Raw genomic sequence first — 288,358 nt, 5'->3', positions numbered from 1 at the left:
AAATCCATGTCGCTGTCCAAGGTGCTGAAGTAGGAGACGGATTTTCTATCACTATGTTTTTATCCATCAGTCAGTTTCATCTTGGACCTAAAACATTCTCTAAACTATCCAGAATACTCTAAATAAATAAGTGTTTGGTGTTGCTCAGTTGTTACAGCTATATATATCTGAGGAGAAGTACCTCAAAACTGTTTTTAAAAGTAGCAGCTACTCAAATGCTTTAGGTCCACATCCAGTAAAAGAACAGTCCCACACACATTTCAATTACAATATCAAAAATTAGACAAGACGCATGGGAGCATCCCCTCTGTTAAACAATAACAAGTCACCAACTGGCTACGATCAATATTTTTACATTCACAATGAATCAGAGGCCTATTTTTACTGTGAAGGCAGCTGGTGGTGGACCAACAGAAAATTATTACACAACTGTGTTGTTCGCTTAAAGTCTACAGTCTTGCTGAACCTCATTTCCCACCACAGCGGGAATATCCATTCAGCAAAAAAGACACTTCACCTGCTCAGAGCCAAACAACAGACAGACACATTTAGCAACAAGCCGGTAAACACAGTGGAGCATTTAGCACCTAAAGAGTCAAATATTTCCCTCAGGAGCAGATGGAGACCAAAAACAGGGTTAAGGAGCGACACCAGAAACACAACTCCAAATGAACGATAATGTCACTCTGTATCTGCTGGATGTATGGATGTATGTTAAAAAGTTACAGCAGAATGTACAAATGTTGTGTCATTAGACATAAATGTTCATCGATATGTCACAAACCTGATGGTCCTATGTCAGGTAAATACAGGTAATTGATGAAGATAAACTGTATGTGATTCTATCAACAATCGGTGAGTAAATTGTTTAATATTACAGTTATCAATTCAGAGGTCACCAAAGTCAGATCATGCAAGGACAAGAGAAGCAGGTTGTAAGCTAACAAGGACAGGAAAATGATTAATCATTACAGTTACCAGAGCAGAAGATGAACACAACTGTGCACTGAAACATGTGAGCAGATGCAAAAGATAGCAGGTGAAAAGAAAAACAGAGGATTTAAAGTTATATTCACTGAAGTACTAGCTGCCAGCAGATTATGAATTATTATATAATCTGTCTGAGCTGATCTGTCTCACAGTACTTACAGTAAATCAGGTGCAGCAGATAAACTGTTTCCGAGTATTCAAGCCCATAAAACAGTCTTTCCACTGTAAAATTCCCCAAAGCACAAGGACACATGGAGAAGCACGTTTAAGATGCAAACGGCAAAAAGACAAATACACGGTGAATGTCAACGAGGCAGATCAGGGGCTCTCCGATGGTTATGATATAGATTTATGTGCTCTGACATCCCACAGATGGTGTGAATTAGTCAGGGAGGGGGTGCCAGTGTGAGGTCAAGAGAGATGACCTGGCCTTCAGCCTGCCACTTGGGAAACCAAAGCAACAGACATGTGAAGCTGCTGCTGCAGTGCAACAACCCAGAGGCAGCAGCAGCAGCTGCTGTTATTGAAGCTACAGAAGAGAAAGTGCTCCCATAAACTGTTCTAATCTCATCACCCTGAGAGATAAACAGCACTGAAAGGAGCCACAGCAGCACAAATGTGCATAAAAGCGGACCGGGTGATAGAAAAGCTACATTGATTTCGACAAAGAGCAGAAAAAGAATTTTGTAAATACGAAGACACACAAACCAGATCAAATGGATTTCTAAATGTGTAATGATTGATCTTTTTCCTTCGTTGCCTCGAAATCATTTTGCATTTGAGACTAGTTTTCTACGAGCCAGTGCTTACCGGTAATATGAAAGATGATATAAAGGAATTATTTTGTTGAGAATTACAGGTAAAGGGTTGCAGCTTTATGAGCAGCTAACAAGAGACGTCTGATGCTCCATAAACTGATAATGAAGCGCTGGGAATTAACAGACTGCCTGAGGAGACAGTTACCATATGTTTGACAGAATGAGGGGTGGAAACATAGACTTTAAGAGAAGGGAGGGATCCAATAAACAGGAAAATCACATAATCTTTTGTAAATATGCACAGAGGATGACAGGGTCTTACCTGATTGATGTGTTTCAGCTTGTCAATGATCTGATTTATTACAGGGTCGGCTCCCTTCACTTTGATTTCAGGGTTGGCGCTCTGAGCTTTGATCCCGTTGCCGACCACACGGAGGGTGTAGCTGTGGACAAATACAGTGGACAGAGAGGTGGGTAAGTATTTTTATTTATTCTCTACAGCATACTGTCAGAAGTATTAGTGGTGGAAAGTAACAAAGCACAAGTACTGTGCACATTCTTATACTTTTCTGAATTATTTCTATTTTATAGCACTTGTTACATCGGATTCTCTGTATTTCAAGCAGAATGCAATAGTTTTTGCTCCTTTTAACTGATTTGACAGGTGTAGTTAGAAATTAATTTTCACATTCTGATTATAAAAATTCTTTAAAAAAACATGAGAAGTTCATAAAGCACCCTGCTGCTACGCATCTGTTCTGTTGCATTAAACTGTAACTGTTTAATGTAAATGAATTCACCACTAACAAGGCTGAACTTAAATTTTTCACACACAAAAAAAAAGTAAACAAAGATTACATTCAAGATTTGTGTGACAGATACTATTTCGTGGGCTACACAGTGGTGTAGTGGTTAGAACTTTCGCCTTGCAGCTAGAAGATCCCTGGTTCACGTACCGGCTTTGCCAGGATCTTTCTGCATGGAGTTTGCATGTTCTCCCTGTGCATGCGTGGGTTTTCTCCGGGTACTCCAGCTTCCTCCCACAGTCCAAAAATATGCTGAGGTTAATTGATCATTCTAAATTGCCCGTAGGTGTGAATGTGAGAGTGATTGTTTGTCTGCATATGAAGCCCTGCAACAGACTGGCGACCTGTCTAGGGTGTCCCCTGCCTTCGCCCGAGTCAGCTGGGATAGGCTCCAGCACCCCCACGACCCTAGTGAGGATTAAGCGGTGTATAGATGATGGATGGATATTATTTTGTTCTTCATTTATATATCCAATTATATCTTGTTCATCAATTGAAAGCAAAAATAAGTTACTTCCTGATAACCGATAACAACTGTTCAGATGCCAGATTGGAAAAAGAAATCATTCAGAGAGTGCAGTACTCCACCAAGGCTGTTCATTCATTCATATGGCATTGTCAGAAATGCACCACATTTTTGTATAAATGCAGCATTTGTTTATTAGTTATTGATGAACATAAATTACAGCACCATAGAATGTGGCCATTTCATATAGATGTACCCACAAACAAAATGACCTGGCGCTGAGCACAGTTGCATGTTAACATCATGTACGGATACCGAATCACATGTCATAAATATGTAGCGGGCAGCAGGAATTGACGGGACTCGGAAACGCCCTCGCAATTTAGTCAATTGTTCCTTGTATAATCTCAGATGGATAAGTCCTGATCAGTCCGCAACGGTTGATTTGTAGCAAGATCGCAATCATGTGATCATCATTAGGTCATTCATGTAGCGTTCACTTGTTGTCAAAGTTAGTCACACCGTGCCGCTGTCTCAAAATGATATGAAGATCTTTAAGAAATCTGTGGATCCAGACTATAAGCCACATCACTCTCAAAATCTAATCAGTTGGTCCTTGTGTCATTTCTGACCTTCCCTGAAAATTTCATCCAAATCCGTTTGTCCGTTTTTGAGTAATGTTGCTAACAGACAGATTCACAGAACCCTGATCGTCACATAACTCTGCTGTGTTCCTTGGCGGGGTAACTATGAATTTAGAGGAAATTCAGTTTTTTAAAAAGCCATTTGCTCGTACCACCATGAAGAACAGATGTCTGTCAGTTTCTGGAGTAAACTTTTACCATAACTTCACAGTAATGGTAAAGGTATTATTGGGGTATCTTAAGATGTATAAAAGCTTGAAGAAAATAGGAACGAGTAAGATATGAGAAACGCGGACATGTAGTGAGAAGGAGTTAATAATAGTTCAGCTTCTTCCTCCTTGTTTTCAGACATTATTTTAATCTATTTTTGTGTTTCTTTATAGTTTTGTGTGATTTATTTATTTATTTTTTTTTTTTTTACCTTTATGTAAATGTGGCATGTCTGAAATTAATCAGTAAATCCAATCAAATCAAATCAAATCAAATCAGGTACAATAGTAAAATGCTGCTTATACAGTGAAGCAACACTTAAGCAAACTAATAACATCTTAATATATTGGGAAAAGGTGCCAGTTTTCTGCAGAGTGACCCCATAAGTGCATATTATTGGTCATATTTCTGCAGTTTTGCTTTAGTAGCACATTAACTGCAGGAATGTTGCTTCTACTGATGTATATTTTTATTGTAGTTTTGGTATTCATACTTTTTTTAAAAACTAATTATTTCTTCCACCAGTGAGAAATACACCATTGATGTGTCAGAAAAGCAAACCGGAAACTCTCACACTGGGTTGAATCCAATCTATTATCTCCTCTCCTTGTGTGGAGCAATACTAAAAGATGATAAATATTCTCAACTCACACGGAGGTGCTGACATAATTCATTTGCAGCCATACTCCAGGGTTAAAGTGGGATTTGTGATGCCGGGGGAACATCATTCACTGCATATGTGTGCATATAAATGTGTCTCTGCCATAGTGCTAAGGCTGCACATTACATGTATGGTTTATAAAAACTGTACATCAAACCCTTTATGATAAGTCTTAGAAATGAAACTATTAAACACCAGTGTGGGTCCAGCAAACTGTACCCAAGTCTTCATTTATGATTTGTGCCTGAACGTTTTAATATACGACATTAATCCTTGTTTTAAAGCACTTCATTGTTGTTATAGCTCAGTAATAGGCTTCAGCTCACCTCAAGGATGCCTCACTCTTTAGTTTCAGCAACAGTCTGTCAGCTGTAATGCCTCTGACCATGGCAGTCAGTGACTGAACACAACTCACTCATATCTCAGTCTCCAGCTGATCAAACTACTAGATCAAGGAAAAGTTATTTTTGTTCCAACATAGACTGAATGGAGAATATCACCAAGGTGTTGACAATGGGATGGATGTCACTTTGAACTCGAAAATCTGAATTAGAGACTTAACCCTTTAAAGGGCACTCATTGAAATACTTTGAAATTCAAAATTTCAACCCTAGAGTTGAAAATTGGAGGACATAAGGCTTTTTTACTTTTGTGACATTTTTCAAAGTTTTTAATTTTCATATTGAAATTCAACATCAGTGAAGTTACCACGTATGGTTCCTTGCCTGTTAGTGGTTAAAAAAAAACTGTCTAAGAAATGTATATGTCATCACTTAGTACAACTATTCAACTGTAAAATGTGTGAGTTTCGTCAACTAACCATGGTTGGTTTTGACGTTTCAACTGCAAATATGGAAGAGGACCAAGCCGAAAGTCCGCCTTTTTCTAACTTCGGATAAAAGAGAAAGTTTGACACGTTCCAGGCCTCTGCTGATTGGTCAAATGCCATGACGTCATGTGCTCTAACGTAGAGTGATCTTCGCTGATTGGCTGGGTAAAAACCACATGCTTCTCGACCTCACTGACAGGCAGATATTTAATGTGTGTCGAAGTTACCAAAGATGATCACTTGCCCCATAAAAGGGTTAAAATAAAACATAATGCGCAATCAGTGGCTCAAATGAAGTGGGTTGTGGCAGCTAACACAAATTAGGTGTGACCATTAAGTGGTCAGTGGAGCCTAATTTATTTAAAACAAAAAGTAGGAGGCAGAATTCAAATTTAGCACGATGTCCAGGTCCTTGAGATGTAATTTTGATATTATTTTCCTGCCAATCAGAGCTCTCAAATGTGATTAGCTGAAGGAAAAATACAGCCATTCAGTGTCCCTTTTTTCCTTTTTATCAGCTGTTAGTCTGTTATCACCGCCATTTTTCTTATTAGGTTCTTTCTTCTCTTATTGTGGCCTTTGTCCTCTTTGCTGCTGCTGTGGCTGCTGTCTTTCTTCTGGCAGCCACGTAAAATGGAATATTAAAGTCAGTGTTTAAAGTCTGTCTGCAGTAGCAGCATTTGGAAAACAGATGCCAAAGTTAGATTTGTAAAAAGGAAATTGTTTGGCAGGAAAATGTAACACACTGTATCAAAGTGAATGAAACAAGCCTCGTCTTGGCTTCATTTCTCAATTTTTTATGACTGATTATTTACTTTCTTTGAAATTTGAATAAATTAAAAGACAAAAACAAAGACCACAAAGTGAATGTTTTGGTTTATAGACCATTTTCAACACAGCTTAAAGTCCATGTAATTTTAGAATGCTTAATAAACTGCCAGGAAAATGTCTATTTAGGAGGTCAAAGATGTTTCATCTGAACTTATTATCACCTTTTGACTCGTTTGAACAATGTGTCTAGTTTTTATTGCCAGTAGGCAGGAAATATTTCTATTCAATATGTCTACGTATGAATGTTGCTGAGAAAACCCTGGAGACAAACACCAGCAACTGACCAGAAATTCACTCACAGAACCAAAACACTCATCAGCTGATGACTGAACACATTTTATTTTAAGTCTGACGGAGTAGCGGCAAGATAAAACCAAACATCCATCAGCTTCCAGCCGTTCAGATGCAGCTCAGTGCAAACTAGATGTGTGTTTGATCGAACAGCTTGAACCACAGACAGATTTTTCCAGAATATTTGAGAAGTTAACCCTCTGATATCCAAGCAGTTTCTGGGTGTTTTTTACTCGCTGTGGCTCTTTTTTTTTTTTTTTTTTTTTACTGCAATATAAAATCCTGCACCTCCATTGAAACAGCACAACCATTACGAAGGAGAGAGACCTCAGGAATGTCTTCCATGCAAAAGAAAATAAGTTGAATGTCTTTGAAGTTTCAATATACACTTTGAAGAAAATATACATTTTTGCCTACATGCATTTGACACTATCTTCTAAAAGCAAGAGTGCAGACACTTTAGCAAGTCTTTGACAGAATTAATATGATACCGTCTTTTTTACGTTGAGTGGACCAAGTGGTTCTTATTGTGTTTGTAATGTTCGGAAAATGTTTATTTTGTAAAGACTGTATGAGGTAAAATGTCTTTTAAATCACAGCATGCCATCATAGAGTCTGGCGATATTGCAGTTTGGAAGTAAAAAAGTCTGTGTCGCATTTTTTTAACAGTTGCACAAAAGCCAAACAATAATGGATTTGGAAGTGGTAAGAGGGTCAATATATAACTGAGGGACTTTTGAAGTCCATGGGATATATTTTGCATACACTTTTATAAAAAGTAAAAAACTAATGTTTTTAATGTTCATTATGATCATGTCCTTACAAATTCCATAATTATTTATTATGGAAACAATAATTTATTAATAAAAAATGACTGGCTATCAATAAAATGTCAACTAAATAATCGTCCAAATTTAATAACAACCACCTTCTAATTAGCTAAACAATAATAAAATGAGATTATTCAAAAATTCTTTTGTTGTTATTGTTATTGTTTTCATGACAGATATTTCTTTTTTGGCAATATATCAGATTTTATATGGAAAATAACAGATTGTATCTGTGTCTGAGAAATCACTTTCAACAAAGTTCCCCATTACAAAAATACCTCTGAAGGAAGTGTGTTAATTCCAGATCACATGACCTGCTCCACATGATGTCATTTCCTCCTGAAGAAAAGACTGGCCAGACTCCAAGGCTTTCTGAGTTATTTAATATAAAGTAGTGTGGATTTATGGCATGTCAACAGGTTTACTACAATATCTTTATAAATATTTTTTAATTTAAATTTTACTCAATTATATGTATAATATTTTAGAAGAATCTTTCTGTAAAAATATCATGTGGTGTTTGGTTATAGGGAGCCATGTTGATTTTTAGGCCTGAAAACAGCAAAAATGTCAACTTTGATACCTGTCAACTGTGTTACAAAAAGTCCTGCAATTATATATTGACCCAAGAAATGATTTGCCAGTGATCAGAATCAGAATTTTGAGCACCAATGTGTACTTTTATAGGAATTCAAGTATTAAAAGCTTTTACCCAGTAAATGTTTCTCTTGTTTTTATATTGTTGGGGATTTTTCAAAGATGCTATATCATGTCACATTTTTAATAGAAAATTTTATTGCATTGCAGGTGATTGCGTGGTAATTAGAACATTCAATAACTGTCACCAAATGACGACTAATCTGAGTATTTTTCAGTCAAAACGTATGCTCGTAGGTGCACATTTATTCAGACAAAAAAACATTATCGTCTGTCATAAATTAGGGGAAAGCTCTGTTTGTTCAGGAAACATCTTGTACACTTTAACCAGCTTATTTCAGTGCATGTGGACAAATTCTCAGATTTTCTGCTGCAATACGATTTCTTTGAATAACTTGGCTTCTGGTGTGCATCTAAACCGAGTGATCAAGCGAAACATAAGTGTGAAAGTCAAGGTCCTGTTTGCTGGATGCAGCAGGCGCCCGCGGCTGGAGGCGGATGTGTTGGGACTAAGCTGCACCTGAACCGTGTACGTTGGAGCTATGATCCATGTGCCTCCGGCTTTGTTTAATCCCTGGACACACCTGCAGAGATTGTGATTGTGTGTGTAAGAACTGGAATGAACATAACTCCTTGTTGGGTCTGGTCCGCTACTATAAATTGTTAGGGGTCCACTCGTGAAAAAAAAAAAAAAAAAAAAAAATGAGAGCAAAAAATCAATATTAAAGAAAGATTACTCAGTCCACGTGAACCTGAAGCCTTTGATAATCCCATAAAATCCACCTTTTTGTGACCTTAGCTGCTGTCTTTTCCTTCTTTCTGTGTGGCATGATTGGCAGCGTACTGTAGAGATTACATCAGAGCCATCTGTGCCTAGTTTCACTTGACAACAAGTATGCAGGGCCACACATCTGTATAAAAAACATGCTGTTGCTAAAAAACGTGAAAACTACATGCAGGCATGAATTTGGGTGCAGTTAAATGTGGAAGCACATATAAAACATAATGGGTATCCATGCACGTGAGCACAGATACGGGAAACTCATCTGGCATTCAATACCAAATGCATTTCATTATGCCACTGGGATCCATAATGTGAAATGCACAACCTCTTACAAATGCTGCAGGGCTAGCAGTGCAATACAAAGACTCTCCAGGGGTTGCAACCCCAGAAGATAAGGGCCTGCTCCTTAAAGGGTGTCAGAGATAAAAAACATTGATCATAGTCATCATATATTCTTCAGGGTGAGTAAAAAGCATACAGTAGCATCAAGCACAGAATACTAGAGGATATCAAACAGCTGAGTGATTGCCTGTGTCTCTGTAGACCAGCAGGATCCTATAATCCATATCGTTCTCCCCAATGGGACGCTTGGTTTGCATCTCATCTCCTCTCACGATGCTGTTCAGGCCTAGATTGAAAATTTCAATCACTGTATTCTTGCCTCTTATCCCCATCTTCTTCAACTATACTATACTGTAAGCACAAAATATTCACGTCTAGAACAAAGAAATCTGAGGCCTCCGCTGGTATGTCAAAGTAATTTACTCTGATCACAGAGCAGGAGGAGCACGACTGCAATACTGTGGCTGTGAATAAAAGAGACACAAGCTAGTGCACATGAAGTGAGGCTTGCCTTTGCTCGGTCCATGTCTAATATTTTGGTCTTATCTGTATCACTTTGATTACGACCGTGACGAAGACTCGATGAGAATGTGACTAAGTGTAACTGTCACATTTTGAAGGAAATATATATTTTGAAGCGTTTCGTCCCTTGGCCCTGAGAGATTGAAGCACATGCAAATAGACAAAATCTATGAAGCTAGTGAAGCAAACATCTTTACCAATATGACGATGGCTTGGGAGTGGAACAAAAATGATGCAAATGCAGAAAATAAAAGATAGAAATGCTGCAAGTTGCACAGAACTTACAAAATTAAGTTTGTAGGGGTCAAAAAAGTGATAAAGGTAGCAATCATAAATGTGGTTCATACAATTATTTACATTAATCTAATGCAAGAGATGGACATAGCCACCATGGCATCACGCATTGAGTTGTAGACGACTGTTTTCAAGGCTTGATGAATTTTGGCCATTGCTTTCTTGTTTTTTTTAAATCTGAACTTGTCAAATGTGCCCATACTCCAGCGGCTAAAAACTCCACCCTAAAAGTAATTCCACCACTTAATAAAATGCAGGGTTGTGAGATTTAAAAAAATCTAATTTATGACTTTAAAGAAACCTTTTAAGCTGCAAACATTGTTTTGATGAGTTGTGCTGGCATAGTAATTGTGCTAAATATACTAATTTAATATTGTATGCATTTTAAACTCAACTTATTAACAAATATTAATATATTAATTGATAAGACACAAAATTCAAGTTGTAGTGAATAATTAAACTGGCTTGATAGCATGGTTTTTCTGCATGTTGAGTTCAGGACTTCAAGACCTTTAAAGCATGTTTATGCTACCCATCACTAATTAACTGGTAATTTTTTACACTAACTTAGTTTGTTGGTTGAACATAATCTCCCATAATTTCATTAGAAGATGTCAGAACTCAAAAAGACTGATGTAAAGTGTTGCACTAATATTTTTAAGGTGAGTCTAAACATTTGTTGAGACTTGAAAAATGAAATGAAATGAAAAATCTCATAAGAAACTGTTCTCTCAAAGACTTCTATACAATTAGACATGTTGTTGCAACCAAACTAGTCGCCCCCTGAAGATCATTAGAAAAAGTGAAGGTTAAAAGTGTTTTATTTATTAAGGCACTTTTGTGTTGGCTTTACTTTTCAAACGTACATATACTGTAGTGTGCACTATATACGCTTGTTACAATACCTGAATCATGCAATCACATTAGCAAACCCAAAGAAACCTAAATAATAATCAGTCCTGGTCATGAACACAACATTGTCATCACAGCTGGTATGTTGGTTGGTAATTTAGATATGAATTTGTATTTCTGGACACCTGGCAAATGTACTTTGGTCCAGTAATTCCTTTCACTTAGCTCCGTTCTTAGTCAGTAGCTGTAAAGTCTGAAGGTTTTGGTGCAAAGCAGGCAGCAGACAGTAGATTTTCAGTTTTCATTTTGAAAAGACCCCATGAGAGCAGTGAGACTGAGCCAGACGTTTAAACAGTGACTCAAAACTCACTGAAAAGCTTCGTAAATCCAAAGGAAGCTGCAGATTCGGGTGAATTCCCTTTATATTATTATTTGATATATTTAAATGTGTTTTGTTGCGCTGTCACTTGCTTTATGTATTGGTCAATATGTTTTATCCATTTTTGCACCGTTTTGTATCTTTGCATACGTTTTCTTGGGCTCTCACACATAGTACAGTTTAAATTGTACTTCAAAGTCACTATTTTACAAAATTTAAAATGGTACATGCTTTTAGATACATTGTACTTTCCTTTTTCTAAAGTTTGCATAATCTTGTACAAACAAACCAGTAAGACGCAGCGTTTCAATCTGCTCATCGTTGCTGATTTCTGGAAACAGTTTACTGATGGCTGCCAAATGTTCCCAACATCATTTAACTAGCAGGTGACAGACTGCTCACACTGTTTTAGATCTATTAGTATTCTTCTGTTGCCTTGGAGGTATCAATCATGAGTTACAGCTGAGTATGCATGTTTACTATTCGAAGTCACGCCATCTGTCTTTCAGTTGTGAGTTCACGTGTATAATTACAATGGCGATAAATAAGACAGTGTTATTTCTAGCAGAAGCTGCCGGGCTTTTTTCCTGCTATATATATATGCTAAACTGACTATTTATAATAGTTGAAAAGCAAGCAAGAACCAAACATGTTCATTTAAAATTGAATCTGAAAAAAGGAGTTATCTATCAAAGTGATTTCTGATTTGGTTTTTGTTTTTTTTTTCCATTTTTAACACAAATCCAGAAGGGAAAAAAGAAAAAAAAACAAAGCTGGCTGTCTAAATGCAGAGAGGCAATTTTCCCTCGAGCACCTTCATCAAAATGTTATGGAGAGAAGAGTTCAACAGCTCGGGAGACCAAGCAGCATACAGCTCATGGTTGGCTGAGTGAGAAACAAAGCAGGCCTGCGGTTAGCAGGCTAGAAGGCAATACCTGCCTTCCAGTCGTCACAGAGAAAACAAAAGTCTTTCTGGCTCACTGCCGAGCGCAGAGAAGATTTGGGAGAGCTCGCCACTTCGAAGGTTTACCGTTTACTTAAGCTCAAAAGGACAGAAAATACTTCAGGCTAGACAATGGAACATATACAGCTTAATGTGTGAAATCAACAGGAGGACCTTCTAACAAACACCCTCTTGGTGCAATAACCCAGAGTTAATTTGGTAATAAGAAGGCAATACCCACAGTGTGTGGACACAACAATCTGAATAATACGAGATTTTCATCCCTCGTACAGTAAATAAGAATATGCTTATATTCCACAGCCGATCAGCCACAACATTAAAACCACTGACGGGTGAAATGAATCATCTCGTCGCAGTTGAACAACCTGCTGGAAAACCCTGGATACTGGCATTAATGTGGATGTCATTTTGACACAAACCACCCACCTAAAAACCGTTGCCAAGCACATCTCCAAATGACAACAGCACTTTCAGTGAGCAGTGGACTCCTATATGAGAAAAACACCCCCCCAACAGAAAACTGCTGAGGAATAGCTCAAGGAACACAACTAAGAGCTCAAACTAGGGAAATACCAATTATGGGCTTGGCAGATTATTGTGGCCAATATTTCACATTTTTCCTATTACCGGTATTTTTATTGGCTGATTATTGATAAATTAAATGTCCTACTTCGGGTCTGATGCAACTACCTCTGTCTGTTGCCACTCTGTGGTCTATAATGTCTCTTAAGCAGAAACTACAAAAACTGAAACTCAAGCTGTTGCCACAAACCAGGAAATTAGCTTCTCTCACAGTGGCTAAGGCTATGCTAACAGCTAGCGGTTAAGTTAGAAGGCAGCCACAGATTAACCTGAAACAGAGTCAATAATTAATAATGCTTTCAGGTTTGGACCTTAGTGAGCAATAAAAGTGACAGAACAGTGAAAGATATTGGAGAAAAACAGCAACGTAACTGCAGGAGACAAACAGATCAATCTCAGTCGATCCCAGACAAACAGAGGAGAGCGTCCTAATTTAATCACTCCTATCGCTATTTTACATATTCAGTTATAGTCAGCCTTATTAACGAAGAAGCCTAGTTATGAATGACAGGTTTCTGCTCTCACACAGGTGTTAAAACATTACATTTAATGTCTATTGGTTCCAGATATCGATTATCTGTACCAATAATCGGCATCAACCCTGAATAACCCATATCGGTTGATCCCTACCCCAAACCATTGATTAAGCCCACAGGAAAAAACAAAACAATCTGCTGCCAACTTTGCAACGAAAACCAACACAGTATTAGGCAGGTGGTTTTAATGTTGTGGCAGATCAGTGTATATAATGGCAGTCAAGAGTTCTCTGAGTTACATTTTAATTTATTCCTGACTCAGATGAATTAATTGACAAAACTTTCACAGACAAGCTGTAATATGGTATTTCCATAAAGGACTGGCATGATCAGGATTACAAGGTTTGCCAGTGTGTCCATCTAGGAAGGTGGACATTCACTGAGAGCTGTGACAAAGAGGATAACACAGCAGCAGTCAACCATGCCTCTGGCAAAGATTTAGCACCAAACATCACCACTGCCATGTTTGTTCCAATTACTAGGAAGCCCTGAGCCTCGAAGTTGTACTGACATTTGCCAGGGAGACACTGTGGAAACAGCCAGGCAGACCCATTGAGGCAATGTGGCAGCAGTAATTAATATGATGTGGTAGCTGGTCAGTGGGTAATGGGCCTTTTGTGTCAGGAATCTGTTCTCACACCGTTATGCTGAGATGTCAGGACCTGCTCTTATGAAGAGACACGTTCAAAGACATAAAGTTTCGCAGGACCGAAGGAAATAAAAGGCAGTCTGTGTAAGTGCACTCGAACAGCAGTGAAGCAAACAGCACTTAGAGGAAATGAAGGAGGAAAGACTGGCAACATCAAAATCAAGCAGATTGCATAGTGGACACTTATGATAATGACCAAACTCTGCATTGAATTGAGTCCGATCTCAGCCCTGTCTGCCAAAAATTACCTTCCTGCACAACCGAACCGCAGCTTGAATAATGTTCTGAGGGAAACAGATTTTCTGCTGAAGTAGGTTTGTGGTAACGTATTGCAAATACGTTTAAAATCAACATTTCTTTCGTATATATTTTGTTGCTTTACCGTCCTTTTGAGATGACCAATCATATATTAGATGAGGTGTGCTAGTCTTCCTGGTCACCCAGAAGGTGAAGGCTTCAAACATGTGGTGAAAAACTGATATTTTTAACCTGAAACGTTATATTTTCTACCTAAGTAATTTTGGTGCCTACACTTAACCAAACAACAACCGAAAACAAAGTCTAAGAATCAAAGTCCCACATTACTGGATGCCAAACCGATCTCCTGAGTGAAAGTCCTGTTGCTGACTTGTTCTACCATCCTCCTCAAACAAACTTTGTGGCTCCTTCAAAGTAAAAGCCTTTCCTTTTAGGTCACAGTCTTACCTTTTACAGAGGAAATAAATTTCTTTCCAAACATAAATGAGAATACAGTTTAGTTGTGTACATTATTTTTTGTGGAGAGTGGATGGCCTATCTATACTGTCATGTTGTATTGCAAATTTGTTTTAATATGATATCTAAGAGCAGATAAGTATCATGTTTGAAAACCACCGTTTTGCTGTTTAGCCGAAAAAATCGGTCACTATATTCTATCTACAAAATTCAAAATGTTTGGGTTGCACAGAAAAGACATATAAACTTAAATGTTAATCCTAAAAAACAGGCCGAAACTGTACATAATGATGATGATAATATATATGATCATATATAACAATGCAATAATCAAAATTCTGCATATTTACAAACAGTAATTAATTCTGACAAGATTCAACTGTAAAATTACACTACTGTTTTACCGTTTTTAAATTAGCAAATTTACAGATTGTCATTATATTTTTGAAAAAGTGTATATCTTAAGGGTTGAAAATTGGTTGATCATTTTGTTCAACTGTTTTTCTCGTTTTGTTAAATTTAAGATCTAGAAAATAAATATCTAGGAAAATATATTTTTTATTTCTGTATTTATACAATTACCTTTTTTTAAATCAACATGAAAGGTAAACATTTTGAGTGAACAAATTTGTGAAATATTGACTATAAATGTCCTGTGTTTTGTTTGTTTTTCATGCTAAATTAGCTCACAGTACCTAAAACATCATTATCAGCTTATAGCACAAAACACTGAATTAAAGTCAGGAAACCTTGAGTTTTTCACTATTTCACAATAAAAATCACAAAAAAAAAGAGAAAAAAAGTTCTTTCCTAACCTTGTAAGTCTTTTAGTAGCCTAAACTTACCAACACAATGATGTGTGACAACCTCCAGTGTTAAAATGCTGTGCTGAGTACATCAACACACCAACTTTAACTTCGGTGCAGCCAAAGAATGTCAAACGATGTCCCCTTTTTTATGATTGGTGGTTTTATGGTGTGTGCTGCTGGTCGTGCGTGTTCTTATAGTGTTGCTACTCTGTGCTGTTTTTTTTTTTTTCTGGTATTTATTGCGGAGATGCAATGCAGAGTCTAAAATAAATTTCCACACTGGGACAAATAAAATGCTGCATATCTTCATTCTGACCTTGAAATTTCCTGGAGTGGGAAGAATATAGCCAGGGAGGATAATGCAGGCAGCAATTATGCTCCCTCCTAAATGCATTCGGTAAAATGAATTAACAGAGTTTGAACACATTTTGTAACAGGCAGAGGTGGACTATCAGTGTGTGTGCATGTGAATCAAATATTACATTTTTGGAGTTATGCACTTGATTGTGCTTCTAATGCGTCTGCCTGCAGGTTTATGTACAAATTTGGTCTCTTTAACAATGACTCCACCGCTTAAGAGGGGCACTTTCTTCACTTATTGTTGTTTGTTTATTCACTCATGATTTCACAGCACACATTGCTCGGGGAAATGATGACAAACACTCTTTAAATGGCACAGAGCCCCAAGACACCTTCACAAGAGAAGCGCAGTGTGAGAGCTGGTAGAAGTGACAGTATGTTGCAGCTACAGGGGTCCGGTCAATACATGAATTTATTCATTCTCCAATTCTCTACGCCACTAGTACACTTTGTTAAATGTTAAAGTGTCTCTGTGATTATTGATTAAACCCTTGGAAGCTCAACTCTGTGTGTCAAAGTTACATATTTAGTTTTTTTTAGCCTTAAAATGGTTTAGATGTAACTCATCACAGTTGCCTCCTTTAGAATTTGCGGATCAATGAAGTCCCCGTCTTCTTTCTCCATCCGCCCCTTTGTCACTTGAGCTCAAGCACACCAGCTTATCTAGGACTGTACAAACACCATAAATCTACTCTACACTACACAATGCTAAGTGTGAATACTGCGGTAATTCATGCGTACATATTTGAAATGGAAATCAATCCTGAGGAAGAATAATGATGTGGAAGGCTCCACCCTGCAAGCTGACAGGATTGGTTCCTTAGGTTTGTGATGTAGAAAATCCAGGAAGTCAGTGTTACAGCCTCTGGTGGCCATATGTTTGGAACTGAACTTGTACAGCCTCTGGATGGCTTCTGGAGAATGGACTGATTACAGCTGGCCGACGACTGAGCTCCAGATCCCACCTGACACCTATCGGGAGTGATTAGCCTACAGCTCCAGCCCTGGTCCTCCACACCTCCCGACCCGTTGGATTGGTCCGCCACCACAATTCCTCCTCCCATTAGACCCCAGTAATCACCACACATCGGTATATCTCTGCAGCCAAACTCTCAGTCAGGGCAGCTGGGATTTGATGTGACCTGTTCACCCTGGTGCCTCTTTGTGTTTTTGTTTGTGTTCCGGTGTGGTCCGTAGGTTCCGTAGCCACTGAGGGGCGACTACAGACATTTAGAGTTTCTATTAGTGGCTGCTAATTCAGTGAAGAGCTGCTAGTCTTCGTGAAGACTGTGGCTGCTGTTAGCAGTCCGCTAACTTCGGTGAGAAGCTATTTGTAACTTGAGTTGTCGCATGTTGTGTCCTAAGAAATGTGTGTGTTTAGAGGCACCAGTTTTATTTAGTTAGTTACACGCACTCAACACATTTGTATTGTATTAGTTTCTGTTGTTTGTGATGGGTGTTGCTGTTGTGTTTAGGTTTTGGTTAAGGAGTTGAGTTGTTTTGTTTGTGTTTAGCTAGTATAAAACCTCCGTTAGACTTCGTTTGGTTTTATTTTGTTATTTGATTTAGCAGCATCCACCAGTCTTGTTTTCTTGTTTGATTATGTTGTATTTGCCACTGAGGAATAAATTTCTTTACCAAAACCAACTACATCTGATTATTTTTGTTACGCCCAGCTGACCCTAGACATTGAAACATAACAGTCAGAATAAATATTTTTGAGACTGTCATCAGTACTGCAAATCCAAGGTGAAAATGCTCAGTTATGGCATTGGCTGCTTATTTCACTAATGTTGTGTTTTCTACCATATAATAAACACCTCATAAACATGTTAGCATGGGAAAAATGAAACAACTTGATTTCCACTGGAAGATGTCACAAACAAATCAAAGTGCAGATTTCAATAAGCCACCTCCATTTCAAATGTGTGGAGATAAAACTAACTTTTAGAAAACACTGAATAAACGCCGAATGTTTACCTCTATTGTGCTTTATTTTTTCCGACTTGGTTGTTGTTATTGTCACTCTAACCTCCCAGCCTCACCTTGATAACCCTGTCAAAACTGTTTGCACACATCCAGAGCAAACTGTATATAAACAGCACTTTTTCCAGCATTTTACACATATATAGAAACAGGAGTGTCAGCATATGATGTGGCAACACAACACCAACCTCACATTCACCAACTTCCCCTATTCCAGTTTTAAAGAGCGCAGTGTATTGTACAGGTAATTTCCCTGTAAAACCAAGTGGCTCTGTGTGCATATGAGCAACTGCACCATGCACGCTGTTAATGCCAAATAGATATCAGAAGTCCTCAAACAGCAATGGAACTTTTATAACATCTCTTAAATATTTGATTTTTATGGATGGTAATAAGGACAAATGGAAAACGTGGCCATCTAGGAGGTACAATGGCCTCATAAAAGCAGATGGTCACCAAAAGAGGGACATTTTAAAGATGTTAATGCCCCATAAGGGCAATAATGTTCGGGATTAAACAGATGTTGTAAGAGAAGGGCGCACAATAAAAGACTCATCAGACTTTTTATGATATCAGTGATCAACATGCTCGCATCCAAAATAATCTGCTGCTGCATTTCTTTACAACGAACGAACACTGTATCATTTTTTAAGCACAGAACACAAATGAATATTCTGCGGAACTTAATGAAATGATTTCTTGATCTCATTCCACTGCAGATTATCAAAATCATGACTCTGATGAAAAGATTTTTTTGTTCCTTTCTGGCACAAAACGTAAGAAGCTTAGTCGTCTTCGCCATTTCCACCCAGCAACCCAGCTTGGTCAGACTTTAGCACTTGCTTCATGTAGATGTCGAGTAAAAGCATCAAGAAAATGATTACGAATTTATGAAGAGTTCTGTAAACATGCATAAACAAATCAACAAGCCTGGAGCAACACCCTTATTCCCAGGCTATCAAACAGGCGAGGCGGCGAGGATGTCAGCTTTGAACTAAACACTTGAACAATGATTGGCTTTCCTCTCACTTTGGCACTGTTTCATAACAAGGTATCTAACCAGCTGAGGAGTGGAGCACAAAAATATTGTAATAAGATGTGAAGAAGCTGCGGCATTCGTGTGCTGGGATATTTAAGCAAGATATTAACGTGTAATATTTCAAAGCTCAGGAACTCTCACTTTCAAAGTGCGAGGAGAAGGAAGTGCATCATTTCTGCAGCAATTTAAAATACATCAAGGTGAGCTTTGAAAAATCTGAACATTTTCAATCTCATACTGGCAGAGTATAAAATGTACACTAAAAAAAACATGTGATGGCTTATTGTTGCTTATTATTTTTAACTGGTTAGTTCAGCCCTTACCTACAGGGATATTTGTAGCTGTGTGTTAAGTGAAGTTGTGTGTTTATAGAGCTGATTTACTCTCTATTATAAGTAAAAGGTATGCAGTCAGCTAAAGCACAGAAATATTAGCAACAAAATGTACATGAAGACTCTGTCTGATGAAAATAGACAATCAACATCATAGACGAGTATGTTTGACTTAAATCTACAGTGTACTAATGATGATCTCAAAAACTAAGATTCAAACAGTCCAATCATATCAGCTTGCAGAGTGGGGTTTTCTGTATGGGTCAATATATAATTGCAGGACTTTTTGTAACATAGTTGACAGGTATCATAGTTGACATTTTTGCTGTTTTCAGGCCTAAAATGAACATAGCCGCCTATAACCAAACACCACATGGCATTATTACAAATAGATTCTTCTAAAATATTAGATACAATTGAGTAAAATTGAAATTGAAAGTTATTTATAAAGATATTGTAGTAAACCTGTTGATATGCCATAAATCCACATTTGACTCACACACTACTTTATATTAAATAACTCAGAAAGCCTTGGAGTCTTGCCAGTCTTTTCTTCAGGAGGAAATGACATCACATGGAGCAGGTCATGTGATCTGGAATTAACACACTTCCTTGAGAGGTGTTTTTGTAATGGGTAACTTAGTGGAAAGTGATTTCTTGGACACTTTCTCTTTTTCTCAGATATGTTACTTTCCATATAAAATTTGATATATTGCCAAAAAAGAAATATCTATCATGAGTATCTCAACTTAATATAAAGAACACAATCAAAACAATTTTTGAATAAGCTCATTTTATTATTGTTTAGCTAATTAGAAGGTGATTGTTTGGACGGTTATTTAGTTGACATTTTAGTGATATCCAGTCATTTTGTATTAATAAATGACTGTTTCCATAATAAATAATTCTGGAATTTGTAAAGACATGATCACAATGAACATGAAAACATTAGTGTTTTTTTACTTTTAGTAAAAATGTATGCAAGATATATCCCATGGACTTCAAAAGTCCCTCAATTATCTATTGACCTGTATCATTAACCTTCAGTTTTTAAAACTTTTTTATGTTTCAAACATGTATGTCGACGATGATTCATGAAGTCATACATTCTAAAGGAGGCAACAGTCTAAGCCATGTTAATAAAGCAGAAAGAATTATTTTCAGAGAACAACTTGCAAATATGGAATTCTGATACACAGAGGTGAATAATTGGGGGCTTGATAAATGCTATCACCTAACGTATCCATAGTAAAGTTGCTATGCAGAATCACTCCTTCAAGTGCTGTTTTTTATAGATACTGGATTATTAATTTGGATACACTAATATGTAATATGTATTTTAATGTTAACTGACGCTGAGTATTCTATAGCAGTGCATCATACTTAGCATGCTAATCATGGTTTTGTATGTAAAATCTCAATCTGCAGAGAACTTAAATGTAGTACAGTAAAACTATTACTTTCTATAGAAAGGGGTACACAATTATTCTAAAGTGCAGTACTTTTTTTCCATCACTGGTTAAGACTACAGCTATAGAGCTGACACACACACACAGGCAGTGTGGTTAACCAGGGCTTTTCTATCATCTACTCAAAAATGCAATCACACATCAGAGCTACAGCAGCTAGACAGGTACTACATGTCTGGTCAACTTGAGCTGCTCGTGTTTTCTTCTGCAAGTTGCTGCTGTTGTAAGAGTTCTGTTGGTTGACAATAGTAAGCAAGCTGAAGTTGAGGGAAGCCTCAGTAGTCTTCTTTCTTTCAGGAACACACATCTAGGAAAGCCAACTACGCTGGAAACCTTCTGCTCAATGCAAGTGAAAAAAATAAACCAAACAGAGACTGCATGGTGCACCTTGTCAGTAGTTAGAGAAGGCAAAGCTTCTCATCATTGCTGTGAATTACAAAGAGTATGAAAGTATGTAAACATGACAACATTCAGGAATGAAATGTGTGTGATCATGTTTGATCCATCCACGTAGTGTCGCTGCTGTGATGCAAATAGTCAAAAATCTAAATCTATGCCTTAGAAATCTATGGTGAAGTCAGAGCCACACAACTCCCTCAAACCAAGAAATGATTAGAACACCCGCCTGCAGACAAGCAAAAAACAAAACGTATAATGATAAAAGGAGGAAATATGAAATGAAGACACCTTTGGAGAGATGACAAAAGAAGAGATGAGCCTTGATTAGCCCTTCAGAGAGCTGCTGCTCACAATAATTGCAAAAATATTAAACTGCGACTTCTTAATGGAGCTGTAATGAATATTTTTCAGTGTGTCAAATGACAGTGTGAAAACAATGTGAGAATATGACCAGTGTTGCTTGTAGAAATAAATATACTGAAAATTATCAATCAGATCTGCAGCGTTCCTCATCTTTACAGACATTTATAATGAGTCAGACAATACTACCATACAGACACCCAGTTTAAAACTCCAGATTGCACTGTGTGCCTTGGCTTTTGTTCTCACATCTCTGATTATTTTACCACAGCTGGCAGGAACAAGTGGCCACATCTGCTTTCTCTCCAGCTACAGACACTTGGATCCACCACACTGTCACTACACCTCTGAGAAAACACTGTGGAACCGCAGCAGTAAACAGCACTTTGGCAAAAGGGACCAAAATACCAACAATCTAATTACCCCTGCGAAGCCGTTTGTGGATATTTGCTCTCAGGCCCATTCTTCTTTTCACTCAATGTAACGGGGGCCGAATGGAAAAAAAAAACTGCCGCTACAGGCTAAAAAGCCCATAAACCTCCAACGGGCCTCCAAAGCTCTGCAGTGAATGACAGCCGCAAAATGCCAGTCGGAATAATTTGAGTTATATTCAGGGCTTCTTCAGATTAAGAAGTCTGTGTGTCACCAGATTTAAAAGACTGACAGTCATCCTTAGAAGGCAAAGAAGTGCAGCTGCAGAGAAGCAGACTCACTGGAATGAGTGGGTGGAAATGTTTTCATACAGCACATCAGAAATATTAGTTCTGTATGAACTTTGCATTGTTTATTAATATACATAATGCAAAATGGATAATACAAATCATGCTATTTTTCCACCCTTAGTAATATAAAGAGGGTGGACGATGTAATTGGATTCCTGTGCAATCCAGTACAATTAAACAGCAGCTGAATTCCTCTAAAAACAGCTCCAGCAGAAAGCATTATTAACATGTAATTACAAGTTATCACTGACTGACATCAACTCACGGTCCAATAAGATTGGGATCCCCGTCACAATTTATTTGAAAAATTTTTGGAAAAAATCTCCACTTCTACGCAAAATCCTCACATGAGCACCAAAACAACTATAGAATAAACCCACAGCACAGAGCAACCATCAAACCACCGCTCACTCATGCTGCACTGGAATTAAAACGAGTATCCAACAATTTAAAGAAACCATTCAAGGAGCCCAGGAGTCTGGCGATGCTGACACAAACTCAAAGTAAAGGAGGGAAAACTGTCCAAGCATCATGCAATCTAAATGTACACAAAAGCAGCCTCACTAACAAAATTAAAAAACATTAAATTGAAACTTGCTGTTACAGTTTGTGTTTCCAGCCAATGCAGCTATTGTGGCTCTACGGTTCATGCTAAATTTTTTCCTTTCTGCCACCGTAGCAGACATGTGGGGAAATGAGATTTTGCAAGTAGCAAGTTTACATGAGAGGATGAATATGCAGAGTGATCAGCCAGCTAGTATCCCCATGACAGAGATACACAATGCAGTTAACAAAATAGCCAGGCAGCTATTTTCTGTGTTTACTTTCAGCCTGATTTTTAACATTTAAAAAGGTTAATGTGGGAAAAAAAGGAAGAAAGAAAAAGCAGCAGGGAGCTCCAACTTTTTACACTGATTTATGCTGTTTTGTGACCTCCTTTACTTCCTGGAGCTCTACAGTGAAGCAACAATAGCAACATTCATTGGAAACAAACCTGGTGGAAATAAATCGGAGTAGTCTTTTAAATGTCTGTTTTATCTTTTAATCAAGAAACAGACACTAAGAAAAAATCAGTTTGCTCAATGCATTAGCTAGCAAACTTGCAGAGTAGTTTAAAAAAAACTCAGGAAATGCCAATAAATAGTCTTAAAAGTAATAAAATAAATACTTCCCTTGGACATCAGTGGCATACATATTAACATTTGATCCTCTTTGAAATAGAGCCTAAAGATAAAGATGATATATTTGGACACAGCCATCAATCAACAATCATTTACTGAACAAAAATATTAATAGCGCATGTACGCAATCAGCCTCAGCCTCAGAATAGCATCCTGTTGCAGAAGTAACTTGTTACAGTCACTCATCTATGCAAAATTCCTTCAAAATGACCTTACAACATTTCAAAGGTATTCAAATACGGGTTTTGTCTAGGCTTTTCCATAACTTTTCATTTCTTCTATTTGAGCCATTCTTTGTTAGATCGTTATCCTGCTGAAAGGTCTCCTTCCAGTTCAACTTTCAGAAATATGGCCTCAGCACTCTTTGATATGATTCAGAATTCACAGTAGAATCAATGACCGCAAGCTGCCCAGTCCTAGAGGCAGCAAAAACACCCTGAACCACAACATTTTCACCACCACATATACAGTTCGTATGAGGTTCTTCACCTGAAAAAGCACCTTTGGTTTTCACCCAATATAATGTGACTGTAGTCAAACTACTCCATCTTTGATTCCAAAAGGCACGGAAAATTTGGGTTTTGTTCCAATGTTCTTTTGGGTCATCATAGGCTTTCATGGAGGTCGAATTTGTTTATTTTTGAGATTTTTGGAGGCTTTTTTTTTGCATCATATGATCTGCTCTTGGGCTGAATTTGTTGAGGTGGCCGGCAAACTGATAGGCAAAGGTGCCACACACCTCAGTAGTGCAGAGATCACCAGAACTGTAACCCTAAATGTCAAATTTTTCCCATGTGACTGGTCTGTTTTTACATTGAAATAAAGAAAATGATCACTGTAATGCCCATTTTATGTGTTATTTGTTAGCATATCTCACTTTTATTAATGGTCACTGTTTCAAAGAGGTTCAAATGCTTGTTTATCCAACTATGGATATAAAAGCAACTATTTCCATGTACTGTACGCATTTTTTCAGATGACTATGAGTCAAGCTGTTGAGTTATGTGACACAGCTTTAAGTTTAAATCCATTATATCCACATCAGTCAGTTTTACTGCCATATTCCAGACATTGCCCTGTAATAAAGGCCATATAGACCGTGTTTGAATAGAGATTGCTTTTTTAGATTCATACTGATAGGTCCATATCCATCCATCATGACGCTCATGGTTGCAAAAAGTAGCCGTAGTAAGGTGTGGTTTACCCTGTCGTTTATTTACCACAACAGCCCTGATTTATAACCTTCATGAAACAGGATTTATTGCACCAGACTGCATTAGTTTTAGCTCCATGTAGCAAATAAATGGGAAACTGATGGATTTGGTGTTTATCTGGCTACACTGCAAACAAAGTGAAGAGCGGAGCTGAGTGTGACAGAGATAACATATAGTAGCATTGTTTAACATTTTCCTTACACGTCATATCACAAATCATCTTCGGGACAGTAAGAGAGACAGTCAATTTTATAGTTGACTGATCACACGGAGTTTCTCTCTCCATCGTCTAATGGGCTTATCTGTGCTTATGTTTTCACAGTATCTCCTCTCTGTGCGGCCAGTCGCAGGAGAGTAACACAACTGACGGCGCCCTGTACCTCTAGTGCGGCTCCTAAGACGACTGCTGCACTCCCCCAAGGTCCATCACAATTACGCTTATCTCTCAATCTCTCTCCCTTTGATGCTAAATCAGTCGATATGCTCCCACCCGAGGTAAGGCTCACAGTTTAACTTCCTTTTATAATTAGGAAAATGTTCAACAATCCGGCTTTTGGATGCGGCGCTCACAGCTGCAGTGCATCCGTTGTTCTAAAATAATGCTTTAAATAACGCATTTGTTCATTTTAAGTGGGATAAGAAGTGATGTGCACGAACAGTAATCAAACAGTTGTGTGCTAAAAAAAAAAAAGTAAAAGAAAAAAAAGACTAGATGCATGGGGCTTTTGTAGCTATTTAGAATTAGCATATTCAACAAAACATTCAACAAACAGCCCAGCTGCTTTGGATGATGCTCTTGCAAGATTAAAGTTACATGTTTATTCGTTTGAAGAGCATAAATTAGGCTGATCCTTATTAGCACACCCTATGACATGCTTTCTTGTTCGCTATAGATTTTAGCGGCGAAAGTGGCTAATTTGTGTCAGCCTTGTACAAATAGTCCTTTTGCAAATACTCTGCAAAGATCTTCATAATTTATCCGAGAAAGATTAAACATATTTCTCCACCACAACTTCTTTTCAGTTGCATTAGAAGAAGAAGAAGCACTTAACACCTCCTGTTTATGAGCTTTAAACCACCTACACATTCATAAATACCACTTAATGCCCTCGGCGTGGATTACACGCCAGCGGTTTGACGGGTTAATTCATATGGTGAAATTTAAATAACAAGCTCTTCAGGGTCGGCTGTGAAGTTTTGTGATTATCATCTGTCGTGTCGCTGCGCTTCGACAACGTGCTCTCACCGCTGGGCACAGCCATTATGATTCAGTCCTTTCTCAAACAGACTAATTTAACGCTGCCACAAGGTTCTTTTATGACAGCAAAGTGTCAGTACAATTTAAATGTCAAAACAATGCCTTCGCTGCTGTTTCGCATTGAAGGGCAACAGTATTTGCTTCAGAATGACAATTAATTCCCATTCTTACGAGGCTGACCCGAAACATAAATTTAATTGTAACAGTGTTTTTACGTTCAGATAAAGTAATCCGCTTCAGTTAATAGGAGGCCCGGCGGATACTTCTGCATAGCTACATGTCAGCTGTTGATGTCAGCCTCTCTCATCTATTTGTCTATTTTTTAGCAGCTTCCTAAATTTCTTTGCAGAACTTTCTGGCAAAGTTTGGAATTTATGAGAGAGGGATGAATTTGTTGTTAAAAAGCCCAAATTCTTTGTCTCAGAAGGTTTCATAACCTGCCAACATACAATTTAGATCAGAAAATCAGTCAACTAATAGATAAAAAATGAAACCATGAGTGGTGAAAATGGGATCATTCAACAGGAAATAAACGAAGACCTTAAACTTGACAAATGAAAGACCAAAGCTTGGACTGCAACTAACTTGTATTTTTACTATCAATTAAATATATTCGGTCCACTATCAAATATGACCAAAATAAACAAAAAAAAACAAAACCTTCACATCTGAGAAGCTGAAATCAGTGTCCTGCTTATCAAGAAACTGTAGAGTTGGTATCTACTTTTAAATATCTAGGAGTTTTTCATCGACAACCACTTGTCTTTTAAGGAGCACATTCAGTATATGGTAAAAAACTGGAACTCTTAGTAGGATTTTATTACAGAAACAAGTCTTGCTTTTATTTTGTGTGAAACAGAAATTGGTGGAAGCAACCTTTTTGCCCGTTATTGACTATGAAGATGTGTTGTATATGAAGGCTTCTGCTACTTGTCTGAGCATGTTGGGTAATGTGTACCATGGGGCGCTGAGATTCATCATTAGATGTGTTCCCCTTACTCACCATTGTGTACTCTAGCCTAAAGTTCACTGGACATCTTTAAGTGCCGACGTCTCAGTTATTGGTGTTTATTTACAGAACAATTCTGGGTATTGTTCCTTCCTGTTTGTCTTGTTTTTTAACTAGGAAACATGGAAGTTGCAATCTCTGATCTATGGACGTGCTGCAGTTTGTCGTCCCCAAAGTACGATGTGAACTGGGCGAGAAAGCATTTAGGTTTTTGCACCTAATGCTTGGAATAAATTACAATCTCAACTTCAAGCCCTTGTTACACTGAATGAGTTTAAAGTTCTGGTGAAATCATTACAGTCTACCGTGTCTGGTGCAAGTGTTACATGTGAGCAAGTTTTAATCTTGTTAACTTTATCTGTTGTTTGTTTTTATGTGACTATGCTGCTGCCCTCTTGGCCAGGTCTCCCTTGTAAAGGAGATCTCTGATCTCAATGGGACTAACTTGTTTAATTAAATGCTAAATAAATAAAATCATCTAATCAATTAACCAACTACACAAACTTTTATCAAAAATGCCACCGATATCTAAGAGAATAAGCAATCCAAAGTTTTACAGATGTGGTGTCACTGCTTTCTAAATCATTCTATGGAGCATCTTGTGCATCTTCAACCTCTCACTCAACACGCTGAAAAAGCCGTTACAGGGAAGAAAAAAAAAACGGCAGCAAACAATTCCCACAGCTTCAGTTCAGGTGTTTTGTGTTGTAATGAGAATTCATCTTATTTTATAACAGACCAAAAAAAAAAAAAAAACGCTCCCCTGTGCAATTCTGTAAAACGTCAGAGTGACGAATGGAGCATACGGCGTATTTGGGTTTGTTCATTTTTTGACTGGAGCAGGTTTCCAGGCTATGCAGCGAGCACCAGCGCTAATCTTCACAACCTCTTCACACTTCTTCAGCTTGTGTCAACAGCACTGTGAGTCAGTTAGCCATTCATATGCTGCTACAGATGGTCCCATCCCTCTTCTTCAGCTCAGCCGCTGACATGATTCATGGGCCTCTGTGTCTTGATTTAGGGTCTCTTTCATATTTCCATTCACCCACAGCAGAGAAGCATTTCTCTAAGATACCCCTGAGGCAATGACCCCGCTCTGCCTGGCCTGTCTGCCTGAGGGGGGGGGGGGGCTCTGCTGGGCAAAACTGGACTGGACACAATGTACACACACACACACACACACACACACACACATATAATATGCACATATAAGGTGAAGCGCTTGTATCAAAGACAAACAAGTCAAAGTCTTTGTCTTTCTCATGAAATGTGCAGTAAAGTCAACAGCGAAATTACAAGTCAGGATTAAGTGGGCACCCAAAATTGTGCTAATAAGCATTCATTTGATGCCAAGGTCTTCGCCAGCTCATTAACAAGAGGGAAAATAGACCACTCCACCCTTCACTTCCTGCTGCAGCTTTTACCCCGTTGTTATTTCCACTCCAAAATCCAAATGAATACGGGTGTCGCTAAAAAATTAAAGCAGCAGTCACAGGTGATTGTTTACCCACTCAATCTGTTTGTTGAGTTTGTATAATAACAACCTTGCATGTTTCCCTTCTATCTGGAGTCAAACTTTTCCTCCAATTTAGCCCCTGTGGGCTTCAGATTGCCTTGTCAGAGTGGACTTTAACGAAAGACTGTGCACACCACTTCCTTATCGCTGCCAGTAAATTACCTCAGGATCAGATACAGGCTGCCAACTCGCAGAAACTCCACTCGCCAGACACACAGAGAGAGAAACAGAGAAGGAGATAGAAAAGAGAGAGAGAGAGGAGAAGAAGGGGGGAAAATGTCAAGACATGACAAGAGCAGTAGAGTAGCCCCATGGAGACTGATTTCAGATGCTCTCAAAGGCCATCTGATGTTATCTAAAGATCATCTGCAGTCAGCAACACTCGCTTTTTTTACACTTTGCTCAACAGCTGGAGTCAAGCGGCTGTCAATCAAAACTTTCATAACCTGCAGCCACAACACAGCGGCTTTTCTCTTCCCGGCACAATCAATCTGAAAGATATTTCTCACTCGGACAAAATGAAACGAGGGGGAGAATAAAGAATAAACACCACCTGAGGGAGTTTGTGAAATATATCATTTGTCATTTCTGTTTCATGGATTATTCAACAAAGAGATAAAGTGCAATGATGTTTACTGTAGAGCAAGTCTGAAATGACGTAATCTATTGTATATCCTCATTTAAACCACAAAATGATCACCGACAGCCCCAAACTACTGTGCATCACTAATTTCTTCTTTAACTACCTTAAAATTAATTCTTTAATCTCTGGAAGCACATTTCAATAAAACTTATATTAGCAATCATATTAAGTGGGGTTTCTTTCACTAGAAATTGATCTACTGATTATTTTCTTGTAAGATAATGACAGTCCAACTTTCCAAAACTCATATATCTGCTTTGATACCAAACCAAAGAAACTTAACAGATATTCACACCTCCAGGAAGCTGGAATCAGTCATTTTTTGTCACTTTTGATTAAAATTGTTCTAAAACGATGATTAACAAACTGCTTCTGCTCTAATATGATGTTTAATTACACAATAAATGACCAAAATAAGCACATCTACAGCATCTAACAGAAAAAATGACCACAAAAACTAACTAAAAAGATATATTTTCAAAGCAGAGATGTGAAACCAAACCTGGTTAATCAATTGTATTTAGAGTTTTGTTGGTGACCTGCTCCAGAAGAACATAACATTGGCAATAATTCAAATTTTTCAAAGCATTGTAGATCAAAATTGTGAATACTGATGTTTGATACTTGAAACTACACTTCACATTAACTCTGAAATGACTCACTGAGTAATTAAACTAAGAGCTGTTCTTCATTAAATCATTAATTTAATAATTTTTTCAAACAAAAATAACAAATGTTATCAGCTGCCAGCTTCCAAAATGTACTTTTATTATTATTATTGTTATTTAAATAAGTGTTACTATATATAATTATGTATTTTGACTGTGCACTAATATTTTGGATAAAACAAAGAGCTTGAATTCATCATTTCTGGATCCCGTAGTTGTAACTTTTTAACACTAATTTTACATTTTCTGCAGGTAATGATTAACCCAAACACCAGAAATAATCATTAGTTGCAGCCTCATTTTTACACCCAGCTTTGCTCTGGTCAAAACATCGGACTTGAAACAGACTCATATATCTTTAAATATCTCACAACATCAATTATTGAAATGTTAGGACTGCTGTTACTGCAACAACCTAATTCCCCGGCGAGGATGAATGAATCAGAATACAGAAATGCTAGAAAACATGTACCCACTTCGTGTATCTGAAGATTAATTTGTGGCGGTTCATTAGCTTGTGGTTTTTCTTTACTCTACATTTTAAAAATCTCTTTCAAAAGGATGCTTTTCTGCATCCCTAACTTTTGGCCTGATGCTTTAATCAAACTGAGAAAAAAACACAATATAAAAATGTGTAAATATAACCAGCAAGGGTTGATCATGTATAAATCAACATCTGCTTGCGACTCAGAAGGTATGATGTGGTTGTTTTTCCAAAGGGTGACCACTGTCATCAGCCCTGATTGTTCAGGTGATATATAAATAAATAAAGTGGCCTCAGAGACTCGTCACTTTAGTGGCTTTGGGGAGTGAAGGTATGATTAAACGCGCGGCGAGTCATCTGGATGCAGGCGGCGGTCTTTCACACGCGTCGAGGGACACTCGCTTCTGCGGCGGAGACGTGCCTCGACTCCTCTCTGCAGCATTGTGGGGAGCAGCTCCAGCGTGGTGGAACCGAGCAGATGGTGAACGTATGCGGCGCTCATGCATGTCATCATCACCTTCATTAGCTGAAGGTGACATATGACATCATCTGGCCCACGTGCATTATGGGGGCCAGAAAGAGTTGTTTGCTGCTTTTTCTTCTTTTTTTTTTTATTGCAGCGTGGTTCAAGGTTGTTGATGGGAGGTATTGTGTGTAAACAAAACACCCTCACTCCTTCACTCCTCTCCCCCTCACGCATACACCTTCTGCCGGCTACTCCACCTCCAGCCTCCCCCATTTCTCACCTCCTCCTCCCCCTCCTCCTCCCAGTATTAAGGTAAATAAGGGCTTCCAGCAGAGAGCCAATGAGCACGGGCCACTGAGCAGAGATGCATGTTTGTGTTGCCTTCCTCCCAGGACCTTGCTCGTTTATCTTGGCTGTCAGGTAAAGGGCAGACTCGGAGAAGGTGAAACTTTTTTTTCTTTTTTTAATAAGGACGGGCCTGGTTTCCATAGAAACTGCAGGACAACATTACAGGGGACAATGATAAGAGAGCAAAGTCTGGTCTCAGGGCATCCCGCAGTGTGCCACATTGTTGTCGGAGACATTTGTGTTTACGTCAGAGAAATGAAAGAGCTATTTAGATTAATTTTCAGGGCGCCTCCAGACTCAGACCTTTTACTGTGGGAGGTAAGATTAATGGGAGCATATTCACACCTAGGCTTTCAGCTTAGGTCAGGAGCTAAAAGGGAGGTTTCCACTTATAAAGAGGTGCTGAGTCTTCTGTGTGTACAAACTCCCTGATAAAGGCTGAAAAGACCTCCAGTGACTGCCATGCTTTTCTCTCTGATAAGGGAACGATACCACCAAATGTCCGGTTTGAAGAATGTATGAAAGATAAGGGCTAGATTTACTGACTACAACTTTTTTTGGCGAAGTAATAAATAATAAAACACTGAACAGCGTAAAGAGTGCCTTCTAAAACTGTCAATATTCCAAATGAGAGCTACCTACACAGTCAGAATATTCTGCAGGCTAAAAGTGCATAAAGAAGAAACAAATTGCACAGGTAATGAAAACTTAATGACTACTACATTTTTCACTTTGTGGAAGTAAATGGGAAGCATGTTTAGTTAACAAATGAGAGCAAAATCAAAGGAACAGAAGGTACCACATGCACTGTCAGAAGCCTGCAGCCGCAAGATAAACCAAGACAATGATACAAAGATATGAGAGCCTTTGTTAGCAGCCGCAATCCTGCAAGAGGGAAATTAAGTCTCCTCTGGAGCAGAACTCAACATGGACATGGTCCACATATAGTCGTATGAAATTAGGCACCCTTGATAAGGCGGCACACAAGTCTAATTCATGTGCAGACATGCTTACAGCAAGTGCAGGGAAGTGCTGAACTCAACACTACGCTTGGAGCTTTTATTCTGTATTCATCCCAACATTACAACTGTCCCAGTCACAGAGAAAAATACGCACTAACGTAACTCTCCGTACACTAAACAAAACAAAAGGCGAAATATCAGGAGCTTTATTGTACATGTCTGTTACAACCCCGACTCGGGGGGGGAAGGGAAGCAACATAAACAGTTGTTGGTGGTAAAAATCTAATTATTTATTACAGAAAAGGTTGAACAGAAATCTGCACGTTACTATACAAACTGAGGCAAAACTAAGGAAGAGGGCTGGTGGGTGCTGCTCAAATCAAAGAAAATAGCAAAACACAAAAAGAGTTCTCATAAGGAGAACTTAACACTACCATCGAGGTGGACAAAAGAAAAACGGAACAAAAAAAACTCACTAAATGGGAACTGACAAAACAAAACTTACACAGGAGTCAGCACCCCTAATCCTGGTGAAACCTGGACAATAAGGAACTACCTGGAATGAAATGAGGCTGTATCAGTTTTTGATTCTAACCCTCACCCAATTCCTATCATACAGACAATCTTGCCTCAACCACACAAGAACACCGAATGACACGCTGGAAGTCAGCTGCCCCGTTCACTCTTTTAAAAGAGTTGGCAGTTTTCGGTTGGTCAGCCTGGTGAGCGCCGCACCAATCACTGGACTCCTGGTTGCAGCCACGCCTCTGCTGTCACGGTCCAACCAGGGAGTGGGGATCACACAGCCCTATTTGCATAACCACAACGTTTGGTTAAAACACACACCCGGGGTAGGAGGCGCTGGCCGTAACAATGTCCATTACTGAAATTGCTCTATTAGTCTTTTGTTTACTGGTCTATAGTGCAAAACTTCTCCTGCTAAGAACTGTGAGAAACAGCTTTTGTTATCAAAACAATATTACTGTGTCCTTGCCATTAAATCCCAAGGTAGGAATTTTTTTTTTTTTTAGTCCGCATATCCAATTCTTTAATGGTCTTTTATGACGAAACAAAGAGATTCCGTTTGCAAGGAGCGTTTTCTCACCAAAGGCGTGATACCTCTGCTCCAGCTTTATGAGCATTAACTTCACATTTTTTCCAACTCTTTGTTTCCCATTTTTCAGTGGCCTCTGATTTATATCGGAGCTAAAGAGGAAGAGTGCTCCACGGGGACCGAGAGCGTGTGTGGACAGAGGGAGCCCGATATCACACTCGAGGGTGAGGGTGTGTGCTCTGACAGCTCATCAGTGGACAATAAGGCCTTGGCTGTTAATGTCCTGCTACCTGGCACACTGCAGGGTCACAATCTGCTCCAGATGCTGGAGGCAGGCATCCAACTCGCAGTGGTGGAGGGGGGAATCAGTGCTCGAGAAGCAAAAGGGAGTGGACTCACTGAAAAATGAATGGGACTAGACAGACACACACAAATAGACACACTCGTATACACGCACCACCTGCCACCAGCCAACTCTGAATTTACTGCCTCCTCTGCACAGTGGTCTCAGTGGCAGTTACTGTAGCAACATCGAGGATAACATCTGAGCACAAATAAATGAAATCTCTACTTTTTTTTTTTTTAACCATAAAGCTAGATTGAAAATGTATCTGTTCAGAGAAATCATGCATAATTCGGGAATCGGGGGGCTAAAGCAGACAGAAACGTGTGTGCCCACGCACGCACTCAAGCGCGGGTAGAAGAGGGACTTATGAACTCAATTTAGTCAGCCAGACAGGGTTCTTGATTCTGTCACTTGGGATAATCGTCAGGATGTGGTACTCTGACCGAGCCCCCACGTCTAAACCAGGCAGGATATAAGGTCATGTTGGAGTGGAACTCTAGCCATGCAGCACCCAGACCTCAAGTGCTCCAGTGGTTTTGTGGTTATCTGCAGCAGCCAGCTGTCGCAATACAGAGGAGCTTTTCAAGAACGTCCCCTCTCCTCTTCCTCTGCCTCTCATCTTTCTCCCTTCGCTCTCAATAAAAAAAAAAAACAACTGTCCCATCAGCCCACCCATCTCTGCCCTCTCTTTTGTCTCGTTTTCAGGATGAGTACTTTACTGCTGCTAGTTTTTAGTATTTAGACTGAGGCAAAACTATTTTTCTTGGTATTATCAGCTCAGGTTCTGGGACAGGACACTATATTAGCCAGTTGGTTCGCAGGCAGGAGAAGAGAAATATTTCTGCTGTTGTAAAAACAACTTTACAAACTGTTGGTAGCCTTTGAGGTACTGAGGATTACCACATTTATCTGGAGTTGAGGCTGAACTGAAACAACTCCTCTTGCATGAGAGTGACTAAGAGGATGGCTATGCATAATATATTTGACAGTACATGTTTAAAAGGTTATCTCTTTCTGTTCAAAATTAGGTCAGTTCATCACCGCAAACGAACGGAGAAGGAGGAGGCGCTGAGACTTGATGTTCTGCAGCATGTCTGTATATCATTTAAATTTTGTGTTCTGTCTGTCACTGTCGGGGACAACATGGATAAGAACCACCACTCGGCTGCATACATCATCAAAACTGATGCAGAGGAGCAGTGGAGTGATGAGCAATCTGGCATGTTTTCCAGGTTGTGTGTGTGCACAGCCCAAAGTGCACAGCTCCACCTACTGGTCACAGAGAGCTACAGCAGAAAGCACCAAAAGCAGGCCTGCAGCCCCCAAGCGTTTGGATTTACGACTGTAATGACCACAGTCATTTTACTGAATGTGACGCTACAGCTTTGCCAGCAGGTTTATTAATGGATGAAGAGCGGGCATCGTATTCGCACTAAACAAAGACAACCAGCTGTGATGCTGTTTATTTGAGGCTGTGCAGCTGGAGAGCTCTTTAATTCATGTGCGAGTTGGACATCAGGTAATTATTCTTAACTCTTGGGTTTTGTTGAAATGCTCCATAGACCTGCTGCTGTTTATGCAAAATGGATAATATTAAATTTTGAATTTAATTTTTGTTCTCTTGTGACCTTTATTAACCCCAATATGTAGAAACAGGCTGAAGCTGTAACCCCTGCACATTTGATGATGGTGACCAATAATCATAAAGCATTCTTATCGCACTTAAAATGAAAATATTTTGCAGGTTAAATGGGCTATGCATCAAAAATTCTAATGTTGATTAGAGTTTAGAAAGGTTTTAACTTTGTTAGACCTCCAATAAACAAACAAAATTCCAACAACAGAAACTCAAATAAACTTATTTGGGACTTCGGAGGGGAGCACTGTGTGAATAAAATGAGAAAATCTATTGTATTTAAAAGTCTAGTTGCATCTGAGGCCTCAAACAAGAAGTTATTTAATGTTTTATGAAGTCAAAATTAGCTGCGCATAGGGGTTTCAAACCTCAGGTGTCAGATTCCAGCAAGAGTCGCAAGTTAGATTTCAGTGGTCATGAGATCAAAAGCAACATGAATGTGTTTCTAGTTAGATTTTCCTTCAACCTGAGAATAATTTTTTAAAAACTACCTTCAAATTATCTGTATGATTCAGTACAGGAAGAGCAATTACTAAAATTAAACACGTGTAACCTGTGATGAGGGGCCACAAACGATCATTGCTTGGTTCAGAGGCCACAACCTGCAAAGGTTAGAAAATAGTCCCATATTTTACTATTCAATACATGCTGTCCCCTGATGGGAAAACCATGTGGGTTTTGCAGTGAGGCTCAAATAAGGAAGTACGTTGTTGAGCAGGCTGGGATAACCTAAGCTCTTGAAGCTTCCTTCAGTGGATTCCTATTAGCAGAGCTTAAATGCTGTCATTTCAGTTAAGCCAGGGCAAATCACCTGCAGCTTCACGTCTGGTGGGGGGATGGAAAAGAAAATGAGCCAGATGATGAAATGTAGGCAAATGACGAAACAGCCGTACGACGTAGGCGAGTTAAATAGGAGCAAACGGAGACGTTTACAGAATCAATCCGTTCCTCTGCTAACTGACCACACACACTGCGAGGAGGCCTGCTCGACAACTCCGAGGTTCTTATTACCATGTGATTAACCTCTTCAGGATTAACCGGGCAGCAAAGACACGGGAGAGGTCGAGGGTCAGCGTTCAGACAGCCACTCCAGCATTAAGGGTGGCCTAATAAACGGAAAGGCCACGCTGAAATCTGCCCGCCTGCCTTCCAGCATCTTTTTGATACATGCAGTGTCATTCCCCCCACAGTTCTCATCACTCCGTGTTAAACTCCAACAGCATGCAAGGTCAGCTGCCTTATTATTGTAAAAATAAAAAAAATGGTTGTACTCAATTAGAAAAAGGCACTTTGAAAATATAAACACAGCACCAAGCACCTGGTGTGTGTTGGCAGCCGTGAGACAGACTGCAGGTGGGAAGAAATTAAAGTGAGCCTACACCAGAGGAGGCAATCATGAATAAAATATCAGACTCTTGTACTTGTTGAGGCTATAGCTTTTTAGCACTTCTATAACTCCTGGTTGTTTTCACCCACTGGTGGCAAGAAAGTACAGTATAGTATAGTAAGATAGATTTTACCGCTGATTTGCTAGATTGCGGGAGCTCACACGCAAGCTTTAAAATCTCATCAGTTAGCAAGTAAATGTGTGGCAACTAAACAAAGTTCCTGTAATTTCTTACCATGACTGATGTCATTTTGTCTTTGTCAGTTACTCCAAGTGGAAGAACAAGAAAAATTGTCACAGCAGGAGGCCGGTTTCATTCTTTTCCCAAGAATTAACTCACTACCGCAACTACCTTTGTGTTTTTGTGTGTCTGAGTGTGTGTTTTGTGCGTGTGTGTGTGTACTTTGAAAGAGCAGGCAGCTCCTGGCAACCTGCCATTGACTTCTGTGTGTGTGGATCCATGACGGATGGAGGAAAGGTGGGAACGTGTTAACCTTTGCGCCCAGATGAGGAACTTGCTTGAGGGATGTTTAACTGTTTTATTTTTTTAATCTCTTGCTGTCCAGTGACATAAATCTTCAAACTTCATAATCTTTCTTGCAGTGTGACAAACATAAGAGTACAGCAATCCTCTTAAACCTTCCTATCAATATTCTGGTGGACAGTAGATCATATGTTGCGATGATCTCCACAGAAATATCATCTACTATCACACTTTATCTCAGCTTTACAGAGTTTTTAGCATCTTTCATTTAATTGGTTTTATAGCCTGCAGCTATTTTGAGCACAAAAGACTTTACTGTTTCACTGTACGCTACCTGCCCAGCACTAAACAGCACACAGAGGAAGCTGGCAACTAGCTGATAGACACAGTTAAGTAGCTAAAGAGGCAGATATTTCCTACAGGAGTTGGTAGGGTCCAAAAAAAGAGATAAAAGAGATGCATACTGGACTTACAGGGGCAAAAACACAACTTTAAATGTGCCCCGTATATGCTAATAAACAATCATGTTTTTGGCTTAAAAGGTGACAACTGTCAGTGTTGTGTTTACGGCTTGTTTCCACCACCCCCAAGAGGACCAAAAACCTATTGCAGCTTTTCAAAAAATTGCAGATTTCTCCAATCTGTATCTCAATGCGAGACACTATACAAGAAGTCTCTAACTTCAAAAAGAGTCAAAAATGGGCCAAATTTTGCTTCAAACCATCACCAGAGCTTTAATACATGATGTCAAACCATGTGAGACTGATCGTTCTGCAGGTATTGATAAATTAATCTCTGTTCTGTTTATTTAGCATCATTTCCCATTCTTGCTGTTTGTACAGTAACACCTCAACATCCGGCACATTTCTTCAGTTTCATGCAGAGACTCAGTGTCTGACTATTTTAGGCCAAATTAGCTGCGACAAAACTATTAATAATGCACCATACCGCTCAAAAAAAAATTCTCGCTCAATCTTTCTTTTCTCCCTCCGAGTATGAGTATCTGAGGGACGAACTGCATGACAGAAAAAGAGAGAGAATGTGTTTACCGATTCTCCCCTGAAGCGTGACCCCATCATCTACATTCACATAGACACCGAGATGAAAGCCCCTTGTATTCTTCCTCTGTGATCTTATCTGATTGTTCTTTATCTTTTTGTTTACCAGGAACCCAGATGAGGACGTGCATTAAATCTACTTTAAATCTCAGGCTCCTGCGTCCTGTTTTTTATGCTCGCCCTTCTTTTATTAAAAAAGAAAGAAAAAAAGAAAAAGCTCTGGTGCAAGTCACTACTTCTTTAAGACCATAAACCAATCTGTGCCAGCACACACAGAAAGTGGTTATAAAAGTCATCTGCACACACTCTAATGTGCAGTTTCTAACACACACACACACACACACGAACACACACACACGCACACACACACACACACACACACACACACACACACAGAGCGACCGAACCAATCGTTTAAGGTCTCTGAGGCCTCGATAAGCTTCTGTAAATCAGCCACCATCCGGCAGTGAGTTTTATTCCCCTCTCTCTCAGTGGATGTTGGGTTATGACCCGTAGGCAGGAGGTTATTTATTGCTTTTGTCTCGGCTTGTGTTGACTCCCAGCCACTCATCTATGGTTCTAGGCTAATAGAAAGCAGCACAGGATTGCAGATCTGCAGGAAGCCCACTAAGCTGCAGGGACTCGGCTCGATAGTCTGCTCAGAGCCTCGTCCCCCCCTTGGTTCTTAATGTCTCTCAATTCTTCGGCTTTCTTCCTCTACTTTTTCGGTAATGGCCGAATCAAAATGAAACTGAGCCGCGAGGGAACCTGAGGTGAAAGAGTCCCTATCAATAAGTGTTAGCGTGGATGTGGAAAACAGAAAGGAGGGTTAAACAGCTGAAAGACGCCCACGGACCATAAACACTTCCCAGAGGCTGCTGCCAGACTTGATAGACAGCCTGCAGCCTTTTGGGCTGCCTCTTCCTCCAGCACATAAGAAACATCTCTATTCTCAGTGATGGCTGCCTCCTTTGTAATGGAAAATTGAGGTATTATGGTGGAAAATAGCGAAAGATAAAACGAGTAAATCGTCTACGGATGAATGAAATTTAACCTTGATACTCCGTCTCCATAGCAATGCCATTTTTGATGAGCAACACCAACCACGTAATCTTAAGAAGACTGCGGTGGCTGAGAAGACTGTGAAAGATCTTTTCCTACCCTTTTCCCTGCACCTTCCTTCTTACCTTCACACAGCGGCACGAAACAACCTCAACACAGCTGTCATCCTTTAGAATGGACCGTCTAACCTGAACTGGCAACTCCAACCTCAGCAAGGTTTGAAATATAGGCCCACCTGCCATTTCTACAGCGCTGACAGCAGCTGACAGTTAAGAGGAACAGCCGCAGACTGAGAATATATGAAGGGGTCCTTGAGTAATGACAGCGCGGGTAAGATGGAGAGCTGTGATGTAATGGAGACAAGGCCGCTGACTGATACTACAAAAGAGGCCGGGTTGTCCTCCAGTTCACCACCATTCATATCCAGGATCTATGTCTGTGGGCGCTAACGGCTAATAGATGAATTCTACATCGGTGTCATCTTGTTTGCGGGGGGCAGTATATATGTGAAGGGTGTGTGTGGGAGTGTGTGTGTGTGTGTGGGTGGGTGTATTCGACCGGGGTCAAATGATGTACAAACAACCTACTCATGTCAGAATAATAGAGCGAGAAATCTCCGAAGCTTAAAACCCTTGACCTCACACAAACTGGGATTTTACAGGAAAGGTGCACGTGTTCACATGTGAGCTTTATTACATCTGCGGTAATATTTTAAGAGAATGTAACTATTAGTCTTTCTAGCAGCAGAACAGAGGCAGGTTTTTCCACCAAATTGAATCAAATCAAAGATCTCAGGTTTGGTTTATTGGTAAACTAGAACCCAGATGTCCGCCATAGGTTGCACCCTGGATCATGACACCCTGGATCGTCTAGTTGTAATATCACAAAGTGTTCTTTCATGTACATAACATCATTGTGGATTCAAGGTGAGCACAGAGAAACTTCTAAGAGATGAATGTAAAAGCAGCCTTCTAGTGTCTGCAAATGAGTCATTCTGCCCAGCGAAGCTCAAATATTACAGTCAAGAAAGAATAAGAAAAAGCTAACGTTGAGTTAAACAGAGTTACAGTCTTTTTTATGAACTGCAATTTCTCTATTTTTCAATATTGGTGTCATTTTTAGTGATGTGAAAATGTGTCATTTGCTGTCTCTAGTTTGAATATGATGCATGCAGTTGTATCACTGAGTGTCTGGATATGTGTGTCTTCATCTGCATATTGCCAGAGATGCTGCTATAAAAATTTCCCTTGAAGGATTCTGACACAATGCTTGTCTAAACAAACAACAGATGGGAGACAAGATAAAGGAAATACCTGAACAAATCTAGATGTGTCCAATACAAAACACAGGGAACAGCTTTCAGAACAATGTCGACTTTCACAAGCCTTCAGAAGACGTTTCGGAGAGTCCTTGTCTCACTAAGACACTTGATGTATACTTTTATCTAATTTGTTGCTCATGTATGAACTCCTCCAGAACAAACCTTTTTACAATTTCGGTTCCATTCCAGCAGGATAAACCGTCACCAGACGCCAGTTCACTCACGCACAGCTGATCCGCCAGGCCGCCGTAGTATGTGCGGTAGAGACGTAGACTGTTCAGGAAGTCCCTGAAAAAGCAGCAGACGCATGAAGGCACCCGTTAATCAACTTGTTCGATAAAGTGTTTTGCGTGTTAATTGCAGACTTAACTTGCTAAAAATCACAAAATCTGGCACCTTTCCTCCCACTTACCTTCTCTTGACAGCGAGCGAGTCTGCTGACACTCTGACAGCAGCTTTAAGAGGGATGGATTCTCTGCTGCTGCTGCTGCTGCTGCTGCTGCTGCTGTGCTGAATGCTGACAGACTGTGCAGGTTTCCTGCTCGGTGGGCCACACAGTTTGTGCACCTAATACGCAATGAGACAGACACAAATTGAAGTCTAAACACTGACGGAGGCAAATGCATTTTCAGAATTTGCAAATCTTGTTAAACTTTACTGGTGCATGACAAATGGGCCTTATTTTAGATGGCTGAGTGACGCATGTTTACAGTAAGGCTATTAGTGCAGCCAAGCCCATCATCTCCAATTTCTGAATGTACAGCATGTGTAGTCGATCAAGCAGCAGATACTCTAGTCGGCCACTAGATGGAGCTGTGGTGTCTCAATTACCACAGCAAAAGAACAAACATCCTGTGGCAGTTATTGCATGGCAAATGGGATCGATATAGAAAGTTACCTGTAAAAATATGTTTCTTTGAAGATCATGATGATGATGGATGGTTTTGGCCTATTCCTGTCTGATAAACCTGCTACTGTGTGTGATATGTGCAATTTATTGTAACTTAGAATTTAAATCTTTCCAGGAGTGTCTGAAATGCTTTATTCTTTATCTACCCTCCTCCCATACATGCTATCAGATTTGGAGACCAAATAAGATTTTTGCGCCTGCAGTCCTGGACAATATTACGTCATTCTTCATGATCTTAACCTGTGCTGAGAGGTGGGGTCCATTTTTCTGAGCATGTCTGACAGCATCGTGAAGCAGCGTATGAACTCCCAGCAGCACTTGCTCCAAATCCTGGGGTCCATGCATCCTTGCAGACAGGCCTTCCAGCGAGCGAACAAACTCCCTCCAGTGGGCGTCGATTTCAGCCATGCTTGCCAAACACCCCCGCATCACGTTGAGGCAGTAGCCCATGCAGGGCTTGGACTGAGTTAAACCCTGCAGAGCAAATTACTGTGGGATCAGTGCTGGTGGTTTCATTAATTCAGATCAATACACTCTCTTCAGAGACATGCATCCATACCTGGCAATGAGGACAGTAGTGCATCTTGAGCAGCGCCCGCCTGCATTCACGGCTCAGCTGTAAGTGGTCTGTGGTATTGATGACCTCGATGCCGAGGTGCAGCGCCTGAAGCAGAAGCTTCCCAGATACCCCAGAGCGTGCAATCTGATCAGCCAGGAGGCTTGGCGTCCCTCCGAACGGTCTGACATCACGGCTTACTGACCTCACACACTCCGCATAGCCCGGCAATATGTCGCTGAGGCCAGGGTTGATGAGGTGATTGTAGACTAACGGGAAGAGAGCATCGAAGAACCGCTGCACCAGTTCATCAACGTTGAGCTCGGACCCCAGCAGGAAGAGTCCGATGTCGGTGAAGAATTCCCGCACTGCGCCCATAGCTTCATCAGCCAGGTTGTGGTACGACTGCTGGAGGACAGCAAAAGTGTGATTCTCTGCCTGCCTCATCAGAACCTCAAATGTCTCTGTGGGAAGATGAAGAGAAGAATAAATAAGTACGGTAAAAGCTTATAGAGGGACTGTTCAAAACATTATCTTAAAAGTTAGGTTGCACCATCTGCTGTTTTATGGCCAAGGATGCAAAGAGAGACAAAAAAAATTCAGGAAATAATTCAGGCTTTACTTCAAAATGAACGGGGCGACACATATAGCATAGGGCCCTTATAGTGCCTCCAGTTCCATTAACCCAGAATGAGGAGAAGAAACACAGAAATGAAGAGGAAAAGTCTCCAGGGTTCCCACCAGGAGTTCCAGCTCCCCGCGTCTTTCCATAGAGCGAGGAGAGGAGATGTAGGGAAGCAATTTGTTCTCTAATCAAAAGTTGAGCTGACAAAGAAAAATGGGAAAGAAAGGGGTTACAACACAGAGTGGGCCCTGCTGTGATTCAATGTGAATAGAGCTTTGGTATGTATAGTGTTTTTATCATTGACAGAGGAGGGGAGGGGAGAGGAGGGGAGAGGAGAGGAGAGGAGAGGAGAGGAGAGGAGAGGAGAGGAGAGGAGAGGAGAGGAGAGGAGAGGAGAGGAGAGGAGAGGAGAGGAGAGGAGAGGAGAGGAGAGGAGAGGAGAGGAGAGGAGAGGAGAGGAGAGGAGAGGAGAGGAGAGGAGAGGAGAGGAGGTTAAGAGACGGAGAATAAAGGTTAAGAGCGACGAGAGGGATGGAGAATAGGAACTTTAACAAATTAACTCCTCAGAGAATACACAATTATAATAATGTCCATTCCATTTGCATACAGCACACATATATAAGTCATTGTGCCTGCCATTATACCAGCATGCATACATAAGAGACTACATGCATTACAAGGATAAGATGCTCGCTAATCACGGCCAAAAAGTAAATGTTAAGCAGCTTGTTTAAGCCGTATGGGACACAAAAGTCTTACCATTCCTGAAAATGTTTACATCGGAGGGATTCTAATGCTTAGGCCGCTGCATCAGGAGACTAAAATCATATCATGCTGATGTTCGTATATATCTGCCACAGTCAGTAATGCAGTAAAATGCTGTAAGCTGTGCGTAGCTTTGCTTGCAAGTATGTTTGTTTCTGTGTGTGTGTTTTAAGAGCAGTAGTTTGGGGGAAATGTATGGCTTATGCAGCATTAGTCACAACAGGGGAAAAAATGTCCAGGTGCACCACAGATACACTTGAGAACACAAAAAAGATCCATCAGGCACCGGTTAGTTCTGTCCAAAAATGCAGAGCGAAGTGCAATTAAAGACAGTCCTTGACATTTTGGAAATGTTTCTGCTGGAACCTGGTAACAGTTAGCTTAGCAGGAAAAGCAAAAAAAGCAACAAAAAAGTCAAATGTGATTACAAGAGCTTTTCAAAGAAAATTGTTTAATTAAATTTGCTTTAATTTTTGACTAAAAAGCAATAACTTAATATCATAATACAATTTTCGTAAACATGACATGAGAACACAACAAGGCAGCTCTGCCAGACATAAAGGAACAATCTTAGCACAGTAGAAAATGCTTCACTCGTGCAACAAGCTCCCCTTTATCCCTTTGTCTCGCTTTTTTTTCCCAGTTTTGTCTCCGCTAATACCTGAGCCATGGCCATTCTCACATCATGTGCTTGTCATGGGTTGTGAGGCAATAGTGAGGGTGAACGCCTGGAGCTGCCTAGGGGGGCTGAGAGCCTGAGAGGGGGTAACCAATGTGATGAGGGCTTAGACGGTCCAATGCTGCATAATACGCACCGATGTGGAAAGGTTGACCGAAAGCCCCCCTGGTGAGGGGAGAACAGAGAGGGGTCTGACATGCCTTACGGGCACACACCGTCTCAAGGGGCAGCATTAAACAGAGAAGTACCAGGAACTGAATCTGATCTCAGGTCTGCTGTGATCTTGCGCGGATGTGATATGTCTGACGAGATCTGAGACTGCGCTTATGTGTGAATGAGTAAACGAAAGCTGCACCTCCTACACAACAAGCACTCCGGTCAGAGAGGAGCATGAAAAACAGAGAGAGAGAGAAATGTGTGGAGAGACTGGCAGTCGTGAAAGTGTAGCGGGTACGTTTGTGCACGATAACAGAGAGACAACAGGCGCACAGACGAGCAGAGAAACAGAGAGAGACAGAAATATGTGCCTCGTGGCGTACAGTTGGAGATCGTTAAAGCCCTCAGGTGTATACAGCCGAGCAGGCAGCGTTATGAAGGGTCCCACAGGGATTACGGCGCATGCTTCAAGGAGGAGGCTTTACCATATTAGATTATGGAGTTAATGAATCCCACCTGTCAAACCACAGAATAAATACCTGTGTGCAGTAAACAAATCTGTCTTTGTTTTTTCTCTCGACATCAACGATTTTCCCGTCAGAAGCAGGTAAAGGCAAAGAAATAAGGACTTGGATAATACGCTGATCAGTAATTCTGCTGTTTAAACTAGTCTGTTGTACCAACACTAAAGTTTCCAAGTGCCCAAGCAGAGTTAATGATGTTATTTTTCACCAAAGATACAGCGTTAAGCAGTGTCTCTCACTTGGAGGCCTTGACCAGCAGCCAGGCTTCTGGGGAGGCCTGAGGATAGGAATAAGATGAGGAGAGGAAAAATAGGGGGGGAGTAATGTAGCAGAGATATGAGGAGGGTGGGAAGATGGTAGAACTTTTACATTTTTGAGACAGAAATGGCCAAAAATGCTTGTTTAAATCAGCTGTTTTGAGTGTTTTTAATGTGTTCAGTTAAAGGTGTCATAAATAAAGACAGATCTCAGTATGTTTTACAGCTTTTAATGCTACTGTTGGTTCAACTGTCAATGCTCTCAACCTTGTTTTCAGGTCAAGTACAGAGATTTTCAGCTGTGACTAATCCGCAAGCAAATGGCAAACAAAGATGGTAGAGAAGAGAAGAGAAGAGAAGAGAAGAGAAGAGAAGAGAAGAGAAGAGAAGAGAAGAGAAGAGAAGAGAAGAGAAGAGAAGAGAAGAGAAGAGAAGAGAAGAGAAGAGAAGAGAAGAGAAGAGAAGAGAAGAGAAGAGAAGAGAAGAGAAGAGAAGAGAAGAGAAGAGAAGAGAAGAGAAGAGATCTAATTTTCCAGGCACATTCGAACAAATCTTTAGAGCCTCTGGAGCTAAAGTGGATGCCACACTGTGCCTGTTTAGCCTGTGTGTGTTCTGAGTGTCAATGACCCAGCTGATAAGAGGAAGAGCAGACATGTTTGCATTTCTGGTGGTGGGAGGAACAGGAAAGAGGAGGATGATCAAAAACACTGTGTGAAGCCACTTGTTAGACTGTTAGTGAACATCTGATCTTCTTCAGTTTACTATAGCAGCTGGAAACATGGTGGGTATCACAGATATTGTGAGGTGAATGCATGCTATGTGTATTTGTGTGTAAGTGTGTGCTGATATTAGCTATTCACATATTAAACTTGACAACATTGATATAAATATGATATGTTTACATTTCCGTACACCATCTACACAATCCTCAAGTGTAAAAAACCATCTGTAGAGTGTTTAAAAACTGAGGATAAAGAGTGACACAATAGCATGAGGACAAGCTAAACAGTGAACAAAAAATAAACAAGTTAAACAAAACAATATCCATATTTAAGAGCTAAGAATCACATTAAAAGCCAGAAAACTAAAAACCAATGATGAAAGTTAAATTTCTGCAAAGACGGGCTACATAAAATTGAAAATACGATGTAATAAATTGGTTGTTGAAAGGTTCTGCATATACTTTGGCCACAGAAAAATCTGTATATGTGCTTAAATTGCAAAATCCAGGGAGTATTTTGATTGAAATGTGAAATTTTAGAGAAGAAGAAATTCTTTGAGCAATTAGCATGCATGCAAGTTTTAGAGTCAGTGTATTTCAACATATTTTATTCTCATCCTATGAACATAAGAAATTAAGGCGACCTTTGAAACACTTAATCCATCTTGTGCATCTTTTAGAGGCACTTTAAGAAGCCATTACAGCATGCCACCCATCAAACCGCCTAGCTTTCTCCCTCGCCTCCTGGCGCTGTAAAATAAATTCTGATATATGAACAATTCGTGTTTGAAAGCTGCAGTATCCCTGGCTATCATCCAGATATATTGGCTATTCTACACCAATCACAAAGCTCCTTCAGTGAAATTCCTCCATAGCTGAGCTCTTCTCCATGTCTAAAAGGCTTTTAAATTTGATCCCATTTTCTCCCTTTCTCCCATAATTGCTGCATTTCTCATTTTCTTTAATGTTGGATGATCTGGTTAACTGTGACGGGGGTAGCTAACCGAGTGATGAGCTACATTTGAGGTCAGGGCCTTTGGCAGCTGGCACCTTCTTATGCCATCCCTCTACATTTCTGTGCGTCTGATGGTTCAGGGACTAACGGGGATATTTTGACATCAACTAAACAGATGAGACATCAGATGTAGATATAAGAAACATTGCTACGGTTTCAACAAACCCAACACAAGGACTGGAAGTCATTTGAACATGTAAACTGATAAGGAGTTGCTGGATGTTACTTTTACCACCAGAGGGAGACATTTCTTATATTAATGTGCACATACTGAATCATGTTGCCTATTAAAACTGATAAAACATGCATGTTCCCAACCACAGACAAGTGTTCAACATGCATCTTCTGTCCAAACTAAAACAGCTTCAGTGGCAGATTTGCACGTATTCCCGTATACTCCCATCACCCATTGAGGTTAAAATACTGCAGAGGTTTTAACTTGTTGGTTAGATTGTCTTTTCCTATAAATATTACGTCACCCTGATTTGTTCTAGGTGTCAGCTCAGCACCTAAAAAATACAGCGCATTCAAAAATGAAATGTTATTGTATATCAAGGTCAAGATTTGGTCCTGCAGACTCCTCCTCTTGTGCTGGTAGTGAGAATAATTCACCTGTGACTTTCTGTGAGCATCAACTAAACAAGTATGTCTACCACGGTGATTAAAACACTGCAATAAATGGCCTCAGTTTTGGTTTATAGTTCACACTTGCTTTGCTCTACTATTTACAACAGCAAATCCTGAAAGTGGTGCTACAATTCATCTGTAAATATAATGGCTTTACAGGTATTTGTGCATGCAGTGCTAATGTGCTGCATCAACAAGTCTGCTCTGTTCTTTGTGTGCTTATATTTGTATTCATAGACATGTCATTGAGGAAAAAGATCAGTCAGCAGGATGAGAAATAAGATGAGCCTTTGTAGTTGAAGACCCTTTTAAAACAGACAAAAGACCAAAAGCGTCTGCTCTCTTTCTCCCACACACATACACTCAGAATAAGCAGAAGCTTGGTTGACTCAGTCAGTCTACTCTGCTGAGATAATGCCCGAAATGCACGCTGTAATGCACGAACAGAACACATCAATATCAACTCTGTTTGAAGCTTGCCGTGTTTACAGGTTTCCGGCGCTGAAATGCCACTGGCCGACCTCAGCCGAGCTGCTGAGCAACGCAAAGATGGCTTTTATTAATGCGATTCATCCTCTGTGAATGGCTGCGACCACAACAGAGGAGCCCGGTGACATCTGATAGGCTGCAGAAAAGGCCATTCTCCATCCAGAGAGGATGAGTCAGTGGCACTGTGGGTTCAGCTCATCCCAGAGCAAAAACACACACACACTGAAAGTCAATGACTTCCAGGGCGGTACAGTCGGCACAGTCAACAGAAAACTATGTCTTCATTGTGACACATTAGAGGATGAAAAAGAAGCACCCGCAGTCTTTGTTGTTCCAGGATGGAGCATGATGACAGTGTTTCTGCAGAAATGTTTGTGGTGACTAAAGAAACTAAAAGGTCAAACCTGACAGCTGTAAAAACTAAAAAGCAACCAGTAGAACCAGTGACTATTCAGTGGCATCTTCTATTCAGCGCAGAGCAAGATGCACGAAAACACCTTAATTACAGGTCTGAAATTTTACACATACTTTTCAAAATAGGTTTCCCACATAGGGTTTTGTAACATATCTCTTAGTTAACCCAGTCTAAAGTTAGTTTATCATTCACTTATTATTAAAATGTGTACATGTCTGTAAGTGCACTGCTGCATGTTTAGCTGTTCTTCTGTGCCTCAACCGAACGACTCAAGGTTACAATTTAGCTCTTTCACATAAGACAGACAAGGTGTGTAATGCTGATGATTGTTTATGATTATGTTCATCACATCTTCATTCAGAAATACCCCCTACAGTGGCAGCTACAGTACACTAGTTTTTTTTAATTCACACAAGTTTGGCCAGTATCAGTTATACCTATTACATAAAAATGGCATAATAAAAAAAATATTACAAGTAGACGGGTAGGAAGTGTATAGAAATAATAATTACCACCCTAGTATATTTATGACTACCTAAACACTGACAGTTCTTTCCATGTTTGATGATCATTTACTTTTACAAACTGTAAAATAACAATATCGGATGCTATGTGACAAATGATTTAACTCTAGGTTTCAAACTGTGACTGTGAAAATTATATTACAACCCCTACTGATCGTGTTTCCATGTAGGTATTACAAGTAAGTAATGAAGGATATCACGGCTGCATACATAAATGCATTAGTACTTGCTTTGGAGACTGTCATATGGATCCTGATGCTGCAGGCGTTCAATTAACTCAGAGGAAAGACTCCTACAAACAACTGGAAGCAACAAGATCAACTTCGGCGTACATTAACATTAAAGTAAGGTGAATGAAAGACAATTTTTGGATTTTGGCAGCAAACTGTGTCTTTTCCTCTCTGTGATGCAACATTAGTGCCAAATGGTGGAAAAATCTCAAATCACTTCAAGTACATAAATTGTGTGTGTCTTTATGTGAACGTGATGACAAGGACTTCAGATTTGTTGCTGTGTTAAAAAGGAATATGGAAAAGTTAGTAGATCCTACCTAGTCAGATTGTTGTACACAAAAGTAACCGGGATGCTCATTCACACATGAATCCAACACATTCAGTTGCTGTCAGATTAATGAAAAGGAGTGCATGTCTGAAAAGGGCTTTATACTTAGAGTTAACTAGATGAACTGATCGGACATCTAAGAACTTAACACTGCTTTCCCACAAGTTCGAACCAAATGACATTGTTCTTTATTTGAAACCATAACAGGTGACATAACAAATAAATCAGAAATTAGAGATCCATAAAAGAAAGTGTTGCCACATGTACCCCTATTTGATTATGTCAGAGTTTCTTTATTGGCCATTTCATCTGGCTAAACATCAAGAATTTACTTTTACTTTGCCTCTGTGTAAATCACATTTCCCACAAACTGTGTGCAAACTTGCTTTAGATTTACCTGGTAGTAAATCAGCTCTATTTTAATGCGTGGCCTGCCTTCCTCTCAGGCTGTAAACAGAGCACTGGTTCAGTCTCCTTAAAAAAAACGAAAGGGACTTTCAAGCTGCTGGATGTAGAACGTAAAAATAAACTTGCCTGTAATCTCTGCAAGAAGCACTGTTACACACAAACTCTACTCAATGCAGGACTGTCAGGGTTTTGATAAGAGCTTGAAATAATCTAATTTTCACATTTCTGGCATGAGAAATTTTCACAAAAGCATGTTGATTTGCGATGCAGAGGAAGGAGCTCCATTATCACACAACACAATGCAGAGCTTTTCAGGTCTGAGCTGAGGAAGCGGATGACAATCATACCTGTCTACAACTAGCAGAAGACAAGCAAGCGGGCTGTTCAGAAAGCAAATCAACGCAGATGAGTGGCGAGAACACAGATAAGAGAAATGAATATGATTTTGCATCAACAAACACAAGCGTAGCTCAGAAGACCACCCCCGAAACTGACGTGAGGCACAAAAGTGGCATTCAGAGTGCATGAGTGAGCTCTGCATACCTGATTCACAAACAAACCACCAAGTAAAGCTGGGTCTTTCATGTGTGCGTTTGTATGCGTTAGGACGTGTGGGAGCATGTTTGCCTGAGGAGGGGGGAAAAGAGATCCAAATCTGCCCATATTCTCGTAATAATCTTATCTAAATGTTTCTCTACGTAAGTTTCGGCCTTCCAAGATTGTGCCGCCTTCTTAACTTGGCAACAGCAGAACAGCAAACGCCAACATGATGACCTACTCTGACCTGCGTAGAAAAAAGGTTGCTGAGAAAAAGTCAAAAAGCCTTGAGATGTTTTCTTTTTCCTCCCGTCTTCAGTTTCAATAAAGGGGGCATTGTTTGAAACCGAAAACAGTCGCCTGCTCAGAGGTGTTGCAGAAGTTTGCTCTGGCTCAGGGTCTCTCAGAGAAGGACAGAGGGGGTGAAGTGTGATTTATTTAGGTAAAAGAGAGGAGAGGAGAGGAGAGGAGAGGAGAGGAGAGGAGAGGAGAGGAGAGGAGAGGAGAGGAGAGGAGAGGAGAGGAGAGGAGAGGAGAGGAGAGGAGAGGAGAGGAGAGGAGAGGAGAGGAGAGGAGAGGAGAGGAGAGGAGAGGAGAGGAGAGGAGAGATTAAGCCATTTTAATCTATAGACTCTGGCCCAGCTCACCATCAGCCCTTATCTCCGTCTACTTCCTCCACCACATCAATAAACCTGCCCCTCACCTCATACATTAGCACGTATTTAGCCAAAGCAAATTTGGCCCTCCTGTCATAAATTTTGACAATACCCACCTGAGCTACAACAAACAACACTTTCCTCCATCTGTGCTTCTCTGTTGGAGCCTTGTTCCTCTCCATCTCTCTCTCTGCCCTCTCGTTCCTCCAGCAGGCTTAACAGTCAATATTTGAGGATCTGTTGCAGCTCTTGAACACTTCAAAGAGCACAGAGCTCCGCTGTGAACATAGCCTTTAATATGCCGTTCAGGAAAAGAAGCAGAGAGGGTCAATAAAGTCAGGCACAAGTGCTTCTTGTGGGGAAGTGTGTGCATGTACTTGTATTGCTCATGTTGCGAGGACATAAATCTTGTTTATACAGGCACATTGAGGGGAACCTGAATCCGTTTTGGGGACCCATCACGTAAATGATTAAATTCTAGAACAAAGGCTTTATTTGAGGTCCAGGTTGGGCTAATAGCAGTTATGGCATGTTTCCAGAAAACGAATGTCAGTCAGTGTGATGTGATGGAAACATGAGTGTGTGCATGTTATGTGTAGGTCAAATGTCCTTTCATACGTGCTGCACATGTAGAAGCACACGTCAGGTTTTGCACACACACAGAGAAACTCAGACAAAAAGAGAAGGAGAGCAAGCTGCCACCGATTTAAGAGCCAGAGTGAAAATAATAATATCATAATAAAGCTTTCATTAGCTTTCAAAGGTGGCTCTGTGTGAGGCTGTTGAGGGTTTCCTGTGGCTGGCCTCAGGGAGCTGTTAGATGCCAGTGAAGGAGCCAATAGGGCTGTCATGAGCCTGAAAAGAGGGCCTAACGCACACAGCATGCCAGTGATTACTCTATTGAACTGGATAATTACATTAGATTTATAAAGAGACGATATGGAACATTAGGTTCAAGGATCCAAAAAGCTGTGTAATTTCACCCGTTGACTGACCTACAAAGAGGAGCCATTATGCAATCACTGATGAACTTCTAATTACCACCGCCACTTGACAGTGGCATGAAAAAAAAACACTTGTAAGGCCTTTGGAAGAACCCAGGTTTTTTTTTTTTTTTTTGCATTAATTAGTGTTAGAATGTGATCTGATCTTTATCCAAGTCGCAAATGGAGAGAAACACACTGTGCTTTAGGTAATAACACAGATATATGTAATCATTTGTGTTGCAGCCATTCCCAAAGCTGGAGGACAAAGTAAGGATTTAACAACAGGCTGAATCTCTTTTGGCAGCAGGAACCTCAGGCAAAGGTTTCAGGAAGCTGCAGACTAACACAACATTCAGGAGGACTTTTGGGCTACTCTTTTGCACAGAAAACCTTGATTAACTAAACTTGTACCTACTCTTGATAAGTCACAGGAAGAAGAAAATTGCACATTATTTCTAAATTAACTGAATACGGCAAAATGAATTGCAGCTAAACACAGAAATCTAGTATTTTCAGCATATTACTAAATCATTTTAACCAAGTTATTTTATCCAAAAATTATATCAGCAGACTTGGACCTGAGCAGAAAGCACTTGACCATATTCACATGATTTCCAAAAAAAGAACTATATCAACTCTTGATCCCAGTGCAAGAACCACTAAGGAATATCCATCTATTATCTATACACCGCTTAATCCTCATTAGGGTTGCACGGGGGCAGACCCAGGCCCCAATGCAAACTGAGGATTTTCTAGCTGCAAGGCAACAGTGCTACTAAGGAAATCTATTTTTTACATTTATAGATGATCCACCATGTTGGTTGTTGATGTGTTGTATAGAAACTGCTGTGTGAAAGTTTACAGTCAACTTTTTAAAATGCAGCCATACCAATGACTTCTATAAAATGGTGTGAATTAGTTTAGGCCTGACTCCAAGTAACCTTTCAGTAGACGTTAAATAATTTAGATTATGTCATCTCCATTGGATGAGTTCAACCCTTTGATGCACAACATGGGTTAAGAGATACTCATTTTCCATTGAAGATGGGTTACTTTTGACCCATGTTGTGCATCAAAGGGTTAAAGTCGTGCAAACTCCAAATGTTCTTTAAAAAAAACTCCGTTTTATACAAGTCTGAATAATGAATCCTGGAAACCTAATAATGTAGTGCTTTTCTTCTAATGAAACAAACACTGGTAATCATCCAACCAAGGAGAATTTGGACAGATAAGAGCAAATCGACCAACTAATCAACCAGCCGCCCTTGAGACTACAGTCCTAATTCTTCCTCATATAACTCAGCTCAACTGTATTGTTAGTATGTCTAGTGTAAACACTTCCTGAGGTCATTCCAGATCATTCTGCAGTAGATTTACTTCAGTGGTTATGGCCAATGTCCTGCTGCAACACCTATTTTTTTCTGAGCTTCAGCTGGCAGGAAGCCACGCTGACATTACCCTCTAAGATACCTCGATAAACTTCCCCCCTGTCCAGACTCCAAGGCAGCAAAGCAACACCAAATCACGATGCTCCCTCCGCTGTGCTTCACCGCTATGATGAGTAATGGTTGCAGATATTTTAACACTCGACATTTAATATTCAATAATTCCCTGTTGTTTCCAGTGTGTTTGACACCCACTGAGGCATTAGCCTTGCTGTGTTTCTTTTGTAAGTTTCAGTCAAATATTATGAGATCTTATACAGTTAAAGATTTTAAGCTCCAGTTATGTATTATATTACCATCCACACAATTAGGAGCAAACATGAAGACAGGAGAAGACTTGTGAAATCAATTTGCAAAACAAATTATAGTATCGTAAACATCTAAAACAGGCAAAACAGGGTGGCAGCTTGTACGATCAATTTATAAAACAGAAAAAACATGAAACACTAAAAGGGTCAATATGTAATTGAGGGACTTTTGAAAAATAGTTTTGATTGTGTTCTTTTTATTAAGTTGAGATAATCATGACAGATATTTCTTTTTTGGCAATATATCAAATTTTATATGGAAAATAACTAATTGTATCTGTGTCTGAGAAATCACTTTCAATTAAGTTCCCCATTACAAAAACACCTCTCAAGGAAGTGTGTTAATTCCAGATCACATGACCTGCTCCACATGATGTCATTTCCTCCTGAAGAAAAGACTGGCAAGACTCCAAGGCTTTCTGAGTTATTTAATATAAAGTAGTGTGTGAGTCAAGTGTGGATTTATCACATGTCAACAGGTTTACTACAATATCTTTATAAATAACTTTCTATTTCAATTTTACTCAATTGTATCTAATATTTTAGAAGAATCTTTCTGTAAAAATGCCACATTGTGTTTGGTTTTAGGTGGCCATGTTGATTTTATGCCTGAAAACAGCAAAAATGTCAACTATGTTACAAAAAGTCCTGCAATTATATATTGAGCCAAAACCATTAAAGGTAGTCAAAAGCCACTGGTAGTAAGTAATATAAATCAAAATGCATGATTATGAAAAATTTTGGGCTCAACAGTACAAACTTTTTACTATGACAGAATAAAACCAAATTAAATAATTTCTTCTTTACTTGATTTTACATACAGTTAGACTGCGAATGAACAAGCCTGAGAGCTTTTTTTTAAGTTTTCTTACACTGTGCATGAGTCATTCATAAAATGAAATACAGAATTTAATCCAAGATCAAATGCTTGTTGAAAAGACTGGAAATTTGTGATTGTAATGTTATAATAAATGAATGCATCACTGTTTCTTGTTTTCCAACTTCTCTGACAAAAAGGAATTATTATCATCATGGGGCACATGCATGTAAAAACATGTGATCATGGATGTGAAAAGATGAACAAAAACACAAGTGATTGTCCCTTTACACCTCCGTGAACCAACTAAGAAAGCGCTATTTCCAAGGGGCTAAATGGAGGAAGATTAAAATGTTTACATCAGACAGACAGTTTTATCAGCCTTACTGAAGAGACCATCAGACACTGGACTCCCAGCAGTAAAAACAACATTCATTTGTCACTCATGCCAGGATACTAATGATAAGCAGAACAATTATGCCATTATATCTGCAATGTAGGGGAGAAGGACAGGATGAGGGGAAGGAAGAGGGTAAACGGGGAGAGTGGGAGCAGACAGTAGGCCTGGTGTGTTGCTGTGTTCAGGATTTCATCGCCAAGACAACTCCAGACTAATCCCTGAAGACTCCTTCCTTACTTACTAAATACTTCCTTCCATCTGACTGACAGAAGAAGTGATTTCTGCTCCGAACAGCTACAGCGAAACAGAGAAACTAGTCTTAGGAGGCAGCAAATAACAAAATATCACAATAATGTGGTGAAAATCTTTGCAGTTTCTTCTCAGTATCAGACAAATGCTCTCGAGTACAGTCCTAATTTGTGTCTGGCTTACCCATTAAGCTAAATTATATAAAGAATTCAGCGTTTTAACAACTTCAAGAAAAAGAGCCCTTTATGGCCCATACCGGTCACTTAACATACCAGCAAATCACAGTAACATGGTTTAGGTGGACAGCCAGTGAGCTCAACCTTTGCTGTACACTGCCAACTGTTGTAAGTTATTCTAGCTGCACAGTCAGCTCTCCTGCACAAACATCACATTGGAATATTACCCTTCTGATCTTCTCCACACCACTCAACACTGTGTAAATCTCTAAAAGGTAAAAAAATAAAACTAAAAAATGACTTGTGTAAATCTGTCATAAAGAGTTCCTGTTTAGTGGCGTGTTGTATCATCTCATCTAGAAAATGGCCTTAAGACAACAGCCAGCAGCCATAAATCTCCATTTCAAACGGGCACACAGGAGACAACGTAAAGTGCTGACAAGTGTGTGTATTTTTAGGGCTCATCTCTACGCGGTTAGTGGCTGTGCTGCAGTGTGTGAGGAATATGTACGTGTGTTTGACAAAATGTGAGACAGAGAAAGTCGGCGTATTTGGGTTGGCAAGCGAGTATGACTGCTGGTGTCCACTTCCGGGATGCGGCAGCTGTCCAGGATTTTGAAGAAGTGTGTCAACTGAAATGGATCTCAGCAGCAGTCCAACTGCACACAAACACAAACACACACACACACGATGGTGAAGAGTCAGCTTTTCGTCTGACACTATAACTGCATTTCTAGTCGAGACAGGTCAAATTTATTCGCATTCAAGAGATGAACCAAAGTGTTGCACAATTAAAAGCACCGCATAAGAAGCAATAAAACACAGTGATTTGAAAGACAAAGCTAATGTAAAGATGCCATAAAAGACACAACACAGGATGAATTCATGACGTCGGGCTCTACTTGGATTGAATGCCAAAAAGAAAAGGTGGGTCTCGCTGAGGTCTGAGCAGTTCTCACATGAAAAGGTAAATTGAGATTAGAAGCAGCCACTGCGAATCTTTGATCACCTTCATTTTTGTGCCTGGATCTCTGAAAATCCAAAAGCATTGGGTTGGTCAACCTCAGTGCTCTGACTGAAGATACTAAATAAGGTGAAACCAACCCATTAAAAGCCTTAAAAACAAAACAATACCATCTTAAAACCAATCCTGAAACAGACAAGAAGCCAACAGAGGGAGGTCAGTACTGGTGTTACGTAATCACACTTTCTTTTTACTGTTAAGCGACAAGCAGCTGCATTTTGTGGTAGCTGTAGACACTGAAAAGATGCCTGCCCTTCATCCACATAGAAGGAATTACAATAATCCAACTGCATGGTAATAAAGACATGAATAACTTTGGGACTTTAAGTCTTTGGGACAAAGACAGGCCTTCACCTGGACAAGTCTTAGCTGAAAAACCTTGTTTTGAACAAGGAGCTGAATCTGTCTGTCAAATCTGAAGGCACCACCCAAGATCACTCCAAGGTTTTTCACTGTTCAGTCAGCCAAACATAACAATATCAGCTTCTATTGGAATGTGAAATGAGGGTGCTGGGTATTAGAAAAAGACATGCCTTAGGTTTCTGTGTTCAAGAGACTAAAACTAAACTAAAATACCTGAAGGAGAGCAAATGCAGCTACAATATATGATCCTGCAGAGAAACTGTTGCAAATGAAGGCATCTTCACGTAATCATCCAGACAGAAAGGAAGAAGCCTCTGGGATGAGATGAGGTGAAATGTCTTCAAGAACCTTGACGAGAAGTTCAAGTTGTCTTTTGTTGAAGCTCCAAGGATTACCATGACCTAGCTGACTGGGAATCAATACAGACATGTTCACATAAAAGATGCCATTAAACGAGTGGTTATTCACTTTATTGCAGAGAGTTTAATGAGAAGATTGATGACACTCTCATATCGGGTTGTGCTGGTTGCTGGCCCTCCTGCAGCTTTATTTGTGGCAAAGAATGGAAGCAGAGACAAACAGCTTGCCTGGCTCTAAAGCTCCCAAATTAACACGCCATAACTTATTATTTTTTTATTTTTTAATTTTAGCACTCTATAAGAATTATACAGTCGACAATTTGGAGTTTTATGGGAGAGTATGCGTCATGCTATTTCTTGGCTGTGAATATTCAGCTCAGACTCCAGCAAGCACTCTTTCTAGACCACAATGGGTCGAGCACACAACCCCCGGAAAAATGTCATTTTTGCACTCTGTTTTTGAACTGGATTAGACAAATGACATGTGACATACTGGTTGATGAGCTTTAAAAGTTCTGCCGGGCAGATTTTGTTACTCTTGACAGAACCAGACTAGCTGTTTCTGTGTTTCCAGTCTGTACCCTCGGCTACTGCTTGTAGCTTTATATTTAGCTGACAGATACAAGATTGGTATCAATCTTCTCATCCAACTCTGTCAGAAAATGCGTAAGTGTATTCTGTAAAATGTCAAACAATTTAAGCACACAAAATGGCAACAAGATTAGAAAAGTGCTGCGCTAACCGCCATGTCTGACACAAGAGCTGCAATGGATGACAGAAGGAAAAACAGCCACGGTTAGTCCGACTACATTGTTTTTTCGCTGCAGCCCAAACGCCTGGATTGTTGAAGGGTATTGACTCTGAATAATCCTGCTTCCCTCTAAATCCTCATCCTCTGACTTCAAACACTGTGCAAAGACTTTCAATAGAATCTGGCATCCTCCCAACTTTCTCTCCTTCAGTCGGTCATTCTTCTTCTTCGCATTCTTTTTCACCCTCTGTCCTCCCCTGGATCAACTGTCCAGCCTTGAATCACAAAGCCAAGCTCAAATTCTGTGGGAATCTCGAAGAGAGGCCCCTGCGATGGCTGACATACACACACACCCTCCATATACGCACACACTAGCACTCCCCTTGTAAGACTGACAACAAAGACGGGATGGCTGTAGACCTGCTGGACAAAGAGTCTGCTAAATGAAAGGTCCCACACAAAGAAGCGGAGAGCAGGTTGGAAAAAGATTTGAAGGCCAGTTGTGAGAATTAACCTATGAAATCTTCAAACAAACCCAACCACCACTTGAGATATTCAATCTGTGCGAGCATTCATCACGCATTCATCTTGTAAAGCATGCAAGGCTGTTTACCACTGGAACCGGTCTTTTTACTCAAATTTAAGCCTTCCTACCTTTTATTCCCCACATAAAAAGATATACTCATAGCTTTTTATGTCTGACAAAAAGACCTGAGAGTATTCATCATGTGGGGACTAATGGTTTGTTGGAAAAACAAGACTCAGAGTCTAAAGCGATGCTGGAGGTCCAGAGAGATTTGAAGCAAATGCAAAACGTGCATGCTAACATGCTCAAAATAAAAATGATGATGTTAAGCAGGTGCAATGTTCACCACAGTCATCTCGATTTAGCAGATCAGCATGCTCAGCAGAGGCTTAGGGGAATACCATTCATTTTGCAGGGATTTTGTCACAAACCAAACCGAAGGACAAACAGAAATTTTGACCTGAAGATGGCACTAGATGAAAAGTTAAAGGGATCATCAAAGTCATTTCAGTTCATCCTAAAGGGGAAATTTCACAGCAACTCATCCAAACTCTGCAGAGACTCACTCAGCAATACAAATGTCAACCTTATGGTGGCGCTACAGGAAAAGTCAAGGCATCAACAAAGTCATTCATCATCTAGGTGTATAACTGCAAATGTGCAAAATTTTACGCCAGTTCTCTTGGTAGTTATTAGGATATTTAGCAGGACGAGGGATAACTGATCAGTCAGGGGATCGCCACTGTCATTAGGATTCATCCTGAGTGGAATATTAATATCTGAGCAAAAAAAAAAATCAGGTCAATCCATGCAGCAGTTGTTGAGATATTTCATTCTGAACCAAAGCAGTGGAGCAGACATGTTCATCATTCCAGGTGCTAGAACGGCTAAAAAAGCTTCAAAGACCTGCTCTGTGATAATATTTTGTGGTGTTTTATCTCTCATGTTGTTCTATCAGATGTTCCTACATAACTAGTAACATCATTCTGGACACCATAAACCAAAAAGCAGCTTCAGTGTGAGACTGCCTGGTGTTTTTCAGAGTAGCAAGGAGGAATGCTCATTTCAAAGACAAAAGATCTTAAAATTCATAGTCCTATAAAAAGTAGCATATTTTCCCTTACGGAGGCGAGCAGCCAATTTGTGACCAACATAGAAATTTTACTGGAAGCAAACACTGTATTACTGTAGTCAGTGATGCAGCGCTGCTCGGGGTTGGTCACTGCACAATATCTGGCCTTGGGAAGAAATTACTGTGTTGAAAGTTGAAATTCTTGGAGAAACGCAGATTGCAAAGGAGCAGTTAAGTGTGGTCGCTGCTGCAGCACTGCTTTTAGAACACCTTTTTTACACAATGTCCCTCAGAGAGCTGCCTGGTAATCACACAGGAATATTAAACTAAGTGTAAAAGAACTGTTTATCCAAAATGCTGACTTCTGGAGCAGTTAGTCAACAGTGGAAATGAGTCATGTGAGTTACTAACAAACAGGCCAGAGTTTGCACTATGCACATTAAACAAAGAACCACTTAAAAAATGTTATGTTATGCTATGTTTCAATAGCAGAACATCTGAAAATGTCATCAACTAACAAGGTGAGGGGGACACAAATGTTGTATTTACTGAAGTCATGCTCTCTTGCTTCAAAAATAGGAGCACAGAGAAGATGTGTACAACCAGACAAACTATAAACTAATTATGGAGAGCACTGGCAGCCACAGTAAATGCAATGTTATTAACCTCTTGCCCACTGGTCACACCTCCAAGACGAATTAAATTAGCTAAGTAAAGATATAAGAAACACTGCTATGGATTTCAGCCTAAGTGTACCCTTTGGTAATGAAATGTAAGTTTTGTTTTGGTTATTTTTCCTGTTTTTCCACTACAGCCTGGGGCTCTAAACATGGCAGTGTCCAACACCATGTAATTTGCAACAAGGTCACTCTGTAAGGCAGATAAAAACATTGCAAAACCTACCTTCAAGACCAAACAAACTTGATGAACATGCAGCACGAAGGCTTCCAAGGGGCCTGGAGCCCAGGGGAAGTAGCCTTATTGATAATCCAACCTCACCTCTAGGGGCTACAGCAGAGCTTATAGACTCTTACCAGGCTTTCAAAAACCAAAAGAACATTACATGAGAAAGTCACACTTTGTAAATAATCTGAACAGATTCAGCAGTGACATAAATAATGAGCCAAATTAAGGATTTCGATCCTTAAAAGCTAGAAGCAGCTGAGATTCATCCAGATCTGACTATGTAAACATAGGATATGTTGCTGTCCAAAGAAAACAATGCGTCTCCACAAAGTGATGAATTAAATGGGTAAGTAAATCATTTAAAAGCAGACTGAGTACAAACTCACAAAGCTGAGAAAAGGTTGTTTTAAAAAAACACAGATGCCTGGCCTTTATAGTACAGGAATCTAACTTGATATCAACATTATTTCATATTTCAAGTTCTGGCACAATCACAGTATACAGTTATACAGAGGTGGAACAAATTAAAGGAAAAGGTTTAACATTTGACCTCTACAGTGAGCTGTGGGGGGTATTCTGTTGCCATGGTTTGGGTCCACTTGCGCCTTCAGAAGGTCACTGCAAGTCAGTGTGAAGCGGTTTGGAATGATAATGTTTGTGATGAATTTATGATTCCTGTGATGAAAAAATTCCATCCTGATGGGAGTGTTCTCTTCCAGGATGTCAGTACCTCCATATATTGTGTATGATGGGTCATTGAATGGTTTGAGGGGTATGAAAATGATGGGGATCATATGCTACGGCCTCCTCTGTCACAAAATTTCAACCCAGCAGAACACGTATGGGAGATTTTGAACCAATGTTTTTGACAGTGCCCTACACTATGCCACCATCAAAACACCAAATTAGGGAATATTTTGGTGCTCATCCCTTCAGAAGTATTCCAGACACTTGAGGAATAAATGCCAACACACATTAAAGCTGTTTTGGCGACAGTTAGTGAAGCAACACCTTACTCAGACATTTGATATTCGTTTTCCCTTTAATTTGTCTCCTGTCTGTACATTCCTTGGCTTCACAAATTGAACTTTCATTTCTTATTTGCTGTATCTGTCACAGAGTAAAAAACAACTTATCTCACTGTCTAAATGCCACTTGATGTGCCTCCGAACTCAGTACATTCAGAGGCTAAAGTTGAAGTCTAGTTGAGCTCACAGACTGAACATTACATGTTTCTTTTGTCTGTTTTTCAATCAAATTTAAAATATTCTTTTATAGGATTCAAACTCAGGATGCTGAGGTTTACATGGGCGTTAGCCAACTGAGTGGTGACTTTACTGGACTCGACCATAATTTATGCACTGAAATAGAAACTCTGCTGCAAAAAAGAAAGAAAAAGAAACTTACATCAGCTGTCTAATCAGTAGCAATCAAAACAACTTTACTTCCCCCTTACTGAGAGCTCCTTGTTGGGCTCAGAGTGCGTTCTACTAATTTGACAGCTGATTACGGTCTCCCCTCAGTCAAGCTGTGGGGCCACTGCCATTCAACTATGTTCCTTTTTCAGTTCAAAGAGCAATAGATGGGCAGTGGATCCTTTAAAAGCTGGTAAACAGAAACACAATTAGCATTTATGAGCAGAAATCACAAGCCCCGAGAACAACAGGCTAGCTTTCCACTTCAGTGATGGCAGCGGTCATTCCTGCCGGTTTAATCTTGCATTCATCAGCACCACTCGGGCTCCCGACAAAACAGTAGCTCGCAATTATAAGCGACGCGAATAAAAAAAGCAAAAAGCCGGCCGACTGAGTCTGCTGGATTCCTCAGTGTGTCTCATGTTGACTAGAACTTCTTTTTTTTCCTTCCCAGGCTAGAAACCAAAATGACACAGTGACTGGAAAGACGGCCACAAGCCACAGAGTGTTAATGGTCACAACAGCTTCATGCCACAGACTTTCAAGTAACAGAAACACTGAATTTATAACGGCATGTCTCAACTGGCTCATCAAGTGGTCATGTAGTACTGTCATGTATTTTTTTAAAAACACACATTTTTACTAACCCCTGTCCATTTTTTATGTTGTCATTACTGTTGACATTTCTGGCTTTGTTCCTGGCTGTGAAATGAATCCACATAAACAGCACAAGGCATTATTTCTTCTACAGAAACAGTTTTTATACTTGTTTTGTTAGAGATAGAAAAAAAGGCTGAAACCAGTCTAATGTCTGCGCATGCATGGATCCAGGAGATGATTAGTTTAGCTTAGCATAAAGACTAAAAGCAGAGGGACTGCTAACCAGGCTCAAATCCTCCTATCAACAGCTCTTAAAGCTCACCAGTTAAATCACTGTATCTTGTGTGTTCAATCGATAAACAAACAAATGCAAAATTGACAGCAGCTGGTTCCCTGGCAACCTCTCAGAAAGACTCCTCCGTCACACGTGATAAAACTGGAAGCTGTAAATAAATGTGCATGAATGCAGTTAAAGCTGTTACTGGGTTCAGCTGAACTATCACTGACACTGTGCCACACCAGCAGGGAGTTAGTTCAGATTCATGATTGTGTTATTTCCACAAACTGGTGCATCTTTTGCTTCTGTAGTCAGCACAATGCAACTGCTTTTCCCCAAATCAGCGCTTCTCCCTGAGGAAGGCATGTCTTTGATATGGTGATCTCAGACCATTTTGCTATGATTTGAGCAGCTGTCCTCAGACACTCTCTCTCTCTCTCTCAGGCATCTCAACAGCTGATTCACAGTGAGTTCTGTTTTATTTGACTCCTGCCCCATGGGGTTCTGGGATTGCACAGGTTGGTTGCCATGGATGTAAGACAAACCTGCACAGGATGGGGGAAAAAAAGAGATCTCCCCTGAAGCTCTGCTCAGCAGGCTGCATATTTGTGCGTTGTGTGGACAAAGTGCAGAAACCTCACAGCCAGTGAATGAAAACATACAGTCCTGAGAGACTCACTGACAGACCGGGAGCTGGAGGGAATAAAGTGATGTGCTGGAAAGCTCACAGGCCGTTTGCTGACAGTATGCGATCAACTGAGTCCTTATTCTTTCTATTTCTTTTTTCCATGACGGTTGCAGGCTATTTTTGACTGAGAAATCGCCAGAAAGGCAGCGGTTGGGTTCATTTAAGGACGAGATATTGAAATGTTGCGCCACATTTCTCCCAAGAAAAGAGAAAAACTGTAATGAACCATTACTGCGGGATGAGCTGCGCTTTGAAGCTCTCCTCATAATTAACAGCTTGAGCGCTTGTTTTCGCTTATTTGCGTTACTGATTATGCTGAAGTATTGAGCGGTTTTGCTACATAAAAGATGCCCTTGAAGATTTTTTTTTAAAACTGTGGCCCATTACAAGCACAAAATCATGAGCATCAAGTCCCTCAGGAAAAAACATTCTAAACAGCATTTTATGGGTTCGTTTTATTTCTCTGTGTCTCCTGAGTGTTTCAGACTGTTATCCAGCTACATTCCTCTAATTTCTCCATCCCCCTCTCCCTTCAGCTGCATCATATAAAGATGCCTAATTGAAGGCTTTGCACAAAACAAATGACCACATTAGCCTATCCCCTTTTAACTCATCCCTCTTCCTGTCTGTGGTCGTAATGCATTATACACTCAGCTTGTTGTCTGTTGTCTCTCAGATTACAGCGCAGGTTGCCAGTCACTCAGAGACTAAATCTATGGAACTTGTTTTTCTGCTTAGTCCCACCCACCCACTAGAAGATAAATCTGTCCTGTCTGTTTTCCTCCCGTACATCACAAAAGGGAATGGTGAAGCACAACAGCAGCACCCAAAGCGTTGAGGGCAGCCAGTCAAACTTGATCTTATTTCAGAGACGATCCGTAAGGTTGTTGGCCCTTTTTCCTCCTCTGTTATAATCTCAAAAACACCCAAAGCACAACCCACAGTCACAGGAGATGAATAAGAAACCGTTCGCTCATATTAATTCAGCATCATTGAACACTCCCTAGATAGGAACGACGGATTAAATGCTTGACTTGTGATTCTTTTATGTCTGCACATGAACAGCAAAACAGTCCTTTTTTCCACTCTGTTAAGATCTAAGAACCTGCCAGACATTTCTGTCCCTCCGTGCTCCCCATACATATTGTGCTACAGTGAGTTTTCTCCATGAGACAAAGGCTGTGAAAACATCTACAGCCAAATAGAACAATGCCACGTGGGTGGCTCTAGTGTGTGTGTGTGTGTGTGTGTGTGTGTGTAAACAGACACTGAAGACTGTGAGCCAAAAAGTCTGCATCAACATTTGAACAAGCATCAGCTTTCATCAGCGCAGATTTACCTCAAGAGCAGAGCAAACAATATTCAACAGGTGGGGAGGAATACTTTGGCTTGTAGTAAACATTATTTTCACGTGTAATTTGACCAAATACATTTGGTGTTTATCGACTAGTGTTTAGCAATCTCTCTAAGGAATCTAAGCAGGAACAAGAGAGGATGTGTTTGGATTACAGCAGGCAGTCGTGAGTAGAAATACCTGAGTTTTTGATCAGTGTTATGAAGCAATGAGCGGGTCCCCGATTTGTTATTGCACAGGTTTCTATTGGTTTCATGCGATTCCTCAGATTGACTTGTGGTGGCAGTAATATTACAAGAGATGCAACAAAAAAAAAGAAACAAAGAAGCATGAAAACAATGCAGAACTTCAAACATTAAAAATCAGCTTTTCAAATGTTTTATGAAGAAGTAAATATGGTCAAGAACATTGCTGGATCTCTAACTTGTTAGATCTGGAAAGAAACAATGAATGTAAACCTAAATTTGGGAAATTTTAGTCCATTTGACATTTAATAGGAATAATTGTTTTAAATAATTTGCCACACAACGGTACCACAGTTCTCAAATGTGAATATACGCTGAGTTTTAAACTGTTTGAGAGACTCAAAAATAAAAAAATAACTATCACATTATCAAACAATTAACATAATTGTTACTTGCAGTCCTGGCTTGATCAACAATTTCAAATAAAAAGAAAAAGAAATCACAGCTTTGGAACACTACGTAATGATTTGATAAACATAATATTTAGAGCAGTTATGCTACAGCTGTGAATGCTAAAAAAGGAACTGAACACCTGTTGCTACTCGCTTTATGCAGCAGCCTAGATGCTGGAAGCAGCCGCCAATGTTTGTTGACTGATGGGAGCCGATGTTGACGGGGAACTCTGTTTGGTTTGGCAGTCGCACACACTGGCTGCCATTCCACAGACGGAACCATGCGAGTGTTGCTCATTTGGTGTGTTTTCAAACAGCTACCAGCTCCTGCAACCTTGTTTGACTTGCTGCCCTGTGTGACCGAAACTCTCGGCACCTAAAATTGAAGGAGGTAGAAGGTAAAATGCACCTTGAGAGACTTAAACAGGAGTCTAAATGCACATTAAACAGATAAAGTTGGCGATATACTATGTTTTCATTCTACCAACAAGTATAAAAGTCTAACACAGTGCTGATTATTCCTCTATGCCACAGGGCTCCAACGTCCTTCCTATAACTGAAAGTGGCTTATTTTTAGTTTGATTCTGGATTCACCTTCCTGTATTCCACCACTGATGAAAACACCCCGCACAAATCCACATTTTACCCCTCTGTGGGTAATGAATATAACAATAAGTTTGATGTACATAGACAATAACCATGAGGGGAAAAGCTAAAAAGATTGTATTCAACATTTAAAAAGTAACTTTGTGCAAATAATTCTATGTAAAAATGCATCTTAAAAGAGCATTTCCTATTACAGTGACAGATGTACTGCACAAATATTGACCAAACTGTTAAAATTGAATTCTGTTTAAGAAGGGTATCCCTCACATTGTGATTTCATAAGCCGTTTTTAATGGAAATTCTTAATCCTGTGCTTTAATCTGGCATGCATTTTATTTATTTTGTTAAGTGAGTTGGTGTTGTCTGTTTTTAATTGTTGCAATTTTAATGTTTCTCAGGCTGCTGTCTTGGCCAGGCTTCCCTTGAAAAAGAGGTCATTGTACCTCAACAGGACCGACCTGCTTAAATAAAAGCTAAATCAATTTTAAAAAAAGTAAAATATATGTACAGTTAAGTCTAATTATGAATATGTGAGCTTACATCTTCAGTAGCAACTTTAGGTTTAGGAATGACAGCTACACAAAAGGTAAAGAAGCCTCAGAGTTCATTTGACCTGCCCTCTCGATTGTTCATAAACTTCAGAAAAGAGTTTTATTTCAACTCCTGAGTCTGAACAGACTCCTCAAACATCTGACACAAGGGTATTGCCCCTGCAGACCGCAAAACTAAAACACTGTGATCACGCCAGACCCTCCTATAAATCATTGGAGCTGAGGAGGAGGATAACAGCACGTCTTTTAAATGGAGAGGTATCGTTAAAGTGAATTGGCTTAATGATATGTCTGCGACTGTATATTGAAGTCATAAGCTTAGGATTTGTTGCCCACCCGTTTCTGGCCATCATATGACGGATATCAGCCAGAGTGGGAGAAACATCCCACACTGGGCAGGGAGAGCACTCAAGACGGAGGCAAGTTGCTACCTGTAAGTCATTGTTGAGTGAAAGGATGGAGAGGAATGGAAAACAACACATACGCACAGACAGATGCCCACTTTAGCTTGTTTAAAGATGTGTCTGTGATGGGATAACTGTTATCCAGTTCTCTAAATTTGAGGGTTTTATTGTAATTCTCAGCAATACAGTGTAGCAGGACACCTTGCACAGGAAAAGAGGTTATTATTAAAAACCCCAGTACATATCCCTGACAGACGTTTACCCTACAGACGGCCTCCGGAGCCTCGAACAGGAACAGCCAACTTATCTAATCTGAAGGTCAGATGGTAGTGGTAGATGTGGAAGGAGGACAGACTGTGTTCTGTTTGCTCTGAAGTGGAGCCTTATTACACACTCACTGATTCATCCACTGTTTTTACAGCACCCACACAAACACCCAGAGTCCTCAAAGTGCACTCTGGCTCGGAAATACACACAAACATCCACACATGTGTATTATCATGATAAACATTTGCGCTTATGAAGTTACAGCAGCGATGCCTAAACACACACCAACAGAGAGCGGGTAAATCTTACCTTGAAAAGCAGCCACGTTGCGCGATATGAGAAACTTGAGGCTGGAGCTAGACGTCTGGAGGAGGTTCTGGATGTCTCTCCGGGCAGCCACCTGGTACTTCTCCTCCATTTTTTTGGTGCAGCACGTCAGATTCTTGGACGTGCAGACCTGGAGGTCTGAACCTACGAGTCATCGAGATGAAATGTTGTCATTTTACAGCGTCATGGACAGCAGCGACTTCAAGGTGGTTTCCAACTTTTTCCAATTCCGAATGGGATAAAGTAACATAGAGTAAATGTAGTCAAATATATCTGAGAATAATTGTCATTCACAGCTGCCAAACAGATCAGATTATGATTCACAAATCTTTTCAACATGCAGCCTATTTTCTCATCTAGATAAAACGTCTTTGGGGTTTTGGAAATACTCTCAGGTGCATTTTGTGCTTTTCTAAAATAACCACCAGGTATTTATTTTTCAGAGGAACAAACACTTTTCTCTGTGACTTGAATCTAAAACACAAAAAGGCATAAAGCGAGCGCAGAGATTTGCATGTTGTCTTTCGGCTGCTCTATTTTCCTTTACGCATTCCAAAGAAAAAGCAAATCAGGTGCATTTGACACCCTAGATGGCCTGAAGGCATGAATACGTGTCTCGTCTAACTATCTTCAGCATTATCTGCATGACAGACTCTCAAAAACTGACGGGTAGCTTTTCCTAACTTTAGAAACTTTAATCAGCAAGGGAACGAGATACTAGCAGCTCTGTGAGGCTGGAACACTGGAATGCAAATAAGTCCACAATCACCATGAAACGTTTATTCATTCAGCAGTTGATTCTGATAATTATTTCAAAGTCATAATGGTGGTTCCTAAACATCAGCTGGGGCACAGGTTTTTGAAAAAAACGCTTGAATGAAGCAAGAAAACCAAAACATCTCAATCCTGAGGGAAGATCTGAGTGGAAGCGTTATCACCTCCACTCAACTCAAGTCCTGAATTTTCCATTATGAACAAATGTAAGCCGTCTGCACACATACGGGACAATCAAAACATCTTAAAAGCGACCCAAAACTCTGCAAAAAAAAAGCCCTTCCTGACATGCCTAGGCAATGAGCAGGGGCTGTTTCCAGAGACGCTATCAGCTCCCTGCAAGGCTTCAAGAGTGAGGAGGGAGCAGAGCAGAGCGATGGCAAACGTGGAGGAAATTCAAAGGCCTCCCAGATAAGACAACATAAAAGTGCCCCAGGTCCTGCTTTTTTAACCTAAATGCTTCCCAGAACCATTTCCACTTCCAACACAACACACTGCAGCATTCTGCAGCCGAGGCGGTAGACCTCTGACTCGCTGTGTTCTGACCTAAACTGAAAGCCGTCTTGCTCTTCTTATCAGACAGGCAAACGTGGAAACAGCTCTCTCTCCCTCAGATTCCTGGAATTTCTGGGGGCTATTTTTCACAAACCTAGACTCAATTATAGATAACTTGTAAAATCGCGCTCAAGCAATCGACTACACCTCTCGCTATCTCCCATTACAATATCTGATGTATCTGGATCCATCAAGGAAATGATTTACATCGCTCAAGATGCATTTGGACTTGGGGAAAAGCTTTAAGATGTGCCAGAAAGGTCAGCAGCAGTGCAGATTCAAACAGTAGCAAGTGTTTTTACAGGGTTAGTAGCCACTCAATCAGAAGCTTATCATCGCTTAGACTAAAGGAGGCCCCCCAAAGCACACAATATCTCAGAGAAAGTACCTCTCAGTTTGCAAATCTGCGGTGAAACAGTGCAGAGGCTTAAATTCCAGGAGATGGTGATGGTATTATAAGGGTTATTTAGAGGTTTAGGAGGTATTTAAGGGTTTTCTGCCCATTTCTTCTCAGCAGTAGGGGAATGGGGCGATGAAGTTTATAGGGAGCAGTTTGTGGCAGGGTGGCAGTCAACACCATTAAGATTTACTTTTTCCTAAAAAGAGCAGCAGTAGAAGCAGCAGAACGGCCTCCAGTCAATGACAGCCTGCGTGAAATATCCACACCCGTAATTCCCTCCTCAAACCTTGTACAGAATTACCATGGGTGGCGTTCGCAAAGTTAAACGAGGCCTAGTTTACCTAACTTTACACAGAATAATTCCTGTTTATCCCTGCAAGCCACTTATCTCCTGTAAACACCCAAAGTTGGGAGGAGAGTTGCTTTTTCATCATGACAACAAGTAATCTCAGCAGATTTAGTTCCTGGTTTCATAGGATTAAAAACAACATGATTTATAGGAGCCGGTGAACTGCTGGTTATACAGAGAAGGAGACAATGAAAGATATGTTTTATAGGCTCATAAAAATATATATATATATATATATCAGGGTTACACATTCATTATGAACCTGATATCCAGCTGAACATGAATTAAAGTCTAACAGAAGAATTCATTAGTCGTATTCCTATAAAAACTACAGAAACATACAAAATTTCATCTGAATTCCCTCATTTAAAGATGCACTGCTCTGCTTTAAGTCCTCCTGTTCCACTGTCTGTATTATTATCATAACTACTCACATACACGCCCTTGAAATGTCTCTAAAAGGTGTGTTTTGTGACTCCAAAGAGCACTTTACAGAAGCTGGAAAATGACAGGTTAAAGGCATCAAAGCGGTTAATGAGCTCTGCTGAATTTCTCTCAGTCAGAGAGGCTGTTGATTGGTTGCTATGAAGATGGAAATGAATAAACACTTGAGGATTTATCTGCTCAGTTGTGTGATTTGAAGAAAAAAAAAACTCTCAACATACCTGGTCTGGGACTCAAAGGCAGTAGCTGACTGGGTCCGATTTGTCTGAGTTGGAAAACTTTGCGCACTTCGTCGCATTTGTTTGAGCTTCCAAAGCCTGATCCACAGCAAAACGCCAGGAGGAAAACGCAGTGCGTCCACAGGGCCCCCATGTCCAGAAAATCCCAGGTAAATGATCCCCAAACGCAAAAAAATAAAATGAAGCTAGCTCGGAAGTTTCTCCTAACCCTTGATGCCAGGTGTCAGGTGAGTCCACATTTCAGGATTCAGTGTCGACCATGTGGCGTTTGTGGAGAGAAAAAAACGCTCCGGATGAAGCTTTAAATCCAGACGCGGATGGAAAGTTGCGGCGGCGTGACTTGTGTGTTTGAAAGCGGCATGTTGTCCAAGTTGGTTGGACCGACAGCAGAGGCGGTACCGTAATGTTACCTGCACTCCGCCGCTGGATCCGGTGCGCAACAGCAGCCACGCAGCGCCATCTAGTGGGCAGGAAGCAGCTCCGGGTTTACGCTTTATGACTGAGCCTAAATAACAATTTAACAGCATGTGGGCTGCAGATATTATGTAATCTGAATAGAGAGAGAAACTTTCATCACTAAAATCAGCTGAAAAGGAGGTAGTATGTGGATTTCTTGAGGGAATTTGGATGTTTTTTGTGAGTAATGCATCCAGGATTGTATCTAATTAAATAGACGCTCATTCAGTTTTGAATCAAATTGTATAGTTTGTCTTTCTTTTTTTACTTTTATCATTAAAATCGGCTGAAAACTGGGTCATTTGTGGTTCTTTTTGATGTATTTTTTTAACTTGGTCATTAGAACCAGTTGAAAAGCAGCTGCATGTGATTTTTTTTAAGGAAGTTTAGATTTTTATTTTATTTTTGTGCATAATTATTTAAGAATTGCATCGAATTATATAGTAGCTCACTCAGTTTTGACTTTTTTAGATTCAGTTCTTACTTTATCATTGATATCAGGTTAAAAAAAAAAAGGGTCGTGCGTGGATTTTTTAAGGAATTTTGAATTGTTTTGTTTAATGCAGCCAGAATAAAATCGAACTACATTTAATAGTAGCCTGCTTGTGGATTGTTTTTAAAATTTCAAAAGTAATATCAGCTGACAGGGAGGTTTCATGTGAATTTTGTAAATGAAGTTGTTTGTTTTTGTGCATAATGCAGCCAGAATTACATCAACTTAAATAGCAGGCTATTCAATCCTGGAATCCTTTTTTGCACTTAATGCAGCCAGAATTACAGATAACTATCTTTTGTAGTTGTCTGCTTAGTTTTGAAATCAAATCATTTTTTAAACTTTGATCATTGATATCAGATGAAAATGAGGTTGTATGTGGATTTGTTTTTAAGGAACTTTGACCTTTTTTGTGATTAATGCTGCCAAAATTACATCTACCTTAAATAGTAGCCTGTTCACTGTTGAATATTACATTTTTAGCTTAAACAGTTGACAACCCTACTATCTTCAGTTTGCAAAGTAAGATGTGATTTTAACGGCATTCTAATAATGACAATGTTTTTAAAATCAAATTTGAAGGTGAAAAGGTTTGTTCATTGTGCCAGTCTTTCATAAATACATGGTTTGTCCCCATCTAAATACCAGGTTTTTTCCAAGTTTGCATGAAGAATTAAGCAAATGTAAGATTTATGTACTGTGATTACAACCTGCAGCCCATATACTTAGACTTATAACTAAAAAGCAAACCTAATTCATGTGCCATTAGTGTTTTAGGCTCACTTTTCTTAAATGCACATTTAGGATGCAAGATTAGTGCATAACTTCACCATTTATTGTTCCCTCTGTACCAGCACCGTTCTTAAATTTTCACTAGTTTGCTAAAATTTACACCAGTGCTGCGTTCCAAAATGTCTGAGAGGTCTACAGACACAAAACTTGACTCATTACAAGATTAAAATGTGAAGCATGTAAGCCCAGTTGGAAAATGTAATACAGTTCTATCCTGTGGCAATAAGCAGCCAGCATGACACCACTTACTGCAACATTAGTAAATTGTTTAATCAGATTGCACAATGTAGAGGGAATTTAAAGTTACTGCCTGTAAAATTGATGATGTCAACCATAATGTAAAGTCACACATTTAGTTTCGTACAAGGTGGCATTGTAGAGAGAAATACAGTGATATAAAGTCCTCCACATAAAACCCAGCTGAAGAGTAACAACTCTAAACATGATGCATGTAAACACATGAAACTGTCACCCTACTAATTGATTAAAATAATAAATCACACAGAGAAGAAAAAGTGCATAAAATATTTAATATATTTCAAGCAACATTACAATTAAGCAATTTAAACAAACACCAATCAGCAATCATAAATCTCAGACAGACCACAATACTAAAACTGTTTTAACGTTCAGGTCAAGATCCAGGTCAGCTCCTCGTTCCTCCACAGGCCGGGACAAGTGCAATACCTCCAGGTACACAGCATTGCTACTAATCCCCACCTGCACAGGAAGGGACATCTCCAAATATCCAAAGATGTACAAATACCCACCATGAAGTAGAAAAAAAAACATCTTAATGAGAAGAAATGGAAGCACACCTCATCAACCCAGTCAGTTTTGCATGGATTTGCACAGCAAACATCAGTTAAAGCTGAATGCAAACCAGCAAAACTGACCAAGTGACGATTAACAGATTGGTCCTCGATGATTAAACACCTCTGGCTTCGGAAAGATGCAGTTAGAAGTACTTCAAGTGCTTACATTGCAGTAGATAGGAAAAAACACTACCTGCACTATAAGCACTTTAGTACTGCTGAAACTGAGGTCACCAGATGAGAACGGGCAAATACTCCTGGTTTGTAAAACATGATTGGCGTGTTATGCAATCAAATATCATTTTGGATGCGACACCCCCAAAACCAAAAGTCTAAACAGGTGGAGAGCAAGCAGGCCACCATCAGTTTTGCATAGATTTGCACAACTCATCTATTCTTGTAGTGCAACTATGCAAAACTAGCAGAGAACTGCGAGATATTTGTGCCCAATTCGAGATTAAAAATGGTCTGGTGGCGCATATCACAGCCCCTTATGCCAGAAGGAGCACTTAGGGCAGTAGGTGCTAGTCTATTTCACTATCTGCACTAGATGCACCTTAGCACAAAGACAGTACTTCAAACATGACACGCAACATCAAAGCGTGTGCACATCAGTGTCAGGGTATTGCTGTAAGTGCCTCCACTGCAGTAGGTATTACATAGTACTACCTGCACTGTAAGCACTTTGACAATACACAGACGGATTACAGCATCAGTTCCACGGGGGGAAAACGGTCACGCTGCTCCGTGACTGCGTGGCGGTCTTGCACCTCATGGTGGATCTGGAAACGAAGAAAAGGACACATGATTGATGATTAACGCAACGAGTAACACTTTGTGGCTTTGCAACAAGTTACACATGCAGGTTGATGTGCGCGCACGTGTAGCGGATTTCTTGCAATTAAATCTAAAAACGTGGTTATGGCGTTTCCCTCCGTCTGAGCCGTGCATCACCACCGCTGATTAATCGATAATCGCACGGTTATTTTCATGGCAGAAGATGTTTTGCTGTATTTGAGCAGCACGAGGTCAGTGAAAACATGAATGAGCACACAACCTGCGGCCCGCGTTCCCTGCGACACGGCAGCGCCTGCGCACCGACCACTGTTGTTCACCCCTCCCCCACCTTTTTAACATGGCGCCTCGAAGTGCGCCAACCTGAGCATAAACGACTTTAAAAAGCAAACACAGCTAAAACGCAAATGCGGCGTTGCACACCAACAAAATCCGCCGCTGCGTGTCGTCCGTCCGCAGGGAAAGCCACGGCTCGCGGTTTCGGACGTCCTAGAAAAACACGGCTACCGTCCGTGTGGGAGCGGAGGCTAGCAGCAAACAGCAGCAGATAGCTTAGCCGCTGCTGCTGCTAGCTTCATGAAAACATGGCAAAACAGCGGCTTCTATTGCCCCAAAACTACCAGTGGAAACGGCACAGAAGCTGCGTTTTCAGTTAAAAAAATAATAAGGAAAAAAAAACTTCGCTCGTTTTTGTATTTGCTTCGCAAGCTAATAAAACTGGGATTGAGTTTGACGACACTGGTTAGCCATTAGCCAACAACAAACGAGCACACGTTTAAAAAAATACGAGCGGCACATCTGCCCCGTTAGCTCGGCCGTCTAAATATTGTCCACCTAACACACCTGCCTTAACAATGTTATGTTTAAAGCTACTCGGAGCAACTCTTAAGTTTATGCGGCTAGGCTAGGCTAGCTAAGCTAAAACGCGCGGCCTAAAACTGCCCCATGTGCTGCTGCTTTGTTCTGGGGGGCACTTTAACTCACACACCACTGCACTCGAGACTGAGCAGCAAATTCGCCACATTTACAAACTAACTTTTCAAATATCCCCCCCTGGTATGTTTGTACGAACCCGGGGTTTGTTACCGAGAGGCCGGATATTTTCCAACTAGTTGCTAAAGCGCAGCGGAGAAACCTCCGAGCAGCTTTTCAAATCTCCCTCATTCCCTCAATGGTGGAGCCGAGGGGGCTGCCATGCGCCTCTCGTTACACTGTTTTCATCGCCCAACATATCATTTATGCGTTAATGTTTGCATATCCCCGCGCCGGCATCACATAAAGACACGTTAAAACAGGCGGAATACGCGCCGTTTGGCGTTTCATTCACCAAAACAGACATTAAAAAATAACCCAAAAACCCGACTTCCTTGCCGATAAACATGCGCTCGGTAGACACTCACCAGCCGAAATCCACCATCTTCGCTCACTTGCTTGGGCTGCCGTGTAGTCTCTTACCGACAAAAGAGACAAATAAATACGTAACTATCCCGAAAACTTTTCTACCGGCGGACAAAAACGGAACGTAAAGTGAAATCCGAGCCGATCGGGAGGCAATTTGTGGCCCAGATACGCTGCTTAAAAATGATTGCGGGGTTAGGAAAGTGGCGCGAAGGCGACCAGTTGGTAACCATGTGGGTGAATGAAGGGCGGCTCCCACTGAACGTAAATATCTAGCTACAACCCCCAACTCCCCTATTAGCATACATAAACTACGGTACTTCCGACCCACATCTCCAACCAAACAGCCTCCACCTCTCCCAGGGAAAGAGAGAGGAGCAGGCAGGATCCGTGCTGCTCTCAGCACCATTAATGCTCATTTATATCCACGCATTATGGGAAACAGCCCACTTATGCAGCTTTTATGGCAAGTTTAACACCACAGCGAAATGATATATGCATCATCTCACACCACTGATTTATTTATTTTGCAATTAAATAAATAATAATTGCAAAACTAATTCTTTATGACCACATTTTATTGTTTGTGTTTTGCATGTGTTTAACTCCGAAAACAAAGCGACTAATTAACCTGTTGCTGCTCCATTTAAATGGCCCTCGGTTTGCTTTTTTTTCTCACTTTTTTGACTTGTAAATAAATTAGTGAACTTTTTTGTCAGTGAGGAAAATCAGACAGTTATCTTTTCTTAAAAAAATAATCAAACTGAGACCAAACATGTTTTTATAAATTTTGTAAAGACACAGACAAATAATTCAGTTTACTTGGTTCAGTTAGTTCTAAAAAGAAATAAATTTGAGTAATTTACAAATCAGCAATAAAAAATGTATCTTTATCAACATTAAAAATCAATTTCCTGTGTGAATCATAAACCTAGACTGTGTGGGTTGTCAATAGAAGAATAAAAATGAAGTTGCTGCTTTTTTTAAATTCAAGGACAGAAATAATTATTATGATGAAAAATGTTTTTTAGAGAACTTTGTCTGATTCATTAAGTCAAATCAGGCTAACAGTGATGTCAAATTACAGTTTACTGAGCTTTTGTTGAAACAAGTTTTGGTGAAAAAGTTTGTTTTCTTTATAGTTTAAGATGATTTATTATGACAGAACAATCAGTTTAAATCTTAACTATCTGTCCCTGGTTAACTTGATTTAATTAGTTTTAATTAACCAAACTTTCTACAAAAATTGTTCATACAGTTTTTACTAAGAATAATCTAGATTCTAAACAACTGAAATGAGAATTTGATGCTTTAACAATTTAAACGGACTACAAGTGAAGTTTCAAAATGAAGCAGATTAAAACGTTTTTAGATGTAATTAAAACAAATGTCTTCAGTTAGTAAAACAATTTTACATTTGTGTGTGAGTAATGATTCCTTAGATTCTGCTTTCAAAATAGTTTAAAACAAAATAAACCAGTCCTTTAATTACAAAACCCAAACCCCGATGAAAAGTGCAGATCTTTGCTTTGGACTGTGTGAAAAATTCTTCAGAGTTGTTGAGGATCATAAAACGTTGCTGCTCACAGAGAGCTCGTTCCCCGGTCCTGCTTTCTTCTCAGATTTAAAACAAAACGTCTGGATGTCTGAACAACTTCACAACCGAAGGCATCAAACCACAACAGAAGAGCAACAATTTCAGGGCCCTTAGACAGGATGTAGGAGCCAGACTCAACACTCCACAGCTCCTCTGCAGCCAGTTAAAGTCACATTACACACATTAGATTCAATTGAAGGTGTGAAATTAAGGAATTGTTAAAATACTTTTAACCTGCTTTTCTGCATTTACAGAAATAATTAGAAAACTTTTAAAATTATATATTGAACAGAAGCTCCCAAACTTGGATGTTAAGTCTTTTCTCATATGTTTATAATTGGAATGAAGAGGACTTTGAATTTGCATGTGCAACGGACAAAACTGTAAAGATCACTTTACTTGTTTATATGATTTCTGTCCTTTTCTTTTAATTTAAGAATACAATGTGTAACTCAAGCTGCACACCTTTGTTGTTCCACCATTTTCAGCTGGAAAAGCAGTTTAAAGCTGCTCCAAGTTGAGAATAATTACAAAGATTTTCTTCATTAGTGTTAAGTACTGTTTTGAGCTGTTATGAGTATTTTCACTTTACAATAATTGCATTATTTTGCAGAAAGAATTTATGGTTCTTTATACTCCACTACATTAGCCATAGCTACAAATTGCTTTCCAGTAAAAAAGAAAAAAACAACACATTAAAAACACAAGAAGATGATTAGAAAACACAACACGTTTCATAGTTGTTGACAGTCCAATTAAGGAAACATTTATCTTCTAAACTTTACACAGCTGTTCAAAACCAAACGAAGCAAAATCATTCTTTTTTTTCTAATCTGCTGGTAGTCTTACCTAAAGAAAAACGGTTTTGATTCCTCCTTTAAGCTCTAAAAACTAAAATTCTGTGTTTCTACTGTAGCTTTAAGATCGAAAAAAGTAAAGAAGTTAAAAAAATATTCAAATGATGTCTTTGTTTGCAATAGAAACATGTAAATACAGTTAAGTAAATTGTAAAGAGGTGTTTTTCAGGTCACCCAACACAATGGAGTTGATAACAAAGAAAGAATGAATGAGGGATGATCCCCTTAACTTTGAAAGCTTCCAAATTCATTGCCACATTTCTCTCCTTAAACTGAACCACAGAGTCGTAAAGAATTTAATGGAGGTTTGATGATGTGTATTAGAAAAGTTTTTTAGTTTTCAGTGTAACATTTTGAACTCACTCTGTGGACTCGTTCTTTTTTTTTTGTTGCTGCTGTAATTGCTCGAAGGCACATGTGCTGAAAGCGGCATGCCTTCTGAAGAACAAACTCTCTGCTGCTCCAGGTTTAATATAATCTGATGAAATACATATTGGATGCTGTTCGTCCCAAACACGGCTGTGATACAGTATAGGAGCCGGCCAGCAGAGGGAACTAGCAAACTAAATACTGTACTATAATGACACTATGATTGCTTTTCAACTGTAAGAGGAAGCACTGGCCACTTCCCTATTACTGGAGTTTCTGGAGCTGGTTTGCAATAACAAAGAAAGAAAGAAAAAAAGGCCTCTTTCACATCCTGCAGAGATTCAGAGAAGAGACATTTGTAACCAGCAGCTTAGAAAGAGTTGAACATTTCCGAAAACTCTTCAGTAAACTCCTCTTCCCCAGACAGAGCAAGTGTTTTGTTGTTGTTTTTTGCCTCACTTTATCAAGAGACCTGTGTTTTATTCCAGTTTTAATTCTCTTTCTTCCCACTGACTAATGCCTGGAAAACCCTGAAAACCAGAATAGTCGTTGTTCTCCACTTCTCCGGGCACACTGTGGGAGTGGGAACGCTGAGTCGTGACCCCCAACCCCCCACACAAAGCCAGTAGTTCCTCTGCATATGGAAGTGAGGTGGGGGGTGGGAGGACACAGGGAGGTTGTAGACTTCACATCGTCCCATGGGGTCAGATAAAAGCTCAAGGCTCTTCTTATTGTGGACCGCCCCCTTCGCTTCCAGCTCTGTGCACAAATGATGGCAAAAGACTCCTCTAGCAGAGCAGGTATCAGCTAAAAGTGCATTTTAGGGACACTTTTCATATTGTGCTTTGGGATATTTGGGATACAGATGAAGGAAAAGTGTCATTTTTGTTATTTCTGCACTGTAAACTGAGTGAACACCTCACTGGTAAAATGCCACACCACACTGGTAGCACTTAGCCATACTTAAGACTCCAAACGTACCTTCTGCTGCACCACTTCTGCCCCTTTTTTTTTCTAAAATGGCCTACCATATTCAAGCCCCTCCCACAACAGGGGCCATGAGCACGGGGGTCTCTGTTTTGTTCTTCCTTTAGAAGCCAGGCCACCATTGTCTGAGCGTGACCCCGAGGTCAACTGAACTCACCTCGACCGACCACGGTCCATTCAGCTGTGACGCTTTACATAGGACAAAAACATCTCACAAGAGCAGCGATCACTCCAAGCGAGGGGGTGGGAAGACACGAGCACAGACAAACGGACGCGGTCTGCCGTGTTCCAGAGTCAGAAGCTAATTTGCGTTATATTGTTTTTTTCACAATGCAGTAAGACATAAGAGCGAGTACTTCAAAGTGCGACTCAAATGCGATCAAATGCATTGTGGCTGGTTAGAGTATAGGTCAGGACAAAATGTGTATCCCTGTTGAATGAAAAGGAGTTTAGACTGGTTGGGTCTATTAAAGAAGTCAATTATAGAAAGTAGTAATGAAGTTATCTTTGACACATTTTCTATTAATTCTCCCTCCGATATTTTAAATACATCTTTTGCCAGAGGGGAAATTACATTTCGCTGCAGGATAAAAATGAGGCCGTCCGTCATCTCTTTTTCACTGAAGTTCAAGCGTGAGGCCAAAAAAGAAAAGCGGTGTAAAAATGGCAACCGGTAAGGCTGCAAATTATTTTTAAAAAAGCATAGACCCTGTTTAATTTTAGCTGAGTAGTTTCCTTGTTTGACACACGGAGCACATGTCCTAAAAATCCTCCAGTCTGGCATCTTGCTTTCAGAGGCAACAGTGTCCCTGGTGGAGAGGAAGCTCATGGAAGCTGACAGGTTGAAAATGTGCGGTATGATGTGGCTGAAGGAGCATGAAACATGTTCACCCACGGATGCCTCGCTCAGAGCCACAGGAGAGACCGAGACAATTAAACACTGACTGTTTTTATGTAGATAGATTTTCTTTAGCTTTACATATACTTTCATATTCACATTTATTGACCTGCAAAGACAGTATTCAACTGTTACATGCTTTCATGAGCGAGAAGTTCAGGTTAAATCAGAAAATAGTTTTTTTTTTTTTTTGGCATATATGGATTTGTTTTTTCTCCTTTTTTGGTCTTACATAGATAAGATTATTCTAAATTCTGCTTTTTGGAGAGGTAATAAAACATTCAAAGTAACTCTTCATTTACCAATCAACTATATGAAACTGTAGTTTGCTTCATGTCACTTTTGCGTCCATTCAACCATGTAAGATCCGGTTCAAAACTCATCGTGTTAAATGCAGAATGACAGTCACTATCCCAGGAGCACCATTAGAAGCGTAATGACGAGACTTCCTCAGTGCCTAATTTAACGCATTCAACCTCTCAAAAAAAAAAAAAAAAACACTCCAAAAACTGTTGTGACTTTAAAATAAGTATAACATGAAGCAAAGATGAATTATGCGCCAAACCAAATGTATAAAAGTTCTTTAGATTTAATACGGTGGCCAGAATCGCTCAACGGGATCGCAGTACAAAGTATGCAAATAGTTAAATCAACATTGTTTGAAGTCATCATACATTGTGCTGCTTAGTAATTTTGTAACCATCTGAATCACTGAGGCAGTGTCCTGGGATTTATCAGCACCTATTCTGATTCAAACTTTCATTTCGTCATTGCATTCTGTTCGTTTTCCGCCTGTGTCTCACTTTTTCATGTTGCAGACAGAGAAGACCTTCCCTTTTATCTTTAAGTCAATACATTTAAGAAAAATGATGCTGAATCTTGTTCAAAAGTTGAATTGATCAGAAAGACCGAATGCGTGCCACAAAAATCAAGATTCTCATTTCACTTTAACAGCATTTCAACCAAAGTTTACACAATTCAAACTGTGAATTATCTTTTGGTGTGTTGAAGTGCTAAAACTAATATTTTTTTCTCCATTTATCAATAAATAAATTACACATTTAAAGTACATCTGAAATTGCCACATGTCATGACAGTGGCAAACTATTTTCTTATAAATAAATTTGCTTTCAAACATTTCTCATAAAACAAACAGAACACAACCATTGAATGAGATGTCACCAGTTTCCTTTTTGATTGTCTCTTCGGTAAATCAAGAAAACTAACTAGTTCAACAGCATTTTGTGTACTTGCTGCCATGTGACCCAATAGTACAACAGTCGGTTTAAAGTATAGTCATGGAAAAAATTATTAGACCACCCTTGTTTTCTTCAATTACTTGTTCATTTCAATGCCTGGTGCTACTAAAGGTACATTACCTGAAGAATACAATGAACACGACAAAATGCAGCTGATTACATACTACTTTTTGTCCTATTTGACATGCTTCAGCTTAATTGTATTCCCAGGGTATAGAAGAGGCCATTTCATGTCATCAGCAGCACATGCAAAGGTCTAGAGTGGTTTCCTGCTGACATTCAAGCTGTAGCACAACTCAGAAGTTGTCAGCTCTCACATAATGCCTAAAACTAAAGAATTATGTGAAGCCACAAAGGCAGACATCTTGGCACTGCTGGAAATTGGCATGAGTGAGAGACAGGTAGGGAAAAACTGAAGATCTCCAAGACAGCCGTTCATTACACCAAGAAAAAACAAGCCGAGCATGGTACTACCAAATTGCTAGCTGGTCATTGCAGGAAACGTCTTTCTACCCACCAGATGACAGTGCACTCATCTGTTCCTGTGTCAGGAATCGTCATCACACCTCCAGGAACCTTAAAAATGAGTGGACACTGTGGTGAACTGTGACTTGTTCAGCAAGGACAGCTGGAAACCTATTTCTTGAAGCCAGTCTGAAGTCACACAGGACATGAAAGAAGCCCTTCATCAATAAAAGGCAGAGGAAAGCCTGGTTACTCTTCGCTGGGGATCACAAGGATTGGACTGTTGATGATTGGGCTAAGGTTCTCTTCAGTGATGAATCCAGTTTTCAGTTGATGCCCACTCCAGCCAACTTACTGGTTAGGAGGAAGCCTGGAGAAGCTACAAACCAGACTGTCTTGTCCCTACAGTAAAACATGGGGGTGGATCAGTGACTATCTGGGGTTGTTTCAGTCTGGGTGGAACAGGGCAAATGCAATTGTGTGGAGGGCGAATGAACCAGGTCATGTACAGGGCTACTCTTGAAAACAGTCTCCTTCCATCAGCTGGAAAACTCTTTCCTGCCTCCAATGACTGGATTTTCCAACAAGACAATGCCCCTTACCACACAGCAAGGTCAGTTAAAGCCTGGATGGAGAACCAGAACACTGGAACTATGCCTTGGCTGCTCAATCACCAGATCTAAATCCAACTGAAAACTTGTGGAAAATCATCAAACGCAAAATGGAGAACCACAATCCCAAAAACAAAGCAAATTTGTTTGAAACTGTACAATGGGAATGGGCTGCTGTGACAGCAGAACAATGTCAGAAGCTGGTGGAGAACATCCAAGACGCATGACTGCAGTCATCAGAAACAATGGTTATGCAATCAAGTACTAACTCCTGTGTGGATCATGTGACTAAAACAGACAAAAGAAAACATGGAATCCTAAAAGCTGTTTGTGGCAGCACAATGCCATAGCTGTTGATGTAAGAACTTAAGTGATTTTGGTTATTATCAAGAAAACCGTGGAAAATGTCTAGATATCAGCTTTTAAATTAAACTCCTTTGAGCTATTTTTGTTATCATTGTATTTGTCCAAACAAATATACCTTTAGTTGTACCAGGCTTTAAAATGAACAAGAAATTGAAGAAAACAAGGGTGGTTGAATAATTTTTTCCATGACTGTAGATGATCAGGGCACCACAGTTCTCAGACCAGCTCCACACATTTCGTCATGTTTCATCCATGGAAGTATTGTGTAGGAGACTGAGAAATTTATGATCACCACCATATTGTCTGTCAACAGAGCAGTAAACGTTAGACTTTGTAGTAGATGTTGGTGGGGCTCTGGGGCATTATCTCCTGAACTATGTACACAGGAGGCCCATAGTCGCCGCTCACGCGCTCATAGTGGCGGCAGATCATGCTGTCAGAAGCCCGCAGAGGAAAGACGACATCGCTGCGATCTGAGCCGGCGTTGTCGCTGCTGATGCTGTCCCGCTTCGGCACAGCCAGAGTGTTGAGGGACACCGAGGCAGACTGCTGCCTATCCGGGATGCAGCGGCGCCGATGGTACCTCCACAGCACGACCAGAACGACCGCGATGACCAGAAGGAGGCTCACACAACCAGAGACGACCCACACCAACAGTCCTGGCTCAGAGCTGGGGTTTGTTTGTCCTGCGTCTGTCATCAGGGACAGACGGCAGAAAAAAAGGGGAAACTGAGATGAAGAAGCAAATCGGGACATGTGACACAGAGATTTAAAAACAATTTCACTCAGTTCATGCCTTGCTACAGCCCGATCAGTATGTGTTAACATGAAAACCCGCTTTCAAAGCCGGACACTGGAGAATATGCTCTAATCCTTAGTGTTGCACTGGTAAACAGCCTGGAGCCTTTTTCTGGCGGATGACCGCGAGTCATGATCACTGGAGGTTTGAGTACAAGTTGGAAGTGTCTTGATCCGGTGTAATATCAACTATGATGTACTTTGTGCTCATTTTTTATGCTTTTTGAATTCATTCTGTTTGTAGATTAATACGCCGCCAAAGAACAGGAGGTCAAATTCGACCCTTAAAGGAGCAAAATAGTCACATTTATGAGTTGGAATATAGATAGATCCCTCTTCAAAGCACTACATTAGTGTTTTGCCTGTTTTAACCAATCAAATCAAGTCGACCAGCAGTCAATTTTTAAGCGTCTTAAAATGCCTTTTTAATGTATTATTCTGTAGGAAAATTAAATCTCAATAAATGGAATATGTTCAGCAATAAAGTTTAAATTCCCTTACAGAATGGTTTTCTCGTATCGCAACTAGTTAGGACACAAGTCATTGTTGACTGTAGGCATCTTGTACTCAGTGCATTTATTTTTATTACCTAAAAAAAATTCTTAGATTATTTCAATTAGGGAAGGTACCTGAGATTTTAAAACTATTTAATCATTAATTAACATTAATGTGTGTGGAAACTCACATTAAGTAAAATAATACCAAGATGAGTGTTTTCTTGCCCCAATTAGAAATGTGGACAAAATATAGTAGTTTAACAAAATAAAATTTAACAAGTCTGCAAACGCTCCTGCACTTTCAGGAAGGTTAGAATCATTGCAGGGCTGATTGTGCAGCTAAATTATGGTCCTTCAATTCTAAAGGTTGCAAAATCTGTGCCAAATGCCATCAGGTAGTCTTGTGCATAATTCTGCAGGCAATATTTTTGGTCGGTGTTCATACCGGCTGTACTTTTTATATCCTTTTCTTTCGTGGAGGCGTCCTTGGCCTTGGGCTTCGGTCGTGTGGGTGGGAATCTGGTGGGGGACTCCTGAAGTGTTGAAGGTGGATCTGAAGAGTCTGGAATATAAACATATGGATATAAGCACCATACATCCTCCTCAGTTTCAGTGTGTAGGTGGGGTTACATGAAAATGTTCCTACTGAAACTATAACGATGTTTAGTAAATCATTAGTGCTTGAGCAGATCAGCACCTCAGAATCAAAGCAAAACAAGCTTCTTCTCTTTTCTTTTTTTTTGATTAATTATTCATTTTTAACAGTCATTCAGGGGAAAATGTATCACAGGAGAAGGAGAGAAAGTATTTTCTAACCAAATCAAACCACAGAAAGTTGAGTTTTGAGTCATTGCTGGGACTGTTTTTTCGGTTCTTGACTGGAAAATCTCATGCATTTGTTTTCTCAACCTACAGCTGCAAAACACATATCCGAATGCAGTCATTTCAGATTTTTTAAATTTTCTTTTGTTTTTGTTTAGTTTTTTTCCTGAAAGAATTTCAAGAAATCCACACCAGCAGTTTTACAGTTGTATATTTTCCTCTGTGGCTCTGGAGGAGATTTGTCTGAGAAAAATTTAATCAAATGAGGGCACTTAAGTAATCAAAGCAGCCTGTGCTTTGACTTTAACAGGCCCTTTTCTCTGTATGTTGCTGAACAAAATGTGGTGGAAAATAAGTAAGCGAGCACATTCATTCAACTTTTGTATTTTAGAACTTTCACTACAATTCAGAGGGAAATATCTGCCACTTGGATGTCTGATCAGCATCGATGCTCGCCACATTAAAACTTTCCATAAAGAATAAGCTCATGACATTTCATGCGTTATTTAAGATTAGTTTCTAGTCTTTTGGCTCTTGACCCTGTAAACCTGTATGCAATCAGGAGCCCTTTTCATGTTACAGATTTCCACTCTAAGCCACAGACATGGTTTAAGCTACAGAAGCTCAAAGAGGTCAGATAATTCCAAAGTAGGATGTCCTCTGTTTATTTGGATTTCTTTTGGTTGGATGACCATGAAAAATTAGAGTTATGTTTTAGAAGAGGAACCTTTTTCATGGCAGAATTTCTTTGCCAGGCCTGGGATAAAAGGCAACATATTTTGTTTAAGGACTGAGCAGCAGAATATTGTGTGTTTTGGATGTATTGCTGCAATGCGAGTATATTGGTGTTTTGTAAACCCATGAGGGTTGGACACTCTTGTGTGCATGACATGAAAATAAAGATAATCAAATCAAATCAATCCAAAGTATATAGAACGAAGCAAAAAAATGTATTCAAAGTCCAAAAACCTAAAGCAGACTTGTGTAGCAGATCTTTTTTCTCGTCTCTCCATCAATGATGTCAGCCTTCATCCGGTTTGTCTTGTGATTCTTAGAAACCACTGGACGAATAGTTGTACAAAATGTAAGTTAAAACTGGTTTGACCAGCTACACCAGAGAATTGTGCTAATAATACAACTCTAATATTGCTTGATTGGTACTTTTATTTAATTAAAGGATCTAAATACTTCTTCCACTGCTGCTTTTTAAGACTCTAAGCTTCATTAAAGTTCAATCTAAGTTGCTGCAGTGCCTCTTTAAGAGGAGTAAGATGAGAGCTGAAGGGACAATAAACAAGCTTCTGGAAAAGGATCAAGAACAGCACAGATCACAGAATAACTGCATTTAACACGACACATTAAAATTATGTTTGCAAAGTGGCACTGAGCAGTTTTCCATCCAAATGCAACCAGGAAATCTATTTTAATAGATGCACATTTTATGGCCTTTGAGTAAGCAGCAAAGAAACTAAATGTTCCTTTCAGTTATTGATCTGTGAGGACAACACACATTAATCAACATGTTCCAGTCTCCATCCAAACAGCTCACTTTAAACTGCAGCCTTTTAAGTTTTGCTTCTGTGCACCATCCTTCATTCATCACTTAACTTTACTCACATCACATCTACTGTGATTTCAGTTTTAAAAAAGCAAAATGTGTAAATCCAAATCTGACACGGCTGACGGGATTTTTAATTTATGTAGAGATTAAAACAAGATTACAACTAAATCTGAGTTATTAATGTTTTCTGTGGCCGTGAAGGGCTTGTTTATACCACTGGTGTTTGTAAGCACAGCGGGGAAAACAGCCTAATATTTTCAGTTATGATCAGTTGAGAAGCACACGAAATGCTGTGCTTTCCTCTCAAGCTCTTGAATAATTTATAGAAATAATATTCCACATTTCTGAGGTCAAAAAATTACATTTTGGGCCTTTAAATAGATTCAGAGTTTAAGGTTGTTAGTAAAGCATGCAGAAACACAGAAACTCATTCTGATACAACCCATTTCTAAACAAGCACACAATACCTCCTTGTTTCTTCATTTATAAAGATGAAAGTAAAATGATTAATCTCCCAATTAGAAAGTGGTATTGATAGGAATAATGATATGTTTCTGTGTGAATACTGTATTCCACAGTGATTTGTCCTCAGGGTACTTCAAGTAAGGAAGGAGAGAATATGTAGGCCTGCTTTATTAAAATTTTATGCATGTAATAAGAGTAAAAAAAATGATAAAAACGGATCACTGGCTATTCGGATGCTAATACGACTAAAAGAGCATTGACTGCCACAGCTGTTTTGAATGATCGCATGCGAGATAATACTGATGGCTTTAAGCTGCCAGTGGTTTGAATTAGGGATTTGAAATAATTCATGACGGCAGTCTCTCTTCAAGAGAAAGACTAGATGATCGAGATTATCTGCCTACTTAGTAAGTCAAGAGAGAAGGTGATATTATTACACTGAACTTAATAATATCATGAATAAAACAATTCCTTTAGCGTTGTTTGTCTGATATAGCTGTGTCTCACTTTTATCCACACTCCCAGCTTTATATACTCGCTGGCACACACATATAAACAGAAGAAGCTTACTCTGGCCGACTCTCAGCACCAGCTTCATGGATTTGGTCCTGCACACCCCTCCGTTATTATTATCCAGACCTTGCAGGGAGCCTGTAGAGGTGGCTGGTGAACAGAGAGAAGAAGGAAACATTACAATCTGAAGTTCTCCTGCGATCACCAGAAGAGTTAAGATTATCAAGCAGTGCATAGGTTCATTATAATTTCTTTGCAGACACTTTAGCCAGTTGCTTAATGTTGCATCACTCATGCCAGAAAATGCAATGCGTAGCACAAATTATGATGCATATACTGTACATAATCACACACGTAAAAACACCACGAAAGCCACTAAAGATGCAGCTAGGACTGGAGCAAAGAAGGCTTGATTTTGCATTTAATAAAAAGCAAGAAAACAAGTAGAAATGTCCATTACAAAACCCTAAAAGACCACATTATTACATGCTCTATCCTCCAAAAAGGACCACAAAGAGGAATCTCTAAAATAATTTTGACATTATAACCTTCATTAAGAGAGGATTCATTTCAGAACTGTTGAATTTGTCTCGGTAAATTCACCCAGGGTGTACCTAATATACACTAGAAGCTCAAACTGACTGACCATTTTAAGGTCTAGATGCAACACGGTTATAAAAAAAAAAACACGAAAAGAATAAAACATATCTATTAAGCATTCGTTTTAAGAACTAACATTGCAGTAACTAATCAAAAACTCATAAACACACGCACACACACGCACACAGCAAGAACTCTCATTCACCCCTGTCAGTCACACACATAGACTTGTTAGCAGCATTTAGGTCAGATAACATCTCACAGGCTACAAGCCACGTTGCCATGAAAGCTCCCATCAAATCTGCCTGATGCTGTAAAAGCCTTGTGTGATTTGGGGCATGTAAGCCCTTGGAATCACACTGGCCTGCCAGAGCGAAGTGTGCTGTCAGAGCGTGGCGAGGTGGGTGAGGCTACACGGTCAGACTTGCTCTCCATCTCATGCATCACTTGCCACTAAGATGCTGGTTTAACCGACAGCGGCCCAATAACGAGGCCACATTTTTTGATTCTCACGCAAACTGACAAATTGAGAGGGAGCCGAGGATGAAGGCCTCCTTTCATATCCTTTAAAAAAAAAATGAAAAAACAGTTGCTAGCTTTGGTTCAAATGCTGCTCCACCAGTTAGAACCAGCAGCTCGTGTCTCCGTCCCACTGATTTTGGCTGTTGCACATGTTCATTCGCACTGCATTTGTGACAGCTTCACCAACTCACAGGTGATGTAATAGTCCTTCCCCTTGAGGAACTCCAAACCCCACAGGTTGGGGCTGAACTCTTGAAACTTGAACGTGAACTTTACGTCCCGGTGCGGCTTGTCACAGTTCAGCAGGGGCGTGTCCGTCTTGTCGATGGTGCAGCTCGCCAGCTGACTTCTGGAGACCAGGTAGACTCTGTAGAACTCCTCCTTTCCCCCGGAGGAAGCGTCAGCGCGAGGACACACGATGTCCATCTTGTCTCCAATCTGAGGATACAGGACCAGACCTCGACCTGAAGCAAATCTGTGTGCAAGAGGGTGACAGGTGGGTAAACGATACAAACCAAAGCATCACTTCTAACAGTGGAATATGAGCTTTTCAGCAACATATTTTCATTGTAAATTCTTTCAAAACTTCAGGGATGAATCTAGGATTAGAAATCAGGAAAAAAAATGGCTCTCTTGCATTCAGAAACCCCCCAGGGTGCCGCCTTAAATTTCTGGTTTTGTCTGAGCAACAGGCCAAAAAAAACCCAAAAGATATTCAGTTCGAAAGCTGAAAAGATTAATTGATTAGTGGATCAACAGGAAATTATTCAGCAACTGGTTTTGGTAAGTGTGTAATCCTTTGAGCCATTTTAAGCATCCTGTCTGCTTCTGTGAGGATTTAGTCTGTCTTATGTGATAGCAAACTGAATATCAAACAACCAATTTGAAGAAGACACTCTGGGCGGCAGGAATTTGTGATTTTCCAACATTACATAGATTAAAAAAACATTGCTTATTTGAGGAAATAGCAATTGGTTCAGTTTAAATGCCATTAAACAGCAGCAAACCCATACATGGAGAATGTTTGGCATTTTTTTCATTCACCAGTTTCCTCAATTAATCAGTTAGTCGTTCCAAAGCTTCAGCTGTAACTGCAGCACTTAATTTGCAGTCAAAGGTTTGTTTGATTCTCTTCCAAATTCACCACTTAGCTGACACCTGCACACACACAGCAGCCGCACAAAGTTGCACGCATCAGATCCGTGTACTTACTTTGCATTGGAGCTGCTCCAGTGGACGGACTCCAGAGTGGCGGCACGACACGAGCAGATGACGGCCAGCAGGATCACGGCAGCGCAGCTCCATGTGCGTCTCCCCATCACAGGAGTTCGATGGCAGGTTTCGGTATCATAAACCAGAGGGAAAAGCGGCTGAAACGCGTCGCCCCTGCATGTCTCCGGCGGCTCCAGGTGCGCGCAGAGGACCCATTCCTGAGCGAAATCCCAACAAGTAGCGAGTCCTCCTCCTGCTGCGGTTGTGTGAAATCTTCCACATTGTGCGTAATTGGCTAGAAAATCATTCGTGTGACGAAATCCATGTATCGAGGACAGAGATTGTGTGGAGCATTTTAGTCATCAGCTGACCGGCCGGTCCGCCCATACAGGCTGAAGGCTCATGCGTAACACAGACCGGAGCTCTTTGGCACATTGATTGGTACGTTTCTCCTCACACCAGGATGCACAGCAGGATGTTCAAAACGCATTATTTTTGGGGTGTAAATGATAAATATCGGGTTTATTCCCTAGAAATCTAAATAAAAAAAATATGAAATAAAAATTGTTGAATACTAACTTATTTGTAATCTATTTTCCCAAAATACCAGCCTCTGGGAGCTAATATTTTATTTTTTTTATGTTATTTTTTTCTGATTTATGCATTTTTACCATTTGAATGAAGGATCTAAGGATAAACTAAATGTAAAGCCCCTTGTGGAATTAATGATTTTGGGTTATATGAAGAAAACTGACTGGACTAACAGCCTAGAAGGTGTTTTGTGCACAATTTAACCTTTTGTGCATCTAGAAACCTTCTTGTTTTGTATTAATGATGACATCATGATCATTTTATTAGAGCTTCCTTTAATGATACCGTTTTTATCTATACCTGGCTTGACTTGCAGTAAGGATGATTTTTAAATGAAAGTATAGCTTATATTTAGCCACATTAAAAGAAAAGAAACATAGTTTAGTTATATCAGCCCTATTCAGAGAACAAACATGCCCCTGAATCCCAGGCATTTTTTTCCTTCTCAGAGGATGAAATATATGATTAACATTCTGGAAAAAAGAGTGCAGATCTGAATGATCCCACTGTAAAAAAAAAAAAAAAAAAAAAAATCCATTTAAAAAAATGGCAGAAACTGGTAGAAAGGGTGCATGAAAATGAAATAATGATATTTTGGTTGATTAGAATACAATAAAACTGTAGTTTTATGGTCATATAATGTAATAGAACAAATTATTATTTATAAAATGCAGATTTTAATGTGGTCATTATTGACACTTTTGGTTTGGTTGTTTTTTGCAGTCAACGTGTAAATTAACGTGATTTTTACTAAAAAAATTATTTCCTTTTTTCAATCCAAAATGTCATAACCTTTGTTTAAAATGACATGTTTGTAGAATTATGTAGAGATATTTTTTGATGCTTTAATACAGAAAAATTGTTTAATTTTATGGTCTAATGTATTTTTTTCTTTTTGTTTTTTATGGTTAACATAGAAACTGATTTTTTTTCTGTGTTTTATTAGTTATTGTCTGTAGTAAACTGTTCAAACAATTACACTTAAAACCATTCTTTTGTTTTTTTTTTGTTTTTTTTACAGTGCACTCGCTTTGTGTTTTGGGGGAATCACAGATGTGGTGACGAACACAAAGAGGAGTGAAAGCTGTGACTCAGTGATCTCCTTAAATGAACCGTCTCTATCCAGGACACACAGACTGTGATTAGATCAAGTCGTACAGATGATCAACACTCCTGAGAAAAACTGTAAACAGTTGAGTCTCACAAATCCTTCACTACATCCTGAGCATAATGTTTTATTTGTGAGGATTTTTCTGTCAATATGGATCAATGCATTAAAAGTCTTTGTTGTGGATGGGTAGGGATGGGGGGGGGGGATTTTCCTTTCCTGTATATTCTGCATGTAAGGAGCCAAGGCTGTAATCCCCTCATTTTCAGGGAGTCTGAACTAATGACAAAGTGGTTTAAAAGATTACACAGGGATTCTGTCACAAGACTAAAGCACCACAAATAACGGCTGAACTGCACAGAAATGTCTGCGTTTGTGTCAGGAAGCAGACCGGGCCGGATGTGTTCAAAGCGCTGGCAACATTTTTCATATTTATAATTCATTTAAACCTTGACATGCACCGCACAGAAGAACGCAGATGCAGAAATGTTTTCTCGTGTAAACACAAAATTGTACAAGTCTGACTTTTGGTTTTGCCTAAACAAACTTCAGACGCACACGCCTCAGATGTTAGTGACTGATTTTATTTTTCTTGTCATGCATTCAGCCTCCTACTTACATTCACAGGCAGTTTCCAAACATAACACAGGCTCATATATCCCAGCAGCAAAACAGTATGAACCCATCTTTTTGTCTGAAGCCTTCCTCAGCTCATCAATTAACTAAAAACAAAAAGCATGCAGTACAACTCAGAATAAAGCCAATTGGATACAAATCTACTGTTTCAGATGATGAACTGGCTAAAGGATTGATCATTTGTGCAGCAATTGAGAGTTATTCTTGTCTTTTTACTGTAACTGCTGCAGTTTTTTACAAGGTTATCTCTGCTGGAAACAATTTATTTCCCATCCACAGATAATGATACATTGCAAAATCTGAAATATTCAAAACTAGACACAGAAAAATAACCAAAGAAATCACCTTCAACTCAATATTTGACTGATATTAAAGCTGTTAGATTTGTTTTAAGTGTCCCAAGTCTCCCTGTTGTGCAGCACCTGGCTTAAATATAGAATGAAATGGGAATACAGCTACCTCTTTGTTTGTTCTTGGTGCTCAGACATCTTCTCAGATTTATGGACCTTTGCTACAATTTGGCCCAGACCTTGTAATTGCATATACTGTGGAGGAAATTGTTCTTATATGTCTGAGAGTTGCTTGTTCTCTGGAGAAATAAGGAGTTGGTGTGATAAATGAAATCTCTTTTAATTCAGCAATCCTCAGTGGAAACATAAAGGGGAAGCAGGGGGTGCCTGAGAAGAGGCCCAACTCTGAAACTTTTAAAGCATGAAAAGGTTGTAAGTTAAAACAGCAGTCGTCCCAAATGGGAATCAAAGATGCGTTACAAGCATGAAAAGACACTCCTGTCTGTGTGCCATTACTGCAGCGTCCTAACAGAGAACAGAACAGCAGTGACACAGTGTGTGTGTGACTCAACAAACTTTAAAGTTTCATTTTGTGTCTGCATCATACTTCTCTGCTGCATCACAGGTCGTTCTTGCCTGGATCAGCACCAGCAGCAGTCACCAGTTCATTCGGTCCTTGTGAGATCTCCCAAAGTGAAGCTAATGCTAACATGTTAGGTGTCTGATATAGAACAACCCCTATCACGATTAGCATTAACCTCAACCCGGGATTCGACTTTGAGGGCAGCTCCAGCATGTTTACCTCTCTGTGTGGCGTCCTGCAGGGGGTGACAGAGTGTTTCATTCACCACTGAGCTGCACATGTTGCTGCTCTGTGGAAACCTAAGATTTAACCTGTGACAGGAGAAGATTTTGGAGGATGGATTACAAGAAAACGGCTGATTATTTACTGGAAAGGCTTTGGAGAGACACTGTTTGTGACTAATCATTTGTCATTTTTCATACTTTAGCAACACAACCACCCCAATAATTAGAAAACAAATATAGAAACTGAGCAGTTTTAACAGCTATTCTCTCCTGTGATATGTTTTCCCTCAAACAACTGAGGTTTCAAAGCATAATTCAGGCTTAACTTAGCCTGACATGTTTGGTATCATTAGATACTCTACTGTGTGAATTTGTGACAATCTATAGTGTCTGTGGAAAGAGATTAAGAGTGCAGTTCAATCAGCTCCCTGGACAAGTTTTAACAGACTAAAAAAGTCCAAGTGTGGAGCAGCTGGAACTTACAGAAAAGGATTTTGTGTCTGCTGTATCTCCCCAGAGACATTATGAGCAATAACAGGATGTAACAGGTGCTGCTGGTCTAGAACCAAGATAATAACTGAAGCTGAGATGTTGTCAGGAAGTAAGTGTGTGTGCGTGTCGGTAATGATGGCAGGTATACAGCTACTGACCTGTCTCCACATCGTCAACACTTCTTCCTCTTTCAGCAACCGGTGCCTCTCTCCTTCTTCGCTCAGCTCTTCTGTGTTCTCTCCAGCGTCTGTCTCTCTCTCTCTCTGAACAGTAAACCAGCATGTGGGTTTACATGTCTTTTATATACTTGTGCGTGAGTCATGTAAAAATCCCCTTCGAACAGAATGACTCTTAAAAAGAAAGAGAAAATCACGCAACAAATTTGCAGTAAGATGCTATTCAACTTTTATGTAAATGCTGCCTACGGGAGAAAATAAATATGTTTCAAGGATATTTACTGTTATGTCCAGGATGATGACGCCAATCCAAGCTGACACAAATATTATGGCAGTTTAAGAGGTTAAATTCAGTTAAAACTTATATTATGTAAAAGCTGAATCTCAGGATTTCAAATGTAACATTCAGAGAGACTTAATAAAGCATGAGATAATTTAACCAAAATACATGAGCCACAGAGGCAGTCACACAATAAATGAATGAGAACTTTGATATATGATAGTCTGAGCTCTGCCTGTGACACCAAAACTCATTAGCTCGAACTTTTAACTGCCTCAATAACCACACTGAATGGATAAAGAGGATGTAAATACAGCAGCAGCCGGTAATTTCTTGCTTTCCCTTAAGAAACAAGACTGAAGCTGTGACCCAAATCCACTCTACATATTAATTCTATACAGTATGCACCGCACACCAGATATCACGCTATATTGTCAAAGCAGTGTGTATAAAAAAATTAAACACATTTAACCACTTGAATTTCACCAAACAGCATCTTTGGTATGAATAGTTTTTGCTCACTGGTGTCTTTCTAGATCTTTTTCATCACCAGCAGGAAATTATTCTCAGCATTTTTTCCAGCTGTGAGCAACTCCTCAGTTTCCTTTGCACATTTCATCATGGAAGAACATTACTCATTAACACCTCACTCAGAAATCAACTGTATTTTCTGTCTGATTTGAGAACAATTTAAAAAAAAAAGCTTAGAATCAGTAGGTCTGTGTGTTATGGATTGCACTAGTTTACAGTAACAATAGCAGCTCTTTGAGCCTATACTTTAAACACAGCAATGCTTTGAGCTAAATGCATGCTAACATGCTAACAATGCTGATGTTCAGCAGATTTAATGCTGCTCACCACATTAGCATGCTAATAGTTGCTAATTAGCAAAATGTGGCTGTGGCTGAAGGAAATGTCTTTACCTTTGAAGGTATTTGATCATAAAACAAAGCATCAGACACATCAGATGACCATAAGATGGCACTAGAAAAGCTGATGTAGGTACATTTCATCCTGAGGACAACATGCATAAGCTAAATTTATGGAAATTCATTCAACTATTGTTGCCAAAATCGGTCAGAACTGCAAGTATTATCTCAGCGATGCTGCAGGAAAAGTCATAAAATCTCAGTCATTAGGATACATTATGTGGGAACAAAGTTTCTGCCTGCCCAACCAAGAAATGCTAATATATTTCATTGGGTAAGTCAAAACTTTGACTGTTGGCTGTCTGGATTCACAATCTGGAGCTATAACTTTAAAAACCGCAAATGTTTAACTCATGGAGACGAAAAGTCATATATTCAGCAGGATTTTAAACTTGGATGAAGGAGATTTCTCATGTAATTTTAATAGAGTCTATGTCTGTTATCATTTCATGGAAGTCAAGAAATGGCAAAGCAGTTTCATTTTATTGTCATAAGAAGCCACCTGTACAATAGCTGAACATTATGACTGTGCAGCGTCCTGAAATGAACTGGATTTCTGTTTGTCAGTTATGGGAGTGTCACCAATGGGGATTTTGAAAGAGACCCTTCTTCCACTAAATGACTGTGATCCTGCATATGATCCTCGTTGCATATCTCAGATGCCACCTCTGAACTGGCCCAGAATCTGGCTGCCCGCAGTGTTTGCTTGTGGTAACCCAGTAACCAAGTCATAGTGCTCCATTTCTGAGAAGGAAGGTGCCGCCCCATCCTTTCTCACTACCCCCCGCCACCCCACCCGACCTTCTCCAGCAATGACAGCAACACAACGCTTGACTTGCTGGCTGCAGACTTTGGATTTACCTTTTTTTTTTTTCTTTTTCTGTCATGTACATCACACTCCTTTGAGCGTGTCACAGATGAAAAAGACAACACAGACAGATGATGTAGTAGTTAAAGGGAAAGGGTTGAAAGTACATGAAGAGGTGGGGGAAGAAGCAGAGATTCAGCAGGGGACCCCCCCTTTCCCCTTCAGCGTACTGGAAATTCTCAACGTGTCTTCACTTCTTTTGCCTGGCTTACAAATTTAGGAAAGGAATCACTCTATAAGGTTCCCTTTTCATTGTACTTTTTGTGTATGTTTTGTATCTAAATGTCAGATTAAAATAGGTATTTTGAGTGACAGTAAGCGTCTGTTACGTCACATAGAAACGAACACGAAACTGTGTTCAGGGTGAGAGCAGCAGATCCTTATCTTGGCTTTCAACTGAAGAAGAAAAAAAACCTGTCAAGATGTTAATCACCTTCACTCTTAACCTCACATACTTTCGATTCTTTTACGAGCTACTAATTGAGGAAATCAGAAATTAAACTTGTGTGCATGTGTGTCACTAGGGAAAGGGATACTTTCTTTTTCTCTCCGTTTCTACAGTGCAGAGCGGAGTGTTTCCACGTGGGCAACCGAGGTTCTGACTTCACTCTGTTTTCCTGTCATATGTGGGATATGCATGAGAGACCTGACAGACATCCAGCTGATATGATCTAACAATATTTCCAGCTCCTTTATGCCGTCATCCTGTCTAAGTCTGTGTCCCCTAAGTGTGTCATGTGTGGCACACAGGGAAAGTTTCACAAAAATCCACACAAAATGATAGTATTTTTATTCTATTATTTAACTTCAAAAGACATTTTAATTTCATTTCAGACCAAAATCAGCTTTTTTTTTAACAACAGTCTTACACAATTAATATCCAGACAAGAGCAACGATCAAGAACAAGTAACAGAGACTTAGAACACTTGGTTTCCCCTGATCAAAACCCGAGTCTAAAATTAGCAGGTTTAAAGGAAGCGTGGGTGAACAAGTGGAAAGACCGGCGCCGGTTATGATTCAATTCCACAAACTACTTTAAATATACGCAATTGCTCAGTCTTTAATTCATTGGAACTATTAGTCTCTCATCTCCTGATTCTGTGAAAACCAACGTCAGATCAGAATATGAACCTAAAGACTTGCACTACTTGTGCAAGTAAATGTCATTACATGTAAGATTGTTGAAGGGTTTCTTGGCATCCCCCACACAAGGTACTATACATTGTAAAAGGTTAGGATTATAAAGTGCCTCCATTGTTACTAAACAGAAACTGAAGGGACGTTTCCCCAAAATGTGACGTCAGATTGAAACATGAAAAACTGAAAGGCCACGTTTCTACGATGGATCAATTCCAAAGCTTTACAAATAATTATTTCAGTAACTATATTTATATTTGCAAAAGTGTCCTCTGGGTGTATATACAGTATACGTACATGTACGGAAGATACAATTATTAAAACCCAAAGCAGTTTCTTGCAAATGCAGACTATACATATATGTGTGTAGCTGGGCCCCATTGCACCAATGTACATTTTTTTTTCTTGAAATTGATGCTCTTGGTAGTTGTCATAGTGAGGATCAGCTGTTTCTCCATTTTAAAAAAACACAAGCTGATTCTTTGTGTTTTTTCAGATCTCTGGCTTGCTGGCCCAGTTGGTTAGAACATGACGCTACGAAATATTTTGATGCATTCAGTTGCTTTATCTTTCTTGAATGTAACGTGGGTGAGCTGCTAGATACTTTGAATTTCCTCAGGGGGATGAATACTCTCTATCTATCTATCTATCTATCTATCTATCTATCTATCTATCTATCTATCTATCTATCTATCTATCTATCTATCTATCTATCTATCTATCTATCTATCTATCTATCTATCTATCTATCTATCTATCTATCTATATTGCGTGGCCAAAAAAAAAGAAGTCGCCGCCTAGATTTAACTAAGCAAATAGGTAGTAGCCTTCCATTGGATTGATTGCTGATTGGATTGAAATTATTGGCTTGCATCAAGCGAAGAAAACAAAGGAGATGTCTGAAATTACCAACAGATTATTATTAAAACCTGGAAGGATAGTGGTGAACTATCATCTTCAAAGAAGAAATGCAGTCGGTCATGTGGTCTGATGAGTCCAGATGTACTCTGTTCCAAAGTGATGGGTGCCTCAGGGTAAGAAGAGAGGTGGATGAAGTGATGCACTCATCATGGCTAGTGCCTACCAGCCTGTGGGGGTTAGAGTTATGATCTGGGGTTGGTCAGATTCAGCAGCATTATGTGACCAAAGAATGAGGTCAGCTGACGACCTGAATAAACTGAATGACCAGATCTTTCCATCAATGGATTTTTTCTTCCTTGATGGCATGGGCATGTTCCAAGATTCATGGGAGACACATTGAGAGTGAGTGGTTCAGGGAGCATGAGACATCATTTTCACACATGGATTGGCCTCCACAGAGTCCAGACCTCAGCCCCACTGAGAATCTTTGGGATGTGCTAGAGGAGATTTTGCACAGTGGTCTGACTCTCTCATCATCAATATAAGATCTTGGTGAAAAATTAATGCATGTCTGGACAGAAATAAATGCTGTGACATTGCAGAAGTAGTCTGTCTGTTTGATTTTTTTTTTTGCCTTCTAGTCACAGTTCACAGCATCATGCATAATGTTTTGCTCAGGGGTGTTACCGCTGCAGTAAAACGCCCATACAACAAGACAAACTCACCACCATGCTCAAGTGTTGGTATCACCTTTTGACAGTAGACGTAACACTGATTCACAGATCCTCACAGCTACAGCTTAGTCTCATCACACCAGAAAACAGACACCCAGAACTCCACAGGCTTATTGATGTTTTTCTTGTATTACAGTTCACTCTGCTTTCTGGTCAGAACATCTGCAATAAGTTTACAGGAATGAAGGTGCTGCTCGTTCAGTGATCCTCATATAGTTTGTACTGATAATCTCTCTCAAAATATTTTGCAGCTATATTTTTTCTTCAGCTATATATCTTCCAAATGTCTGATTCCCCTTGGAGAAATGTTGCTCCTTTTTTTGCCACAACCAGAAGGGTTGGCTGCCATAAATGAGTTTTAAGCTTATTAAACTCTATAAAGCTGCCAACTGTATCTTGTACATGCTAACAGCCAAAGCAAACTCAGTGTTACAGTGTTCCCAAAAGCCTAATTATGTTTTGAAACGTGATAAAAAAAACATAAATTTCACCATAAATTTCACTTAATACAAATGTGATACATGTGTATGTGTAGATGCATCTTTATGTATGAAAGAATGAAAAACAAATTTAAGTAAATGTCATTTTAAAGCATTTTTTAAATGATGATTAAAAAATGATTTAGTACAAAGATTCTTTTTCAAATTCTTTTGAACTATCTAGATAAACTTGTTGAGTTTTTCGGAACAGATTCCTCTCCTCACATAGCTTTTATATTCTGTCCATTACAAATTAAACACAGAGCAGAGGAACATCCACCTTTAAATATTTAAGACAAGAAACTTGCTCAACTCTGTCATGATAAACGATTTAGCATATATGGTGTGACATGTATATAGCTAATATAAATAAAAAATGATGACTATTAGCACCCTGATTTCATGGAAATTATTTATCATGGCAACATTTCAACTGCCTCTTATCATTTTATCCATTCTTTGTGTCTGCCCAAAGTAAAGAAAGCCCATTCATTAATCTAGTGTTTTTGCTTGTTTTGCTCCTTTGACTGGCGAACAACCGTCACAGTGTTTTTGTAAATTAAATCAAGTGTGAAGGAAGACCGAAAGAACAGCGTGAAGTGACTGTCAGTGCCGTAAAATGTTTTGGATTCTTGCATGTATTTCTGAATACACATGTAATCAGTCTAGCAGAAATGTGTTTTGTTATTGTTTTATCAGTGTTTTCTCCCCAAAAACTGTGTTTAAACTGGTTTCATTAGCTTTTTGATATGCAATCATTTATTTGAACTAAAAAAATTAAAAATGCACACCAAAATCAAAGCGACTGTAGCTAGATGAATATTTATATAACCTTAAATCAAATAGGCACGCCACACACAAGTATGGCTCTATGTTAAAACAGGTTAGAATAAATTGGTAACAAACCCTGCGTGAGTTCTAAAACATTATTTTAACTCATTTCTGCTTCTGTGAAATCCAGATCTATGTGAAATAGCCACTATTTATTTAGTCATTTTGTAATTTAATGAACAGTAGCTGTCCAAAGGTGCTGCTATGAATAAACACTGATAGTTGTTTTGTGTTCTTTTCCTTTTTGCTGTTAATTAGTGAAGAAATACAAGCTGATTCAAGTGATGAAAAGAAACTGCAATGTTTTAAATTATTATCAGATTATCCTTTCACTATATTACATTTGTATTCATGCAATCTGAACTAGCTATAATGTAACTGATCTTTATTAAAAAAATGGTTTAATGTAACTAGACAGACATCTGAGGTAAATACATTTTAGTATTAATGAAAGTCAGTGACAAAGCAACTGTGGTAATCATTGTAGACTCTTTAAAGTTGCTCTTATGTTCATGTCAGGAAAAAAATGCTCCTTGAAATACTACAAAAAAGAGGGGAAAAAATGAAAAAAAAGACTCTAGACTTCCCTACCAAATGAGCAGCACTGCCATCTTCTGGTGAAATCTAACTATTGCATTATAAAAACTAAATCAACCATGTGGCTTTCGTCACTTGACACAAAGGAAAACACTGACTTAAGAGCTTCCTGTAATTATTTTAACGTTGTTCTCTTAGTGTCACTAGATTGGATGGAAAAAACAAAAACAGGGGCTACACAGTGTTGTCCAAAACTTCTAAAAACTATTCATTTTAATCAGTGCACAGTCCTGCTTCTATGAATACTTTCAGGAAACTGTTTTTGAAAGATATTAATAAATATTTGTGGAAAGTTTATTATCCAACTTCAGTTGGAAGATCAATATCACTTGAAAGCAACATACATGGATATTCAAAAGTCCGAGACTACATTAAAAAGGTGTCCCATTTTCATGTAAACCTGAGATTTTAAAAACAGTTATGAAATTCAAAAGGAGATTAAATATTCCAGATTTTGCACAATTACTAAGGTCATCAAGCAAATTTAAGCAAATCTGATGCATTGATCCTGTACCAAAGTTCAGATTTCCTTGACTTTTATCTCTACAATTGTAGCAGCATTTAAATGAGTCAGTCTACTTATTGCAGGCTTATTCAAATGAATCAGCTTGTGGTTATTGTTCACCTGTTACAAATATGGCTGCGCCTCAAGTTTAAAGCAGAACATTGATTACTCAACAGCAGTGCGGCAGCTGGAAACATGAATCTAAACCAAGTGAAAGTATCAGAAGTCAGGTTGCTATTCTAAGTGAAGAGGATCTTTGTCAGCTTTAAATAATGGCTGGACTGAAGGTTTCTGAGGAAGTAGTGGCTGGCACCGGAAACAGTTTGAGGAAGCCGGATCAGTTGTATTCAAAACACCATCAGGCAAATCAAACGGGACCCCACTTTGAGAAGATCAAAAAAATCAAGCTTTGTTTACTGGCAGAAATCAAAGCATCAAGGATACAGAATTTGCTAAAAGAAAAAAAAAAGACAGACCACAAGACTGCAAAAAAAAAAACTAAAGAAAAAAGAACAGTCAAAAAACGGCTCCTGCAGTGTTCTTACTTGGCAAGTCTAAGAAGAGATCAAGACCAAAGGCTAAGGTAGATACTCTAAGATATACCAGTATGTCACACAGTTATATTTGCTGATGGATCCAAGTTTGTGATGTGTGTTAGTGTACAAGTCAAGCAGGAAAGAGAATGGAACTGCAGGGTATCGCACCCACAGTGAGACATGGTGCTTTAACTTTCCCAGCACCAAATCAACTCCACCATGACCATCAGAAGCAAGACTCCAGTCCTCACAAACATGCTACACCCTCTGGCTTGCATCTCAGACAGATTCATGCTGCGGCAGGATAATGCCGTCAAACACACCTCAAAGTTTTGCAAGAGCCACTTGAAGACCAAGGTGTGCTGATTATCATGCACCTGCCCGCACAGTGACCTGAGCTCAACCTCACAGAACATTTATCGAGGCACCTGAAGACGGACAACGACAAACATCACAATAAGCTCTTTGAAACACTGTCAGATCATGTTGGAATGCCACAGGGCAGGGGTGTCAAAAGCATTTTAGTTCAGGGGCCACGTTCAGTTCAATTTGATCTCCAGTGGGCTGGACCAGTAAAATCACAGCATAATAACTTATAAATAACAACTCCAAGTTTTTCCTTTGTTTTAGTGCAAAAAAGTACATTCTGAAAATGTTCACATTTAAGGAATTATCTTTTTACAAAACATCGTGAACCACCTGGAATTTATTAAGAAAAATAAGTTCAATTATAGCAATATTATGCTTCAATTAATCATCTACACATTACAACTTCCAGATCACAATGTTGCTATGAAGGAACAAAACACTTAGTCGCAGGGATCTGGAACTTAATGATATAGTATTTTACTTTATGATCAAAAAGTCAAAAGTCAGACAAAAAAACAACAAAAACAAGACAAAATATTACAAAAATCAGACGCAAAATGACAAAAAATGAGACAAATGACACGAAACAAAAAAGAGACGAAAAATTAGACAAAAAAATGGACAAATGACACAAACGAGACAAAAAATTACACAAGCAAGCCCAAAAATGACAAAAGTGAGAAACAAAACAAAAAAAGTAGAGTAGCAACACAAGCGAGACAAAAAAAACACAAAGTGACAAAAACGATACAAAACGAATAGAGCGAACCACAAAATGACAAAAATAAGACAATAAACACAAGCGAGACAAAAAGGAAACACAAAATGACAAAAACGAGAAACAAAATAACAAAAGCATGAGACAAACGACAAGTCAGATAAAAACAACAAAAACAAGACAACATTTACAAAAATGAGACACAAAATGACAAAAGAACATTGAGCAATCTAGTATTTTACTTTATGATGACAACAACTTGTCATGGTCTAGAAATTATTTTAAATTTATAGTTTTACAAATTTACAATCTGCAGTTAATGTCTTGTCTGTAATTTTTAAACTTTGCAAAGTCTTCCTGTGGGCCGGATTGGAACCTCTGGAGGGCCAGTTTTGGCCTGTGGGCCGCATGTTTGACACCCCTGCCATAAGGTATAAAGTTTTGCACTAACTTGTGAAGTCCATTCATCCTGAGGTTGTTTTTACAGCAAAAGGGGGGCTAAAAGCAATACTAAAATCTGAACTATGCTTTCTGCGAGGGTCCGCATGATGTATATTTCATCATCAGGTCCAAGAAGGTCAGTAGGGACACCCCAACAGCATCTACCAGCAGGACTATGTGTGCCATCATACTGCAAAAACTGCTCCAGAATGATCCTCAAAAATGAGCCCAAGGTGTTGACCTAGCCTCCAAACTCTTTAGATCTCATTCTGATGGAGCATCCTCCAATGTCAGATCCCACAGGAAAACCCTAGAGGTCCTATGTTCATGGCCCAACACAGTATTAGTCAAAAAGTTGGACATATTGGCAGCGCTGAGAAAAATATCAAAAGCAGTGTGCTAGTATACATACCTGCTCACCTACAATCATTTGAGCTTGCAGATCCTTCACTCAACATAAATCATCTTGTTTTAAGTCCACCAACATCAAAAACAGGATGCAGCTTTATATATCTCTTTGGTCAGTTGGCATAAAACTTGTTATCAGTGCTTACATACATACATGCATGCTTTCAACATGATCAGATCAAGTTGTCATGGTGACTGCCTTTGAAGACTGTACCTGTTTTTGCAATCAGGGTGTGTGTCTAGAGTTAAAACTATGAGACTGTAAGAACTTACATATTTTTCCGGTGTTTCACACTCTGATTATGTCATCCTCAACTCTTAGCTTCCAAGATTGCACTGGTGCAAAACAATGAGACGGACATTAAGGGAAAGTCATATATCTAAGAAGAAATTAAGCAAATATGATGCTTACAAGAATCTAAGATGCTGAACATGCAAATGTGAAATCCTACATTCAAATACATTTTTTTGATGCCACCCTTTTTACTTAATTCTCTGTCACATTTGTCATCATCTGACATTTGTTTACAGTAAAAAGTTGCCAAAATACTATAAATACCTGAGAGAAGCTGAAAAGTAAAAAAAAAAGAAAAACATTTTAAATGATTGTTAAAAGAATGTGGAACTAGATAAACAAGAACAGGAATAAAGTAGTGAATTACAGAACATGACTGTGTTTCATAATGAAGTATCTGGCTGCAGAGAAAATCACTGACATCTAAAAGCAAAAATATTTTTAAACTTACTAGCATCGAGGTGGAAGAAATGAAATGCCAGTTAAATGCCATTCTAATGTAATCTTGGGACACTTTGCCATTTCCTGACTCTAAGGTTGATGCATACTTGTAGAAAATCTGATAAAGCAGTTTAGAATCAGAGGAAATGACATTTAAGGTGTTAAAAAAAATAATATGAACGAAACTAATGACTCTGATGTTTGCAGATATGCTTGTAGGAAGAAGTGTGTGTTGCAATCACACAGGAAAGAGAGAGAGCAATAGAGAGAGAGCAAGAGAGATTATTGTTATACCAGTCAGAGTTCTAGCAGCCAGTAGGCACTCCCTTTGTCTTTATCTGCTGCTCATTTTCTGCCACGCACAGGGCAAGTACAGAAGGTAAGAAGAAAACTCTTTAAATCATCCTGAAATAACGAGATGCAACTTTTTAACTCTGATTTTGACACAGGTTGTAATCATGTTTCCCAAACTTGTTGGTCAGTGTAAATTCTGAGAATGTTTGTGATATTTTAATTACTAAACCCAAACTGCTATGAGTAACTCCGTCGCATGTTAGTGCTGCTGTTCTGTGTGGACCAAAGGAGGTGTGTTCATTAATACAGGAATGTATTAATGCTGCCCACAAACAGGCCTGGTCTAGATGTACATTCAGCCAAGACCCTGAGGCTACATCAATGTTCACCGAACAGATTCCTTTCTCCTTCATCATTATTGTTATTAGAACACCTGACTCAGGTGCTGTGTGTTTCTGTGTGTGTGTGTGTGTGTGTGTGTGTGTGCAATTATTAACCCTTGTGTGTCAAATTGATGCGTTTTAAAGTTTGAAAATGTGGGAAAAAAAAGATATATTTTTACAGTGAAAGCTTCCACATTTTCAACATTTTTGGGAAATTTTTGAACATTTTTTGGTGGAAAAAAAGAAATGCTAAAAAAAAAAAAAAAAAAGTTTCTTTAAGAACATTCAGAAAAAAACAACCAAAATCCAGCGAAGTTCGCTGGATTTTGGTTGATTTTTTTCCGAATGTTCTTAAAGAAAATATAAGAACTTTTACTGATATATATGTAATCACTTTAGATATTTTTAGGATTTTTTTGGAAGATTTTTATGAATTTTTTGAAAATATTTACAATTTATTTATTTTTTTGAACTTTTGAATTTTTTAAATTTTTATTTCTTGCCAAATTTGGGGATTTTTTTTTTAAATGAAACTTTTAAGGGAAACTTTTAAGGAATTTTTGGAAATTTATTCCTGAAGATTTTGCAAATTTTTTATAAATTTGGGGAATTTTTTGCAGAATTTTTGGATTTTTTCAGACAAGGGAACATTATTTTTTGGTGCCCGTAAATGAGGACAACAGGAGGGTTAATCGCGTTAGGTGGTCACATTGTCACACTGTGTGGGTACAAAAAGCCACCCATTGCATAGATAACCATGAGATTTTGTAAGATTAAGTTTTAGAGAAAGCCATGTAGTGGTTATAATCTCCAGCAACTTATATAAATAAATATCTTTTTAAATGATAAAAAACGTGTGTTGATGAGACGTAACAGACCGCTGTGCTGCACTCGTAAATGTGATCTTTTAATGTTACCTCAAACACAGAAATCCCAATTTTCAACAATGAAACAAAGATGAACAAGTGTAAGGAAGGAAGTCTGTGGTGTCATGTTGCCAGGTGATGTGGACACTTGCTTGTCTACATTTTTCAAGTAACACATGGGATCCATGTTCAAATGCAATCACGCATGTTACATAGCTTCCGTTTTTGTCACTTGCAAAATAGCTTATCATTTCCATCTTTGTATCCGTTAGTTCAATGTCTGTTGTCTTTCTGTTCATCTGCAGCTTAACATGACCTCAATGGCTGACACGAATGGAACACTTGCAGCTAACGAGACTGTAAGTAGCTCCAGCAGCTCCGGGCAGGTTGACGCTTCAAGAGTTGTCCAAATCATAGCTACCCTGCTCATCTTCCTGGTAAGAAATCCTCTATGACTCCAGATAAACTACAAACTACCACTGTGCAAAGGACTGGAAACACTGACAAAGAAGCAGCACAGTGGTATATAGTAATAGCTGGGGTATTGCGGTTTGTTATGAGGATTTATTGGAAATTATTATTTCCTTATTTTTGGGCCACTGATTGCATCTGGCACTCTTCTGTTCAAAGGTCACAAAATGCACAAAAGTGAAACTAATTATTATGTTATACCTTGTTTTTATCCCTTGAGTTACAGGATTTTATATGTGAGATAATTTCTTTGTTAAGAGCAGTACGTAATTTCCTGCAGAATGGCCAAGAAAATGACATATAACATTAATAAGTGAATTTTAAAGGTGTGCAGATGATTTTACATGTGGCCAAGGTCAGGTTAGCTGTTGACTGCAGCTTATTTTTTCCACAGACATCAGAATGGTGTCAATCTTCGCTTCTCACTAGTGGCAAAAAGCAGCCTAGTAAATTCTTCCAAACGTAAAGCTATGGCTTTATATCCTGTCCCCTTGAATCTAATTGTTGGCTGTTCTCTTGTTACCTAAAGGTGGGCGTACCTCTGAATGGGCTGGTGGTTTGGGCACTTGGATTGCGGAGTCGTCGTCACCTGGTGCGCAGAGGCAGTGGCGAGGAGACGCGTGCTGCCAGCAGTTTCCGTGTCTACGTCCTGAACCTGGCATTAGCTGATCTGGTTCTGCTCCTGCGCATCCCCCTCATGTTGGGCTACCTCATTCACAACTACAGCTGGCCGTTTGGTCGAGCCTTCTGCCACCTGATTATTTTCCTGCGAGGCCTTGGGCTGTACGCCTCCGCCTTCCTCCTCTGTGCTGTGGCTCTGGAGCGATGCTTGTGTCTGTTGAGGCCTGTGTGGGCTCGACTGCGACGGCCCTCCTGGGCTGTTCCTCTGGCCTGTGGCCTCTTATGGGTGCTGGCTGCCATCCTGTCTGCACCCTACCTTCACCTCGCTGTCCTGAAGGAAATCAATAAAAAACACCAGTGCCTGGAGAGTGGGACATTTGATATGGGCTTGTTTGTCACAGAAACTATAGCAGGTTTCATTTTGCCCCTGCTGGTTTTTCTGGGAAGTAATCTGGTTGTTTTGTTCACATTTAAGCAAGCAGTGCCCCCAACACCCACCACCTCCACTCCTTCAAATGCTCGCAGAATGACCAGGATGTACCACGTGCTCTTTTCCACCATGCTCATCTTCCTCACCTGCTGGGTGCCCTACTTTGTTTGTCGGTTTCTGCTGGCTCTGGCATACAAACACCCTGGACTGTCATTGTATCAGTCAGCAAGTTATGGCAAATACATCTCTTTGTATCTGGTGTACATCAAGAGTGCTCTCAACCCAGTTCTGTATGTGTTTGCTGCCAGAGGCTTAAGCCGAGCCATTAAGGATTCAGTTGCCTCCACTATTGAACGACTTTTCAATGACGACTCCATTGACTCCATACGAAGGAAATCACTCAAGAACTCACAGATGTAGCAGAAAGGTCGACAGTGTTTTGATGGTTTGGAATTTTAACTCAGCATTACTTTGAAATACCCGATTTCTCCATTTGTGCAAACCCCTAAAAATGAACTGTAGATAAAATACAAGGGAAAGGGGTTGCACTTGATGCCATTGTTTTTCAAATGGGCCTAAAAATCACAGACAATTAAGAAATAGATGGCTGTCTTGATGTTGTTTTTTTTATGAGTAGAGATGTGATCCCGCTGAGAGATTTGAATATAAAATACAGTGATCTTAATTGGATTTGTGACTACACACACTTGGTATTTCTTCAGAGAACAAGTACTTTGTGTATGGGGATTTTCTCTGATGGGGAACCCTTTGCACAAAAGAAAGACATTTAAAGACAGCAATCCCATTATTTGTCAGGGCAAAAAAATGCAAAAGAAAGAACATGCACCTCATCAAAAAGTGATTCAGGCCAGATTTCTTCTTTCATCTAGAACAAGGAGCTGTTTCTGCTTGGGCATGCTAAGGGCAGGGTCATAATTGGCACCAAAATGAATACATGATTCATCTTGTCAATTCATCTGTAGGCAACACTCTCATGGTAAAATATAAACCAGAGATGTCACAACATCACTTTACTGCCCGTTTCCTGGCTTCAGGGTAACCTTTGTTACATTGATTCCTCTAAGATAACGCATCATTAACCTTGCATGCACGGTCTTATTATGGTTACACCCCAAAGAAAGTAACCGATACTTCAATTTATTTCCTGCATACTGGTGACTGTGGTTCAGGAGGTAGAGCGGATTGCACACAAATTATAGAACTGGTGGCTGGACCAAGTGTCCTTGAACAAGATGCCGAATCCAAAGGTTCTCCCAATGTGAGTGTGAAAAAGTAAATGAAAAACAGTGTCAAATGCTACACGTACTGCTGAGGTCGTGCTAGTTGTACCTAATAACCCACTGAATGTATTGCAAGCCCGTAGACTCATAACACGACAAGTATGAAGTCAATGTGTTACAGGCTGTTTATCTCATTGCGAATGTACAGTATGCATGACTGGACTTGTTTTTGGTTCACAGCTTTTGTTTATAGAAGTGTGCTTAGTTTTTCATTATTAAAAATGTATCATCTATGAAATTGTGAAATTATAACCCATTTAGACCTGATGTATTTGACACATGCATTATCCCTCAGGTTATAATTGTATACAGGATGTATACTTTCCTTTGAAAGAGCAGTAAGTCTTTACTTCCATGTACAGTATTTTTTAATAAATTTTTTTTTGTTCTTACAATGACAACATAGAAGTTAGATATCTGAGCTTTCTTTTCATCACAAGGCAAAAACATCCACATATGACCAGTCTGTTCATATTTAATTTAAAGGCAGAAAAAAGAAAAAAAACAGGGTGCTGAGTGTGAATAACACTTTTGTGTATTCTAAGCAGAAATAAACCACAAAAACAACCACACAAGTGAAAGTAATATGAATTCTAAGAAGCATATCCCCACACATCAAAGCTCCAAACTAGGTGTGAAGAGTTGCAAACTTTTTTGTCAATTTCCTTTTTTAAAAAAAAAAAAAAAAAAAAAAAATCAACCCAGTATAGAGAGAAATGTGGCTGAATCCTCTCAGAACTAGGTGCATCATGGTTTAGTGTTCCTAAAGAGCTGATCAGCATGTTTGTGTGCCTGTAGAAGAAGCACCTGGTCATCCTGGATTGCTTCTGATTTCTGAAGGATTTCTCCCAGTTTACGGGCAGTGGTCTCAGAGTCACTGTCTGGTATAATATTTCTCAATCGAGCCTGAGGAAAACAAAGTGGCATGTTAAATGTGGGGTATTATGTCATTGTTTTGTAAAATGTTCTTGGAAACTAAAACAACAAGCACTGTCCTGAAGTTGATCAGATCAACAAGACTACGCTGATGTTCATGTTCTCTGTGCAATTTGCAAGACTGATTTCATCTTTTTTTTTCACAATGTAACTAAGAAATTGCACCACAGAGAACATGTTTAGACTTCCCTGTTACATTACAGAGGAAGTGCTCACTCAGACATTTTGACATCTAATTCATAAGATAACTTATGGAATGAAATGAATGTGTGTAATACAGGCAGCGGCTGTTGCACAACATGGTCATGTGAAGCAGATGCTAGATATGGTGAAAGCGTGCTTTGTGCTCCTCTCATGCTTACCTCCAATGATTTGCCATCTTTCTGTTGAGGAAGACGGGGGAGGTTGAGAACTGTTCGTTCAATTCTTTGCAAAATCTGTGTGAACACAGAAGGAAGCAAGTGCATCAGTGTATTTTCATCTAAAAGCTGAGGTGATTGAAAAACCACAAATATTTGCTTTGGCATTATTCAAGCATGTTATTCAAATTTATAAGTGACATCTCCTGTGCTTACTGCTCTGACTTATTTTTTAAGACAGCATTATACCAGATCCCATGGAACAGCCACATATTACCATGTTGTTCAACTAAATTAGTCAGAATTGTCTAAACTCACTTCTGTAAAGTTGCCTGAAATTTGTGTGAAGAAATGCAGTCTATCACTTCTGTTTTTGGTCACTGCAGTTCTGGCATCTACAGTAGTGAAATGGCCTATTTAATGAAGCACAATCCCACAGACACCTATACCAGAGTTAGGAAATAGGTTCAGAAAAAAAACATATTTCAATCAGTCTACCAGAGTGTTGTCTTTGCATAAGATGAATTAAAGGAAAAGCCAACACAAAGATTTCTAATAAACTTTTGGGGCACTTCACACCACCAAACCAGCCTCAATGCACATTTGTACTGATTCTCCAACTCTCTAGAACTCTACTGGAAGGATGGAGCACCATTCTTCCAAAAGAAAATCCCTCATTTGGTATTTTGATGATGGTGACTGTCGAGCATGTCAGGCCAGAATCTCACATAGGTGTTTAACAGGGTTGTGAACTGAAACCTGTTAACGCCACAGTGTGCGATCCACATCATTTTCACACTCATCAAAACATTCAGGGACCCCTTGTGCCCTATGAGAAGTAACACTGCAATTCAAGAAGAAAACACTCCCTTCAGGATGGAAAAGTTTCATCATAGGATGAATTGTTTTAGCACTCAGAACAACTTTGTATTGCTTGCAGTGAACCAAACCTTACCAGCAAAATGTCACACACAGGACAAACCAGTTGAGCAGTCTTTGTCACTGAAGTTCCCTGTCCCAATAATAAACCATCTTTAAAAAAGTAATTTAGGAGCTTTTCCTCTTGTCATCTTGATACAAAATCAAAATACACTGTGCTGATTCAGCATTTTTATACACGCCACAAAGTAAATTGGATATTACTGGCTTAATTGCAGTGCACCTGTGAGAAAGCCAACTGCATTATGTTGTGCTCCTTTTTAGTTTTTACTTATCCAAACACATTTGAAAACTTAAAACTTTACACATCATCTTTGAATGTTTGTTGAATAGTTGCAGTCATAACAAAGAAATCCAAATAAACCTTGTGTACATGTATTACAACCACTTAAAGAACATAGTGATGTGGGTCAATATATGACAGAAAAATAACAGTTGACTTTTGAATGCTTGTGTAAATGCTTTTCACCTGTTTAGAGTTCTCTTCCTCCTCCTCTACCTGTTCTCTAAGCATATTGCATGAGTGCTGTAGTGATGCAGTCTGCTCCTCTGTCTTCTCCAGAGAACCTATCACAGCCCTCAAATCTTCCTAGAAACACAAACACACCCACAGGCAAAATTTATGTAACTCTTTATTAGGTAACCATGCTGTTTAATGTATTTTTTTGCAATGCAATACACAATACAGTGGAAAAATGTCAGGAATGCATGATCTACTGGTGGCTTATAGATTATTGGCCTGGTCATTAATTAGTCTACATATAAGAAATAGGGCTTTTGCAATCATGTTTACAGTAAATTATTGCATTATTAATTTTCTGTGATGAGGAATGTTTGCTGAACGTTCTTGCCGCAGAAACCTGAAAGTTACCAATCGAAAAACATTTCTATACTCTCTTGCATTTGTAAAATGAATATTGTCAGTTATCGTGTAATGTACAACACATAATTATCGGTTACCATTATAGGCCCTGAACTTTCATACTGATTCATCTCTAGAAAATGCAAATTACAAAGTCATAGCAATTAAGACAACATTTGATACCAAATTATTTATTTTGCTCAACCAACAGAAATAAACTGCAGAGAGGAAGCTAATCCTTACCACTTACAAGGAGAAACCAACAAATGTTCATTTTTTTCCTTAAGAGATAACTGTAGCAATAAAAACTTACAACACATAATACAAATGAATTTTCCTTCACTATCCAAATCAATTAATCAAGTGTTTCAGCATTAACTGAAATGTAAAAATGATCCAACAATTTAAATCTTGAAAATTTCACAGTGAAAGCACCACAGTCCAGCTGAAATGCCAATTCTGACAACAGATTCTCTCACCTCCAGGGTACTCAGAGTCTTCTTTCCAACCACCGACTTCTTGGTTTCCTCCTGATGGCGTTGAGATGAATGCTCCAGAGTTTTCTGTTTCTGCACTGGAACTCTGAGCTGTGCACATTCAGCAAGGAACCTGAAAATGGATTGGAAAATATATCAGAAAGAAACTCAACAAAACATCCAAAAATCTAATTTCAACTTTGACATCTTCTGAAAATCTAATATGTTTTGTCATTATTATTGGAAATGATGATGTCTGAATCAACAAAAGGATCCAACTGAGGATTTGGACAGTTGGGTAACATTTTGATTGGTTCTTCAACTTGCACTAGAATTGTATCACACGTGTAAATACATGCAACCACACAGACAAAGACACTCATAGACAAATACCTCTAAACTTCACATCATCAGGTCAGGAATGACTCACAAAGGTGTGAAGAGACCTTTGTGGGTTTTGTTTTGTTTTTTGTTTTTTTTTAAGATATACACTACCGTTCAAAAGTTTGGGGTCACCCAGACAATTTCATGTTTTCCATGAAAACTCACACTTTTATTCATGAGCTAACATAACTGCACAAGGGTTTTCTAATCATCAATTAGCCTTTCAACACCATTAGCTAACACAATGTAGCATTAGAACACAGGAGTGATGGTTGCTGGAAATGTTCCTCTGTACCCCTATGGAGATATTCCATTCAAAATCAGCCGTTTCCAGCAAGAAATGTCATTTACCACAATGTCTAGACTGTATTTCTGATTCATTTAACATTATCTTCATTTAAAAAAATAAGCTTTTCTATATTTATTTTTTTCATATATATCCAATAATATTTAGCATCATTAGACTTAGTCTTGCCCAACTTCTCCAGTGCAGAGTCCAGTTTATAAGAAATGATGCAGCTCTAAGACCAGCCAATACTCACTGAATAAAATGCAGGACACCGATTGCATTTTTGTGTGTGTGTGCACACAAGACTTTTCACATGCCTACATGTGTTCTCTTGCACATAATGAATTAAGTTATCACTATAAACTACGCTCCATGAAGATATGAATATGCATTTCAATAGTTTCTAGAAATGTAAATGAATTTCTTGATTCTAGGCATTTTGTTTATTTGTGAAATATGTTAAGTGAAAATCAGGAGACTCAGAGCTTTTAGGCTTAATTGGTCCCAGTGCAATATGCACAACATGCTCAAAAGCACTTTACCAACTGGCATTCTCTAGTGTGCAGATTTTCATCACTTTCTCAGAAATAGTAAATTGAATATTTTACTTTATGGAATTTGATTCAATTACATATATGCTTTGTAATGTGTACATCTAACCTTTAATATTATTTTTGATTCCTCATCGATTCATTCGTTTTCCGTTGTGTCTTAGCAATGGACTGTGAAACATATGATAAATTGACTGAATGACCTGGAAATATCCCTCACTTTGCTTACTTTACTATTTAAAGGCTGCATCTTACTATAAACACCCTTGACTACCTAAAATGACATGCTATTATGGTTTTATGCATATTCAACTATTACATACAGGCAATTCAGGTTTAATGTCATAATGTGAGACCTATTACTCACCTGTTTTTTATTATGTTCAGATGTTCCTGGCTCTCTTTTTTCTCTGTCCGCCTCAGAGGAAGAGTTGCTCTGTGAACACATGAAAAAAGTGTCCTCACAATGTGAATTATGATTATAATTCATTGACTGTAAGTGTAGTGGCTCCATGCTTAAATATATGACAGTTTACATTATGTGCTATAAATCAGAACATATTGCTTTTCAAAGTCACAACAATAACTCCAGGAGGAATCAGACTGTTCAGCTATAAACTAACACAGTGAACTCACAGTATTGCCAAGTCCAGTATGTTCTCCAGAGCACTGATGGAGGGCCTCGGTATGAGCTTCCAGTTGTCCTGAGCTTTGACTTTCTTGGGGACTGAAGGTGAGACTTCAGCTATCAAGGGCAGGAACAGGAGCAAGAAAACAGAACGAAACAACAAACAATGCAGTTTGCTGCATATTATCCATTTAAGATTAGAACACTGGAAAGCTACAAAAGCTGTCCTCACCTTTTCTCTTCTGTGCTGCTGTGGGTTTCTTGGCATTGTGAGTGTCACTGGGCTTCTGGTCCGAAAGTAAAAACATCATTAAGCGTTTGGAGTAAGTTATACAGACAGATAACTTGAGCTACAGAGCAGTGTAGACAACAGCAGAGTTTATCATCTTACCTGATTAGCTGTTTTTTCCTGTTTATCCGATTTTTTCTTGTTTTTCACGTTAGGTCCGTTTGATGGAGCCCGTTTAGAACCTCGAGCAGGTTTCATATCAGCAAGCTAACATACACAACACAGCTAATGGTAATGCAGCTAACGCAAATCAGTGACGTTTGGGTAAGCTAACGTTTAAAACCCGAAAATATTGAAGCTACACCGAACAAAAGCGTTCTAAATGTGAAAATTAATACATTGAAAACAGATCATGTAACGGTAAAATGCCAAAATGACACCTATCTTGGTGGCTAAACTCTAAAACTAGACATCTTGTTCGCTGCCGACTTGCTTTATTTCGCGCTGCTGTTTTCGAACAGTTCCGCACACAACGCGCATGCGTATTGTTGCAATTTTAAACCCGGAGTTCGACTTGCCAGGTAGTGGTTCCTCCAAGAACTGCGAACATAATGTAGCCAAACTCACCAAACAAGTGCAACAATAACTCTGAGCTAAAATATTAGGCCATGAGCATATCAGGGAATATAGCTGCCTTTCAAAAAATGAAAAGCAAAGCCAAATGGATCAACAGCTAAGACCAAACCTCTCCTGTTAAAAAAAAACTCGGGGCTAATTGACACACATTTCCGCTGTAGCCATTTTAGGAAGCGAGACTTTTTTTTTTCTTAAAATGTTTTTTTGCGCATTTAGTACCGTTTCCTCCTCCCTTTTTCTTCTGTATTCTAGACGATATGGCTGGGAAATGTTGAACCACAAGTTATTTCATAGTTTGTGTGTCAGTGTCAGACGCCAGCAGAGATCCGATATAAACCTGCGTTGTAACAAAAGTGTACAAAATCCTTGTATTTAACGAACACTGAGGACAGCACATGGCCAGTTTTTTTCTGGAATAAGACACTGTTTTGCACAGTATCTCAAATCTCAGCCACATAAATCTTTAAGAATTTCACTTTTTTCCTTTTGATTTTAGTCTTTGTTGTATAAATCATTAGATTTTACCAAGTGACAAACCAGCATTTGGGGATTTCATATTACAGATGTATTTAACTTATTACGTGTTGCCCCTAAGTCCAGAGAGTAGTAGTTGTTGTTGTAGTAGTAGTAGTAGTACTATGAAAGTGTTATGTAACTTAATGAGAGGGTAAATGCTGAAGAAATTTTGTGCTTTGTTGTTTACACAGTATACAATTAGTTTTCACTACTTTCACATAATTAGAATGACTCACCTCAGCATGTATTCAATAACTGACACCACAATGTGAAACTGAAACACACAATCTAGTTTATTAGTTTTATAAGCAGAAATAGAACAAACTGTCAAAATATGGTTGCATAAAAAAACAGAAACCAAAAGAAGACTTTCAGACATGACTGAAAGTTAGCGCCTTTCAAAATTCTGGTTGCCTCTTTAATGGTGCGGTCTGGATGTAGTCTGCAGTATGATACTGTATTCTGTCCCTCAGGCCTGTCACACCCTCCCCGGGAAGTGAAATTTGCCTGAGAATCGTCCACAGTGGTGCACGTCGAAGGGGCTGACCACCCTCCGGATACCCAGCATGTTGCCCTGCACTATCTGCTTGAAGGTCCAGGGGTTCTGGTTGTTCTGCTCCATATCAGCGTGCTTCTTTTTCAGGGCTGCTAGGCTCTCTCTGCTCACTACCTGAAAAAAAGAAACAGGAATAAGGCCGTCGAAATGTAACACAAAGCAGGGCTCCAGACCAAAATGGTCGCGTTTCTGACCTTTGCTTGAGAGTGTGTGAGTTAAATTTTCAAGTGGCTGCATTGCGTGAGGGCGTTGGTGTCACTATAACCGGCAGAGGCAGCTATGGCATCAACCGCAGTGGAAAGCAGTACTTTTATAACTTCTGTGTACTGCAGTATTTACGTGAAATGTAGAAAAAATCCATTACGTTGTATTTTAGGCAAACCTGATATTACAGCGCCCTAATTTAGCTCTTTTCAAAATAATTTGTGGTCCCACACCTGTCTGAGCATCGCAGCGACCAAGCAGCTGCTACCGCAGCCTGCAACGTGGGAACATTGGTAAATTGTAGTGTTTATCGAAAACAAGATGTTCAGCAAGTGAAGTGTTTTGCCGTGACAAGGCAGGAGGTGCTACCAAATGACAAAGTTGTTGGCACCAATGCTACCAGTGAAAACGTTAGTTTGGAGCCTCTCAAAGAAATCATGGCTAAAAACAGTTAAATCAATAACAACTAAACTGATCCTAAAACACTGTAACTGCAACATGAATATTTGCTGAGAGACTTAATTAGAGCTTTAAAAGAAGTCATCGCTCCTTTAGAGTAAAACAGAATTCTACAAATTTCCCAGGTCTACTTCTTCAAATTTTGTACACAATCACACTGTCAGTATATTGGGCACAATGCAGTCTAACACAACAGCCCTACAATAGCACTACATGGAGGTTAAGATGTAAAAAAAAAAAAAAAGATATATTAATACTGTATTATAGACAGGTTGATGTGCCAACTGAGTGTCATTGTGGGTGATTTCCGGCACCCATACTACCATACTGTGGAAGAGACCAGAAAAAACATTTTTTTCTTGTCCCAATACGAGAGTATTTCAAAATGTTCTCATACTGGGCATAACTCCCATTTTTGACCGTAACAGTATGCTACAAAGCCACACACCACTGTCTACCAACATACAAATATTTGTTTTTGTTTTTTTTGCAAGGCGAGGACAGTTTTGAGCTGGCTGCTGTTGCTCCAGGTCAATGCATGCATCCACACAGCACAGGTGGCCAAAGCAGCCAAATGTGGCTTTAACTGTTATTTCTTAGTCACTCAACCTGCACTATCTGACTTTTGTTTCCCAAACTGAAAGCCCACTTGCATGGTCGCCATTTTTGGAGTGATGATAAAGTCATGCATGTTGTTGAGGAGTATCTGAAGGACCAAGATGTGACCTTCTTCCGTGATGGGATAGCAAAGCTTCAACATCCATGAACCAAGTGCACTGAAGTTAAAGGAGACTATGTTGAAAATTAACACAAAAAGAAAAATCTTTCTCCTGTTGCGTTTATTTGGTGAGGCCAAGAGCTTTTTCCAAGTACCTTCATACATGGTATTCCAAATACAGTGAGCCAAAAATACTAGGATGTCCTACTATATTCTGTTCCATTTTCTGACCCATAATCTGCACTATTACATCTCATATTGTCACAGTGTCTGGCACAAGCTCGATCTGCAGAGTGTGCACAGACATGACAGCTCATTTCACACTACAGACAGTGACAGATGTTTGGAATGCAGGCTGCATCTGATATCTCACCTGGGCAGGGAACGGTAGTTTCTTTGCCACTTCAGTCAAGATATGCTTAACCTCCTCCAGCTCCACCTTTCCTCCCACCTCCACGATTAAACGACCGTAACGTACTGGTGTCACATAGTGGTCGATGGCTCCTTTGCCGCCTCCCATGCGTTGACCCAGACCTTTACGTGTGATGGGCTTATACGGGCCACTGATGCACCACCGGGCAAACATTGTCCGGGCATCCATCTTGCGGTTGATGGTTAGACGCATCATCTCTATATGACCCCAATGGAGGTACCCCCCTCCCAAGGCCTGCACAACAGATAGAGAAAGAGGGAAGTCATGTTAAATGCCATGGTCTGACTACACACTTAATTTCCCCAGTCAAAGGCAATGATTCTTGCCACAAGACAGGAAATCATCTTAGCTATAGATAATATTCGAATCACAGGTCTTGTTCAGACTGAGTCTTTAATTTAATTTTATCCTGTAAGGATTGTGAAAAACATAACAGAAGGCTGCATATATTTGCAATACAGTGATAGTAGGTTTAATTAAAATGACGGTAAGACAATCTTCACAGACTTCAATGTTGCACACAACTATCAGATATTCCAACTGCAGAAAATTAACACACTCACCACAATACCGTACTGTCCTTGAGTGAAAGAATCTGCTCCCCTTGTTGGGCCTTGGATATCCCGCAGCTTTTTCGGTTCTCTCTTGGGCTTTTTTAAGTTAGGCACCTTGTTAACAAACTTCAGTTTGGGCTTCGCTGGCAGCACAACATCTTCAAAGGAAAAAAACAACTATCACAAATCATGGACATTAAGAAATAAGGGAAACATGAACATTAAAATTCAAGAAAGACAAAGACGAGAACAAAAGTAGAGCACAGTGAAAAATATGATTGTTGTTTGCAAACATGCAGATCGTGTCTTGCAGTGAATAATACACAAATACAAACTTGAGAAATTCACAAAGTTACAAATGATTGACAAGAAGATGAATAACTACCACTGTAGTCTGGTGGGATTTCATATGTTTGCAGACCAGCAACGAGGACTTTTAAGTGACAGTGCAAAGGACCTGCAGAAAAGAATAAGAAAACAGCAAGTTAGACATCTTTTAATAATGTTTTGAAAACCTCTGCCCTAATTAGAACTGTCATATGTTACTAATAATATTGATGTGCTTCACATCACATCTAGTGTTTTAGAATTTTTAGTTTCATTACACCATATTTTTAAACATAATTTATTGGATGAATTGAATTATTGTAAGATTTTTTTTCATGTCTTTGAGGATGCTGTAAATATTAAACAACTATAATAAAAGGCAAGAAAAAGTATCAATGTTGAAGACCTGTTGTGTAGACATTGTAAATAAACTAAACAAAAAAAAAAAAGGCAGGCAGTGTAATGACATTTCCAAACTTGTGTCTCTACATAGAATAATGCAGAGTAACAGTTTAATGATGCCCAGCTTTGTCAGGATGTTCATTTGTCACCAGTGAATCTTTTTGGAGCCTTTTCTAAACCACTATTCCTGCATCTCTCTTCACTGAGACTTTGCAATTTTTGAGCCACAATAAACAGTGTGTTGAAATCAGTGTGTTGCTGGGTTTATGTATTTTTGTAACTTTTAATAAGTAACTATAACTTTCATAATGTCATGTTTAGTGCACGGGCTAATCATTTATAGTGCTGGTTTTGACATTTTAAAGCTGTATTTACTTTAATTTCATATGTGTTTTTATGGTAACTAAGCAGCATTGGTTCCAAAAAGTGATCTTCTGCCAAAAACTGATTCTCACCCAGTTTCTACTAATCTACTGATGCTTTTATCTGAATCAAACAGGCTTAATGTGCAAATACACAACTATTAATTGATCAGTTGTAAGCTCTTAAATGAATTGCCAACTATTCTGATAATCCATAAACAGGTCTGAGTCATTTTTAAGGAGAAAAAATTTTTAATTTTCTAACTCCATCATATTAAATGTGAATATTTTTTGATTTCTTTACTCCCCTATGACAGCAAACAGAATATTTTTGGACTGTGGACAGAACAGTACATTTGAGGACGTTATTCTGAACTTTGATAAACAGTAATCTAAAAAAACTAATCAATTAAACAAGAAATTAAGCAACATTGATAATAAATGTCAGTTTCAGCCCTTGATGACTGGACAAATGTATAGTGTTGTCTCTGATGTTTAGGCTGTATGTGTTTAGTATGATTAATATCCATGTTAAGACTGTAATTAACATGATTATATATTATACATATTTTTAAAAATCATCCTGTTGCGATTGTCATATATGTTATCTCTAAAATATGACTCCCAAATGAAAACAAGTCATTTTGATGCTTTAATAACATTTCAGTCACAATGAGTTGATGCGGTCATTTTCTGACAAGTAGAAAATTACATTACATGAGTTGAATTGTTATCTTAAAGCTATTTTAACTGGTTAAAATGACTGAAATGCTTCGTGTAAAACACAGACGAGGTAAAATTATGCAAACACACGAGGATAACTGCTTTTGTGGAGGCAACTTAACGTTAGCTAGCTTACATTACCTTGTTGGTGACCGTTGACTCTGCAGACTCCGGTCAATCCTCCGACTGCTGCCTTCATGAGGGAAAACATGATGTTAATGTTCACTATAAACACCAAACTGTCACTTTATGTGGTTCATATACGAGCATTTTAGACTTAAATCGCTATGAACCCCACGCTGTGTACAAGGTCGCTGCCATCACTGCAGAGCTTCCTGTCAGAGGAGGAGATGCTGCCGAGGTTTTTCAAAATAAAAGCGCAATCTCTACAAAACCACGCAAAAATCACTTTTATTTTCTAAATGATTTCAGTCAAAAAATTCAGCTACTTTTTCCCACTGATGTCATGAGGCAAAAGTAAAATCACTACATCTTTGTTTTAAAAATTTCACTTTACTTGATACATTTAAAGAGTGGACCCCTGGTCACAAAAATGCGTGCAAAATGTCAAGGACAACACAAAAAAATACTTGTCCACTGTGGTCCTTGATATAAAGACAGGGCTACTCCAGGTGCAGTCCTATGAAGGTCAGTATCTATCATTTCAGACTTGTTTCACCATCTTAGATTATGTTCAGGGTTTACTTATTTTTTACTTGGGACCCAAAACTAAGTCCTTGGAAAATAGCTTGATCGAATTCTGAGAATTCTGTATACTTTCGGACCTGGGCATTTTGTATTTTAACTCTGAAAAAGAAATATACAAAAACTCTTAAGGGTCATTTTAATGGTTTAATATCTTCAGATATTGGGAGTTGTGTATAAATATAAGTCCCACAAGTGATGAAATTTGGTGACAACACAGATAAATTACTTTGAGCAGATCTAAATGATTTGACTGGATGCAGCGGCAGTGAAATATTTTATCATTAGTCATTCAAAATGGGGGGACAAAAATACAAACTTTGTAAATGAGAGTGACATCGTGATCCCAGAAATTTCCTATTTATATTTATGGATGTATCCATACTTCCTAACAAAAATACAGTTTTCCAGTTTTTGAGGCTTCTAACACAATAATTAAAAATCTGGTCCCTGCAGGAGCCATTCAACCATTTTGATCTGCTCCATCAGCTGTGGGAGTTATATTTCTGCATATATTGAACCTCTAAAATGTGGCTTCTCAGCTAACATTTCTTTGAAAAAAAAAAAACATTGTAAATACACATAATTTAGCCAAAATATTTGATTGAACTTAGTTTTTGGGCCCAATGAACACAATTATAAAGACTGAAGTAAATCTGAAGCAGTGAAGAAGCATATTTTGTAAATTCTCTCTGAATTAACACATATTTATCCACTACCATCAAATCTAAGATATTGGACATTTAAGCTGACAGTTTTTTTTGTTTCAGTTTGTTGCACTTTAAAATCTAATATGACAACTATCCATGTTAGCACAGAATAACACTGCACAGTGGATCTACCTCATCAGGGCCGAGCAGAGACCTTTGGATGGGCAGGTGCTCAAAGTTAAAAGGGGGCACATGGAGCACGAATTTGAAACACCATACAGAAACATACTTTACAATATAACTGGCTGAATTGTAGCAACCCATATCCATAGAGAACATTATTTGTAGTGCTAATAATAAAGTTTAAAAAAAACTTTTAAAAAATGAGTTCTGATACAGAAATCATGTATTTAAATGTATTTGTGCTTTTATTCAGTTTGACTATCCACTTTGCGCAAGACAGCAAAGGTACAAAAGTTATATATTTTATATTTATGCATATTATATTTAATTTGTCTATATATACAAATGTTATAAACAAGCACTGATATCTTTAAATGAGAGGTTGAGAAAATCACAATTCAACAAAAAGAAGCCTGGCAGACTTTATCCTCTCAGCAGCTGTGTGGTTAACTAGCGGCTATAACTGATGAGAGGTGTGTGCAGAGTCAGACACACAAACAGGATGCTCACTTCACTTCGTCAGTCATCTTGCAAGAATACACCTACCACAAATGAATACCGCTGCAAAACGTCATCACCGGGCCATCAGTTGTTGATGTCCTCCCTCGGGTCTCCGGTTTCTAGACTAGCGGCGCTATAGTGCTGAGCTACAGGGAACATCTGGACACCTCAGAGCAGTGAGGGACGTCTACGTAGATCATGTGACTGACCGAGGGTAGATCTGAAATATTATTCATTTTATTTTTTAAATTATTTATTATTTTGGACTTCAAACACTTCTACACACACACACTTACGAATAAAAAACAAAATTAAATAAAATTAAAAAAACAACTTTGACAAAAGGACACTTTGGGCATCAAGGGACAAAGGGGCAGGTGCTTCAGGCCCCCGCACGTGCCTGTACCTCATAAAGGGATCTCTGAGGTGCTGAAGAGCTATGTTGTTGTAGATATTATAAAACACACTGAACTGCAGTTGTGTAACCGCACAAGCCACTGACACTGCTGTTTGTCAGTGTGAGGTCACGACTTCAAATCTAACACAACTCTGAGAAGCTTCATGGGCAGCTGAAACAACTCAAAACAAAATCATTGTGGAGCAACTGAAGAATTTCTTCAATGATAAATTTGCTTTTCTTGATAAAAACCTGGTTAGTGTCCAATAAAACACTGCCATTTCAAAAGAGAGAGAGAGAGAGAGAGAGAGAGAGAGAGAGAGAGTTGAGCAGAAATGTCCAGACTGATCTTTCAACAAAAGAATGGGTTGTGGTTTTCCAGCATTGTTTAGACCGTTAAGGTCTTGGGACTGCGCTCATGTTTGGTCTTCTAATAAACATTATTCACATCGAACTCTGAAGACAGTTTGAGGACTTTTTCTCGAAGACCTTTAAATATACCAGAAGTTGATCCAGAAGCGATTATTGAATTAAGTGGTGGACGAAGATGCCAGAGCATCACTGGCCCCTACTGGCAGATTGAGACACTACAAGAGGACTGAAATGGTGGCAGTGAGCAACTGATATGTTTCCTGTCCTGAATAAAATGCTATTAAAACGTACATATTAGTATTACTGCCCTCTGCATCATGGAAGTCTGTATTATGTTTGTGGATCTCATATGACAAGTGATAACATGTGGAAATGTTCAAGAAAAGGACTGCTGGTCAGCTTCATGACTGATCAATAACTCTACGGTGTTTAGTGTTGCATTTGTCTTTTTTCCTCCCTTCTTTCTTATCTTTGCTTTGTCTTTGTCACACATTCAAACTCTCACAGACACACAGGACTTTCTGTCCTCTCTGACCAAACCAGATGAACCTTTAGATCTCGTGTTGACACAGTTAAATGTAAAAATTAACCATAAAACAGTGTCCATAGTGGAAGGCAGGGACTGGTCAGAGTGAACAGTTATGTAACATACAGTCTTGTGTAAGACATGTTTGGACTATACAGTTGGAACCTTCACAGAAATGTCTATATGCACCACTTGTTCAAATATTGCAGCAGTACCATCAGACTCTTACGACATTTATCCTTTAAAAGGAAGCTGCCACTGACAGGATGCTCCTCCAGATGTTTTATGGGGACTTAGGTGGTGCAGCAATCCATCTCCTACACCATGTTGCTGTTGTTCCAGCTGTTTTGGCTTCTTTTATATGTGGCAAGCCTCACAGGCGTGGATGCTCAGTTTCCACGTCCCTGCACAACACCTGAGGCTCTCCAAACTCGAACGTGTTGCCCCCTCTTGAATGGATCTCCTTGTGGGTTTAGCTCAGGTCGAGGAGTCTGTGCACCACATCCGGCGAGAGATCTCCCAAAACCAGTGGACTACCGGGTGAACTGGCCTCGTGTCTTTTATGATTCAGTGTGTACCTGCTGGGGAAACTACGATGGATACGACTGTAGTCAGTGTCTCCCTGGCTGGACAGGAAGCCAGTGTCTACAGAGGCACCATGTGGAGAGGAAAGAGATAACAGATCTGAGTGATTCTGAGAGGGAGACCTTTATCTCAAGCCTGCACCAGGCAAAACACAGCCCCAGTGGCCGCTATATGATCCTTACAAGCAATGACACGACTGTGGAGGGGAATTATGTATTTCACAACACAAGTGTCTATGATCTCTATGTATGGATGCACTACTATTCAGCTAAGAGCTATGCTGGCTCTGAAAATAATGCTGCACATCGGGGCCCTGCTTTCATCTTCTGGCACCGAGTGTTTCTACTCTTTATTGAGAGAGAGATCAGGGAGCTCACTGGGAACCAGGATTTCTACATCCCATATTGGGACTGGACCAGAACCAACCACTGCAACATCTGCACCAATGAATACTTTGGTGGAGTTGGCCAAGATGGACGCATAGACAGCACTTCCCAGTTCTCAAAATGGAAGGTAAGATCTCCTTAGTCTTTTCCAGATGCTTCAGCTTCCTCTTCTTCTCACTCATGTCTTCTTCTTACTTGTCCCCACAGACCATATGTCCATATCAGGAGAGTCTTGGTATAATTTGCATTCACTCTGATGCCGCTGGTCCTGCACACCTGATCCGCAACCCCGGAAAGGATCCAGTGTATAAAACACTCCCAACCGCTGCCGATGTTGAAGACACAATGGCAACAGCGCTTTTTGATACCCCTCCATTTGACAAGACATCTAGGAAGAGCTTCAGGAACAAGCTAGAGGGTAGATTTAATTGCCTATTGGCCTAATTATATCTTCCAATTTAAATTTCATTTGTCATTTGCAAAAGTAAGATATTTAAATTGTTAAACAATAAAATAAGCAAAAACAGGCCAAGTAAATTGTAAATCTACTTCAAATGTACTTCTCTGTACTATTAGGTTTTGAGTTTCCCAGTGATTCCCGGGACCTGAATGCATCGATGCACAACCTGGTCCACAGATACTTGAATGGCACAATGTCTCTGGTTCCTACTGCAGCCAATGACCCCATATTCATGCTGCATCACAGCTTCGTTGACAAGTAGGTTATAAAGTTTCCCTCATAAAATACATATTAAAAGAAGGATTCAATTTTTTAGTTTTTTTTTTTTTGATACAATGTTCTAGTGTAAAAATACCTAAGCTTTTATTTGGCTTCTACAGTTCAAGTGTGTATATTTCAAAGGTACAGCGTCTTGGTATTAAATTTCCTGTGGCTTCCTCTGCAGCAGAGGAATGGTAACACAAAGCAAGAATTTGGGAATAATACAGCTGCATTTTTGGAACTCAGACTGCTAATGCCTTGGTAGCTGCGGAATGTATTTTTATACAAAAAAAATATGATTCTAGATTGTGTTTTTTCTATTTAAATCACTTTAGTATTCTCTTCTCATTCAGTGTTGCCGTGCATTTTAGTTCACTGCTGTCCTCTGTGTTGTGTAAATGGTTGTCAGGCTCCTGGAGACGTGGCTGCAGGACCACGGTGAAGCGACCTACCCCGACAGTGACCACGTCCATCCAGCCCAGAGAGCTCAGGCCTACATGGCTCCCTTCTTCCCTCTACGCACCAACAACTACTACTGGGGCAGAGACACCCAGAGTCTGGGCTACAGCTACAAGGAACACAGTCTTTCTCGCCCTGCAGCCAGGAACAGCGGAACAAGAGGGGCTGCAGGTAGACATGACTGTAAAAACATTTTAAACAACTGATAACTTATGCTGGCTTGTACCATGGTGATGGATATGAACACTGCATCTCCCCTTATTAGGGTCTGTAGCGGACTCTACAGCTCATGGGGTCCAGTGGCAGTGGCCTGTTCTCGGGGTCGTCAGTGCTGTGTTGGTCTTTGGTATTGTTGCAGCTGCTTTTAAGTGCAAAGGTAAGAATTCTTATTAATTATGAGGAAAAACATTTAAAGTAGTTTGAAAAACATAATGGGTGAAGTCATAACTGTTATGGAAAGGTAAATATTTGCATAACTGCATTATCTCTACTTAGGCAAAATACAGCAAGCACAAGAAACCAAGACAGAGGAGAAACAGTCAGAGGTGAGCCATTACTTTGTAATGTTATGCCTATTTTTGATTACTAATAAGAGATGTAAGACTTAATCAAACTATAAAACTAACAACATTATACAGTAATACCTCTAACTGCCTCCCATGTCTTTTTCTTTAAATACAGTTTGACTTCAGGTCCAACTCTCTGTATGCAGTCTGGACAAAAGACAGGAATGGGCACACTGACAAATCATCAGTTGATATTGTTTTCGGTGCAGCCCATTCACAAGATGCAGCACCCAGGTTTTCATCAGAGGAGAGCAGCAGCAGTGTGGATGGACATGTGGAAATACACCTTTAAACACAGAATGATGGAAAATGAATGAACTACAGAATGTATTAATCCAAGGGTTCTGGTTGTTGTTTTATAATCTAAAACTGAACTAAGGCTTATTATACCTTTTGTCGGTACGTCAAGCTAAAACTGTCACACTACAAGCTTAAAAACATTGCTGTAATAAATCTTACCATGATGAAGAATATAATGTAGAGTATTTGTTAAGCAAATTAGATGTGCTGATTCAACTTTGTGACCACTTTGGTGGTTGTGGTGCCATTAAATTATATTTTGTTATACCAAGAGGTGTTTCTAATTTTTGGTTCTGGAAACTCACTGACATTGCTGTCAGGTGTGGAATAAATGGGGCCTACAAGAAAACAAGGGAGAAAAAAAATCATGGTTTAAAGTTTATTGTAACAGCAGGGCATGTGCATTGGATCAATAATTTACATTTCTCTGCTGACCTAGAGCTGTTTTCCATGGGAAACATCAGACTGGCATTATACATTTTCACAAGAAAAAGATTGTTTAACAAAAGCGCCACATTTATCAAACATATGACAGAGACAATGAGAAGGGCTGAGAGAACAGCAAAACTGTAGAAAAATCTAAATATTTTTCATTAATGAAAATGTCCTGTTCTTATTAAATTTGACAATGGAGTCTTTAACAAAGCCTGTTGATATATGATGTGCATTTGTTCTAAGTTAACACAGATCAAATCTGAAAACATTTCAGTCTTCTCAACCTGCCAAATTGCAGCGTGATGTAGTATAACACTGGCAAGCAGTCCCCTGTAGCGTCTTCTTGTTGTCATCTGGTTGTTTATAGTCTGTGTAAACAGACAGTACAAATAGTGCACATCCCTGAGGTCTAACTGAATGCACTTCCTTCTTCACAACACATTTGTAAAACTGCTTTTTGTCCAAAGTTTGTAACTTCTATTATTCACTTCCATGTTTACTAGCTTGCTGTTCATTGTGCCTTCATATTAGGGTTTTTGTCATGTTACCTGTCAATTAGCGGGATAACCACTGATTTGAATGTCACCTGCCTGCAAAATGGGACCCATACATACAAAACACTGCACTATAATATTAGCAATAGTAGTCCAAAAACACAACAAGGGACCTCTAACAGCAGGACGAGCAGTCATGGGAAATGTGTTGTTCTTAGTTTCCTCTGTATATGAAAAAGAACATTTCTGCTAAAGTCTCTAAATCTGAGACACTTCAGCTTTCATATCAAGCTTTCTTCAAACAATTTAAGCAATTTTGTTAATTAACTAGGAATGGTCAAGGCAAATCATTTTGATAGTAAGGCCACATAGTGAAGGTGATGATTCTAAATGCCATGATACAGGAGGTCATATTTTGGAATATTTTGAGGATCTATGGGACTCTGGACAATCATTTTCCCTCGCATGGCTCCTCTGTATATCACCTCAATGAGATCCATGAAATCTTGCTTTGTCTTGAAGCTGCCAATAAACTTGGTGTGATCTGGGGAGCTGGAAGACAAAAAATTAGCAAGAATTTAGCAACAAGTGGTGAAATGTAACATACATGATTCAAGTAATGCGCTTAAGTATAAATTTGTGACATTTTTATTTTCCTGTATTTTAGTATTTTCTTTTTGTGCCACTTTCTACTTCTACTCCAGTACATTTCAGAAGGAAATATTGCACTTTTTACTTCACTGCACTTAACCAACAGTTTTAATTACTTAAAAATTGAGATTTTTGCACACAAATGATATTAAGAACTTTTAAGAATTTTACAGACTAATCAGTCTGTTAATGAAAAAAACAGCATATTAATCAATAATGAAAATAATTACAGTTTCATTTAAACACAAAAATGTTCAAAATGTGATCCACTTCAACCTACTACAGTATTAAAATCCTACTTTTACATTCATGCATACATTATGCTAACAAAATGACATAATATATTGTAGTACATAGTAAAATTATAGTCACATACTTTTCTGCATTAAGTATTTTTATTTTTTGTACTTTAAGTATTTTTGTGATAATATTTATACAGCATACTTTAATTTTCATTTGTAATAAAATATTTTTACAGTGTGATATTAGTACTTTTACTTAAGTAACTGCTGTGAATACTCCCTCCATCACTATATATTATAGAGTTATATAAAGCATATGTGTAGTTACATAGTTTATCTAACTATGTAATGAAGCTACATACTGTATGTTGTATGTAGCTTCAGCAATTAAATTGAATATTACGTGGATTTTTCGATAGACCAAACATTTTTTAGAATATAAGTTTATAAAAATTGTTACTGTTTTGAAGGATTTTGACATTACAAGTCATTCGTTTACTCACCCATAATCCACTTTCATGTGCTGCCCGTTGAAAAAGAAAACAGTGGAGGGGATATAGCTGATGTCAAAGTATCTTGTGTAGATGGGAGCTTTATCCACATCAACGATATAGATAGACGCCATGTTACTCAAGTCGTGAGCAGTTTTTGACAGCTACAAGAAACAGAAATGACAAATTAGCATCAGCAGAGAAGTGACTATTTTTTACTGAGCAGCTGTTAGCTTGTTAGCATTAGCGTTAACATTCCGAACTTACAATCTCATCAAGCTGCAGACAAACTGAGTCTTCGTCTCTGCCGAACCTCAGAACTACCACTTTTTCTGCTACGCCTTTGATAACTTCATCTATGTCTTTTTTGCAAGTTAATTTGGGCAAAAACAAACTCATTTTCGAGGTTAGCAACTTAGCTTGTCTTATTTCACTACCAGGAGGAAATTGTCATTATTGCTGTACGACACCGTAAAAACTCCGCCTGAAACATAGACGACATTAATTAACGTAAATAAAAATACTATAAACATAATTTATATCAATACTTTAAAGATAAAAAATAAAACACATTTAATATTTTACTGGTTGAAATGTACTGTTACTTTCAGCTTGCTAAACATTTAACACCAGACAGTTAGCACGCTGATGCGTTTCACTACGACGCATTATAGTGTGACACTGTGTAACAACGTGACCTTCCCCCGAATGTTTGACAAACCTGGGCACTGACACATGTGAGCACAGCCTGGGGAGTATTTTGGCCGTTTAACAACATGCTAATATTGACTGTAATACTTTTATGAAGCCAGAAAACTTGGAGAACCGCGGTGGTAACGTCTTTTGTTCCGTTTCTGCAAAACATAGCGACAGTCTGTGTTTCCTAGTTGTATTACTTTTGACGCAACCGCAGTTTAAAGTAAGCTATGGCGATGCTACGGTTCTTCACAAGCAAAGGCTGTAATGTGCTCTGGAAATGCAGTCACTCTGTGGGATTCAGTGTTGCCAAGAGATCAGTGAGCAGTTTTCTCAGACATCACAGACTAGCCATCCCTGCTCGCCACTTCAGTGCAGGAAGTCCTGTGTGGAAAGATGCTCTCCAGACTAAAACGGACAAATCCGAGGAAGTAGAGACATTAGATCTGGACCAATGGAAGTCTGTCATGAGATCTCAAGCTGCACTTGAGGAGAAACAAGTCAGCGGTGAAGTTGAAGCCAGCGGTGATGGTGACAACCTGGCAGAACCAGAAGGTGATTTAAAGGATGTTTCTTCACTGGAGGCTACCAGGGATCTGGTCAACATGTGGAGGCAAGCTGGGAAGTTGGTACCCCAAGAGATGACGGATGAAGAGGTTGAAACACTGGCTAAGCTCACCACCAAATCCTCCAGGAAGAAGTACCTGAAGTACCTGGCTCTCAAGGAAGGTCACAAACTGGCCCGTAAGGAGAAGCAGCAGCAGAAGAGGGCTGAAAGGGAAGCCTCATTGCAGGAGAAGAAAGAAGAAGATGAGGACGATGAAGGAGAACCCAAATTGAAAAACACATTTGTCCTTCAGTTCTGGAACCGCTCTCTGGACAAACTGCTGGCCTGGAGGAGCGCACAGGCCATGGTGTTGGGTCAGCCGCTGGTGTTCGACATGAGCTACGAGTCCAACATGTCCAGGCGGGAGTTGGGGAACACGGTGTCCCAGCTGATGGAGGTGGAGGGGTGGAACCGGCGTGCCATTGAGCCCTTCCACCTCCACTTTTGCAACCTGCAGCCAGATGGGCTCTATGAGCAGGAGCTGCTGAAACGATACGGTGCAGAGACCTGGGATCGCCTGTTAATCACCAGCACCGACCGCCAGCATGTGGATGTGTTCCCTCGTGAACAGCTTGTGTACCTCACGGCAGACTCCCCTAATGTTCTCCGCACCTTTGACCACTCCAAAGTCTACATCATCGGAGCTCTGGTGGACCGGTCCATCCAGTCAGGTGCGTCGTTGGCCAATGCCAAGCGCCTGAAGCTGGCCACAGCCCGCTTGCCGCTGGATGAGTTCCTCCACTGGGAGATAGGAGCCAAAAATCTGACTCTGGACCAGATGATCCGCATCCTGCTAACGCTCAAGGAGACGGGGAAATGGGAGGAGGCACTGATGTTTGTGCCTAAGAGGAAGCATGATGGCTTCCACCAACAGAAGACACAAATCACCAATAACAGAGCAAAAAGTGATACAAATCATGGACAAAGACATGGGGCCAACGGGTCTATGAGGTCTGAAGATAGAAATAGTGCAAGGACATTTATAAGCCAAGGTATTTACAAACCCCATAAAGAGTCTGGGTTCTCTGGTAGGGACAGAATGGCTGGACCGGCCGGTGTCAGAGAAAAGAAACAAGCAACATCCAAAGTACGGACATCGTTTAAGAATGACATGGAAACAAGAAAAACTACAGGCAAAAACAAAATGTGGTGGAAGGATGAGTGACTCTAACAAGAACTTCAACTTTGGTTTACAAGGATGTATGTTAAGAAGTGTCTGAGGGTATGTCAACAATTGATACAAATAGTGAATAAAATGTAATATGTGCAGTATGTGAGTTCCAATAACAAGAGACATTTTAAAAAGGTAGAAACTACTTTGGTCTTTATTTTATTCTGACATCAAACAAATTCTGTGTAAATACTTCTATGGTGTACTTTTACTGTTAATGACACCATTGAAATTACTGTTCAGGGCAAACTTTTTCAAATAGTTCCTGAAATAAACCAAAAGTTTATACAGCTTGGTTTTCAAAAAATCACATAAAGGCAATATATTACTACACTATTACTCATAATAATGGATTGAGAGGCAAAAAGTATAACATAGTTCTTAATGTTTTTTTAAATAATGAACAAAAAATATCACCCAAATGAATATGACATAATTCAGTAAAAACAAATCAAAAATACCACTGTACAACAATAATCTGTTGTACCATCAATCCACCTTGAAAATACTGAATGTATATTATGGTGCATTTACAGCATGTACTATACAAAATCTATTCATAAAATATATTCATAAAATGATAGCACCATCATACAGAGGAACTGGGGCAACTCCTGACTTAATTTTGAGTACAGTCACAGTGCAAGTAGCCCATTATCTTTTGTTTAACTCACTGGAGGCTATTTTGTTTCTCACTTTACATCATTACAGCCTGTTTGCTCAGTAAATTGTGAATATCGGCATGTGCAAATAGAACTAGAAACACACTAGCTAATGTTCAAGTTAGGGCAAGCAGACGCCCTAAAAGTGTCTATTCATCCTGTAACACTGACTCACCCTGATATCACATCCCAGTGATAAACTTTCCATGGTTTAAACCAGGCTGCAATGGCTCTGAAATGTTTTCTGTTGTCATCTTTATCTCATCATGATTCTTGAAGATCAACTCCATTTTATCACGTAACCTTTTTTTCCCCAAGTCAAAATACAGTAAAACAAACAGCAGGTTGACAAACATGTGAGCAGCCAACTTTTGCCGTTCACTAAAAAAAGCCACTAAACACAGAGCATCAAGATCACCCAGAGTAACACCGAGTCATCTAAAATAAGCCTCCATGTTGCATTTGTGTCAAACGAGGATGTTTTTGCCTCTCTTTAACTACTACAGTACCAGGATGTCTCCAGTACAGCGCTCGCAGCAGTTAAAAGTAATGTTCTCATAGCGGGTGTAAGGGTGGAACCTTCCGATGCTCTTCTTGCTGTTGAGAAACTTTGAAGCTGTAGCGTCGCTGAGAGGAAGTTCTGCCTTGTTTTCAGAGCAGGATATTGGATCTAAAATCTTCAACACCTGAGAAAGAAAGCAGGTAACACATTGGTGAATCTCTGGATTGTCTTACAAGAATCAAAAAACTATACTAACTTTTAAATGAATTTTCAAACGTTGGTAAGATTTGTACAGTGATATATCTGGTACCTTCTCAGCCATCTTCTCGGCCGGCGTGCTGCAAAGCTGCTCAGCTGTTGCGCTGCCGCTCTTCACCACACTGCTGCTGCTGCTGTTGCCCAGCAGGTGGGAGTTGATGGCGTCTGCTAGCTTGTGATTGGCTGCTGCCAGCTCTCCTGTGCTGAGAGGCTGTGCGCTGGGGTAATACGTCTGCTGTCTGCCCCACTGCAGAGACACCAGAAGCTGCTCCAGAGACCTGAGGACACAACAGCGTGCAACGTCAATACTGAGCCTCATCATCACCACAACATAGGGGATACAGAGGTGCACAAACTCTTGAACAACCTTTACATTTGGCCTTTCAGTTGTACCATATTGGCACCACTAGCTCACATATTAGCATTCTGAAATGGACCACTGAAGCAGACTGGTCTTTGGTCTTTTATTCATGTTTTCGGATCAGTGTCATAACTATGAACTTTTAACCTTGTGTGTTCATTTTACTAAGTTTGAGTATTCTACCATCTCAACTTGAGGATTTAAGGTTGTGAGCCATATTAATAAACATTAACTTAATTGAGTCATTACTATTAAGGAATTCTGATAGCCATTGATAGTTAAATAAGGAGGCAGACCCAGAGACACTCTGGAGACTCAGATGGCTTAGGTTAGGAATAAGGTTTACTGATATCAAGAGAAGTGATACAACGAGCAACACAGTGATGTGAGCACTGGCAGTATCAATTCCGAGGATTCTCTTCAACCTTGGGTATGTATCGAGTTGGGAGGAATGTCATATGTAGATTATGGCCCAATATGGTGACAGCTTGTCTACTCCGTAACGTCAGACTAAACAATATCTAATCTTAACCAAGTCATGCTTTTCTTACAGCAGTTGTCTCTCTCGTATATTTTCTGTTGCAGCGTCTGCATTTCTCAGGGTCATATTTGGAGGAGAGGGCCTGAATGTGCTCCCAGCCTCAGTTTGGGAGAAGCAAATAGGAACAGAGGTCAAGATAACCTGTAGGATAATTTGAGGTGATCTATAGGTTCTACAACTTGATTTAAAAGTGACTGTAGTTGATAGATGCAACCTGCATGATATTCTGGGATGTCTTCAGCAGGGGAAAGAGAGTAATTCTTCCTTCACAATTATGAGTCAGTGGTTATGTTACCTGTGGGTAAGCATCATGTCCCTGGAGAACTCTTCTCTCTCTAACAGCAGGTCTTGAATCGCTCCTTGTGCCTCTCTGGTCTGTCTCTGCAGAGCGGCTCTGGCATTTGTCAGTTCCTCTGCCATAACTCTGAAGACACATAAATGACAAAAGAGATCATTCAGTGTAATAAAGGCAATCATAGCAGAATCATGTTTTGATTTTACTTGTTTTCCTCCCACTAATCTAAAATGTCCTTGATAAATGCTTCTTTCAAAAATAAGATGATATGACAGCAACTGGTGGGGAAACAAAACTTCCCATCCCCTTCCAGCTTCCATTGCAATTTCTATCCTTTTCTATTTAGCACTAAATTACTTTGTGCATCCCATACCTGCTGGCCAAGAACTTGCTCCTCCAAACATCACACTGGATGCTCATTCGCTCCAGCTGCTCTGCGGTGTGTGCCAGACTCCGGCCCAGAGCCTCGTTCTCCAAAATCAGCTGGTTTTTCTCTCGTGCCAGGCGCTCAAAGTGGTACTGAAGGTCATCTCCCACTGACGCCACTAGCAGTTTCTTTAGCTCACGGTTCACCTGGCAGAAAGAATTACTGTAAGTCAATGAAAGCTTCATTCACAGCTGAAAACATGGATAATACATTGAACTGTTTTATTTTTAAATTTTAAAACGGTATCTCTAAAAAGATTGTTATTTTATATGGAAAATAAAAATCCATTAACAACATTACAAATAACTACTGTTTCATTTGTGAGCACTTATTTCATGTTTGAAAGAAACAGCAACACGTCTGTGCAAAGCCTAGCATGTCTAACATTTAAACACTATGAGTCTGTTACCTCTGTCTGCACACGGAGCTGATTGGAGAGGCCTTCCTTGTCCTGCAGTAGCCTGCGTTCAGAGTTCTGAAGCTTCTCCAGCTGTCCTCTCCAGTCCTCCACTAGAGGCAGTGGAGGAGAGCCCTGCTCCTCAGTGTGTTGTCCGGCCTCTCCTTTGGCCTCAGCGGGACCTGTGCGGCTGCTCCGGCTAATCGCAGCACGCGGAACGACGATCCTCACAGCCTCCACCTCCGTGCAGGCCTCTCGACTCACCTTGCCCAGGTGGAGCACCCCGAGAGGCTGGGGGGCAGGAGGAGGTGCTGAATGGATAGATTTGGGGCTGTGCTTTGGGCTAGCTATCTTCAGGAGGGGAATTTCAGATGGACCCGGTGGCAGTGTGTCTGTGTTAACCTCCAGGGTGGCTGCTGGTTTTTCTGTTTCCATGCCATCACCAGCACCTCTGATGGGTACGCTGGCAGAATCTGGAAGACAGAAATAAAGTAGTTTTTACCTTTTGCGCCTAAATGTATCCTGAGTATTCCAATCCCCAATGTGCTTCCTGAAATGCAAGTGTAATGATTAATATAGCATTGATGATACAATGGGATAAAGATGTACAAGTTTGAGTAGATGGATGTCATGAATGGTGTAGTGTTAATTCTGATGTGTCTCTGACAACCTTGGATGACCATTTAGCTACCCTCCTTTGTACTGCAATACAAGACAGATGACTTTAAAGTTTAAAACAGCATATAATAACAAGTGTCAAGCAAATGCCAAGGCATGGTCCCCACAGTTCCTTTCCAGCAGCATGTACGACTGATTAGATTCAAAATCTTGTTAAACATTTCTCTGATCAGACAGTGCCTGATTTAACTAAAAAAAAAAATCCAGCTTTTTGATGCTTTGTATTTTGGCAACTTCTTATACAGCTGTCAAATAGTTTCCCCACTAACTGATCAGTTTGTTGTTTTGTCCAGAAAATGGTGAAAAATATTTTTTAAAAAATGTTTCCCAAAGCCCAAGATGACATCCTTAAATGTCTTATTTTGTCCACGACCCAAAGACAATCAATTTCATGTCATGGAGAAGTAAAGCAACAACAAAATGTTATTTCGAAAGCTGAAATTGATGATTTTGACTCGGATCGACTGTCAGGATAGTTGACAATTCGTTTAATCAATCCATCATTGTAGCTCTAGTTGAGACAACATTAAACTATGGAGAAGTTTGGGTTATTTTATTAAGAAGATTGATTATATACCTAAGTGTGAGGTGTGGATAAAACTCTGGTTTTGACAACAGGTGTAAAAGACATATCTAAATTAAAGGAAGACAATGAATAACAATGGATTATTGTAAGTATGTCTTGAAGAAATGGAGTCTCTGACCACTCAGACGAGCTGTATAGCTTTATGATACCAATACAACTGAGTTAACTGTAAATAGTTGAGATTAAACAATAAATACTCACTTCTTACAGCAGCAGTCATGGTGGAGGTGGTGTCAGATGAGAAGGAAGTCTGTAGTTTAGGGAAAACCCTGGTGACTCTTCGCCCTGTGAGATTTACCAGCAGAGAAAGTGTTTTGTTTTTAATCTTCGTAATATCTGTTGTTTGTGGTAGAAATACAAGAAGGCCGCCAGTCAAAGATCAGGTTTAACAGCTGAGGTATTGATAACGTTGCGTGATAACGGCAGGTAGCTGATAAGCTAACTTGCTAACGTTAGCTGTTTCTCTGAATAGCGTTGACGCTAAGGATCAGTTAACGGGACATTTAACAACCCAAGTTATAGTAATTATCAGGGTGAGTTAGCAAAAGACATTTCTCAGTATAAGGGGTCCAAATTCGACGACTCAGACTAATTATTAGATGACATACCGGGTAAGAATGCAGCCTCCCTCCTCGATTAATTCGCTGTAAGCGGCAGGCTGTTTATTTTATCACCGGACACAGTTGGCTCTCTTGATCGTTTTAATCGCTATGCCCTGATATTTGCTTGTCAGGCAAAACTTCCTGTAAAAACACCGTTGCTCTCTTGCAAACGTACCAGCTGGAGGGAATTTACTGCTAATAAATCAAATTCAAAACCGATTTTCTAACTATACACGTGAGAATTTGTGGCATTGTTCGTAACATACGAATTGTGTCAAAGCAGCATTGTTATACATGATAACCTGGCAGATCGTACCCGGGAAAAAATAACACACCTAGTACAGCAGACAATCCCGGGTCTATCACGCCATTTAGTACTGATCTCCAATCAGTTTCTGTGTTATTCTTCCGATTCCTCACACCTGAAACCAAATTTGGGGCTGATTAGGGATCAGAAAGTGAATGCTAGCAATTGCCGGTAGTGTAACCGCCAAATAGACACGACTTAAGTAACGCGGAACCTCTGTGCGCAGTCAGTATTTGCTTCACGGACATAAAAACGATTGCAACAAACGAAGATAAGATGTATTTCTTTTTGTACTCTAGTTGTATTGGAGAAAATGCTCAGATTAGTCACTCATAGTGGACGTGTTGTTAGTTTTTGGAGATTTTGGTGAGTTTTGGACTCTTTGTTGCTGCTATGGGAGTTCACGGACTGTGGAGGCTTCTGGAGAGCACAGGGAAGCCCATCAACCCTGAGACACTGGAGGGGAAGATCCTTGCTGTTGGTATCCTGATCTGTTTATCTTTCTGTTTGTTTTACATGGTTCGAAGATAGTCCTGCCACTTCTACTTTATTTGTGTATAGTATATTATTGTATTAACCTTAACCAGACACTCTCAGACATCAGTATATGGCTGAACCAGGCAGTGAAGGGGGTGAGGGACCGTGAAGGCAACAGTGTCCAGAATGCACATCTTCTCACTCTCTTCCACCGCATCTGTAAGCTGCTCTTCTTCCGCATCAGGCCGGTGTTTGTGTTTGATGGGGACGCCCCGTTGCTGAAGAAGCAGACCCTGGTAAGCCCCAATGGTTTCAGAAGAACCACACGATCCTTGTTTTAATAATAATAATATTAATACATTTTATTTGTAATGCACTTTTTACTTCTCCAAAATCTCAAAGTGTTACATTAAAGATAGAAAAGGATAAAAACAAAACAAACAGGTAAAGTAAACATTTCAGGGACATGTTTATTTAAAAGCTTTGTTTAAAAGAAAGGCCTTTAAGCCATTTTTAAAGGCATCAAAGGTCTGTTGAACTCTTGGGAGTCAGGGAGGGAGTTCCAGATGTGAGGGGTGGCTGAGTTGAAGACTCTGTCTCCCCTGGTCTGCAGCTTGGTTCTGGGCAGGCGGAGGAGATGACAATTATTAATGCGGAGGTTTCTTTTGGATGATTGGTGGCAGAGGAGTTCTTTGAGATAGTTTGGGGCATCGCCATGAATGCACTGATGGGTGAGGAGAGCAATTTTGTACTGGATTCTGAAGGAGAGGGGCAGTCAGTGGAGTGAACGGAGGATCGTAGCGGCGCTGTTTTGAATGTATTGGAGCTTTTGCAAGCTCTTGCTAGGGAGACGGGTGTTGCAGTAGTCTAGCCTGGAGGAGACAAAGGCATGGATGAGTTTCTGTGCATCAGAAAAGGTGAGGATGGGATGTAGATTAGCAATATTTTTGAGGTGGAGAAACAAAGATTTGCACAAATGTTTGATGTGGCTGTTGCATGTCAGGTGAGAGTCCAGTCTCACATCGAGGTTGGGAACTGCCGATGAGAGGGAAATGTCTTGTCCTGGAAACGGTGATGGTGGTTATGGAGGAGGATTGGACCTGATGAGGGGTGCCGACAAGAATGGCTTCAATTTTCTAACCAAAATGAACAGAATCAGGATTTTGCCACCACAAGGGTACGATTCCTATCACTGCTTTCATTCAACATTGCTTCTCCTGCAGGCTCTGAGGAGGCAGAGGAAGGAGGAGTTGACCCATGAGTCCAAACAGAGCAATGAGAAGCTTCTCAAGACATTCCTGAAGAGACAAGCTATCAAAGCTGCACTTGGAGATCACAGGTAAAGGGATGGGTGAAGTGTAGCGGTGTAGGGAAGGCAGATGAAAAGCAGCACGTCCTCAGGAAGCGCTTGATATCCCAACACTAGGTGCAAAACAAATTCTGCTAGAGCTTCCGCCTATGTTTCTGCTCTGTCCTGCACCGTATTCTCAGATGTGTGTCTGAAGTATTTCTTTCCTGCCACAGTAAGGATCCTCTACCCAGCCTCTCGAGTGTGAGGAGAGATGAGGTGGACGACATGTATGTTCTGCCAGCCCTGCCTCCTGCAGAGGAGAAGGATAAAAGCAGGTCAGCAGTCTGGGAAAGGTTACTTTCTATCACTTTCTATCATAGATAAAGTGGCAATTAATTCAGTCATAACATCAGAGTTTTCCAGTGACCCTTTGCTAACAGGGAGGAGGCTGGAAAGCTTCTCGCCGCCACATGTGTTTGATTGTAGAGTCAGAGGCTCTAGAAAAACAAATGGCTTTCTTTTTAGAATGTGAAATAATTATAAACTGAGCTCACAAATAATTGAACACTAGTTTTCTTGAATTAATCACAAATCAATGGCACTTTTTTCATTTATTTATTGTCTACTTATTTCACCTCTAATGATAGCATTGTAATATTTTCAATGTTTTCTCCTTGCAGTTCAGAAGAGGAGGAACGAAGTGAAGAGGAGGAGACAGAAGACAGTTATTATATGTATCAGGTAAAATTATCACATGCTCAAATGCATCCAAACATCTACCCTCACAATCACACAATAGTTTATTGTGACTGATGATGCATCAATATAATTTTGGGAGTAAGATATTCTGAAGGATTGCTGTGTGGATCCAGCTGTGTTTGTGGCTGTAATGGTCTTAAATCAACAAAATCAACAAGGAAGTTGTTTGGTCTTGTTTTCTTTCAACTTATTTTGTCTTTAAACTATAGTATATGCTGTGTTCAAAATAAATAATCATATGACACCAATGTTTCTATGCTGGTTGGCTTCATCAGTCAGTCTTTCCTGAAATGTCCTCTTTGATAACTGACATTTGAAGCCAGATTGTTGATTGTGTTTCAGGGAGAACTGCTTGGAGAAACCAACTCTGTGGACATCAACTCAGAGGAGTTTGCAAGTCTTCCTCCTGAAATGAAACATGAGATCCTCAAAGACATGAAAGAGTTCTCCAAAAGACGTCGGACCTTAATTCACAAACCTCCAGAGGTACAGCTCACCCTCGTTCGTGCTCCCCCGTCTCCTCCTCACAGCGCTGAACTCTGTTTGCTCCTTTGTAGCACTCGGGAGATTTTTCCCAGTACCAGTTAGCCGGCCTGCTGCAGAGGAACAAGCTGAACCAGCGTCTGGAGGGCGTAGAGAAGGAGATGAGTCAGCGGAGTGCCGGCAGCGCTCCACAGCTTTACCAAGAGGACGGAGATCAGCAGAGTCACAGCGTAGAGTCACAGCGACTGGTTTCAGAGGACCACTCGCATTATATTCTTATTAAAGGTGAGGCAGCTGTGATGTCATATTTATGCTGTTATGGTGCTCAGATGTTTTGTGAATGATTTATTGGGTCAATATATAATTGTGGGACTTTTTATAACATAGTTGACAGGTATCATAGTTGATATTTTTGCTGTTCTCAGACCTAAAATCAACATGGCCGCCTTTAACCAAACACCATTTTTACACAAAGCTTCTTCTAAATACTATATATACAATTGAGTAAAATTGAAAGTTATTTATAAAGATATTGTAGTAAACCTGTTGACATGCCATAAATCCACACTTGACTCACACACTACTTTATATTAAATAACTCAGAAAGTCTTGAGTCTGGCCAGTCTGTTCTTCAGGAGGAAATGACATCATGTGGAGCAGGTCATGTGATCTGGAATTAACACACTTCCTTGAGAAGTGTTTTTTAATTGGGAACTTAGTTGAAAGTGATTTCTCGGACACAGATACCATTTGTTTTTTCCTTATGAAATTTGATATATTGCCAGAAAAGCAGTATCTGTCATGATCATCTCAACTTAGTAAAAAGAGCACAATCAAATCAATATTTGAATAAGATCACTTTATTATTGTTTAGCTATTTAGAAGGTGGTTGTTATTAAATTTGGATGGTTATTTAGTTGACATTTTAGTGATATTTTTTTATTACCAGGTGATTGTTTCCATGATAAATAATTATGGAATTTGTAAAGACATGATCATAATGAACACAAAAAACATTACTGTTTTACTTTTAATTAAAATGTATGCAAGATGTATCCCATGAACTTCAGAAGTCCCTCAATTATATATTAACCCTCTTATACAATTTGGGTTTAACTGCATTTAGTGCCTTATTAAAAATCTACATAAAACAATGGTTGCCCTTGAAGTTAGGACATGAATATATAATGTTTTGTTGTGTTTTAGACAGTAATTGTTGCAAAATTTTAACAATTTGGTCCTTTAACAGGTTTTTTTTTTTTAGTCAAACAGACTGGATCCTTGAGTCTGAAATGTTAAAATACAAGCTTGTGTATGTTTGCATTTCTAAAACACCACTCTACCTTGTCTACATAGGCTCCAACAAGAATGACAGTGCCCCCGAGAGCCAACCTGCAGTTTCACCCTGGTCTGGGAGCTCCCTGTCAGGCTGCAGAATTCGGGCGGCAGACAAACCCAAGCCTCTGTGGCGTCCCATCTGTGAGGAAGACGAGGAAGTGCAGACTACCTCTTCAGAAGACTCCAAACCATCGGTATCAAAGCCGTCTGTGGAAGCCACATCGCCGCCCTCGCCTCGGACACTCAAGGCCATCCAGGCTGCTATGAACGACAGCTCAGATGAGGAGAAGGTGGACCGGCGTAAGGAGGATGGTAGCGTATCTCCTCGTACACTGCTGGCAATCCAACAGGCTCTGAATGACGAAGAAGATGGAGCAGCTGAATGCATGACCCGAATAAGTAGCTCACCCATAAAAGTAAAGGCAGATGTTCATCATCCTGTTCCACAAGTGTTCATCAGCAGCTCAGAGGAAGAGACAGAACCTTCACCTAAAGGAACATCAGATTTTAAGAGGAACCCAGCAGGTCAAAGCTCAGATGTCAAGGACAGTTTGTTAGTTAGCAGCTCTGAGGATGAGATGGAGGAAGTGATTGGAGAGAGAAACAGAGCACTTCGCTTGGCGGCGCTGCAACAACCTCCCAGGACAGAGATGGAGTCAGAAGAAGAGACAAAGACAGGACACCCGATGGAGAATTTATGGACAAAAAATAGGGGACAAACTGAGAAAAAAGAGAAGCTTAATATAAGAGAATCAGACCACAATCCACACAATGCTGCTGCATCCAGTCCAGATACATTATCCATTAATCTCTCTCCTCAGCTATGTGGAAAACCTGCCAGTGCAATAACCGACATTCATCCTGTGACCTTAAAGCAGAGCAATGACAAGTTAAATGAAGCTCCAGAGGAAACAAATGGAGATAATGTGAAGTCAGAGAGCAGTGAGGAGAGCGAATCAGAAGGTACGGTAGCTGTCAGTTTTACATTACAGTGCATTAATTATCTCTTGAACCATTGGATGTTTAAAATGAGCTGTTTGTGTGTTTTCAGAGAGCTTCATTGAGGTGTCAGAGGAAGAATTTAAAAAGGAGGATACAGACGATTCAGTGGTAATAACTGGAGAGAAAGAAGCTACAGATGAAGTCCACAAAGATGGGATAAAGAAGGAAGAAGAGTCGGAGGAAAGTTTGACAGAGACTCCCGGCCAACCTGCTGCTGTTCTGAATTTAGAGGAAGACAAAAAGACACAGAATGAAGGGCTGACGGAGGAGACAGAGACAGAATCCAGACCAACAGAGGAAACTCCAGCGATCAACGAATGGGAGCACATTGATGTGGTTCGTATCTCTGTCAGACCTGTAGGGCTGAAACTGTTAATTGATTAATCTGCAGTATATTAATATTGGCCTCCTGATTTGCTGACTAGTTGTAGTTAAATGTCACTTGATGTAAGCAGAAGCTACCCTACAAAAACAAATCAAGAATCCACTCTTATGTGTGATTCACTGTTTACATAATGTTCAGGGAACAAGACAGACCAGAATCATAGACGTCTTTGAATGACATTTCTGGGTGAGCCAGGTGTGCTTCCAACAACTGCTATATTATATTTTTTTTGTTTTATGTTATTCTTGATTAAAAAAAAAAACTGTTTAGAATTTACACACACACACCTAGAAAGTTTACCTTTTAATAAAAAAAAAAAAAAAAAAAAAAAAAGCTAAACATTTGTAGCTTGCTTTTTTTTCCACTAAATAATGTGAAGATGCTTTGAGCAAATGTTAGAGTGATCCCACCTCAGGCCCACTGGATTGCAGATGTCTTCTGCCAAACACATTTGCAAACACAAGATTATAAAAAGAAAACCCTTTTGTTGAAATTGATGTTTTTGAAGGAGAATATTCTTAAACTTAAACGTATTTTGTGATTTAGGTTGAAGTAGTGAATGACATTAGGTGGCTGAATTTGTTAGGCATCTCATTTTAAATAGAATAAAAACTGCGTTGATTGGCTGTTTTCAAGTTCTGAAGCATGTCATGAATTTTGTAGTAACCACACAAGTCATGGGAAAATGCCAATTTGTGTATTAGCTGGTCAGCTGCAATCTAGACAAATGAGGCTGATGCAGTGACTTTTTTTAAAAAAAAAAGTTTGTTGTTGTATTTGTTGTGCTTTAGGATGAGCTGGAGGCTCTAGAGAGCTCTCTTCAGGTGGAACAGAGCAACCTGAGGGAGCAGAAACAGCAGCAGGAGAGGATGGCGAACACAGTCACTGGGCAGATGTACTTGGAAAGTCAGGTATTTATTTATCTTTTTATTTTAGCTATCCTTGCTCCTATGTTGGTGAATGGTGGAACACTGAGCACTGTTTGTATTGTTTGTTTGTCACTCAAGCAAGTTACCTCCCTGTCAGGTTCAATGTCTGTTTTGTAATAGAATGCCGAATGCAACCTTTCTTCTGCAAAACAAATCTACCCACGGGTATTAATAAAGTAACCTTACCTTATCTTACCTTAGGTAAACCAAGCACAACACTATAAAATCACATCAACACATGCAGACACATAAATCACAGAGGCTGTGGTTGACTTTTAAGCTTGTATCACAAACAACAAACTAAGATGACGATGCAAACATAGCCTCTGTCACAGAACTGAGATCTGATAACCCAGAACAGGTGCAAGACCGCCTGGGGGATCCGTTTCCCCGAGGTGACTTTGCCAGACATTCCCAGAACCATTTCGTGCGCTCAGTCTTACTTCACAGTCTTTCCTGAGAGTCTGTAAGGTTGTGTTTGTCAGTTCAGTCACACTCTTAGAAGTCACAGGCAGTCAGGATTTTCTGCTTCATAAAATCACCGCTGATATAAAACCCTGAAAGTGGCTGATGTTTGTTAATCCCATCAGCTGTTTGATAATGATCTGCTAAGAGCAAAGGAATCTCTCAGATGGCTGCAGAAACATATACATAATCCCCAGAGCCTGTTTAGATAAAAGGGGTGTAATTGTGTGATGACAGTTAAAAACGTATTTAAAATCCTGGCAAATGGTGTCAATATCAACAAGAAATCAGTTTTTAAAAAATGTAAAAGAACACGAAATGCAGTGTAACCTTGCTGGATCTTTAGCTTTGATACTTTGTGTGTTGTACATCGTTTTCTTTTACTTTGTGAGTAATAAAGTGTTTTAAAACCAGGAGCTACTGCGACTGTTTGGCGTGCCGTTCCTGGTGGCTCCGACGGAGGCCGAGGCTCAATGTGCAGCGCTGGATCGCGCCGACCAGACAAACGGGACCATCACAGATGACTCGGACGTCTGGCTGTTCGGAGGACGACACGTTTACAAGAACTTCTTCAGCCAGAACAAATACGTGGAACACTACCAGTACAGTGACCTGCAGAACCAGCTGGGTCAGTACCTGCTGTCATTAGTTTTATCTTGTCTAAAGTTAGGCCACATTTAGAATGTCTTGATTCTGGTCTCTGTTTTATATGAATTTCTAAAAGCTTCTCAATGAAGTTAATCCATACTTTCCATGGATTACAGTTTCTCTCTTTTGGTGGCAAATACATCTAGAAAAATACACACCAATTTTCTTTTTAGATTAGATTAGATTAGATTAGATTAGATTAGATTAGATTAGATTAGATTAGATTAGATTAGATTAGATTAGATTAGATTAGATTAGAAAGTCTTTATTGTCCCAATTTGGGCAAACTGATTTGCAACAGCAGTCAGTGCAATGCTATAAAACACATAGAAACCTAGATATAAATAATAAATGTCATCAGGTGAGTTATCATGATCATATATGCAGCCTACAGTGCAAGGACACAAGCCTAAAGCTTATGTAGAAACGCTGCAGCTGAGGGAACAAATGATCTGAGGTATCTGTTTGATTTGGCCCTCTTAGGGAAGGTATACCTCTTTCCAGATGGCAAAAGTCGAAACTCAGCATACAGAGGGTGATGTGGGTCGGCTAAGATGACCTTTGCCTGCATGCTAGTGCCAGCGATTTTTTTGGCAAAATTTGACTATGCTCCCTAGCCGATTTTTATTAGTGATGCGAAGGTTCCTGTATCAGCAAATCACAGCAAAAGTTAGGATTGACTCATTAAAAGGATGAATAAACATTTTTCAAAAGCGAACTGTCAACATTAAAATCCCTCCACTTCCTTAAAAAGAACAGTCTCTGGTTGGCTTTTTTGCAGATATAGTCCGTGTTGGCCTCAAAAGTCAGTTTGTCGTCCAAGATGGTGCCCCTTTTTTTTTTTTTTTTAACTATTTTACTTTTAGGCATTCCAGTTGAATCAGATCTATTAAAACTACTCAGCCTCCTGTTGAAAGCAGAAACACATTAAACTCCAGCAGAAATATGTCTTCTGATGGCCTCTGCAGTTTGACGTATATGGGTCTATATATATATATATATATATATATATATATATATATATATATATATATATATTTATATATAATGTATATATGTATGTATGTATATATATATATATATATATATATATATATATATATACATACATACATACATACATATATATGTATGTATATTTATATATATTTATATATATACACACATATACACACACACATATACACACACACACACACACACACACACACACACACACACACACACACACACACACACACACACACACACACACACACACACACACACACACATATATATGTCCAAGGTGTTTATAGGCTATATATTTATATACTTCTCATTCGCATGGTTACAGCTGCAGGTGGTGTTATTTTGCTGTTTTGTTGCCCACAGGAACAGGAGAGCAAAGTGTTGAAATAGTGCTAGGATAACACATCACAGCAGGAATCTTATAAACTAATATCACACATATCAGAGACAGGTGTCAGAGCTGGTGGGGCCTGGCAGGCTGTCAGCAAAATCTGTTTCTCTCCTCCTCCTCATTTGTCAATTTCACCTTCTGACAACCTGTAATCTCACTTCGTGTGCTCTCCCCTCTCTCTGTCAGGCCTGGACAGGACTAAAATGATAAACCTGGCCTACCTGCTCGGAAGCGACTACACGGAGGGCGTTCCGGGGGTCGGATATGTGACCGGCATGGAGATACTGAATGAGTTTCCAGGGCCGGGTTTAGAGCCGCTAACACAGTTCAGGTGTGACGGTTTGTTTTGTGTTTTAGTTTAATTCTAAACAAATGGATATGGTAAAGTTAGCAGATTTTTAAAAGGACTATTAAAGGTTGTTGATATTGTGTATTTAGTCTCACCCATAAATATTATTCAGGTCAATATTGCGGGACTATTTGTAACATAGTTGACAGATACCATAGTTGACATTTTTACTGTTTTTAGGCCTAAAATCAACATGGCCGTCTATAACCAAACACCACATGGCATTTTTAGAGAAAGATTCTTCTATTATATATACAGTTGAGTAATATTGAAATCAAAAGTTATTTATAAAGATATTGTAGTAAACCTGTTGACATGCCATAAATCCACACTACTTTATATTAAATAACTCAGAAAGCCTTGGAGTCTGGCCATTTTTTTCTTCAGGAGGAAATGACATCATGTGGAGCAGGTCATGTGATCTGGAATTAACACACTTCCTTAAGAGGTGTTTTTGTAATGGGTAACTTAGTTGAAAGTGATTTCTCAGACACAGATAGAATTAGTTATTTTCCATATAAAATCTGACATATTGCCAAATTATCTCAACTTAGTAAAAAGAACACAATCAAAACTATTTTTGAAGAAGCTCATTTTATTATTGTATAGCTAATTAGAAGGTGGTTGTTATTAAATTCGGACGGTTATTAAGTTGACATTTTAGTGATATCCAGTAATTTTCTATTAATAAGTGATTGTTTCAATCATAAATAATTCTGGAATTTGTAAAGACATGATCATAGTTTTTTTTTACTTTTAGGCAAGATAATTCCCATGGACTTAGAAAATCCCTCAGTTATAGATTGACTCATCCTGGCAAAAAATCTTGCTTAGCACAGTGTTATCCTAATCAGCTCTTTGATTTAGAAACATACAGTACATCCACTGTTTATACATTTACAATATGTGTTTTTGGACGTACAGTACCTACTAAAAAGTCTTGCACTTCTTTATGTTGATGATTTCTGAAGGCTTAATGGAGTCTGCCTGGTTTTTGTTTCTTCCCTTTAGTACCTGGTGGTCAGAGGCTCAGGAGAAAAAGCGTTTAGTCGCTGATCCTCGGGATACGAAGGTCAAGAAGAAACTGAGGGACCTAAAACTGCAGCCAGGTTTTCCCAACCCTGCGGTGGCTCAGGCTTACCTGCAACCTGCTGTCGACCAGTCGGACAGCTCCTTCAGCTGGGGACGCCCACAGCTCGACATGATCAAAGAATATCCTTGCACTGTGCGTCTGGGGTTGTCTGTGTCTTCATGAACGTATGAAGTTTCTTTAACCAGCATTTTACGTTCTGTCTGAGTCGCTTTGGCTGGAGCAGCCGGAAAACAGAGGAGACTCTTCAGCCTGTCATCAAGCAGCTCAACACCCAGCAGGTAACTGCGAGACTCTCCTAACCTCTAAAAACAGAGAAATTAAGATTTAATTAAAAATATACAGTGGTGGAAAAAAGTTTTTGGACACCCCATGCATTTGTGAAATACTGCATTAAGAATCACTCTTAGGTCTTCAAGTGCAATTTATTTTAGTACAGTCACAGCCAAAATACTAAACGAATCCTAGAAAAAGACGTTAAAAACGTGAAATTGATTGGATCCATAAAAATACTTAAGAAATTTTGAGTATTGGGTCATTTTGGTACCAGTGATCCACTAATGCTTTTTTTGTTGCCGTGCTTCATGTCTGTATAAAGCCAGCACATTTGAAAGTGCTTCAGAGACAAAAATGGTTAAAACAAAGAACCTAACGCAGGAAACACACCTGAAGACACAGATTCTCAGTCAGGAAGGGTACAGCTTCCGCCAGATAGCCAGGAAGTGCAGATGCAGTCCTTCAGCAGTTGGATCCGCTCTGCAGAAATACAGACAAACCAACAGCTTGGAAGACAAACCAAGATCTGGCAGAGATCTTCAGCAAGAAATCACTGTAGACATATCTGCCCTTTTTTCCTGCTATTAATAGTGTTGATTACTAGTTTACAACCACCACAGTGGCAATTACTACTGTAAGAACTTATAGTACGTGACTGCAACACTGTCATATGAATGACAGAACATTTGACACTTAGAACAATGATATCACTGTCATTTGCAATATTTTCCAAATAAATTGTTCAATATCAGTTTCAGTCTTGTGTAACCTTTCGTTTTTATGTGAAATATTTTGGGTACTTGTGCAGTATTTCAGTTTTGTGTACAACATGTGGATGTAATGTGCAATATGAGATTTTCCAGATGCAGTGTTTCAATTTAATGTGCAATGTTTTATTATCATGTGTGATATTACTTATTACCTCAGTAGCATTGCCAGCATTACTTTTTATTTCTTGTCCTTTTTGAGCTTATTTTATTTTCAATAGTGCATTATATTTATGGCTTTTCTACTAGGCATTACAGCTTTGTATTTCTGAGCAATATCTAGCCAAAGAACTTCATTCAGGATTAGATTTTTTATCTTATTATGTCTTCAGTCCTGTAAGCACACTAGAATCACCATCTCTTATTCTTAGTCGCACTTTCTTGTTTATCTCCAGTTTGACTGTGAATTTAAACGTCAGTAATGTATGAAATTAAATCACCTTGTAGTCTTGCATCACTTACACCTCATCTGTCTCTGTTTTGGTTTAGACTCAGCTCCGGATCGACTCGTTCTTCCGCATGGAGCAGCAGGAAAAGCAGGCGATCCGCAGCCAGCGACTCCGCCGAGCCGTCACCTGCATGAAAAGGAAGGAGAGAGAAGGAGGAGAGGAGGAAGAGGAGGACAGCGAGGAGGAAAAGCATTCCCCAGCCAAATCTAAGAAAGGGAAGCTGAAGAAAGGAGAAGGAGAGAAGGGAGAGGAGAGGGTAATGGCAGGAGGAGGGTTTCTAGGTTCAGAGGTAATTGTTGAATCTCCTAAGTCTCTCAAAGATGTCGTCAGCAGCAGCCAGGAGTCGATCTCAGGAAAGACTTTACCTCAATCTACTAAAACTCTACCTCAGAGGACCAGAAGCAGCAGCAGCAGCTCAGGTGAGGACAGCGATGGCGGTCAGAAAGTTGCTATGGTTACAGCCAGATCTGTGTTCGAGGGCAGCCGACGAGGGCGTGGAGCGAAATGCATGAGAGGAAGAGGAAACATGAGAGGAAGGGGAAGGGCGAAGAAGTTGTGAGGACTTTACATAAACATGAATTGTAATTTTTAGTGCAAAACACACTGTCAAATGTCTCTGAAAGTAGGTTTGATATTTATGGGCTTGACTGATGAATGTTGTAAACCACTGATGAAATTTCAAATATTTTTTGCTGTGTAGGGATATATGTGTAGCAAAATGGCATTATTTTTCAGAAAATCTTTGAAGTACATTTTCTCGTCTTGTCATTTGTTGAAGGTGCAAATCGTCAGCACCATACATCCCTTACATTTCTTTCTGGCTATGTTTTATTCATCTTTTAGGTCTGCCTTCACACATACCCACTCTGCTTTAAACACAAACATGTATTTAAACTTCTGCATATATTAAATCATCTTGGTATTTCTGCTTTCTATTTTAATTCAAATAATAGGTGTTTTTTTCCATCTGTCTAGCTCAATTTAAAACCCATCACTCCTCCTCTTCCTTCTCCCCTCAGCTGCTCGGCATGGCAGCTGCTGCTGTCAGTCAGCCTCACTGCTTTAGACGGGGCTTTAGAGATGCCCAGCGAGAGCTAAAAATGTGTTGGTGAAGTTGAGGTTCGGTGGGGGCATTGTTGGACAAGAAGTTGGGAAACACTCTATTTGTGTGTAACTTAAAACTACAGAAGGTTGCCGGTAACAGCTTGCCAGAGATCAGGATCCACAGTGACCCAGTTTCATAGGACTTCATTCTGGACCACAAACCGAGAACCGCAGTTGGCTGATATAGATCTCCTAGTTTGGGTTTTCTTGCTCTTGTTGTTGGACTCCTTCAGACGTGGAGACTCAACAGTCTGAGGGAATGGAGGACTCCAAAACCAAAGAAGGTGAGGACTTCAAATAATGCCTGGCAGAAAACTCAATCGCTTTACTGAGTGTATGCAGAATGGGAGCAGCAATAATAAGTAGCATGCATGCATACAAATTTACATCTGAAGCATCAGTTGAGTCAAATTTTAGACCTTGCAAGATGTGGCTGTTTTGATGTATTTTTATTCTGCATACATCTCAAACAAAGCTATGAATTGAGCTCCCTGACCTCATTCAACCTTTGCATTGTCACTCTGTGGGCTGCCCTGACCTTTTCTCCAAACCAGCATTACATAACTGAAGTTGTGGGTCAGCTGTCAGCGCTGAGTTACAAATGCAGCGGGATCAGAGAGGCATTATGAGCCTGATTTATAGCGCAGAGAATCAGATGTTACCTACAATGAGATGTGAGGCAAAAACTATATGATTACTCATCGGTTTAATTTAAGACTGTAGGACTTTAGTGCCACTTTTAGGTGATGCGCAGCGGACAAGATAAATGAAACAACTGCTAATTCTGAACAGCTGTTTTCCTGTGTAGAGGATTATGTATAGCAAAATGGCATTATTTTTCATAAAATCTTTGAAGTGGATTTTCTTGTCTTTTGTCATTTTTTAAACTGATTTGTTTGGAAATAATACATAAACGATACACATATTTTTAGAATAATTTTCATAAAAAGCATGATGGAGTGTTTTATAGGAATGCATCTAGATCAGGGGTCACCAACCTTTTTGAACCTGAGAGCAACTTCAAGGGTACTGAGTAGTACGAAGGGCACCTTGTTTGATACAAACTTCCTCAATAGCAAACTTGTGCCATCACCTTTAAACAATAATAATAATGAAAAGAATATGTAAAAAGACTGTCTGATCACATTTATGTTAATTACTCTCCTTACAATAATTATTAACAACGATTTCCACAACAATGACGGTAGGAAACACACACATGTTTATGGAAATCTGTTCCAATATTTAAAAGTCAGAGGTATCCCATCTCTGAAACTTTTGTAAATATCTTTCTTGGCAGTTTTGTATGAATCAGCATATTTGCAGCATTTAGTTCAAAATCACACCAGTTAGATTTCTGTGCAAATTGTCACTTCTAACATTTTTAGGAAATCATTAACTGTCATCAAATCATGCTTCATTTGTGCAAACCACTACCTTTGTAACATTTTTGAACAATTCATTAACTCTGTCCCATGTTTGTACAAATTATCAGTTATGTAAGAAAAAAAATCAACTCTTTCACATTTTGAAATGAATCCTATTACATTACTACTAATCACGATCATTTTTCACCAGCATTGCAACATTTTTAACAGATCATAACAACAAATCATTCCACGTTTTCAACAAATTACTTTTCACATTTTTGTGTAACGGCACAGTGATTTGAATGACATGTTACCTCTTTCTTTGTCTGTAAATGTGTGTTAGTGGGAAGCCTGGCATTGCAGAGCTTATCATGTCTTACCTTTACTTTGCAGCTCACAGTTCAGATAGTTCAGTTTCCCAGTGATGTCTGTTAAAAATGCAAGGGCAAGAATCCACTCAGTGTCCTCAAGCAGCAAGGTGTCTTCCCCTTTGGATTGCATCAACTCTCTGATTTCAGCCAACAGTGACAAAAAACGCTGCAAAACTGTTCCCATGCTGATCCATGGGGTTTCTGTGTGTAGTAACAGGTCATCATGTTCAGCTGACAGCTCCTCCAGCAGCACCTTCAATGTCCTGGTTGTTTGGCTTTGGAGCCATTTATGATCTTCACGACACGAGTCATCACATGATCAAATCCGGCCACTTTTGTACATACATATGTCCTGCTGGTGAATGCTGCAGTGGTAGTGTAGGAATGTTGGGAAGTCTGGATCACCTCTGCATCGTACAATGAAGCCTGCATGCCGACCCGTCATGGAGGAGCCCTGTCCGTCACTGAAACAAGCTTTTCTAATGGTACATTTTTATCCAGAAAATAAGAAACTTTTCGCGGCTTAGTAGACGTCAAAGCTGCCTTTAAGTCCCGGGCTTTTTCTGTCCGTAGTGCGCATCCAGTCTATGTGCGCTACCAGGTGGCTAGTTAGCATGGAAGCTTTGTAGCGGCTAAAGTAGCGTCTCTCCACATTGTGCTGCTTTGCCGACGCAATAGTCGCCCCGCAAATAGGACACATACATTTATCTTTCACTGTAGTGAAAAAGAACTCTTCCTCCTAGTCATCATGAAAATAGTGTTTTCTCTTTCACTTGTCTGTCATGTTTTGGGGGTAAAAACCACACCTAGCTTCCCGAAGCGTCTGCGTCCGGACGCTTCAGCAGAGTGACGTGTGGTTTGACATGCGCAGTGAACTTTGACTCGGACAAGGTCGAAGTTCATTTACACCGAAGACGTTTTTTTTTTTTTTTTTTTTTTTTTTTAAATATATAATAAATATTGTAATTTAAAATCTGCATTAATGTAAGTATTTTTGATTTAAAAAGAACAGCAACTATATTTTTTTATAAGGAATTTCATTATGACGAGTGTTATTTTTAGAACATGGTAGTGGGCAACTCACATGGTCTCTGCGTGCAACCAGGCGCCCGCGAGCACCGTGTTGGCTACCCCTGATCTAGATCTTCCGACTATTACTAACTATTTTGATAGTCAGTTAATTAGTTAGAGTATTTTTTAGGTAATAAAAGAAATAAACTAATAAATGTGAAAAATGTACATCTACACCTCTTCTATGTCATCTGTCAGCTGTGAGCAAATCATTTGTCTACTACATGTTATTCTCTCCATTTAACTTACTCTCTATGCAGCATCACACTAAATCTAAACTTGAAAAAAGCTTTCTTTTAACACAATGTCTGTCTGTCCTGTCGATCCAGGTGCTGCTGTGGATGCAGAGCTGGCCAAAGCCATAATGGCTCGGCGCTTCAGCCCATCTCTCATCGGCACGGAGGCCTGGGAGGGATACATCTTCTCTGATATGGAGATCCGCATCAAAGAGTCCACAGACCTCTATGGGGCTGTACTCTGGCCTTCAGTGAGCCCAAACACTATCTTTGACAAGTAACTGAAGTACATCTTCTTAATTTTGGACTCTGTCACTGAACAACAAACCTTTATTTCCCCAAACAGGCAATTGTGCTGTGTCATTTCTTAGAGACCAACCGAGACGAATACAACCTGACTGACAAAAATGTGATTGAACTGGGAGCTGGAACTGGACTCGTCACCATTGTATCCAGCCTGTTAGGTACTGAAACAAAACAGTCCAGTGACTAACTTTAGTTTCATCTCTTATTTGTTTTCTTTTTGCTGTTTTTACCTCATTTCCTGCTCTGTCTCCCACCAGGGGCTAAGGTGACATCCACTGACCTCCCAGATGTGTTGGGGAACCTGCAGTACAATGTGATGCGCAACACCAAGGACCGATGCAAGTACATCCCTCTGGTACGTTCTATTTTCCAATTTACAGGTTTGATAATAAATGGAATATATTCAGAAAACTGTGCAGCTACCACAAAAGAGTGATCATATAAAGCACCACTTCTAGATGTAATATACAGGGGATCCTCGACTTAAGTCAGAGATCCGTTCCTACAGTGTGGTGTAAGTCGATACTCCTGCGAACATGTAAACAAAGCCGTTACATGCATCACGTTATGATCAGTTCTTCAGAAAAGTTATGAATATCAATGACTTTCATGCATCTATGAATCATTTTACATGTTTTTACAACTTGACCGATGTTCATCAGTGTTTTGCCCTGTTATGACTGGTTTATTATATGTAATTTCACTTTCATAGAGATGCCATCAGAAGAGTCTGATTTATGCTTGGGAGCCATAATGAAGGACAAAAAAATAGTCACATCACTGGCTTTCGGTTAGGTACAGGATTGATTTTCAGATTCTTTTTTTTTTGTTTTCAAGTCTTTGAATGGACTGGCCCCAGAATATTTATCTGACCTTGTTAAGGTGCATCAACCCTCCAGAGCCCTGAGGTCAGCTGACCAGATGGTCCTGGATGTTCCTCGATCCTTCATGAAAACCAGAGGAAATAGAGCCTTTGCAGTTGTGACTCCCACGCTGTGGAACGTATTGCCCCTCTCTGTGTGGTTTGCAAATAGCCTCTCCATTTTCAAAATATGTCTTAAGACTCACTTGTTCATCCTGGCCTTTGGCTGAGCAGCGTCACATTTAATGGATCTATTATCTGTCTTATTTTACTGTCTTATTGTTTTGCTTTTATTGTTTTCGTGTTGTTGATGATTTATTTTACTGTAAAGCACTTTGGTTGGCCATAGGCCTTTTAAAGTGCTATATAAATAAATCTGACATTGACATTGACATTTACATTGAAAGTAGCACAGTCCAAGGTAGAGTACAACCGGTGAATGTAAAAAAAAATCCGTGCCACGCCGCGTATTCGACCGCTCTGCTTGCCAACTACTTCCATGTAACCAGTTGCAGTGCAACGACGCAATGCCGTAGGTCGATAACGTCGTAAACCAAGTACTCCCTGTATTGGTTTAATACTCATCTCTGTTTCCAGGTCACTGAGCTGGTCTGGGGTCAGGAGGTGCATCAGCGTTTCCCACGTGCCACTCATTGTTTCGACTACATACTGGCAGCTGACGTGGTGTACGCTCACCCTTACCTGCAAGAGCTGATGGACACCTTTGACCACCTGTGCCAGGAAAACACTCAGATCCTTTGGGCAATGCGTTTCCGCCTCGACCCAGAGAACAGCTTTGTGGATCGCTTCAGGCAGCGTTTCCACGTGGAGGAGCTGTATAACCTCCCCAGTCTGAGTATCAAACTGTACCGAGCCTGGAGGAAGGACAAGAGGACTAAAGAGCAAAGAGAGGCTGCTGCCTGAACCACTTAAAATACTGAGAACTCTGTATATTTGTTGTGTGTGAGTGTCTGTGACTGGTCAAATATGTAAAAGACTCAAGAATCACCACTGTAGAGTCATATTCAGTGATTTTTTTTCTAGCTGGATGTCATCCATCAACAACATGCTCACTTGATCTCTTGGCTCTCTTTGTTGTTTTTGGTTCAGTGGCTCACAGCACAATAATGTGGTTGAATGTGGCTCTGGATTTTTCCAGTTGTTTTCTGATGACAGAGTAGATTTTAAATAAGTCTGTTGCTGTGTGATAACATGATCAGGTTTTATTATAGCTAGAAGTGCCAGTTTCAACAAGGACTGAAGAAACATTTGTGTCAGTATCTCAGTGACTCTTGAATGGATCGACTATAAAGTTTACAGTCAGGCTGGTTCTCTTATGATGAATCCTCTGTGGACCATGATAACAGAGGTGCAGCCCTCAGGCCGGACTTTACAGTTTCTGTCCCATCAATGGTTAAGGTTTCAAATCTGCCACATTTTTACTTTTTCATTGATGTGAAAATTTTCGTTTCCTTGTATATATTTGAAGTCGCTATAATTGATATCTGTAATAATAACATTGCCACTGTCATAGATCTGCACATACAGAGAATTATTTTTTGAATTTGGAGCTTTCTCCATTGTGGTGAGTTTCAGCTGATCATTTAGTTCGTGCAACTTTGGTGCTGTTGTTCACCGTCTCATGGTATCATTTTCAGCCAAAAATTCCCTGTACACTACTTGGTCGTCACTTAATAACAGGAAAACACAGTAAGCTGGTGAACATAGTGGAGGATTTAGCAGATAAAGGGCCACATATTTATTTCAGGAGTTGGTGGAAACCAAAAACAAAGCAAAAGGGAGAGTAAATATTTGGTTTACATGGCTAATGTCAATGATATTGTTGCTGTTTAATGTGTAAATAAGTGGTTTATAATATTGGAGTGTCAGCTTCAACAGCTAAGATAAGTCAGTATTGTTTACCCTTTGTCACCAAGTGGCCAAACCAAGCAGTTATTGCAGATTTAACATAAAAGCTTCACAAGACCACTGCTTGAATATAGACTTTTCACTTATATCTGACTCACCAATATCAAAATGGGTTGCTTAAAGTTTTTAAATTATAGATAAATGTGTGTTTTGTTTTTTTTTTAAAAGATAATCCCATTTAATAGATGGGACAGTAACATATCATAAAAGCACAATATTATGGCTAAACTTTTTAAAATATATTTATTTGCATCAATATTTATCACTCTTGCAAGTTATGAAGAGCCCAAAAATGATGACGAGATAGTCAAAACCAAATTTATCAGAGCATAAAGGTAACAATCAAACTGCATATTTAATACTTTAAGGACATACAATTAGAAAATCAACAAATTCCATAAACACGTATCTTCTTTGCAACATAAGACTAAAGACTTTCTTAAAGAACATTTCACCAGCAAAACACTCCACGGAGGTCAAACTAAAGATCACATCCGTATTGGGCACTGAGGCCACACACAAAGCGTTCATGTTTTGGAAACTCACCACTTATTTTGATTATCTTGGAAGGAGCAAGTTAGAGTCACTTGCTATTAATGTGGCCTATTAATCTGATATCTAATATATGATTCAACATATTCAGGGTAATTTTGTGTCCTATCCTACCTCCTCTGTTTGCCTGCATGGAGGACGTGTTGTTTGGTTGCAGAATGAAGAGAACTGTAAAGAGCTGGATTAGAGAAGAACAAGAGAGGCTACCTAAGCTTGTGGCATTGAATGTCGCTGCCATTGTCAAGACAAACAAATACTCAACAGCTGAAAGTTGTTTGTGGCTTTGGAGTGGTGTCGGTTAACTTTGTCGCTGTTTCAACAGCTTCTTAATGACAAATAACCTTCCACTGAGAGACGCTGCTAATATGCTACCTGTCATCAGGCTTAAAAACTCCCATCTTTTATCCAAATAAGGCTGCTCCCTATCAGTAGCACAGCTGGTCTATGACCTAAACACTGCAAGTTCCCCATTAACGTGTCAAGACACCTCGAGGCCCTGGATGGGTTTCAAGGTTTGGGATGTGAGTGAATTTAGATTGACGATATGTGAAACTGTGGGGGTGATACTTCATGGTCAGAGGCTGCTGAAATGTAACTGAGGGGAGGTCTAATTGAGTTTTATGTTACTGGAGCTTCCTTCTTTTCTCCGGGGCTTGATACATGGGGGCTGCATGCCAGCGTGATCCTGTTACCTCCCATTTTTGGTGAAGTAATCGAGGTCATCGCAGGAAAAGGGAGCAAGTAAGCACAACATGGACACGTTCAAGACAGAGTGCGTCATTTGTAAATAGACTTTTGATGGGATCTCCTCTTAAGAAATGCAGAAGTGACACCAACTTAACCCTTTCATGCACAACAGGGGTCAAAAATGACCCATATTCAATGGAAAATGGGTATCTCATGACCCATGTTGTGCATCAAAGGGTTAATAACAAATAAAATCAAGGTAACAGTTCCTCTAAATCTATCATTTGAGCATTTCTAAGCATATAAACATTTAATAGAAGGTTTATGATGCATGATAATCCAAAACAGCGTATTCTGTGAAGTCAAATTTCATATTATTACAACTGCATTTTGCTATATTTCTCTTTATTCTCTATATGTACAGCAGTCTTCACATATAGGTGTCCATAGGATGAGCTACTGTTGTTGATCAGTACTTAAACTTATATCCTGAAATTGTTTATTAAATGCATAAATGCAGTTACTTACTATTAAATAGAGGATTTGTGGTCAAGTGCTAATCAGCCAGTTTCTCTTGTAGGCTTTAACTGTTTTGGTAATAACACTCACACCCAGCAGCTCTCTGCCAAGATGCTTTCAAGCCAAATGCAAATCATATACTGTCGTCCATTTTAATAGAGCTTATACCCCGATGTGCCCCTGCATAGTCACCAGACTATTTGTAGACTGCCAAGTAAAACTGATGCATTACCAGCATAACATGCAACATGTGGACTCATTTCAACCCACAATTATGTCCAAATCATTCAAAGTTCAAGATAATTGCAGTGAAATGAACTCAAAAACCAGTTCATACAAGTAGTATTTCATATCATATCTGGTATGAGGTTACAGACGGTGGCGATTTCTGCAAAGCAACCAGCACAGAAGTCCAGAAACAACAACTGGAAGCAAAGATGCATGACCGTTGATATCATGACATTCCCACCATTCCCTCTCTCTCCTTCTGGCTCCGTCTTCGACTCATCTTTGTTGTGCGTGTTAGGATCTACGTGCACTGCGTTCCCGTATCTTGCTTGTGTTTATTTCTCGGGGGCACGGCTCTAAAAATACCTCTGCCCTTGTGATGATGATGGGTGTGTTCTGCAGGATGCTGAGCCCCTATAACCTCGCAGTCAGAGGTCTCCAGATGAAGTCAGATCGCAGGTCTTTTACTGGAAAGTAACGCAGCTGCAGGTAGGTCAGAGGTCACATGCAGTGTGTCTGAACTTTGAAGTTTTCTACTATATCTGGAGGGAAGGGCTTGTGGACTGAACTTTGTACAATTTAATCATATTTTGGGCTTTGGCAACATGTCTGACTGCAATCTTTAAAACCTTTATTGTGTTTCTGTATGTTTATTGTGCTGCATTTATGGACAAATACAGCTGGAATTAAAACACAAGACATATGTATTATATAATATATATATAAGAAACAACGGTGTGGAGAGAAAAACATCATCATCAAAAAATATGTATAGAGCATCTTATATTGTACATAATCCTATATACTTCCTTTCTATATCTGCACTCTTGTTTTAATTATGATTCAATAAAGAATCGATACCTAAATTTTGACCTTTAATGCACTAAACACATTTTCTTTTTTTAATTTTTTTTTTCCTTATTCAATGTATTAATATCTGTCTGTCCAACAATATAGAGCATTTTGTATGGATACTTTGCACCCATGCCTTGTGGAGGAAACTTTAAAAAGGGGTGAAGAGGAGAAAGAGGAGGATGACTGGGATGAAGAAGATGAAGAAGATGAAGAGGAGGAAGAGGGTAGGATAAACTACTATGGTTCCATGTTTGACTCAGACCACAGACATCCGAGTGTCTGACTTTTATATGTTTCAGATGACACAGAAAAAGAGGAATCGGCTGCAGTGAAGCAGCAAACACCAGCCTGGGCTCCACGTTTCTTCTACAGATTAGGTAAAGAGGTGTACAACTATGTTGGTGAAGAGATCATCATCCAAGAGGGTCTCGACTCGTATGCAGGCATGATATGGCCAGCGGTGAGTAGCTGTTTCTCAGATTTGAAACCTTATGTCTATTTATTTTCCAGAATATTCCACACTGGGTCTGTGTGCACGATTACACTTGTTAGTCCTCTTTTACTTTGAAGGACTTCTCTGTTCACTTATGCAAACAAGAACTCTGATCTTAAAACTTGAAGCTATACAATGACTTATTCTTTTTCACAACATATAGCTTGTAACATATATTTTCTAGCACTTTCCTAATACTTTGACAAATCAGTAAGGTCCACCTTATTATGTTGTTTGAAGCTTTCAACCACACTTCATGTTCTTCATCACTCTGTTAGATGGAGTTGGCATGCCAGCTCAGTAGCTGTTATGACATAAAACAATCTAAGATTTGTATTTGTTTTTGCTTAATTTATCAGCCAACACAGCTGAGGAGTCTGAAAAGTGTAGTCAGCATTGAAATCATGCCATGAAAACTCAGCAAACTCCAATTAGCTGATGAAGGCTATGGGTTGAAAGCTCAGGAAAATGATAGTGTTTGCAACACTTCCATTTTATTTCCACATGCAGGACTGCACAAAAGTTTTAGGCTCTGACAGTAAAGTAAGGAAGCATTCAAAACCAATCTAATCTGGAGAGCTTCAGTAAAAGGGAACTGCACTTGTGCGTTTGGCTCTTGAAGACATTTCACTTTTCAACCAAGAGGCTTCCTTAGTTCTGACAACTGGGAAGTCCCAGTTGTATCTTGGATCCCCCAAAATCCCAGAGGTACCACATGCCTTGAGGTGTGAATTGCTCTGAAACTGCAGGTCAGGGATGAGTCATGATGTTAATGGTGCTGAAACTTTCTGGGGAGAGATCTCAAGATGGTATACATACCTGATAATTGGTGTTATAATTCCAGTTGAACATTCCTTCACTCCATTCTAGGACCATCTGTCCTCTCTGACCGCAATGTTGGCATTTTTCTCCAACAAGGTAGTGTCCTTTATCCTTCAGATGCAGGTAAACTGCTGAGTCTTGCCTGGAGGATGTCTATATGTAAGTCTGTGCTCTCCTCACTGCACTAGGCTGCATATACAATGCTGCTTTTGTCCTTAAGGTGAGCCACATTTGTCTCTGAATGCTGCTGGGTCTAAAGTGCACTAGTATGTTGTGTTTGGGGAAAATCCTTCCATATTTCTCAGACACAGCTGCGACACAGGGGATGACAATGTCTTTCCGCCTGTTGCTTGTTTTCTTCCCGTTTGATGTTGCGTTGTTTTTCAGGAAAAAGGCAGTAGTCACTGGTAGGGACATTCTTAGCTCGGCTCTAATAACCATCACTGTATGTTCCAGTGGTGGGTGGGCATCAGTTAGAACTGAAAAAGCCTCCTGGATGTGGATTATGGAATATTAAGAACAAAAAATAGAGGTCCATTTGCCTTTTGATGGAGCTCTTCGGTTTACAAATACCTGTATAACTCAGAATCCACACAGAAAACATTTCAGATACTTGGCAGGTACGTTTCTGAAGGCACCTTAGATCTCACAGAACTTGCCACACTTCTTCTGTGGATTTATTCAGTTTGAGTGTCGTCTGTTTCTTCTTGTAATCCCAGACTGACCTCATAATGGTGAGATCAGTGCTGTGTGGGGATCATATCATGTGCTGCAGGGCTGCTTGTTCTCCATATGGCTAAAGATAGTTCTTTATGACTCTGAATGTATGTCTGGGGTTGTTGCAAAATGAATTTAGGAAGCATCATCAGACATCTGACTAATAGACACTGAAATCATAGCTTTTACACAGTGCTGTATCTTTCCAAAAAAGAGTGTATATTGTTCTGTGGTGATATGATGTTTTGAATAAGAGTGATTTTACAGGGGTAAAGTTGCCACAATTCATAGTTGGGGACTCACTCTTACAGTGGACCAACTATTATGCATCACTGATGGCCAGACTTCGATTTTAAAGTTTCACTCGTGAAAATGGTCAAAGTAAGATAACATTATCCATGTCGAAGAGTGACGTTATCGAGTGTTTAAAATAAAATTAAACATGAACAATATGTTTTCATGTTTTTTATGAACAATAAAACATGAAATAAATACAACACATAGTAACAGACAAAAGGATATAGAATAATTCAATGAAATCTACTTGGGCCTCATTCTGTGTAAGAGGAGAGTCAATCATATGATTAACTGTGTTCTTATGAAATAAAATGGCATAAAAAATGCTGTTAATAAATAACACCAGGCTTTAGAAAAAAAGAGAAAGCGGCTGTAATCACATAAAATCATACATAACAGTGGCCTCAGTTTAAAATTGCATTGTATTATATCATAGTTTTATGGTCATACTACATATGTGTCTGCAATTACTTTGAATGTTTAATATAGGAAATCTTCTTTATGGATTTTTAAACTATTTTAGGTCCACAAATGTTTACTTTAAGAAGTGAGGATATATTTGGTAAATGAACATGACTACTTCTCTTCATTGAGCTATTTGCCTCTGAAGTACAACTAATACATTACAAAATGTCAGTGTCACAGCGTTTTGTATTTACATTGACTATACTTGTTCTCAGGCTTCGGCTCTCTGTCACTACCTCGACACTCACCGTCAACAGCCGAGTCTTGTGGACAAAACAGTCCTGGAGATTGGGGCAGGAACTGGGCTGGTCTCTGTCGTAGCATCACTCCTCGGTATGTAAGAGGGGACAGACCTGTTCTCATATACAAACCTGTGAGGTTCTAACGGTTTTCTCTCTGTCCTCAGGTGCCTGGGTCACAGCCACAGACCTTCCAGAATACCTGAGCAACCTGAAAGTGAACCTGTGCAGAAACACCAGGAGCCGCTGCAGACACACTCCCCAGGTGGCAGCTCTGTCCTGGGGCTACGACCTGGAGGACACCCACCCTTCGTCCGTCTACCGGTACGACTACGTGCTGGCTGCTGATGTGGTCTACCATCACGACTTCCTGGACGAGCTCCTGGCCACCATGAAGCATTTCTGCAAACCAGGAACGACTATTATCTGGGCCAACCTGGTCAGGTTTGCGACTGATCTGACTTTCACTGAGAACTTTAAAAAGGCCTTTCACACAAGTTTACTGGCTGAAGATGGAGAGATGAAGATCTTCATGGCAACATGCAGAAAGTAAGAGATAAGCAGTTTAAATCTGACAGTAGAGCAGCTGTACTCAATAAATATGCTGCCTGCATAACAGATGTTCTTTTTAGATTTTGTGGAGGATAGTATTTTGTAAATTGTGAGAGGAAAATCAGTTTGGATCTGCTCAGGCTTTAGTATTTAGGTGCGGGTTTTGAAGTTTCACCCAGTAGATGAACTACTGCAAAACATCCACATGCAGTAGTTCTTCTGCTACTTCCCTCTCTGACTGAAGAATCTTTAACCTTCATATGTAAACTACACAAGATCAATGCAGATTTTGTCAAAGAAGGCAGCACAAAACCAGTTTTAGTTTGGCTGTTGCCTGGGTTCAGACTGTATTTTAACATGACTTTAAACAAAGACGTTCAGTCAGGTGTGATGTGTCTTCAACCACCTGGCTACATCATTTACTGTTCACATAAATTAAATAGGACTACAATGATCAGTAATTCATTTTCATAGCAGGCTGTTTCTAATGAATATTTGGTCACTCCAGGTTCTCAAATGTGAAGATTTAAAGTTTTTCTTTGCTATATATGACAGTAAATAAAATACAGTTGGTAGGATGACACAAGCCATCTGAACAAGACACACTGAACTGTAGGAAAATATAATGTAGCCTGTAACCGTTAAGAAATGTATTTTGGCACGTTTTTTTCTACATTTTTATGTCTAACATCAGTATAAATAATAAAATTAAAGGAAAACCTTTGTCTTCAACGTTCTTCTTGACCAGTCACTAGCTTCACTGCTTTATACAATGTGCAATTCACAATACAAGACACAACAAAGTACGGAAATTGCAGTCAGATGTTCAAGTCACGACCCGTGAACACTAATTCTTTCAAATCATTTTATTCAGTGTCCTTTTTCTGGTTTGTGACTTAATTCCATGTGACCACAAAATAGTGTGACAGTAGTTTGGGTCTTTCCCACGTCATCGTGGAAGAATGGGTATAAAATAATACTAAGAGCATACAACTTTATTCTCACAACATTCTTTAAAATATTGGCATTTACTTGATTTTATGACTATAAATATAAACACTCAACATCCATAAGAAGCAATTTCTGAAGTCTTTCCTGACACCAGCAGAGTGAGAGCAACAGATATGAGAAGTCTGTTTGGTGTCAGAAGTGGACGGTAAAAGTCCCATGGTGAAAGTTAAGGCCATTTTCGGAAAGACGGTCATTGGCAACGTGTACTGGAGATAGATCTGTCTGAACGAAAACCCAAACACAGAAAAAAAGGAGGAAAAAGGACAAAGAGGCAGAAAAAAAAACAGATGTGCACAAATTCTGTCGAAAACTAAACCCAACTGATTCTAGCAAACCCCTGCACACTTGAAGAGGCCGCAGCCGAAAGTGATACGAGTCGCAACTAAAAACAGAAACAACGAGCTCTTACCCCTGGGTAAACACGAGTCATGACCCCTGATTCACTCCGAGAAAAGACTTTTTACCCCCATGAGGACGGGAGGCTTGAAAGCAGCTGCTTTTACATTCTTAAGTGTGGACCCTCCACTGGTGAGAGGGCTTAAAACGATAATTAGAACCACATCATCGTTCAGTGTGAACCGATTTCCTTCTTCAGTTCAAATTGTTTCGCCCTCATGCTTCTGCTGACCATTAAACCAGCTTAACGTGGAAAATCATTCTTTGGTTAAACCAATAACATACTACAGATGAAACAGGAAATCACACTTTTTGCTTCATGGATTTAAAAGTGAAAAGAATCATGAATATAAAAAGATAAAAAATGATTATGTTGTCCCCATTTGTTACAAGATTCAGGTGAGATACTTCAAAGGACCACACCAGTGTTTCTGCAAGTTAACTCCTCAAATGCAAATCTTACATTATACCTTTGATTCTGTACAGTCATTGGCTTTCATAAAATTCCAAAAACCAGGACTATTAAAGGGCGAACACAAACTGCTACCACCGTACATCAGCTGATTATTAAATCAAAAACTTGGCTGTTGATTTCCAGTGATAATAGAAGCCACGCTGACAAATTGATAAAACTGAGACCATTATTTTGTAAGGATATACATTAAATGAATGATTATGGCTTCTTCTACAAATGCACCAGATAACAAAAACACCAGAACATGCAAGTATGATGTCAAGTATATGTGATTTGCGGTAACAGAGATCAAACAAACAAAAACACTGGTGTGGTCCTTTAAAGCAAATAAGGTATTTTAAGAAATAAAAACCCTGTCTACATGGTTCGTTTCAGCTCTGTTGGGAACAATGTTCACGTACAGAAAATATGCACACAAGTACACGTAAATTCATCCACAAACACACACCCATGAAAGTAACAGTGGATTATTGTCAGTATCTTGTCTCAGATTAAAAACCTTTTCAAATTGAAACAAACTAAAATCTGCTTCCACATAAAACTATTTTTCCTTACATCCTAAAAGACATGCATATATGCAAAATACATCAATTAGAATAATATTTGTATTATATACCTATTGCATCTTAATATTCTGTATGTTACGTGTATGTACAGTTTTTTTATGACACTGTGTACAAGTGCAACATTCTGAATGCCACACAGAAACATCTCTAACACTGTGTGAACACTTCACCTTGAAATCTGAACATCTTACTGCTGCCCACGACTGCATCGTTACGTTAGTGAGGTCTGTTAGGTGGTTGTCAAATGTGGCAACTGCAGCACGAAGTGGGTGGCCAACACCTCTGGAGGTAAGCAGGAGACAACAAAGCGTGGTTGTTGTGGCTTCCTACTACCCGACAAGTCACTGACGGCCTGCATTCAGTGCACAGACACATCATGCCGCCGGTTTGAAACCACATTTAACACCGAAGGTTGATGGGTGAAATGACTGCAAGCGGCTGAGTGTTGCCGGACTCGAAACCATCGCGCTGTTTTTCAACCCATCAGAAAATGTAAGGTACATGTAGAAAGGCACCTCAGCACTGTTTTGTGTGATCTGAGACGGACAAGACTAAACTTTATCAACCCGGTCTGGCTGGAAAAATCTTTAAAAAACAAAGAAAAAAAGGAGATTATGTTCTGCCCAAGACTCTGTTTTAATTCAGGGATCAGGCAGACTCAGCGTGCCCTCGTATGTCCCAACATCGTGCAGCAACGAGTCTTCCTGTCTTCTCACTGAAGAATCATGATGACTTGCTTTCAGTTTTCTGTTGTTTTCTTAAGTGTAGGTCACAGTTTTTTTTTAAAAAAAAACTTGAAATGCATTGTTGGAGTCCACACTGGCCTTTTTTTTTTTTTTTTTTTTTTAAACAGTATTTACAGTTATTTATATGATATGGAGTCTGGACAGCTGAGTGGGATGAGATGGGTGGATGTAAAAGCCTCCCAATTAGTAGATGACAACAAAATAAAGGACAAGACCTAACGAAGACACCACTGAGCTAAAGCATCAACAAGTGAGTTCAGAGCTTTAAACATTTTAACTGATTATTGTTTTTCTGGTGGCGGCATTCTAACAAACAACTTGAGCATTTACAAGTAACCGCTGAACACGGTCTCTCGCTTTACAAGGTGTCGAGTGCAAACCATTTAAACTCGGTGCTGTCCTTTATTTTGGTGTTCATTCACGTTTACATTTGAAAAACAAAAAACAAAAAAAAAGTCTCAGGAGGCAGCTGGTTGGTCAGATGCATAGACCATGTGACCCTGAGGGGCATGATATCAAAGTTACCACGTAATGGACCGTGTGTGGCCATGCTGCCCATGCATGCACATGTATGTGTGTGTGTGTGTGTGTGTGTGTGTGTCTAGAACGGTGTGTAGTCTGCGGGGTACATGACAGGGAGCCAGTTCTCGCTGAAGGTAGCGCAGTGAGTCCATCGGAGGTGACGCATGAGCTGAAAAACAAGAAACAGCAAATGATTACAGTGACCGATCTAGAAAACCTTGTGTCATGTCAACAGATGTGAGCCAACGCTGCTCTCCTACCTGGATGCAGTTCTTCATGTTCTCTTTGGTGGGTTTCTCCTCCACCATCTTTGAGGCATATTTTAAGGCTCGGCCGTACATCTTGTTCGCCAGAGCGTGTTTATACGAAAACATCAATACCTGAACAAAGGAAATACAAAAGATACAAGCATATGAGCTTTACTGAACTAACAGAAAGCTTATTAAAAGAAAATGAGAAAGAAATAAGAGAGCACAATGTTTTAGGTGCAATCTTCAGAAATTCTGCTACTTATAACTGATTTTATTAAATTGAGAAAAAAAATTATTACAGGAAAATACCAAAACCAGCAATGAATTGATCCAAGTAGCATGGGTTACCTATAGAGCGTAACCGCTTCATTTCTCTGTGCCATAAAGCTCCACTGTTCTCTGAAAACTATTAAAGACTTTCCTTTATGACCATCAACATTGGCACTGTACCATATTTTAAATCAATCCCACATAAACCATCCTGTGGCTGTAAATCCACTTAAATGCAACCAATACGTATGAATCAGTGATTGACAACAGCCCCCAACAAATGCACTATTTACTCCTGCTCAAGTAAAGTTTATTTAAACCTACAGTTCCCAACAGTATTTTACAAAAATACACTTTAAAAATTACATATTTAAGACTTGTTTATTCAGAAAAATATCTTCAGTAGGAACCAGTGTGCTTGAGGTTGAGAGCCACAGACAACGTAGGAAATTTAGAAAGAAATGAGATCGGACAAACACTGTTGTTTTTAATGGAATCTGTTAATAGCAAATAAACAGACTAACATGGGGCATATATTTACATCAGTATGCCTACAGTTTACCATAAACTTTGACTTTTTCTTCATTTTCTGTTAACATTTTACTTACCTTGGAGTCAGTTAGCTCCGCCCACTTCTGCACCTCCCAAAACACATCCGTCAGGGCTTTGGCCGCATTCTGCAGGGTGTCATCAGAGCTGCTGGCCACCTGCTCCACGACCTCCTCTGGTGCTGCTTGTCCCGTGGGAACTGCAGCGGCACCGTCCTGCGGCGCAGGAGGCAGCAGGAGCTGGTCAGCTAGAGCACAGCCTTTCCTGCACAGAGCGTCTAGCAGGGACGACTTCTGCTTCTCCATGTCACTGAAACATAAATATTAAAACAAGTCAAAGTTAGGGGCTTCAAATCCATCAGTGTGCAGTTTTATAGGCCAGCTGGGGCATGCCGTGTTTCTGGGAAAAAAAGTTAAGGTTTAGGGAAAAAGACGAGCAACTGTAATTATACAACAAATGGGATCTATTTAAAGTGTTACCACTGTAGTCATAAATGACAATCACTTGAAAATGTTAAATTCTAAATTGTAGTTAAACAGTAACAACAAGAAAAGCACTTAGAGAGAGCAGTACTCCACTAAGGTCATTCATTCCCCCATATACCATTGTCAGAAATGCAGCATATTTGAGTAGAAATGCAGCATTTTTTTATTAGTTAATGATGATCAGAAATCACAGAAACATAGAATATGACCATTTAATATAGATGTACCAACAAAGAAAATGATGCTGCGGAGAGCACAGGCATGTGTTATTCATGTGTACGTTATGTACGGATACCGAATCGTGTGAAATAAATATGTAGCAGGTGGTGGGAATTGATGGGACTCAGAAACACCCCCACAATTTAATCAGTTGTTCCTCGTATCATTTCCGATGGCTAAGTCCTGATAAGTCTGCAGCAGTCGATTTTTAGTAGGATCACAATCATTTGATCGTCAGCAGGCAGAACGTAGCATTCACTTGTCATAGTTAGAGTGACGCCCTGCCGGCCGCTATCTCGAAATGGAAAATCCTTCACAAATCAGTGGATCCAGAGTATAAGCCGCATCACTGTCAAAATCTGATCAGTTGGTCCTTGTGTCATTTCTGACCTTCCCTGAAAATTTGATCCAAACCCATTAGTCCGTTTTTGAGTAAAATTGTGCACAGATGGATTCACGTACGCCGACTGTCACATAACTCCTTGGCAGAGTAAATATAGAAAGGAGTCACATAGTCAGCAAATTAACTAACAAATGTCAGCTACACAGCAGTTATCTACTGTCTGCTAACAGCTGCTAATTACTGGTCATACTACACCAGGTGAGGTGGTGGTGGCAAAATGTCTGCGTGGACAGGCACTGGATGAGGGCGTGTTGACTTCCCATCAATTACAGGAAGCTTTTCCAAAATAAGAGACAAGTCTATTATTTTTTCTTTCAAACAGTGCCACTGTAATTACTGTAGTTTCTATAAGCTGTCAAATACTAAATAAATTGATCATGAGGGGTGATGTGTCAGGATTGGGTGGAATTTCCAGATGGAAACCTTGCCACTGTATCTGGAAGTTCAAGCTTCATAAAAATGAAACAGAATCCTTTATAAACAAGCATTGTTCTGCTATTATTACTGTCTTTCAGTGTGACATACGTCTTGATAGAAGCGGCTTCCGGTCGAGGGTCTGTCTTCATGGTGAGGTAAACAGCCAAGGCCGTCTGGTCGATGTGGGAGATGACGATTTCTGCTGCCGACATGACCTCCCTCAGACGTTTTACACGCTCCTTAACACAAACAAGATGAGGAGAAATGACTGTGAGCAAAGATGGTTGGATAATTCAGACTGCAGCTTCTTGAAGAAAACAATGTAATGCTCCCAGCATTTAATACTGACAAAGCTACTCCATTTCTCTTTTCTTCTGCTGGCATGTAGCATTACCTTTTCTGAGTCCAGCTGGTGCAGTCTCTGCACATGCAGTGGAAGGTATTCAGAGTAATTTTCCATCAGTTCGTCATAGATGGAGCTGGAGTCCAACCTGAACAGCATAGTAGATAGTTGACCGAGAAATGAAAAATAAGTAAAAGCAAGCAACGTATTGCTGAACAAGACAAATGAGAAACTGAGCTCACTTTGTCATCCACTGAATCTTCAAATCTCTCATGGCTTCGGCAAACTCTTCCTTCACGTCTTTCTCTTTGTCTCCTTCTTTGTCCTTCTCCTTCCCTCCATTTTTTGCTTTGTTGGGAGTGGGAATTAAGTGATAGATGACTGGAACAATATCCTGCAGAAACACACACAAAAAATAGCTGAAGTCAAAATCCAATAACTGATACATTTAACTAAATCTATGAGCGATTTTACTGCTCTATAAGCATCCCAAATGCTCACCCTCTTTCTACCAATGTCATGTCCAAAGCCTCCTTTATTACCCAATTAGAAAAGCTTAAAGTAGTGCTCATTATCAAGTGATGTTGATATTTATAGATATATTTGTAATTTTACTGACCACCAGAAAACTTTAACTACTCCATCAAAGAATAGCTATGATAAGACTGTTGCATATTTCAGTACAGAAATATCGACATGCTTTGACATGATTAATGCAGATGTTACAAATCCTATCTAAAGGTAAAGAATAAGCCATTTCCAGATGGTAGGAGAGCAGTGGACGCTCTGTTGTACAGTGTTTCTAGCTCATCCAGTACCTTTTTAAACTTTCCTTGTCGTTTTGCAGAGGCCTGCCCCTGGTGGTCAGAATAACACACAGTAAGGAAGAGACAACACAAACACACCAAAAAGGATTCTCTCTTTCTTCATTTTCTGGCTCATCCTCACTCAGAGACTCAGAGTCTACCCACCTACCTGTCACCTATTAAACACATTTTACAGTGATAAACAGTGGTGCAATCCTTGTCGCTGACAAGCTCAGATTAACAAACATACTTTCTGAGGGAAAAACTGAATATCATCAGTGGATTCAGTGAAAATTTGACATAAGATTAATAAAATTCTTGTGTTTAAATAATGCTCAAACAATGCATATGTCTTCGGGAAAGCGAAAAATGCTGATCTGTAAATAGTAGCTGAAGTATAAATTAAAGTCCTTTGCATTGGACCCACAGAGTAAAGCCACAAACACACCAAGAAAAATATTCAAAAGTGAAGACGGAAGCAGCTCCATAGAGATGTAAAGGTGAGCCCTTACAGTGCAGGAAGACATCAAGTTTAAGTTGTGGAAATAAAACATTTGCCATTGTAGTGCATGTAAAAGTAAATGTTTCCCTTTGGCTGTTGACCTTCACAGATATTTTACTCATTTGTGTTTTTTGGCAAACATGTCCCTTTGGCCCTACAGTAAGCATCAAAACTGTTTAAGCTGATTGGAACAAGTGTAGTCTAGGCAAAAATTATTTAAACTAAAAAAAAGCAGTTTTATTTTTTTCAACTAATATTTTTCCCAATTTTGATCCTTAAGGCCAACAATTAAAAAAAACATGGTCCAGAAAAGTTTCAACTTGACCATGTTAACAACCAAAAATATTCTATTACCCATCTAATGACAATTTCAAAAGTGATCCGGTGTGTACGTGATCTGAAATTCTCAACATCGGATGGTTTTTTTCTGGACTGAAATAGAAGCATGGACAACGGCAAATGAGAGGGAAAAAAGGAGTCATGCATTAACTAAAAGGACAGCAGTCAGTTTAACAAACAGCAGACCGGACTGATCAGCTTTAGTCTGAAGTTGTTGTTGAAGTTGAGTGTTACATTTCAGATGATTTTAAAAAGGAAATAACTAAGAGCAGCCAACCACTGGTTTTGTCTAATCCTCAGGACCATGACTACTTCTGGCTTTACACACCTAATGACTCAATGTCAGATTCTTCATGATTGACAAGGTCAAAGTAGATGTGATGCATTCTGCATAAACCTGGGAATGTGTTAAAGTCCTTGATTTGGGAGAAAAGAAAAACAGCACAACTTTGGGTCCTGATGAGTAGAAGTGACCACTGTTCTGAAGTACAGGGATTAACAAAGAACAGAGGCACTCACAGCTTTCTTGCCATACTCGCTCTTGGGTACGACGAGAGAACCTGACAGGTAGCATCCTGGACTCGTCCCTTTAGGGATCCTGAAAAGGGAGAAGTAACAGGAAAGAGATAGCAACAGAGCGAATAAAGACCAATATCACATATCTGATATTATTTATATAGCAAAACAAATTTGCAAAGATTATATTTTGATAAATATAGATGATCTTTTCCAGTGGTGCAGCAATAGTGGAATATTGTTGTATGTGTTTCAGCAGAACACACTGAAGAGAGAGTAAGCATCACTCATTCCCAGCACAAAGCTAAATATACCTTGCATTTGATCAGAGGCAATTTTCTTCTGTTCGCTGTAGATGCAGTCATTATCTTAAAACAAATTCAATGTGTCTCCTGTAGATTATAAGAGTCTGGCAGTAAACTAAAAAAGTTTTTCTGCTTCTTCTTTTGTGCAATCAGTAGTAAATCATACCAGTTACATGAGACCTTTCCTATAAATGGAAGACTATGCAATACAAAAGAAAAGCACCTCGCTAGATTTACTCACTTGTCATCTGGCAGGGATGTGACGTAGAAAGGCTGAGTGGCACCCGGGCACAAGGTGACAGAGTTTGCCTTCTTCTTGGCCATGAGGGCAGCGCGGTGTGTCTCGTACACGTCCAGACTGAGGGTGGTGGATAGACGGTGAGAAACCACAAACGGCAGGTCCTTAAGGCGCTCCAGTTCACTGGACTGCTCATGGCGGACCTGCAGACGTACAGAGTAGTCCCCCTTTTCCAGCTTCAGAGAATACTAGAGAAGTAAAACAGAGATTGGAGGGGTGGGGGGGTGGGGGGGTGGGGGTGGGGGGGTGGGGGGATTGTTAGTTCATGGTGTGCATACCAGAAACATCTTCCCCTTTCTTTTATCATCAATCCCACTTGCTGAAAGTAGGCACCAACTACTAATATGACAAAATATGCAGCCAACTCCTGCAAGTGGCGAAGCGTACCTGGTGTGGGTAGGCGTCCCCTGAGCCCAGCAGTCTCTTGTTCTGATCAAACAGCATCCAGAGCTGACTGTCAAACTCAGACTCATACAGCAGCTCACACAGCATTGGACAGCTGGGTGTCACCTCTCCAGTCTTCGGCTGAGGACAAAGCAAAAGAAGACTTGAAATAATGAAAGAACAATCTGCTGAGGAGTTTTCCTCTCATATGATGTGCAGATGGTTTTGGCAGTACCTGGTGAAAGCTGTACGTGAGGACAATCTCATAGAGTTGTCTGTTATTAGGCAGAACATCCCTCACTCCCAAGGCTTTTATTTTCGAGCTTAAGGGCCTACAACAACAACAACAACAGGGATTAAACAAGGAACTGTGCTGTTATATTATTCCAAGACCACATGCAATCATGCACTCACCTCAAGGGCTGAACCCATGACTTAAGGGTGATAGTTGGGGACACCTCCTCATATCTCAGAGGCGACGACACATCGAAACTCGTCACTCCTTCTGAAGCATGCTAGGCAGAGACAATTCACAGTCAAAACCATAATAGAAAAGAACAGAACAGGCAGTCTTGGTTGTCATAGCTTCCTTTCTGCTGTTGCTAATCTGTTTCCATGTTGTTTTTACTATGTGCAGCGGTGAAGGAGAAGTGTTGAGTCCATGGAAGGAGATGCTGTAGTCCACCGTGACGTCACCCAGGCTTGCCCACCAGCGAGCAATGCAAAACTCTACTACCCTACCCGACTGGAGAAGACAAGAAACACACAGAATAATGCATTGTTTTAAACACTTTTATACATGTGCAGATTTTATATGTATGCAGCTGATGGCTTCCATTCCAGGTGTTTATCAACATCTGGCAGAGAACTTACGATGAAAATAAATAAATGTACCATTTTGGAAATAATCACATTATCAGTATTGATAATCGTTAGAATTTTGTGGCTAAATATTTACTTATCTGCTAAAAGGCATTTTAAAAAGTCTTCAAATTCAATAGATACAATAAATTAATGTAAAAATATGATGTACTGAAACAGAAAAAAATCCAAATTCTCACTAGATGGTCAAAACATTTTTTCAGGCACCATTATTTTTAAGCACAAACTGAATCTGTAATGTCAACAGCTAATCCAAAGTAAATTATCAATCAAAAATGCCTAAAAGAAGAAAGACTTCAATGATGACAAGGTGGCTCCACCAAAAAAGTAAAAGAAAGAAAACAGCAGGTACTGTAATCTAGTAATTATTTTTAAAAATCTATATTGCAAAATTATATGTACCAGAACGGGGAAGGCCTCAGTTAGAGAGCCTCTTTCCAACAGTGAAGAGAACTTGTAGAACTCATTAGCTCTGTAAGCCCTCTGCTTGACCAGATGCACTGCGTGAAGAACAAACTTGGACGATACATCTCCTGAATGAGAGGTCAGTGTGATCTCTGTAGGAGGAAGACGAGAACAGAGAGGAGGGGAAAACAGGAACAGGAACAGAGATAAGAGAGGATGCAGATGATGGCGAAAAAGCAAGAGGGAGAATCAGAATGTGGAGGAAGAAGAGACAAAGAAAAAGTTAAAGAATAAAAGGCCACATTTTGATAATGTAGAGCAACTTAAATATAATGTAACTAGAACATAGAAATAATTTCAAGTGACATCTTCTCAATTTTGATTTGTGGGAGAGGTGATAGCTAAAGACTCTCAGGCACCAAGGTATTAAAAATCTTTATTCACTGCGGGGCATGCAGCAGATATCCTCAGTTACTAGTTTACTACTACTACTACTGCACCAGACCAGACATAATGCTCCCTATCATACTGAAGATAAGAATGTTTTTGTTAATGTTTTTTACACTACTGACTCATGAACAAAATCCAACATTTGATGCCTTTAGAAAACACATACTCTCATTAATCATACCACTAGTGACTGAAACTTGCCTGAAAGCTGTCAAAATCCCACCTTTGCACTACATTCATCACACACAGAGACACTAACCTGCCCAGGAGGCTCCCTGAGGAACAGTGATGAAGTGGCGTCTGATCTGGCCTGGTCTGAAGTGGACGTCTGTGAAGCTCACCTCCTGATTACGACTATCTGTCACTCTATCAGAAGGGGGGAAAAAAAAGAGCTGTCACACACACACACACACAAAAAAAACACACTCGCTTAAATCTCAGAAAAATAAAAATGCTCATATAAAGTGAGAACTTACTTTGCAGGGATAATAACTGTGATTGGGACTCTGAATAGTGGGCCGCAGCTAGGTGCCGCTGTATCATACCCACACACCTGAGAAACACATTCATAATGAGATTAATAAACAGCATTCATTAGCGCCTTCTTTTCCTCTCTCTCCATCTTATCCCCACCTCTGTGTAGTGCACTCCCTCTCTCAGGCCCACAGGATCGATGCGGACATTGACATGGCGACACTGGTTCATCAGCTCTAGATGGGAGGGGCACTGGACCCATGGGGCAGCACATGTGAGCGCCAAGTGTAGCTGCAAGGAGATTCGCTCAGAGTTTCCTGTGACGGATGAAGAAGACAGGTAGTGTAAAAACAATTGACCACATACCAAAATGCTTTAAAGGCAAACAGAAGCACACTTGTACCTGTTTTCTCTGGGAAGATGGGCTCAATTCCTACTCCGTGATCTGAGGGTGCAAGAATCTGGGCTGGATCTCTGAGGTAGATGCCTCTCTGTGAGCCCACGCTTACTGAGAAACCCAGGTGGCTTGTGGGTAAAGAGGCGTGCTGAGTGAGGTAGTCTAAAGCCCTGTCCACCTGAGGAAGAAGACGCAGAGCAGATCATTGGATGGCACAAAATATGAATAAGAAACACCAATATACTTACAATAAAAACATGATAGCAAGAGACAGAAAAGGAAATGTATCAATGATGGCAGTTGTAGTGACATTACCTGGATTATTCCATGGCCCTGTGCAAACACCTCAATGTCATCAACCTTCAGAGCTGTGTTTTCCAGCGCTCTCCTCACAGTAGGAACAGAGGGGCTGATCCCATTCTGCTTCAGTCCTTTACCACAGAAAAATCACACACTGGCATCAGATGCGCATTCACACACACACACACATTTCAAAAATGCAATATACAGTGGTCCCTCGTCAATCGCAGGGGTTACGTTCCAGACCCCGAGTGATAGACGAAAATCTGCAAAGTAGCGACCATATTTATTTTAATATTCATATATATTTTAAGGCTTTATAAACCCCCTCAAATCGCACAACACCGCAAAGCAACACTATGCGCAGCAATCAGACGTTTATGTGAAATGCCGACCGCATGCTGCACATGGGAGACAGAGGACACTGATGCTACAGTCGCTGAGCCAATCAGCGCCCATAACTGTATGCTATGCATTTTATTTCGATTAAATATTATATTAACTTTATGATTATTATTGTTTATATATGTTTTTATATTGTTTTCATTTTTTAAAGCTAGAAAGTGCTTATTTTACTGCAAAAAAAAATTAAAACAATGTAGTGATCACAGAGCCGGTTGCTTTGACTGAACTGTTGTGCTGTAATGCACCATGGGAGTTCGGGGTGTTAGGGTTTAAATGTCATTATTGTGGTTTATGTTAGTGTTAGGGTGTTATTAGTGTTTGTGTTTCCTTATGTTTATCTGGTGTAGTCAGCCTAGTTAGTTTGGTTAAGTGTTATGTTGTCAGGACCGTGAGTGTGAAGTGTAGTGTGTTTGAGGACTTTCTGCCACATTTTCTATAGTGCAGCTCTATGTGTGTCAAAATAAAAGCATCTGCCAGTTGCAGAGTGCATTAAAGGCAGATATCCTTTCTCCAGCAAGCTTGCCACAATAATAAATACATAAAAATACCTTTATACCGCAAAATCCCATGATTTTGCGAAAAATCCGCGATACGAAATGCAATTTAAAAATCTGCGATACAGTGAGACCGCGAAAAGTGAAGCACGATATGGCGAGGGACCACTTTATTCCCAAGTCTAGTATGAATCCATGAACCTGGACTCACCTGACAGGACGAGTGCAATTCCTCCACAGGCATTGGGGGATGACATGGATGTGCCGTTCATCAGCTGGGTACCACGAAGGGTCCAGTTGGGTACAGATGCGATGGCACCGCCAGGGGCACTGATGCTGACCCCCAGGGCCCCATCAGTACTGGGGCCCCTGGATGACCAGGTGTATTGGTTGGGAGGCAGCTTCTCCCGCAGGGAATACTCTGCCACCATCATGTCAGGAGTCACATATGCTCCAACACCTAAAGAAGGGAACGAAGCAGGAAATAGGTGATATGTAACAAAAATTAATACTTCTATTATAATATGTTGCATCATAATGGTCAACGTTTCACAAGCTAATGTGTGTCAATCTTTACTACTGTCAACAACATAAATAACGCAGCCATCTGTACCCCAGTGATGCCATGGCTAAAGAAATGCAAATATAATAATGTTATATGTTATTTACACTTCAGGTTAATGCAATTTGAGCACTTCATTGGATGTTTAAAAAAAAAAATCCCATGTTTTGCAGGTGCCAGCAGTTTTTACTTTGCTTGGAAAATCCTGTTTTACTCACTGTGCACCTACAACCTGGAATAAGTTGCAGAACAATCTAAAGCTTGACTCACTGTTATCCTTTGCTCAATTCATTTTTCAAAATTCATCCTATCTTACTTTCAGCTGGTGTTGTTTTTAAAAGTTAACTTGCTCAAATGAGTGCTTTTATTATTTTACTAACTTTGCCTTTTATTATTTAATGGATACCTAAGTTTGTCATTTGTGTGCCACCATTTTTTTATTGTCTTACTCTGTTACCCTGTAAAAGAGGCCTTCACTCCAGAATGTGTTCTGAGTGTAAATAAAGTTTCAATGAACTAATTAATATATTTGATTTCTTCGTAATTTAGCCAAGCTGTCTGTAATCAAAACATGTACCTATGACACTGCTGGTGGTTCCTCCTGGGCAGCCGACCGTGGACAGGCAGGGACCGTTATTCCCCGCACTTGAAACAAAAATCACATTGTGCTTTTGCACAGCTTCTGTGATCACCTCACAAATCCTCCTGAAAGACAGATTTACATGACAATCTGTAACAGTGTGCAACAAGAAACGACAGAACCTTAACAATCATACACCCCTTCACAATACTTACCCTGAATTGGGCCAGTGAGTGGCTTCCCCATAGCTATAATTGACCAAGTCACACTTGTAGTTGATTACTTCAATCATCTTTAAATGACAGAGATATAAAGAAGAAACTAGTGTAAAAATGCAGAACAAGAGGCAGCCTGTTAGTTAACCTATATTTGACAGAGACTTTGGGGAGTGTACCGCACGAATGAGTCCTGTGCCCGTTTCCATGGTGCTGAGGCGGGTGTCTCCAATCTTCAGAGCCAGAATTTGGGCACCAGGGGCCACACCATTACGCTCAGGTTCCTCTGGGAAGTAACCTGCTGCAATGCTTGCCACATGTGTCCCATGAGCACCTTCGAGAGCACACAAGGAAGTTATATTTAAGAATACACAGCGGACTTTCAGGCATTACGCAGGATTAACTGTCGAATCTGCAATAACGCACTCTAATAGCTAACATGACTGACTGAATCATATGAACACTTTTTTGTAGCTAGGATGGATTTCGTATTTTAGTTCCTCACCTCCGCTGGTGACGATGCAGAGTGTGTTTCCTTCATCATAAATATTAACAGAGTAGTTAAGCATCTCTGCATTTCCTAATGTGGCATACTCTTGTGTCTCTCTGTATGAGCTCAGTACAGTGCACTGGGACAGTTCTCCACACTCTGAAGTGTCAACTACAGCCCTGAAGGAAATAAACAATAACTGTCAGTGTGAATGATAAATATAATGATAGTTAACATGAGGAGATGGTGAAGAAGAAAGGTAAAAAAAACACTTAATGAATAAAGGGGCTTTGAAGAGCGCATGGCTTACTTCCATGTGACGCCATCATGCCAAAGCACACAGTCATATACAGGACCGGGATCACTGTACTTCTTTTCTAGTGATGCCAGCAGCTCTGACTGACTCTGCAGCTCTTCTTTCTGCAACTTCTCAATCTGCACAGAGCAAACAAGGCGAAACATACAAGTGAGACAGACAGCAGGGAAAAATCCTGTTAGGAAATTACTAGGATCAGCAGGGAAACAATGAAAAAACACAAGAAGTTTGCATGTCTGACCTGTGAGGGTGTAGGATGAGCGAGGTCAAACTCCTCTGTCTTGCGACAGACTTCAGCGAGTGCTGCTCTGTGTGGTGGGTCCCACATCTTCTCCTTTCGCTCTTTCTACAAGACCATAGTAAAAGTATCTCTTAAAATCCATGAAAACTCGCAGCAGACTTTAATTCATTTTACCAACAGGATTTTTTCTTTTAACTAATCTGAATAAAGTAGTAACACTACATTAGTGAAGAGGATCCATTAACATAACCATACTTTTCCTTGTTTATGTGGCACAAGTCTTTAAACTTCTTCCCACACCACAAGCTTTATTAGTAGTTGTTATCATGGATGAGCTTGTTTTAGGGTCATCAGTCTCTGTGCATTTAGTACTGTGCACATGTCAACAGCACACTAAGCTCGGTGCAATGCAAAATCAAAACTATCTCAGACCTAGTACAGTAATACTGTCATGTCTTCCTACCTGTATTCTTTCTTTAAGAGCCTTAGGGAAGAACTCATAGCCATTTTTAACTCCAATGCGATACTTCCCAGTTGGATTGACCCAGGCAGGAGGGATCTGGGAGACATAAAAAGACACAGTGAGGCAGATAAAACATCACTATGAAATTACTTCAGATGTAGGGCAATACCTGCAACAGAATGTGATAGCCGTTATTCGTTTATTCTTTACAGGTCCTAAGATCAAAAGGTTTCTGCCTACCTTAAGCGTTCTACCAGACAGGCCGGTGATTGTCCCATCTTTAGGTTCTGCCATCGTGGTCATGTTCACGTCGCCGCTGCCCGTCGTATCGATGATGTCGACAATCTTTGGCTTCCCCTCGGTGGTGACCTAAAGAAGCAGCAATGAAAGAAGCAATCAGGATATTTTGACTGTAACAGGTGCAGAGTATGAATTCAGTAACTTATATTGTCCAATGAGGACTGAAGACATTGTAAACTAAAAATATCATATCCTGACATTTCAAATCTGAGTGATGTGCAAAAGCATCTTGAAGGATGAATAAGAATCCAAAGCCTTGTAAAAGCAATGTCTCCCTGTAAACGGATTTGTTTACTCACAATGAAGGAGTCAGATTCAGTGTCTGCCCTTTACAGCGTGACTGAAGCAAGGTGAGAAGATTAAAAATAAATGGTTGACCTTAATTTAGTATGAAGACCCACCAAATAACCCCGCATCAAGGACGTATCTTTATGAAAGCGGCAGATTCTCATTAACCTATTTAGTGCTGTGTAGCTCGTTAACTAACTTTACTCCAGTGACACTTGGCAGTTAAGGTGTAGTTACGGTTCACTTGCTTAACAAATAAATAACCACACGTCAGTTTAACTTGCTACTACTAACCTGGCCGCAACATTCAACTCATATTTAACGCTAACTGACTGACAACACAAACTGTAAACACTGGAGAGAGTGAAGGAAAATAATTTCAGCTGTTAGCTTCCAGTCTATCGTGCTAGCATGTACGCCAACTTACTAGCTAACATTTAGTTAGTTAACTGTCCGCTAGTTTAGCACATAACCACAACTTGACAGCTGGAGAAAACACTCGCTATTAAATACTACGTCTTGATTTGGTTGTCATAAAAGCAATAAACCTAAATGTCCCGGTTGTCGTGCCTATCTACAGATGTTAACGAGCTAGCTAGCTCGCTGTGGCCGTTGGGTGACAGTTTAAGTGAACGAGTAGGGCCTTTAGCTTAGCTAGCTTCCACCAACTAGGTCGTAGCTAACACGAGGCAGCCGGTCAGACTTACCTGCATGCCGGGGGCCCCGGGATCCACGCCGGTGTCGAGGATAGCGATGAGCACCCCTCGGCCATCGTACTCGGGGAACCTGGTGAGGTAAGAGGCGGCGCCGGTTTCTTTCTTGGGGAGCAGCCCGTGGAAGGGGAACGGTTCCTCGGTAGAATGAGCAGCCATGATCAAAAGAGCGACAATGAAAACAAAGCAGCGAAATGGGGAAGAGAGCAACACGGTGGGAGAGACGGGGAGGAGAGCTGGTTAAAGGGGCAGTGCCTGCAGTTATCTGCCCTGCCACAAACTCCCTGTAACCTTTAGGCCAAACAGCTGGTCTTTTATTATTTATGATTAATAAAATATCTGAACTACTCTTAGAAATCATCACATTGTTTTGTAGATTACAGCTGATTTATCTAACAGTGAAATCCTAGATCCTGGGTCCTCTGGTACAAAATGTACCAGCTGAATTTTTAAAGCTCGATCAGTTAGATTGAATATGAAGACCCTTCAAACACTGTACACAGCACAAACAAAAGTTCCAAGAAGGATAAAGTTACTGCATTTCATCAGTTTGTGGGACCGCATGCCAAAATCTGATGTATAGCTGACAGCAGGGGAACTTTGCACAGTGTACCACAATGTGCATGTTGAACTAATTAGCTTAAAAATCCTCACAAGATAAGCAGTATTTAGGATTCAGTCCGCAAATCAGACCATCAAAGCCAAGATGTTTGCTCATTTCAACTTACAAGACAGCAGGAGAAAACACAGGAAGTCTTTAGATTTCTTGGGTTTTCCTTGTGTATTTTTGTAGGATATAACCTTAATTTTTAAAGTCCAGAGACAAGCAAGGCCTCAAACGAACAATCCCTAGGCAGAAACTAATGCCAGAGTATCTAAGACATAATCTTCTGAGATCTCAGAGTGGAAATCAAACGAACCCCTTACAGAACCTCCCAATTTCAAGCCCAGTTTTACATAAAATGTATGACGCACAATGACATTAGACAATAAAAGTTTAGACCTCATAAACAAGGAGTTGACTTGGCTGCCATATTGGTTGGTCACGTGTGTGATTAGTTAGGTAAATGCATATAAGTAATAATATTGGACTTGTTAGATAAATTTGTAACTTTAATCTGATTTCTCCATTGGAAAGCACTTTGTGTTAACATCTATACCTGTATAAAAACAGGCAACCTTTATGTTAATGCAAAACAAAGACTCCACACACCCACACAGGTTGACTGACTGGATGACTCCTCAGAGGTGTAACAGCATGTGAACGCTGTACTTGAATTGCATCTCTCCTGCTCTACTGTTAGCTTTAGGTTGGGAAAAATACACTTTTTTGTCATATTTGGGTTTGTTGATATCACCCTTTTCTTAGCATCAAGTTTCAACCCCAGCCGAGGTCTCATAGCTACAATAACTGACACCACCTGTATGGGTTTATGGGTTCTGTTACATTTGTCCTGTAAATCTTGGCTTCAGTGTCTGGTGAGTGCTCACTGGGTGGTGCTATAATACTGATAGTTGTGTGATTGCTGCAAGTTGTACTGAAATCATGTTGCTACAATTGGAAAAAAAAGAAGAGAGTTTTGCAGAATAATGTGCAACATTATAATGGATGCTGTTTCAAAAGATCCACCTTTTTAAAAAATCCAGTCCTTATGCAAATATACATCCTTTGAGGAATAATTTCTGGCGCCAACAAGCAGAAAATGCTCTTCATAGTTACACTGTGTGTTACATTTTAATTTTGGTGTTTGGGATTTTAATGATTGCATACCGCCTTGTAAAATAAGACACTTAGCACCATTAAATCCCTGTAAACTATTTGGATAGTGAGGCTACTAAACATAAACAACAATGTTTTCTCAGTTTCAGGATGGTTTACATTTTTCAGATACAGATATATCACCTAAACAGCTGTCATTTGCTTTTTTGGGGTTTATTCTGGCAGCGCTAAGCAAACAACTTCTCATGCCTTGAACAGTATCCTGCTCATTCTTTGCTTCCTTTTTTTTCTTTTACTACCTGAACTACGGATCACCTCTGACTCAGGCTTTTAAAAATATCCTTATTTACAATCAGAAACTGTGGCAGACGAGCCAAAGTTTGTGTTTGAATCACTGTTGAACTTAAAGGATGGAGAAAAGAGCACTCCTGCATGTGCTGTTCATTTTTTTTTGTTTGTTTTTTTGAATGGAAGAAAGTGGAAACAATTCAGACAGAAATAGCAAAATTTTATCTGCACAGAGGTTCTGCTCATGTGAATTTGATATGTTATATAACTTCACATCTAGAGACTCTAAATCAAAATTTCATTGGTCGGCCTCTGATATAACAAATAACATACATTCAAAATTGTTTCATTCTCTATTCATAGAGTTTTTTATTTGTCTTCTCCATAATACCAGGATTAACTTTGCACATGTCAATCGCCATCTGTTCAACTCAGTATTCCGCCTCCGTCTCACATATATCAAATCCATATACTTATCCACACTGTAGGCTACGGTGTGTGCTTGTACTACAAAAAAAGCACAAGCCACAATAGGGAGGGCTTAGTTGTACGCGCACAGTTATTTTAAGTGTGCCAACGCCCTCAAACCCTGCTCTGATGGCTGCCTTGTGCGCAATAAACCAACAGCAAGCATCCTTTCACTAATCTGCTTATAATCAGCATCTGCCTTCTCTTCCTCTTTCTGTCAATGGCTCTGCGATGTCACGTCTACACAAACACACATATGCACACTCTCACACAATCATTGTTTGATGTGACACTAATAGGACACATAATTTTAAATCTTTGCTCTTTTTTTTGTCTATACGCAAGGGGCTTGTCTGTCTCTCTGTTTTTTGCCATTAACCGACCCTCACACACTTGCAGTTGCACACACTGACACACACGCTTGTGGTTTACCACAGGGCGTAGCCACTTTAGTTGAACTGAAATACATGCACGTTATAAACATCTTTAAAGCTTTATTTCCCTATGTGATGCCCTGCATACAGCGACAAAGTACTGTGTTCTGCTCCTCTTGGTTTTGTTTGCAGATATGATACTACTTTGCTTGTTATGTCATGATAGTGGCAACCTTTGAGTCCTGCATTGAGGTCTTATATAATGCTAATTTGACTGACATTATATCTGTGAATGAAATGTTACAGTGAAGAGGAGCGTTCTTGATGCTAAAAATGTGCTATAAATGAAGTTAGAGCCCAAATCACTCATCCCTCTTGCTACTAAGTGCATAAACATGCAACTGACAGGATGTGGCCAACATAAATGCTAGCCCGCAAGCTTTTCTTCAACATGAACTTGTCTTGAGAGTTTATTCAGACAACATGGGTAATACTGTGGTTATTATCTATGAAAATAGCCACAGTTTTTGAGGAGATAGTCAAAGCATGCTGTTAACTGTGTCACCGATATGCAGCTTCAAGCCCAGCATGCACATTCAGTCTGTGGTGGGAAAAGCAGAACTCTTGCTTCAGTGAAAGTCCAATCTTGTCAAGCTTACAAGATAAAATATAAACCTAAAAAAGCAGATATGCTCATTTGACAGAGGTCCCAAATAATATTGTTGATGCATGTGTAAGCATCACTTTGCAGTTGCAGTCAATAAAAGTAGTTTCTTGTATAACAATGCATAATGATATGTTTTGATATTTTGCATTAATACTCTACATTCTTTAGGCAGAAGTAGTAGACGTAATATTAATAACTTTCTATGCAGTTAGGCAGTTTAGTTCAGGAGCTCCTAATCTAGGGGCCTGGGCCCTCCGAAAGGACACAAGATAAATCCTGAGGGGTCATTAGATTATTATTTGGAGACGAAAGAATAAAAACAAAGTTACGGCATGTCATCAAGAATGAGACAAATAATGTCACGTCTTTCATTGCAGTTTTAACATACGAAACCTGCTCGCATTGATGAGGTCACTAGAAATGCAATTTGACGTTGAATTTTTGCAGCACAAAACTCAAATCAAGATGAATTTGTTGGCAATGACCAACTTTTAGGTACATGCCATCAACTATTGTCCGGGGTATTATGTACTTAGAACATAATGCAATAGTTGATCCTCTATCTATCATGCATTAAGATTTCATGCAGAATTGCTGATGTCATGCCATTTGTGACAAATTCTCAAAATTTGAATTATTGTTTTGTCACCAGCTGCAGAGTGGTGTGGTGGTTAGCACTGTCGCCTAGCAGCTAGAAGATCCCCGGTTCATCTCCCCGCCTTCCTGGGATCTTTCTGCATAGAGTTTGCATGTTCTCCTTGTGCATGTGTGGGTTTTCTCTGGGTACTCTGGCTTCCTCCCACAGTCCAAAAACATATGCTGAAGTTAATTGTTTATTCTAAACTGCTCTAAAGTGTAAATGCAAGTGTGATTGTTTGTCTTTATATGTAGCCCTACGACAGACGACCTGTCCAGGTGTCCCCTGCCTTCACCCCAAGTCAGCTGGGATAGTCTCCAGCCCTCCCGAGACCCTAATGAGGATTGAATGGTGTATAGATAATGGATGGATGTTTTATTACCCTCCAGTGTAGTTGAAATTTGATGTTGCTTCCAAAGAAGATCTATCGTCAGGGGCGGATCTACTGGGGTGGCATAGGGCGGCAACTGCCACTCCTAGAAGATGCCTTGCCATCCCGGCTGCCACCCCAGTTCTGAACGATCTAATTCAAAAATATGTATATGAAAGGTTGTGGCCGACCGTAAAGAGCGAAAGTCCAGGAAAGACGAATAACGAGTGAAACTCCGATGTCCGAGTGGTTCCGAATGCACCATGTAGACGTCACGTCCTGTACAGTCTATGCTGCTACAGATACGAGGCGACACGCCCCCCTGAGGGAGCTGCTCTTAGACCTCACTCATGTGGATGACAGCTGGATGTCGGTGTGGCAGTAAGACACTAGTTAGACTGGGTTAGACTACATGGTAATATAACTGTTCACAATGTATTAAATGCTAATAGTGTCTAAATTCACATAAAGTGTTTGCTTGCGAGACGAGCCACGGTTTCCAGTGAGTCCGGGCCTTGCTAATTTTTACTTCTGTAGCTAGCTAATGTTAGAGAACAGCCACAGAAGGATGGTGGGGGATCGTCTTTGGAAGTTTTTCTCCTTTTTTTTGTTGATAATTACAACCTGTGGTTCTGACAACAGACTGTAAGTCAAAAGAAATCACACATTCACTAAGACTTTACATGACAGTAAAGTGTAACCAAACCCCCAGTCACACCAGGTTTTCATGCACTGTTTGAAAACTACATCCTGCTTGTTTAATGCTGGTTTTTATAATTTTGGTGTCAAGGTCATAATAACACCAACATTAATGTGTTTCATCACAGTACAGTCATATCATTTAGTTTACAGCTGACAAAACGTTTACATGTTAAGTATCTCTTTAAAGGTTTAAATTGTACACATCAGATTGTATCATAGTTAATAATGAGAACTATCAAAGGAAAAAACATAGTTCAGTCAGTGTGATTCTTGTAGGAGACAGTAAAGAATGACGAGGAAGGGAACCACCAGCAGCTTTTCCCAGCCTAAAAGAAGAGAGGAGGAAGAACATCCCAGAGAGGAGGTGGAGGAGGAAGAGTTCAGAGAAAGAAATGAAGGCATGCAGAGCTCAGACACAGAAAGGTAAATAAGAGACTATCTCTGGTCCAGCTGGTCCACATGCTATGAATATTGCTTTAGTATAATATATCTGAGTAAGAGGTACACCTGTCACAATAATTACCTTTTTGGACAAAATATTATCTGATGTAGTTAGTCTTCTAATTTTAAGATGATAAGTAGATCCTTAATTCTTAGGAATATCCAAATATTGAAATTATAGAATTATTGTAAGAAATGTCTCAAATAAAGAGCATCAAAAAATAAAACCACAAATCTAAAACAATAAATAATATTATCTGGACTCTGACTCTGTTCTAGATGAATTGATAATGTAATCATTGTGGCAGGAAGAACATAAGCAGAGATCACACAAATGCAGATTTCCCAAAACAGTGCATAAGAGAGACATTGTCTAGTCTTAATCTAATTTGTTGTTAAATTTAAGAAACATTTTTAGCATATCTAGCATTTGATTTCTTCAAAGTGTATAAGGTTGACTTTATTTCATTTTAAATCTTTTCCCCTTTTGCTAGACATATCAAATCACATATTGTGATTGACAGCTAATAAGAACAACTCATGTTTAGGATTGGCTGACAAATACAAATGATATTTACTTATTTAATATACTTATTTCAGCAGTATTTGCATCAATTTGATAACGCCTGCTGGTTGGTTTCATCCCAATTCGTCATTCCATTTTTGAGTAATGTTGCTAACAGACAGAGAGACAAACCAATGCCAGTCATCACATAACTCTGCCAAGGCTCCGCCTCCTTGGCAGAGAGTGTGTGTGTGTGTGTGTGTGTGTGTGTGTGTGTGTGTGTGTGTGTGTGTGTGTATATATATATATATGCGGGCTGCACAGTGGAGTAGTGGTTAGCACTTTCGCCTTGCAGCTAGAAGATCCCTGGTTCACGTCCCGGCTTTCCCGGGATCTTTCTGCATGGAGTTTGCATGTTCTCCCTGTGCATGCGTGGGTTTTCTCCGGGTACTCCGGCTTCCTCCCACAGTCCAAAAATATGCTGAGGTTAATTGATTACTCTAAATTGCCCGTAGGTGTGAATGTGTGAGTGATTGTTTGTCTTTGTATGTAGCCCTGTGACAGACTGGCGACCTGTCTAGGGTGTCCCCTGCCTTCACCTGAGTCAGCTGGGATAGGCTCCAGCCCCCTCGCGACCCTAGTGAGGATTAAGCGGTGTATAGATAATGGATGGATGGATATATATATGCCACCCCCTAAAATGTATCTGCCACCCCTTTGCCACCCTATTAATTTTTCTCTAAATCCGCTCCTGTCTATCCTAGATTTTCATTGACTGCAGTAGTTTTAATTTGCCTGTGATTATGCTTGAGGAGTGACATGTACATTTAGGGTACATTAATCTGTGGTCATTTTTGGACATTTTCTCATTTTTGTTGTATGTTCTTTACATAGTGAGAGAATAATGTTGATAAGAACAACTCATAGACATCTGAAACATGACAAAATGTCTCCGCTGACTTAAAAACTGCAGTATAAATAGCTAAAATGATATTTAAGTGGAATATATTAGCAAATGAAATTTCCATCCCTGATGATCTGAACCTGGAAATGAAGAATTCAAATACCGCTGCTGAGTAAAGAGCGTAGTATTGTCTTCTGAAATGTCCTGAGGTTTAAGTAGCAGAATATGTCAAGTCCAAGTTCAAGACAGGATTGTTGCTCTGTGATGTCACGTCTGTGTAATTAGTGTTCTTGACGAGGGTCTAACACACTAACAGCGGCAATGAGATGCGTAGCCTAATTAGATTTAGAGCTGTTCTAAAGGAGTCACAGCTAATCCCAACACAGAAGCACTGCAGAGCTTCTTGGTAGAGAGTTTGCCCGACTGTTCTTCAGCCCCACGTGCTGGATCAGGCTGCAGGGTTTGTAGAGTGTTCAGGCCAGAGATGGGCTATTTTGAGGATCGTGGGTATAGTGATCTCAGAGGCGTGGCCCAGTAAGTTCTACTGTGAGTTAATGATGCACCTTTCACCTGAACGAATCTTAAATCCTGTCCAGACATCCCTCCTACTGGGCAGGCCAATACCTTGTCTATTCTCCCATCTGTTAAATTTGGCCTTAGATCAATGTCAACAGGAAAGCAGGGACCACTTACTTACTCTGCCCAGGCTTGCTGTGGCTGCCTTGTCGAACTTTTCTCTCCATAGCTCTGTAATTACACTTTCCATGGAGGTTAGGTTTCCATTCGATTTATTTTCTGTCTGTCATGAGCAGAGTGATAAGAGTTTGGAAGTGATTCAGATAAATTAACAGTATTCTTAAATAGATCTGTGGAACTCTGTAGACAAAAACGAAAGATCATAAAGATAATTGATGCAAAATATGAAGTAAGATTGGTCATTTTCTTGCAGAAACAAAAGAGATGATTAGAGAATTTAACAATTACAGTTACCGAAAACCTTCAGATTGATGTTTAATCAGTGAGGGACCTTCTTCCTGGTTCATTTCTGCTCATTCTGTTGAACAATCACATGACTTGATCCAAATTTAGCTGCAGGAAACGTAGTGGACAAGCATTCAGTTCAGGCTCTGACAGCTAAAGATGCTATCTCTGTGAAAAACCTAAATTCTTATTGTGTTGCATATGTGACAGCGGATATTATCACATCCACCAGCACTGCCATTGCCCTGAATTTGGCACTGCCGATACAGTTCAGTTGTAATGGATATAAAGCTGTTATCTGGTCGTTTTCAGCTCAGAAAATTTCAGCACATGGGAACAACAACAAATAATTTGCTCTACAGAAATAGCTAAAGGCAGAAAGCTGTTTTGTGGCTTTTAGTATCTGCAGGCTGTTTGATGTAACACTCACTCTCTCACATGATGCATAAGCAAAACTCAAAGAGGAACATTAAACACTGATGTACAGGAGTACTGTGACCTAACTTTGCCAGCAGCTGCTTCTTTATATTTTAAATCATTCATCATTTTCTGTTAGTAATTGACAATTCAGTCTTGCCATTCTTGCTACGCTGTATGAAATGTATGAGGGGTGATTAATGCCAAGGCTCAGCATGACAGGTAGTGCCCCAGCTATTTTGTTGTTGTTGTTGTTGTTGCTATTTTAAGGGAATTTGGTCTTTGGCCACTGTTTCTTACACTGAACGGTACTTGGCACATGTTCTGATGAGTTAGTTGCTGGTGCCATAGTTACAAAATATGAAGTTGCTTGTAGCGCATTGCTCTTTAGGGCATTGCAACATTTTTGCTTGTCTGCAATATGTATTGCGAGCTGAAAAATATTTTCACCAGATGACTTTGTTAATTGTATTGGGCAAGAAATAATCACTCTAGAGTGATTGCCATCTGCATTGGCAGTGAAAAATAATTTCTAAAGGCTGATAAAAGCCGTTTGGAATCTTTCTCATTAAGTCTAACACTGGCAAAGGCATTCGAAAATAACTTTTTCTTTGGATGGCATTCAGATCTGGCTTTGCCCTCAGTATACAAACATGTGTGGTGCTGGTTTAAATGGTCCAACGAATAGGTTACACAAGGTAACACAACCTTGTGTAGTGGCAACAATTGTACGCCACTGCCAACAGTGTCTTTGGTCAACATCATCTATCTGTAGTCCAAATATTTTCATACAACTCATGTTACTTTTTGCAACTAAATCTTCCTTTTCCGTGTTTCTGTCCTGTTTTTCACTCATTTTTCTATGCACACGTCAAGCCTGCATCTCAACAAAATACAGGATGACTTAAAAATGTGTAAAGGTTGCCTTATTCAGGAGATCAACCCTTTGTTCCAGTTATAGCATGTGTGTTAGGGCACTGGGTGGCTTGCAAGGGGTTAAATCCACTGTGACAATCAACTTAAAGGACTTAAAGGCTGACAAGATGGTAAGTTGTCCTTGATGGAGATCCCATAATGGTTGTGCTGGATTAGATCAGCTTTGCAGTTTGACCTGTCATACCCTAAGCCTAACAACCAGTCTTCCCAACCAACACGAACCATAACCACTTGTCACAGTATAGCAGAAAAAAACTTTGCTAAAATGCTTCTGTTTATCATGTTTTACATAAATAAAAGTGAGCTTCAGTTTAATCAGTTTGTTTTAATACCAACAGCAGTATTCTGAAAATGTTGTATGTCAGATCTGATGATTGACCAGGTTTATTATCATTTGATCCCTAGACTGAATCTATGTTTTTAAAGTTATCATCAATGAAAATCAAGTTTTTTGAGAAGTTGCAAGGAGCTCAGTCAACCCAAATTACACTGATTTATATACTATTTTGTACAACTCATAGTTGGAGAGGAGTACAAAGTTAGTGTCGCCCATAGAGTCACAAAAAACACGTTATTAGTAAATACACCAGGCTGACATGAACCAGAGTGGTGTGCTACAAAGCAATATTAATTGGTTAGCGTGGCATATGTAGCCTAAATCCAAAGTTTCAGTGTCACCAAGGTGGCTCTCTTTAAACCAGCTAGATCATTATGGAGGGTTTCTACGTCTTTGGTATATGTGTATACGTATTTGGTTAAGGCTTTAAATTATGAGAAGCACCACCCTTTCACTGGTTGTTTTCCAAAGTCAACTGCATTGCCACAATGCTTACATGCACTGAGTTATTAGTGAAGAAAATACATAAATATGTTTTATGTTTGGTCCCGATTTGCTGCTAAGCGGCTATTGCAGCTAATAGAACATAGATTAAAAGATGTTTTCGTCTATTGATATTTGTCACTGAGAATATTAAATATTGTTGTTTTACTTAGAGTAGGCCAAATAAATTAAATCGCTTTCCCAGTTTCCTGTTTTCTGGCACACCGGTAACACTGATGCACAGTCCAGCCCAGTATGTGGCGGTAATGAACCTAAAGTCTGTTTGCCAGCCGTGAAAAAGATGCACAGGATGCACTGTAGTGACATCAGCACAAGAAAGTTTGGTGAACAGTAAAGGAAGACGAGACCGCATTGCTTGCATTGTTAGCAGTTATTTTTTGATAATGTTACAGCTACTACTAGTATAATACAATATATAATATAATATAGTACAATATATAATATAATATAGTACAATATATAATATAATATAATATAATATAATATAATATAATATAATATAATATAATATAATATAATATAATATAATAGCACATTTTCCACCTTACCTATTTTTATTTTTAATGCTCTGGAGATCTTCCTCTTCTAATAATAATAAAATTATTAGAAGAGTAAAGTTATTATTATTATTATTATTATTATAGCACTTTTAAATCCAAGGAATCCAAAAAATCACACACACATACAGACTTAAGTGTATGTACGGTGCCATAATAACAGTAATACCAATACTACTATTACTGCTCACAGCAACAATAATAATGATGTTGTTATTGTTATTATTATTATTTTTATCATTATTATCGAACACTGCTGGGCAGCATCCTCACCATAGGACTCCCCTCATGATCGCTTATTTATGATTGAGCGATCTCAATTTTTACTTTAACAATGAGCTATGTTTTCTAAAAAATATTTTTTCAAAAGATGCATTTTTATTCAAATTTTTACTGGGAAATTGTCCAGTTTTTCTGAAAATGTTTAGTGGTTTTTAATCGAATAGTGTTTTTTTTGTCGATAATAATAATCATAGTAAAAATATTAACAACAATAATCATAATAATAATATATTAGATCTTTTTATTGTCATTATTAGTAGCAATGCTATTCATAGTAATTATTTTTTATTTTTTATTACAGTGTGTCTACATCCAGTTTCTTCAATGGCACCACTTCCACCAGGGGCCGCTTCGCTTCCCGGCACGAATCGCCCTCCGTACCCGGTGTGGGCGGTGCTGCTCGGGGCCACTCCTCCACTGGCGCTGCTGCTGCTGCTGCTGTGGGTCTGAAGCTGAATCCACTCGCTCGATCTCAACCAGCCAGCAGCAGCGGTGGTCGCGGCCGGAGCATGATCGCCGTCCGGAGAGCCTAGATGTGCAAAACCCCTGGAATAACCGTGTCCCGGAGAGGCCAGAACCGACCACCGTGGAGGAGCGTCTTCTTCTAAAAAGGGAAAGATCCACCGTGAAAGTATGGCGGTAGAAGAGGAAGGTCTCCGGGTTTTCCAGAGCGTTAAAATAAAAATAGGTAAGAGGAAAAAAAAACAAACAATCCCTACCCCCAGTCTGAGCGCCTCAATGGATTGGCTCCATGTTAACGGGCTAAGCAGGCATGCAAGTGAAGGGGACAGGAGGCTGGAGGCAGCCAAATCTGTGTTGTTCTGCCTTATTATTGTAATTCAAATCACACGCTTCCCTCTCAGCGCGCAGATTGCAAATGACCAAAATGTACATGGAAGAAAAAAAAAAAAAAATCAAAGCCTTGTTGGAGATTGTGGGAATTTGGCAGCTGGCATTCGGATCCAGATCATGTGTTTTTAGAGGTCTCCACATGCAGACCGAATATGTGCGACATAAAGGCTCCACAGCTGCACAGATCCAGATGCTTTCTCTCTACATAAACCTTTATTACACCTTAACTGCAGCATGTTATTGCACCCCCCTTCCTTTTTTCTCTCTCTCTCTGTGCTACCCCCCTCCAACCCCACCTCCTCCGCCTCCAAAAAAAAAAAGCTTCATGCATGACTGTCTAGCTATTGATTGTTAGCCCAGATTTCTATATTTAGATATGTGGCTTCAGTCTCCAGTGGGTACCCCTGGTTTGAAGGAGGCACACCTTGTGAATGGAGCCATGAGGAGGCTGAGTGCAGTTTGCAATGGAGAAATAATTCAGAAATATATTAATATGCCTGCGCAAGTTAATGCACCTTTTAATCTCATTCATGTTATTACATGACGAAAACAGCGTCTAACTGTATATATACGCGCATATGTACATATATGTACATACATATGTATATGTACATGATGAGAAGAATCGATGGAAAAATGACATTTTTTAATGATGCTCTAGCGCTGTTGATTCTTTTCTTGACTAATAATCAATTTGACAGAGAAAACTCACAACCAATCACAGTTTCCCAGCACCCACAATGACATCTATGAGTAGCTTTTATTGATATAAAACTAACAAATTCTGCAAATCATCACATCTAAGGAGTCTAAATCAGACAATCATGTGGAAATTCAAATGGTTGCTTCATTTTGACTGATTGTTTCAGGTGTAATGAGTGTAAATGTCTAAAACGCCACCGTCTGACCTGTTTGGCGACGTGTTTGTGTTTTTTTTCTCCTCATTAACATCAAACCGTTCGAAGCAGACAATCACTTCCTCTGTGCGCTCCCAACTGTTATCTCGGGTCAGTGTGGCACGTTTGGAAGCGTCTCCTTTTCCTTTCCGCTGACATGTGGCCCCCGGTTCATCCTGGCTATGCCGTGTGGTTTGTTTTGACTCCAAACATGCGACAGAAGGGATGAGCGGAGGACAAAAAAAAACATGACAACAAACACACATTGAAGCTGTGGGGCTGCGTGTTGATGCCAGCCAGCATTGGATACTAAAACACCGTGGTCGCCCTCTTTCTGTATTTTTTAAGCTTCTCACCTCCGGAGTTTATTAAATAGTCCGGCCTCGTGCAGTGAGATAATATGCCGAGGCTCCAGGGAGAGTTGTGATGTTTGAATCACAAAGGCCTCATTAGTTTGCTGCACTTTCTGAATGAGCGTTCAGTCAGCCGGCGGATTTGAGTTCGTGTGAATGAAGCCTGAATGACTGGAGGGCTGTCGTTCATAGATGCTGCTGACGAATTATGCAAGAGTGCAAAGCCTCAACTTCACTAAAGTAGCAGTAACTCACTGTAAAGTACTGAAATGGTACATAGACAAAGTATCAAGTCAGTGTAAGTCAAAATGATGTGATATTGTGTTACTAAATTACTGTTAGCCGGTTAGAATTAACTTATTCTTTTGCTTTATTGGGTATAAAATGTTGTTTTGTACAGGAACAAGCAAAGCTGCAGGTTAATCAACAGAAAATAACCTGCAACTATTATCACCATCCATTCGTTTTAAAAGTCATTTTTCAAGCAAAAATGCTCTTTCAGACTCTCAAATATGAGCATCTTCAATATTTCTTTGTTTCATGGTGTGATCAGTGGAATAGCTTTAGGATTATGACTGGTAGGTGGGGGTAGTTAAAGATTTTTCTTTATTTTCTCACTTGTTAAAGCCTAAATAAGTAATCCGTTAAATGAGAAACTTTTCTAATGTTTATGTGTATGCATCTCAGTGCATTTTGCACACTTAGTTTGAAGTTTTGGTTAGATGTCAAACTATTATTTGTTGCACAATAAGGTTAATCTGTACTCAACAGATTAAAATTACAAATAAAAAGAATTATTAGTAGCAGTGAAGTCAAATGTACAATCTCATCCAAGCAGAAAGTGGAAATACGACTAGCAGGAGTTTGTACTTGTAAGCGTTACATTTCCTCCAAATGGACAATGCCAAGTATGTTACCTGGAAAAATACGTTAAATCAACACATCATTACTCCACTGAGAACATTTCTGTAGTCATCACTTCCAAGCCAAGACTCTGAGTTTCCTCACTTGCTGTAATGTCATGTTGAGTTTACACAGTGCTGTTACCTAGCAGCAGTCATCCTCGCTGTCAGTTCGATCCCCGCGGTGCTCTGCTCGCAGTAATGTCTGTGCAACGCTTGCATCACATTGTTTTCATCAAAGTCTTGTCCTTTGGCATGAGACTGCGGTCGGGCTGATGACTCAGAGCTGAAAGTCTGCCACATATTTGGAGACGAGAAAGAGAGAGGACTTATTACTGTTACGCTCTGCCAGGTGATGACTCTTCTCAGTTTCCTGGAGGAACACATGAACGTCGGAAACCGAACGGGGCTACTGGGCCCGAATCTGCGCTGTCTGGGGAACACAGGAAACAGGAAACTACCCCCAATTCACTTCCTGATTGGCTGGAATAGACTACAAAAAGAATTGTGTTTTTTCCTGCATGGCAACAAGCTAATACAAAGCAGATGTAGGGAGACGCAGAGTGAGGGACAGAGGTGGTGTCTCACATACAGGAGCAGGCTGGGCTTCGTCTGTCAGCGGTCGGAGAGATGGGAATTCTCTGTGGCACAGCTGGAGTCGCGACTTTGCACTAATTAACAACAACATATGTGCATTTGGCTGTGCTATTGCCGCTAGAAACATCATTTGACAAACACTGGAAAACATATGAAATGATATCTCAGCACAAGATTACCTTGCGCCAGGTGAATATATAATTGAGGGACTTTTGAAGACCATGGGATATATCTTGCATACATTTTTATTAAAAGTAGAAAAATTTATGTTTTTTATGTTCATAACGAACATGACTTTACAAATTCCGTAATCATTTATTATGAAAACAATCACTTCTTAATCAAAAATGACTGGATATCACTAAAATATCAACTAAATAACTATCTGACTTTAGTAACGGTAACGACCACTTTCTAATTAGCTAAACAATAATAAAATGAGTTTATTCAAAAATAGTTTTGATTGAGATAGTGACGACAGATATTTGCTTTTTGGCAATATATAAAATTTTGTATGGAAAATAGAAAATTGTATCTGTCAGAGAAATGTTTTTCAACTAAGTTACCCATTACAAAAACACCTCTCAAGGAAAATGTAAAGACTCCAAGGCTTTCTTAGTTATTTAATATAAAGTAGTGTGAGTCAAGTGTGGATTTATGGCATGTCAACAGGTTTACTACAATATCTTTATAAATAACTTTCAATTTCAATCTTACTCAATTGTATGTATAATATTTTAGAAGAATCTTTCTGTAAAAATGCCATGTGGTGTTTGGTTATAGGCAGCCAGCAGGTCAGTGATTGCAAAAAGATTTTAAAGGTACCCTGTGGAGTTTTTGGCTGCTAGAAATGTTAATGGGTGCCTTTTTTGTTCATGTGACTACGCACAAGCATGCACGCAGACCTGCTGCCAGCACATAAACAAACATCGAAGAAACAATGCATGATTTATGATACTACTCAAATCAGATCTTCACACATTGTATACACATGGAAATGCATTCAACATGTTAGTTAGACTGGCAAAGTCAGGTTGAATTTTGAGGAAATACACATTATAAGGGTTCTGTAAACATTCTGTAGATTAAATTACAAGTTAGAAGAAGCCAATGCAGAACATATACAGTATGAGGCTGTCAGACAGTATGCAATCACCACCCTTAAACCTGCAGTAATTGCTGCTTTGGGCAACATAAAAGGCTGTAAACCAAGTGTTTAACATCGTTTAAGTGGATATGGCAAACTTGTCAGCAAACAGTTTTCTATTTACAGCACATGTGTAGCCTCATTACCATTTATTTGGTGTTGTTCGCCCATTACTTGCTAAATATCTGTCTTTTAAGCTGCTAAATGTTCTTCTATACTTACCAGCTGGTCACTACATTGATGGTATTATTTTTAATGTGAGGTGTAGTTAATTTACAGTGTAGTTTTTCACTGGAAACATCTGTGATTATGTTGATGAGAGCCAAAACTGAAAGGACGGGGGCTGTGAAACCAAAATCAGTAGCTGAAAAGCACTAGAAAGAACCATAAAGCTCTTGGAATGACCCATGTGAAATTGCACATAGTCATTTTGATCCATTGCCAATGTGAAATGGCCGAATTAAAAGGAAAACTGCACGTTAAAGGGTTAAAGGAAGTGTGTTTTGTATTCTAGATCACATGTCACATGCATGTGTAGAACAATGATAAGTCTGTGGATGTTCTCAGTCATCCAGGTCATGATAAGTCTCAAGCAAGCATAAGTTATGGCAACTGGACTAACCTCGTGTGAGTCGAAAACGTTTCACCTCTCATCCAAGAGGCTTCTTCAGTTCAACTGAAGAAGCCTCTTGGATGAGAGGTGAAACGTTTTCGACTCACACGAGGTTAGTCCAGTTGCCATAACTTATGCTTGCTTGAGAACAATGATAAGAACTAATGTGTTGTAAGTGTAAACACTGAGGTTTCACCGCAGCATTGTGTCGGTATATTTACATTTTGCGGTTTAATTCCAAGTGGAAGTGTTCGATCCTTGCAGAGTGCAGGGATTCTGGGCAGTGTGGCCAAGGATAAGTCATCAGGTTGGCACTGTCTGGCATCGGTTCCCCCTCATAAGCTGCTCAACCTGAGCTGTTTTTATAGGCTTTATAGTGTTGGCACAGCACCGCGTTGTTACTATTTAATGCTGTTGTAACAATACAAGTGTAATTTTGGACGTAGTGAAAATAGTGCTGAGTGAACCACAGTGGGAGAAACACTAGATTACGTATCGCGCTGAAGTGTTGGGGGTCCAGGAAACATGAGTGGGCGGCTGAACGCAAGCAGCTCAGACTGGATGACTCGGGCCTGGGCGAGCCTGGGAGGGAAAAAGCTGCAGTGACAGAGCCCCCCACCGTCCTTCCCTTGACAGCTGGCCAACAGAGGTTTCCAAACTTCCTCCTGTCCAGACTGAATAGGACACATGGAGCTGTGGGCAGAGGGAGGGGTTAGAAATCATCTTATTTGGGTGAAGGGTTTGTCACCTTTTAGTTTGTGGCTGTTATCACATTATGTCCCTGCAGACGTTTACATATGCGCTCCTAGAAGGCAAGCTCTCTGGGAAGCAGTTTGCTGTAAACACGCGTGTTGACTGTTTAGACGCAGGCCGTGTTTCGGTCCAGGCGACTTCAGGCTGGTGGAATAATCCGGGTCGGGTACAGCAGCAGCTCAGTGATGTGTTCCTCCATGAGAAGACAGTACCAGTAATAGTGGGGAAGTAGGCCCAGCATGCAGGGCGAACAGCGGTAAATACAGGACCGGAGTGGCACTCCTTCTGCGTGTCCTTCAGGTGCCCCGTGGGAGAAGTCGGCTGGGACGACCTCTACCTGCTCACAATGACACGAGAAACATTCACCAAACTGTACAGCAGGAAAGAGCGAAAGCATCGAGGAGTTTGAGAAGCAGAGCTCGCCTTATTTCTGTGTTGTGAAAAAAACTTCAACAGAGAGTTTGACAATTGCACACAGACGCTGATAAAATCAGGTTTTGCAACAGTGTTTCCCTCCTCTGGCAACACCAGCAATGTCAACTTGTCACACGCAGAGACTTCCACCCAACCCACTCTCCCTTTCCTGTGCTTGCAAAAGATATCATATCTTCTAGCATTGTGACACCATTTGCCAGTGTATGTAGCCATTGTTTTGAACTTTTGTTTTTTTCTTGTAGTCAGAGACCAACAGAGCATTCTTAGAGTTACGTAAATGGATAAAAAGCCACATAAAGTTGTGGAATCGGATCTTTCTTTTCAGACGATGATGCTACACTGGTGTGACAGATTGAAACCACATCCTGAAAAGGTTTGTGACCTTGATGTGAGCTCATTTTAAAGCTTCATTTCTCAACACAGTGTAACTTCTCCGCTCATCAAGGTGTGTGCGTGCATGACTGCAGTCGTGTGTTTTTGTTTTGCTCAAGTTTTCCATTGAGGCTAACGGATCTGTTTGAACATTAGCTCTCGGCCGCATTGGACAGAGAGAAAGTTTGATCAGTAACCGAACACCGTTTTTTAATCACAGAGATGGTTGTGTGCGGCACAGAAAGTCTTTAACCATAAACTCCTGCTTTTTCCACGCTGTTTGTCCACATGCTGCTCCAGCAAATGTTGTTGTGTGGCAACTTCAGGATGGAACAGCTCAGAGGGTTTATTCATCATGTGGTGGATGATTAGTGACGAGCAGCATTGCATTTAAACCTGTGACGCTGGTACAGTCAACAGTAGATGCTGCTAATAAGCTAAACCAGCTGGTTGAATAAGAGACATCATAAGGCTTGACTCTGACGCAAACATATTCTTCTTTTCAAGCATGTTTTACAACTAATTTCACTGTGTTTGGTCACTCAAATGTCAGAAACATGTCTATTAGTGTCTCCTAAACCCCAGGATGAGGTTTTCAAATGTCTTGTTTTTTGAGACTAGACTTTTTCCCCAAAAAATAGTACTCAAACCGATTAATTAATCATGAAAAAAGCTAGTGATTCATTTAATTGTTGACAACTCATCCATCGACTGTTGCAGCTCTCGTCATTTGTTTTTAGTTTGATATATTTTTCACAGTTTGAAATGGCACTGAAGCAATCCATTGGTTAATCAGTAGATGGACTGAAAATGAATTTATTCTCATAGAAAATGTAATTTATTATTACAGTTGCTGTTGTTAGAAATCTTTTTGTGCTGACTGTATTGGTTGGAATCCAGAGAATAATATTAGAAATGTTTGTCAAGATCCCACTTTGTACAGATACTGAATCTGTCAGACTAAATTTACTAGATATTTGCATGCATGTATTACGGCACATGTGATTACAGGAGGTCCTCGGTTTACAACGTTATCGACCTACGGCGTTTCGTCGTTATATCGGAACTGGTTACATGGAACTAGTTGATGTGCGGAGTGGACGAATACGTTGTCACGTATAAATCTTGAACTGAACAATAAACACTGAAACTTCAACATCAACAACAATATCAGTCTGTTACAATATTCTGCTATCTTCTTGTAAAATGATTCATACATGCATGAAAGTCATTGGTATTCATGACTTTTCCAAAGAACTGATCGATATCGTGATGCACGTATCGGCTTTGTTTACATTTTCGGCGGAGTTCTGACTTACGGTGAAAATCAACTTGCAACGATTCACAGGAACGGAACTCTGACATAAGTCGAGGACCTCCTGTAGTGCCATGTCATCTTATGGTGCAGCCATAAAAATAGAGGATTTGGACTTGAACGTGCTGCATACACGTCCTATCATATAATTACAGCGATGCTCCATCAAACTTTTGTATTAAACCTTCACCACACAATGGTTTGAAAAGTGGCTGGCTTTACACAGCAGAGAAGTGGATCATGCTGCTGTTGCTCTGACGTCCTTGAAAGCCTCTGAGAGGCTGAGGTTTTGATGCTGAAAAGAAACAAGCGAAGTGGAAGTTTCAGCATGAAATCAGAGTTTTTAGAGGTTAGGAGGTTTTCAGTGATTGTGGGTTTCAATATGAACTACAGAGCCAGTTCACGGTGGTGAATGTGGCTACCTGTTGGTGATGGTGTGGCTTATTTTTGTTATATTTACTGAGCAGGGCCTCATCTTAGATTATTGCAGTTAATGCACTGATTCAGATATTTGCTTGTCTTTGCATTTAGGGACATTTTTTGGCAGTTGTAAGCTACTTTAAAGGAACACTCCCACATGTTTACTCAGAAAGATCAGTTTACTCATAATTGGGCGTGGTTGTATGATGCTGCCTGTGTCCTTAGGAGTTATTTGGATTTCATCTTCAAATTTTAACGGCACTCTTATGTTACAAGCTGGGTGTTGGAGGTATAGGATAGTGTTCTAATCATATTTCAGGCTTCTTCATTGGATTTACAGATGCTTCTTTTCATTTTCTCGAGATGATAGGTCTTTAAAAGTTGACCTGTAATTCCAACTTTGCCAATACGCCAAACTTTCCTGCCCGCAACTGATTTTTGGTTGAAGTTTGAAAGACGTGGGCATCTGCAGGTCGGCTGGGTTGGACAATAGTTGAGTCACATTATAGGAAATGACGGTTGTAGTTTGGCCCATGGCAGGAACTAAACATCAGCGTATCTTGTTGTCGGCTGTGCTCATTTTATTCATTTGTGTTTTAATTGTCGCAGATTTATGAAAGGGATCCGAATGAGCAAACAAGTAATCAGAAGTGAGGTAATATTGGATCAAAATGCAGCCCTAGTTTGGGTGACAAAAGAATATTTTACCACAGGATCAAAGCCTGTGAATATCCTCCAAGAAACGCTTATGCGTGTGAGTGTGAGTGTGAGTGTGTGTGAGTGTGAGTGGGCCTAATGTTTTGTGTTTAGTCATTTTCAGAAAGACAGTAATGCCTCCCAGTTTTAGTTTCTGTTCTCGTTTTGACTCTCTACCTAAAAAAAACATCAAAGGAGCCGAGCATTAGTGGTGGGATAATATAAATGGGTTTCGCTCCCTCTTTCCATTCTCACAGTGTCTCTCTCTTCGTTCTCACACACTCTCAGGGGTAACTGGGTTGTTCGCTGCTTTTAAACTCCGTCTTGGATCCAGTTGAAATTCCTTTCTCCTCATCTCATTTCCTGTTGTAGCTTTCTCCAAAGCTAACCGCTCTCCAGTTTTTCTATCTGGCTGACTTCTCTCTCTCTGCAGTCTTCCCTCCTCTCTCACCCTTGATTGAGTACACTGCTTGTATTTTTTCTCAGTAACACCCCCCCACACTCTCCTCTCTCTCTCTCTTTCCTTTTTCTTAAAGCCCAGTAGTTTCCCAGGCCTGCTAGTTGAGCACACGGCTGCTGAAAGCATTCAAGCCTGCATATCCTCGAATGTGTTCATGTCAGGGAAGATTAGAATAACGAGTCGAGCGGCGCTGTACACACCAGCGTGGACCGACTAGTCAACACGAGGGGGGGAAGAGGAACAAAGCTACACATTCACAGAGTCCGTCGCTCTGCTTCAATCGCCTGCGTTTCCTCATTTCTTCGCCTCCTTTTCCCTCCCATTCTTGCTCCTCTTCTTCAGGGTGTTCCTGTCGTCGTCTTTTCCCTGCACTTCTTCCCCTCGACGCCCCCGTGTTTTGCGTGCACGTGCCGAGTGTGCATCTTGTCTGCTTGTTTTTCGCTCAGATACTAGGGCAAGAGATTCTCCAAGGGGCGGCAGAGATGCTTGATGAAACAGAAAAAAAAGAAGCTGCCGCTGCTGTTGTTTTTTGTTTTATTGTGAATCTTGACGAGAAAACACACACCCCTCAAGAGAAGGTAAAATGAGGAGAGATGACCAAAAAAAAGGAAGTGACAAGAAATACAGGAAAGTGAAATCAGGTTGAAGTTTATTTTGTAAAAGAAAGTGGATACGCAGATGAAACGCAGAAAAAAAGCAGGCTTTAGAGCAAAGAAGAGAGAAAGGATAAAAGAAAGAATATGATAGGCAGGCTGAGACAGCGGATTACAGACTCCGGTTTTATAATAAAGTCTTTAATCTAACGTGTTGTGCAGCAGGTTACTGGAGAGGCTTATCTTTTCCTTTGTAACAGACTCGCTCTCCATCAAACGTAAACACACACTTGTATTTTTTCCTTTGTGCTGAGGGTAGGGGAGAGGGTGTGTTTGATTTGTTGTTCAGGCAGTTTGGTTGACATGCTCACTGCTGTGCTAATTGGACTATTAAATGACATTTAAGAAAGAGAACAAAAAAAGACAAACACACATGTGGAGCATTGAAACTTGTCTACTCCACCCTCAAACTTCCTCCTGAGTGAAAAACGCTCCAGTGGCTGCTGCTGCTTATCAGCTCATCCAGAAATATAAAGTCTGTCCGCCGCTTCCTTCTCCTCTAGACGGGAAACCGCAAGATATATCTGTAACTGTGGTGATTACGTTATCGATGATCGTTTTCTAATCATATAAGACTGACAGACTGACTTCGTTTAGTGTAAAAAGGAACAAAAAGACAGATATTTTCATCAGTGTGAACCTTGTCTTCATTTTTGCTTCTCGTGATACATTCATGTGCCCAAACACACTGCGGGCCAGTAACTCAGAATTACATTACAGTTATTAATCTCAGTAATGCTTCCTTGCCGATCTATTCAGCAGACAGATAGATATAGGGTTTGTTTGCGACAGGAAGTAAAAGTGGAGGAAACGCGGCTTGTTGTCGTTTCAGTTTCTGGCTCCCAAACATTAGCCGCCGGTACATTCAGGTATCATCTTACACAGTTGGAGAATGTGTGATCCGTGCAGCTGTGTGCCTACTTTCCCTCCAAATTTGGTGAGCTTGATAAATCACAATGTCTGGTTTTACATAATATTCCGACTGTGGAGGATTTGGAGTCGTTTGAAGGTATTTTTGACGGAGCTGTGCTACTTTTACTTATTAGGAAAGCAGTGCAATTACTTTTTCACTGAGTAACTTGTAATAAGTTGAAGTTCCCCAGTAACTTGCCTAGTGCTGCTGCACAACAGCTACATGGCTATTGTGCCTTTTGCTATTTTGAAACCCAATTTTCAGGTGACACGGACAAGTTTCAGACAAATTTTGCTTGCTGGTGTATGCTTTATTGTCTTGACTTTGCTAAATTAAGTGTAAAGTATAAATATATGCACTGATTTGGACATTTTACAGATGAGACCATAGGGGAAAAAATGGGAGCTCAAAAAAAATTATACTCAACATTACAAAAGTAACTTTGTGTAAAACAATTCAATGTAAAAATACATCTTACAAGAGCATTTCCTAGTTCAGTGACAAAAATTTTGCACAAATATTGCCCAAACTGTCAAAAATGAATGCTGTTTAAGGAGGTTATTCCTCACATTGTGATTTCATTGTCAACCCAGATTCTTCCTCGTCTGCACCACAGAAAAACTACCCAGGAATTAGCCTGACTCTTAAACTCTGCGAGCATTTACAACCCCATCTTCATTCCAGATCTGGCCCATATACAGCACCTAAGCTTTGTTCCAAACCCACAGTGATTAAAGGCTGTGGATTAACTTACTATACTTACTACAAGAACGCACAAAAAAACAATACAGAAAGGCACATTCAGCAAAAAAATGTGTTCTTGTTTTTTTGTTTCAAGCTGATGAGACAGATGACACTAGTGGACAAACTACATAATTACTTTAACTGCGCATTTCATTCGTCAGTTCTTTTGGTAAATCAGTTGGTTTGTGATTGTGCTAAAGCTTCACGCCTGCACGTAAGTGCACATCAGCTAAAAACAATAGGAAATGGAAGCTGACTAGATGTTCGCTGTGATGGATTGTGCATCTTAAGCACGTTTCAGGTCTCTGCAGGTTTATTTTCATGCTGCACTTACATGAGTTGAAACTTCAGACTGCTGGAAAAATGCATCCATCAATCTAAAAAGGCTAGCAGTAATTTAAAACCTACACTATTTGGAGTAAAACATGCATTAAACCACTTAAATAGTGTTAGGAGTATGTAGGTATATATGCAGATATCTTAAAATGTGAACATTATTTAAACCATGTGGTTTTATCCCCCTTTTAAAAAAAAAAAAAAAAAAAAGACGCTTTCTGCTCTCCAGTAGCTCTGGCTTTGTTTTCAAGTTGTAAGTTGAGTCATTAAACACACACAAGCTGAGAAAGCTGTGGTAATCCCATGATGCTTTGGTTAGGATGACCTGGATGGTGTGATTCCACTCGGGGGACTCACAGGTCATGAATGAGAGAGCGAGGAAAACAGAGATTGGAGGGAATTCTGGGAGCACAGGGTGAATGAGGGGGATTATGGGACGGCGATAAAATAAATATAGGAGAGTAAATAAGAGAGGGAGGCGACGAGAAGATGGGAGGGAGATCTAATAACAGTGGGAAGTGAAGGGATAAAGACAGAGATAAGAGAGAGTTGCGTCATCTCCCACGTAAACACAGACAGATCCAATGTGCAACAACAAGTCGGAGCGGCGGAGTGGAGCGCTGTGCAGCTCAGGTGTCCTCTTAATTTGTGAATGAGTGTTGTTGTTGCGAATTGTTGTGTAATGATTCACGCGGTGCATGAGTCAGCCTCCAGAGAAGCAGTCATAACACTGTGTTGGATGACAAATCCCACAGAGGGCACTTCATCACCTCGGTTAGTCCGAGCAAGTGTTTTACACTCGTTCTGTGTGTGGCATCAAAGGTAGCGATGGCAGAGAGTTTCTTGTTAGCAAATTATGGATTTTGCAAAGACTTTCTAGTAACAACAGCACACTGTGAAGAAGTTTAAAGGCAATAAATCACATTAACCTTCTGAACTTCAAACTATTCATGGATGGTTTTTTTTGCTCCTGTCACAAAAAATGGTGGCTCTGTATACTACTAATATTCATATACACGGCCTGCAGTTCAGCCGAGTTCTGCCCAAAAATTCTCAAAGTTTTGTCTCGTGATTATTAGTTACAGGTGAGTCACTAATGGCTTCACAGCTGTGTCAAGTAACACAGATTTTTTTGGTTTTTTTGTACAGAATCTTGTTAGTGCAGTGAGTATATTTTTGGCAAAGCTTTAGAAAGAGATGTGTAGTTCAAAATCAAAAAAAAAAAAAAATAAATAAATTGCTTTTTAGGCTTAGATTTGGTTATTTTTCCTCATGGAACCCCACATTACACTTGATTATCTCACAGAAAGTTAAAAATCTTAAGTTCTATTCTCTTTTTTTAAAGTTTCTGGCTCGGATAAATAAAATAATTTCTTTTATCATTCAAGCTCATAGGCAGGTTTTGAGGTTCAGAAAGCAAAAAGACCAAAATCAGGGGTGACCCGGTAGCTGAGTGGTTAAAGTGCATATTACACACTGCTATATTCTGGTCTCTCGTCCCTGTCTCTACAACATAAGGGGCAATAACAGCAAATTAAAAAAATAAAATAAAAACCAACAATCAGAACTACTTGTTGGACCTCTGAATTGTTGCTGTCTAGTGTTGGATTAAGGAGGGAAGGAATACACTTGAAAGAGAAAGCAGCTGGCAGGAGGATGAACTCATTGTTAGTTCAGTTTGTTGTTGTTTTTGTTGCTTCCCATATGGCAGATATCACCAGATGTATCCTTTATACACTTTACTTACTTAACCGTTTGGTCTTGAGGCTCCAGAGAAAGCCCACCAGTGTGTAAATAAATCACAGGTTTTTGTCCAAGCAGTTTAATTGCATGTTGTGCTACATGACTAATGTAATTACTCACCTCTTCCCAGCGACGGCACATGATGCACTTTCACTGTTGCAACACCAGCTTCTCGGATAGGAAACTGGTTCTGTGATAAGATGCAGTTCTTGGGTATGGAATGGGGAATGTTTCTCATTCGTTGATTTCATATGAGGTGGCAGAAAAAAAGTGTTTATTGGTGTTGACAGTGCAAATTGGCTGAAATGTCCATTGGGACTGCTGCATTAGGGCACAGATATACCGATAGCAACGATGACTTCCGTAATCTGTAGGAAGCTGTCTGTTTTGCAGTTTCACAGCCGGTTGTTCAGTGTCAAATGTCAACTCTCTCCCCTTCCCCCCGTTGGGGTCAGCTGCAGGGTCGGAAACACAGCGGTCTTTATAATAGCAAAGATTTGTGCCACACAGGACATCGGAACTGTTTCCTGGTGCAACAATAGAAACATTTCTCTTTGAGGTTTAAATTTGCACCGATTTTTTTTTTTATGCTAGTTAACTCGAGCAGTGGCTCTTAAAGTGGGAATTCTGTCATGAATTCAAGTAAACGCAAGACGATTAAAGAATTGGAAATGCAAAATGCACATACATTTTGTTTTGTGATTTTTTCTTCATATTTTTGTTGTTTTTCTGGTGTAATTCTGGGCACTTTACCTCATCAGACATCTGAAACTATTAAATAAGATAAGATAAAAGACAAGATTTTGAGGAACCAGCGTGTTAAAGATAAAATGCCATTTTGCAAACAGCAGCACCTGCCCATCGATTCATGCTTTCGCAGCAGGAGTCACTCTTTAAAGCCAGAAATAACAGTGCAAAAATATGCTTAGCCGCGTCAGATTCCCACGCAGATAATGGAGCGTTATTGGAGCGAACGCTGACAGTGTTGGTTAACACGTGTAACTGTAGACTACACAGCGCTGTGAGTCCCCAGAGGCGACGGGAAACAGAATAAGGAACGGAGTCCGGACTAGCGTGGATGCACGGCTTCATAAAGGGGAATATATTGGTCCTGCGGGACTGACGCGCCACCTTTGTGGTTTGTGCGTGTTTGTGTGTGCGTCTCGGTGGGTGGTTGGACCACATTCTTGTGAAAGGGAGTGCTGTCTGTCACATGTGTTTGATGAACAGATTGAGCTTCAGCAGAATTCAGGAAATGTCCCACGCAGATTCTTTTATTCACAGATGTGACAAAACACAGCGCACTCACAAAAAACCCCACTGTTTTCACTCGTCATGCTGTTGTTTGTGTCCGGTGTTAAAAGCAGTCACCCCGGCCGACTTAATCTCATTATACGTGCTGTTGGATTTGGTGATGTAATGACAATGAAAGTGTGGCTTTAAAGAGTGATGCAGATTGCCAACTCAGCCGAGACCCCCGCCCACCTCACTCAAAGCTGGAACCACTTACAGAAATGCTATTTTTTTAAGACTTTGTGTGCTATCTGTGTTCCTGAATCATTCATAGCCTGAATAAACACATTGCTTTTGCTGCAGCAGCATTCCTAAATAATAACTGCTCACTCTCTCCTTCCTGTTTTTTTTCTCCTCCTTCTTTTTCTTTGTGCAGGAGAAGCAAAAAACATCCCTCCATACCCGGGGCCGAACAAGATGAGGGACTGTTACTGCACCGTCAACCTGGACCAAGAAGAGGTGTTCAGAACCAAGATAGTGGAGAAGTCGCTGTGGTACGTTCAGGGGCACCTTTGTCACCCCTTTCAAGATCCAATCATTGAAAGGCCACTGTCCGGCCTTTAAGACCCAGAGAAGGAGAATGGCCTTTATCCCCAGTGCTGTTCTCCTCCTGAACTCTAAGGGGTTGCAATAACTTTAAGCTTTGTGCAATATTATTCATGTGTAATAACTACACTCTTCATGTGCAAAATTACAATGTCACTGTCAGACATATACTTACTGTTTTTTAAAATTATTTTATTTTTCATTTTATTTCATTTATTTATTTTTAAAATATTTTTATTTATTTATTGATTATTTATTTTATTTATTTATGATTTATTTATTATTTATTTTTAATTCTAATTTATTTTCTCTTTTTTATTCATTTTATTTTTTCTTTATAATTATTATTATTTTTGTAATTCTAATTTATTTTTAAATTTATTGCTGTACATAATCTTCTGTTTGACATCTCTGATACTTGTGTGGTCACTGCTGCCTTTACTACCTCTGCAGCAACCACTTATACAGTTAGTAGCAGCAGGTCTGCCACTGCACACAATCTGCTGCTTTCACCCACCCACCTTTTTGAATTTCTTTTTTGTCTTACTCTTTTTTTAATGCGCCACTCTTTGCCTACCTAATTGCCCCTTGGGGATAAATAAAGTTTTTTTCTGATTCTGAAAACTAAATCGTAACTGCCTTTTCACAGGTCAAAACTCAAGGCTGATATGGAGTAAAAGCACATTTTTGCAATGGTTTAAAATTGAATTAACCAGGTGGAAGCTGAAAGAGTTTGAGTCTGGCTGTCAGGAGCACCAGGGGCGTGTTAAAAATGCAGAAAGAAATGGGAAGGGAAAACAGTACAGGGCAGTAGACTTTACTCTGCTTGCCTGCTTTTAACCTGATGGTATGATTCCTGCCTAAATTGATGGTTAGTGGTGAATATTTTAGCTGGAGACTTTTGTATGAAGGTGCATTACTACAAAGTTGGTATGAACAGTGGAAATACCAACATGCTTCATGCCAAACTTAAGAGAAAATGGATCAACAATCTTTTTTTTTTTTTTTCAGTCAGGTGCTCTGCAAATCCTAAATATTTGATCAGAGCATTACTTAAAGATTATGGATGTATGGTTGAATGCACAAAATTGGAAACACATGTATTTAAGGTTGTTTTGCGTGAGTATTTATCTGCCTCTGCATATCCATCCATCCATCTCTATCTGTCTTATGTCTGCTGAATAACAAAGGAAGTCAGTAATTAGTAGCAGCAGCCCTGAAGGCTCAGCTCACGAGATTCTCATTCCTCTGATTACCACGGTCGTCATTTAGGTAAAGCAGAATGTGGACGTTGATGTTCCATCCAGCCTCTGGTCACAAACGGGCCTTTTGTTGGAGGCAAACAAGCTGTTAGTAGTCGAGTTTCACATGATTCACTGCAAAATGTAAATACCTGCAGGCTTTGTTTTCCATCTCAGAAGTGATTAATTGACAAAATCCATCATCTTCAACCACGAAAACGAAAATAATTGTGGTTGTGATATTACACGAAGGTGAAAGTACATTCAGCAAGCCCAGGAATAGTTTACAGATTAACAAATCAATCCATCAGTCAGTGGTTTGCGTGCATTATTTCCCTGTAACCTGATGGGAAATTCCTTTACTGACATTTAAAGACATGACAGCCTGTATTTAATGTTTCATAGAATTCTTTGACAATGACACGTCACATCAAATTACAGAAAGGAGGAAGGAATTTGGACATAAATGCAAGCACTGTTTTAAAAATGGCTTACCAACAGATGACGTCTCCGCCTGTTGGTTTCATTACCGTTTAATGGCAGAGCTCATTAAGGGCTGCAGACGATGCAGTAAAACCTCAACAGTGTGTTTCACAACAGGCTTCAAAGGCGAAGTTGTACAAAAACGCACCAAAGAAGGAAGAACTTGGACACTTTATCTTGTAAATTCAACTTCTGTATCTGTAATTATGACTCATAATTTCTTGTAAAAATGACAGATTTTCTCACGATAACGTGGGTCTTTGGACTTCCCATAAATTAGTGATTTTATTTGCTGTGTACTGCTGACTTTCATTTCTACGAGGAATTTTCCTGACTTTACCGTGCAGTTTTTTTTCTCTTAATGTGCCCTTTTGTCACCTTTCAACAACTTGATGCGTTCAGCTACATTTGTGTTTGTTGTGAAACAGCAAACGAGAGTCTAATCCCTTCCTTCTCTGTCCTGCAGTCCGTTTTACGGGGAGGACTTCTACTGCGAGATCCCACGTAGCTTCAGACATCTTTCCTTCTACGTCTTTGACCGGGAGGTCTTCAGGAGGGGCTCCAGCATCGGTGAGCAAACAGCCGCTACATTTGTTGAAAACTCGCCTTTTCGCCCCAAAGCCAGCTCGGAAAGTGAATCGTGGATAGTGTTGAAAAAGGAAAAACGAGCCTCCACACGCTTCATTGTGTTTTTACAGCAGCTGAAGTAACAAGTCAGGTACTTTTTACTTGTACCGAACAGCAAATGCCTCCCTGCTGTGCTATAAAACAACCATTTCCATTTTATTTTTTGCGTAATATGCTGGAACCACAGCGTCTCAAATGAGTCGAAGAATAGATTTTTGTCACCTTGTGCTCATTATTTGAAAAAAACAAACAACAATGTCTTATTTGCGGCTTTAAAATGAATCTGCATAATATATGTAAATATTTATGACATTTCTATGATCTGTGGTCACAGCTGTCCAAGCGTCAGCTACGATTCTATCATTCAGTCAATCAAAACTGAGCATCAGAGTGACCGCTGGCTTAATGACACACAAACTCCATGCCACGCTTTCCCTTCCTATGTTTTGATTTGCTGTCACTCTTGACGGATCTTAGATGTTTACATTCTGACAAACTCCGATTGGCTACTGGTCTCTGTCTCCACGGCAACATGCTTAATCAGCGCTCTTCCTTTGTAGAATGAGACTAAAAATAAAAGCTCCAGCCAGCAGCCGGTTCGCCTCTGGATGATCAGCCGAGCCGTCACTCAGATAGTCGCTCAGGATCTTCACAGTTCTGGATTTAGATGATATCAGGGCAGTAAAATTGGACGACTACTTACTTGTGTCTCATTAAAAAACAGTAACTTTACACTTGATATCTACAGTAGCTGCTGCTCCTGTTTGGACATATACTTGCTGTTTTTCAAAATTTTTTTTTCAAATTTTATTTCATTTATTTTATGTTTTTTTTTCTATTTTTATTTATTTATTTATTTATTATTTATTTTATTTATTTATTATTTATTTTTAATCTAATTTATTTTGTAGATTTTTTTTCTTTATGTTTTTTTTAAATTCTAATTTATTTTTAAATTTATTGCTGTACATAATCTTCTGTACGGTTTGAATGCATTTATTGCATGTTGTTTTGGACCAGAGCATCCATTAAGGGAATTTTGTGCACTTTGAATGTCCCTTTGTGCACTCATTTCCATAAATTGCATTTTAGAAAAGGCAAACTGAGCGTGGTTTATGTAAAAGCAATACTTTTTCTCCTGCAAATCACACCTATAAGCTTCATCTTTGCCCAAGCATTGCAAGATTTTGGTTTCTTTTTTTGTTTTGGTTTGAAAGAGGATTCATTTGTTCTTACTAACAGAAAGAGAAATACAGTGGCTTTTCCATTGCTTATTATTTAAAAATGTATGTTCTGATTTTACCTTCAGCTTCTCCTTAGCTAAAGAATTTGATGCATTTTCTACATTAATAAGCATAAAAATTATAGATACATTGCTAATTTTTTTGCTTATCTGCCTTAAATTAAGGCTAATTATTCAAAGCTTTAAATGCAGATGTAAAGCTTTGGTCAGTGGGTGACAAGAATTCACAATTAAGATGATTTTTTTACTCTTTTAACTGAACTTTTAATTGATTTTTCTGTTATTATGTAGTGAAGAGTAATCACTTGTATCTTTCAGTGTGTGGTCCTGTTTTGTCAGTGGTTTGGTAAAAATGGGAAAGAAATAATTGGGTCAATATATGATTGAGGGACTTTTGAAATCCATAGGATGTATCTTGCATACGTTTTTATTAAAAGTTAAAAAAAAAGAAAAAAGTTTTTTATGTTTATTATAATCATGTCTGTAAAAAATCCATATTTTTATTAAGTTGAGATAATCATGACAGACATTTCTTTTTTGGCAGTATATCAATTTTTTTTTATGGATTTCTGTGTCTGAGAAGTCACTTTCAACTAAGTTACCCATTACAAAAACACCTCTCAAGGAAGTGTGTTAATTCCAGATCACATGACCTGCTCCACATGATGTCATTTCCTCCTGAAGAAAAGACTGGCCAGACTCCAAGGCTTTCTGAGTTATTTAATATAAAGTAATGTGTGAGTCAAGTGTGGATTTATGGCATGTCAACAGGTTTACTACAATATCTTTATGAATAACTTTCAATTTCAATTTTACTCAGTTGTATATATAATATTTTAGAAAAATCTTTCTCTAAAAATGCCATGTGGTGTTTGGTTATAGGTGGCCATGTTGATTTTATGCCTGAAAACAGCAAAAATGTCAGCTATGTTACAAAAGTCCCACAATTATATATTGACCCAATTAATTGTTTCTACAATGAGTGTGGTAGCTGTATCACTGAATAATATTTTCAATAAAATACACGTCAAAAGGCGTGTGTCTGTTTGTGTGGCCGGATGTTTTCATCAGTGTCCTGGGTGTGTCTGGTGGTTTTGGATGTGTGTGTGTGTTTTTGATCACTAACCACAAACTGAAAAATCTTTGCATCTCAGTTTCACCTGTTTGTGTGAAGATTTGTGGGCGTTACAAGAAAAAACACAGTTGTTAGTTTCAGGGTGGAAATGACAGGGGTCATTGACAGGCCACCGAAGTGCACTTTGTCAGTATTTCTGCACCAGATGCCTAAAAAAAAAGAAGAGTTTGTCGATTTACAGTACATGAGCAGCCATGCGTGTGTGGGTGTCTGTCAAGATCTCACTGTAACTCGCATCTGAACATGTTGTAAAGCGAGTTGTGTTTTGAGCTCTATTGTCTTTTTGTTGTAAACGTGCAGGCAAGGTCGCGGTGAAGAAAGAAGACCTGCAGAAATATCACGGGAAAGACACCTGGTTCCAGCTGCAACCCGTCAGCGCTGACTCAGAGGTGCAGGTCAGTACAGAGAGAACACACAATCACTCTTCTTAAACACAAAGCACTCGCTCATCATCTTTTCTCCTTCTTGTAGAATGTGCAGTTGTTTTGTCTCACAGAGAGCCTGATAGATTTTGATATCGACCCAAAATGTGTGCAATTGAAACCAAAAGCTGGCATCATCATCTTCACTTTGAAACTCTGTGTGCAGCTGTTGTTGTTGGGTTAAATCAAAAGCAAGACTAAACAGTAAATTATCAGTAGTTACTTCACTTTGGAAGAGGTTCATATTAGAATTGCTTTTATTTTAAAATTTCACAGAACTGAATCCACCAGTGCAACAATATAGCCATGATGGTCCTTATGTAGTGTTATGATTAATTCAGAATTTTCACAATAAAAGTCTCACATATAAACTTTTAATGTGAAATTTTTAAGGGTTTTGACAGTACCGAAGATGGACAGCAAAGAAGAGAACCACAGAGCATCAGAGTACACTCTATAACTGAAACATTTATCATACTAAGTGTACAGTTTTTATTAGCAAACAGCCTTTTATCAGTTTCTATGTGAGGAGTAACAGTAAAAAGCCACAACCAGTAGTAAAAACTTTGTGGCAAATTGTTGCTAATGCTAATCTTTACATAGTGTTGTTGTGTAACTGACATTACTGAGTCAGTATGCTGAGCTTCTGACCGTGCTATACTTGTTCATACAGTTCAGTTACTCCTACAAAACAGTTACTTAACCCTCTCAATCCTAAAAATTGGCAGCAGATTTTAAAGGCTTGTCATCTTTTTTATTAAAATCACCAAAATGGCATAATTTAATAGAGCCTGAAACCACAAAAACAATGGATTTTTGTCAATCCTTGAATAAATCATGTGCAAAATCACTTTATTCTACGTCTAGTTAAAATAAATGTTTGCACTAAAAAGATTTCTGTAAAAAAAATACAAAAAATGTGCACTCATTTGCACAACTGATAAACATTTAGTGGCTATCAATAGAGCAATTAATGAATTCAGAGACTACTCGTTTGAACTGCAATCTGTGTATAAACGAAAACAGACAGGAGACATCTAGTATTGGTAATATCTGTGGAAACGCTGAAAATGCTGACCATTTTTTTTAAAATTATGGTATTATAAATGTGGCATTTGGGCTGTTTCCATATTGGAAAACGTGTGACAGCAAGTGGTTCCGTTCATTTTATTGTAAATATTATGAGATGTTTGGCACCATTTGTTAAAGCACAACTGAAAAATAATCACCAAAGTAAGGTACCAAAAAGTTTAGTACTGATACTGAAATGCAGGTTTTGTAAATTCGATCATATCAAAACATTTCTCCACCTTTAACTCACACCTACCTTGCATAAACATATGCGCAGATGTATATGTGTGATAGTGTGTTTGCATGCATCTTATGTGTCTGCATGAATCTGGGCAGAACCCAAACAAACACAGCGTGTATGTACCTGAAACATTGGAGCCTGCAGGGTCAAAGTCACCCGGCTCTCAGTGTCTGCTGTAAAAAAAACATTAATTCACCTCCATTACAGCCCAGCTTGTCATCAGCTGGTGAAAGAGTGAGCACACGGCCAGTGTTTTCCATTTGTCATGAGTGAATGAATGAAGGACAGCTGGCCATGATAGATGGTGAAGTGCTGTTGAAAATAATAACAGCACATCTCATGGTTCTTGTCTGACGGAGATAAAAACTGAAAAAAATCCGAGTCATTGTTTTGGTGTAAAATATTAAAGAGTGAAATGTTCATTTTTTAATTACATGTTTTCATGTTTGAGACGACAACTGTGTTTACAGCAGATTTGTTAGCAGTGATGCAAATCAAATGCACATTAAAACATTAGTCCAGAATCTGCTCAGATGCTGGAAAATGAATTCCCTTGCCCAGCAGGGTGTGTTGATAAAAGAGAAAGACGTCAGACTGAAAGTTTGTGTAAAAAGTGGAGGAGAGTCTACACAATATATAGAGCAGGGGTGTTAGATTCATTTTAGTTCAGGTTCCAAATTCAACCCAATCTGATCTCAAGTGGGCCAGACTGGTAAAATCAGAGCATAATCACCTATAAATAACCACAACTCCAAATTTTTCCTTTGTTTTGGTGCAAAACAGTACATTCTGAAAATGTTCACATTGAAGGAACTATCTTTTTACAAAACATCATGAACAACCTGAATTTTCTTAAGAAAAATAAGTTCAATTTCAGCAACATTCAGCCTCAGTTTATCATTGACACATTACAACTTACAGATCACAGAGTGTCTACAAAGGAACACAACATTTAGTCACAGGGATCTGGAACTGAATGATAGAGTATTTTACTTTCTGATCAAAACAACAAAAGTTAGACAAAACAAACCAACAAAAACAGGACTAAATATTACAAAAATAAGATGCAAAATGACAAAAACAAGACACAAAACAGCAAAAAATGAGACAAACGACACAAAGCAAAAGAAAAAAGAGACAAACTTAGTCAAAAAAGTTACAAAGTGACAACCAAATGGACAAACGACAAAAATAAGTCAAAAAATTAGACAAATGATACAAACAAGACCATAAATGACAAAAGCGAGACAAAAAAAACACAAAAAGGCAAAAACTATGCAAAACATCGAATAAAGCAAAACACAGAATGACAAAAATAAGACAAAAAACACAAGTGAGACAAAAAGGAACTACAAACCAGCAAAAATAAGAAACAAAATGACAAAAACATGAGACAAACGACAAAAGTCAGACAAAAAAACAACAAAGGACAAAATATTACAATAATGATGCACAAAATAAAAGAACAATGAACAATCTAGTATTTTACTTTATGATGAAAACAACTTATCATGGTCTACACATTATTTTATATTTATTTATAGTTTTACAAATTTGCAATTTTCAGTTAATGTCTTCTCTATAATTTTGACATTTTGCAAAGTCAACCCTCTGGATGCCGGTTTTGGCCCACGGGCCGCATGTTTGACACCCCTGATATAGAGCATTTAATAGCAAATTTAAGCCCTCTTCGCACGGGATTAATATTAACTGTGAATCTCTGGTAATTTGTGAATTACTCCCACGTCTTTGTTTATTGTAGTGCATTCACTTGGCATAAGCGAAGTTTGTATTTTACTCAAATTTACTGACACTACATCATATCCCGGATATGATGTCAAAACTGTGCACGTCGCAACATCCGCCATTGATAGGTTTATAGAAAGCTTGTGGTTTGGGTTAAAATGATCACTTTTAATGTGGTATGTAGTTGTCATGGCAACAGTAATTATATCAAAGCAGCAATGCGACTTGAGAACAGTGTGCAGCATTGTCGAGATAACGGGTCGTCATATTTGTATTTAGCCTGTTGAAAGATAGGCCTAGAAAAATATTTCTTACCGCATGCTGCTACACATGTCATCCATCTCAATATCCTCCCGAATTTCCCTCTTCTTGTTGATCTGATTTTGCCGTTTTTGTGAGTGGTCCATAGGCCTGTTGTGCATAGGCCTACTACTGCATTTGCACCTAAAATACTGTCTATAATTTCCACCGCAGCCTCCATAATTCAACCGGGAAAGAGGTATTAAAAGGCACGCAATGAAAAACAACAACTATAATACCCCCCAGACACTGAGATGCAGATTCGCATAGGTTTGGTGAAATTTCCGGCGAAATTTTTTCTTTACAAATTGCAGACATGGCACAGTCGCATGGGATTAAGATCACAGACATCCTCTGCAATTATTACAAATCACCATTGGTCCCGAGGTGATACAGTACATTAGTCACTTTTTCTGACTTACAATGATTTTATCTACCATATAACTCCCCTGATAACCAAACCCAAATTTCAGAAAATGCCTTAAAGACAAGCTAAATGATCAGTGGATTATTAATTTGCAAAAAAAATCCCATTTATTTTTATTCCTGTGGGTCACTTATGATTCCTGAAATCTTTCTGCAATCAAGTGCAGAGTGCATTGTTGGCGCTCGCCCAACACGCTTATTTAGTACATGTGCAATATTTTCTACTATTCACTGTTCAGCAGTGTCACTCACCCACGCAGCTCCAGACACACACAGGGAGAGAGACACAACGAACAGTAACATCTGCAGACAGATGGGTGTGTGTAGCCCTGGAGCAGTGATCTGAAACAGAGACACATTCATCTGAGTAGCCGGGGAGAGGAAGGATGTGTGAGAGAACGAGAGGAGAGAGGGAGGGAGAGAAAAAGCGAAGGAGATGGATCAAATGAAGTAGGAAGATAGAGTGTCTCTCTTCTCTTTTCAATAGAGGACACATTGTTTGGCCTGTGTGCACATGTGTGTGTGTAAGTGCGTGTGTTTGTTCCCTCGGCTTGAATCGCCCAGAAAGAGCAACGCCTGTGAGTTTGCATACTGATGCTGTTAATTAATGGAGCTTTTCTAGACAGCTGCACCACTACACTGTCATTATGTCATTAATCCAATCACTTCAGAGGCAAAATAACTTCAGCATGACGACGAGGCTCGCAGCTATTTTCACGGCGCTGCAGGAATGCCACTTGTTCGCGTTTATGTGTTTTTGTTTTGCACGGAGAGATTCATCAAAGGGGAATTAGTGTGTACCTGTGTGTGTTTTGAGTCACATTTACTGACTGTGGATCAGGGCTTTTCTAAAATACTCTCTCAATGTGACATCTGCAGCACTACACAAAGGACGACGTGTTTGTATGAGTTGAAATGGGTTTTTAGAATGGATTTGCTTGCACAGTTTTGTCAGGTTCTGCAGAAAATGGTTTCCAGTGAGAAGTGTGTGAATTTTGTAAGTTTGTAGCGTCACGGGAAAAACAACGGGTGCATAAAAAGTGTCTGTGTTTTCTGCAGGGAAAAGTGCACCTGGAGCTGCGTCTCAGTGAAGTCATCACCGACAGCGGAGTCATCAACCACAAACTGGCCACGCGGTAGGACTACACACACACACACACACACACACACACACACACACACACACACACACACACACACACGCACACACACGCGCACACGCACACGCACACACACACACACACACACACACACACACACACACACACACACACACACACACACACACACACACACACACAGGCGTTTCTCGGAGGATATTCACAGGCTTCGATCCTGCGGTAAAATATTCCTTTGTCACCCAAACTGGGGCTGCGTTTTGCTCCAGTATTGCTCGTTTGCTCTGACAACACTCATTCGGATCTCTTTCATAAATTTGCAGCACTTGTGGGAGACCGATTAAAACACAAATGAATAAAACGAGCACAGCCGACATCAAGATACGCTGACTTTTAGCTCCTGCCATGGGCTGAGCAACAACCATCATTTCCTATAATGTGACTCAACTATTGTCCGACCCAGCCGCCCTGCAGATGCCCACGTCTTTCGGAACTTAAAGCAAAAGTCAGTAGTGAGCAGGAAAGTTTGGCGTATTGGCACAGTTGGAATTATAAGTCAACTTTTAAAGACCTATTAGCTTGAGAAAATGAAAAGAAGCATCTGTAAATCCAATGAAGAAGCCTAAAAAACGATTAGAACACTATCCTATACCTCCAACACCCAGTTTGTAACATAAGATTCAAATTTGAATAATAAACCCAAACAACTAAGGACATTTCACTTGTTTTTACACACAATGTAAAGCACATAGGCAGCATCATACAACCACGCCAAGTTATGAGTAAACTGATCTTTATGAATAAACATGTGGGAGTGCTCCTTTAAAGTAGCTTACGACTGCCAAAAAAATGTCTCTAAATGCAAAGACAAGCAAATATCTGAATCAGTAAATGAACTGCAGTAGTCCAAGGTGAGGCCCGGCTCAGTAAACCTAACACCGCTGATCAAAAATAAGCCACACCATCACCAACAGGTGGCCACATTCACCCAAGTGAACCAACTCTGTAGCTCTTATTGAACACACAGACAAGGCACACACACATTGTTTTTTTTTTGGTTTTATTTCGCATGCATCTGTACATAACAACACCATGCCCTATGATTATATTTGACTTTAATTTGTTAATTTCATACCATGTTGTTACAGACAGAGAAGAGTATATGGAAAGAGCAGAAAGTACAATTCCCTCACCTCTCTGTTTCACAGTTTTATAACAATAATACTGATCCGGCTGCTAAAAAAATCCAGTCGAGACTTACTGTAACATCCTATCAGCTGCTGTTACTTATTCTAATTTGTATAAAATTATGAAAGTAGTCATTAATAAACAAAAAGACAGACTCCACCCTGTGAAGAAAAAGCTAATTAGGAGAGGTGTTTTGTTTCTCACTAAGACACACTGTGTTCCAACTTTTAGACGGGTTTTACTTTCAAGAAGGAAACAGCAGGAATGTGTGTTACTTTCTCACCTTTCCTCATGCGTGTGCACAAAACAAACAACAAAAAAGGATCCTCTCTTAAAAGCTCTGCTAAGCTCAGATTATTTAATCAGTTTAGAATGACTCTGAGGCCCTGACTTTACGTGTTGCTATGAAGCTGTCGCTGACAGCACCCAGGAGCTAACCTTGATATGTGAAGTATCTTGGTGGCTTCGGTACAGAACGCTTTATCCCACCTCCACGGTGCACGGATTGTTGCTTGGCAACAGCTTTTGACTGGCAGCGAGACGACTTGAGCCTTTTGTTTAGAGTCACTATCGTTTTTAGCGTGCGCATCGAAACACCGTGGAAGTCATGAGCACTTAAATGCACCCATAATGTTGTTTCTGTGTGTTTGTTGTTGCTGTGAAATGTGATTGTTTTCTTGTGTGATGGGAGAACCTGAATGGGGATCGATGATGTGTTCATGGGTGGATTATTCTGTGGATGTGTGTGTTTGCTTGTTGGCTTCCCAGCTCCTGTAACAGGCAGCAGTAAAGTCTGATGATGAGCCAGCGTGGCTTCGTTCCCAGAGCACATTGTTGGTAAGGAGCTTAGAGCACAGAGCAGGAGGTCATCTCGTCAGATTTCTCTAGAAAGACACGTGTGTGAGAGAGAGACGGAGACAGAACCGCGTCCATTCAGCTCCACACAACAAAGAAATCAAACAAACAGTGTCGGTTAGTCAACGTTAAGCTGATGTGAATGGTGGAGCCAGTTTCTTTCTCATCAGTTTTAGTTCTGCTTGAACACATCAGTGTTGCAGTAAAAAATCTGAAAATAGAAATAAATGTCACGTTGTGAGGAGCTTGTGCTCTGAGCATTTCCATTTGATGCTGTTTCTGTACAGAATGGAAGATACTTTTATTCTACATTTATGTGATAGTGATAGGTATTATTTATTATAAAGCAGCTCATGCAAGATGTACAGTGGTGGAAAAAAGTTTTCGGACACCCCATGCATTTGTGAAATACTGCATCAAGAATCACTCTTAGGTCTTCAAGTGCAATTTCTTTTACTACAGTCACAGCCAAAATACTAAACAAATCCTAAAAAAGCCCATTAAAAACTTAAAATTGATTGGTTCCATTAAAATACATAAGAAATTTTGAATATTGGGTCATTTTGGTACCAGTGATCCACTAATGATAGTCATGCTTTTTATTAAAAGACACTATTTTTGTTGCTGTGCTTTGTATCTGTATAAAGCCAGCACATTTGAAAGTTCATCACAGACAAAAATGGCTAAAACAAGGAAACTAATGTAGGAAACATGCCTGAAGATACAGATTCTCAGCCAGGAAGGGTACAGCTGCCACCAGATAGCCAGCAAGTGCAGATGCAGTCCTTCAGCAGTTGGATACACTCTGCAGAAATACAGACGGACCAACAGCTTGGAAGACAAACCAAGATCTGGACGCCTAAGGGTTTTTTTCAGCAAGAAATGACTGCATCCTGATCGACATGTGCAGGGCAAACCACCGAATGACATCATAGCAGCTTCAGCAGCAGTGGTCAAACCAAACTGGTGTCCAGTGTTCCACCAGCACTGTACGTGGCCGACTTTTAGATCATGGCTTAAGATCCTACAAGGCTGTCAAGAAGCCCCTGATCAGTGAGAGACAGAGCTTAGCCCTGTGTTGTTGGGCCCAAGGACACAACAACTGGACAGCCAGGAAGTGGAAGAAGATTCTGCGGTCAGATGAGTCCAGTTTATGTTCCTCCTGCTAACCAGACTTGATGTAGCCACAAAAGGCTTCCAACACAACTTTTCCCCCAAATATTCAGTAGTAATGCCCGACACCTGTGAGCAGAATTTGAAAACATCAAAGTCCTTAAGTCCCTGTCCTCATTTAACACATAATTACATCCACTTTGTATGTGTGGGGGAGTTTTTTTTGTTGTTGCTGGGAAGGTCGGAGGAGGACGGGGGGTAGCTATGACGTAATTCGTTTCCCTTTTGTTTGAGTGAAATTGTTTTTGACAGGAAACGTGGGCGCAGGAGAGAAACACATTAACCTAATATGAGTAAAGGCGGCTAAAACAAATAAGTCTGCTTCACCACCACTGTCTGGCATGTCAGAGCTCACAGCAGTGATGACAGAGAGAGAGAGAGAGAGAGAGAGAGGGGCTGGATTGTAGGCCAAGCAGGGGTTATATAAACAAGCTTACTGGACAGGAAGTGCTGTGGCATTAGTGATGCTTAACCCAGCCCACTCCTTATTCCTTATTAGGGACCTGTGTGTGTGTGTGTGTGTGTGTGTGTGTGTGTGTGTGTCAGTTGGGTTGCGGGCAGTGCGGTGATTTGCTGTGTAATTCATCATGTGGTGTGACTAGTGGTGCATCACCGTGACACACAGGAAGTGATTCGTCCCGCTGGACGTCCTGTTTTGGTGCTAATCCCCTTACAGGATGATGTCATGGGCTTGATAGATAGATAGATAGATAGATAGATAGATAGATAGATAGATAGATAGATAGATAGATAGATAGATAGATAGATAGATAGATAGATAGATAGATAGATAGATAGATAGATAGATAGATAGATAGATAGATAGATAGATAGATAGATAATATTTTTTTTCTATTCATTATGACTATGTGTAAATCTTTACATCAAAGTCAGATTTGTTTATAAAGTACATTTAAAACAACAGGAGTTGTGCTGTACAGTTAAATTAGAAGGGCACAATTACAAAAATACAAATCTGACTTGAAGTAATAAGATGAAGAGTATTCATGATACAACACATTAAGAGAAGAAGTCAGGATGTCAAGCTCTCTTACCAACCAACAAAGGTGAGTCTTAAGCAGTGATTTCAAAGTTGCTGAAATCTGAACAGTTCTCACATGAAATAGTAAACTGGCGGCTCTGTTTTTGTGCCTGGATCTCAAAACATTCAAGAGCATCTGGTTGGTCGACCTCAGTGCTCTATTCGAGGTATGAGGATCCAAAAGCTCTCCTGAGTAAGCGTTTAAATCTTTCAAAACCTGCAAAATCGTAAAATCAATCCTGAAACAGGCAGGAAACAGGCGGATTTTATATGGTCATGCTGGGTTTTTTCCTTGGCGAGGAGACTTAATTCAGAAGAGCTAGTTTTGACCACGGAGCTGATTTGTCTAATTTGAAGGAGATGTTCAGATCACTAGCAGGTTTTTTACAGAGTAGTGACTATGTGGAGCCAAACAGACAAGAATGGCATCAGGAGCATCCAATAGTCATGCATGAATGTATTCAACATGGCTAGCAAAGTTTTTTTTTTTCTACTATTTTCTTTTTTCAGTGATCGGAGGTGCTTGAGATCCTACTGAGGAAACACATTTGCGCCAGCCTTGAGCTTTGTTTTCTCTCTGAGAGGGATTGTTTCAGTGTCTTTTAACCCTTTGAACTCCAAAATCCGTAGATGTGTTTGATAGAGATTTTTATTTTTGATAAATACACAGAAATTACAGCATTTATCAGAGCTAAAAACTGTAAAAGTTGAAAAAATAATTATCACCAGTCCTTGAACTACTCATCTGTGTTAAAGGTTAAATTCATGATATTTCACTTGTCTCATTAAACAGTTGTCAAAAATATAATCTATATATATTTAAAGAGATTTAAATATCCTATAAAGTTATTTTTGGTCGTCATTTTGACAATGTGTCCATGCAAATGTGTTGAGATTTGCTCAGGTTGTCAGTATCTGAAACAAGTGGGCATCACACCTCAACCACATCTCATTTGAGTTACTTTCCCTAAATGCTGCAGAGCTCAAAATTTAAACTAAAACATACATTTTGAATTGAATTTAAAGCTGCACTTTTTTTTAGCACTGGTGCACTGAGAGTCTCCATATCAACGTCATATAATCACAACTGCAGAATTATCTGTTAGTCGATATTGTGCAGCAGATCCCGCACTGGTTTGGAGAATGACAGTGTTTTGTATGTTAAATTCTCAATTTCCTTGTCTGCCATGTCTTACTACACTCAGTTATCTTCTTGTTTCCTGAAAACAGCTTGTTTGATCCTCTATAGGAGGGTTGATGAGACCACTGGGACTGTCTGTGTGGGCTGAGGAAGCTGAAAGCTTTGCAGTGTCGGATTGCGTGTCAATTCTCAGTGGTTTTTGCAGTGCTCACAACCCTCTCACATTAGTCATTTGATTAAGTGGTTTAATAGGGTGTAATGGGGCTTTAGGAGTCCTCTGAGAGATGTGTGACTCTCGGTGTTGAGCATTTGGAGATCTCTTTGTCCAGTTTTTTGTTTGGGTAGCCATTTTTGTCCTTTGTCTAAAAAAAGCACATCACGTTATCATAGGTAGCAAAAAAAAGCTTCTTCAATAATGTGTTTATTTATTAATATCTGGTTTGTGTCTGCAGAGTTTTGGAGTGCCAAGGTCTTCCGATTGTCAACGGCCAATGTGATCCCTACGCTGCTGTCTCCTTACTAGGTCCCTCAAGGTAATAATTCTTCCACAGTCAGTCGTGGTTTTACCAGGAACAACACTCGGCTTTGTTAATCGCATGTTTACCTTTCGATAAGCGTGTGGTTTTATCCTGGTCTGCCTTCCCTCTTCTCTCAGGTCTGAAGCCAAGAAGACGAAGGTGAAGAGGAAAACCAACAACCCACAGTTTGATGAGGTGTTCTATTTCGAGGTAGTTCAACATTAACTTGTCATTTAAAGATCTATTTGCATGTTGGGTGTCAGTTAAAGCCAAAAGTATGCGAATAATGTAACCAAATGTAGTGGTTGATTTCCTCTTTCTAGAATCATTGACATTTATTTGCTGCTTCAACTGTACAAGGTCCAGAATCAGCCAGTGACAAGTCTAATTTCTTTAGGGACCTTATGGCTTTGTGCACAGGGAAACAAAAGTGCACCATCCCTAAAGTGTTGCCACGAAGTTGTATTTTTTTTAAGTCATTGTGCGACACCATTGTCACAATAAAACTAAATCTCCATTTTACATTAATTTACTTTTAAACCTGCACAGTTGAAAAGTGGAGTCAAAGTGAAAAAACAAATTCCCCACATCAGTGAAAAACAATCCTTTTATTAATACCTAATTAGCTTTTATTTCCTATTCAAGATTAAAAAAATGCTTAACAATCCATTTATTTATTTCAATCCATTATTTACCTATGAACAATGCTTTCTTTCATCGATATAAATCCATTACTAATCCCTTAATTATCCAGTTGTTTGGTGTGAACCTTTGAATTTTCACCTGAAATATAAATAAGGTTCTTTAAAGGCTCAATATATAATTGAGGGCCTTTTGCAGTCCATGGGATATATCTTGCATACATTTTTTTATGATAAGAAAAGCAACTAATGTGTTTTATGTTCATTATGATCATGTCTTTATAAGTTCCAGGATTATTTATGATGGAAACAATCACTTATTAATAAAAATTGACTGGATATCGCTAAAATGTCAACTAAATAAACGTCCAAATTTAATAACAACCACCTTCTAATTAGCTAAACAATAATAAAATGAGCTTATTCAGAAATTGTTTTGATTGGGTTGTTTTTATTAAGTTGAGATAATCATGGCAGATATTTCTTTTTTTGGCAATATATCAAATTTTATATGGAAGATAACAAATTGTATCTGTGTCCAAGAAATCACTTTTAATTAAGTTACCCATTACAAAAACACCTCTCAAGGAAGTGTGTTAATTCCAGATCACATGACCTGCTCCACATGATGTCATTTCCTCCTGAAGAAAAGACTGACCAGACTCCAAGGCTTTCTGAGTTATTTAATATAAAGTAGTGTGGATTTATGGCATGTCAACAGGTTTATTACAATATCTTTATTAATAACTTTCAATTTCAATTTTACTCAATTGAATATATAATATTTAGAAGAATCTTTCTGTAAAAATGCCATGTGGTGTTTGGTTATAGGCGGCCATATTGATTTTATGCCTGAAAACAGCAAAAATGTCAACTATGATACCTGTCAACTATGTTATAAAAAGTCCCACAATTATATATTGAACCTTAAGATACAAATTAAAGGTTTAATTTTAACTAAGTATATTTGTAAATAAACTGTGGATTTAGTTTTTTGACAGTGTCCTAATTGCATGCTTACTGTGTACATTAGTATGTGTTTTTTAGGGCAACTGCAAAATGTACTGAAATTAAAAAGATAAAGAATGCAGTCTGAATCTGACATTAGTACTGCTAGTGAGTAGAACTGGACTGGATCCAGAGAGGATGATCAGGCTCCACCCATTTGGCTCAGCAATGAGAACGTCTTGCTTGTCTTTCCTCCTTGTGTCTATTTTCTGCTCCCAAATTAACTTCATGCGACTTTTTCTTTTTTTTTTTAACCAGGATGCACTTAAGTTTAATCTTTATCAGAGGCTGCAGGAGAACAAGTTATCCTCTCAGCTAACTGAAAGTCTGAACTCTTGTCAGGTTCATGCTAAAATTTATGTTTTCATTACTTTTCCCTTTCAAGGATTCATTAATTTATCAAGCGGGATCACATAAATGTTAGCAGTATGCGTCTTAATGCCACTTTAAAAACCAGTCGTCATGTACATTTATTTATATTCCCCGTTATTTATAGATATTTTTCATACACACTCTTTCACGCTGCACCCGTTAACCCTTCCTTGCAGCGACTCTGACATTTTTTGTTTCGCTCCTCCCTCTGTCCTCCTCGCTGCAGCTCCAGCAGACAGCAGGACAAGAGTATGATTGATTCAGACAAACCAAACAATCTGGCCCATTGATTTCTATCCAACAAGACCGTCTTATTTATTCCTAACACATGAACACAACTGCGCTCACCCTGTGGCGCTTTCTGCCTGCAGCCTTCCTCAGCAAACACAGCCCGTCTATCATGTCGCTGTCATGTGATTATCTTAATTTAATATTTTCCAAATTGTATTTGCTTGTTGCTTGAAACGACATTCTGATTTCTGATGGATCTGCTATTAGACACAAATGTACCCGATAAGGAGCATCAAACCACCACAACTTTATTATTACTTCGACGTATTCAAGCTTGTTTAGTTCAGTTCAGAGTTCATTCAAAATCGTTGTCTGCCTGTGTTCCTAAATGCATGTCCAACTCTGTCTCTATTTTAGGTGACGCGGCCTTTGAGCTACACAAAGCGACAGTTTGATGTTGAAGAGGAGGATGTGGACAAACTGGCACTGAGGTGAGTCACTAGCTGTCTTTGCTTTTCTAGGATCAACTGTAAACTCTCTCTCAGCTCCTCTAGAACGGCACTGTGTGGTCTGTGTTTAGGGTCGACTTGTGGAACGCCAGCAACCTGAAGTTCGGGGACGAGTTCCTGGGAGGTGTTCGGGTTCCTCTGCGGGTCCTGGGTCAGGCTGGAGTCCACGACGCCTGGTGAGAACAACATCACTGACACATCATCTCCTCTCACACATCCTCCTGTTGATCCAGTCATCGCTTTGGGTCTGTTTTATGGTTTTTCCACTGAACTAGTGCTGTTCTGCACCCCTGCTGCAGCTGGCCTGGTTTGGTTTCATTATTGTTGGCTGTTGACATTTTTGAATATGTGTTGCCACAGCAACAGAGGAGGCACAACATCGCGAGCATCAACACTGACAACAGACTTTCTTAAAAGTTTTTATTTAAGCAAATTAGACTTTGCTGAGCATGAATGCTTTTTCTAACATTGTCGAACCAGCGGGGCCTGTTCTTGTTTTGGCTTCTGGGATTACATGTTTCTATTGAAAAACCTCCATGAATGCTGGGAACAGTGCTTTGGATATCAGAAAAAGAAATAAAAACTGGATAGTCAGTGCGGTTCAATTATTCACATGTATTTAGCGAGAATGTTTTCAGTCACACAGCTTTCTAGATGTTGACGAGTTAGTCTGCCTGTTACAGTTGATATGGTGGTGAACGGGTGGCAAAATGATGCTTCTTCATATGTCAAGTTGATACTGAGCATTTATTTACAGTCATGTTTCTGTTCACATGAGGAACATAAACCCAATATTCACACTGTTTTACCTTTGCTGTTACGTTCCTTGGTGTGTGTAGATACGGTAGGTTGAAAACAGAAAAAAACACAACCTGACCTACCTACACACACCAAGGAACGTAACACTGCTTTGGTCTCCACCGACACCACAGAAAAGTGCTTTAGCTGCTGAATACTACATACTTTCTACTAGTTTCTAACTGTGTCTTTTTGCTCTTTAGCTCATGGATGGTAGTGTGTAGTCTCTAGTAATTTTTGTGAAGAAAAAGACAAAATTTGTTGTATTCCAGCTGCTTAAATTAGAATATTTGCTGGTTTCTTTACTCCTCTATGGCATTCAATGAAATACCTTTGGGCTACAGATAAAACAAGACCTTTGAAGACGTCATCTTGGGTTTTGGGGCACACTGATCCACATTTTTCATTATTTTCTAACATTTCATTAATCAAGAATTAATTTAATGGATTAACTGACTTTTAAAAATAATCAGTAGTTGCACCCAAGTAGTTTAGAGCTTCATTACTGGAAATGAGGTTCAATTAGTGTGGTGAGTGTAAACCAAACCAGTACACTCAAAGATGCTAAAAAGAGCTGAGGGAAACCGCAGAGATGTGGGATACCAAAACCTTTCACATCATATCATGGTAATATGTACAACTTTAAGCAGATGTTTTTGCTTTATTTTGGGCCGATTTGTCTATTTCTGAATGTATACATGTGTGAGATTTTATAGGACTATACTTCGTCTTCTTCAGGTACTTTCTGCAGCCCAGAGAGAACGGAGGAAAGTCGGTGAAGGTAGAAGAGCTCGGCTCTCTGCGTCTGAACATCGTTTACACTGAGGATCACGTCTTTCCCTCTGAACACTACACTCCCCTCAGAGATCTGCTGCTGCACTCCGCTAATGTCGAGGTATGTGCACATGAAAGTGCTCAGACGTGTCTTGGCGTCCTGCAGCATCTCGCATTGTTAAAGCTTCCCTCCCTGCTCTCTCTGTTCAGCCTGTGTCGGCGTCGACGGCTAATATTCTGGGGGAGGTGTGTCGAGAGAAACAAGAAGCTGCCATTCCACTCGTGCGTCTCTTCCTTCATTACGGCAAAATAGTGCCTTTCATCAGCGCCATCGCTCACGCTGAAGTCAACCGCACACAGTGAGTGACTCATTCTACACCAAAAACAGCAACAACTAATATATACTAAAAATGCTTTGTTGTGTTTTTCTGATTTATACTGAAGCTTTATGATTGTTCGTAATAATATGAGAGAATTTACTCAACAAGACTGCAAAATGTTGTATATTTGGAATGAGCTTTGCATTAATAAATTAGGTAAATATGTATTTTTGAATCACCATTTTGTTGACATTATTAAATAAACTGAGCATAGGAATGAGATCATCAGGCGGTATGCGAATAATCTCTAGCTTAGCTTTTTTATTTGACTTTGAAATATTACTTTTGATATTAAATTACTCTCAGAAGTTATGGTGTAGATTCTAAATTTAGGACACAAGCTGTAATTTTGATTTGCACTCCGTTTGCCTCCTTTTATAGAGATCCAAACACCATTTTTCGGGGAAACTCGCTGACTTCTAAGTGCATTGATGAGACCATGAAGCTGGCAGGAATGCACTATCTGCAAGTCACACTCAAACCAATCATAGATGAGGTATGATGTTACTTCACCCGCATTCCTTTTTTTCACTTTACTCACAGTATTTGTCTCTCTTTGTTTAAAAAAAAGTCCCACACATGATGTCTTTCCCTTCAGGATGTTTTGGAAAATCGGTTACAAATAGGTGTTGTAATGCTTTTGCTAAATTGTCACAGATCTGCGCAGAACACAAGTCCTGTGAAATCGACCCAGTGAAGCTCAAAGAGTCGGAGAACCTGGAGACGAACAGGGTAAGGATAAGAGTTGTTTGTGTTTGTTTTTGTGCGTCGGCTGCCTGCGTTATCTGAAACCTCCAACCTGCCTCCTCCTCTCACTCAGGAAAACCTTCGTCACTACGTAGACCGCATCTTCAACGTTATCACAACCTCTGGCGTTCGCTGTCCCACGGTCATGTGTGATATCTTCTTCTCTCTGAGAGAGTCCGCCGCCACTCGTTTCCAAGGTAACTCACTTCCTGAATGACTTACAAAAGATGGAACAATAATAATAAGAAGAATTAAAGGACGGCGAAGAGCAGGATGTTCAAGGACACTTTCTTCTGTTCACTCAGGATTGCAGAAAGGCTTTTTGTTCTGCGGTATTTGTGTCAAACCTGAAACCAATAAAGCCTCCTACACACTACTTAAGGTTGTGTGTGCTGGAATATGGAGTGTCTTATGCTGTGCTGCCACCTGTAGGCCGTCACGGGACACTACAAGCTTTTTTACTTGCGTGATACATGACAGGAAAATGTAGTTAGTTTAGTTAGTGGAATCATCAGACATAGTTACTTTACAAAACATGCAGCTTTTACTTGTACAGACACATAAACAAGCCAACTAAAAGGAAAGATAATCAGTTCCAGCATTTTAAGTACTGTTAAATAACGTCACTTTGCAGCTCATATTACCCAATCTGTATCTGTTCTTAGCTTACTAAACAAAGCATCATGCAGTTCATAGTGAAAAAGGACGACACAAAGCAGAGGAGAATTTTATTTCCTTTTTGATTCAGGCACCACATGGACACCAGAGCCTTTTTTTCCACATGTTTCCAAAGACAAGACAGTCCCAGAGTAATCAGGAGCATGTTGGGTTGCACCTGTAAATACCATGTCGTAGATCTAAATTTGGACAATCAGCTTTCTCTATAAATGGCTGTCGACTCTGGAACACATTACCAACTGCAGTCTAACTGATCACAGATATACGGTCTTACAACACAAGTAAACCCGCTGAACCCTAAACAGTTTTTGGGCATTTTTTTTTTTTTTTTTTTTGCTCCTGTCACATTTTTAACTCACTGCATGCTCATTTTTCACATTAATATAATACAGAAACAGTACAACTGTGGGAATGAAGTAGAGAGGACAGGAGTTGGGCAGGGTTCTAATGTGAGAAGTCATAAAAAAGACAAAAAAACTGTATTTCTATGTACAAAATTTATCCAGGTGCTCCAACTGTTCCCAGTACTGGAAATACTAGTGGCTCTACATACTGTAGGTATTTTACTGGTTCCATTTTTATTTTGTTCCCAGACTTTGTTTTGTGAAAGCACAGCCTCCAGTTCAGGCAAGTTCAGTTAAAAAGTTCCTGAGTTTTTGTCACTTGATGTTGGTTGCAGCTGAGTCGCTCATGGCTTCACAGTCATGCAGGGAAATGCAGAATTTTTTTGTTTCATACAGAAACTACTATGTTGAATAAAATGATTTTGATTAAATATTACAGTTTTGAGCTTAGAGTAGGTCAACTTTTCTGACGGAATGGCACATCACAAATAAATATGTCGACCGTAGTTGAAAATCTGATGATTCTTTCCCCTTTATTCAGATTTTTGCTCTGATAAATGTTTCAGTTTTGGTAGTTTTTTTTAAAGATAGCATAGGTTTTAATCCTGCCACCAGGTTTTAGGTTTCAGAGGATAGGCAAAAACGAAACCATAGTTGTGTCCTTTTTTGCTAATTATGCATATTTTTTGTCCATATGCACTGAAATTACTATAGTTAATTATAAGTATTTAATTGTATTTACATGTCAGCAGTGTATTGGGGGTTTGTGAGAATGAAACCTGTATTGGAGCTGCATTGTCCCTATCAAATATAACATAATCTAAATCTAGACTGACTATATATATGATGTCTTACCAGTTATTTAGGCAGGTATCATGAGTAGTAAGCGCTTGTTGTTGTTTTTTCTCCTCTCTAGTCGACCAGGATGTCCGATACACTGCAGTGAGCAGTTTCATCTTCCTGCGTTTCTTCGCTCCAGCCATCCTCTCACCAAACTTATTCCATCTACGGCCGCACCATCCAGTGAGTCTGATATTTAAAACAAACACACAACTAACACACCCACAAGTGCATTTCTTCTTCTGTGTGCTGACGACAGTATTAGTTCTCAACTCGGTAGCTTTTGATTGCATCACATGACCTTCCTTTTTTTTCTAATCTGTCTTGTTGATTCTTGACTTTGGAAACAGTATATTTTTTTGTTTATGTGATCTAACCACATTCGGTTACGGCTTTAATTCTTGTTGCTAATAAATTCCTTTTGTGATGTTGTCGAACAGTACAGCTAAACCCTCAACATTTGCTTCATTCTGTTTCATTCCATGTCTTTTTGTGTCCACAGGATCCCGCCACCTCTCGAACCCTAACCCTAATCTCCAAAACCATCCAGACCCTCGGAAGTCTCGCCAAGTCTAAATCTGTGAGTTTCTCTGCTCAAAGTGCATTTTTACTCTGGACTTGATTTGAATTTCAGTCTAAACAGTTAAATTCAAACACAACTTATCGATCTTTTTCTCATTTTGTCGCTCTTTCTCCCCGCACTGTTCTTTTGTTTCCTTTCAAGGCCAATTTCAAAGAGTCTTACATGGCTGCATTTTACGACTACTTCAATGAGCAGAAATATGCAGACGCTGTGAAGAATGTGAGTGTCCGATTTCTTTTTCTTCTTCCATGTGGTGAATCTTTGCAAGCTTGAGTCACAGGACACGATCAAAAGGTCGTTTTGTTTTGTATGTCAGACGTATATAGATAAATTCTGATTCATAGGTCATGAAATGTGTTTTTGATTGATCGGAAATGAAATGAAGCCTGAAAATTTGAGTTGTTGGGAAAAAAATGAATAAAAAGTTACCTCCATGATCAATATTTTGATATTTGACATCCTTCACTTCCCTTCACAGTTCCTGGATCTGATCTCCACGTCTGGAAAATGGGATCAGAAGAGTATTGAGACACCAATCATGCTCAAAGAAGGGTAAGGAGTCGATTTAGTGTTAAATTTATTTTCATGGAAAGGAAAACCCCAAATTAAAAAAATTTATGACTATAAACATTTTTATTAGCTATTTCTATGAGATCCCTCATTTGTGATATTTGATTAATTTAGAATACTTATGCAACTGTTATTTGAGATCATAGTTAAACTGTCTTGTCTTCTGTGGCTGTTATCATTCTTCTTTTCTGGTGCTAATTACACAGCTTTAATGTTTGTCTGTTTTTCACCTTATTAAGCTCATCCTGGCTTCTTCTTCTTCTAGCTTTAATAACACATGCAGAGAGGTGTAGATGAGAAGACTAATATCACTCACCCAGGTCTGAATGATAAATATAAAACCACAGATTGGAGAAGAGCTAATTAGCTTCTGCATATAGTTTAAACCGTGATGATGAACAGTCACTGACTTCTAACACAGTGTCAGATAAATCAAGATTTTCCAACACTGACAGTATCTCCCACCTGGTGAAAAGAACGCCAGACATATTGAAAAAATGTTGGCACAGTGGCTGGAAAGGCAACTTTGCTGGCAGTTGCATCAAAATAGAATTGGATTTGTGCACTAATGCAGTCGATTTGGGCAACTTTATAGGTGTTACACTGTGGGTTTTGCACACGTAACACATAAATTAGATAATTAATTTATTTGTATGGTGGGACGGCAAGATTAGCACTGGAGCTAGCCGTTTTGGAATAAGGCCTGAACACAATTTTGCAGTATTTTGTGCATGTTTAACCCTGTAAGACCCAGATATAGAAAGAAATTAGCAAAAAATTAAATAAAATAAACCAAAAAAATTGTATTTATAAACCCAAATATAGAAAAAACATGATCAAAAAATTAAATAAAATGAACTAAAAAAATTATACATGTAAACCCAAATATAGAAAAAAAATACCAAAAAATAAAACTAATAATAATAATGATATTATATAAACCCGAATATAGAAAAAAATGAGCAAAAAAAAATAAAACTAAAAAATATAAATAATAGTAATAATATATAAACCCAAATATAGAAGAAAATGAACAAAAAATAAACTAAAACTAAAAAATATAAATAACAATAATATATAAACCGAAATATGGAAGAAAAACTGCAAAAATACATAAAACTAATATAGAAAAAAATGAGCAAAAATTGTATATATAGTAGAAAATAATGTTTTAAAAAAAATAAAACTGATGCTGTATTTCTGCAGCAGTTTTTACAGGGTTAACAGACTATACTGTATATAGATTGTTCAGTAGTCAGTTTTAAAGCATTGGTAGGTGGATTCTGTTACTTTTGAGCTTCATACTTCCAATCTTTATGCTCAGCTAAGCTAACCAGCTGTTGGCTGTAGCCTTATAATGAACATGCAAATGTGAGAGTGGCAACAATCTTCTCATCTAACTCTCTGCCAGACAGCAAATATCCAAAATGGTAGTCTTTAAGGTTGCAGTTTCAGTTCCAAAGTGACATGATACATCTGAGGCAGTAAACCAAGGCCCTTTCTAACAACAGCTGGGCTATTTTAATGCTATTCCTAATGAGGCTGTAGAGACTAAGAGTGTTTCCAGCTGTCAGTGGTTGTGCCACTGCCTCACTCATCCACATCCCCACCCTCTCTTGTTTCTGCTACCGGGTGTAGGAGTGTAAAACTCACTATAAAGAGGGTTGATGGGAAGGGGTCAAAAGGCACGAAGGGCAGGTAAGAGCTTCTCTATATAAAGGCTTTGCCCTTGTGACCCTCCTCCTGTGTGTGCACCGTGACCCCCCCACCCAAAAACCAAGCTGGCCATTTTCTCTCCCGCCAACATCAACATGTGCTACAGTAGATGCTGCTGCACTTTACTTTATATCTGGTCTGTATTTAAGCAACCTAAAAAGGTATTGTTCCACTATCTGTCACTGCACGTGTTAACATGGGAGCAGACTGATGCCTGCAGTGACTGTGATGGTATAAAGTAAAGTGTGTTCTTTTAACCCTGCTTACCTGGGAGGTGTCACTACCGCTGATGGCCCATCTCCTCCTCTCCGTGCCAGATATGCTTGGTGTGACAGTGACAGCAGGCGTTGGTTACTGTCCAAACATGTCTGGGATCTCATATTTGCCCACATCCTGACCCTCTTATACCTTCTGTTCAGACCGTGACCATATCATCGCCACACACATTAGGCGTTATGGCAGCACGTTCTCCACTCTGCAGCGTGAAAGGAGTACAGATCTTATTGTGGGACAGTCGTAGCTGTTGTGTTTGTAACCCTGGTGCTTCACATTGCTTGTATCCTAAGGTCCTCCAACTCTAAAACAAAAATATCCTGCTGTTCACTCTCCCTTAAAGGACCATACTGGTGGTTTTACATGTTTTAACAACAAATAGTGTATAGCTCACATCACTGGCCAATGTTTTTATGGATCGATTTCAAGGTGCAGGCAGGTATTGGTTCCACTTATTTCAAATAACTTACAGAGATCAGAAACTTCCCTGAAGAAATCTAATCCCTTATAGTGAATTATTGTATGTAATTATTCATCATTAAAGAATTTGGAATTTCAAAAACACTGCATTCATAGATGTTGACTGAAAATCAACGGTCAAAAATTATTTTCAGTCAAACTACTGATTATTTTCTAAATCAGGCAATACTGCGATTTATAAAATACAAGACAATAGTTACACAGATCCATGCAACTTTCTCTCTTCTTCTGCTTAGATAGTTTTCAGTTTACAGTGAATCTTTACACTGGAAAAGCTGGAAACAAACCAGGAAAATACTAAAACATCATATATTATCTTTCTGTTGTACAACTAATCATTTGATCCACTTGTTTCAGCTCCAGTTTCTTAAAAGTAGAGCTTGAACATGGACACAATATGAGTTGTTCAGTGTGATATATCAGCTATTTCAAGTTTCAAGTCTCTGCAAGTTTATTTTCATAGTATGCTGAAATAAAGAGAAACCAGTGGCTGTCTTCAAGGTTGGAAATTAGTCCAGAATTCTGTTGTGATCTGGCGAAAAGTCAGTACACTGATTTATACACAATTTAAAGGCAATGAGGTAAAATATGCAAAAACACTGGTACCTTTGATCATCTCCTTTTTGACTCATAGACTGATATATCTATGAGTGATGCACTGAAGTGTTTTTTTATGTACTGCAGAAATCAGTTCAATAAATGCCAGCATGTAAATGGATAATAAATGTAGATTTCTCACTGCACAGGAGTTCAAAACAAAACTGTTTACGAATAATTTTATGTAAAGTATCTAATTTCTGCTCTTTTGGTTGCACACTCTTTATATAAGGGATGCATTGTGTTGAAGAAATAAAAATACTGATATGTTTTATATACTGTTTCTGTGAAACTTGAGCTCATTTGTCAGGTTTTTCAGTGGTGTTTCTCTTTCCCGTTTCTTGCCAGATTTATGATAAAGAGGGCACAAGGGAGGAACCGATTTGGACTGAAGAACTTCAAGAAGCGATGGTTTCGCCTCACCAACCATGAGTTTACCTACCACAGAACGAAAGGTAGGGTCAGCGGGTTTCTCCGGATCTTCTTGCATTGTTTCCTCGCCTGTTTATGTCATTGTGTGTGTTTGTGTTTGAATCAGCAGGAGGGCGAGAGAATCTGCTGAGCGTACGTTTAGTCTGCACACTCATCATCCAACACATGTGCTGGAGATTAAGTTACTGAGCAGGCAGCACGTTCATGCATCCAAACAAGCTCAGTCCAAAACATACACACATACTGTTGTGAAATTTCCTTACATACAAATTGTAAGCAGTTTTACAGTGTGTGTTTTCACTTAAGACTTGGAAAAAAATAAGAGCCTTCAAATTAGCCCAGGGGCTGCACAGTGGCTCGGTGGTTAGCACTGTCGACTTGCAGCTAGAAGATCCCTGGTTCGTGTCCCGTTCTTCCTGAGATCTTTCTGCATGGAGTTTGCATGTTCTCCCTGTGCATGTGTGGTTCTCCGGCTTCCTCCCACAGTCCAAAACTATGTTAAGGTTAATTGGTGACTCTAAATTGTACATAAGTGTGATTGTTTGTCTCTATATGTAGCCCTGTGATAGACTGGCTACCTGTCCAAGGTGTCCCCTCAGCTGGGATAGGCTCCAGCCCCCCCTAGTGACCGGGGGACAGAGTGATGTATAGAAAATGGATGGATGGATGGATTTAGTCCAGTATTATTTGTGCTGCTACTGGATGCTGATAGAGGAAAGTGATGAGCTGCAGACATGTAAAATATATTGCAGGTAATGGTTTAAAAAGACACAAAGATCTTGGGAAATTGTTAAGTAAATGTTAAATTTCTGGAAGATTATTTTTCTTTCTTTATGTAAAGTTAAATTTAGAGTGTAATTCTGAATTATTTGGAAGCCTGATATATCGCAGCATTTCTTATTATAAACTTCCATCCATCCATTATCTATACACTGCTTTACCCTTTGATACACAACATGGGTCAAGAGATACCCATTTTCCATTGAATATGGGTCACTTTTGACCCAGGTTGTGCATCAAAGGGTTAATCCTCAATTTGGTCACGGGGCTGGAGTCTATCCCAGATGACTTAGGGCGAAAGCAGGAGACACCCTGGACAGGTTACCAGTCCATCGCATATCCATAGCAGGCACCATATACAGACAAACAATCACAATCACATTCACACCTATGGAAAATTTAAAGTTACCAATTAACCTCAGCAAATTTTTGGACTGTGGGAGGAAGCCAGAGAACCCGGAGAAAACCCACGCATGCACAGGAAGGACGTGAACCGGGATCTTCCAGCTGCGAGGCGAAAGTGCTGAGCCACTGTGCAGCTCTTGTTATAAACTTGACCAAAATTATAGAAAATGTTGAAAATTCTGTCATAATTATTGATATAACGGAGGTTTGATCTCAAGGAAGTAAAGATTTATTATTTTATCTACCACCATGCTTAGCATGTTGCAATGTATACTCTTTTTTTGGAATCATAACCCAAAATCTAAACATACAGACATGATGCATACATTTTTAGGTGCAGTGTGAATTATACTTTCAGGGATTTTACCTCCTTTGAAGCTCATTGCGAATAAACATGTATAAATCCATTTAGAAATCATTCAAAAGAATCCAGAACTTGCTGGAGAGTCGCCGTATTTGTACATTTTCTTAAGTATTACTGTAATCCAGTGATAGTCCTCTGTAAATTTGTCGGCAAGTCTCAAACAGGAGCATCTAATAGTTAATATTATACATACTTTTAATGGAGACAATTTGCCAAAATGCTTTAAAAAACAAAAACAAATTTAAGACAAAAATGGGGACATGTAGTCCACAACTACACCAAATTATGGGAACTGTAGCACCAAAAAACATGATTTTTATATCACTGTAAGAACTGACAGGCTCACCAGAAAAGGGATGCTCTATTGATTCTAATGGCAGACCGACACATGATCTCTTCTGCTTAAGTCTAGCTGATAAATGTGATCTTAATTTCAACCATTCATGTAAATTTTGCCTTTTCCCATGTCTGCTGTTTTCCCCATTACCTCCAGGTGAGGGAGCTTTGTGCAGCATTCCCATAGAGAACATTCTGGCTGTGGAGAGGCTGGAGGAGGAGTCTTTCAAGATGAAAAATGTGAGGACCACACACAGCAAACCCCTATGAAATACTTGGAGCTCTCAGCATTTTGGCACAGATCTCTCCTGCAAGTATTTCGATTCTCCCCTCACTTCCCTCGCTGTCCGCTTTTCCCCTCCTCGCAGATGTTCCAGGTTATTCAGCCAGAGCGGGCACTCTACATCCAGGCCAACAACTGTGTCGAGGCACGTGACTGGATCGACATCCTGACCAAAGTCAGCCAATGCAACCGCAAACGCCTGAGCACCTACCATCCTTCAGCCTACCTCAACGGCCACTGGCTCTGCTGCAAGCTGTCAGCAGACGCAGCCCCGGGGTGCACGCCCTGCACCGGGTACATTAAGTTGTTCAAATCTATCCAGCATCAGGTCCCTTGTTTCCACTCGCTCCCTCTCTCATTTCCTGTATGCATCTATTTTCAGCGGTCTCCCGGCAAATATCCAGCTGGACGTAGATGGAGACAGAGAGACTGAGAGGATTTATTCCCTCTTCAGCACATACATGACCAAACTGATCAAGATGCAAGGTCAGACTCCGCAAAGGGTGTCTTTATTTGTGAGCATGCATGCGTGTGATTGCCTGTTTTCCACGTTAGTTTCTGTCATTCCGCCTCTCACTCTGCTGCCCGTCGTCCCTTTGCAGAGGCCTGTGGCAGTAAATCAGTGTATGACGGGCCCGAACAGGAGGAGTACTCCAGCTTTGTCATCGATGACCCCCAGGAGACCTACAAAACCTTGAAGCAGATCGTGTCAGCTGTGCAGACCTTGGAACAGCAGCACACCAAGTACAAACGGGACAAGTTCAAGAAGACAAAGATAGGCAGCCAGTAGGTGTTTTGGTGTTTATTTGTAGCTCAGATTACAATATAAAACACATCTGAGGAGGATCTAATTCAGTACAGAAGGACTTTTTTTGGGCCAGCAGGTGGTGCAGTCATACAGCCCATAATTGCTTGTTGTTAATTTAACATATATAGAGCATGTTAGACAATAAATGTTGCACTTTTACCATTTCAAATAACACTAACATTATTGATATAATCACCTCTTTGAGCTTTCTCCTGGATTTTCACTTCAGTCCAGTCAAATTAGGTTTTACTTTGGACTTTGGTGCATATATTTACCTCCAGCTTTGCATGTACTAATAGCAAATAAACACCATCTTTCTCTTTGTTTCCTCAGGGAGCATCCAATTGGAGACAAGAGTTTTCAGTGCTACATCCGTCAGCAGTCCGAGAGCTCCACCTACTCGATCTAGCCATGGAACTGTAAACTGTTTCTATGATGCCCAGAACCAGCAAATTTTTCTTTACTGCAAAAAAATCCATCCTATCAAAGCTCGGTGGCTGTGTAGATGGACTTGTTTTTGCAGTGTCTCAAAAGTGCATCGCTCCAGATTTGGAGAAACAGACCTCAGACCAGCAAGAAAAAAAAAAAGGAACAGTTGTGGAGGGAAAGGAGGGATATGAATGAAGAAATCTTCACACCGTACATCTGTTTCCTGTCTGTGATGTGACGAGAGAACAAACGTTTTCACTGGACAGTTTTTTGACAGTGACCAACACGCACTTTAATCGCCTCCAAATCTGGATGATCAAGCCTCGCAGCACACTTTCAAAAAAAAAGCTTCTTTTATCTGTTTTGATTTGTATTTGGTTATATAAATGGTTGTTGAAATGTTCCATTGTATTTCACGTCATGACAGACCAAACTCTAGACGGAAGGAAAGACTGTAATTTTCCCCTCTTTGGGTGGTGTTGTTCCCATGTATCTTTAATTCTTTTTTAGCTTTGCCCCCCTCTTCAGCCTCCTCAGGAAGGCTGTGAAGGTCGAGGGGAATCAAGAAGGGATCGTCGGGACCAAGCACAGCCCAGAGCAACTCGATGTTAGCTATCGAAACTCACTTCACGCACAATTTTACCCTTCATTTTTTAATCTTTATCAGCAGTGTGCTAACCGATGTATAGGTTCAGGTTGTCATGTTTCATTTGAAGCCTTGTTCTGTTGTGGTTGGATATCGTGCCCGTGTGTGATCAATACCCACATTGAAGGAACAGCCGACGATTTTTTCTTTTTTTTTTTTAAACCTGCTTACACAGAGTGTTTGTATGCTGCTTGAGAGTATGTTGCTGAGTTCATGGATGTAATGGTGTAGCTTCTCTGATTAGTGGAACACATCTTGACTGTGATTATAAATTAGAGTTTGTTTAAGTTCAAAACCATTTTTTGCAGGGAAGAATTAGTTGATAAACTAAATAGATAAACCACTACCTGTTGCGATTTAATACAACAGCTCAGCCATTATCTTAACATAATAATGTTCAGTTTTTGTTAGCTTTGTCAGAAATACATATATTTAATTATATGTTAGTTACTGGGCTCAAAATTAGAGGTGTTGGTGGTGGACTTTATATTAAAAGAGGCTTCTATTTTTCCTTATTTACATACATGAGAGGGGAAAAATTTAAGAAAACTTTTGAATATAATGCGGTCCAGTACAGCACCTCCATGACAGTGTTAAAAACTTGCATCAAAGGCAGCATAAAGAAAGATCTTTATTGCAGAACAGCTGCGTAGGTTATGTAACACTGCACAGGTGTTACCACAACCTCACTGAACCTATAGACCCTTCTGACCTGGAGGTCTGGAGCCCAGCTGGAAGTCTAATTTTGTTTGGCATGCACATATATTATCAGTGGATAAATGTTCCAGAAAAGTGTTTTTAACCATATTGTCATTGTTGTAGGTTTATATGCGTCGAGCTGATGCTTTCCCTGACATCCAGCATTTTGCTAAGATGATCATTCAACATACACTCAAAGGCATCTGCTTGTTTCACTCTGTGTAAGTAGAAAAGTAGTCAAAGCTGAGCTGCCCCTTCAAATATCACAAAACAGCGACTATGTGTTAGCACGTAACGGGGGTGTTTTTTTAGCTTTTCTTCTAATTACTCCATATACTAACATTTTAACCAGTTTCGTCTCAAGTTATATTTGTGAAATGGATAGTGTGTGACTGATTGTGTCGCCCCGTTGGCTGCCTAATAACGTGGTTCTTCTGTTCTGTGAGTAGCTCTTTTTTACTTTAGAAAAGCTGCCCCCCCACCTGTATTTTAAAACTTATTTATATGCATTCCTCTCTGAGAAGCTGTCTGCTGTGTGAATCTTACCAGACGGCACCTCAGTTTCCGTTGAAGGTACGGGATTTATTATTGTTAGCCGGTTGTGTTGTGTTGCTTCATGCTTTCCAAAGGCAGACACTGTCATTGACATTCATTTAGCACTCACTCTCGCCAAACCAGTGCATGTGATGTGTAGTTGTAGTCTCAGCGAGCGTAGCCACAGACGACTACAAACCACAGGCAAATTTTGCATTTTCCAGTACGTGTTTATGTAGCCTCATGGGTGTTTTCCGTGATCACAGGATCCCTAACAGTGCCAGTCATCACTTTTCTAAAATTCACTTTTTTGAAAAACTAAAAAAAAAAGAAGATTATTGTTTAGATATGTTTTTTATATCTCAGAACCTATACTGTTTTAAAAACAGCTAAGCAATTATTCCAATGACATGTTTTGGGTTTTTTTCTTTGTCGAATATGTTGATCTACAAACTGTAAGGAAGGTTTTCAACAATTTGACTCCGTTTTCTATCTTCTGAAGTGAATGACTGAGGTGCGTGTGTTTTGTGCGTGTGCATCGGTGTGAACACGAGTGACTGACAAGACGGGTTGTATTGCCAATTGATTTAGCCCAGTGTTACAGGTCAGGAAAAGCAGTGTCACTTGTTAAACAATCACTGCCTGTAATGAAACTAAAGACACTGTTACTCTACTCTGGCCTGATGTAGTGTAATTCCCTCTTTCCTCTTGTATAGAACCACTGTTCCTTTGCCAACATTATTCTCCCCCAAACATTTTATGTACAAAAATGATGAAACATTAAGAGAGCAGTGTCGCTTTAGCCTCTAAACTTTGGTGAGTGCTTGTTTCCACCAGTTACTAACTCTCCTCAGGTTTATGGATAAACTCATATTTATTATAATTTTACAGTAAGAAAAAAAAACCTTCCCAGAAATATTAGCTGACTTGATGCCAGTGATGGCAGTTACAGTAATGGCTACCCCTCCACCCCGAAGCCCACAAAGGAATGACTTATGCAATAATGGTGTTTCAGCATGCAATAATATTAACAAGCCCTCAATAAGCCTGTCAAATTATCACAAATTAACAATGCACACCTGCTGACCTTTTTGCAGTAAAATGCCTCCTCAGATAAACACATATTATAAAGGGAGAACATTGTATTTTGTACAAATATTTTAAAAGTATTAAAATAAGCCTGTTATATGTGTACATAAAACAGCTGAATGGATGGTGAAAATGTGATGTTTTTTTTCCTGAATAACTAAATGAAACCAATATTAATGCAAATGTGGTGTCCGTGTAATTTATTGCAGAAACTGATAACAACTGCACTGTTTCACTGAAGCTATTGTGTTAAAATATGTCAGATGAATAAGTTTAACATTTGTGTTTGTAGTTGCGGTGGGACAGTTACTTTAGGGTCCAGCTTATGGCTTTTATGAATCAGTTAATCCAGATCTTTTAGTGTGACATCCCAGAATTATTAAATAGCAGCAAGCAAACAAAGCAAGCAAATAACAGATTAATATGCACCTTCCAAGTCTGACTAACTGGGATTTTTAAATGAGCCTTTTATTTCCTCAACTAAGTGACATCACAAAACTGATGATAAAAATGATCTTTTTTTTTTACACAAGAGTCTTAACTGTGTATTTACTGTTTATCTCAGATTAATAGTAGTTTATATATAGACCACTGATGTACTAAGGATTATAGGACCCTCAGCCACCTACTCCTTAATGACATAATACCCTCTGCACGTGACAAGCCAGGTGATATTCAGACAGAAAGCTTACATCCCAATGCTAATTTGAACTTTTTAAAAAAAACCTTATTTCACCAGAACAAGGTCCAAAGTGTCATGGGAATGTTAAATGGAGAAACTCAAAGTAAAATGAAAAAGCTACAAGTAAAAAAGAAGGCAGTAAGAAAATTTAATTGCAAAAGAAAAAGGCCAATAACCTGGTGATTGTCAATTCAATTCCAGTTTTTTTTTTATTTTTTATGGCTTACTATTTGGTAAACTATCTTTTAAAACTGCATTCTCATTGAATTCATCAGTGTATTATTAATGTACTTATTGACTGATTTATGTTGCTTTTAACATAGATTTTTAGTTTTAACTATCGTATGGATTAATAATTATTTTTAATATATATTTACAAATGCAAATTTTAAAATAGGACATTTGAATCAATTACTGCATTATTAGAAAATATACTTATTTACTGATTTATGCTGCTTTTACTAATCCCATTTAATTTTAGGTCTGTGTAAATGCCCGAATATTGTATTTAAATATATATTTACAAAACTGTATATTTTTAAATCAAAATTTAAATTTTAATGCCATTCTATATTACTGATTGCTAATTTAGTGTACTTATTTACTGATTAATAAATTCACTTTTTAGAATTCTTTAGACTTTTGATCTCAGTTTGATAGCAGTTGAACTAAGCTAAGCTAGCAGCTGAGGCTAATTCTGCAGAAAACAAAGACTAAAAATATCTTTATTCTGCAGGAAACTGAATGTGTTTTCCTTGAAACTATCTGTTAAAGTCTTTATATACTCAAATATATGTCTACAAAATTGCTATGAACTTTGAGAAGCGAGAAATTTAAAATTATTTAAAAGTAACAGGCGAATATACAGGATAAAGAATGGCGGATATTTTTGCTGCGAGTTGCTAAGCAACAATCAGACCTTCACCCCCTATGATGTTGAAAACGGCTTCTGGGTTTGGGTAAGACTACTTTTCTTCTCCTTTTTAATTACTGTTTTGCCTTTAAAAATAACTATCCTCCTATCTAGACTGACACTGAGAACCATTTGCTCTACTTAGCTGCCACAGACTTTTTTTTATTTGCCTTAACCAAAGTTTAGTTTTTCCATAGTGTGTGTGCGTGTGTCATGTGTGAGGACTTCCAGAAAGCCTCGGTGCTTTGTGGCCTCCTGTCGTGTATTGTGTTGTGTAAACCTATTTTCTGCATGAGTTCAGCAGCCGGCCGCTCAGACCAGCAGCATGCGTGTAAAGTAAACAATGGCGGAGCTGCTCAGTGTGTTAGCAGCGCTCCCTAGCTGCCTCCCCTCGCAGCCCTCCGTGTCCGCTCCCCCCCGACCGCTCCCCCCACGTCTCTCCACGAAAACACTTTCGGGAAGAATAAAGTTTTTTTCCCCCGCACGGACCTGCGCTCAACCAGACTTCACTCGGAGCCAACCCGTGGCCTAGCAGGAAGAACGGCTCGACTATGTGGAGAACGAAGCGGGCTCTTGGGGAACACTTGGCTTGTCTCGTATTACTTGTGACGCTCGTCGATGCTTATCGATGTAAGTATGTTGGGTTTTTTTCCCGTTGAGCTGGTGAAGTAATTCAACAGGGGGGAATTATTGTGTCTATTCAGCCTCAGTGCCCCAGTTTGAAACGAACAGCTTGTAGCCTGGATGAGACCAGCTGGGAACGGTTTAGGACTTCTTTTTTTTTCTTTAATATATCACTTTTAGCATATGTGAGCAGAAAGTGTGAGAGGTCATGACTTCTTTTCTACACCGTGAAACAATGTTTGGACAACATGAGCTGCTTGTTACACCAACTAGGGGTAATTTCTGAGAAATAACGGTTTCGCAATGACCCTTTTTTGAGGTCAGTTCATAGAAGAGTAATTAGTTTTGTCCACTTGGTCCATACAGGCAGCAGCAGCCCCATGAGCCATCTGTCATGAGGAAAGAGAGGAGTTAAATTCCTGCAGGGATCAGTCATGTTTTCTTATATGTGCCTGCTTGTATTAATCAGTGGTAACCTGCACAGTAAAAATGTTGGTTGAGTTGTGATTGTTACAATGGCAAACATGCAGATCTGACAAAAGAAAGAATACTGCAGCTTTACACATTATGTTTAAATGAGTTTCTGCGTCTGTTCCAGTCCTGAGCCAGAACACAGCCTCCCAGTTCCTGAGCAGGCAACGCCGAGCCAACTCCCTGTTTGAGGAGAGCAAGAAGGGGAACCTGGAGAGGGAGTGCATCGAGGAGCTGTGCAACAAGGAGGAGGCCAGGGAGATCTTTGAGAACCATCCGGAGACGGTGAGAGCAGCGGTTAGATGTGTCCTGATGGAAATGCAAAGAGGGAATGAAGGGAAAAGTGTATGAAGATGGGAATAAAGAAGGATAATTGAGCATTTAAAGGTGAATTACGTTGGGAAAGTGAAAGAAAATGCAAGTGAGGGATGAGGCCTGCAACCAGTGAGTTTCATTTACATACACAACACTTGAGGACAAACACGACAGATCTAAATGTCACCGATTTAACAATTTTTCGGTCCAGTAGTGCTCTAACAATGGCTGAAATACATTGGTGAAATTGAGATTAACCAACTTTGTCCTGATGCTATGTGTTTGTGCTAACTTTGTACATTTGGATATTCAGCTTTGGAATTGTATGACTTTAGTTCAGCACCACTAAAAACAAAAATAGCGGGAAAGTGCATTTTTGTAATCAAATTATTTCCTAATAAATCAGTCATTTGTTAGATATATAACAGCCGTTGCTGGTTTGACACTTGCTAAATGTCATTTCCTTGCTCTCTTTCCCACATTTTCTGTCTCTCTGTATTGCAATTCTATATAAAGGTAAAAAAATATCTGAGCATAATCTTTAAAGAAGCGTGTTTTAAATTAGGGGTCAACTGATTAATAGCTTTGGTAGATTTTTAGACCAGATACTCTGCATTTTTTCGAATATAGGTATTTGGCATCTTTGGCTTTGATGCAGTCGCTTCTCTTTATCTGTGGTCTCGATCAATGTCATGACAGCAGCACTATTTGATTGGTTACAGGCCATGATTAAAAGGCTATCATCACTGAAGGATACATCGAAAAGATCTTTTTTAGTTACGTACGTATCAAGTAGCTGTTTACATAAGACACGTTTATGATATTTAACACATTTAAATTTCTGCAGTAAAATGTTTAAAAAGTAAACAAGCAGTGTTTTAGTTGAAGGTTGTACTGTTGTTGCAACTGTTACCAGTCCGCTGTGCTTCTTCCAGGAATACTTCTACCCTAAATATGTTGGTAAGTTTGCAGAATTCTATTGCAATTCCTGTCTCTACAAGCCTTCATATTCTCAAAGAACATTCTCTGTTGCAGCGTGTCTGGGTTCACACCGTGTTGGCATCAACAGCCAGGATTCAGACTCTGCCATCCCATCAGACCTTCGTACCTGTGTGACAGGTGAGAGGTTTTACCGGCGCTTTTCATGACGGTTAGTTTCAGCTGTTAAAAGCTTCAACAGCATCCTGTGTGTGTGTTCCGAACCAGAGATCAGTAACCAGTGCACACCATATCCGTGCTACAAGGAGGGCTCAGAAAGCTGCGTGGATGGCCAGGCCTCCTTCACATGTGTTTGTAAGCCTGGTTGGAAAGGGCTGCGCTGTGAGGACGGTGAGTTCTTGAACGTCTCTGCTTTATGTCCAACATCATGTGAGAATGTTATTTCCTCATTGGCTGCTGATGTGTTCCCTGGACAGACATCGATGAGTGCAGAGATCCTGAATTTCCAGCTGGATGTAACCAAAAGTGTCAGAACATCCCTGGTAGTTTCCACTGCATGTGTGAAGATGGCTACTTCATCAATGACAACATCAACTGCGTGGGTAAGACATTTAAATCTGATTTCACATATTCCAAGCTTTATGTCTTTTGTTTCATGTATGTTAATGCATATGTTCCCTATATGAAGATGTTCAGTTGTTTCACTGTCCCAACTCCTACAGTTTTTCATGGCAGCTGAGCAAACACACAGGGTTATATTCTGTCTGATAGCTTCCTTTTTATTTATTCATATAGATGGTGGAACCCTGCTCAGTTGCAAACAAAAGCTCTGTTCCCCCAGCTGTTGCCCTCAGGGCCCACGCCATTTGTTATTTCTAAAGCTGACCTGAGGTGACCCCTTGCGTAACCGAAAGTGAAAAGCCTAAAACATCTGAAAAGATGGTCCATTCTTTTTGTTGTAGGCACACCAGCTGCCTCGTAGCTCTGAGCTGTTCAAACCTGCTCAATTTTTAGATGTTTGTCGTCTTGTTTCTGCATGTTTCTGTGTCTGCTCTTTTATTTTGCGTGGTCAGTTCATTCACTGTTTATCTTTGATCATGTCCAGTTCTTGTTGAGTACAAAGTCTTCACAAACATGGACTCAGTCAGTAAATTTGCTTTCTTCATTTTTGGATAGGCTGTGGAGATTTAAAAGACTTTGCAGATGTTTTTGCACACAGTCTGTCGATATAAATTCCAAATTATACATTAATGTTAAATGATTGGTGTTTTGTCCAAAGTAAACCATAAGTTGCCCATGGGAGCATTCAGATTAGCCACAGTTAATAATTAATTTCAATTAATTCAGATATAATGGTGAATTTAAGTTAAATCATTCAGTTCTTAGTTGATAAAATGTCTGAAATTATTATAAAATAATCCTCATGATTGCCCTAAGCCTAAAGTGATATCATCAAACTATTACAGCATCTGATAACATTATTATATTGATATCTATAAACAAATTGAAAAAAATGCAATTGGTCAAATGAATCTTAATCTTTTTTTATTTTGTGTTTTTCCTCTATTTTTGGCAAATGAATTACACTCAAGTTATGAGTGTAGGGAGATGCAGAGTCTGTAATCATAATTGTACTGTATGTATTAACCTTCAGCCTCTTAGCTTAGGTACCCAAAAGTGATACTTTTTTAACATATTTGGTTTACTCCACCTTTAAATTTTCCTTGATCTTGTCAATCATTCATGACTCCTTCCTCAAACTGTGTGTTTTGATAGACAAATGTTTTAAAATGCCAGAGATGTTTAATACTCAATTATACTTCACATGTATCAGCAGCAAACAGTAATGGTTGAATTTGGTAATTATATGACTGAGTATATCTATTTGGAGTATATACTGAAAAGTGACCCTTCGCTTATGGACATTTGATCTGAGCCTCCAAAAATATCCAGTAGGTGAGCTCATAGTGTCTTTGCTTGTTCTTATTTAAGCAGTGATGTTCAGCAGCTCAGTGCTTCGCTGAATCTACCACCAAGTAAGATTTTGTGCTGCACTCTACCTGAGGCACTTTCACAAAAAGTGTCCCCGTTGCCAATTGCTTGCTCTTAGGGGACTCCAAGGGATACTTTGGAGTTGTTGAGTACTATGTTGAGTACTATATACTGCTGTGCTTTGTAAGGTCTTCACCTTACTATGTGAAACGTCTTGAGATGATATATGTTGTGAATTAGTGCGATATAAATACGTTAATTTTCTGTTTTAGGTTTTCTAATCAGGACTCAGCCAATTCATATTCCAAATTCTCACTAGACAGTTTGCATGTTTTCACTTTCAACTAACTGTTTTTCAGATATCAATGAATGCCTGTTGTACCCCAGTATCTGTGAAGAACCAGCAAAATGTGTCAACACACCAGGCATGTATGAGTGTCAGTGTCCCCCAGGATTTAAATACAACTTCACTTCCAGGACCTGCAATGGTGAGGCTTCAGTTTATTGAATTTAAATATTCCGACAGGTTACAAAACTGAGTATCGTAAAACAGATGTTTGCTGAGCTGAGCTGAAGATTGCTGCCTGTAAAATCTTCCTTTTCTGTTGTTGCAGATGTCGATGAGTGCGAGCTGAATGTGTGCGATGGGACTTGTATCAACACAGTGGGCAGCTACGAATGCCACTGTGATGGTCGTCAGGGTTTACGTCTGGCACAGGACCACAGATACTGTGAGAGAATCCCTGTTTGCGTGGACCTGCATGACTTTAAACACCCTGAGATGCTTTACCTGGGGGAGCAGTTTGCAGGCCTTCCTGTCATCTATCTGCGCTTCCGTCTGCCAGAGAACACAAAGTAGGTTTTTATCACACACACAAATTTGTTGTACTGCATTGTGTAAAGGATCTTTAAAGTGTTTTGTGTGTTTTACCTCATTTAGTGTAAATTACATAAACTGTAGAAGTTTTAAGTATTGTTCATATAGTTTGAAAATCATTAGAAGTTGAGATGAATGGTTAATCACATTGAACTTCATTTGGACATTTCTTTCAGTCACTTGTATCTAGTATGAAAACTGTTATTTAACCAATAAAATCCCAAAGGTTCCACTTATAAAGTCTTTGATGATGAAGATGAAGACCGTAAGATGTGGTTTAAAAATTTGTCTCAGCTGTATCAAACAAAAATGTTATTTCAACAGCAATAAAGGTACTTAAATTCCTCTTGAACCTCCCATCCCAAACAAGTTGAAACCCCTAGAAGTGGATTTTCATATAATACTGACAGAGATGGAAGTTAAAACTGAAGATGAAAAGGTTGAAGGATTAGATTAATGTTTACAGATGTGAAGTGCACATGATTTTCAGTGATTGGGCTAGAACTTGCAAAAATGTTGTTAGAAACAATGAAGTTATTTGAGTACACAATTATAAGCAGACATGCATCCTTTTCCAATAGTCTCACAGAAGTTTTAGATGTCAGCCTGCTTAAATACCACAACAAAATAAACAGCAATCTAACTAGGTTGGATCTAGTAATATTTTCTAATTAGTGTCTAGAAGAAATAATTGACAGATAATCACATACAAGATTACAATGCAAGATGTTCCTATGTGTAGTGTAGTTATCAATCACAGCAGTGCAGGAAGAGATGCTTGAAAAGCTTCAAAAGATTTCTTCAGATAACCTTATTAGAGAAAATATGTAGCAAAAATGCCAGGAAATCAGGGTCTTATACATTATTTGTCACTTCTTGTACTGCCTTGATTGAACAGAGATTACTGTTTGAACTCATTCTTCTTTCCCTTCGTAGGTTTGCAGCCGAGTTTGACTTCCGTACATTTGACCCAGAGGGAGTTGTTCTGTATGCAGAGTCATCCCAGGACTCGTGGTTCATGCTGGGGCTCAGGGGCGGTCGAATTGAAGTCCAGTTCAAAAACCAGCACACATTTAAGGTTACCAGCGGAGGAAAAGCCATCAATGATGGACAGTGGCATGTGGTGAGCTGTAGTCCAGTAATGCCCTACGTGTAATTAGTTTGTTCCCCTATGGATAATATATAGCTCGCAGAAGTGCTAATCGTTAAACTGAATGGATTGAAAGTGCATTGTGCTGTGGTAGCGCATGCTCTTGTGCTTAACTGCGCTGAGTAATGTGTTAGAGAGTGTTGTAGTGATGCAAAGTGAGAAAATATTATGACAGAGTTGTTGATGTGTGACATGCAGATCTCAGTGGATGAACTGGAGAGCAGCATCAGTGTGAAGATCAGTAAGGAAGCCGTGATGAGCATCAACAGCCCTGAGAGTCTCTTTACTTCGGTTAACGGCAAACTGGAGACCAAAGTTTACATCGCTGGTCTGCCCAACCGCACTGACAACGTCATCAAACCTGTAAGATGGTTACACACAGCATCCATGCACAATAGACAGGATTTTAAAAGAATAAATAGTTCCAAGCTAAATAAATGTGTCAGAATTTACACTGGGCAGATAAGATGCTGTCTTACAGACCAGAAATATATCCTGCTGTGCTCTGTTCATCTCTCAGATCAATCCTCGACTTGATGGCTGCATCCGGGGCTGGAATTTAATGAACCAGGGAGCGTCTGGGGTGAAGGAGGTCATCCAGGAGAAGAAGAGTAAACACTGCTTTGTGTATGTGGAACGAGGATCTTTCTTCACTGGGGAAGGACTGGCTCACTTCAACATAGACTACAGTGAGTAAGTTAAGTTACATTTTATTATTCCCTATGGGAAAATTTGGCATCTGCATTTAATCAATCCTCGCTGCTTAAGGGCACTGAACAGCTGCAGCGTAGTGCAGCAAGACCAAGCAAAGGCCTTTGATTTAAAGGCTGTTAGTGGATGGCTACCAAACATGTTTTAGGATGGCAGGAAAATGAAACGCATGGAAACATAAGGAGCACAAAATTCCACACAAAAAGGCCCAGTAGATGTGTTTTATGTAGACCTGTTTTATGTAGCAATACAGACCAGCACAGCCCCAAAGTAAGCATATATGAAAGGTTCCAGTTACACTCAATGAGCACTTTATTATAGCACTACCTGCTTTTGTACTGAAAACGGCCTCAGGTCCTTGGCGTCATGGAGTCCACAAAATGTTGGAAAGATTTCTTTGAGATTCTTCTCCATGCTGACATGATTCCACCACATCATTCCGGCGGATTCCTCAGCTGCACGTTCATGCTTCGGTTCTTCCGTTCTACCACATCCCAAAGGTCTTCTGCTGGAATCACATCTGGTGACTGGGGAGACCGCCGAAGTCCACTGAACTCATTTTCATGTTCATGGAACCAGTTTGATACAAAGTTTAGAGAATAGATAATGGTAACTTGTGGCCATAAGAGGAGCAATAGTCAGCAATAATACTGAAATGAACAGTGGCATTGAAACATGACTGAATTGTATTAAAGGGCCAGAAGTATTGCACTGCTGCCATATGAGTTGCAGCTTGGATTACTGCATAAACAAGTAGGTGTACAGGTGCTCCTAATAATGTGCATTCATCATTTTCAGTATCAGAACTTAAGAGGTGCAACCATGTCGTACTGAATATATCATAAAAGTTCTAGAGAACTAATGAGTTCAGGTAAAAATGTGGAGATGGCTGAAGAGCTTAACTTTCCAACCTGACAAGAGAAATGTTTTTTTTTTCCTGCCTATGTGTAAGCAGGTGATTCTGGGAGCTGGAATGTGGATATAAAGATGAATATACGTCCATCCAGCAGCACAGGTGTGATCTTTGCTCTCGTCCACAACAACACAGTCCCTCTGTCGGTCGCTGTGGTGACAAAGGAAGAAGAAGAGGCTGTGAGTTTATTCCTGCTTTCGTTGGGAAAAAGCACAAATGTAGCCCTACAAGTCTTCGCACATGATTAAACCGTGCGATGTCATTGCTCTCAATTCTCCAGAATTTGCAAGTGTTCTTGGACGGTGTCTCCGTGGCAACGCTGGACTCGCTGATGTTGTGTTACCCCGACCAGCTGACAGTGCAGCTGAATGTGACTCCCACAGAAATCCAGATCACAGCCAACTCATCCATTGTCAGCTACATGAAGTCGGATGCCCTGCAGGAGGCACTGGAGCGCCTCAACAGCACCATGCAGAACCCCATCAGCACATACATCGGTGGAATACCAGGTTAGTAAGAGCAGCAAATGTACAAGTTAGTCTTAATCTCTAAAGATGACTATAAGCATGATTTTGTCGCTCTTTATGGCCACCTTGGAAAGGCAATGTGACTTTCTTATGCTAATAAGTTCATATCCAGCCTAACTGGGTTATCCTCCTGATTGTGCTGCTATCATTAGTGCATCTGTGAGGCTATATTTAAAAACAACAGTGCTTAAAGCTGCTAATGCTAGTGTCAGCATGCTGCCATACTCATTATCACGTCTTACTTTAGCTTTTTAGCATATGTTAAAAGTACAGCAGGATAATGGGAATGTCATTTGTTGGTAGGATTTTTGGTCAGAAAACTAAACTTTCTTGACCAGGTGACTGCTCCTGATGAAAAGTTATGAACTTATACAAAAAAAATAGAGAGGAACATGACTGTTAAAAAAGTAAACATTTTGTCGTGGTTTCTAATTGTATTTTTTAAAAAACAATTTAGGGTAATTTCAAATTTCCATTGTTTTGTTAAATTGCAAAGAGCTGGCAAAATCACAGTTTACATATGAACCAGACTGTACTTAATGTAAACGTTAAAAATCTGTACATTTCTAAACTGTAAATCAATCTTTTACATTTAGCTGTAAATTTTCACCTTTTTTTTTTACAATAACAATTTACAAATAATAATTCATAGATATTTGCCATTATTTGGGAAAAAAAAGGATATAAGGATTGAAAAATGGTAAATATTTTAACAGTTTTTTCAAAGATTTTCCCTGTTTTGTTAAAGTACTGATGATATCTTGCAAAAAGTTACATGTTGACTGTCAAAAAAGCAGGCACATTATGTCTACATCAGAAGTCTATATTTCTATAAATAGTATTTTTTCTGGCCTTCTTGCTGACAGATTCTTACTGTTGTTTTGCAGGATTTATTTTTACAGTGTACCAAATGTCCAGGCAGGCCATCAAACAGTTTACTAGACCATCTGTTATTACTGTCATCCTCTCTGACTGTACTGTTCTCTCAATCTCTATTTTAGAAGATGTCCCACTACCTGCTACCCCTGTGACGGCCTTTTACCACGGCTGCATGGACATCACTGTCAACGGCCAGCAGCTAGACTTTGATGAGGCTCTCAGCAAACACAACAGTATTAAGTCCCATTCCTGCCCTCCTGTCTCTGCCCCCGAGAGTCACCCCGATGCACCGCACTTGCACAGAAAGTGACCTTAATTAGCAACCACATCACATTAAAAAGCCCTCAAATTAGGCAGCATCCCACTGGGGCCACTTCTTGGGATATTTTGGAAAGAGAGTCTAGAGGAGAAAAAGTGACAAGAAGAGGAGATAGAGGTAGATGGTTTATTTTAAGCTTTGTCTAATGCTTTTTATCCATACAGTATTATTGTTTCTGCCCAGGGAGCGATTTCTTCCATTTTGTTCTTTTGTTTTTTTGTGTGTGAGTCACGACGAAAGCAGGCTTGCCAGTGAGCTAGTCGGAAGCTGGATGACATAGTTGTAGCAGTTTGTTGCAACAAGTTAAATGTTTTCCAAAAAGAAGAGCTGAGCTCTGTAGCACACATACCATTTGTTGCACAACAGATGGCTATAATAGAAAAATAAACAAATGGTCACTTTTGACCAGGCTGTGAGACCACCTGCGTCTTTGTCCTTGCTGCTAATTCATGGTACTATCGCTAAACTCTTGACACTTTGAGGCAACCAGTGGAAATTGTGGTTCTGGCAGTAAAACCCACAGAGGAGGAAGCTGAACCTTCAGTTCAGTTCTCTTGCATTTTCATCAAATGTGGTTTATTATTTTATCATATACCATCATGGTTGTCAACGGGTATTCTCTCATAATTACAACTTTCTCCTGTTTCTGTCCTCATCATCTGGTTTTCTTACATTCAGAATTCACCTTGTATATAAAACAAGCCATCTTTAATATGTAACTTAAATGTGTGTAGTTGTTCACTGTTTTTTTTTTTTGTTTTAATAAAACTGTATCAAAGCAGCCACATTTTGATACTGCTGAATTTCAACATTGTGTCCTTCTGACTTCCTGCCATCGCCAGAAACAAGGCCACACAGGAGTTTTTATCTCAGAGAATGAGGAGGCAGTTACAGTTAGTTTCATGGTTTTAAATGTGGTAATAATAATCATAATGCTGACTATTCTAACATGTTACATACTAGTGAAAGTCAATTACATTTGTGTCTTGTTTGGGGATCATTTTGTAGTTGACCAGAAAGACATAAGAAAGTATTGTTGTTGTTTTTTTTTTTTTGTTTATTGTCATATGTTAGACACAAAGCACACTTCTTTAGTTTTTCCAGCACTGCTTGTGTTTTAAGTCCTTGCTGACACAACAAACTCGTATAGCTGCCATTTACAAAACACTACTTGACCTTGGAGTATTTTCTTTTTGCATCAAGGGATTTCTCCTTCATTCAGAGATTTCTGTTGGAACCAACAATCATTCCACTTGAAGTTATCAAAATCCAATTTTATTTTTTCTATTTAATTCACTGCATAGATTGGTTTAAAATATCCCTTAATAGAGAGAATAATGTTAATTAATCAACTAACCACTTTAGATCCGTATTTAAAACATACTTGTATAAACTATAAAATAATATATAGACTGTATATGACTGAATTTTTTATTTTTTATTTTTTTTACTATTTGATACTAAAACATTATTGTTAAATAGTGTTACAACTTTTCAGGCACATCAAAAAAAATCTCTAATTAATGCTAATTTAATATTTTTGCTTTATTTCTTCACTGTGTGGGTGAGGAGCACTTAACACATAATAGCCAAAAGAGAAACAAGTTTTAAAAAACTGGACAGTCAGACGTGAACTGAACTGTAGAAAAATTAGATTATGAAGACGGGAAGGAAGTTTGCACAAGATTCAGGGCAAATGAAACAGAAAGAAAAATCACCAGAGAAAACTAATATGGGTCTAAAATAAACTGCCGGGAACAGTTTTCAAGTTGTGTAATAGTGACTGATAGCATCACTAATGCGAAACGAGAAGCACTAAATGCCACAAAAAAAAAAAAAACAACTCAATGATAAGAAACAGTCCTGATTTATTTTAAACAAGTAGAAGTATGCAAGTAGTAACAAAATATGATAAAACACTATTTAATGTTATTTTAGAAATGCACATAATCCATTAGGTAGCATGACCCTATGCAGAAAAAAATATAGTTACATGTACGTTAAATTAGAGCTATGGATGTTTTAATATAAAAACGTAATTATACTGTTGAATCTAAAAAGCTTTTTGGATGGTTAAATCTACTGTAAATTATAATATTTTATCAGCTGATGATAATATGGGCCACTTGTAAGCTGTAACTGAGACTGATGATACATTATTAGCCATTTAAAGTGCCACAGCACAATCAGCAAAGTAGCTGTGAAAAAATGTAAACTTCCCAAGTATCTACCAAAGTACGATACTTAGGAGGTACTTTTTACCTTTGCAAAGTACTTCTCCACTAGTGGGTAGCTGTAGTAATGAAGATTTTACAAACTAAACATATAAAACATGATAAATTGTTGCAGGCTGAACCACAGACAGGATCAAAATACTGCTGGTGAGAAAGTAGTTTATGATTGAGAATAAACTGGAAATACTCATGTAAAATACAAGATTGCCACCTTTACATGAGTAACAGCACTTGCATGAAGTGATTACTGCAGACCATAATCATCCCTTTAAGTTGTCAATTATGCTATTTTCATAAAAAAATTTAAATGCAATTAAAACTTTTCAATTTGATTAAAATGCCTCTCAATAGAGTGAATGATGCTGTTCATAAATCAACTAATCAACCAACTTAGATCCATATTTAAAACATACTTTTTCCTTTATATCTGTATCAAAATGCTGCATACATGCTAAATAATGAATAATAATAATTTTAACATGGGACAGGGACCATTCTGGTGAAAAAGTAGCAAAATCTGAACATTTTTCTTATGTATTTGAACTCTTCAGCAGACCTATGATTGAGTACAAACTGGAAATACTCATGTAAAGTACAAGATTCCCACCTTTACTTGAGTAAAAGTACGTGTCACCACTGCACCATAAAAGCGTGGGTAAAGCGTACCATTGCGTGCTAGTTGTATTTATTATTTTTTTCTTCCAGATTGATGGTTGCACACACACCGAGGAGGAAGAGGAGGAGGAGGAGGGAGGAGGGATGAAGAGGTGTCCGCATCAGTACAAACTCCTGGACGCACTTCTTCTCAGAGCTACTCCCCCTCCTGAACCAGCAGCAGCAGAGACAGGCGTGCAAGTCGCTTCTCCCGCAGACTGTCCGGTCCACCGAGGGCTCCACACATCACAGATAAAGTACACTGACACACAGAGAGAGATACAACCGCAATGGGGACGAGCTGAACCTGCAGCGGCGGAACGAGGTCGGTGCTGCGGGAGAAACAAACGTCGGTTCGAACTCCCGACGCTCCGCGGCGTCACGTCAACGTCCAACGGTCGCTGGTTTCTAGTTTACCTGAATACCTGCAGTGTTTCGCACCAGCCCGGAGAGAGAAGGAGAGACGAGAGAGACAGAGGTGGGACGGTGAGGCTACTACAAGGAGGGGGGAAAGTTTTCTCAAGCTTTGGCGCAAACACAGCGGTGAAACAATGCGGCTGACCCCGACAAAGTCCCTTCTTCCATCGGTGCTAATCCTGCTGCTCGTCCGCTGGTCCGACGGCAGTAAGTAAACAGTAACATGCTAAGCGGCTAGCTAGCTCGCTAAAGTCCCCCATGACATTTGAGTTGAGGCTGATGATGTCTTTGCTATTAACGCTATTGACGGTAAAACAGGCAGGTTTCGCAACTCACTTGCCGCTTTTTTTCCCCTCTTGAGACAAAACACCGGAGTCGGTTGACCTTCTCTTTCTCCTGTAGGTGAATTAACTTTTGCGTGGTTTTTTTTTTGTCCTTCTAGTTTCATTGTCTCCTGAAGAGGCGAACCAGTTCCTGAGCAGACACAGGAGGGCAAACCAAGTTTTCGAGGAAACGAAGCAAGGACACTTGGAGAGGGAGTGTGTGGAGGAAAGGTGCACCAAAGAGGAGGCCAGAGAAGTGTTTGAAAACGACCCGGAGACGGTGAGTGCATTTAAAGCTGCAAAAAACCACTAAGTTTGTGATTGCTGCAGTAGCACAAACTCAATCACAACCCATTACCAGATTGATAATGTTATAAACTAACAAATGCATGGTTGGTTGTTTACACCATGTTCATATCGACTGCCAATTGATGACGGTAAAGTGACCCCAGATTAATGATTCATTGTCTGGGCTGCTGGTGTTCATGCTCCAATAAGTCCAGCCTGCTGATAGCTGTCAGCACACATAATATTCCCATGTCAAGGACTTGGTGTGTTTTCTTGTTCTTTTGTTTGCTTCTGTGACAGACATTGAGTCACCGTGACTAAGCTTTAGTTTATGAAAAACAGTTTTAGTGAAGGCACTGCTATCCCAACGTTCCACCCTTCAAACTGATATGCACACATAAACAGACACAGTCACTTGCGTGTTTTGAATTTGCTAAAAAAAAAAAAAAAAAAAAAATTGGCCCTATTTACTTGAGATCTGCTTGGCTTAGAGTGTTGCCAAATGTGGGAAACACCTGGAGATCTTTTCTCCATTTCTGCATTCACCATCTGTGCCTGCACATGCTAATATATCATTACATACAAACACATGTGAATGATGCAAACAAACCCCTCCTCTTCTGATTGGCCCCAGTGGGAGCAGATCAGCTGTTTTCTCTTAAAGCATGAGCATAAGGTGCAAAATGTGTTTCATTCAACACAGCCATGCACATTGCCTCACTAATCTGTTTACATGTTCCCACCCTCTTTTTCGTATTTGACATTTAACAAATCCATCAGACTGTGGGTGCTTAGCAACATTCACTGCAGATTACTTTCCGTTCTGCCTTCATGAATTCGCAGGTCAGCCTTTCGATCCATGTGAATACATAAGCCTGTTGAATATGTAAACAAGCTCCAGAGGCATAAATAACTGGATGTGTCAGAAAACATGGAACTTGAGCTGAGATTGTAAACTTTCTGAGTAAGATTAGCTATAGCGGGCCTTCAGTGGTGCAGGCTAATGCCCAAGCCCCGTTAGGATGATTAGCAGCAAGTGTATCTTGACACTTGAGTGTTTGATTTGTAAGTCAGAGATTCAGATCCAGATGTTTCAGCTGTACATGAAGGTTGTATTTAATAGCATTGTCCTGGTTATGCTGTGCCCTTCAACTATCACGATAATTCTAAAAGATCTGACGATTAGAATTGTAGCAGAGTAGGCGTGAATAAGGCAATCGATGACTCAGAGATTACTTGAAAGATTAGTCAAGCAGAGACGACGGAGGAGGACTGGCAGTAGGAGGATTAAAGTCAAGTTGAGCTGCGGTCAGAGGAAAAGGTGAAGTCAGGTGACGTTTGAACCAGCTAGACGTACGGCATCAGTAGAATATCAATTGTATTCTTGAGGTTGTCTTACCGTGCCGTGACACAAAGCTGCAGTCTCATTCTTAGCTGCATTATTCATTCAGAAAGGGCCTATCTCTGACTCTGCATTTTCTTCCGCTGCAGCCCTCTGGCTCTGCAGAGAGAGAGAGACTTGGGTGTTCCTGGGTACTCATGATCATCCTTGGCATCACACGCGATCACACAACGTCTCTAATTTGCGAGGTGACCTTTCCAGAGGGACAGATAGCCAATAATAAGGTGGCACAACTAATTATTATGTCCACATCAAGTTTAGTAACAGCCTTGCTAGTTCTCAGACCATGCTGCATCTTAAGCAAATGTGCTGTCACTATAAATCAGCATTATAATCAGGCTTTACGTTGTGTAATTTTTCTCAGCCCTAGCAGATTTTTGGGTGATTACTGTCACTTTACAAGCCTGCTGCATCTGGCACCCACCACAGCAAACCTGTGTGCCTTCAGAAGCTGCATCTCAAATTTTGACCTAAATGTGGAGGAGTACTGCAACCAGCAGGCTGGAGGGATGCTGCTGCTGTCAGGAATGCAGAGAATTCGCAGGAAGCCCCTGGCAAAGGGCTGCACCCATTAGACAGAGGAGTGCAGATTACAGAGGAATCATATCCTAATCTCAGTCTGTCACACACAAATACGTGAACAACTGCCACATTTAATGATTGTTTGTGAATTGATTTTCCTGCACATGAGGATAAGCGCAGATACCAGGCATAAAACGAAACCAAATCCTCAGTTATGTCAAGTATTAAGGGAAACCCCCAAACAAATTTGAAGCATTTATTTAGATTATCTTGTCCTGTTTAGAGTCTTGTTTATACGCCCATGTGAATTTATGCTCTCTGTTTTTCCATGTGTTCCTGCTGATTTAGGACTACTTCTATCCCAAGTATTTAGGTAAGTTATCATTCTGTCTAAAACCCTTCATCTCTGCTTACTACAGCCAACTTGACTGATTATATGTTTGTCAGATCCTTGTTTTAATTTCATTTTTGCTTCTGCCTAGCCTGTGTGGAGTCATTTGGAGATTCTGAGAAGAAAAAACAGGATCTGGTCACTTGTGTCCACAGTAAGTTTTATCTCTTCTGTCTATTGACGCTACTTTGGGCTTTGATTGTTGGACTGAATCCTCCTTTTTTCACAATCTCTCTTTCCTTATCCTTCCTTTCTGTATATCCTTTCACTGTACAAGCATTACTACATTCAGAGACAGGCACTTAGCTCTGTTGCAGGGTTGTGCTGCACTGCAGTATCACTGCTCTGCATCCCTCCCAGGCTCTCTTTAAGTAACAGGAATTTCTTAAACACCTCCGGGTCAGTTTTTGCAGCACACATACCTAACGGAATCTGCGACTTTAAAGTGTAGTGTGCCATGTGTGCGTGAGCTCAGGTGTCTATGAGTAACACTGCAGCACTTCGCCACGGTGATGCTGCACATTGGTAAGCGAGTGACACACCCCTCAGTCGTCACACACTCGCTCGCTCTGGCTGACTGCACCAGCTCCTTCGTGAGTTGGCTGAGCGGCGGAGTGACGTGAAAAGAGTCGGTCTGACGTGAAGGGAGCAGAGGAGGATTTCTGCTGCATCAGGATACAGGGAAGCAGGGCCGACCCGGCTTCACTGCTATTGGCTGAGGGATCTCTCCGGAGGGTTTCCATGACTCAGATGCAGCATCGTGCCTCTTAAAGATACGGCAGCGCTTTTTTTCCCCACCAACTGTCAGCACAGCATCTCATCCTCACCACTCCTCTCTTTATCTCTCTGTATCTGGCCCATCTGTCTCCGGTCTCAGTGCAGTCTAGCCATGGGTGGTATATGCCAGTATCAGAGCAGATCATTGGTTACCACTAATTCCATTTATGGAATATTACAGACACAGGATGGTACAAATACAGCATATTATGGAAAGATATACCAAAAGCTAATTTGATTGAATGCCCAGCAGACACTGTTAATTCTCTGATTTTATTCCCTTGGTCAGCAGTTTCTAGTGTTTTGTGAATTGCCCTGAAGAAATATCGATAAATACAGACAAGTGAAAACACTTTATCCTGTTTTCCAGCAAATGCTGTATCTCACGTGGGTTGTTCCCGCTCCTGTAAATGTTGTAGGGTGGGACAGCACAATTTTAACTTGCTGTTGAGAGGTGGCTGAAATCTTCAGCAAAGAAAAAAGTGAGGCTCTTGCTTGCTAGTAGATGGCAATGTATCAATAACCAGGAGACTTAAGTTTGGATTTATTTAAGGTCTACGCTCTTTGGGGAGGGAAGATTTATTTTTGATGCTTGTTGCTAAAAACTGTCATCATTTCTATTTGTCCCGAAGGTTGCTAATGTAGATAAATGCTACATATTTCAACCCAAATGAAATAAATGTACTTAATTAAATGTTATTTTGGTAAAATAGTTCAGCGTTATCATTCTGATAAAAGATGTTTTTTTGTTTTTTTTTTTACAAATGCACAAAGTTAGATGACATCTCGATTAATTCAGAATTGACTAGTAATTGATTCAGCTAACCCTGTTAGTGCTCATATACACAACACTACAGCTTTTAACTAAGTTAATTAATACAAAGATGTCTTCTACATTACAGCGTCTTTAACCAAATGCTGCAGCTTGAATGTTTGTAGTACTGGCGCTTACAATGACTCAGGAATGATGAATTACTGGCCTCACGTCTTCGCTGGAAGCCATGCATTTATTTAATGATCTGACAATTTTCCTTAAATTCTCAACTGATTGTTTAGATTCAGCATCTTTCTCCCTTTCTAAATCTTTGTTCAGCATGCATTTGCTTTTTGTGAGCATCTGCAGGCACTTACAACTGAAAATAAAAGTAGCTTTACACATCTGGGGCTTGTAATTAGTCCTGATTGCTACTGCATCAAGCACCCATGGTTCGTTTACAGCGAGTCTGCTGTTCATGGAAATATGTCCAACCTCCTAAATATTATGTAAAGCTGCGTATATAAATTGCAATCACAAAAATAACACAGTATATTCACAGTTGAAAGTATGGTGCAGTATTAGTAAGTAGTTTTGTCAGAAATGCCCTGAGTTGAAAGTCGTGCCTTTGTATTTCATATGTGAACTCATCTCTCTCTTGCTTCTCTCATTTTCTCCAGGCACTGTCCTTTTCTGTCTCTCTCTGAACTCCAGCTAACATGCCCAGACTTGTTGAGCACTCAGACTTCACTGCTAGGAAAAGGAAACCATATGGGGAGAGAAAAGATTTACACACTGTTACACAAGCTTGGAGTGAAAGGAAGGGCTCAAGTGAAAATATTCAATAGAGGGATGAAACAAACAGTAATTGAAAAGTTTATTCAGTCGAATATCCGTTTGATCATGTCTCGTGAGAACTAGGGGGACAGGTACGTTGGGATGGACCGAATTAGGACATCTCCGGAAGGAGAGCTCAGCCAGCATTAGGCTATTTATATTGAACTCCTGATGTGCAGAACATGAGAGATGCCCTTCCTGTGTCTGCTGTGGCATACGGTTGCAGTCACCGTATGCATCCGATTTGTGCAGACTTAGTTTGAGAGCAGTAATAACACTGAATACTCTGTCTGTCTTTGTCTTTCTCACACTTTAAGATATCCCAGACCAGTGCTCTCCTTCTCCCTGTAATGCCAGAGGTACGGTGCGCTGCGAGGACAAAAAGGGCGACTTCCTCTGTCACTGTTTCACAGGTTGGACTGGAGCCAGATGTGAGAAAGGTAATGTCATCACGACAGAAAGAGAGAGAATATGTATTTGGACACTGTGTGCTCAGCAGAGGTTGAATTTTTGCCCTGTCATTCAGTGTCATACTCAGCATCTCTGCATAGGTGTCATCACTGTGACCTTGATTGTGACAGCCTACCCTGTCCCATGAGAATGATCTTTGTTTACACTAGTTCCATCAGTCATTTAGGCCCTAAACAACACTGTTATATATATCTCAGTGGTGCGTTAAATAATTGGACCTTGCAAAACTCAGTCTCTAGTGTTTCTGTTTCATTTTCCACTTGTAACTGTTACTGATAGCATGCATCTTTAATATCCTGTTGCTGCTGCTGGTATTAATGATGTGTGAATGGTGTGTCAAGTCAATATGAACTGCATGTATGGGAACTGCAGTCACAGAGTGCACAACAGGAACCCATGTCTCTGCAAGGTCAAAGCAAGTTACTGTGTATAGATATGAGGGAAAGTTTCTCTGTAAACCGTGAAAAGGGAAATGTTGCAAATATTAAGTGCATAAGCACAAACTGAAAAACACAGAGGTTACATTTGAGGGAGAGGGGAACATGTTTCTCTGATTTATGGCACAGCCTCCATTCCACACATTTCCACTGTGACTCATCCTGCCACCTTACTGCGAGAGGAAACCAAAACAGATTCAGTTTGACTCGGACTGAGCCTTTTCCACTTGACGACCGCACTCCTCCTAAACACTCAGCTGCAACACTCAGCCACAGTGGCATAACGTGGCGGTTAGTTGCAAGGCGTTTGACAAAGTACAAATTCATAAGATGTTTCAGTGAGCGAATTGTGTCCAATGACAAGTTCTCGCTGTGCGCCGCTCTTCAGATTCTAAAAATTTTACTTTACTTCTACTAGCAGTTACAAAAATGCGCAACGCGATCTTGAATTAATACAAGAAAACTCAGCACAAGCCCAACAGCCTAATGCTGGACGCAGCCCATGACGATGTTTTTCCTGCATTCATTTTGACTGTGCTACTCTCCTGTTTGCAGATGTCGACGAGTGCAGCAAGCGAAATGGAGGGTGTGACCATGAGTGCAACAACACCATGGGTAGTTACCGCTGCTCCTGTCACCAAGGCTACATGTTGGTAGGACGCCACATGTGTAATGGTAAGCGGCAAACCACAGATGCACTTAATCTAACAACTGGAATCATGTCACTACTGCAGCTGCGAATAACACTTTGTTTTTGTCTGTTTTTCGAATCCACCTCAAACTGTGAAAATTGTCATTATTTGTCCAATTAATATGTAAATATTTGTAGTTAATTTCTATTAATGGACGTGTTGTTCTGTTCTGAAATAATTTATTTTCTAAGTCTATTAGCTTAGTTAATAAATTAGACAAAAACATCCCCAGCATTACAAGCTGCTGTTGTACCAACAAACCTTTCTTGGAACCCATTTCCTGTTGTGCAGTAGGTTTCATCATAGAGACATTTTGAAATTTCCATCTGATTTAGTCCCTCCAGAAAATGTCTTCAGTGTAAATATTTATTTCCATGAAACTGGGATGTAGTTTTGGTGAAGTCCTGGAACAAACATATACTGTTTGTACCCTGTATGTGGAACAATCAGTCTATTTATATAGTTCTATCATTGCTTTGCAGGAAGTGTAATATTAATTTTTATTGTTTTTATTCAAGTTGACAACCAAACAGGACCAGAATATAACAGGCTGGTTTTTATTTCCCATTCCTCAAAATAACCCAGTTTAGATGTCTAATGTGTGTGTTTTTTTTTTCTTTTTTTTACATTTTTCAGACACAAAGGAGCAAGGAGACACTTAATCTCCTTGAGATGTTTTTTTCTTTCCAGCACAGGAGTTGATTTCTTAGTTTTGGTGAATTTCATCCGCCCGCGCAGCTGAACAGAGTTTGTACCTTTCAGATGTGGACGAGTGTGAGGACCCAGGTGTGTGCGGAACAGCACGATGTGAAAACAAGGAGGCCAGCTATGATTGCTTGTGTGATGTCGGCTATGTCTACGACAACGAAACCAAGAGCTGTGTTGGTAAGTGCGTACATCCACACACAATAACACAGACACACAATTAAGAAAGACAGAGACACATAGTTTCATGAGTACTGACTGAGGAGCAGCTTCAGCCTCAGCAGGACTTGATGCAGCTGCGTTCTGGGGTCAAGAAAGGAATGCAAAGACACTTGGAGAAATTCTGTACAAGTAGGTAACAGGTCACCGTCCACTGTTGTCCTATTCAGGAAAAGTTCATTCCAGAAGCAAAAAACACAGACATACCTTTGCTTGGTATATAATGTTATTGCCAAAAGGATTTACCACTCTAAATATGACAAAATAGGTGGATTAAAGCTAAAATGGAGTGGTTGGAATTCAGTAAAAGATATGCTGAGGTCATAGGATGGAGAAGTGTTTGTTTCAGTTATCTCAAGTACATCCGGTCAGGATTTGTCCATGCGGTGATCTCAAAACATCTGTAAAATCGCAAAAAAAACCACTTCCAGGTACCCTTGAAGCTAAATTACTGGGATCAAGAGCTCAAGATATAAAGTATAATCTTAGATACTGCATGTCAAAGACGTTTTGGCTCATGGTTTCCCCAAAACAAGCACAAAGAGGTGATAACAAAACCGCCTAACATAAAAACATAGCTGTCTTGGTATTTAATAAGATAAAACAATAAGATAAAATAACCACAACATTAGATGTGTTGGCAACAACATGGAAAAGAGTTTCAGGCTTACAACATAGCCATTAGTCATCTGTGTGCCATGTTTTGCTCTGCAGTGGAAACCAGACTTTTCTTAACCTCAGTGTCCCTCCTCAGAGAATTAATGCTCATTATAGCCAATATTCTCATGGCCTTGTAAGGTTATATGTCCAGCAGGGAGATAGGACCCAGTCAGCGTCAACGACCACTCGACTCAAGTGTTGTTTGCATTCCCCAATATGTTGACAGGAAAGACGTGCGGTCTTGTGGAACTGTCGGGGTTTTTTTTTGTGATACTTGAAAGTTCATGTTTTGACTAATATTCCCCCACTGATGTGACTTTAATAACTTTATGAACTGTCTGCGACTCTGTAATCCTTTATGGCCCTGTTATCATTTTGCCTTCTCTTTCTCTTTAATTCCTCTGACCTGCTCCATCACCCGTCAGATGTGGATGAGTGTGAGGCAGGTGTGTGTGCGGAGGAGTGTTTGAACACTCCGGGGAGTTTCCGTTGCTTCTGTGATGGTCGTCAGGGCATGAAGCTGGGGCAGGACCTCAGGAGCTGTAAGGTGAAATACATCAAGTGTTGCATATTAACCAGCCATTTCAAATCTCGCCTTTGTTGTTAGATGTGAGTTGAAAGTTACATTCTAGGTGTTTAGATGTAGGACTCAAAAATCCCTCCCCCCCAAAAAAACCTTGAAATTTGTTTTCGTTACATGAAAAAAACACATGCAATTTAATCTTTATTATTTTATTTGCATTATATTTTATTAAGTCATCTAATAATTGCTGCAGGTTTTCTGTCATACTCTAGCTGGTAGTACTGTAAAACAGGTATTAAGTTGTATTTTCCACAGTATTAAAAAAGTCTTAATAAGGCTTAAATGGAACTTGGTGAACCCTGCAGAAATCCAGTTTGACTCAGGTTACAGCTTGTTTGGTTCTCATGTGGTGGCAACATGTGTTATCTCCAGGTTTTCCTCTGTCTCTTTTCTCCCCCAGCCCATCACTCCCTGTATGTCGCCATCCCTGAAGAGGAACTCACGCTCTCTTTACCTCGGGCGCATGTTCAGCGGTGTACCAGTGGTGAGGCTGCGTTTTCGTCGCAAGATTCACACTGGGTGAGAATACGCTCCCAGTTGACGGTCTTTTTCACTCACATTGAAAATGCAACTGAAACATGCATCACTTTGCAACTGTGGTGTCGAGTGACCAAGCATTTTTGAAGCTTCAGGGTTTAATCATTCTTGTTTATATATTTGTGTTTCATAGGTGTGTTTAAGTGATACCAGTGAGATGAAAATGCCGCCCACTATAATAAAAATGAAACTGTTCATTAAAAGGAATGTTCTGTTTCTCTACTAGTATCCTCCCTCCTTTTCTTTATTGCTTTCATTTCACACCTTACCATTTGTTGTACTGACTTCTTCAAACACTAATACATATATTTCTCTCCATCACTGCTCCCCACTCCCTAGCTTTTCAGCAGAGTTTGACTTCCGTACGTACGATCGCGAGGGGGTGATCTTCTTTGCCGGAGGTCACTTAAACAGCTCCTGGATCGTGCTGGCAATGCACCATGGGAAGCTGGAGCTGCAGCTGAAATACGGTGCAGTGAGCCGGGTCACCAGCAGCGGGCCGATCGTCAATGATGGCCAATGGAGAAAGGTTGGGAAGTTTATGTCAGGGCTCTTCATGAGCACTAATACATTGCTTTTTAAACGCTTCCTAAATGTCTCGTTTTCATCTCAGATCTCGGTGGAGGAGCAGGGGAGGAGTCTGGTGATTAAGATCGACAGGGAGGCTGTCATGAAGATTGCAGTGAACGGTGATCTGTTTACACTGAAGAAGGGAATGCACGAACTCAACCTCACGGTGGGAGGAGTCCCCTTCAGAGAGGACGGCCTCGTCAATCAGGTGTTTGTTTGTATGTGCTTGTGTATTTTCTTGAATATGTGTAAAAAGTAGATGTCCTTTACACATTTCTCAATTATCTTTACTTTTGGTTTATTATGTAGATGAACCCCCGTCTGGATGGCTGTATGAAGGAGTGGCGCTGGCTGACAGGTGAAGACACCTCTATACAAGAAACCATCCGGTCCAATGACAACATGCAGTGTTTCAGCACCGAGGATCCTGGAGCATATTACCCCGGCACAGGCTTCGCTCTCTTCAACATCAGCTATGGTCAGTATGTGCATGTATCAGTACTGCATAGCATGTTGGCAGCTTATATAACATAGTGTAATTGCTGGTTCCTGAAGCAGTTAGTCAGTGTTGAATTTGTTTTGATGACTGTGAGTTAGCTCTCATCGTTGTACATAAACTTTTACCTCATCTTTGTTTGTAGATGAAGTTCATGACCTGCTGTTCTCATTCTTCCTGTTCTCCTCACTTTAGAAACACAGAACCTCAGCATCCAGCTGACCCTGCGTCCAACTTCTGCTATCGGAGTTCTGTTTGCACTGGTTCACCAGGACAGAGTCCCTCTCTCCATTGCTCTGGCCGACTATCATCCCACGACTGACGAGTGGCGAGATGTGAGTCACCACATTTTCACAATATGCTTTAAGTGGCTCACTTTCGGTTTGATACAAAAACTGACCTTCAGTGTGTCTTTAGTTTGTCCTGGTATCTGTAGGCGATGTCATCATTGCCAGCTCCCCTGCACCCTTGTGTGATGGTGAGAGTCATGAAATCCAGGTGACGATCTCAGGCAACCAGACTCTCCTGCTGATCGATGGCCAGGCTGGACGAAGTGAAGAGGCGGAAGTTCCTACTGACCTCCTGTCACAGTCCAGCACCTTCTTAGGAGGCCTCCCTGGTGAGGATAAGTTCTGTTATATTGACATTTTGCAGGATGAAATTCATGCACAGTACACAGGAAATATACCTTATAGGAAATAAACCAGTGTCTTAAATTATCTGAAGGTACTGAGGAGCTCTTTCATACTTTTTCGGCCAGTAGAGCCATCTGAAGTCACTGCTAAAATTGTACTATAATTACTATTATAAATGCTATAATTGGTTTCATTACTGACTAATTTTCTCAGAAAATTACTCAGATTAAATAACTATCAAAATGTCACTAATCATCTCACCTCTAGCTGCACGGTGACTCAGTGGTTAGCTCTGTCGCCTTGCAGCTAGAAGATTCCCGGTTCGCATCCCAGCTGGGCATATGATCTTTCTGCATGGAATTTGCATGTTCTCACTGTGCATGTGTGGGTTTTCTCCGGGTACTCTGGCTTCCTCCCACAGTCCAAAAACAGCTCATTAATTGGTAACTCTAAATTGTCCATAGGTTTGAAAATGAGGATTAAGCAGTGTATAGATAATGGATGGATGAATCGCACTTCTAAATGGAACGATCCAGCTTTGGCAATTAAAAAATAGAGAAACCAGAAAAATGATATCTTTCGTACATGACATGCACTTTTGTAAAAACTCATGTTAGTTGAATAAACCTTTATATTCTTATCACATTTCTACCTCCAAAAATGTATTCCTGGTCAGATTGTATGACTCTAGAAAATAGATAAAAGGAGATAAAAGTGATTTTATGTATGTGCATATTATTATTGCAAAGCCTCACAAGCCTTTAGGTATTCAGTTGTCCTAATAAAAGATGCTGAACAATTTTTCCAGCCGTTTCAAGCACAGGGTCCTTTGTTATATGTCTGACTGTCTTGTACAGCCTGCAAAACATTCTGGTCAACTAAATGTTATCTTATTTGGTGAATGAATAATCATTACTAACATGTATGTGTCTCATTGTGTCTGGTTGTTTCTTGTAAATGTCTGTACTTTGTGAATAATACTGGATCCAAGATAGGAACCGTTTCAGAATAATAAGGATTTTGTGCCTCTAGATAGTTCAGTGATGTTTGCTGAGTCTGACAGATGAAACACACAATGAATAATACTGTTTTTGAACTGAACATCAGGTCAGAGTTAGGACACCTCCACAGTCTATCTTGTTTGCTGACTCACGTGTTGTCATTTCTCCCCTCAGATGTTTCCCTGGTGTCCACGCTGGTGTCGGCCTCCTACAGCGGCTGTATGGAGGTCAGTGTAAATGGACGGCCTCTGGACCTGGACCAGGCCATCCACAAGCACAACGACATCCGGTCACACTCCTGCCCCCTGCTGGACTCCCACCAGTGACCAGCGCTCGAGTCTGCCGAAACCGATCCATAAGCAGTTTGTTGAGGCAATGGGGATCCAATAAATTTGTAAAAGCTCTGACTAGCAGTTAGATGTTTTAGATTGGAATGTAACAAACAAAAAAAAGAGAATAAAAATGGACCAGGTAACATGGTGCAGCTGGAGCCTTAGCCACTGACCGCTCCCCTGTCCTCATACTGTGATGATGCTGCTGCCTTGTGGCACTGGCAGTAATTTTCACAGTATTCTCAGTATTATGACTCAGTAAGTTAGTCAGCCAATGAGCAACATCCACTGTATATGGGATTAAATGCTGCACAACATTGCCTGAAAAACTGCCCATGTATCACAGCCTTGTAAGCCCACCAGAACACACCGGGCCTTATCCGGATCAGTGCTAAACGCTTGGTCTTGGGTCAGCCTACTATGCCTGGCATCCTGTGCTTAAATGCAGATCTGACTGGAACTCTGTAGGCAGACTGACTACCTTGTGGTCATGTTGCTTACATTCAGTTCACCTAAGATTCACAAAGCTTGAAGTAATCAAGTGCTTATGTTAAGTCCAATGAAATGACACAAAAGGGGACCAGATAAATAGTCGTACATCAGCTGCCCTACTCAGAGAAAAGGTGAACAGGTGCTCTGATCTCCATGAGTGTTTGGTGCAGAATATCTTGGGGGTTGATTGAAGACTAATAAATCTTATTTGCCCCTGAAAAGCTGAACTCCCTCCTCTTCTGGAGGCGTGTTATTAGGCACAACTTTGTGTTCTGTAGAAAACCTTGCACATCGTTGCAGGTAGAAATGGACTGCACCATAAAGCCATTTTCTCGATTTCCTCTCCAGCACTCCATGTCTGCCTGCAGCCTTAAAAATCAACCGTGTGCCTACAAAAGAACAACTAACCCAAACTTATCAACAGCTTCCCTCCAGACAGGTGAATCATTTCGCTAAGGTGCAGTACTGTAACAACCCGACAAACAAAACTAACTCTTCTCCCAGTGAAATCTTGAACGTCATCGCAGTGAATGCACTATGCATTCCCACCAGTGCTTTTCAGAGTGTTGCAGAGATACTTTTAAAGAGACGCTCTTCTCAATCTTAAGTCACCAACTGTGTCACAAAAAGGCCCCTTCATTCCCTCAGAAGCACCCAGCCACAGTTAATACCTGCCATATACCAACATTAGGACAACAGATTAGCCACAGAAGCACAGGGAGACAGGAAGGGGCCCTCTCCACGAAGGAGAGCGAGCACTGCATCGATCGCACCACACAAGCTACTGAGAATATAAAAGAGTGCGCTGTAATATACTGAATATGTAAATAATGTGACTGTACAATGCTTTATAAAAGACAGAAAGCAAACACTACCTTATGTAGTCCCTTAACCTTAACCTCCTTGGGGGTTTTCTGCACATTTAAGTTGATCCAAAGTTAAAGGAAAAATCTCTCAACTTCTTGAAAAACAAAGTTTGCTGTGTGATTCATTTCTTAAAATGGGAATGGGGAGACTCGACAGAGCAATAGCCAGGGATCAAAGTAGCATCAATCTTTAGGGACTAATTTTATAGGTGCTGAGCAAATCGAAAAACACAATAAAAAAGCAAAGAATGTCAGAGGAGCATTGTGATTGAGAATGCCAAAAGGGCTCCAATGTTATTTTACTTCCCTTTGTAATGTATCATTTTATAGTTCTCTGATGAATGAATGCCAGAATATAGAGCTTGACCTGTTTTTTTTTTATCATATGTGTTGTATCTTGAACTTCTCCTTAGTTTTTATTTTCCACTTTTAACTGCCAGTATGTGTACGATGCTGAGAGAAGTCTGCCTTTTGAGTTTTTACTTCCCTCAACAGTGAAAAATCCTATTTAAAAATAAAAGCAGCTGTATGAACATCATAGAGTAAAAATGTATTTTCAAAAAAAACGTGTATGCCGTGTGGTTCTGTTCAAGATCGGATTTTTGGGTCTCACCTCACTTTCTTTCTGCTGAATTTGAAATTGTAATTGTTAAGAGTTCAGTTGTGGTTGATTTGGCAGCATGTGTTAAAGGTGGTGATGACAAATGTGTTGTATTGATTACATTACTGGTATTATGTTAGAAATATTACTGAAGAGCAACCATGAAAATAATAATACCCGTAGTTACCTGTTGAGTGCTTTTAAAATGAACTAACAGCAGCGGGTGAAGCTCAGTTTCTATCAGCAGTGAAGAGTGTGAGTAAAAGACAGTGAGGCTGATGCTCAAAGGTAGTATTTTCAACCGTGAACTACATTAATTATTCATGTTTCTCATGCTTGAATCCAGGATGGGAACTGCTGAATCCATCATTAACAATAAAAGTCCTCTATAGACAAATAAAGATAGAATATTGTGCTGAAATGTCAACAATGAATATTGTCAAGGTTTGATAAACATATGGTGACAAAGTTAGACAGCAAATCTTGACTTTAAAATGAAAATCTGTGCTCAGTTTCTAAAGAGCTAAATCATTCGTCCTATTTAACATCTGCTAAACTGACAATGTGGCCTCAAGTTTCAATAAGGAGATAAACAGCAGCATAGGCAGGGCAAAGTCGTGCGGTCAGGTTTAAAGGTTATACAGCAGGGCATGCTTTAAAATCGCAAACATCTGCTACAATAAGCAACTCGACCGGGCAGATGGCTGCAGTCACAAATATGCCTAATCATGGGAAATCTCTGGATTTGTTGAGCTTTTTTTTGTCTAGTTTGTAGCGCTTCAGCTTTAATTTTATATTAGTCATGCAAATTCCTCAGTTACTAGTACTGTTTTCACCTTACGATTTCATTTAGTCAGGTAAAATAGCAATTTCTAAAATTCTGGACGGTTTTAACTGTAATATTTGGTATACCCAGGTAAATTCATGTTATGTCTTTACTGAAAACGTAATTATCTCATTGGCTGTTGTTGAAATGTGTCTTCTCATCCAATGGAAAACATTGACCTTTAACCCTTTAAGACCCAGCATTGTGCAAGTCCAGGACATATTGTTTACATTTTTACATGCTGTAGTACCATTTTTTTGGAGTATTGCCATTTTTTGGAGTATTTTTATTTGCTTTACATCAAAATAACCATGATATCCCAAATTTTAATAACATGTATTGACTTATGTCTTAACTACTACAAAAAATTGCTTAAAAGTGCAATAAACCTTAAAAAAATGAAAATCGTTTTTGTTTTTTTCACATATATTTCAAAATACAGAAATTGCATAGCTGTATCCCTCAAATTTGTAAATGTAAAAAAGTTGCACAATATCCTTTGGAACCACAGGAAATTTATTTGGAGTCTGTACATAATTAGCTTTTTGAGGTATGGTCAATTTTGTAACCTGTAAAAAAAAACGAAAATAAACAAAACTGCAAAATTTGCAAAGAGACAACATCAACATCAAAACAAATTATTTACAATAGTGCAATCAAATTTCTAAGTGTGCCAGATACTTATGAACACACATATTTTATGTACAAAACCATGGTCAGACCATAAAAAGTGCATTTGAAAATAAAAGAAAATCGTTTTTACTGAGTTGAATCAGAAACAGTATTTTGATGGTCTCCTGGTCCAAGTACTTGGACAGGTCTGATGGAGAAGGGCTGTCCACATATTCTGACAGAGGTGGCTGGACACCTGGCCTCCTTTTCGGCAGGAAATGTGGCAGAGAAGGTAAGTTGTCAGGTTCCTTCTCAGTTTTCCAGCCAGCTGTAGGGAGCGCCTCTGGCCCGGAGCGCTCGCTGGTGGAGCGGCTGCTGCAGCGTCTCCTGGCTGGAGGACGGTCTGTCCCTCTACCTCTCGCTGGGGTACCAGGACAGCAGGAGACCTCCATTCTCTCCTCTTCCTCCTCCTCCTCCTTCCCAACATTGTAAACGCTGCACACAGAAAAAGTTACGTGGTACGTTAGCTGTGCGCAGCACATGACGTAAAAATAATGCGTATTTTGCGCGGAATGCTTTCGGCGGCGTTACATGTATATTATGCTTTCTTTACTTTTCTCCAACTGAAAACAAACAACTTCTAATGAATACAGACTTACATGTCACTGGAATGATCAAATCCTTCGATAAGATCGGCTTCATCCGCGCTGGTGGCAGAATCCGGGCCAGACCAGTGGCTGGACTCTTCATCCGACGCTGTAGTTTGCTGGAGAGCTTCGCTCCAGATGTAAAATAGTTTGGCGCGACCAGGTTTTCGCGGCTCCTCAACTAATGTGTGGAAGTGTGTCAAAGGTGTGTGTGGTGGGTCCGTGTATGGATCTGGTAATTGGATTTTCCGTTCTGAAACGGGTATTGAAAAACAAAAAACGAGTGGTTATTTGATTTTCGTTTTAAAATACAAAAATTAAAATTGAAATACAAGGCGTTTTTCCTTTTCATGATCGAAAAGGGATATACGATTTTTTTTTTTAAATGCATTCATTTTCGTTTTATATTTAGAATAACAAGAAAGTAAAATCAGTAAGAGACAGAAACGAAAAAAGGTCCGTTTTTTCATTTTTTGAGACCGGAAGTGGTCATCAGCAAGTGTGGAGCCAAACGACAACAAGATTCTCAGAGGGCGGAGCCAGAGAGCAGCGATTGGTCAGACTGACTGAGAGGCAGAGAGCAGTGGTTGGTCAGACCATAGATAATATAGAAGACAGCGCGCTAGCGTATCTAGTCTATTTATGTCTATGGTTGGCATGTCTGGTAGCATCTCTGGCTGCTGTTGACCTTGTTTTTGGAGTAAAACACGGTAAGAAGATAAATACTTCTAACCTGTAGCGTTATTTTGTTGTACGTTAAGTCAGCGACTTGTGAAGAGTTGTGTTTTGTCGTGTTTGAGCAGTTGGTCCGGACGCGTTAGCTAGCTAAGCGGCTAAGTTAGCTAGCGGGCTAATTAACACAGGTGGCTAACTTACCGCTGAACACCTGCGTTAGTTGCTGCCACAGCTGTCCTCATTATTAGAATGACCTTCTCAACCTGTATTTCTCTGCTGCGTATTTTAGCTCTTAAAAAAGTTATTTTACTTTAAGGTTAACTGAAACCCGTTGAGCTGCACTGAAGTTTAACATTCAGCTGGTTTGAATTATACCACGCTTAACTTAACATTGCACAACATTACCTCTCTGAATCTCCATAATTTCATTAAATTCCTTCTCTCGTCCACTGCTCAAGTTCAATCCAGTATATAAAATGACATTAATAGTGAATAAAATAACAACCAGCCATTGTATTTATTTATTACTGTATGTATTTGTAGTAAAACATGAGTTGAAACATCCTACTTTTGGATCTAGAACTGCACAAGCCGTTCATTTTCAGTCACCTGACGAGTTAAACTCCTCTTTTTATGTGAGGTTGAAGCAGAAAGTCTGAGTTAACAAAGAAAGTTGTTTATAATTTGCGATACCTGTTATCTCTGACTGAGGCTTTAGTTTTTGTTGAGCCGATTTACACATAGAAACTTTGTTCAGGAAGATTTCTCAGTAGCTCAGAGGACAGGCTGCTTTTTACACAACCTTGTAAGAGAATGTCTGTCAATGCTTTCAGCAGAATTTAGAAACACAACACTTCCTAAACAGATATTTTGAGGCTGTGAGGTTGAACGTTTGAGAGTATATCAGTGTGTTTGTTTGTGGTCTTTCTGTTTCTAGGTGGAAGCTGAATTAGTGAGGATGACTCCTGCTCCTGTCATCTCTAAGCTCCTCACACATCTTTACCTGCACATGAGGAAAATCACTCCTGTAGAATGCAGGTATGTTTGTCATTATTATAAAAAGATGTTGCCTGGTGACCTGTCAGAAACCTATTATACAGAGTCAGCCAAAAATAATGTTTACACACATCAGGAAAAGAAAAACTTGCATAAATATTTCAATACCAAATTTATTCAGACATCACCAGATTAATAAAAGTTATCTTTGGCCTCTACAATTACAAGAGGTGCTCAAAGTGGTGGCCACTGGCTTCCAGACATTTCTGTTGTGTTGTAGACGTCACTTGTTGATGCTCCATTCATGAGGGTAGCGCCATCTGTTGGGAAAACATCGTACAACAGGACACAGAGTTATCGTGATTTGATCAAACTTAGAAAGAGGTATCTATATGTATATGTCTTATACAAATGAAATATTTATAAAAGTTTTTCTTTTCCTGATGTGTGTATACATTATTTTGGCTGACTCTGAACTTAATGAGAACAAAACTGTCATTTAATTGTTGCTCTGAAAGCTTCTTTAGTGAAAACCAGCTGGTGTTCTGCTTTGAAACAAACTGCTGTTGAGGTCTGTGTTTTTAGGTTTAACCCCACAGTTTCTGAATGAACTGATAGTTGGTTTGTTTTTCCCTGATCAATGTGGATGTTATAATTGATGGTAACATTTACTGATCATATAATCAGCATGACAATATAACAGTATAACATTATGACCACCTGACTAATACTGTGTTGGTCCCTTTATGCTGCTAAAACTCCTCTGACCCAGTGGTTCATCAGAACCTCTGGGGATGTCCTGTGGATTCTGTGGATCCTGTGGGTTGCAGGGTGGGTCCTACCTAGACCAGGCTGATCCTGGACCATCCCACAGATGCTCAATCAGATGTGGATGTGGGGAGTGTGGAACCCAGGTGAACAGCTTAGCTCTGTCGTGTTCCTCAGACCACTCCTGTAGTAGCAGTTTAAGTTTGTCCTGCTGAGGGAGGCAGCTGGCATCAAGGACTGCTGTTGCCATGGAGACTAGGGGGTTGTTTGTCCTGCAGTGTTTAGGTGGTGGTACATGTCAAACATCCACACGAACATCAAGGTTTCCCAGCAGAACGTTGCATTAGAACAAGATGATGGATGTTGTTCTCTTCAGCTGTCAGTGGTCAGAATGTTGTGGCTGATTGGTGGATCTGTCTGCCTTTACTCTGACATCCAGAGTTATACAAAAGTGTAGTATGTGTGCAGTGCAGAAGAGATTTACTTTATTGGATGCAGTTTTTTTTTTTTTTTTTAAAGGGAGAGCATTTTTTTAATCCACCTGAAGAAGACCTAATCTTTCCCTTCAAAGGATAGTTAACAATTACTACAGCTTCCATAGTGGTCCCATCAGAGAAAATCATATCCAACAACAGATTTTTATTAATTCCAGGGCTGGTTCAGTAAAGATTATAATAATAACTACATCAGATAATTCATTGTTGCAGTTGGAATTTTACAGACTGAGAGATGGTTGAGAAGGTTTGCAGTTCTTGTTTTAGCAAAATATGTTATAATAGAAGATCTTTATTTTCATTGTACATGAAATTATCTGCAAACCAGCAAAGTGTATCAGTCTGAGGTATCTAAAAATAAATAAGTAAAGAAAAATGCTTCTAAAGCCAATAATAAACAGAATATTTTGAGGGCATGTTCTAAAAAGGAAAGAAAAGCTCCATTCTCACTCCTCTCAGGATAAACTGTCATTAAAATTGACTTTAAATTTAGCTTCAACACGAGATAAAAACATTTACTTCCATTACTGATATTGTTAAGTTTTAATAAAGTTCATGCTACTTTTATAAAATGATGAAAGTGAATAAATTGTATTTCTGTGATCTGTGTTTGATTTCTGTCTTTTCTCCTGTCATCCAGATGTTCAGAGGGAGATGATGCCACATCTGGTCCAGCTGATGGAAGGTCTTGAAGTTCTCTGACTGGCCTCGACTGAAGATGGTCGTCTCACTGGATTTAAGGTTCAGATGCTCAGTAACAAACTCCACCAATGAGCCAAACAGGGAAGCTTTAGGTTTATTAAATGTTGCTATGAAGGTATCGCTGTTTTTCTTTGTGAATGCAATGTGCTCCAACTGAAACTTGAATTAGAACTTAGAAGTAAATCCTTCCATCTGAAAGGATTTAGTTGCATTAATAACCTCATTAATAACCTCATAACATTCTAATTTTTATTCCAGTGTTGGCTGGAAATAGAATCTCTGTATTGATTCAGGTAAAAACTGAACTTCACAGCATGTTAGAGCAAAACAACCAGATGAAAACTGTGATGGTGTTGGATTGTCAGACCGTAATGTTGCAGCTCAAAGCAGCTTTTCTATCTCAGTTCATTCTGACATTCAGCTATGAATCAACACAGCAGATGGTGATCCATGCTGTGGAAGTCTCACATCTCCTGATTTAATGGAGCTGCTTTGCACTTTTTACAATGTTTATTCACCAACACTTTATTTAATAAAAGTCCCATCTAGTTTTCATGAGGAATGTGATGTTTTAATTTCTCTGTGAATAACTGCAGTCTAATGCAACAGCTGGAGTTGTAACATCTGTCCTGATATTGATCATGAAGTATTGATCACAATACTTATGGTCAGCAGTCATCCCTGAAGTTTTACATTAAAATCTTTACTTGTGTTGTGAACTTTGTCAAGAAGCAGAAACGTTAGCGTTGCCATGGATACATGAGTGTTAAATTCTGTCCATGATTCCATTTTGGGAAATGCAGTCCAGTTCCAGAATGTGGAGGAATTTAGTCTCACAATCACAGACAATAAATATTATCTGAAAGTCAGGTTATTGTTGTTTATCAGCATAATACAAAAAGATTAATGTTAGAAATATTCCAGTTAAGACTCTAGAATATCATGATTTATGTAAATTTACCACAAAAATATGAATGTTCAGGTTAAGATTGTACAGTGATATTTATTATGCAAGTTTAGCTGATTAAAGTTTATGACTCTGCACTAAAATATGATTTAAATTTACATCATTATTATAATATTTAGGGTCAGACCCTACAGTATTGAGATTAAGAAATCAAATATTCTATAAAATGTAAATACACTGAACTCATTTGGATATATTTAAGTGAGACTCTACAATATTATTTGACACAAATCTATCTAAATCAAAATTTTTATAATTTTCATGCCAAACATTTACTGGACTGATTTAAATATTAAAATCACTCCTTTCTAATCCTCTGCTGTACGTTCAAACCTGAGGCCTGAAATAGAAACACACAAGTATCTGTTTGAAGGAACTTCTGCAGAGTCCTGGTTCCAGAACATGATGATAAAATTATAGACAAACTTTAACAAAAGCTGCCTGAGAGTTTACAGGTTTTTATGTTGGATTTCTTCAGTAATTTAATGAGCGTTATCAGCAATAATCAAGTGTTAATTTGATGAACTTGATTTCCTAAAACATACAGAATTGGAGCTCATATCTTTGGCAGCTGTAAAGTTTCTGCTCCTTCAAAGTTCACAACACAATGAATGAATTCCTAAAACACTCTCAATGTTGGAGAGTGTTTGTGATGCTGAAGCAGTGAGCAGTTTTTCTGTTTCTTCTCTGGAGATGCACAATGAGGGACGTCTGCAGCGACTGAGAAAGAGTCTCACCACATCTTGACATGAGGAAAAAGACTTTATTGAAGATTACAATGAGAAAAACTGTCAGACAGCAGACGGCTGCATTCAAGGTGAGCTCTGAACATTTGATCTGGAACAGGAATTCAATAACGGCAGCATGAGCTTCAGGATGAATCATCTGGCACTAGAGAAGAAGACCATCAAACATCCACGTCAGCTGATGGAGGTCCAAGAGTCTCACCGAACAACCAACCTACAGAGTGAAGACCTCAGATCTGATTGGACGGCCTCCTATTCAGCCACGTGTGAACAAATGCCTCTAAGTTGATTTGTTTTCTAAAATAAATCTAGGTTGAGTCCTAATCTATGCCTGTGCGTTTGCTTCTTTACACTGCTGTTAACAGTTTAGGCTGTTAGATTGTTCCAGATAAGACAAGTACAAGATTCTTCAGAGCCGTTCTACCACGAGCCTGACAGGAAGAACTGAACAACAGCTACTGAATGTTCCTGTGGTTCCCTCAAGGCTACAGGAGGAGCCCTACGAGGACGAGCCGGTCCACCTGATGGCGGCCAGTCGCTGCTGTTCAAAGCCAACACAGACTACATGGACTTCTACTGGACCACACGGAGGCCTTCAAACCGGACCAACAAGTTCAGCGACTCCTCAACTCGTGGGTCTGAGGACGCCGCTGAGCCTCGGTCCAGCCGGCCTCCTGTCTGTGGGTGTTTGAGTGCTGAGAGGTTTGTGGATGCATGTGAACGTGTCTGTGTTGAAACAGCAGCTTTTGACTCAGTAACGCCAGGAAAAACCAAGAGCTCCTTTATTTGTGACTTCCACTAAAAAAACTGATGAAAAGTTTGTCAGGGTTCTGACTGATAACAGATTATTAAATAATGAAAATAACAGTTTAAATATTCCTTTAAACAATCCTTTTACTGTAGGTCTACATTTCCTTTACACTGACTTCTTGGTATATGTACAAGTATTTTGGGTGGAATATACCATTAAGCCCAATGTTCAAGGGTTCTTCTGGGAATATACCATTAAACCAACCTTTTAGGTAAATGTTCCAGGATGTTGAGTAGAATATACCATCAGATCAACCTTTCAGGTCTACATTGGAAGATTTTAGAGTAGAATATTACTCCAAACCATCCTTTAGGTCTACATTTAAGGTGGAATAGTCCTTTACACCAAGATTTTTTGGTCTACATTGAAGGATTTTAGGTGGAATATTCCTTTGAACGAACTTAAGTTTGTTAAAAGATGTTGGGTGGAATATACCATCAGACCAACCTCCAAGGTCTACAGTAGTGAATTTTACGTGGAATATACCATTAAACTCACCTTTTAGGTCTACATTGGAGGATTTTAGGTGGAATTTTCTTCCAAACTGTCTTTTAGTCTACATTTAAGGATGTTTAGGATGGTATATTCTTCCAAACCAACTTCTCAGGTCTACATTTCAGGTGGAATATTCCTCCATACTAACTTTTTTGGTCTACATTGAAGGATTATTTCTAAACCACCCTTTCGGGTCTATATTTGAGGTTTTAGGTGGAATATTCCTTTTAACCAGCCCCCCAGGTCTCTTTGAGGATTTTGGATGGAATACTTGGTTAAACCAACATTTTAGGTGCATGTCCAAGGATTTTTGGTGGAATGTTCCTTTAAGGTGGACGTTTGAGGACCTTGTAGGTGAAATACTTCCTGAAACCAACCTTTTAAGTCAACATTCAAAGATTTAAGGTGGTATATTCCTTTAAACCAACCTAAATTTCATGTTTTGACCATTATCAAGTGAGAAACCTCAATCTAGACTCCTCATAATGACATTTGAGATTTATGCTGCTGTTAATTGTTTAGTCCAGACTAAATGACAGAAATCCACAACTGTAATTTTATTTCAGGACTCGGTTATTAAATGTCAAAACAATCCATGTGACTCTAAAAACTCAACAGCTGTACAAACTCTAAGATTAAACTCTCCACAAGGATCCAAAATAAGTTGGACTTTTACATGAGAGCTTTAATTATTCTTCATCTACTTCCTGAAAATTTTGGTCAATAAAAAAAGACAAAAACTAATATTTTCAGCTGAACTAAAGACAGACTTTGTGATTTTTCTGCTCACATATTGTGTTGTTGTAAACTTCCTCTTTCAAATAAATAGCCTCCTAACCCCCTGGAAGCCAGCATTTGTCCTGTTTTTGTGTTGCTCCTCGGTGACCCTAGACAGCTGGGTCGTAATGTTTTTTGAGCAACACACCATACTATGATGTTTTTACAATGATGGTTCTACTATGGAACCAGTTTGACATGTTCAGGTGTTCTTTGTGTGAAAACTCAGAGATTTCAGGTATCAGAAGGTGGTTTTCAACTTTCTTTGTTAACTTTCTGCTTCAACTTTAAACTAAATTTCCTTCACTAACCCAACCCTCTGGACTTCCAGTAAGCTGTGTTCCTATTGGCTGTCCAGGTGGCTGCTTGGTGTTATCAGGAACACCTGAGCTGCTTGGTGTTATCAGGAACACCTGAGCAGCTCAGTGTCTTCCTGCTTTATGTAGCTGCAGACAAACATTTCCTCTGCTTCTCTTCACCAGTGAACTGGGTTTGGTTCCATTGCTTTAGTTTGTTCTTTAGGCGTTGGCTTGCAGCTTCCAGCAGTAAAATTGTCTTTAATGTGTTTCTTGGAGTGTTTTAGGGCTTTGTACTGGATAGTTGTCTTGGTCAATGTGGTTCTTTAGCCACAGTTAGCACATGGTGCTAATGTGTGCAGTGATTAGTGGATTTGGTGCAGCTGAGTTGTGTCTTTATCTTGGCTGTAGTGAGTCTTTAGAGGTTTTTGGTCAGACACATTCTGTATTCTTGTTTGTGAACCAATGTTGGTTGTCCAGAAGGTAAGAGTTCCTGTCCTGATTCTCTGTTTAAAGAGGTGCTCTGGTAGGCTGCAGGAGACTTTAGCATTTGGTTTGTACTAGTTTGGTTTTTGTACAGTTTCATTTGGATGACTATCTTGAGGCCCCTCCATGTGGTTTAGTGAGGTTTTCTGCAACAGTTCTACATAGCAACCTGCAGCAGAAGAGACTTTGAGAGTTTTTAGGAAGTTCTGGAGACCAGACTTTAGAGCAGCAGAAACATTTATCAGCACTTTGAGCAGGAGAAGGTGAGCTTCAGAGTAGAAATGAGACGGAAACCTTCTTGACCCGTGTGGTGAGGTCCTGTACAAGAGTTTGAGCAGGTTGTGAAGAGTCTGTAGTTCTTTGGTCTGAAAGCACAAGAAGAGTCGACTCATTAAAGGAGAAAACAGGAGATATTGTTGGTTCTTCTGTCGCTCTGCAGTTTCCTTAGACTGAATCTCAAGTTTATATTTTAAATGATTTCCCATGTGAGCCCAAGAAGACTTCAATAAACTCCCTCCATCCCCTGGACACAACATATTTTATTACCATGTTAAATCTTTTTATTTGTTTTTGAGTTTTAATCAGAGTTTTAGCATAGTTTTTTCTCTTTGCTTGTTTAGTTTTGTAATCTGCGTGAAAGGTGCTAAACAAATAAAGCTGAATTGATAAACTGAATATTTGACTAACTCATGATTGTAACAACAGAAATCTTTTCATTGTGATTTAAGAGATTATTTCATTTTTAAGGTTGGGATTAAAATCTTGACAAAAAAAGATTAAAGAAATAAACTACATTAAACATGCAATTAAATCAAAGGAAAAAAGCATTTAATACAATAAAACTTTTAAAAAGAAAATTAAACATTAAATACAATTAAATTATATTGAACAGACAAAATATTTAATTAGATAATTAAACAGATACAAAACATGAAATTATGAAATTGAACAAAATTTTTTAAACAAAAATATTAAACATCAAAAATGAAATATTTTAGATGATTAAACATTTAAAAAATACTATTAAACAAGAATAATATTAAACATTTAAAAAATACAAAACATTTATTAGATTATTAAACCTTTAAAAAGACAACATTTAATTAAAAAATTAAATGTTTAATTAGAAAATTAAATCTTAAAGAGAATAAAACTTTAAATAGGAATTAAACAGAAAATACAATGAAGCATTTAAAAAGTAAATTAAACATTAAACGGTGGTAAAACATTTAAAAAGAAAAACCTTAAAGATTTAATCGAAAAATTAAACATTGGACAAGAAAAGGAAATTTTTCAAACAAGCCGATAAAACGTGAAAAAACAACAATTAAACATTAAAAAGACAAAACATTTGGAAATCAAATCAGACATTAGAAAAGAATAAAAGGTGAGAAAAGAGCAAAACTAAACATTTAAGAAGAATCAAACTAAAGACAAAACATTTGAAGACACCAGTTAAACTTTAGAAGATCAAATTAAACAGAAGAAACAATAAAATTATCAAAAAGAGCAAAAACAGATAAAGCGTTTTCTAGTCTGAAATGAAAACATCAAGTTGTTTCTTCAAACATTTCCTCTTTCTATGTTCTTGGTATGATTGTGGACAGATTTACTAAGAACTCATTTCAGAAAACTGCTTTCCAGATAAAGTCTACTAGTAGTTGAAGGCATTTATCAAACTAATGTTACCTTCTGATCTCCACAAACTTTACTGTTCAGTGAAGAGAATCAAAGTTTGCTCAGGATTTCTAAAAAACCCACAGGTGAAGGTCTGAGAAGAACTCAGATGGATGGTCTAAATGTGAAATCAAGACTCATGGTCACAAGTTTTAAGGCTTCTGTTAACCAGAAAGTTCAAACTAACAGAGTAGTACTGAGAAACTTTTAAAATTTCAGTCCTCAGACTGTCTGAAGGTTCAAACGAACAGAGAACTACTCAAGAACTTCTAGGATTTCAGTCCTCGAACTGTCGAAAGGTTCAAACTAACAGAGAAGTACTCAGGAACTTCGAAGATATCAGTCCTTGGGCTGTCTGAAAGTTAAATCTAACAGAGAACTACTGTGGGACTTAGAAAATTTCAGCCCTCAGACTGTGTGAAAGCTCAGGTCCTAAGGACTCGGGAGGTGTGGAGGCTTTGGAAAGTCTTGGAACTGAGGGTTCCACCCTCCAGCACAAAGGCTGAAGTCCAACCTCCTGAGAAAAACGGTCGAGTCGAGACTTGAGTTAAAAAAAAATCGAAAACGACAAAAAATAGATGATAAATGCGCAAAAAAAAGAAGAATTAGTATCTGAGCAAGTAGCTCAGGAGGATAAGAAGAGAGCCTACAGACTGGAAGGTCGCAGGTTCAAGACCCACCACCGGCCTTTTTCTTTCTTTGTCTTTGTCAGAATTTTCAAAAACTTTAAGAATGGTCTGGTCTTGAACCAGCGACCTGCAGCTCCATAGGCAAATCCTTAACTCACTGAGCTACAGATCAGATGAAAAGAAATAAATTCGTCGTCCCTTTGGCATCGTAGTTCCTGAAGTGACCACATAGGCGGAGCCAAGGCGGAGTCTAGGTGGAGTCAGGGCGGAGAGTAGGCGGGGAGGTGGGTGGCGGCCTCCCCCCTCTACTCCCCCACCTCCCTCCACCACCCACCACACCTTCCCCCGCCCGACGAGTTTTTCGAGTCTCCACGAGTTCTTCGAGTCTCCATGGGTTTTCCCGAGTTTCTGGAGTTTCCACGAGGTCGGAGGCAGAACAAGTTGTCATGAAGAGGTGTTGAAGTCGGCCAGGATGGACTGACTTTTTACAGCGACTAGAAGGAGACCACTAGAAGAGCAGGTCTTTAACCACCATCCATAAAATCCATGGCGTCGGCTCCATAGAAATGAAAGAAGGTCAACTTTTATCGACCTCCATCCAGATGTTCAACTTGATATCTTTGACATTTTTAGCACCTCAAACCTTTAGTATCACACTTTATTATCCTTTATTAGGACTTTAATGGAATCCACCAGCAGATTTAGTTTTTGTTGACAAACTTTATTCTTGTCGTCGTGGGACTGCAGTATTTAAAACTGTTCCTTCTATTTGACCTCATGTTTATTAGTTTTGGTTGAGAAAGTTATTTTAATTGTCGATTAGTCTCTTAAAAACCAAATAATAAATTGGATTAGTCAAGAGGTTTAAATTTCTTACTTTGTCATATTTTAAATATGACAAAAAATATGTAAAAAATAAAGCATCTTGATACAATTTGACCTGTAATTGGCGTTATATAAATAAAATTAAATTAAAATTGTATGTATCCTGTAATGTTGGAGTAATTCAGCCATATATGTTGGAAAACACATTTTCTTTGTCCATTAATCTGTTGATTGTTTTCTCCACTAATTCATTTCTTGTTTTGGTTTATAAAATGTCAAACCCAAATATATTCAGTTTATTGTCATAAAAACCAAAAAGATTTACATTCATGATGCAGGAATCAGGCAGTTTTTCACTTTTTATCTTAGTTTAGTCAGAAAGATAGTTGATAATGTGTGAATTGCTGCAACTTGTGAGCCGTAGGTGGTTTTAATCTTTGGGGCCGAGTGTCAAAAAACATTTAGAAACCAACATCAGCAAAACACAACAAAGATTTGAACATCATTAAAGGGAAATCCAACTTTTGCATGACAATGTCAAATTAAAGGACATTTATTTCCAATGTAAATGTGTGATATTCATCCTCTGGAGCTTTCTCTTCACATCGTCTTCCACCTGGACTGGTTTGGTCGGGAGCATGTGCAACAAACATTTGAAAAACTGCACTTTAACATCTATGAATGACACTGAAGTTTATTCTCTACATAAATGAGACTGAGTCTGGATGTGCTGCTCTGTCATTAACTCCTAAGTTTAGGGAAAGTTAAAACAAAAGAGGACAGTTCAGATAAGACTTGAGAATGAGCTTATTTTGAACAAACATCTCAGACTTTCTGAGCTTCAGCATCTCTAGCAAGATATTTTAACAACAAGCAACTCAAGAGATCCAGAAGTTGGCGAGAGTTAGCTTTAGCTGAGCCAAAGAACATGTGGGACGCTAACCTAGCAAACATTTCAGACTTTTCTCTGTGAATTCTGAGAAATAATTTACTATTTAATGACAGCTACACATCTTAACTCAGTCTCATTAAAACAGACTCTAATTCAGTGTCATCCATCCATATTAAAGTGCAGTTACCCAAAATGTTTGTTGCAAGAGCTCCAACAAAACCTGTCCAGGTAGAAGGCCACTTTGACAAACAGGAAGTGGAAGATTCCAAGCAGATTTATAGAAGGGGGAACCGGACTGTACTAAGTGTCGTCGAGTATAAAGGGGTGTTTTGTGGGTTTTTAAGGCTGATAATGATTATTAGTGAGACATTTGGAGTAGATAATCATTTGCAGTGAATCAAAGTATTTAAAATCTTGGAGTTAAACTTAGAAGAACACAAACTCTAACAGGAAACTTTGTTGATACGTTTTTGTTTTGTTTACAGATGTTAAGTTAAAGGAGTTTTATTCATTACGTATAACCAATCAAATCACTCCAGAAGGCAGAGTGACCACAGGTAGATAAAGGTTCAGAGCCAAAGTAGCGCCATTTTTAAATGTATTTATTACCGTAAATCAGTAAAAAATAAAATGCTGATAATCAGTAAATCAGTCAGCCCACAATCACTACAATTCTACAATGTATGTCTCTTTCCTTTGACTTGTTATTTGTACAATATACGATGTATATGATGGCGTTTTTTCATAGCAAAGGCTATACTATGATATTTTCTAAGAGACATACGATGCTACTCTGTTCTGGCCCTGCACTCCTCCTCTGTTGTTTTCTGGATTGTACTCAGCTGCATGCCTTCGTCCACCAGGCCTCCGTTGACTCGTCCCGCCTGCCGTCTCTGGAGCTGAAGCTGGATTGGAACAGACCAAAGTACAGTCCAATCACGATGCCAGCTGCCTCTCAAAAGGCTCCTTCATCTGGCAGGTGGCGGCACTTCTTCTGAGGGGAAGCTGAGCTGGCCCGGCAGAACTTTGGAGATGTGTTCCAGTGGTTGGTGGATGTGTGGGGAGATAGAGAGGAACCTTTGAATTGTTCAGAAAGGAAAACAGGGAACCCATTGGTAGTTTTAGTTTAGGGTGCTACTGCAGTGTGTTTTTGGGTTTTAAGAGGTAAACAGGAAGAGTTTTTTTTTTGTATTATCTTTTACTTTGTTCCTGGTTGGAATGCCCATCAATGTCAACATGAAGTTCATTTTTAGTTCTGTTTATTTATTTTTATTTTACTAACACCCATTTGCTTTTAAAAGGCTTCACATGTGTTGTTGTAAACTTACTCTTTCAAATAAATACTTGTCTAACCTTCTGGAAACCAGCGTTTTGACTGTTTTTGTGTTGCTCCTCACCTACATCAGACAGCCAGGACATAACAACGTTTTTTGGACTAAAGGCTTTTCTTGTGATGCTTTTTGGACGACATGCTATACTACGACGTTTTTAGAGCGATATGCTATACTATGACGTTTGTTGGGCGACACGCTATACTATAGGCTTTTTTCATTGACATATTACTATGACCTTTTTTTGTTTTAGTTTTTTTTAGCAACATAAAAAAATTTGAACAGTTTTAAAAATTACTATACTTTTACTTGTGCAATGAAATATTATTCTATGGCATTTTTTAGACGACATATTATACTCTGATGTTTTCTTAAATAACATACTATTTTGACAATATACTGCACTATGACATTTTTTGAACCACATATCATACATGACAATTTTAGGCAACATCCTATCATTTTGCGCTTTTTGAACCACATAATAATCTATGGGGTTTTTTTGCCGACATGCTATACTATGAACTAAAGGCCATACTATGTTATTCTTGAAAAGTATACTATACTTTGACATTTTCTGAACTACATTCTATACAATGGCGTTATACACAGAGTGCTTTGGTTACATGTTGATTTATAATCTAGATTTTTTTCTGTTTTGTGAACACCATCGACACCCACCTGAGGGAGACGCTGCCTAAGATCTCAAGGCTGCTTGGTCGTGGTCTTTCTGGCCCTGCTGCAGAACGCCTTCATCAACTACGTCTTCTTTTGAAGAGGCCCTCAGATGCTGCAATCTCTGACCTTAAGGAGGAATTGCTACTTTCACTCTGTAACGAGACGGCGGTTATTTTAAAGACCCAGCTCCTGGCGGCTTTGAGTGAAAGTTTAACATCCATCAAAATGGAACTACAGACAGTTAAATCTGAGCTGTCGATCAGTATTTCAAACATCAAGTCTGACTCCGGCGCTCTAAAGCATGCTGTGGGTGAAACGGAAACTTCACTCTCCACATCACCGACGACATCATCACTCTCCAAAGCAAAGCACCTGTCTGCTGAACTTTTAAAAGTGGACTATAAATGTGAAGAATGTGAGCAGCAGCAGACTGTGAGCAGCGGAACAGATGTGATCAGAAGGAAGTCATTTTCTTTTTTCTTTTCTTTCTGGTTGACTTGATGCTGTCAGATGCAGATGTTGGAGCTGATTCTGATCTTTCAGGATAAAAAAGCTGCTTTTCCTTCACAGACTTTTCAAGAAATTATTCTCTCAGGTTTTCTCTGCTATTTATATTTTTATTATCTGTGATTATGTCATTATTTCTTTATTGTAAAAATAAAGTTTGATGCACAAAGACTCGTAGTTATTTTAATCCTTCCATTTTCCTTCTTGTACTTCTGATACTAGAACTAAACGTATCTTCAACACGGATCATCTGCTTTTAATGAATCAGCAGCAACATCACAACAAATGAGACAATTTTCAACAAATTAATGAAACTGGTGTCATTTAAAACTATCAGAGTCTGTTTTAGTGTCAAATTAAAGCTGATTACTGACAACTAGAACATTAACGTTACTGTTTTAATCACATTTAAGTTTCCTGAACGTTACATTAATGTCAACCAGCCACAGTTTTATGAACTTAATGAACCACATTACAGGAACACAACACACTTCAGCTGTTTACATGAAACTCAACACATTAGCTTGATGCTACGTTAGCTTTAATCAGGCTACGACTGAGCAGCTAGCTCGGTTAGCATCGCTAACATTAAAGCTAATATTTACTATGCTAACTTTCTTCTCTGGTCAACACACACTGAAACAAACTCCACCAACATCTGGAGTGCATGGCACAGATTACATCTGACACTAAAGCTGCATATAAAGTGCATTAAAAGCGGCACCGATACGAAAATAAACATGTACTTACCGAACTATCAGTCCTTTCAGTGTCTGCTGGTAGAATTAGCCGAAGGTAGAAAACTGGTTAAAACAAGCCAACGGGCAGGAAAACTGTCTGTGGAAAATGTTGTGCTGCTCCACCGATAAATAAACCAACAGTTATTATATCAGAATTAATCCAAACGAGGAGAGCAGAGTCTCTGCTTCCTCCTCCATAGGACCTGTCAATCATTCCAGACCAGACTGTCAGTCAAGTAGCCCCGCCCCCTAGCTTCGCAAAACTTTAACGCGCTATAAAAAAAAATCAATATTGATTTATTTTAAGATCGACCACCTGATCGCTCATTTTGACCATGAAAACTCACGAAAAAAAAATGTATGTAC

The 288,358-nt window shown here is 39.5% G+C and overlaps 16 protein-coding genes and 2 long non-coding RNA genes across 22 annotated transcripts in view; 10 read left to right on the top strand and 8 right to left on the bottom strand.

The window, feature by feature from the left end:
* The window catches only part of gpc5a (glypican 5a), a 142,347-nt gene extending 72,099 nt beyond the window's left edge, over positions 1-70,248 (bottom strand). Inside the window, exons 1-7 of the mRNA XM_023277040.3 lie at positions 69,841-70,248; positions 67,080-67,241; positions 41,634-42,094; positions 41,315-41,548; positions 40,577-40,731; positions 40,327-40,452; positions 2,071-2,191 (exon numbers count right to left, since the gene is read on the bottom strand). Of these exons, the coding sequence (XP_023132808.1) occupies positions 2,071-2,191; positions 40,327-40,452; positions 40,577-40,731; positions 41,315-41,548; positions 41,634-42,094; positions 67,080-67,241; positions 69,841-69,991 (1,410 nt within the window). The 5' untranslated portion in view covers positions 69,992-70,248. The remainder of the gene's footprint in view (positions 1-2,070; positions 2,192-40,326; positions 40,453-40,576; positions 40,732-41,314; positions 41,549-41,633; positions 42,095-67,079; positions 67,242-69,840) is intronic.
* A 9,151-nt stretch (positions 70,249-79,399) lies between these two features.
* On the bottom strand, positions 79,400-89,400 carry LOC111573078 (ephrin-B2a-like). The gene is made up of 5 exons (XM_035951337.2): positions 89,007-89,400; positions 87,986-88,269; positions 86,730-86,822; positions 83,757-83,873; positions 79,400-82,708 (listed from the first exon to the last, which is right to left on the bottom strand). Exons 1-5 carry the CDS (start codon positions 89,111-89,113, stop codon positions 82,341-82,343), a joined length of 969 nt encoding a protein of 322 aa, XP_035807230.2. The 5' UTR covers positions 89,114-89,400; the 3' UTR covers positions 79,400-82,340.
* A 14,375-nt stretch (positions 89,401-103,775) lies between these two features.
* LOC111573080 (C5a anaphylatoxin chemotactic receptor 1) lies at positions 103,776-108,387 on the top strand. Its single transcript, XM_023277042.3, has 3 exons — positions 103,776-103,915; positions 105,385-105,516; positions 106,080-108,387. Exons 2-3 carry the CDS (start codon positions 105,391-105,393, stop codon positions 107,019-107,021), a joined length of 1,068 nt encoding a protein of 355 aa, XP_023132810.1. The 5' UTR covers positions 103,776-103,915; positions 105,385-105,390; the 3' UTR covers positions 107,022-108,387.
* Positions 108,388-108,577: 190 nt separating this feature from the next.
* cenpq (centromere protein Q) lies at positions 108,578-114,163 on the bottom strand. Of its 2 annotated transcripts, none has more exons than XM_055013679.1 (8): positions 113,718-114,163; positions 113,559-113,610; positions 113,335-113,443; positions 113,066-113,134; positions 111,478-111,607; positions 110,606-110,725; positions 109,201-109,275; positions 108,578-108,808 (listed from the first exon to the last, which is right to left on the bottom strand). In XM_055013679.1, the coding sequence occupies exons 1-8, from the start codon at positions 113,811-113,813 to the stop codon at positions 108,650-108,652; spliced, it is 810 nt and encodes a 269-aa protein (XP_054869654.1). In that variant the 5' UTR covers positions 113,814-114,163; the 3' UTR covers positions 108,578-108,649. The 2 variants fall into 2 exon arrangements, with proteins under 2 accessions (XP_054869654.1, XP_023132811.1); XM_023277043.3 differs by having other exon boundaries at positions 113,559-113,613; positions 113,718-114,147.
* Positions 114,164-114,982: 819 nt separating this feature from the next.
* Positions 114,983-119,795, bottom strand: mrpl16 (mitochondrial ribosomal protein L16). Its single transcript, XM_055011656.1, has 5 exons — positions 119,587-119,795; positions 118,017-118,088; positions 117,641-117,789; positions 117,018-117,311; positions 114,983-115,377 (listed from the first exon to the last, which is right to left on the bottom strand). The coding sequence occupies exons 1-5, from the start codon at positions 119,654-119,656 to the stop codon at positions 115,186-115,188; spliced, it is 777 nt and encodes a 258-aa protein (XP_054867631.1). The 5' UTR covers positions 119,657-119,795; the 3' UTR covers positions 114,983-115,185.
* A 3,246-nt stretch (positions 119,796-123,041) lies between these two features.
* LOC111573059 (tyrosinase-like) lies at positions 123,042-126,067 on the top strand. Its single transcript, XM_035951333.2, has 7 exons — positions 123,042-123,877; positions 123,958-124,168; positions 124,327-124,468; positions 124,881-125,101; positions 125,196-125,306; positions 125,426-125,475; positions 125,612-126,067. Exons 1-7 carry the CDS (start codon positions 123,104-123,106, stop codon positions 125,786-125,788), a joined length of 1,686 nt encoding a protein of 561 aa, XP_035807226.2. The 5' UTR covers positions 123,042-123,103; the 3' UTR covers positions 125,789-126,067.
* Positions 126,068-126,161: 94 nt separating this feature from the next.
* txnl4b (thioredoxin-like 4B) lies at positions 126,162-128,585 on the bottom strand. The gene is made up of 3 exons (XM_023277030.3): positions 128,377-128,585; positions 128,122-128,273; positions 126,162-127,277 (listed from the first exon to the last, which is right to left on the bottom strand). The coding sequence occupies exons 1-3, from the start codon at positions 128,506-128,508 to the stop codon at positions 127,112-127,114; spliced, it is 450 nt and encodes a 149-aa protein (XP_023132798.1). The 5' UTR covers positions 128,509-128,585; the 3' UTR covers positions 126,162-127,111.
* A 223-nt stretch (positions 128,586-128,808) lies between these two features.
* Positions 128,809-130,679, top strand: trmt10c (tRNA methyltransferase 10C, mitochondrial RNase P subunit). Its single transcript, XM_023277036.3, has one exon. The coding sequence runs from the start codon at positions 129,036-129,038 to the stop codon at positions 130,575-130,577; it is 1,542 nt and encodes a 513-aa protein (XP_023132804.2). The 5' UTR covers positions 128,809-129,035; the 3' UTR covers positions 130,578-130,679.
* A 40-nt stretch (positions 130,680-130,719) lies between these two features.
* blzf1 (basic leucine zipper nuclear factor 1) lies at positions 130,720-136,035 on the bottom strand. Its single transcript, XM_023277037.3, has 7 exons — positions 135,899-136,035; positions 135,492-135,575; positions 134,039-134,499; positions 133,576-133,775; positions 133,203-133,331; positions 132,058-132,283; positions 130,720-131,931 (listed from the first exon to the last, which is right to left on the bottom strand). Exons 2-7 carry the CDS (start codon positions 135,508-135,510, stop codon positions 131,746-131,748), a joined length of 1,221 nt encoding a protein of 406 aa, XP_023132805.2. The 5' UTR covers positions 135,511-135,575; positions 135,899-136,035; the 3' UTR covers positions 130,720-131,745.
* A 278-nt stretch (positions 136,036-136,313) lies between these two features.
* On the top strand, positions 136,314-150,273 carry ercc5 (excision repair cross-complementation group 5). Its single transcript, XM_023277026.3, has 15 exons — positions 136,314-136,680; positions 136,797-136,972; positions 137,900-138,015; positions 138,201-138,302; positions 138,648-138,708; positions 139,069-139,212; positions 139,284-139,494; positions 140,566-141,510; positions 141,599-141,885; positions 142,726-142,845; positions 143,743-143,956; positions 145,565-145,709; positions 146,739-146,939; positions 147,014-147,098; positions 148,350-150,273. The coding sequence occupies exons 1-15, from the start codon at positions 136,593-136,595 to the stop codon at positions 148,866-148,868; spliced, it is 3,414 nt and encodes a 1,137-aa protein (XP_023132794.2). The 5' UTR covers positions 136,314-136,592; the 3' UTR covers positions 148,869-150,273.
* Positions 146,896-148,426, bottom strand: LOC129348925 (uncharacterized). The gene is made up of 3 exons (XR_008601689.1): positions 148,301-148,426; positions 147,484-147,573; positions 146,896-147,122 (listed from the first exon to the last, which is right to left on the bottom strand). It is a non-coding gene; the product is annotated as an uncharacterized LOC129348925 (long non-coding RNA).
* On the top strand, positions 149,561-154,714 carry mettl21e (methyltransferase like 21e). Its single transcript, XM_023277038.3, has 5 exons — positions 149,561-149,697; positions 152,555-152,712; positions 152,808-152,925; positions 153,025-153,122; positions 154,227-154,714. Exons 1-5 carry the CDS (start codon positions 149,673-149,675, stop codon positions 154,551-154,553), a joined length of 726 nt encoding a protein of 241 aa, XP_023132806.2. The 5' UTR covers positions 149,561-149,672; the 3' UTR covers positions 154,554-154,714.
* Positions 154,715-155,352: 638 nt separating this feature from the next.
* LOC111573073 (protein-lysine methyltransferase METTL21C) lies at positions 155,353-162,707 on the top strand. Its single transcript, XM_035951339.2, has 5 exons — positions 155,353-158,033; positions 158,502-158,623; positions 158,699-158,859; positions 161,409-161,526; positions 161,600-162,707. The coding sequence occupies exons 2-5, from the start codon at positions 158,512-158,514 to the stop codon at positions 161,983-161,985; spliced, it is 777 nt and encodes a 258-aa protein (XP_035807232.1). The 5' UTR covers positions 155,353-158,033; positions 158,502-158,511; the 3' UTR covers positions 161,986-162,707.
* Positions 162,708-162,835: 128 nt separating this feature from the next.
* Positions 162,836-179,996, bottom strand: tpp2 (tripeptidyl peptidase 2). 2 transcript variants are annotated; one of them, XM_023277020.3, is made up of 29 exons: positions 179,757-179,996; positions 178,702-178,830; positions 178,462-178,557; positions 177,999-178,103; positions 177,752-177,876; positions 177,457-177,620; positions 177,131-177,285; positions 176,952-177,028; positions 176,734-176,861; positions 175,806-176,054; positions 174,711-174,826; positions 174,402-174,573; positions 174,158-174,315; positions 174,001-174,077; positions 173,784-173,890; positions 173,072-173,226; positions 172,416-172,532; positions 172,202-172,302; positions 172,023-172,119; positions 171,791-171,928; positions 171,347-171,591; positions 170,804-170,882; positions 169,456-169,494; positions 168,880-169,031; positions 168,689-168,785; positions 168,403-168,533; positions 166,830-167,079; positions 165,961-166,080; positions 162,836-165,869 (listed from the first exon to the last, which is right to left on the bottom strand). In XM_023277020.3, exons 1-29 carry the CDS (start codon positions 179,919-179,921, stop codon positions 165,780-165,782), a joined length of 3,834 nt encoding a protein of 1,277 aa, XP_023132788.2. In that variant the 5' UTR covers positions 179,922-179,996; the 3' UTR covers positions 162,836-165,779. The 2 variants fall into 2 exon arrangements, with proteins under 2 accessions (XP_023132788.2, XP_023132789.2); XM_023277021.3 differs by lacking the exon at positions 169,456-169,494.
* Positions 179,997-191,331: 11,335 nt separating this feature from the next.
* Positions 191,332-241,390, top strand: rasa3 (RAS p21 protein activator 3). Of its 2 annotated transcripts, XM_055010520.1 has the most exons (25): positions 191,332-191,540; positions 206,722-206,839; positions 209,082-209,185; positions 211,921-212,015; positions 216,886-216,962; positions 222,796-222,876; positions 222,999-223,071; positions 225,531-225,604; positions 225,694-225,798; positions 227,159-227,315; positions 227,405-227,553; positions 227,956-228,070; positions 228,232-228,306; positions 228,395-228,518; positions 230,260-230,366; positions 230,686-230,763; positions 230,908-230,985; positions 231,245-231,318; positions 232,975-233,034; positions 234,751-234,857; positions 236,877-236,959; positions 237,088-237,296; positions 237,385-237,488; positions 237,605-237,788; positions 238,144-241,390. In XM_055010520.1, exons 1-25 carry the CDS (start codon positions 191,486-191,488, stop codon positions 238,217-238,219), a joined length of 2,562 nt encoding a protein of 853 aa, XP_054866495.1. In that variant the 5' UTR covers positions 191,332-191,485; the 3' UTR covers positions 238,220-241,390. The 2 variants fall into 2 exon arrangements, with proteins under 2 accessions (XP_054866495.1, XP_054866506.1); XM_055010531.1 differs by lacking the exon at positions 232,975-233,034 and having other exon boundaries at positions 191,333-191,540.
* Positions 241,391-243,213: 1,823 nt separating this feature from the next.
* pros1 (protein S) lies at positions 243,214-253,328 on the top strand. Its single transcript, XM_023265225.3, has 14 exons — positions 243,214-243,432; positions 244,025-244,182; positions 245,148-245,172; positions 245,248-245,331; positions 245,419-245,541; positions 245,628-245,753; positions 247,503-247,631; positions 247,758-247,998; positions 248,957-249,143; positions 249,369-249,533; positions 249,691-249,859; positions 250,837-250,973; positions 251,075-251,303; positions 252,323-253,328. Exons 1-14 carry the CDS (start codon positions 243,354-243,356, stop codon positions 252,508-252,510), a joined length of 2,040 nt encoding a protein of 679 aa, XP_023120993.1. The 5' UTR covers positions 243,214-243,353; the 3' UTR covers positions 252,511-253,328.
* A 2,211-nt stretch (positions 253,329-255,539) lies between these two features.
* gas6 (growth arrest-specific 6) lies at positions 255,540-270,380 on the top strand. Its single transcript, XM_023299209.3, has 15 exons — positions 255,540-256,031; positions 256,267-256,427; positions 258,708-258,732; positions 258,842-258,904; positions 261,436-261,558; positions 262,582-262,701; positions 263,481-263,603; positions 264,728-264,849; positions 265,286-265,404; positions 265,762-265,951; positions 266,036-266,200; positions 266,302-266,470; positions 266,684-266,823; positions 266,906-267,107; positions 268,299-270,380. Exons 1-15 carry the CDS (start codon positions 255,959-255,961, stop codon positions 268,448-268,450), a joined length of 1,947 nt encoding a protein of 648 aa, XP_023154977.1. The 5' UTR covers positions 255,540-255,958; the 3' UTR covers positions 268,451-270,380.
* A 2,053-nt stretch (positions 270,381-272,433) lies between these two features.
* On the top strand, positions 272,434-276,688 carry LOC129347314 (uncharacterized). Of its 2 annotated transcripts, XR_008599347.1 has the most exons (4): positions 272,434-273,210; positions 274,113-274,213; positions 274,944-275,085; positions 276,074-276,688. It is a non-coding gene; the product is annotated as an uncharacterized LOC129347314 (long non-coding RNA). The 2 variants fall into 2 exon arrangements; XR_008599354.1 differs by lacking the exon at positions 274,944-275,085.
* The last annotated feature ends 11,670 nt before the right edge of the window (positions 276,689-288,358 follow it).

This window comes from Amphiprion ocellaris, chromosome 1 (genome assembly GCF_022539595.1).
Source record: "Amphiprion ocellaris isolate individual 3 ecotype Okinawa chromosome 1, ASM2253959v1, whole genome shotgun sequence".
Classification (NCBI taxonomy): Eukaryota; Metazoa; Chordata; class Actinopteri; family Pomacentridae; genus Amphiprion; species Amphiprion ocellaris.
Note: the sequence above shows the minus strand (reverse complement) of the source record. Positions and strands in the feature narration are given on the sequence as shown.

Excerpts from the sequence above, each read along its gene's own strand:
- LOC111573078 (XM_035951337.2), bottom strand. The coding sequence starts at position 89,113 with ATGGGGAGACGCACATGGAGCTGCGCTGCCGTGATCCTGCTGGCCGTC. Across the intron at positions 86,823-87,985 it reads GAAGGACTATTACATCACCT|CCACCTCTACAGGCTCCCTG; the intron begins GTGAGTTGGTGA and ends TCTGTTCACCAG. Across the intron at positions 82,709-83,756 it reads GGATATAAAAAGTACAGCCG|ACGCAGGACAAACAAACCCC; the intron begins GTATGAACACCG and ends CCCTGATGACAG.
- LOC111573080 (XM_023277042.3), top strand. The coding sequence starts at position 105,391 with ATGACCTCAATGGCTGACACGAATGGAACACTTGCAGCTAACGAGACT. Across the intron at positions 105,517-106,079 it reads CTACCCTGCTCATCTTCCTG|GTGGGCGTACCTCTGAATGG; the intron begins GTAAGAAATCCT and ends TGTTACCTAAAG.
- cenpq (XM_023277043.3), bottom strand. The coding sequence starts at position 113,813 with ATGAAACCTGCTCGAGGTTCTAAACGGGCTCCATCAAACGGACCTAAC. Across the intron at positions 113,614-113,717 it reads AGGAAAAAACAGCTAATCAG|AAGCCCAGTGACACTCACAA; the intron begins GTAAGATGATAA and ends CTTTCGGACCAG. Across the intron at positions 113,444-113,558 it reads AGCAGCACAGAAGAGAAAAG|CTGAAGTCTCACCTTCAGTC; the intron begins GTGAGGACAGCT and ends TGCCCTTGATAG.
- mrpl16 (XM_055011656.1), bottom strand. The coding sequence starts at position 119,656 with ATGTTTTCCCTCATGAAGGCAGCAGTCGGAGGATTGACCGGAGTCTGC. Across the intron at positions 118,089-119,586 it reads AGTCAACGGTCACCAACAAG|GTCCTTTGCACTGTCACTTA; the intron begins GTAATGTAAGCT and ends TCTTTTCTGCAG. Across the intron at positions 115,378-117,017 it reads AACTACCGTTCCCTGCCCAG|GTAGTGAGCAGAGAGAGCCT; the intron begins GTGAGATATCAG and ends TCTTTTTTTCAG.
- LOC111573059 (XM_035951333.2), top strand. The coding sequence starts at position 123,104 with ATGTTGCTGTTGTTCCAGCTGTTTTGGCTTCTTTTATATGTGGCAAGC. Across the intron at positions 124,169-124,326 it reads CTTCAGGAACAAGCTAGAGG|GTTTTGAGTTTCCCAGTGAT; the intron begins GTAGATTTAATT and ends CTGTACTATTAG. Across the intron at positions 125,307-125,425 it reads AGCTGCTTTTAAGTGCAAAG|GCAAAATACAGCAAGCACAA; the intron begins GTAAGAATTCTT and ends ATCTCTACTTAG.
- txnl4b (XM_023277030.3), bottom strand. The coding sequence starts at position 128,508 with ATGAGTTTGTTTTTGCCCAAATTAACTTGCAAAAAAGACATAGATGAA. Across the intron at positions 128,274-128,376 it reads GTCTGCAGCTTGATGAGATT|CTGTCAAAAACTGCTCACGA; the intron begins GTAAGTTCGGAA and ends TGTTTCTTGTAG. Across the intron at positions 127,278-128,121 it reads CACATGAAAGTGGATTATGG|CTCCCCAGATCACACCAAGT; the intron begins GTGAGTAAACGA and ends TTTGTCTTCCAG.
- trmt10c (XM_023277036.3), top strand. The coding sequence starts at position 129,036 with ATGGCGATGCTACGGTTCTTCACAAGCAAAGGCTGTAATGTGCTCTGG.
- blzf1 (XM_023277037.3), bottom strand. Across the intron at positions 133,332-133,575 it reads AGCAAGTTCTTGGCCAGCAG|AGTTATGGCAGAGGAACTGA; the intron begins GTATGGGATGCA and ends ATGTGTCTTCAG. Across the intron at positions 131,932-132,057 it reads CCGAGAAGATGGCTGAGAAG|GTGTTGAAGATTTTAGATCC; the intron begins GTACCAGATATA and ends TTTCTTTCTCAG.
- ercc5 (XM_023277026.3), top strand. The coding sequence starts at position 136,593 with ATGGGAGTTCACGGACTGTGGAGGCTTCTGGAGAGCACAGGGAAGCCC. Across the intron at positions 136,973-137,899 it reads TGCTGAAGAAGCAGACCCTG|GCTCTGAGGAGGCAGAGGAA; the intron begins GTAAGCCCCAAT and ends CTTCTCCTGCAG. Across the intron at positions 138,016-138,200 it reads GCTGCACTTGGAGATCACAG|TAAGGATCCTCTACCCAGCC; the intron begins GTAAAGGGATGG and ends TTCCTGCCACAG.
- mettl21e (XM_023277038.3), top strand. The coding sequence starts at position 149,673 with ATGGAGGACTCCAAAACCAAAGAAG. Across the intron at positions 152,926-153,024 it reads CATTGTATCCAGCCTGTTAG|GGGCTAAGGTGACATCCACT; the intron begins GTACTGAAACAA and ends GTCTCCCACCAG. Across the intron at positions 153,123-154,226 it reads GATGCAAGTACATCCCTCTG|GTCACTGAGCTGGTCTGGGG; the intron begins GTACGTTCTATT and ends CTCTGTTTCCAG.
- LOC111573073 (XM_035951339.2), top strand. The coding sequence starts at position 158,512 with ATGGATACTTTGCACCCATGCCTTGTGGAGGAAACTTTAAAAAGGGGT. Across the intron at positions 158,624-158,698 it reads AGATGAAGAGGAGGAAGAGG|ATGACACAGAAAAAGAGGAA; the intron begins GTAGGATAAACT and ends TATATGTTTCAG. Across the intron at positions 158,860-161,408 it reads CAGGCATGATATGGCCAGCG|GCTTCGGCTCTCTGTCACTA; the intron begins GTGAGTAGCTGT and ends ACTTGTTCTCAG.
- tpp2 (XM_023277020.3), bottom strand. The coding sequence starts at position 179,921 with ATGGCTGCTCATTCTACCGAGGAACCGTTCCCCTTCCACGGGCTGCTC. Across the intron at positions 177,286-177,456 it reads CTGCATCGTCACCAGCGGAG|GTGCTCATGGGACACATGTG; the intron begins GTGAGGAACTAA and ends GTGCTCTCGAAG. Across the intron at positions 171,929-172,022 it reads TCACGTACAGCTTTCACCAG|CCGAAGACTGGAGAGGTGAC; the intron begins GTACTGCCAAAA and ends CTTTGTCCTCAG.
- rasa3 (XM_055010520.1), top strand. The coding sequence starts at position 191,486 with ATGGCGGTAGAAGAGGAAGGTCTCCGGGTTTTCCAGAGCGTTAAAATA. Across the intron at positions 191,541-206,721 it reads GAGCGTTAAAATAAAAATAG|GAGAAGCAAAAAACATCCCT; the intron begins GTAAGAGGAAAA and ends TTCTTTGTGCAG. Across the intron at positions 231,319-232,974 it reads CCAATCATGCTCAAAGAAGG|GAGTGTAAAACTCACTATAA; the intron begins GTAAGGAGTCGA and ends TACCGGGTGTAG.
- pros1 (XM_023265225.3), top strand. The coding sequence starts at position 243,354 with ATGTGGAGAACGAAGCGGGCTCTTGGGGAACACTTGGCTTGTCTCGTA. Across the intron at positions 245,754-247,502 it reads TGACAACATCAACTGCGTGG|ATATCAATGAATGCCTGTTG; the intron begins GTAAGACATTTA and ends ACTGTTTTTCAG. Across the intron at positions 247,999-248,956 it reads CGTCTGCCAGAGAACACAAA|GTTTGCAGCCGAGTTTGACT; the intron begins GTAGGTTTTTAT and ends TTCCCTTCGTAG.
- gas6 (XM_023299209.3), top strand. The coding sequence starts at position 255,959 with ATGCGGCTGACCCCGACAAAGTCCCTTCTTCCATCGGTGCTAATCCTG. Across the intron at positions 266,201-266,301 it reads AGGACGGCCTCGTCAATCAG|ATGAACCCCCGTCTGGATGG; the intron begins GTGTTTGTTTGT and ends TTTATTATGTAG. Across the intron at positions 266,824-266,905 it reads CGACTGACGAGTGGCGAGAT|TTTGTCCTGGTATCTGTAGG; the intron begins GTGAGTCACCAC and ends GTGTGTCTTTAG.